Genomic DNA, 212,687 nt, shown 5'->3' with positions numbered 1-212,687 from the left:
AACACGTGGAAGAACTTGAAGCGCTCAAACGTCGCGACAATACTACCGGAAAGCAAATTTTTTATCAAGTTGTACATCTTTCTAAGGCGCAGCTTAAAGACTTCGACAAGAAACGTAAGTGTGCGATCATAGACATAGAAAAGTTAAAGAACGTTAAATCATTGCGTTGCTTTAAACTGAATCATGTTTTTTAAAAACATTTTTTGTACTCGGCCTACGATCAAATTCGATTTATTTCAATCGTTGAATATTTGAATTTGTGTGCGCGTATGTACGTTATATCCCATTTTTGCATTTTCGTGTCAGCCCATCCAAAGGTAAAGATCAAGCCGTAAAATGCAGGAGGTTCCTATGTTGTATGCATAGTTCGCATAGTATTATAGAAGATAGTTTTGTATCGAACAAGAGCTCTGTATCTGATACCAATTTTTATATTTATACTGTACTTCGCACGTAGCCTGTTTGTAAAAGTAACGACTATATAGATTATACCATAAGTAAGACTATTTTACACTTTTTTAAAGAATCAAAATACGCGATCATTTTCAATGGAATTTCCTTAAAGAGATAGAAAACTGCAACTTTTAAAATGGTCACCTAATCTGTCATGATCATTCAAGTATGTTCAAATTACTCTATTATTCGTTATTATCGTTATTTCTTTTTTGAATCGAAGAAACAGCTCTTTCGCCATAGGAAGAAGCGCTTTCCTTTAGAAACCCACCCACTTTATTCGTTGTAGACATTCTTTAATTTCCGCATTTCAGGCTGCTACGTATTTATCGTAAACTGTAACGGTTGCTTTTCTTTTCTTCTAGCTCAATTTAGAAAGAGCTGTTTTATACTGCAGCGTAAATACTTTACTCTTGTAGAATCCAATCGTTCCGTGAGAAACTTTAATTCTTCGGCAATAGTTGACATTTATTTAATCTTCGACTAGTATCACCGGATTCTAGATTATCACAAAGGCTTCAGTTAGAACGTTTAACTTTATTTCGAATATTATACTCAAACGATAAGAGCCATATATAAGTACGGGCAGAATACAAAGCGAAACTGAATATCCTACAATTAAGTAATCTAACCTTACGATTACGTTACGGTTACGTTACGGATACGTTACGATCCGACCATACTTAACGATGAATTGCGACTATTGCGACTATTGTTCTACTAAATTTTATTTCAACAGAAATAAATTACATCGTTCGTATCGATAAAAATTGACAAATTTTTACGTTTCGAAATAATAGCAACAATAATTTGAAGCTTAAAATTGATACATGTGCGTAGTATGGATATTTCTATGACTCGTGGTACGTCAATGGACAGTGAATCGAGCGAACAGGCTCATTGGTAACCTTTGACGATAAAACGATTGTTCAAACGAGCACCTGTAAAAGGCTGCACGTCCCACGAATACATGACCGTATAAATTGAGCTGCGAAGTCATCGTCCACGCACAGCGGAGCTACTCCGCTGTATATAGAAAATCGAGGAGTAGATGTAGCCGAATCCATTAAATATTTGAACGGACGAAACAGGCGAGGGAAGGTAGACTCCCGGAGGAAGTCTCCCTTCGGCTCTTAGCCACCATACAGTATCCGACTCCCTGTATTAATATTTACATTTACATTTCTTCGTCGTCGTTCCTCTTATTTCAACTTGATATCGTGCTACAGCTTTTAGGACACCGACTTGAACTATCGCTTCCTCTGCTCGCTCTCTTTTGACGTATTATGATGGCAAATATCTTTTGCCAAGCACACGCTTGCCGGCTGGTCCTATCTAAATCATGTAGCAGACAGTAGCTTTAGTTTTAATCTTGAATCCGCGTTTGTACAGCGTATTTCGTTTTAAAGGTGAGTTTTACGCAAAAAAAAAAAAAAGAAAAGAAAAAAGAAAAAAAAACAGCACCATGAAATAGTTTAAAATATACGCCGAGGGCATATGTTTTGCGAGAAATATCGTTTCGTTGCGAATGCAGTAGAATTATGTTCTTTCCATTTTCAGACATTCTGCAAATACAGAACGATATATTTATGACCCGTTTCTGTTAATGTGCTTCGATGAAAGTTTGTTATTATTCACACGTTGGGTCTCATGCGAATTTTATATATTTTGCCTTGGAAGTCGCGACAAATTAAAATATATTACATCGTAATATTTAATTTCTTGCTAAATACTATATGGTAATAGCGAACATTTTTCTGACAATGTTATCCAAATAATTCTTATTGTTGAACGTTTCTTCGTTCATGAAATTTATAAAATATTTCAATAATTCTAAAATGTTTAGCGTTGTGGTTTATCGATGTTTTATCATGGCAGTCAACGTGTTAATTTTAAGTATTATTTCAGTTTTTCATTCATTACGATACTTTAATTCTTGTCAAAGTTATAAAATCGAAATATAATGTATATAATGTATTATCACAAACTAACGAAAAAATTAATGCATTCCGTAAGCCCAACAAGATACTGAAAAAACGATAGAATTTTCCAACAGAGATTAATAATTATTAAGTCTAATAAGCAAGTGAACGCAGTGTATTCAGCAAATCTTCTAACAAAGTATATCATTTATCGCTACATATACCGTTTTCAAGCTTTAAATTTGCGCAAAGTGTAGCTTGTTCATTTAGTAACCAACGATAAGAAGTAAGCAAAGGCAACCGAATATCGTCAAAATTATTACAACGATAAACGTTGCCATGCAACTGGGCGGTTATTTTTAACGATAGTCATAGATGGATAAAAATATCAGAGAGCAAGAATAAAAGAATGTATCTATAAAAATACATGATAGAGAAATATAGAACATGCATCGCTGAAACTTTTTTCTATCTCTAAGGACTTTAAAGAAAATAGAGCTCCGTATCCGTGCTTAGATTCAACGCTTGAATCCAATACGGTTGAATCGCTTCAAAAACACTAGCAAAAAGGTATTGCCGCTAATTACAAGTAAAACATAAAAAATGAACAGAATAAATCGAAAACACCGTTAGCTGGAGCTGTTAAACGAGCCGTAAATGTTTTCTGTAAACGTGTTAAAAAGTAACGTGCGCTCGTCCGCTTTAACGCGCGAGAAGGAAATTCTCGAGAGGCGCTGAATAAGCGGCAGAAAGGTCGGACGTAGCTTCAGCAGAATATTAGCATCGAGTGTAATTAATTAACCAGCGTATCAGAAGTAGAAGGAAACTGCATGGTGGTGTAAATTTTTAATATCGGAACGAGAACGAGGGACCGGAAGTGAGAGTGGCGCGCATTAGAATGCCCTGGAGACGAGGAAGGTTGTCTCAGGATCCTGCGGGAAACGGTAACGATCCAACACGTTGGTAATGAAAAGCCCGAATACAATTAGCGGTGAATTTATTTAATTAACGATCACCAGGACAGTCGGCGAAACTGGCGCGGCAGACAGGACGAATGAACAAATATCTATATCGAAGAGGCAGCCGACACGAGACTAACGAGGTCCTCGAGACGGTTCCCTCCAATCAGCCAGATCATTAACTCCGATAATTAATAATGATTGGAAATCGATCGTTGGAGCTCGTTGCCGATTGTTTCACCACTATCGCGAACGGTTGTACTTTTAGAAGTTTCATCAGGAACCAAAGCAATTGGTGTCGACGTAGCGATTGCATAGAGCACGGAAAGAAAGTGACAGTGAAATAAAAACTTCCATATAAGCTTTTTAATATAGAAATGTTTCAGTAACTTTCGTAACATGCAGCGTATTAACGAGGTTCAAATAAGCAGCGAGCAATGTATTATATTTGCCAACTGAAGTCGCTGATAACACTTGTAATTAATAATTCTAACAGGTAACATCTTTAACATCGCATGTTTCTAACACGACATGAGCTTTATAGCACAACATCGGTAACACTCTTGTAATATACGCAACACATTTCACGGATAAAGGTTAAAAAACTTCGCTTCCAAACATCGTGCTTTACGTACTATTTATCGTTATATGAAAAATTCTCCTGCCCTTAGAATCATAGGTAATTTCTATTCCGATTGTGCTTAAATTACGAAGAAACGTTACATTATCACTCTATACTCTACAATGATATTAAATGGCGATGAAATTCGCTGATTGACAATATCTTGGTTTATCGTATATTTTATATTTTCCAATGTAAATTTTTCACATTATAAGCCATCCGTCTTCTTGGTGTACTTTTTACGAAAGCTGTATTAACGTCACTTTTATCGTGTTACGTTTTATCAAAGTTCAAAGTTGCATAAAAGGTACTCTTCAATTCGATATCGATCCACGATTGGCCTTGATATACAATCCACTTTTTTATAATAAAACAACTATCGAAGCACGCATTATTTTTGTGTAAACTAGCCCCAAACTATCGATTCATTATATTATACCTAATAAGATTGTGTACTTATTATTCGATTAGTAACTAAAATTGTTAAGTTTGGAATCAGATATATATTAGACATTTTATTATTGTTATTAATTTAAACTGTAAAAATATCAATCCACTTCGAAAGATATAGAATCTTTTGTTAAAATAAAATTTCCTATCTTATCTTCCTACCTTATCACTTAAATTAAACTCATTTCTTACATTAAATCATGAATATATTTATAATATGGAACTTGTGTTTTCAATGAGTGTAAGATTTATAAGACTTCGGTAAGCAAACAAGTTCGCATTTTGCTACAGCCAATCCATCATTGTCATCCCTTATAAAAAGATGTAATACGTTTCCAGTAAAATGCGTTGGAGGTTTATCCACGGAAACGATATTGCATCAAACATTTTAAATAATTTTAAACGATTAAAATAATTCATTTCTATATGCTTGATCGCATAGATTTACTTCGATCGATACACTTCTTACCTTATCGCGAAATGATCGTCACATTAGTTATATTTGTCAAACACTTTACGTATGGACCACCATCGTTTTTCCTCATTTGAAAAAGCATCAATCTTGAAAACAAGGGGATACTTTTCTTTTTTCTCCCCCTTTTTTGTCTTCACGTAGCGTATTTTGATAAAAATGAATATTAATTCGATGAAATTTCAGCGTTGCGAACTGGGAGAGAAAATTCGCATTAGAAAGTAACGAAACCGTGTATAAGAAACTATTCTTGGACAGGATACAGCATACAGGATACAGGAAATTCTATTACGCATGTAATGACTCAATTGCGTAATTTAGTTCAATTCTTGGTGGTTCACTTTAGTTAATTTTAGTAAAATACAAAGCAACATTCATTTATAAGTCTAAATTTCATTAATACAGTCTCTCACATACCTGCCAACTACATTTGCCATTTTCGTTATTGAATTTTTACGAAGCTTTCGTATCAAACGAAGATAAGTACTTTACTTTAAAAACTAAAGATAATTTCGTGACTGCGATCAAACTGCAACAAAATGCACCTATTTGTACGTGAAAGTATTTCAGGTTTGAGTTTGCGAGAGTAAAAACATTTTTACACGAATCGACAAATTGTGAATGGTAATTGCTCTTAAGTAAATAAATAAATAAGCAAGCAATCGGTATGAGCATGCGAGGCAAACAGGAAGAAGAGAGTCGATGGTCGTTGCTGGAACACGCGAGCGATCCATTTAAATCATTCAAGGTACTTTCAATCGTTTTCCCCTGGAAACGTGATCCGATGCAAGTAACTCGTAGACGGGAAATTCTGTTTGAGAACGTTCCCGCATCCTGTCGTATCTAGCTTTGAAAATAATTAAAAATGGCAAAAGTACGTTCGTTGAGTGTTTTAAAATATTTTACGATGAACGGTACAGTCGGCCACAAAAGTTTACGAGTGTTTCTTACAAGTAGAATATTATATTATAGTAATAACGTTGACTCTACGAATTTCTTTGATATATTCGGATACACGCGCACACACACACATATCGTTGTAAATGTAATAAATGTAATAAAATGTATTCGCTTTTAGCTTTATTAAAAAGGTACGAATATACAAAATCTAACGTTACGAACATCACATACACCTACTACATCTAATATAAAACTATCAGAAAAACTAGTAGACTTACTGTTATATAAACTATTTTGTATCCTATTTGATTCTCCACTCCATTGATTCGAAGCAACGAACCCTCGCCTGACTTACGAACAGATTAGAAGGCAAAGTGGTTGCGGGAGGGATACTTTTAACGATGTTTTCTATCGGATCGGCAGTGACCTTTGCTATTTGGAGGCCTCGAGTCGATTTTCCGTTCTAGCGAATGTCGTCGGTGGCCAAGCAAATCCGGGGAAATTCCGGTCGAGCTGGTTGAGCGTCGGTGCGAGAGAATGAGCTTTCAAAGAGTTTCACAGGTTTTTTGGTGAGCGCGAGCGGCGTGCCAAGCCAGTAACTACCGGCGTAAAAGCGGCTACGTTTCAACGAGGATACGATGATGTTACCACGGTTTCACAGGGGAGACCTATACCCTGACGTGTATCGGCTCGATCGATATTTGCCGAGACATAACTCGATAGAATATCGAATGAACGCGTCAAGCCCTGCAGGGCCACGTCGATTCTCCCCTTAGTAATGAGTCAACCTCACGGAATTGTCCTGCGAGCCACCACAATTTTTCATAGACGAAAGTTCTGAATCTCAATATCTTTGATTTTATGCGACTTGTTTTCTAATTTTGATATTTTCACATAATCTTTGCTTCCATCCATGTTCCCATAAACATGTTCCCATAAACATCCATGAGTAATCACTAGCCTTCATTTATTCCACAACATAAGCTAATCGATAGCTTACGGATTTCAAATATTTGAAATTAGTCAAGCAAGTATTTGATACATTATAGGAAGGGAAAATTAACCGTACCAGTAAATATAAATCTAACGTATTTGACTAGAATAATCGAAAAATACGAAATACGTCGGATATCGGTAACCATGAGTATTTTTGTTGCTTACATGAACGTTATTTTGTTCGTTAATCAGCGTGTTGGTAATAATTCGTAAAACGACTGTGTACCACGATTATCGTTGAAAGTCACTAGAAAAACTGACAAAGAAGAAGAAAATAGAACGTTTTTGCCTGCTTCTATTTGAGTAGAGGGAATCGGAAATATGGAAATCTTACTCTAAAGAGCGTAGGGGGAGCCTGGCACTGCGACTGGCAAATCGAACGCATTAAAAGTCCATTATCGGTCGCTCCACAGAGAGAACGAGGCAAGTCGAGAACAGAGAGAAAGAGGCTGATGGAAAGGGGATGCAAAGGAGAATATAACGAGAGAATTAGCACCCTTCTACTTGTTGACCCTTAACTCGGCAACTTCACTATAGTCCTTGAACAGGACACACGTGTGCAACGTACACGTGCTCGTCGACACGCGTATCATCGAATATTGCCCTAGCGATTTGAAACTTTTGACGAAAATTTTCATAATAATCACATCTGAAACAGTCAAGCGTATAAATAAAGAAAGCGCTTATGCCAAATTTTGCTTGTACCTGTAGCTCGATTTATAGGCTTATAGGCTTGTAGACTTAATTTAGCTTGTAATTATTACTCGAAATTAATATTTGAGAACCGTGTGTGTATGCGTGCGTTTTAAATTGATTGTTCCGTCATATCAACGATTATCACATCGTATCGGTCGAAATATCAAATTTCGCCATTTCCATTTTTTTGCACACAATCTTTTAACAAATAGTTGCAGAATAAAGAAACTGTAAAAGCAACACAAGAGGAACCTTTTAATCCTGAAATTGACGATTCTTTCGAAAGAAAGAAAATTGTATTTTCTACATACATATTTAATATTTTTAGAATATTGTTTGAAACAAATTTCAAAGCAATTTGAACCTAACGTGCTTCTTTTCTACAATCATTAAAAGCGACGGATAGAAATAATTTAATTTTTCCACGGATCAACGAAGGTTCGAAACAAAGTTTCAAGGAAATCCGAGTTTCGAACTTTTCAAAAATCTCTATGAGAAAGTAAAACTATTTTCTTATTTGACGAGAGTGTCAATACTCTTCAAAGTTTTGAGACAGCGACTGCAGTTTGCGAGAACGAGTCTGACTTTCTTTAAGATTGCAAAATTTTTCTTTCGCGCTACCGAAGTAATTTTCCAACGTTTGCAACGTTCGAACGGAACAACACTACGGAAATATTACATTTCTATCGAGACCTTTTTCTCAAATTCTCCGATTGTACGTGTCCCGCGGACGATGCGTCGCTGTTAATAATCAAACACAACAATGAAGGATAATGAAATAACGAATTACCTTTATCTTAATTATTTAATTTCTCCGTTATTAAGTATTAGAAACAAGTATCGGGTATTGACTAGAACAAGTATTAGATATTAACATTATTAATATAATATTCCTTTCTATTTATCTTCGTTTTATTTATACGAGTATCCTCCCCCAAAGATAGAAAGCACTATTGCATTCATTCCATTAGGGGGATATATGGGCCATAGGAAAGCGTTTTCCAAGTTATACGTCATAAGCATTACACATAGGCCTTTTGTAAGCCACCATATTACTTTTTATAGGATAATGGTCAATTTATAGTAATTGAGTAACGCCATTAATATCATTCATCGATTCTACCTTTTTTTCTAAGATGAATTCATGGATTCTATCGAGTTCTACGAATAGTTATAAATACACGTATTGCCCTTACTTTTCACCTATTATAATAAATAATTTTATCTGTAACTGTTTAATACTATTAACGTTATCAACAGTTATGAATACAATTAATAGCTTTTTAATACTGGTATATAATTACATATATACATATAAAAATTACAGAAGAAAAAGACACGATAAATTATATTTTCTATTTATTGACGACAATTTCGCGTACGTTCTTAATTAATCTCGCGTCCTTCCAAAATTGTCCTCTAATATAAAATTAGAGCTTTTTCTTTTAATTCTACGTTTTATGGATTAGTTTCGTGATTTCCTGATATTAAAAAATTTCCTAAATTTGAGAAAAATATGAAAAAATCATTGATAATATGCGTGATATCTCGTTTCAATTATATATTAAAATTCCTATGAAAATATTAAACGTCTGTTTAGTCAAAAAAGGGGAACATTATGAAATAAAAATTCACTGACCGTATCAAGATTCGGAAATTCAATAAATTCAATAAAATATACGAAACAAAGGTTAATTTAATTTAACGAGTATTTACCGTTAAATTAATATATATCTAACAATAAGGCATTTATGACACGCATACGTTTATTATCAACGCATTAACAATGATCAAAGTAAATATTAGGAATTCTATGGAACGTGTTAAGAAATAAGACCTAATCAACAGGAGAAATAGCGAAAATGAACATTTCTTGTGCGATTAATTTAAAGCGTTGCAGTCAAAAGGGTTAGCGTTTGATCGATTCATCTTCGTCGAATTAATTCGATTATATATCCCTCGTGATAGAATAAAAGAAACTTGCTCGGTATCCCCATTCGGACGTGTTGGTCGTTGAAAGCTGTTTGCTCGGTTATAAGGACTAAAGAAGGGCGCGCTCTTCGATTGGAATGCTGTCTGTTAAAGATAAGGGTAGCTACCCCTCGACGAAAAGGATCTTACAATATGCTAGACACCACACTGTCACATACCGGGTGACCATTTCCTAACCACCTACATACTGGATTCATTAATCGGTATTTATTTGTCAACTTTATAAAAGATTTTACGGATAAAGAGAGTTTTCGAAATCTCCTCGAGTATATCGAGCGATCAAGTATATCGAGAAAATTTCGGCAATTCCGAATTTCTCGAGAATCTCGAAATTCTCGGAAATCCTGATAATCGTGAATTACGAGACGACAATACTCCCGACAGTTCGAACCGATCCGATATTTTCGGGTTCTCGCACATTCCCGATAATTTATCTTTATTCAGAATACCGTCGTGTCATTTAAAAAAAAAATGGATTTGATCTTGAAGTCTTCGAATCTTTCGATAGACAGAGAACTTTCGGCATGTGTGTAATTAACATAAATCTACGAAAAGTAATTTTTAAATATTCATTACAGCCTCAGATACAAAAAGTTGTAGAAAATGACTTTTACTATTTTCTTCGCAACTTTGACTAATTGCAATCTGTTTGAAATTCTTTACAAATTGTCTAGTAAACTAATCCCTGTAGCTTCTCAAAAAAGATCTCTAACTTTTACGTATCTAACTTTAAAAGAAAGCATGTACGAATACCTTTTGGCCCTCACTGTATATCTTGATGTGTTTCAAAAGAATTCGTAGAATTGCTACTGTAATATTTTATTTATATTTCTGGACTTTTGTAAGTGATTGCATATCGAACAATACTTTGTTAAAAGACATAATAACGTTGTTAAATCTCATTCAACAGGCTTGCAAAGCACCCTGTAGAGGCTCGTAAACATGAAACGAAGGGCAGATTGAAGGGCGGACGCCTTATCACATAGCGCCACATTGACTAAACGACAAAATACCATTCCGTACTTTGTTTCCGCACGCGGGGGCTGATAATTGCACGGGAGCGAGAGGTATTGCGCCGCGTCGCGTCGCGTCGCGTCGCCTAGATTACGTTCGCCTGGTGCCTTCTTTGAGAACGGTCACGAATTGCTAGCGGCACAAACGGGCAAATTCGAAGGCGATGAGCGCGAATAATTGCTTCGCCAGTCTTGAAACGAAGGGACAAACAGGTCAGTCTGAAATGAAACGGATTTGTGCACGCACGCGAAAAAGCAACTGATATTCTCTCTGTCTTCGTTATAGCGTCCTCGATTATTCTGCATTTTGTTTGCTCAACGTCCGAGAATATTAACACATTCAGCGTGCACGTGGATTTAACGCTTCGAGCTCAGGTTTTAGTTTAAGTTATAATTTCATGCGAGTTTTGCAAAAGTCACATAGAAAATTTGGTAAAATCACACATTCATATACGTTATTTGTTTGTGTATACTATATATGTGCGTTGTATATGCGTATGCACACGAGTGTGACAGGTGTATACGTATCTTCGAATTAACCAAGTATTAATTTATCCAACTAAATGTTTGATCTCATACGAAATGGTTAAGAGCAGACCTACTAGTATATCTTTTTTGCCAAATCAAATGCCAAATAATGATCGAATTAGTTAGCGTCCTATTTTCTGATCTAAAATCATAATCAATTATAAGTATACCTCAAAAACTAAGAGATTGCAAATTTACATAAGAAATGCAAGTACAAAAATTACGTCATAATATAAATACTAAGAGATTACAAATTTACATTTACACTAATGCCTTTATGATATCGGTTAAAATTAAGCCTCAAGTTAACCAACTACATGCGAACGTAAAACGGGTTTTTAGTGCGCTTCGAGCTAGCCTTGCCGCTTAAATTAAGATAAACTTTGAATCGTGCATCGAATGTGTCAAACGTGCTTCGTATACCAACACGGATATATCCCTACAACGTAATATTAACGTGTTGCAGCAAGTATCATTTTCTGCTGTATCGCGGCATCGTTGGTGTAAAACTTTCCAACACGATGCTTCTAATATTCCTGCATTTACGTGCAAACACGACTTGTAATACGACATTTATGTTCACTGCGACGAGATATTTTGTACTTCGCACAGTCTGACTTTTATTTTTCTTCGGTAACAAGCCAACATATCTTCTTATTCTTCTTCATATATAATTATTCGGTAAAATAATAAAAATTGAATATTTTTTCTTTATTCTTATGAAACTTCTCTTTTTAATAAGTTGGAATAGTTATATGAAACATTTATTCACAATATGGATTCACGTATGAACATTTATAATGACGCCCATCTCTATCCATACATTTTAAAAGATTCCTTTTTTCAGAATTATTTTATATAACGTAAAGCGTACAAATTTTAGCATTAGCATTAGCATCTGGAACTTTTGCAACGATTCGTTGACCTTTTGTAAAACGGTATTTCACAAAACATTACGGCGCACTCAAGATATCGGCATATGCAAGGTATTATTCTTGAAAGAAATCGAAATAATTGTACAAAATGAGAATGAATACCTGTAGTATTTCTAACCATCGTTCTCGATGATATATACTCGTATAAATTACGGAACAAAAAGCGTCAATTTTCATGCATGGCGAAATCAACAATAATTAAATCTTATCGTTTTCTATTTCTACTAATTTTTTATTTCAGTTTTTATGGTCCCTCTATTAATTCTTTTTTTATTCATTTATAGAATATTCCACGGTGTAGCTCGAGCCTCTCGACATTTCTATACTTTTTGCGTCATTCGTTCTATATTTTTTTCAATGGAATTGTGGTCGAGCGATTGGTGCGGTCATTCCGTTACTTTTGTTTCTCCTGTATTTTCTGTTTCTTCTAAATGGTTTCTACGCATCATCTTTCTTCCCATTGGGATCATAGCAGACACGGTTAAATTTTACTTGAAATAAAAATAGAAAATGACAACTCGAAATAATAAGCCAAGTTTCAGCTAATTTATTACTTTTATTTTAATTTTCCAATCATTTTTTATCCTAATTAACATTTTCAAATAAAACAATAAGTAATTTAGAATGCTAAATACCGTATTTTCATATTATTTGCTTAATTACTTTGAAATAGTTACTAGTTAAATAAGAGAGTACATTATTTAAACAATTATTTTCCAAATATTTTATTCAAATAATGTTCGAACTCGCATCATTATCATGCGTGAAAATGAAATTATTTCCAACTAATCCAAGAGGCGCATGTTCTTATAAAATACATATACAAACGTTATTATATTTTTATAGTTGTAATTTCTAAAAACACTTTTCTTAATAAGGTTTTAGTACAGAATGGAAATAAAATATCTGAATTCGTAACATATATGCAAATATCCACAAAGTTGAATACTTTAGCGTACAATTTGTAATCTGTCTTGATATTTTTCATCTCGATAAGCGATGACGAGCGTCTAGTATCGTAGCGCATCGTGAAGTTGTTTAAAAGGAAAACAAAGTGATTTCACGGCATTAAATTAATAGATCCGACAAACGGGGAAGCTGTTTGCGACTTAAGTCTCCCTACGTGACTCCCGTTAAGACCGCCAGCTTATTTTCTTCTCTTGTCGATCATAGCGGGCAAACAATTGTATCAAAATCTGTTTGAAACAATTCTATGTTCACCTTTTTCGCATGTACTACTTTCTCATATCAACGTTACCCTTCGACTAACCAACTAACACGTGTCGATTTAAAAATTGTATTCTGCTTATTTCTAACATTTTAAGGAAATTTGAAGGAATTACCTTGAAAGGTACGAAACAGCCGGTGACGCCACGCTAGTGTCTGGTATAAGTGTTCATTTTCTACGTACATATGTATGTATATATGCACATATATGCACAAGCTGATTTAATCTATAAATGCAAATAACTAGTAAACTAGTAAACTATCTGTTATACTGTATAGAAAATGATTCAGACAGGAAATGGATGGTTTCGAGGGGGTCATTTTATTCTGTATCCTGAGTATCATTTTTCCGAATACATTCTATCATGCTGGTTCTATAGTTATGAAAAGAAAGTGAACTAATTTTCTATCGACTTTTCTTCCAACGAACGTAATCTATCCTTTTTTTTAGGAAGAAAATTAGGTATAAATTATTTTCCGATACGATACGATTTGCTGTGCCGCAGAATTTTAGTAACGAGATTAATAATACGAGCCATGACATGGAAAACGTTGGAAATCGCTTATTTTGTATCGTAAAGCTACCAAGTAGAAAGATAATGTCACCGCATCTATAAAGGCAAGGTAATATTCATCGTAAAAACTTAGCTATCTCCATAGAACTGGATCGAATGACGCATTTTCTATGTGACAATATAATCTTATACCGTAATGGACGTAAATTTTTGTTTGAACTCTTAGCCATGACAGCATAAGATATGTTTATCTTTCTGGATATTTGTCCACGCGGCAAGTGCCGCTTCATATTGCCCAGGAAGTTGCGACCAAGGTTCTTTGTGGGTTAAAGAAACATCGGAAGAAAGAAGGTGAATTTATAGTTTATTAGTTTCGAAGCAACTAGGAAGCACAGGCTATTGGGCAAAGTCCATTCAAACTTCCCAATCTATAGGGATAATAAAAAAGAAGAGTAAAGCAAGACAGGAAAAGAGAAGGAGGGACAAGCAGTAAAAAAAAGGCAAGAAAAGCAATAGGATGCGGACAAAACCCGCTCATACGGGGTGAAATTGGGAAACGCACAGGAACCCAAGGTATTGTCCTACTGAGAACATTTCGGACAGTGAAGGGTAGAGACCGGGCAGTTGCAAATTTTTTTGCTGTACTCACAAAACGTAGAAATATTCTACTCTATTCTTCTCCAGTTCAGATACATGTACTTTCAGTTTATTAAAGGAATGTCTCAACTAAATTTAAGAAATTTAAGAAATTTAGGAAATTATTCAATCATTTAGGAATTTAAAAATTGCTCCCCCTTTAAAGCGTAACTATCAGGGTATCTAGACTATACGATATTATTCGTATGTACCTATCGATTACTATTTGAGAAAGTATTAAAGCAATGCTATTTTAAATTGTGACATTGCACTGATCAAGTAATTTATTAAAACTCTGACATTATCTCTCTAGTAAATCTTTTACTTTTAGACTCGGTTCTGCCGCATATTTGAAAATTAACGATTTACCGAGCATATTATTTTCCTATCAAATCGTCGATATCATCTTTATTATTTAATTCTCTTCATCTTTCTTAAAATATAAATACCAGTATTTTATCAATCGAATCATACAATCAAAAGAGTATATAACTTCTGAAAAAAATGTAGTCCTAAACATTTTTTTTTTTCAACTTTAAATATCATTTTAAAGTTATTCTTCGAAGCTTTTTATAGTATACTTCTACTCTCTATTTATTCATTGTTTTAAACTTACACGTTATACGTTATATTACGTTTATAAAAATATAAAATTACACTGACCTTTACAGTATAAGAAAAAGGTATAAAAAAAAGAAAAGTTATCTTTGTAAATAAATAATTACTAATAATAAGTTGTTTAACTTCACTAGTTAAAGGTAAAGTTTCATTTGCTACCCGACAGTCAAAAACGACATCGTGATTGCAAAAAATATCGATGAAACTCTTGCTATTCACGGGAGATTTCGTTTCCCGGTGGAAAGGAGGATGAAGTGAAAATGGCGGTCGGCCAAATTTTATATATTCCGTTCGTTCGTTCGTGGACTGCAATTTGCAGCTCTTTACGATGTTCATGGGCTTGAGGTCCGTTCTTCTAAAGGAGGTATACGATTGGCCAAAACGCGTCGTCGGACACCCCCTTCCCTGTGTTGTTGAAATACGCTCCTACAGGATCACATTCACCCCGATGGGCTTAGGTGGCAGGGGATATTCGGATAGGAGGCTGAGCTTTTACGAGCTCTTGGCTCAGTTGAAATTTGTCTGGATGCCACCCGACTATCCTGAACGTCGCTCTCTCTTCCCTTTCCAGAAGTAAGGGGCAAATCAAGAGACAGCAAGTAATAAAAGAGTTGAATCACCCTTTCGCTCCATTCTTTCTCTCTCTCTCTCTCTCTCTCTCTCATCGCTATTTCCTCACGTCCTATATGACTTTCTTCTACTCGAGAAAATATATCGCCGCCTTTGTTGAGATTTCACGAATCGTTAAGGAATCCGTGTCCAACATGAACGAGCAATATTGCACGCCTCGCTAAAAATTTCCCGACGCTCGTACGATTCCAATGGAAATTAGATATTTATGGAAATACATGCCGCACGTGTATTTTAAAAATGACATGTCTCCAGCTAGTTTTTGAAAGAAACGCAAAATATTAATTGGAAGCTTACAACAAAATTATTTATATATACATATATATACTTAATATAAAAGATGGAGGAAAGTAATAAACTCTAGGAAACAACGGACAAATATTATTTTCGTAATATTCGATTCTTAACCCTTAAAATTCCTCTTTGACCGTTCCGATGCTCTAACAGACGATTGAATTTATTTTAAATTACGAAACTTGTCAAATGTGTGCGATATATAGGAATAATTGATATTATAGAAAAGATTAGAACGTTTTAAATGTAATTATATTTATTTAAATTTAATTAAATCATTATAAATGTCAATTATAAATGTTAAACGTGTTCGATAGATATCATTTAATGGTAATGAAAGCTTAGTAACTTGTAACGATATACAGGATTGTCAAATGATGTACGAGTATGTACAATGTACATGTATCAAGACCGTCTTATCTGTTGCGTGTGAAGCGTTGTGCAAGATGATTTGTTGATTTTTATAACGTGTAACATGTAATGACTTGTAAAATTTCGTTAATAATATTGGTTCAATTTATAAAAGCCACTTCTTTATGTCAAATTTGTATAAAGAACGTGCAACTATTGGTTCAAGCATAATTGTCGTTAATTGTGCAAAATTAAAATTATTATTAGTAGAAATTTTTAACATACATATACCTACATATTTGCCTGATTAACGTTACATACAGTATACTTGTGTCTAAGAATTCGCTCGATCAAATACCCGCCTTGAAAAAGAAAAAGTACTGCGATTTGTAATTAAAGAAATAAATATATCGCTGGAATCGAAGGATCATGAAAGACATACCGTGTATCATATATTTTTACGTGTTCGCGGAAGAGACACGGGGTATCCTTAATCCGAATCGTGACTTCTCGACCCCGAAACGTTTTGTCACTGCGTCGGCCTCTGAAACATTTATCACCAACCTTTTTCCGACCGCTTTCCCTTATTTCTTATCCCTCGAATCGCTTCTTTATCCTACGAAGGTTCACAAACGAAACGGAAGAGATATACTTGAAATTCTCTCTCTTTCTGTTTTCTTTTTTTCTTTCGTTCTCAAACCGGACCATCTCTTCTCTTCTCTCTCCTTGTGACAAGAAGTAAACGAGAAAATGCAAGTTGCACGGCTGCGAGCGTATCTGTGCGAATGTTCGTGAAATATGACATCCAGAGGGAATATAATTTCATAGGTGTATCGTCAAATACATAATTCCATGAGTTTCTTTTGATAACAAGGCGGGAAACGCCGTAATTCGGACCAGACGATACAAAAGTGGTACTTTAATAAGTTATAAACTGTATAGCAAGAAATTTCTTTCTAATTTACATTCTCTTTTTTAAATGAAAAATAATAATATTGACCATCGAGTACCATTATATTATACAATGGACGATTATTTTTCGCATTCGATAGTCAGAGCAATGGATTCGCCCGAATTGCCCAACGTACGTACGTAAATTGCAGATCAATTACAGATATAAATCCAATCAAATCGTGAAAATAATACGCCCGAGTGGAGCACGAGGGGTATAGAGAGAAATAGAAAATCATAATCACTATATGATTAAACAGGAAACATCGCAATTGTAAAGTTACCTATACGAGCTATAAGCAGGAGATTTGCGTTCATAACCGAGCATTACGTTTTCTGCATGCGTCGCATTGGTTCGGTTATTAATAAAATTAGGTGTAATTAGCGTATCGATTAAATTATCAAGTGATTAAATTTTCATTGATTTACAACCAGCGGCAAATGCACGACCAAACAATCGACCATTATACCGGTGTAAATATCGCACGCTCGTTTACCGTGAACGCCGAACAAAACCCCATGGATAATCGACGCGCTACGATATTATCAAAATCCACGATAATGACTCGCCAGCGGTAATTCGACGTCGTATCCGCGAACGATAAAATTAGCATGAACGAGGCTTTCGTGCGCGTACGTACCTAGAGTTCAAGAGTAACGGGCCATGAATGAGTACGAACGAAGTGCGCGAGAAATGGTGCATGAATGGGAGAGCCTTGAAAATACAGTGACAGCTTATGACACGTATATATTTCATAATTTTCGGAAAATTCATCCGGACTCGTGGATAACTATTACTTTTCAGCAATATTTGCAGTTTCTTACGATAAATTGCAAGTTGTTCCTTTTTCTTCTTTTTTTCCCCTTTTCTCTTTTTTTTTCCCCCCCCATCAAAAGTAGCATTCCATTTTTTTCGTAACGTGTGAAATTTCTTAGTGTATTTATATATTGTATGTGCCCGTTTACAAATTTTTATTCTGTAAACAATTTTTCAACGACGATAGTTATATCGGTTACCTGGTTATTTGACTCTAGACCGATTGAAAATAAAGTGTAACACTCCATATATCAACCGATTGATCGGAAATTATTTCACGTTGACGTTGCCGGGTAACGGATACTACTCTGTCCCGACCTATAGTCAATTGATTTTCCTTTTTCATTTATACAATATCAAAATCGAAGGATTAAGTTTAGATCGAGTTACGTAAAAATTCGGCCGCCTACCACAGAAGGAAACGTAATAATAGAAAGTCGCGCGACGATTATTTGTATAGGGAACAGTTCTCGCAGCTATTGAAATTAGTGTAGAGACAAAACTTTTAAATAATTATCTACGTAAAAGTATAGAAATTAATTTTTTTAATAATTCTTAATTCGAAAATAATTATATAATGCCGCTTTCTCTTTTAATACAGAATCGTTCTTAGAAGCTCTCCAGATCACTGAAGAACCTTCCTTAAGTTTAAAATCTTAATCCTCGATCAATGGTATCGACAGCTACGATGGTTTGGGTGGAATTATTGAATTCTAGAATACTATTAATATTTCACTGATGCAATATACCATAATTGCATTGATACGAACATCTAGTCATGGTCGCAGTCAATTAACTCATATTACTTGCCATATAATTAATAATTATACCAGTTATACAGTTAATTGTTTTTCTCTATAGCGATACAATTAGTAATTATATATCAAATAATACTGATTGAGTGAAAACCCACCCTATCCACGACCCACCCATCCTCCTTTTACGCAAGAAATCTAAAATTTATTCATCGTTAAATAAATACTCCTCTTGGTGTGCGTTTGTACAATGTTCAAAATAAACAGCAAACGGAGGTTTAAGAAGAAAAACCGACGCGAAAGCTAGAAACCTGATTAAGATGCATGAAAACCTAAAATCTATAAATTATATTAAATCTGAATCTAGTTGTAATTCTATATGTGGCACTGTTTTACATATATATCATATACATATATGTACGTACATTAAAATTTTCGTCTTTTATCGTCGTAAAAGTAAAAACTAATTGATTATGATTATAATAATTACTTATGATTAAGGGTTAAACAAAAAGGACAAGAGAATAAGATGAAAAATGTGCCATATAGAATTAACGACTACATAATACGTACATTCTACTATGCCATGCCTTTACTACCATGTCATGCTTTTACTACCACGTCATACTTCTTACTATAATAGTATGTCAACCTTACCTACTTACTTAGATTACTAGCTCCAAGTAGACTAGCTAATCATAAATCACACCTACGTAAAAATCTAAATATCCGCTTACCCTGTCTACGTAATAATCTAAATTTAATAAAGAGAAAGGCAAGGGATATTATGTGGAGTTTGAATCCTCTTCACTCGATGCCGCAAAAGATCCTGAAACAAATTCAATCTGCGAAAGGTTAGTAAAATTCTATAAAATATATATAATTACTTCCTGATCGGTAAGGCTCAAACATTATTTTGTAATATTCAGCTCCTTTCGTTTCTTCCTTTCGAAATATTCAAATATACAACCAAAATGTATCTTCTGTAAATTGATAAATCTGAAACAAACTCATTTACTGGATTAGTACTTAAAAACCAACTATAAAAAATAATATCGATTTAACGATTTAATAAAAAAAAATTTCAAGCTTTCACAGCAACATTAAGATAATTCGTTATAATACTTTGTTACACGTGAAATCATTCACAATTTCATACATGTATATGTGTGTATTACATTCGTAATGAAGTTCTGTATATTAGTAGTCATGGTAACGTTAACACTAACAAAGGAACATGTCTCGTAGCAGTATTTTCAGTAATGCACGTAATAATAAGGGGCGCTGAAAAAAAACAATGCAGTAGCCAAAAAGGCTACTAAAATTCGATCGTTTTTCCACTCTATATAAACCCGATCAACAAACCGTGAGTGGAACAGAGAATATTCTTCTTGTTTTGCAACGCTAATTGCTAATATTTATGGAACAGAAGATTCTCAAAATCAAACGCGGAGAGTGCTTCGCTATATCTGTAATATCGATTAATCTATCATTTAGGAACAGAAAAAAAAAGATAAAGAAAGAGTCTGAAAATCCCCGAAATTTGATACGCAACGTTAATAAATATTAATCCACGCACTCATATTTAAGCAATACGCAACACTAATAACGATAGATCCCAGTGCAACCATTTAGGAAGTTGCCGATGAACGATCACATTTCTACAGATTTCACGAGAAGAATTTACTAAAGACAATTTATTCAAATCATTTTTGTTTGTAATATTTATTAGTTACGATAGATGATAGACGATAGAGAAGTATTTAAATGTTCGATGAAAAACATTGTTCTAAATCGAAACAACATTTGTGCTCGTTGGACAGTTATGAAATGGAAAAAATGAAACAGAAATTCACACGTATCGATAACAATTTTTTCAATTTTTTTCACAAACCTAAGAAATATATTAAAAAGAGAAAGATACGGTTGTTTGAAGAACGATTCGTATAACGGTCCAGGGTTGAATGTTCTAAACAGTAAATCGTAGTCGTTGGATAAGGTAGTGTACCTACCTCGAGGAGCAGGATTCCTTGATACTAACAAGGCGCAAGATGATTCACTTAAAGCTGTTCTATGAACTACTTAGCACACACGATGACGATGATCCTTTAATTCAGGGTGAAACGTGGCACAGGCAGCCGACGATGCGAATAACGGGATAGCGGATAGAAAGTGTAGCTGATAGCGGCGCAGCCAAAAGGAAATGCCAGGGAGGGGTTGTCTCCGCTTTAATAAGACGCACCACCCGCTGAACGGTTTCGAACTTTGGATCGACTTTGATTAGAGCATCCTGCTAATGACAGGGGATCGACCGGCGTTTAATCTAATATTCAAAACTGTCTGGGCTAACTCATCAGGAACAGAATATTAGCTCGTCGGTCTCCGAGGGCGTTGGTAAACCTATCCGTGGTTGCATTCACCGATCCTTGATGCGGAGCCCGCGTTTCACCTTCGCGTCGTCAACGACCTCCAACAGGATATTACGAATTACAAAATTTATTCACTAGGGGAGCTACGTCCCTTCTTTTCTATCATCGACGAAAGGTATACGCTGCCAATCGGTCAGAGGTTTCCCTTCGACTCGATACCGTCGAACGATAGGCAACGAGCACGCGTCGCATCAAAAGGCCCATTCGGCGATTTAAATCGTCCATCATAATGGAATTGTCGAGGTTATAGGAAACCTTTCGGCAAGTTATTTTCACGTTTACAATGGCTGTTTGGAATAAGTTTTATAGGCTATATTAGAACGATGAAAACGTCGAGTAAGGTTTTCTATAGAGTACGGAACGTTTATCCGGTAATATAATAGCGTATATTTATGTCTTTCTATATGTTTGTAAATTATCAATGGAAACATAGAATTTGAATATAATTTCTTACTTACACTTTGTTCCAAGTTACAGAAGCAAGCTGTTTCTAGAATGACTATAGACGAAAATAACAAAGTATTTATATTCTAGAGATAATATAGCAAACAAAAAGTAAAGTATGTCACGCGTTATTTCGCCTTTAAATTTCTCATAAATGCGTAAGAATCTTCGCTCTATCCATAAGAGTATTCGTGACTAAATCGCAAGATTATGAAAGTTAACGGCTAAGAAAAGAAAACGCATAGTAATGTCATCAAAGGTATAGTAAATAATATAATAAACACAGTTGAGCGAACTATATGTTTTTTTTTTTTTTTTTACGGAAAAAAAGCTCTCAACTCTGGTGGAAAATGTACATATTAAATAACAGACATCTTCGGTTTCATAAAACACGAAAATGGAAATTTAACATTTTCTCTCTCAACATGCTGAGTTTTTTCCGGGCAACTGGAAAAACTTGAAGTCTGCGTAAGTTCATTGAGATCATTCTCCGAGCACTCGAAAGAGAATCAGAGTACAGAGGAGCGTGTAGGGGCAACGTAGACACGTTTAATTTCAACGAGATAAACTTTTTCGTTTCTCGACAAGCTCATTCCGGATAAACGCCGTTAGAAACGGCAGAAGAATTTCGGGTAAATCGAGCGAAGAGAAACAACGACGAGTCCGTGGCATATATGCTTTAGAATAGAGCACATTCGACTGTAATTTGATGAAAAGCGATAAAAGTGGGCAGGGAATCCGCGCCGCGGATATCTCGGTATTATTCCGGAAGCGTATTTCGACGCGTCAGGATCTTTGCAATTTTCCTCAAAGCTTTTCAGCCGCAAGCTCATCTCGTGTAAGTGCTCTCACGGTTTCGATGTTCAACCGTATGTACGCTCGCCGAACGTCGTTCGCCGCAGAAAGCGTTGAAAAGGGCGCGAAGGAAGGGATCGAACGGTAGTTAGATTTTACGTTTATCTTTATCGAAAGCCAGGTTGAAATGCGCGAAATTGCGGCTCGGTTAATCGAAGACGCAAATCGAATCTCCGACGACGGATATTCTTCGCAAAGTAATTTCGGTAATCCGTCGGTGAAGGAATCGATTGCCCTCGGTCAATCGAAACGATTGACCACGGAAAACCTTTCATCTCTTCCTTTTTTCTCTCTCTCTCTCTCTCTCTCTCTCTTTTCCGTAAGAGGATCTTGCGAATCTTCAACAGTTCAGGATAGTTGTTCAGTTTTCTTTGTTCCACGAGATTCACTAAGAGGAGAGAAAGAGCAGAGAACTGACATCCTTTTTAAAGCGGTCGAGATCGATGACTGTTAATGACAAGTATAAAGGTACTAGGGTGTATTTGTCCTAAAACTCACGTATGTCTGCAGCATTGATCTTAGATAATTCAAAATACTTTCTAATATTATTTATCTCTCTCAATCTATTATATGTATGAAAAGAAAAAAATGATTACCTACGTTTCTCATTTTATCAAAACTATGTCTTCTTATTTGGTTTAAAAATTAAATGCCTATTTCTCTATCATGTTCATGTATATTCTAAAAATATTCATCTATAAAATTAATTGACTTTTTCATCCGGGATTTCTGTAACAGATTCTTTCTATTTCCACTTCGTAGCAAAATACCTCTGTTTATCTAGCAAGTGATGAATACTATTTAAAAATAAAAAACTATCTTTTTCTATCCTTAACAAATTAGTCGCTGAAGAGATTAATATAATTGGCGACAGAATTTCGTAAAAATGATACTATTTCCCGAATGTCGTCATTTCTTTGTTTCCGCAAAAAGAATTCAGGCAACGTTTACATTCAATCGTTACGTAAACGATACCCGTTTACATTTATGATTCGCACAACGATTAAACATACCTAGAAACGTAGGTAGCAATCAGGGAAAGAAACAAACTCCGAAACGAGTTGGCACAGAATTTCTGAGCTTTCAGGACGACCGACTGGACACCCTCGACGAAAAATCCAAGGTGAACCATTCTCAAAGGACCTATCAGCAATAACGGACAATCTACGCTTTCCCTAAACGCATTTTTTAAATGTGGATTTATGTGTAATTACACCGGCTCCGTTTCTTTTTACCAGGCCACGTTCCAAGCCTGCTTTGCCGCGAGAAAATTTCGCTAATTACGATCTTCTTTTGCCGGGAAAGCGACCGCTGCGAGAATGTGGTAATTGGCAGCTTCCGACGAACACCTCGAGGAATTATGTTCTTTAGGCTTTTCGTCCGTCTTTCTGCTTTCATCACCGTCCAACAACTAATTGCTACGATATTCGTGAAACGCACCGGATCATTTTTCCACTTAGATAGCGTATCGATTAAAATAAATTCTTTGCGTTACATTGAAGAGATCAAACGAAATATGTGTCCATGTGGAATAGCAAATTTGACCTCCACCCAATGCAAAAGAAGTATTTGCATTACGGTATATCTCCCTCTATATCTACTGCGCAAGTTTTCTATATAAATTTTTTTATATCGTTATAAATGTCGTAACAAATATTCGAGGTGAACGTTACTTAGCATAGTTATTTATTATAGCATACGTATATCGTATGAAAGAATATTTTGATAAGTACTTCGCGCCTCTAAGGTTCTGGGATAAGTGCCGTGCGGTGCTTTACCTTCCGCTTATCAGGAGGCATCGATCCCTTCGTTACTGCATGGTCCAATCCTTTAAACAAAGTCTCTATTCTTCGACAATGCGAGATCGGGCCATTTGCCAGCAGTTTACCTCTCTGTCAATTTATCCTTCGTCAAAATGTTTTATGCATTCTCTAACGGTCATGTCATCGACACCTCGCAGCTCGAATCGATTTCCAAATCGATTTCGCTCAAGCACCCTGCCAAGATCCTTACCAAGTCTTCGATCAAGGCATAAATTATCGTAAGGCTAAATAGCGGCGGGCTATCTGTAGCATTATATCGGCACGAAGATGCGTTGTCGCTAACATACATCCACTATCAGCATGCTCCAGTCCAGATCCATTACTTAGAAAGCTCTTTACACAGAAAAATATAATTGCGCTATGAATCTGACGTTCCTTATTAGGAAATCTTTCCGAAAGCTCAACAAAAAATATTGGATTTAACGATTAAAGTTATCTGAAAACTAAAAAAAAATCAATTTCTTTCCAAATCTCACTTTATTGCTGATTTCCTACAAAAATATTTATAAAAATATGCATTTGTTTGAAAATTCACGATCTATTTATAGCTATAAATACCTTCAAAGTAGCAATACAGTTCTAATAGGCATTGGTTTGAAGTGAACAGAAGGGTGCAGGCTGAAAAAAGAGTACTCATGCTGTATGTATGTATTTAGCATGTACTTGGCCCCCTTAGAATATGAAACTTACGGACTTTTCGAACAGATGCGATTAAGCTAGAAGTACTTAATTGAACTCAAATTAATTTTGAAAAACCGAACAATTGTAACGTAAAAAGTAGAACGTTTCAGATATCCGAATGACCCATTGTGAACGTTTCAATTCGACAATACTATTTTGGATAAGACATATGCCATTGCAATTCATAATACATAATACATAATATCGATATTTGCGTTGCGTATATATTTATATACTTATATTTATATTTTGTTTCCTAATTTAATAATTTGACCGTATTTCCAGAAGACATCGCCCACAAGACAATGTATACATATTTCAGACGTTTGATGATACGAAAAACTTTAAGAACCTAGTCTCATAGATTTCTACGTAGATCATGATAACGTATATAAGAAATTTTCGTTGAAAAATTTCCTGGCATACACCCTACGCATGCACTAAACACAGACTTTCCTGTTTTTAATTTCAATGTAAAAAGTTCGACGTATTCGAAGATAAAATTCAAAATTTATAATTCAAAATTTAGTATATAATACGTATGTATTTCTTTCGTGATGAAATTAACAAAAAATCTTTCATTATTTAAACAACAGTTCAAAAACAATAGATACTCGATAAAACGTAATACTATTTCTTATCTGCAAAGCATTAGTAGCGTGCCACTGATTTTATCACCTTAATTTACATAGCATTGCTTATCCTTCAATGAACAGAATATTTTTAACTCGTCTTAACTCGCTGAAACTCGATGTTTTGAAACACACTTGTGGATCATATTCGTGGCAGCGATGAAAAAACGGAAATCGAGTGTCTGCCAGCGAAATTTCAGATTCTCGATGATAATATTCCCTTCTTCTCACTAGTGCTATTTGACTTAGAAAACCGGCCAAGTGTGGAATATTTAAATTCCTACCGTCGGAAATTGTTCCACCCTCGCATGCTGCCGCGTAGTCTCGCTTCGTTACCTCTTACGATTATTGCACGGAGGGTAGAAAGCACCTCATATGACGCATACCGAACTGCTGCACTTCCACGACCATATTAATATTTCGTGTCGCGATGTTATATTAATACAGCTCACATATAGAGTACCTACCACACGGCAAGTGCCGTGTCCTCCAAGACTATCGTAAATCGTGGCTAACTTTCTACCATCTTATGACCAATTCTGCTTTGCAAGGATCCGCAGAGACGAAGAATAGGGGAAAGAAACGAATGTGAGTACGGACGAGTCTGGTTCGATGCAAAAGAGACAGGTGGAGAAAATGCGAAGCTATAAATAAGTTGAACGTTATTAAATAAATTACTTAAATTTATGCAAAAGTAGCACAAACTCCTAATCCTGTATCATAATATTTAAAGCGAGAAAATTTAAGCACGAAATAATCCTGAAAATTTTCCACGACACTTCTCGTCACAAATGGTATGTTTGTCCATTTACAGTTTTTTCATTCGTGAAAGTTTAGCTAAAACAGCGATTTCGCCTGAATATCTCCTCCCTGTCTTCCTCTCACTCTCCGTTTCACTTGCCACATCCCTGTTTTCCCCGCATTCAAATGAATATTGCAGTTAGGTGGAACCGAGTTGGTACATAAAAGTGTGGCACCCTGTTTGGTGGCAGATAAATTATATCCGGCACCGTAAAAACTTTTATAAATACAAGCGCGGTCGGCCGCCCCACGCGTTTTCTTGCAATCAGTGTGAGTGATAAAAAAAAAAAAAAATGAGAGAGAAAATAACACCCGGAGTTTTCCACTTAGCGACGCGATTTGTTATTCGTCTCGGAAGTTGTCCCGAGTAGACAACGACAATGGAGGGAGGTTGCAGCAAGAATATTGCGCCGACTTGGTATTTTTTAATTTATCTGGCTACTGTATTTTACGCGACGCTACCATAAACATATAACCACGTAAAAATATGGAAATGTGAAAATATGACACTGCTACAATACGAAAATATCAAATGGTAAACCGACGGAAATAAACAAGTTGCTAGGATACAGCGACATATTTTTGTCTAGAATACGAATAAAACGAATTATCCTGTTTTCCTGCACGAACCTAAAAACATCGAGACAAATAAGAATAAAATTAATCGAAAGGGAATCGAATAGGTATTGTAATAAAAATAAAGTTACTGGTACATAATATATAGAGCGACCTAGAAGTAGATTCAAAGTAGATAATACTATGAAAAACCTTTATGAATATACGTATTATGTGTGATATCGAGAACATTTTCAAATTTAATTAGCGCTGTAATGAAACACAAATGCCACGATTATCTTGGCAAAATTTGAGACTAATCCGAGAATAGATAGCAAGCGTATACTTTATAAAAAATTGATATTAAATCGACGGAATAATCGCCTTAAAGATGTAACAATCCATACAGATATCAAGGCTTATTAACACGAGTGCAAATATTACGTTTTTGATGATAAATATAATATCGTGCCATTGTCTTTAAAAGTGGTCAATATAATCATGAAATGTTTAACTTATTTCATAACTTAATTGAACAGGAGATATTTGTTGTTCATATTTTCTATTTCTTTTTAGTATTTATTTAAAGAACTGAAAGTCAAACGTCAAAGATGCATTAAATTTTTTAAATTCAATATATTTAACTTTTGTATATGTATAGTGGAAGAAAACATAAAATTATTTTATGTAAGAAACGTTACAGATAGTTGAAAATAATACTACCCTTTGTATAAATAATATTACTACCATTGACAAAATCGAAATGGCAACGTAAAATCGATCGAATACGAAAGTACGTAAATATAAAGTACGAATATATAATATAGCGCTACCGCAATGCTACCAAATTTGCAAGATCATCGCTTCGTCGATGTAACAACTTCCGTTTACTCGTTCACAAAACGGTACTCGCTAAATTTATTATTCCATTCGAAACGAATATAAAGGCTTCGTATTATCAGCAGCTCGTTGGTATATCTTTTATTGCGAACTACGCGCATGCAAATAAAAGAAACGGTCTCGACGACAACGCGTCGCGAACATCGGTTTGAAACGGTATAAAATATCGATGTATCTACCAACTACGCGTATATCTGTACGATATGACGAATGTCAGTTGTTACACGACAGCCGTGCGATGAAAAGCGTCAAGAGGACTGATGATTTACCGCGGCGATTGATGTCAGTTTCAGCAGAAACAAATGGATTGATTCTCGAAAGTGATTTGGCGCGTGCTACGAAATTATCGAAATTATCCAAGGACGCGACTTTATACGTTGGTAGCGATCATTGCATCTGAAATTAATTTGGTTTATTAAGTGATTATATACTTAGGTATGTCTTTCTTTGTTGAAAGTAGAAGGTTCGTATCGGGTCGAGTAATGTGTTCGTTCGCGTTCTTTCAAAATGATTGGTTACCAAGCGTTATTATTTACTTGCATAGAATTTATTTATCGCAATCTAATCTTCCGTAACCAAATATATATACTTTTCACGTTTCATTGACAAATCGGCTTGTTCATTGACGAGTCTGATTACTATTTTAAATTTTCAAAAACACTGAAATAATTGCAAGATACTTTCGTCAGATTGAATGATTTAAACTTCGTTTGTAATATTTCTATTGTAAAAATAAACATTTTTACGCTGTTCGCTTTTTATACCTATCTATCTTTTATTGCCAAATGCCTTTGTTAGATTAAATTTGTTCGTATAAAATTATTCATTCCATATTCGCGTAAAACATATCCCGGAAAATATGATCGTACCGTGGCATGAATTTATTGGATAACCTAATATAAAGGAGAACGAAATTATTATTCAATTTAATAATTGCAGAAGTTAATATAGAAGTTTATTGGACAGTCTTCGCGAAGATCTAGAAATTCATCGTGACAATGTCTTGCAAAAAGTTCTGCTACTATCGGAAAACTCGGTTGACCGAAGACTCAGAGTGTTTAACGCCTGCGCTGGAGATTTTCACGAGAGCTCATCGTTTATTAAAAAATTTTATGGACTCGTACAAGTTCGTTCGACGATCGCTTAATTAGCAATAATTTCGCATAATGCCAAACAGCTCGCGCGTATACAGTAAATAACGCAAGGAATAACTGTATTTGAAAAAATCAGAATGCACGAGGGGAAATGTTGCGGCATGGATTACGACGCGGTTCCTTTACACGGAGCCCTGGATATTGTGGCCGCGGCAATGACATCAATAGTCTGTGGAAACGTAAAAAAGGGATCTCAAAGATCTGGATTGTTTCGTAATATGTTGCCTTGCGTTCACCATCAAGATATGGAAGTTCTGCCAGAAGAAATTGTTCGCAAAGTAATAATTGAAATTTAGATTTTAAAGAATCGCGATATTTATTAGATAGCATGTTTGTAGCTCTTCGGGTTTCTGAAGAAGCGAACATTTCGCGAAACGCCCGAGCAAAGCGCAAGTATACTTGCTATTAAAAACACGATCGAAGCCCGAAGAAACACACGTATATCGTATAACGATAAAACATTTCTTTCGTCGTGATCGTTGATTGAAAAATGTAGGACTATCAATTTTATCGTATCATTTCCTACGGCTGTTAATATTTCGTATCATTTTTTTGTTTATGATATGGGACAATGATATTCGTTGGACTATCGTGATAAAATATCAGGACACGTACTTGTATTATATATTATATTTTAATTACAAAATTGCGAATAACTCGAACCGAAATCATTCTATTCCTTATAATTATCATAGCCACATAAGATAGAAGACTATTTCATATTATGCATAAATATCAGCCGTTTAATTATAATAATTATTTAAAATAAGAATTTGTTTTCTGTATTCATATATCATTTCTGTGTACTTTCTTTAATTTTATTGCAAATAGGTGGATACGATTGTGACGTGTTTAGAAAGGTGCTGCGCCATCGAGAACGTTACACGTCGAATAAAAGATGTCTTACGTATTTTGGAAAGATTAGCACCTTGCGCAATGTCAGAAAAGTTTCAAACGTTATCGCTCCTCTTAAAAGAAATAATGAGAAAGCTGATTTGTCGTGGTCAGGATTTAGAAGGTAATTTTTTATTCAATAGCGTATTATTAAGAATCGTATTTTTACAAATAAATCGAATAAATCGAGCGGAAAGCAACGAAAAAGGTGAAACTAACGATACATTAAATTATAAGTTCCCGTAAACGGAGAAAAAGTAATTGCGAACTCGCGAGAAGACCTTTCGAACAGTTAACGGGATTACGAGGTTTACTAATGAAGTTGGTATTAATTATGCGAGTTCTCGAGTTTTACGAGATTTTTATGACGTCGTTGTAGAACCGTTCGGCAATACGCAGACCAAGCTGATACTAAATCTTGTGAACAACTTTATTCGTGACTGGAGCGAAAAGAGGTCTGGATCGCGACCCTGTCTCAGGATCTGTAGATTTTGCGATCGTGTGGTTAATGAAACCACTCGACAGTGGGTATGTAATAATTTCAATATTTAATAACCATATATAGATCGTTAATCACAGCTAGCCTCTAATAACGAAGACAAAAACGGAATTGATGATAAAATTAATAGAAACTTTTTCTAATAATAAATAAAATTCTATATAATTTTTAATTATTGTTAGGGTCTTTTATCAATTACACGTTTCATTAGATACACGTATAACGTTTAAGGACTTGAATAATTTCAACGAACCATGAAACCTAAATAGAATTAAATAGATTTATTAGTGAATAGAGAAAATTCGCTAAATAAGGAAAGATACACCAACAAAATATTTATTTAGCATCATTTCACGTGAATTTTTCAATCGGAATATGTTCCATTATTATATTTAAAAATCATTATAACGCTAACGATTTACAATGGAAAAATATACGTATAGTTTTTACTTTGGATAATGTTACTTACTGGATAATGTTACATATTGCTTGTCATAAAATTCTTAAATTTAATCGAAGTCAGTGAAAGAACCTCGTCGAGAAATCTTTAGAGAAAAGTTTCGTCATCTTTACTAGACTTTCGTAAACTCCTTTAAACCTTGTTAAGTTTAAAACATCTTGAACTTTTTAATGAAATTTTCCTATTTTAAACCTACAATTTGCTCTAACTTAATAAGTTATTTATAACACAGGTTGTCTCAGTTTGCCTCAAAGCTTCTTTTATCTCATTGAAATAAATAAAAGAGTCATCCGTTTTACAACTCGACACTTTATCGAGTATTCCAATTTCTTCGTTTTATTCTTCGAAATAACATTTTAAGTATATTCTATTCATTCATTTTCCTTAATAATAGTTTGACAAATATTGCGTTGTTGTTATCTATAATTATTTATAAAATATGAATATTTATTAATAAGACATAAATTTTTAAAATTTTTAACGTAGAGAGAACTTGTTTATGTCTTCGTAGATAGTTATAAAACTCGTATTCTATATATGTAAGTTGTACTACAATCTACGATAAGGTACTGTGTTTTGCTTCCATCGCGTCGCATCTCCGTCGATACATATCATAAAGATATTAGCACTCTTTACAGAAAGCGAGGTAAATATGAGACTGTGGATTTTTATAGAAATTCATATTTTCACAAATACGAATATCACAGATAAGAATAGAACCAAGGCATGTTAATATTACGAACAGTACTATACTTTAGATATTTTATATATTTTTGCATATCACGCGCATTTCTGCGTACCGTTAAGTTTCTCATAATTGCATAAAAATCCACAGTCTATATAGAACCTATAGAAGATCGTTCGATTCTTATCGCGGCGCATCTACCTCTTACACGTATCGAGTCAGAATTGTCCTGATTTTACCAAAACGTTTTCGAATTTCATTTCACCAGGGAACATTTTGCTGCAACGAAGCTAAAACATTTCACGACATCCGTATAGAATGGATTCTACGTCAGTCGATTACGTCGGTTAGTTACACGAAAACAATAGTTGGCCAAAATCTTAACAATATAAAAGATAGATCCATAAAACTTCTCCGATTGACAGGACGCCGGTAAAGACGAAGCAATCGATCGGAGGCCAAAATCGAAATCTTCAAGAACATACGCTTCCGTGGAAATATCTAGGGCTGTAGATGTCACGGATTATGATGACAGTAGCGCGAGATTCGACGAGCGTACGAGCGTGAAGGAAAAACTAGAAAGTCCCGATCGAACGATAAAACATCGATCTGCCGGTGAGATAAGTGAGACACGTCGCGCGGAAGCTGAAGTGTTCTCGAAGAAAACAAAGATAGAAAGATACGACGATTCGAGTAGGGAATGGGATAAATTTGACAGAGTCGAGGGCAGGGATTTAACAAAGACAGCAGCTGGCACGTTGGAGGGAAAGATGAGAGGAAAAATAAAGAGGAACCGCGATATCGACAGAACCGGCGAGTATCCTATCGCGCCAGATGGACGGGAGGAACGTGACGATGTTCCGTATAAAAGTAAGCTCGACAAGATCCGTGGATCGCGTGGTTTACGTGACACGAACGAGGAACGAGCAGCTGCTGGAAAAATGAAGAAAATTAAAAGGGACGCCAAGTATTTGAGCCAGAAGCGATTGGAATACACGGAATTCTCGGAAACGGAATCCGAAGGAACTAGAGTTCATCGATCGAGAGAAGGGGATAAAGGTGTACCAGTGATAACGGAGAAATCACCTAAAGAAAGAAGAAAGAATAAATTACATGGGCATGCATTGGTAGAGAACGAAAGAAAGAAAATGGTTGAGAAGACGACCGACACAGATATCGAAGAGAAAACAACCGGCCGACGAAACAGGAAAAAGCCACGAACGGAGGAGGACATCGAGCTGGACGAAATGACGGATACAAGCGAGCGTAAAGAGGCTGATAGACGAAAGAAGAAGAGGGCAGATGCGTTTGACAATGGAAAGAAAATGGTATCTTATACCTTCGACGAAGAAGACAAAGTTTTGAAATCTGGTGGAACGCAGGATGGACGCTCGAGCAACGAAAGGAACGAAACTGAGTCTATCTTAACGAAGAAACGTAGGGACGGTAGGTATACCCGCTGTATACGTACATTATGAGAAGGAGTATCGAAATTTCGAATCGTCAATGATCTCTCACAATCTACAGTTTTACGAACGTTAAACGCCAAGCTTTTATACTTGGTACAGGAAATTAAAAAAATTGCTATATATAAAAAGAATAGCTAAAGAATTAAGACTTGGAGAGCGTAGTTCGACGCAAAGTGTACTCTTTGCTCAGGAACTTGTTATCTGTCTGAAAAGAGTTTCGCGTACAACGTGTAGAGTAACAGGCGTAACGATGCAATAAAATTTTTCTTTGCATGTGAAGTTAAGCGTGGTGCAAGCAGCGTCGAAGATAAATCAACGCTCGATTCAGAGAGTCGGAATAAGAAAGAAACAAGCAAATCGAGTAACAAGGAATATAGACGGTCTGGTTCGGATAGAACCGAGGATAATTCTAGCAAGACGTATGGATCTCGTTACCACAAAAAAAGATCGATATTCAGCGATATCCAAATCGGTAAGGTGAATTATTGTTTCTTGTTTCTTTTAAAAAAAATTCATTGTTTACGTATCTGATTTGCAATCGTTACACGTAATAGTTTGATTTGTAATATTTAGGCGCATTAAATGTGCAAAAGGTACGCGACATTTATGGATATAAAATATGTAAGTATGCACGACAGATATATAAAATACACCCACGCTCGTAAGTATAAGATGGATATTATTCCGAACGGCACCGACCGTCAATCGGGACGAGATAGTAGACTCGAGATATAACGTTTTAGTTTCGGGAAGCCTCTAGTTCCACTCCAGTTCGTGTATAATACATTTTATCGATCGTGATTTGATCGAGTACACGGATGATTTGATCAGCCTTCGGATATTTTCCATGACGAACTAGACGAGTGAATTTCCTGGCCATGAGAATATATCGATACTCTTCGATACGGTGTCGTAAATCGAATAATTCCTATGTACAAAATGTTCAAAATATGTGGGTGATATCCGTCCTTACGGATAACCCTTGCGATGTTACGCGTCAACATGATGGATAAATTTTACGTGTAAATATGTCATTTGAGGTTTTATCTTCAAGTCGTGTGTGAAGGGAGGGCGCATCCGGGAATTATTTCTTTAGTTTCAGCGATCAATTTAATTAATTAAATTATTTAAGTTTGATCTTTGCTGCGTAGTGTTTCCTTCGCGTAAAAATAATGAATTTTTTATAATAATAAGCGCAGGAATTTATTTTCTATAAAATAGCAGTTGGCTGACTTCCACCACTATGATTCCAGCTAATACCGTGTTTCTATGGTAAAATAACATTTTTTAAACTCAAAAAACATTTCTGTAGAGGAATTTTCTTCGTTTTCTCGACGTCTAGAATCAAACCCAGATCAAATAACAAAATTGAGTTGCTGCGCTGAATATTTTCCAGTCATATCCATCGTAATCGGTAAATTACGTATTCAGTCTACACAGTATCGGAGCTAGTTTACTTTATCAGGTCTTTTATCCGTCTCAGTGAGAGCCATTACCTCTTGAAAGTTTCCAAGATCTTTATTTCTTCGTACATTATGCAAAAATATAATTTTCCGATTTCAAAGGTTAAACATATCGACTTTCATTCTTACTACTAGCTTTAACTTTCTTCGTTCGATAAATAAGATAAAGAAACACGATTTAAAAGCTACTTTCTTTCAACTTAAATCACGAGATCTCGATTCGACCATCAATGGTATCTAATTCGACGTTATTATCGAGATTCCTGACTCGATGGAGATTGACCAAAGTCCGATACCAAATCGTCATTAATCGGGAACATTTAGGGCCTGGGAGCGTTTCGTCATCATTATCGTATCGCATCCAAATAATGTGGTTTGCGTGTATACAGCGTGGCGAGTTCGGCATCCTCGTGAAATTTCTACGTTACAGACGATCGAAGCCCGATCGAGTACCAATTATCAAACCAGCACTTCGTGAAGCTCGGTTGGACAATGCTGCCGGTTGCCAAAACCATGAGGAAAATTATCCAGTATCGAGCACAGCCTTCGAAACCTGGTCTCGACTGGTACGTAAACGAATCAATACGACGTAATCAACGTAATCGTAACGTAAGGAAAACTTTAGCTAAAGTACGCACTTTCAGCATCCCTTTTAATAAGCAGATTTTTATTATAATTTCTCGGAAAAGCTGTAACGAAGTTGAATTTACGACTCTCTTTCGTAGCTTAAGTAAATGTGTATACATATGTATGTATTTGTAAGACATTTCTTGTTTAAATATATTAAAGGTATTATAGAATATAACCATTCCAAGATATATATCATAAGGTATGTATTTTGCATCCACCGAATAATCCGCTTCTTTAATCTTTTTTTAATCCGCCATAATCTTTAAGAAGGCTATAATTGTATGTACCGCATAAAAAATATCGGAAGAAATAGTTAGGAAATTTCAGATTTACGATATTTTATAAAGCTGCTGGTTGTCATGCGACAAAGTAATTTTTTCAAACTGGAAACCAAATTTTTTATTTTAATCAATTTTCATCTCGATTATTTACTATATTTTCAACTATTATTGGCAGCGTCGATCAATAAATTACCGAATATAGAGGATAGGAAATTCTTGATATATTCAGAAATTCTGAATTTGATTAACCAAACTCGTCATCCGTGGAATTCGATCACGTGTAATAGCTCGTTAAATTTTATGCATCGACGAATCGACGATCTAACGCTATACTTGTGAGCTATCCTGGTAGGTAGTCATATGAGCGCTCAACGATTTCTCAACGCTTCGAGCCATTACCGAGTAATATTTCGCGAGGACGAAGAGTAACGTAGCATGTATCGTTAAAAAAAGGAATAGAAGATGCGACTCGCGCTATAACCTGTACGATGATCGTATCCTTGTTATAGAAAGGCAGAAAGTTCTGGCTTTAATTTCTTTAAAGTAATTCTCATTGCGTTTATTTAAATATTATTCGATATTAGCGATCGAACGAAGAGAAAACGCGAGACCAAAGTAAAAATTCGTTGATTCGCATCGCATTCGTATCAACTGTAAACAAACTTCGGAATTAGTTGCTAACGAGTTAACTATTAGTTTGAAGCGCAAAGCTAACAAGATGGCATTGAAGACGGTGCCGCGTACTAACTTGTTGCTACAAACCAACTTCCCTAATTTATTATAATTAATCATTAATCCTTTTATATGTTCTCTCGTTCGTTAGGTTGAAAAAGCACAATCTCTAGTTTAAACTTGCTAATATAATCTGTTTAGTTAAAAAGTTAGTAAAGAGAATCAGAAAAGGGAATAAAACAAGTATGAGAGGAGCTTCGGAATATGGAAACTCGACTATCGCGAATTATAGGCGCAAGGAAAATCTTGATATATCGTATAACGAGGAAAAAACATTTTGATTTACGTTATATCGGACAATGCTTTTTCTATCTTTGCACGTTTACGCATTTGCTTTTATTATACATCCTCTCTTGTTTGTCAGGTTCAGAAAGCACCAACTCAATGGAAGAATGTATTACGGCGACGAAGCTCGTATTTTTGTCGATTTTCACACCGATGGATCGGCAGAAGCGTTTTACCCGAATGGAGCGATGGCCATTAAACTCCAGAGACCGCAAAATCGAAAATGTAATTATCGAAGTAAAGTATCAACGTGTTTTGATTGGAATCGATAATCTCGTTGAAAGTTGTAAATTAGTAGGGCGAGGCAATTATTGCTAGTTACGTAAAAAGCATATGACAGATCTCATGGATTTCCATGATCTTGAAATATAATATGTTGTCACGCGTAATTACCGTTCGGCCTTAATTTCGAATATTAATTAATTAATTGATTTCGCAAAGTTATTTTCAATACTGCATGTTACTACAGGCAGTTGCCGACAAAGGTATTCAATCACTTGTGAAAAGCTTTTACGAATGTATTATACGTTATACGAAATATTTTGCAATTTCATTAGCACTGCCGCAAAACTCGACTGTCACGATCGTATCGGTAAAGTTTGACACAAGTATGAAAATTTATATAGATTTATATAAGATAGTATATATTTCGCAGAAATCGCTAAACTATCTTTAATACCTGTTGTACGTTTCAGATCGTTATTTATACCGTAGACTAATTTTTTAATTGATCTACGATTACAGATTACAGATTACAAGAGACTATCTTGCGTCTTTTATATATAATACATTTTCAGAAAATCTAATTTTCTAGAATCGTAAAATACGAATCTACCGATATATGCACATATTGCAAAAAATGATAATCTTATTTTGGGCAATTATCGATTCCTACTGATATAAAAACAGTTTGATATTTTTTGACCCTTGATAATTTTATTATTAAGGTAATTTTACTTTCATAGGCTTTCATAAATCGTAACTGAAAGATTAGTTAACACGTAAAACATTTAACACAACGAGTATGTATTTACTTGGCACAATGAGATATGAAATTATCATTCGTATATTGGAATGTTCATAATTTAAAGGTTAGATTTAAATACATGTCAATAGAACGTATTAAATTCAATTATGAAATTTGTGAATATCGCGAAAGAGATTATACGTGTATAATTTAAATCAAATATGTTTATACAACAACAACGTACAAATATGTTTATATTAGTATAAATAATTCACATTGATCCGAGTAAATGGATATTAATATAGTAATATTACGTACAGCCTGTATTTATTATTAGATCCTCTATCAATTTCACCAGCATAATTGAAGGAAGTAATAATATTTTTGAAATTAATATCTAGAATATTCTGGCATTAAAATTCTGCTAATTTTAAATGATCACTCGTAAAATGTTTAAAATATTTCAAACGGATCAAACAGATGGAAAAAAATTCAAAAAATCCAGCTGGACGATCGATCGTACCAGGGTTGCTGAAAAGCGAAACTTATTTTCATCGATGTTCTTTGAATGAAATTATTCTATATTCTTAATTTCGTTATCACGCTATTTGGCACTATTAAGGAAAACTAGGGCAAAGAAATGGCGAGATAAAGTAAAATAAAAAAGGGTTGTAATAATACTTGTTGATAGAATAAAATTAGAACACTATTATATGTATTTTCTCCATTTCTGCACCTTCAAATTTCGTATAATACGTATATACAATAATACAATAATAATACGTAATCTAGCGATTATAAAAGTAGGCTACTTTCAGCAACCCTAGTAACGTAATAAAGGCGAAATAGCGAGAAACAAGCGTAAAAATGATCGAAATCGATTTCAAGACGATATGTATACTGTATTCAGCCCAGGAGGCAAAGATTGCATGGGAGTAAGGAGGGGTTCGCAAATTGTCGCCGTATTCGACACCGTAGGCAACGGTGCTGTTTTCAACGATGACGGTGCGACCAGGTCCGTATTGGAAAAGAATTTCGCTGGAATTTTTAATTACTGTCGCTCTAGACACCTTCCGTTCGAGTTTCCAATTGTTTCTGCAGGCTGTCGTACAACCAGATTGGAGGAATTTGGAGGGATAATCCGACAGGAGTACCGCTGACGTGGAAGTGGGACATCTGCGAAAAGAAATCGATAACCAAAATTGTGTACCTGGTGGGTGTCGATTCCTACATTTCCTACGTTTATTCGATTAGTGAAAGAGATTGATTATGGATTATCGTTATAAAAACGATGTACAAAATGCCGTTCACAAGCATTTCCACGCTTTAGTCAATTCCTAGCGACAGCACCTAAAGATGAAAGTAAATGCTTACTCATACACCACATTGATATTCGCACGCTTGTCACGTTTTGCGTAACTTTATTTGTTACGTAAAAATCTATTGTACGAATAAACATCATTGTTAAGAAGAAACTGTTTACGTAACTTTAAGCTGCGATAAATGTAAAATATTCATATTTTCATAGAACAGGCAACGCGATATTTAAAAATCATCCCCTCTTATATAATATTATCGTACAATACAATAAGTAGCAACATAGTACTCGAATATTAATAGTTCGAATATCGACGAAAAATTCCAATTTTTCACAATTACGTATCATCTTTTAATCTAAATCTATTATATTTTGCTACGATGATTATGAAGAATTAAGTAACTGATAAATAAGTCAATATCTGTATGTCCAGGAGAAATCAGCGATGCACATAGAGAAGCTTTTAAATGTAGCAGAGAAGAGAATATTAAAAAGGTAGGAACGTTGGAGAAAATTCGACGATGTTTATAAACGATTTCATTAGCATTTGTGTTCGATGGAAAATGCGTTCAGTTCCGCAAGCGTCAAAGCATCGACATCGCCTGCGAGTCCGCGAAATAAGGAGAAGAAGGTCGAGGAGCTGAAACCTGTTGTTCCAGAGCACGACGACGAGGAAGAAGAGGTCGAGTCCGGGTACGTTGAGGAAAAAAGGTATAGAATAATCGCGCTTCATCGAGGGTTTGCTAATTACAACGGGTTCGCTTCAGTTCGCGAAACATTCATAACCGTGTCTTTCGATTAAAACTATCTGTGACGTCGGCGAGCTTCCAACTTCTCTCCTTTCAGCAAACATTAACTAGATGAATAAACATTAATGTCTAATGCGGCAACAATTTGCCCATACGAACTCACGCCACATTTCCTTCTCGCTTAATCACCACCAGACGAAATATTATCGCTACAAATCCGAAATGCGATATTACATTGTTATAACGTAAAAGTTTCTCTCTTATTTCTCTGTACGTCAGAGATACGTATCTTTTTATATTTTTATTTCTATTCGTGTATTCTATATTTGATCCGTAAAGCTTATTCGAATGTGTCCGCATCTTAGACAAATTCGTCCCGACGATACCTACCACTTCAGACCGATCCACTTAAACGTGAACGACTATGTCGGCTTAAAAATTTTCAATCGGACAAATATTATACTTCGATTCCTCGCTGACAAGAAGAGTATAAGGTAATATGGAAACAAACAAAGCCAATTGTCTACTTTGCTCAGTTTTGACGTTGCGATATAACGTTAAAACGAATATCAGATTATTTCGATTTATTTCGTATCGTATGGTCGATGCGACTTGGAACGAGATTGAATTGCAACGAAAGCTATTTAATGGTTTTAGCGAAATCTTATAAGTCATAAATTACAAGTTATTGGTAGTATTAGCATAACATTAACGGGTATGATGTAAAAAGAGATAAAATTGTATAAATCACAAGTCACTTGGTTGTGTTCCATTTAACATAAAATTGTCAAATTGTAAAAAGTATCTATAGCTTACAATTTATAACCTCTTAATTCACTAATAATAATTAATCAATTATTTCGCAAGAGGCACCCGTTGACAATTTATTTTACCAATCGTAGAATACAGTTGGGCACGATTTTAAATTTAAACGAGGAAGTAGAATCTTATTACGTGGACACGAGCCTAAAACATGGTATGCTAAAGTAAGTAATTGCTTCATAATTTTATCCAGATTATATCGATTCTACGATACAAACGAATAAAAGATGTACTTATCATTTTGTTTGTAACAGATGCAAATTCGAGGAACTGTTACCGTCTCGTTTGAAATTGGACAGCATCATGGATGACATAGCCGAAAAGATCCAGCAAGTCAGAAGATCGGCAAGATATCGCGAACTTACGATGGCCAAGTATAGACCGTTGTTGCGTGTCTGGAAAATGTCAGGAACTAGATGTCGTCCACGATAATTTAAATTTATTCTTTCTTTGGCATAACGAATTTATTAAGATTATCCTTTTTATTGAAAATCGATAAATCCTCCCCGTATTTTTAATAATTTAACAATTTACATATCTAATAAGGAGTAAATTTTGCGACGCATATACGAGATTTCATAACAGCTATAATTACCAATTAATAAATTCACATAATTACGCAATTTTCACCCGAATTTTATATAAACGCAGTTTCAACGCGGTTTAAATGCATTTTATATCTGAATTTTACATGATAATTCTTGTACATTCATTTCTCCCCTTGCGCGTGCGTTAATCTCCGATGGTTGAAAATTCGTTGAAAAATACATAATTTTAAAGGCGGTCTTCCATTTTTCTCTTTCTTTTTTATTAAAATATATCAGAAATAATAATTATTTGCCAATTACTGCTTACTTCGCGTTAATAAAAGCAACCCAAATCGTACGTTTTTTCCTTTTTCCGTGATCAAGCTGAATAATATATTTTCAATTTCGTATTGTTTATTAATTATTATTTTTCATTTTCCTCTACGAACTCTTTCCTACAGCAACTCTGAATTATTATTATTATTAATTATTATTAAAGATTTTCATTCGTTATACGTCGACCGTACTTGTTTATTCAAATTCATATTTTCGTGAACGCAATTAAGAAATAGAAACTAGATAGATATTTGTTTCACCTACCGAATATTATGATACGTTTGAATAATTTGTATATTTTTGCATATAATATGCACTCTGCAAATATTTGCATCTGGAAATTTTCCATAAATGAATAAATTAAGTCGTACGAGCAACTATAACGCAACGAGTCAGTGTGCACCACGTACAAGAAAACACGAAGGATGTACCGAAAAACTTCCACTAAGCCGACGCGATCCTATAGAAACGTGGCGCGGCTCTTCTATGGCAAAAATCAACGAATTAAAATACGATTTATTACGACATCTATTTTATTCGCCAGAATTAGCTGTCTCTGACTCGCGTTTATTCCCACGTTTGAAAAAATTTCTTGCTGAAAAGAAATTCGAGAGAAAGCAGTTAATAGAAGCTGCTCGTGAATACTTTCCGAATCTTGATTAAGCGGAGTTTTCTAAAAAAAAAAAAAGTAAAACGATCAAAGAAACGAAGAATATCGAGAAATAAAAACAACTTGAGAACGACGCAAGCTGTTTTCCTATTGTATCTCGACCACTTTTCGAATGATTTTCACGTATTTTCCACGATTGAGAAATAAGTAATCCATCAAGGACCAATTTTGCACTATCGAGTTTCGTCTTTTTTAACGTCGTCCGATTATAAAAGGAAAGTTAAGCAATATATTTTCCGTGATCGTATCCTCCTCCGTCTCCTTTCAAACCGAAATCTTACAATTTTATGAAATTAAAGAAAATTGAAATATATGTAGCAGACCTTTGTCTTTGATTTGTGCATCGAAGTTGCAAAAGGTGTCTGTTATTCCAATACTTTCGTTGTGCCGTGACACAATGATATGTACGGTATATGTTAGGTTATTTGCATCCGTCGATACCGCTGCATTTAGTTAGTTAGTTCAACGTATTATTTCAGTTGTTGGTCCTTGATAGGTTAAGGAATGACAGCCAATGCCGAAAGGACGAAAAAGAGGAACGCAGGATATTTATATAAATAAAAATGAATATGTAATTAAAATAATTATGAAATAATCAAATCTTGTCTCAGTGTATACGTTGCTCGCGCCAGTGTAACAATGTATACGATGTAACTCACGCACATATATACTTCCGCGTATGCGTGTACATGTGCAATTCTGTCTGCATCGTAGGTTACATATATATTCGTACGTACGTGTGTTTGTTTAAGCGCGGGCGTGTGCTTAAGACACATACTTGAAACATATTCCCGTATCCAGGGAATATTCTTTTCTCGAAAATCTTAAATACTAAGCGAACAAGGGGGACAAAAGAGCGAGGAAAAAGGGATGAGAGAATGAGGAAGATGGAGAGAGGTATGTTCGCGGGTAATTTCGACAAATAAATTAGGGTTAGATCGATCGAAAGAAGAAGAGAGAGTTAGAGATAGCGTAAAAAGAAAAACGATATAAATAAGAAGACACGCGAAGGAATCGTCACGAGTTCCGATAGAGACATCGGCTTCCGGTCGCGCGAAACATCAAACACGCAGAACCCGTGGCTCGCGAGATACGAGGTACAGCGAAGTTGAAAGAAGGAATCGTTCGAATTATACAAACGTATAAATAATCGAGTGTACACAGAGTTTGCGATCGAGGACGCGGAATTGAAAAAGAAATCGGCGCGTCGGCATCGCGTAGGGCCGTCTGACTACTTCCGACTTATTTACAATGCCCTCCGAGACTGCTCCGGCGATCATCGACGAACCTAACCCCTCGTAGCACGCCGCGACTTATTCTTACCGCCTTAACGCGTGATTAAGCTACTTTTTCTTAGTCTTGCCGCGATCATGACGTGCCACGGAGTCCGGCCTAGAACGACCCGCATCGGACAGCGTTTCGCCGTTAGTCGCGTAAACGCATATCGTGAATACATCGATACAGTTATCTTCGTACGATCGATCTTTTCGCGCAAGGTAGTTGACGCGGTACGTTACAAGATCGTTGCAAGCAGTTACGTTGCGAACGTATCGAGGTGAACGTAAAAATTTGAACAACCCGATGGTACGCGGTGCTTCGTGGCAATGAAAGGATTAACAGGCACGACCGCGACAGGTGAAACGCGTTCCGTGCGTGTCGTTCTTGCGATTCTTTGATTCATCCTCCTTTTCTCTTGTTCTCTCTGCTGCGGAGTCGCGTTTCTAGTGCGCTTATTTACACGGTACCCGAACATTCCGTCCGTTCCTTCGTTCAAGCAAACTCGATCGAAGAGAAAAGCACACGTTCGAACGACCAACGATAAGATTCGACTAAGGAAAGAGGCCTGTGGAAATGAAGCTGGATTCCGGAAGAGAAAATCGAACGAACGACAGAGGAGAACGGAGAGAATGTTCGAGGTGACTCGGCCATAAAAATTAAATAATATTCCAGCACTCGAGATCGGCCATCCTCGAGAAATCGTTTTCTCTCGTTCTTCACCGAATTTCTTTCATCGTCGCGATCTCAGTTGGCCACCTTGACGAATTCTGGGTTCGGTACGCTGCAGTTATCCGCTGCGTAGGCCGCGTGGACGAAGCCGCTTCCGGCCACCATATTTTTCCGGTCAACGGCGCGCACCCTGACGAAGAGAAACGCCGCAACGAGGGATGCGACTACCACTACGAGAAGAAGCATCACGAGACCACCGACGAAACCAGGCAGACTCATGCAGATGGTCTCGGGATCGGCCGAGGCGCTGGCGTTTTGGATAACAACCGTGGTATCGTTGCTGGAATTCGTTGTGCCTAAGGCGAAGTTCACGTCGCCTGGCGCGACCACCTGAATCGTCCTCGAGGTGTTCACGTCTGTCATCTCCTGGGCTGCTCGCTTGTACACGTGGCTCGAGATTAAGGTGACAGTGCGGTAGATAGTCTGGAAAATCGAAACCGAATCGTAAGCCTTTTACTCTTGGACAACGATCAAATAAATAATAAAAATACTTGTAAATTGGAACAACGAACATCGACGTATTTTTAGAAAAGAAATCTTATATTTCTTACGTCGTTTTCAGTTGTATTATCGTACGATAGTTATTATTACTCGCAGAGTAATAAGAGTAATAAGAGTCAATAGCTATATATACCAAACGATATACCGAGATCGTCTGTCGTTGATCGTGAAAGCCTATTAACTAACGCCAAACTAACGACAAACGATAGAACGCTAATGAAATACAATAAGTAGAAATAAAGATGTTTCTAGACGATCAAGTATTCCTTCTAATCCGTAACTCGTACATAACACCCTTCCCTTCCCTTCTAATTATAATTCTATAGCGATGACCGCGTGTTTCTACAAATAGATATTTTTCGGAAAATAACCAGAACCTGGAAGAATCAGAAGCTAACCGAAAACTTATTTTATCAATTTTTATTTTATTTTATGTAAATGTTGTAACACGTACTGAACTTTGGCTACTGTATTTTATACGCGTATCTTTACATATTACGAGCACTTTGTACGTTGATTAACTTTTTCATACGGAAGAAAAGGTAAACTGGCCCATACAAAAGGAAATACTCACGGAATCATCGTCATGCAAATGTTCGTCGGCGGATCTTCGCCTTCTGGCACCTCTAAGCTCGGCTGGAAAACCTTCGACCGACCTCGGTCGACCTCCGAGGGTGGCCAGGTTACCCTCGAGCTCCTCGGAACCGGCGGTTCCCTTTCTCTTCACGGTCTGATAGGCCCCGGCTGGATGACCAGGAAGAGGGGGCGGAGGAAGGTGAATGTTATCTTGCGGGCTCTGCGGCGAGCTACTGGCCGTCGCATCTCCCGGCGTCGAACTCGGCGAGGAAGATGAGGTTTGTGCCTGCGGTGCTGGTACTACATCCGCGTTCTGCTCACTGTTTCGAAAGTAATATTCGTTTTAAACATTTTCGTATAAAACAACAGAAATCGCTTATAACGTGTAACGTATCAAATACGGCTGAATTACTAATTATACGTTGCTAATTATACGTTGCTACGAAACGATATTAATTCGTCCTCCGGATACAAAACGAACAGCGCTTTAAAGGCGATGAAAATCAAACATATAACTGGCAAAGCTTAACGACGCTTTAAATCGTGAATCTACTAAATTCAACTTATGTTAATTATATTCGGTTATCATCTACCTGTAAGCTCCAGCCGGTCCACTAGGATGCCGAGGATCGGCAAACGCCGGTGGTACACCGTATTCGGGTACCGGAGGCGCTCCATATTCCGCACCGAGGTTCTGATGAACCGGTGCACCGTATTCCTGAGTGAGACCCGTGGCAGGAGCACCGTACTCGAGCCCAGGATGTCCACATTTTGGCTCCGGACAATTGTAACGACAAACTTGTATCACGCATTGAAAATGAACGTTCATGCTATCGGGGAATTTGAAAGCCTGGAAGTAAGCGAAGCTGACGACAGAGGCGCTCGGACCAAAGTTCTTTATCTTCTGGAACCTGCAAGCAACGAAGAATCGTTACACCTTGTTTCGTTTATTCAGGAAAATTATCAATAAAATTGTAACGAAAGCTTAATCGCTTGATCGCGAATAAAGAACGAAGAAATTACAATTTACGATAGAACGAAAGGGTATTATCGTTTACCTTGACATGATCTTCGGCCTAACAACGCAACCATACTGATCTACCAGCTGAATAGGTGCTCTCTTGCCATCATGGGCAACGCAATTCCTCACCAACATGTCGAACTTATTCTCATCGTCTTTGATAGCCAAGACCATGGTCATGGTTTGCCCTATCTTCACTATGCCGGAGACTTCGCTGGCCCATGGTCCTTTGCCAACCTGGATCTGCATCCAGCATTGCAGATTGTCGCCGAGGAAGTTGGCGGTAACGGCGTGTAACATATCCACTTGGAAGGGTCTGAAGGTTACTGCCTTTTCATAGAAATCGTACCAAGTGCAGCGCAGCTTCCTCGCTTGATCCCACACTTCCTGCACGTACGGATCGTATTGAACGATTATAGTGTTCTCCACGTAACTACCGGAAGGTGTCGGAGCTCCATAAGCGGCCACGTTATGGTTAGCGGAAGAACTCATTCCGCAGGAATTCAAGAAGATCTCGAAGGTCGCGCTCAAATGACCTGTGCCTGGCTTCAAGTGAACGCAATGCGGATCCGAGTAGAAACCCTTACTGAAGATCATTCCGTAAAACGGCCTGTCGAACTCGATGTTTACTCGCATGTGCGTCTTCTCGCATTGCACCTGCAAATGTTTTATTTGCGGTGTGTCCGGAGACGCCAGCGGCCAATTTTCCTCGGCGCCGTGAGTCGCAGCAGGACCATATTGCGCCGGTGGCCCGTAAACCGATCTGTGTTCTAAAGGCAGTGCGCTACTGTCCACCAGCGGGGCTTCGCAATTTACCCTCTGAAAAATAGAAACGAACATTTCTTTTAGCTCTTCAAGCGCATTTTACATCGACTGCGACTTACTTGCAACTCGTCGTTGCGATTACCAGTTAAATAATAGCGAAAGAAAGAAGAAGAAGATAACCGAAGAAAAATTAGTCTCCTAGATCGTCAATCGGGTTTAATAGACGAAACATTAACCATCCAAGATCCATTTTGCGAATTATATTTCGAATCGTATGGAAAATACGAGTTTCCGTAAACGTTCGTAGTCTGATTGTCGTCATACGACGTATATCGATGAATATTAACTCCGCAGCGTTCTTTCGGTCGTTTCGGAAAATATCTCGAGCGATTTCTCGTTCCAATTTCGTTTGAATTCATTCGAAATCGTTACGAAAGTCGGTAAAGTTGGAGCTAGATCGAAATATAACGATCGAAGGGTCGCGATAGGGTTAAATGGGAAAATGGAATTTAAATGGGAAAAAATGGTAATCGAGGTTGGTAATCGAGAACGGTACAGTTCGAGTACAGAAGCTACGACGAAAGCAAAAAAAAATAAGAGGTATTTCTTAAACGACTCTTAACGGACGACTGGAACGAATGACGCGTTTTATGACGGACGGGCCAACTGCCCTTTCCAAGGCTCTGCACGTATGTGGAAAGACAAGTTAACCGGCTGCGTTACGAAACTCAGCGGTAAGTCATAACGGCGAGGTAACCAGAAATGTGGACTCGCAACACGCTACCGGAAAATGAAGAACGCTTTGTCGTTGCCGCTTATCCGCCTCTTCCTTTTCCTCTATTTATTTCTTCCTTTCTTGTTTTTTCTTTCCATTTCACCGCGTCTACTACGAACAGCGTCGTAGCGCCGGTCCTTTTCGAATTACAGTGAATGACAATGAGCTCGATTCGAGCACCTCCGGCTCGTTTTATCGGAGTAAAGCGAGGAAGAAGCGAGTTACATTAGGAATTCCACGAACGTTATTCGCCGTTGCAACCTTTCACGGAATGCCAATCGAATGCGGGTTACGGTGCTCGAGATTCCATGGAATTGTGCTGTGAATTGTCAGACCGATCCGACCTTGAAGATCATCGAGCGCAGCTCGACGGTCCAAGTTCCTTCTGCGATCGATGTCAAAGATATCGGAAACCAAAAGACACTTTAATTTCCCTCGTACCGCGATCGTTCCATTGGTACTTGAAAAATGGCGGAAAGATAAGAACGTCGTTGTCGAAGGATAAAATAAATATCGATAAAAATAGGGAAATACGGTAAATAAAAGTATAGAGAACGATAAACAGATTTATAATATAGATCTTTTTATTTCAATTTCATACGTAGAAAGTTACAAGTATTAGACAAATACGACTACTTTCCTTTTTTTACGACTAATTCCCCGGTTATATAGCGTTATAGAGAAGTATCTTTTTCTTTTAATTTTCAGATATTTCTAACGTTCTCTCGATAAATACACCGATATTAACAAACGATAAATTTAAAATCGGGATTACCATATGTTCGATCTTTATGTTTCTTAACGATAGAAAATTGCAACACTTGTACGCGCTATTTTCTCTTAAAAAAAAAAAACATAAAATCATTACGATTAACATTTTAGTAATAACAAGAGAACAGCACAAAAGAGAGCTATGAAAATCTAACGCGTAACTAATACCTACTTAAATTTCAACCGAATCGAGTGCTTTTGTCCAATTAAACTAACGTATTATTAGTGAAATTTAGTAAACCGGAAGTTGCGAGTTATCGGTGTTGATAAATTTTCTCGCGTGACATAACAAATTAGGAATCGTTTGGAAATAAAATAAGTAAACATTTCCGACTAAAGTTTTTTTACAGATTAAAAGAATAGCGTAGTAAGTAAGTATTTACTGTCTTTATTTACACATTGCTTCGGCTTTTATTGATTTAAGCGATTCGATAGTAAAATAAGCGAAGCTTTGCAAACGAATCGTACAAACTCCGTTCCATCCGATAATATAGAAAAATTGTAAAATTGCAAAGTTGTGAAAGTCAAAAGTTTGGAAAATTGCCACGTTTTTCTTTTTTCTTTTTTCTTTTTGTCGTTACAAAGGTTGTTACAGTTTTTGTCGTACTCGTTGATTATTCGGTTCGGTCGGTATTATTGGTCGATAAAAATTGTTGCGCAAAAGACACGGATTTTTCAAATTTAACCCGTGCTTCGTGCCTTTCGTTGCATTTGAAGAGGCAATCGCGGTTTAACGAATGCGAGTCACGAGTCGCATCCGACACATGCTGGCAGCTATTACATGGGTCAGAATTTGTATTAATACGACTAAGTGAGTCGGTTAAAGGCGACCGAAAACAAGGGTACTGTTATACAACAGACATTCTTCGGTTCAAATCGATCGCGTACGCATATCGAGGATGTCGAGAGTTCTGGCCAACGCCCACAGATTTCGCATTCCAGGTTAACTCAATTGACATACGCACGCGACCGAATCATGTACCGAATAAACAGGCTTACTCCGAATAATTTACATTTGCTCAACGAGCCAAGTTTCGATAAAATTATCGGCATATAATATATTTCGTACGTTTTATCGTTCCATAATAAGAGTGCTATATCGAAAGTGTCTAATTACGTCGCTTGGCGGCTAAAAACAGTTTAAAATTGAAACAGTTTAAATATGAAACAGTTGGCGGAGAATAACCCGATGGATTCCCTGTTGTTAAAAACGAATAATATTCGTTTAATCGCGTTAGACCTAAATTAATTAGTTTGTGCAGTCCGTGTACCACCACTGTGTACCGCTGGTAAAATGTAGCGTTTTCAACTAAATTAAATTTAACTAAAATTAAAACTTTTCTATGAAAAGCAAAACCCTGTCGTATTTACGCCTGTAATCACGAAACGATAAAATTGCTATGCTGTAAGAGCGCCGATACTCATTATCCGTATACGTACATTGTATCGTATTTAATTGATTTTCGTATTGACGACCTCTTTTGCTCTTTGCGAACGAAGGTACCATGTATTTACCGACTCTGTGTCTCATTCGTACGTCGCTTTGCTTTTTATTGATTCGATCGATGCCATTTTTCTTTTTCGTCCACTTTCCACTCTCCGCTTTTCGCAATATCAAAGATTTAATTTACTGTAATCAAACAATTTGTATTTAATCCGTCGTCGCGAGCGAAACCATTTTATAAAACCATTTTACGATGCAGAACGTCGCAGTTATGAAAAAAAAAGAAAAAAAAAAGAGAGAAAAAAGAAAAGAAGAAAGATCACGAACAAGGATCACGTATAGACAAGGCGAAAAGTAACTGTACAAATGTAGTCAGGTTCCTGAAATTACTCGAGTTCCTGTTACAATAGAGTTACGAAACTGAAGCGTCTTTCTCTACCAACCGCTTTCTGTTCGTCGTCTCTCTGTGGTGCTCTCTTATACACGATAAAACCATAAATTATCGTTTCGTATCAAGCGAGTCCAACGAAACTAATTTAATTCATTTCACTGGGAAAGAAAGAAAAAAGGAGACAACCACGATAAATGCTCGTAATCATTTACAGGTGTGAGATAAAAAAAACGTTATAGAGATGTTACCTAGATCTCGCGTCATATTTTATTTCTGCTTCGTTAGGTTGAATCGATTCTGAGCAATTGCTGAGTCAATTCCGGAGAAAGATTATATGGAAAGCGAAGACCGAAGAATATACGGAATATACATTTTCTAGGCGAGTTAACGAAGAAAAAATAAAAGATACTGTATTAAAATCGATTCGATATCGACTAATGTATAAACGAACAAAGTATAAACGATTTTCTCACGCATATATCGTAAATTAATTCGAAGAAACCTATACTGTTACAAGATCTCTGAAAGTGTTCCATTAACCGAATCATTTTCTCAACTCCTACTCGTGATTATATTAAAACAAAGAGAAAGCTTTTGCATCTTCCATAGGATGCCTTTCGTTCTTATTCGTTCGTTGTTATTTCTTTGCCTTTGTAACTTCGTCGTGTCACCGTATATTCCTCCACGTGCAGTAATTAAAAATATAATTTGAAAAATCGCCGATTAACTATAACGTAGTCATCTGGCATCGGAATAACGCTCTAATATACTTTAGCGAGCTTTTTTAACATCATCCGATGATCAGATTCGTTCAAACGTATGGTAACAGGATCGTCCGAACGAGGAACGATTCGAAATCGGAGCAAAGAACATTCCATACAGAAGAAAGTGAAAAGAAGAAATTCGGAGTGCGATAGAAATTAAATTTACCGATTAGACGTAAATTCCACAAATATACGATGTGGCGGTAGACTATACTACTATTAGAAAAGTGAAAAAAAAACTCTGCACACGATTTCATAGAAATCAGAATAAAAGAATGGAAATATTTTTAACTACTAAACTTCTAGGTCTACCCCGAAAAAGAGAACCGACATGTTCGCAAAATTTGCGAACAAAGCTCGACGTACCATGGAAAACACGGTCGACACCTACGAATAAACTACAGACGATAGAGACAACGATAGTCGAACGATAAGAAATATCGAGATATCGATAAATACTTTTCTAATCGTAACGAAAGGATAAAAAAAAGGACGATTCGCGATCAACAGGAAACGCACAGTTGGTGCCTGACCGATAGCCAGGTCGACCGTACCTACGCATACCTGGCCGCTTTCTTGTTCTACTTGCACCTGCACCCGATCTGGTCTAAGGACTTTCTGAATAGAAAAGTATCGCGGAACCGGTCGATGCGTGAAACGAAATCGCCTAGCGACGCGGCGTTCATTGTGGACAAGACCGAGCCGTGACCGAGCGCGCATTCTACTCTTCTGGAGATTTCGAAAACGGCCGAGAAAATTGTCCAGCAAGCGGCGATTTTATTTCCACGCGGTAATCTTTACGCAAATTTAATCTCAACTAGCGTCGTTGAGAAATTGCAACTTCCTTCGTAATTTCTCTGTTCCTCGTGACCTCGTTAAGGTTTCGTTTCGATAAACGGAGTTCGCGTAAGGATAGGACAAGAACGGACAGAAAAAACGATACTGGTCCATTTTCGTTGATTCGTTAATTTCCCTCTTTTAATTTATCTCTCGCGGATTAAGATAGGTACTAAAGACGCGTCTCCCAAAAATAGACGATAAATCTTTGAATGTCGCTGCTATCGACGGTTTTAAAATGTTCGATAGGACGTAGAAAGATTGGTTCGACTAGAAGATTCGCCGCGAAATGTAAGCAAAATTTAAAGACAGCGTACGATATACGTACAGAATTGGTATCTCGAATGTTATATGAAAAGAAAGAAGTAGAAAACGGAAAGTAAGAGTGCAAAACGAACGGTACAGCGATCGGAAGGTCTGTATTGTATCGTAAGCGTTCAGCATTGAATTTCTTTATGGAGCGTCTGCACGGCGAGTTACTTTCGTCACTCCCCCGCGCATTCGATACGTTTCGCTGATGGAAGAAGCCAGGCGCGGGAGCCACCTCCGTGCCCGAAGGAAGCACGGTAGCCATACGAAGATCCAGACCGATTTCACTTTTCCATTGTCATCCAACGGGAAGCCGATCGTTCGTATCGGACGGCGCACACTTTCACCCAACACCGAGGACAAAACTAACGCCGGTTAATTGGTTCGATTCCGCCAGCGTCCTGCCTTTGATTAGAACGTTCGTTTTACTACGATGTCCGTGGAATCGCGCCACCGCGAGACGCGCCTCCAAACGGGACAGAGCCAAGAAACTGTCGCGTTGCCAAACAATTCGATAAAATTGCTTTACGTTATTCGTTATTCGCTCGGCAATGGCTTGGAATATGCATTTTCCAATTTCGTTTCTAATTTTATCAATATGATCGCGATAATCGTATTTCTTTACAGCGCTGATCAAATTTCGCTGACGACGAAAACAACGGAGAAAGACCGAGCGATCCGTCGAAAACACGAGTGGACGAGTTTCGCTCGTTTAGAAAGCAACGCGTTTCCACCGATTCTGCGGGTCCACGTACTTCCAACATACACCGTCGAAAATAAGATAGCCGATTTTACCAAGAGAAACCACGACGTCTCGTAATATCGACCGTCTCTTTCGCTGTATATGGCGGCGAAAATGTAGGCCGGGTCAGTCAGCTCGAGCGATGCGATGGTACCAACATGTCGCGAGCGTTTCGATAACACGACTATCGTAAGCTCGTCTTCGGGAAATTAGAATGTCGGGAGAAAATTCACCGGCAGACGACAGGCTGATCACGCGTCATTTTCATGCCGACGTTTTGCAACGTCGTTGAACGAAGTCGTGTTCTCCTTAAGACGAACTTGTTTCGCAAGCAGATGCAGATTTTAGCGAACCACGTATTTCGTCGATTACTTATACTTGTTATTGGGCGGAGAAAGCTACCAGTGCGATTAAAAATAGTATTGCTATAAAATGTGTTTAGTCAACCTCGTCCTTTTACTTTATAAACGGTTAAACGAGCACGCGATAGTATTTATTAAACTTTGTATTTTAACCTTTTAGCAGCGTTACACAATGACGAAGAATTTGACACGAACGATTTAAAAAATAATTATCGCTTTGTGTTTATAGAAAACAGACATCAGCGATTCCGTTCTATTACATTTACGATGATGTTTAAGATATCAAATTTATAACGCTATATTTGATCGCCTGTTTCTCTCGGACTAGTTTTTCTCGTTGTCGCGCTAGTCCCCTCCTCTCGAACGATCGGTATAAAGATCGCGCGTTAATATTTAAAAAATGATATAATCGTTTGTGCTAAGCATTTGCTTCGAAGTTCGTCTTATCGTCGTTATATCGGTATTTTACTATTTATAGTGGAAATTGGATAATTACAGGAATTCCAAGAAATGCTACCGAATGCATCTATTCGAATGTAAAATGAATCGTCGTTTACATAAAATAAAAAAGAAAGCAATTCCAATTGCCATAGGCGTAATTATAATATACACATCGTGACGGATATACGTTACTTGCACGTGTATGCGGTAGAAATTATACGAAACTACGAAAGTAACGAGTGGACGGCGAATGTTTGTGCATTTATGGGAAATTTAAAGTCGCAAAGGTACAGAGAATGCGCGTTGACAGAGAAAGATATAAAAACGCGGCCAGCCTGGCAACGAGTAAAAATCTTTTGCTCTTTCGCAGTCGTAATTTTAGATAACGAGAAAATGTTGGTCGGTTAAAAGTAGCGTAATAAGAACTCGGACATCTTAACTAGGGAATCGTTTGTTCTTTAGTCAAAAATGGAGACTGTCGGGAAAGCCGAGGCGATCCAATTACGAGGAGGCGATTAAAACGACGCCGCGTAGCCCTAACCGTGAGAATCAGGTTGAGAACCGTGGCGAGTGTACGCTCTTTTGTTGAAGTCTGAACTCGCGGGGTGGGATTTTAATTAAAGAAGAACACCGCACGCCGGTACTGCCATGCGAAACGGCGCGACGCGACGGTGCATTAAGCGCATAAACGCCTGTTCCGTCCTTCACTGGCTGCAGCCTTTCTTCTTTCCTACGAATTGTTTCACGAACGTGACGAACTTATCACTGACAATGAGTATACCGCTGGTTCCAACTGTAGCTTTTCGTCTCGTCGGTTTACATTTAAAAGTCCTGATTTCTCGCCTGCTACCTGCTCTTTCTACTCGACTCTCTGGGCTCTACTCGGTTCACATTTTGAAATTTCGACTTTCCGTTTAACACTCGTATTTCTTCGATATTCTTAATATTCTTCTCTCGCTTTCTTCGACTTACGTCTAAAGACTTTGCTCGGGCGTTTAAAATGCGTTGTTCGCCAACGAAAACTTTGCGTCATTCGTAAACTCGATACCCCGGTTATTCGATGTCAGGAAATAACTGTCGCCGTCCACTGTTTCATAACGCGAAACGAAAGTTGGAATTAAGTGTACGCGTTTTATAAAATATATTTGTCACTTATATAATATACGATATTTTGAAACACGTTCGACAAATTTTCCGAAACAAAGGGAAATTTTATCGTTGAAAACAAGTTGTGAACAATTTCGGAATTACTAAAAACGTGCAAGTACTCTTGACAAGATTCCTTTTCTCTCTTTCTTTTTTAATTTTACCATATAATTCTTACCGATATTGTTTCTAGAAGAAAAAAGTAAAATTATAAGAATATTCCAATTCGACATTTTTATGTTTCATTAACATAAAATTATTTATGTTACGGATATTTTACCGAGAACGAAACGAACGAAATTAACGTTATTATTTAAGAAAAAGGCGAATGCTAGACATCGCTATCGAGATGTTTAAAGCGATCGAGAATCACGCGGACGATGTTCGATTACGCTGGCTAGGGAGGTGCAGGTTCGTGAAACAAGTACGGTGTATCGCAACTCGCGGTCACCCACAAGATTACACGTTTCGAACGACCACAAAGAAGAAGAATGTTAGCGTTCTTTTCCCTATTCATCGGCCTTTATCAATAGCGGTTCGCTAACGGCTGTGAAAGTTGCACTAAATGATTTCACTCTTCTTCGACTGCACGACCATAAAACACTTTCAATGTAGTCGTACCTCCTATATCAACGTACATTCTCCTGCCTCTATTCGTCCATATTACTAATTTTCAGACTCGTCGACTGGAAGTATAATTTTTTAAATTTCCAATTTGTCCATAGTGGCGATCGATTTTCTTTGTATAATTAAACCATTCAACGCGAAACAGTACGACAAACGCATCGAAAAACAATTAACAATCTGCTCTACGAGAGAAAACAAATTCGTTACCTATTAACCGTGTAACGTTACTAGCGGAAATTGAAGTAATTACTTTGTCCAGTTTTTACCCGTTTCTCTATTATTCCGTTTTTTTATTTTGCCACTAAACGATCTCCGGATCTCAGAACCGAAGAACTTTCATATAGGTTGATCCTTCGTATTTGAAATATTTTCTCAGCGACAGAGACGACACGACACCAACTAAATACTTTCCATACTTTCGACACCAACGCGTTAAACGATTTCAACGTTACGTTTACAAATTTAATAATTTAACAACGTACATGCATCAACAAGCGCAACGAGCGTTAGTTTGATACGCGCAAAATTCACTTTGATCGATTTCTACAAAGACGGACGAACGATTAATACGTCGCTAATACGTAATTATAAAAGTCAAAAACATCGCTACACCGGACACACGTTTACGTAAACACGTTTTCCTTTCTTTTTTTCCTTCGCATCTTCCAGCGATTTCACTTGTTAAGCCTGTGTCCACTCGTTTCGCGATATACATGCACATCCTATGTATAATATACGTCGGATCATAATCGTTGAAACGTCGATAGCAAGCGCGGAGGTTTTTAATTCCATCTTAGAGGGATAAAAACTAGAGCGATATTTTTTATTTATAAACGCACGTGCGAGCCTTCGGTTTCATTTCTGTGCTTGGGACGGCACGAGCTACCGGCAAGGAATGCAATTAAACGCGTTAGAAGCTAAGATAAATGCCAGTTTGGTGAACCGCAGCCGCTAATTTCCAGAAGCCGGGATCCCCCGTTTCTACGACGAATTATTAGCGAGATGGGTTAGTTTGCGTGCGTTAGTCGCGACCGGTCATCGGCCGTGCAGCCTTCGCTGCTACCAAAGAACCAACATCGAGCGATCTTCGAACCACGCTGGTCCACCAATTGGCATTTTATCATTTTTCCATGAACCATGGTGAAAAGACATTTTTTCTCCGCGAGACTGCTATATTTGGCTGGTTAAATTAAAACGTCGCCCATGCACGCCCCCATGTCTTTTGCATTGTACGCCGACTGTTTTCCGTTTACGTTAATTCCGCAACATATTTCGGTCTAATGTAATTTCGTCCGCGACCCGTCTCGCGCAGCTCGCCGTCGTCGGTCAAATTTTAAGCGTATTTCATTGCGCCAAGTTCGTCAAGTAATTTAAAGGACGCGATGATATTTTACCGTTCGATGATATTTTACGGGTAAGGATAGTGGGTTTAACGTTGCCTCTAAAATATACGTGAGCACGATGGATGCATTATCGTAAAGAATTATCGAACAGGTACGTAACGCGAATTTTTCACTTTGGACCAAACGTGTAACGTTATAATACGCGCGGTGTATTATTGTGGGTTTCGCGTGTGTTTTGCGAACAATAATTCATTCGTTTTTTTTAATCCGCCAACCGTAACACGCAGCCTTCGCGTAACTGTTTAACTACGATTGCATCGGCAACTTTGTTTCAAATGCAACAGTATTCGTAATTCTGCTACTCCCGCGTTTAAACCGTTTAGCAGCAACGTAACGTAAAATCGCTTTATACCAAATGTAAATGTAGTCATCGCGAGAAAAGATTTCGTAACAAATGAGCAGCTATAAGGCGTACTTGTAATTAAAAATGTTCAATTTCAAGCCAATTATGTACTTCGAAAAAGGATTCTCTCTCGATTCTTTACCAGCAACGTTGCAAAACGAAATTATTCGTTATTTCTAGCCCTTTCTAGCTAAAGTATCCTGCATACCTATTTTTTTACTCTTCGAAATATTTTGTAATATTTAACTATTCAACTATTTAATTATTTAACTATTAACTAATTTAACTGTAAGATATTATCAGTTAATGAAAAATATATAATCGATAATTGGCTAGTTTAGAACAAACTAGTTTTAACAAACTTAACGAGAGAAGCGAGCAGGAGTTAATTCGCAAATATGTGCCTTAGCAGAGCAATTAACTCCATCGTCTTATTCGCGTAACGAAGAGAGCGGAAACATCAAAGTCGAACAGATTCGTACAATCTCGGAACAGGTTCTTAACAGATGATCTCGCATCGGTGTTATCGAGAAGCGTTTTAATAAAGAAGCCCGAAGCGACTTGCCCAGAATAGGCAGCACGGCTTGCGTTTGGCAAAGCAAACTCTCGACAACGTAAACACGATGAAACATCATCCCTGAACTTTAACATGTATCGGAAGAAAGAAATTGGTGTGCCGCGAACGTACCTCCTATCGCCATCGATATTTAGAAAAGTCTTAAAAATCGAGTTATGTAACTATCTTTGCGTGCGAGCGACACATATGTCGTAAACTTGACTTCGCCCTAATCGCACCTGCCAGGACAACTATCTAAATTTCGTTTCTCGTTTAGTGCAAGCGACGATCTTTCCAAATACTCGACAAAAGACATCAACAACGCCTCCATTCGAATCTTTTCGACGATAGGAAAGAAGCTAGCGTCGCGAGGCAATCGAACAAGACGTGCGCGATCGTTTCGCGTTAAAAGGCGTACAACAGCCGAAGCGAGACGAGACGAGACGAGACGAGACGAGACGAGACGAGACGAGACGGATAGAAGACGAGACGAGTCGAAAACGAGACGACGCGAGGACAGAGCGAGACATTTCTCAGGAAAGAAAGCTGCCAATGGAAAAGAAGTCGATCCTCGGTTGGAACTCGACTAGAGTCTGACCTGCTACGTATCGTCTCGCGAATCGTTCCTCTTGATAGAGAAAGAGGGAAAGAGGGAAAGAGGGAAAGAGGGAAAGAGGAAAAGAGGGAAAGAGGGAAAGAGGGAAAGGGGCAAAGGGGGGAGGTAAAACAGAGATCGAGGAAACACGGCGAACAGCGAGCGAGGAAGAAGGAGCATCGTCTAGAGAGTATAGTCGAAAGAGGGCATCGCGTCCGGCGCGACGACCTACTATCTTCGCTTCGGCTGCTCGACCGTATAGTTAACATTGACTACACCGTAGTGGTGTCCGCAGGTACATCGCGTACGTACCTGCAAACAGCCAACTGCTGCACCTAGCCGTTTTCATTCGTTCCTTCCTCTCCCAGCGTTCCCCAGCGTCGTTCCTTCTTCTTTCGAATTACCTAATCTTCGGAATTTCTAAAATTTACTCGTAAAATTTCATCCGATCGATTCGTGAAAATTACGCAGGACGAGCTAACAGAGACTCGGCTAACGTCGAATAAGCAATGTGTATACGTTGTTTTTCATTATCGTTCGGATTATACGAAAACCTGTTAAATCGATTTTATTTGAATTTTATTTCTTTTCAAGAAACCCAATGTTTTACTATCGTTACCTACAACTAGATCGTGACATCTTTACGCAGATTCGTACCTTTTTATATTGGACATAACCAAAGCCCTGCAACTTGCATAGAATTCTCGTTTACCTTGTGGCGAGTATTTCACATTGGTCGTTACATTCGTAATTTTACGAGTTTCGTAATACGTACTCTTGCGATTCGTATTAAAAGGTCTGTAGGATCGCATCGTCGATCGAGTAACGTTTTCTGTAATAAACGAGACTGTCAGGAACGTTTTGAACTGGGCGCTTTCAAAGTGCTTGATCGTGATGATATCGAGCTGCTTTTTGATCTTCCGTTCCGCCAATTATTTATCTTATTTTACACGCGATACTGACTTATTATTCGTTCGACTCTCTTCCTACGATATATCGGATGGCGCTTAATGGCAGACAGAGACGACCGATAAAAATCGTAGATTCGAGTTGGAAACTTTATATTAAAATAGAATTAAACAACTGTAACCAATGCAATACCGGTTTCGTATAATGTTATGCTTCCGTTAAACGTTATCGCGCAAACCAATATGAAATAAATTTGCAACTGTTAGAAAAATAAATTTATTAATTACGTAGAATGCAATTTATTCGTAACAAAAACTTCGCTTTAATCGCACTACTCGTCTTGCCAGCGGCTACATTTTTAACAAGCAAATAACAAAGCCGAATGAAATATCCATCGAACGAATGGAATGAAATTAATGACGATAAGTCTCGCTAATTGCTTACTCGGAATATCTTTTATCCGTTTTCGTTAAAAACATTTGTATCGATGAAATTCAACATCATGGTTGGAAGCTCTCGTTAATTCGCATCGATCGACGAATACATTTTGTCCGATTAACGCGAATTTAAATGTTTAGTCGGCAAAGTATTACATACGCTTGGACAAATTGATTGCGTTTATCCGAACATAATTATAGAAACGTGGAAAAATGACATGGATCTACGCGCAGAGCCAACGTTCGTAGGTTATAATCCGCTTATAGTAGCGCAATATGCAAACACGATGCGTAGACCACGCGTTTCCTTTTATTCCACCCTTCGCGGTTTTTCATACGGCAACTAAAAAGATACACGCATCCGTGAAATATCGATCGGCATTCGGATTAAACGATAAAACCGATAAAACTTTCCTCCAAATCTCCATACATACGACACAGCTAACTAGATTGACTTTCGAATTCAATGAGTTAGCCTAACTGAACGGAAAGCGTTTGAAACGAATTTATCGCTTCGGTTCCATTTGTTTAAAATCGCGCACCTGTAATTCCTGTAAACAGCTCAACACGCGAGACGCCATTTGATCGCAGCAAATGCCGCGCGTTATTCCAATAAACTTTCATTTCAATTTCTTACGATAATCGATTCCTCGTTCGTTCGATTCGTTTATTCGTGAAATAATTTTTGCTAAGAAATTGCATGAAATTTATGCGCGTAAAACTTCATTTACTTAGACAAAAGCCCCAGAGCACTTGCCAAATAAACGTTGAGAATCGTTTAATCGAAGGATCGTTGGTAATCGTTGTCGAGGAAAATATCGATTAATTTGAAATAATTAATATTTCGTACCATCTTTTGTTCTTTCGATATCGAAAGAACATTTTTATTAGGCCCGTTTCGTGTCATCTGTCGATCAAAATTGGATCGAGCTTGATCCGTATAAGCTATAGGAACTGCCAAGCCAGTAAATATATAATAACTAGTATCAGATCTTTTGTCTTTGCAATTATTAAAACCGTACAAACCGTATTTTGTAACGTTGATATAGACTTTAAGAGATAAAAGTATAATCGTTTGATCGATCGTTCAAGTATGCATAAATGTTCAAAGATGCACAGAATGCACGTAATATTCATAAATACGCCATTTTCTAAGCGAAACACGATTTTATTATCCGCTTAGATTCCATAAAAATACGATATTTATTTATTCCCGTCATATCGCTTTAACCCTAATCCCACTACGTACATATTAAGATAGTAAAGTATAGTAGAGATGAAAGATGGGGGCAGTTTTAGTGTCAAGATATTAAGTCGCGCGTGGCACGCTCGTACTCAACTGTTCCAGACTGTTCAAAGTGGTAACCGTTTCCATTCAGGCTTTTACCTCGAAACGATCAGCACCGAACGACGACGATACATAGCGCGAGAAGAGCCCGCGGCAACCTTCATTCCCCTTAAGCCTCAACGTCGCGTTGTTTCTCGGCCAGCATGCGCGTCCCGCGAATAGCGGTCCGACCGGCGAACGTTTAGGCATCGATCAAACACGATCGCTTTTTTTCAACCTATCCGAAGGATATTGAGCGTTTTTTAACGCGTATCTTAACGCGTTTTTTAACGGTGATGGAAATCGTTAACGGTCCGATCCGAATCTTTAATCCCGCAGTCGCTGCCACATCGAAATCGCGTTATTATCGCGCGATCCTTTCCAGTAGATCGCCGAGTTCGTTCACGTAACAAGACAAGATATACATTTTTTTTTTTCGCCATTCTGTACGAAGAAATATGAAATCGTCGTCGGTCGGAGGGTTAACCACGAGTTCGACGAAGGAAACGCGCAATCACGCGCTGTGTATCGCGCGATACATCCTAAATTTCCGGATGTTTTCGGACTTGTTCGGCGAACGATCAAACGTCGAGGGAATTCATCGCGCTTCTTTCCGCAATGACGTCGACGCTTGAAAAGGATCGTTTTGCGATATCGCGTGTTTACAGACGATGTCGTAGCGGGATCGACTACGAATAACGACGCGAGATCGCAACACGCGACAGTTGCGATATCCTAGCGAAATCGTACGCCCGCGCGCATTGCACGATTAAAAAGCCGAATCGCGCAGCGTGACCGACGCTCGGCATCGTCGTTGCGACACCGCGACGTCGCATCCGTTCTAAACGAGGGGAACAGTCGCTAACCGCGATCCTAATCTCGTTCGTTCGACGGTAAATCAAAGGTTGGCAAGTAGCAATACCGATCGCAACCTGCGCTTACGAACAAACAGTTGAGATCGATGATAATAGTATCGAGGATGGTTGTCGCCTCGGAGTATGATTTAATTAAACGACGTTCGTTAAAAAACGAAAGCGAAAGATCGGTTGAAAACTTTGACATTCCTGTAATCGCTGGTTGAAGTACAGCGCTTGTTAATTATTTCGTTAATAATTAAACGTCGAACGACTATCAATTTCCTGCGTAAGAGTTTTCTCGAGACAACGTCTTTCGAGAATTAGCTTATCGAAAGTATCAAATTTTGACGTAGTTCTCTGTAGTTTGAAAAACGTGTACTTATCCGTGACTTTAACGTTTCGCGTGGATTACGAAGGCAATTTAACCTATCGTAGCGAGAAAGAAACGGGCGACGTTCGTCAAATTCTGTTTCCATTGCGGTTTATACTTGTAATACCGATCCATAACGCATCGCGTTTCCACTTGCGCGTACGGATACGCGTAAAGAATCCTCCGAACCCGTTGTTAAAGAGACGAACGAGTCGGACGACGAGACCGTATCTGATCGTCGAATAAATGGTAAATCGTACTCACAGCTAAAAGCAAAGGCAGCAACAAGATTAAAGTCGATTTCCGTATACTCCGCCACGTCCTCTCCATCGTGCAAGTGTCCTCTCTGCAATAAAAAGCAAAACAAAGGTTAAACAGCTGTTCGATCGGCAATCGATCGTTGATGTTGGATCGATGGAACGCTCGGATCTTACGTAGATCACGCGATATTTCGATTCGTAGACGATTACGTCGATCCACTCTATGACGATTCGGAGCATCTAGATTATTCGTTGTTCATTTTTAACAACGAACGACATCGTTGCCACCCCGTTCGCGTAAGTGGAATGCGAGCACCGAACGCGAGAGGATCGGAAATATACCGGATAAAAGAGATTCGTGGCATTTATCGTCAGTCGGGTGCACAAGTAGCACGTTTACCGTCCGCGGTTTAAACAAAGGACGTTGCGCAACGAGCATCTAAACCGCACTCTACGAAAGCCGAGCTTCTTAATTGAAAGCTCGTTGGGAATGACGCGGTGAAAGAAAAAGTCGCAGCCCTGCATCGTCGGGAAATTCAATTCCGCGAGATTTAAAGTCTGCTTTTTCTCTGTCGGAATTGGCGAGGAAATGAAGTTTGAAAGGGGGAGGAGAGAGCGAGGAGGAACAAAAAATAGGAGAAAAATTAAATTCCGTGGATAGCGCGGAGACAAGGGAAAGAGTTCAAAGACGAAACGCGAGAAAACAAGAAAACTTGTACTTCGAATGGGAGGAGAGATCAAAGGGAACGAGGATCGCGAGTCCGTGCGATCAAAAAGTACCAAAAACTTCGAGTGGAAGAGTACGACGGATGGTGAAAAGCGCGAGGAAAAAACGAGAGAAAAATATCGGACGAATATCCGCGTTCTTTGCCCTGCGGATAGGAGGAAAAACGGCGAATAGCGAGGACAAGAACGAATCGAAAGAGAAAAAAATCGATCGAAGCACCTCTCACGAATCCTTCGTTTCTTCGCAGAGAAACACTGGTCTATGGTGGTCTATAGCGTTCGAGAGACGCACCGATGTCCTTTGGAAAGAAGCTGGCGTCGTTCCGCGCGATCCCTTTATCAACCCCCCGGTTGGAGCACGCCTTCCAAGGGGTACACACGAAGCGATAACCCCGAGTGATAATTCACGCTCGTCGATCGTTCGTCATCGGGGCCGAGTGCGCGAGCGTGCTTCCTTTTCCCGTTTAAAGAAAAAGGGAACCTGTGGCTCTGTGTGACGCGACTGCACGGTCCCAGAGGTGGTTACCTTGGCCGACGGGGACTGACTGAAGGTGCGAGCCACGCTCGTCTCCGCCACGAGCCACGTCCCAGTGACCTACTCACGATCTCGATCGTCCGCGCTTTACACTCGCCCCTCCTCCGGCTTCTTCCGCCTTCTACGTAAGCAAAGTCCCAAACAGGCCCACCGTCCTCGCTCGCTGCTACTCCCCTACCCTACCGCAAAACGCCGCTCTCTGCCACCGTTTCCATTCCTTCTTTTTCCTCCTTTCGCGTCCTCTTCTCTCTTTCTTTCACCGTCGCTCCTCCGTCTTCCTCTCTATTTCCCCCTATATATACAATTTCTCTTTCCCTCTTTATTCGCCATCTCTCTTTTCCACTTCCCACCGTCTTCTCCTTTATCTGTCCGCTGGAGCGTGCAACGTTGCTCGGGCACAGGTGAAAGATTCCCGGAGCAAGGCGCGAGATTCATTAAACGGCCAATGGGGAGGAGAGAGCCGCGTTTATTTCGGTGGTCGTTGTTCTTCTCCGAACGGAGGCAACGTATCGACGCTTTTAACGAGCTCTCTTTGCCTCGAGTTACCCCGCTCCTAGATATCGTAAATAAAGCGCCACGCTCGACCGAGTGAATCGACAAAACGGGAAGAGCGAACTTTTCTTTTTTCTTTTTCTTTTTCTTTTTCTTTTCTTTTTCTTCTTCTTCTTCTTCTTCTTATAGATTTTCTCTTCAAGAGGAAAACGTTAAATTCCCGGAATTATAGAAGCATCTTCCTTTCGTGGAACGTGCCTCGGATTACTCGCTACGCATACACCGTAAAGTATCGAAAGTACGTATTTGATTTATTTCCGTCGTCGATCGACCATATCCGTCAGATCGTCCTATAAATACAATTCTCTCGATACGTACATCGATTGATCGATAAACGTATCTTCCTGGTGCTTACCATTTTTTACCATCTAGCTATCCAAAGTCTATCCATCGAGCTTTCCAAAGACTCATTTTCCAGCCAATATCATACGCTTCGATTACATCCGTTAAGCTATCGCCTGTTATTTAAATTTCGATTCAGCGAATTTAACATTCGCCGAACGTATTGTGTCTGGAATCTTGTAACGCAACATCGCTCGCGAAGCGCTATTTTACGAAGAAACTCGTTTGCTAGAGAACACGTAATAGAACGACGAACGATACAGATATCGCGGTGTCGGTTCGCCGGTGGACAAAGAACCGAGACAGAAAAATCTCTGAAAAATATTTCGGTTATCCGTCACATAGGTGAGAGGTACGCCGATCGTGACTCGAATCGTGCCACGGAACCAACGAATCAATCGCGACAAAAATGTCTCGACCATGGAAACAAGGACGTCGCGACTAGGTCCGATTTCGATAAATCGCTAAAAGAAAGAAAGATGCGAATCAATGACTGCATTACGTTCTACGATTTTTTCTCTGTTGAACCAAAAAATTGAAACGAAAGTTGACGCTACTTTTGCATTTAAACTTATTACACAATCACAAATAAAATTTATTGGACATAAATCTTTGGAACGATAAATAAAAGCATCCGGTTAGTTGAAAATATTTCAAGTTAAAACAAGCCTTGCTGAAACTTTGATATCGACCGTCATCTATTACGGTTTAGTAATAACAGCCTTTTTTAATTTTTTCGTTTCCGCGTTGCGCGCTTATCCAACTATCAGCGATAACGACAAAGTGTAAAAATGTTTTCACATTCGTTTATTGTCACTGAGATTTTTACCTAGACATGGAAATGACAGACATGGAAATTGAGCGTGAATGTGTCTGGTATGGTCTGGTATGGTCAAAGTCGAACAAATTTACCGAGAAAAGAAAAACAAAAAGAAAGAAGAAGAAAATTTACGAATATTTCTTATACCGAATAGCTGTTAAACTAAAAGGTATCGCTCCAAATAGCGATAGTCGGTTAAACGCGAAGGTGTAAATAAGCTTCTAAAACATATCAAAGTTTTCGGTACATCTCGATTGGCCATAGTATCGTACAACGAGAAGCGGGCAATTTGCATAATTATCGTGTATCTATTAATTGCAACGTGGCAGGAGACGGTAACACGGAGCCGTGCATATTATAAAACGCTCCACTTTCGCGGATACGAGAGATCACCGCGTTACTCACCAGCGTACACGGAACGCGAGACGAATCGATCAGACTTTTGCGAGACGAGCGGTTAACGCGCAAGCCCTCGAACAGATAGCCAACGAAACGTCGCCCTCGAGTTAAGCTCGGCACACTTTCCATTTCGCTTCTCGAAATCGCGTCGTAAACCTGAATTTGCGTAACACCGCGACCGATAAGAACCAGACTAGAAAAGCAAGCAGCGGTCTGACCCACATTTCTCACCCGCATTCTGCTAATCCAAACCATCCGGAAGTGGCTTATGGTAGTGGTTGTGCGTAGGGATAACGCCGAACGATAGATAATACGTGAAAGTGCGAGTGAATGCAACGCAACCGCCATACTTTAATAATAAATCGCATCGAAGGTGGCGTTCCAACGGCTTTAATAAAATTATCGCGTTAAGCTCTTGTTATAAAATAAATCGTCTTCGTTTTGATTAAATTTAACTATCTATCGAAAGTACGATAAACGTCCAACGAAAATATCTTAAATACCGTCGGACGTACATTGCGATGCGTATACATTCGATAACGTTGTTATAAAAATTCGATATCGAATTTCGCTGCAAGAAATCGATTCCACGTATTTGCATTCAAATGGAACGTAAAAATTGATCGAAAAGCCAATCACCATGGTAACACCGTTATCCCGAAATTGAATAGAAAGTATATCTATTAGTTTTTCATCGAACGTTGTATGTATAATTCGTTTATTATTTCTTTCATAAAAGGATTCATAGAGAGGATTATCTCAGCGTAGCCGAGATATATAACCTTTTACCATACGATACTTTCGTAACACGACAAATCCTCCATTTACTTTAATATCGTACATATTTTAATGTTTCGTGTATTTTGTCTGTAAAAACGTTCGATGAGCTTGCAATTCATCTTCGAAGAAGAAAAATGGAAGTAACTTTTTTTACCTAACGAATACCAAGATATTCTGCTTCTATTTTTACCTACATTCCTCCATTTTACTCGGTCAGATTGCATTCCTTCGCTCTTTCTAACCACGGCTTCTCTTTGTACACGGAAAAGTATCTCTCCTATTCGTCAAAGTTGTTTCTTTTCGAATCGTATGAAACGCAAACTTGGAGCTTTTTAAAAGTCCATGGACCACTATTTCAATCAGATATCGCGATCGTATCTTTGTCAAGAATTTCGTCTTCTCGCCTCTCTAACTGTTTCGTTTCGTTACTGGTAATGAAATTTCAAAAGCGTTTTATATAATATATACGATAGAATTTTTTAAGTTCTTTGTAGTAAGCGTACAAATACTCTCGTATCGCGTAACTCGACATCTTTTCATACGCGATATCGATGTCGGTACAAGAACGAGATCTATGCGAAGACGCGCGAGACAAACACAGATGCAAACTGGAATCGGGATCCGGTAGAAAGGTGAACTAATAGGAGAAAGCGGCCCCAAAAATTAATCCTTCGGCTTGGCGCCGGTGTAGCCGATCGAAAATCGTGAATTTAGGCAGGCGGTATCCTAGAATTTCGTTCCGGATACCCAAATCTTTATCTGCTTAGCGACGGAGACAGGGCCACATGTTCGACGCGGGACTGTCTTTGCGCGTATCTTAAATTTACATACGTAGACGCGTACCGAAATCTTGACCCATTTCGTCTTAGCGTCTCTGCCCTCTGTTTACCATCTCTGCTATACTTTGCTCGACGTATCTACGCGCCTCGCCGATTATATTACTTCAACGAGCCGCTTTAAATTTACGAAAGTCACCGCTGTTAAACGTATGCCTGATCTCGAGCAAGATAATCATCTTCTTTCGAGTAGGAAGATTAAAGTTTACACCTAGCAAACCACTTGCCGACCAAACACTCGATTATAAGATTTCGTTATAAGTTGAAACGATTAGAATTTAATTACAACTCATAACAGCTCTAAGACTGAAGGAGAAGCTTTGTAATTAGAAAATTTGATCAGCGACTATCGCGATCCCTCGATAATTTCATTCTTCCGTGTTTCGACAAGAGCGCGATCTGTCTCTGCCGAATATCGCTCGTATCGTTCAACGGCTACGTCGAAGAAGCTACCGATAACATTCGACGCTCGAAATATCATTCCGAATATACGGAGAAACGTGAAAAGTGTCACGAGTTGCGAAAAGTCGCAAATTAACAGCGTCCGTTGCCATCCTGAGAGGAAACGATCGTTCGAAAGATTGACTCGCATAATGAAAATTATCGATTACGAATTTATCTTCGTTTCGAGTTTTCTTCGTACGAGGACATCTGTTTTCGGACTTGATTCTACTTTTTTCAGCAAAAGATGGATAATAATCGTCTCGCGGATTCTCGCGGAATTGCATCGTAAAGAACAAACGAATAATGAAATCAAGCGAGTTGGCAAAACTCTTTAATCGCTTCCAACAATTCCTATAACAAAGAGACTAACGAACGTGATAAGAATTTCACGAACTTCCTGCAATTTTTGCAAGATCCGGTTAAAAAGGTTAGCCGTTTCGTTTGAACAAACGTGCGAACTATTCGAGAGTCTGTTAGCGGCAAAAAATCGGGGAAATCGTCCTTTCGAATACAATGAATCGACTTCTCTTCCGCAACGAGAATAGATTTTTTTGCAACTAGCTTTTCTCCGATTACCGTGTGCCGGTGATTCGCGCATCTTTTATCCGGAGAAACGAAGAGGGGGGAGAGAGAGAGAATGCACTCGTGTCGAGAATGTGTCGTTTATGTCTCACGTCCTAAATACGATGCGTAGACACCGGAGAAAACGACACCGAACGGGATCGAGCTCGCGAACCATTAGCAACGATCGGAATAAACAGTTCGTCCTTGAAATCGTTGCGGATCGACGGACAGCGCGTTAAAAGGCGCGTCCAGTCGCATCAAAGTACGCGACCAAGAGTAATCGTTGATCGGAGAAACAGCGTTGCGCGATTATTTCGGCAAACTACGTTCCGTCACGCGCCTCCTCTACCCTCGTTTTCGCCAGTCCAGCGATTCGCCTTGCATCTTGCAAACAGATCCGAGAGATATCTTCGTGAATTTATCATCGTTGGTCGTTAAATCTTAACGTACCGTTTTTTCTTTCCATCAACGGCCGTCGCAAACCGACCTACATTTCGAAAACATCGAAGAATCCGTTCCGTTTCTGCCAATTAGTCGCGAATTATTTCCTTAACGACGATAGCGCGGCTAAAGATTCGATCGTAGATAGAAAATGATCGATCGAGTCGAACGATAGCGGATCTTGGAGATTAGAATTACGACAGCGAGCTATATCGTCAGAAACAGCGGCAAAGTGTTCGAAAATTGAGGCGCGAAAAACCCGGTGATCGCGAATCTTTCGAAAAGTATTCTAACGCGATCGAGATCCTTCCTTTACGAATTACGTAAATGATTTCTTGCGACCGTTTGTAAATCAGAAATTCGTCAAACGGAGTTTATTCGCTACGTCGCCAGATGCATCTTCAGTCGACAGCTTGAACGAGACACGCGTACGTATATGATGGCATAACTTTCGGGCTGATCGCCTTCGCGACGGGCGGTTTACCATAAGAGTTCCGATTCGATAAAGATAGTGACGTATGTGCGAAAATTGTGCGTACAAGGCGAAACGTACGAAACGAAAAATACAATGCGAATCTAAAGCGATCAAGGTCCGGAGACAGAACGTCGCTGGCACGAAGGAAACGAGAAGGCAGAAGTGGCAGTTTCCTCGTCGCGGAAATCAGATATCGAATAGCAACGCGGCTTCCTGCTCGACCCGTATTTTTTTCTCGCTTGGTTATTATTATTAGCGACGGCGGCGACCGGTGGTGCAACCCTTTGTTCCACCGAGGTGCGTGACAGGTGCGAGCACATGACGTAACGAGGTACCGTTATAGCTACGATGCACGGTAGTGGCACACGCACCGAACGAAACCCCGTACGAATGCCAGACGACGCGGTTGCCCAACGCGCACCATGGTAGGACGGTGTTGCGCGAAATTCTGTCGCCCGTTGTGAAAGTGACATGGAGGAAAGGATGCGAAGGTAAAAAAAGATGATCCGAGTATGCTAATGGTTACACCGTTCCACTTATCGATGGAAAGTTAATCGTACAACGTATGGTATTTTCGAGGAAACCGGAAAGTGGACTCGATTCGAGTTTTCGCCGAGCGATTGGTCAAAATGTTCCAACCGACGCGCTGAATGTTCGGATCTTGCGAAATTGAACTTTATAGTCGAGTGTATCGACTATGTACGTAATTAATGAAAATAAATCAAGTTCGATCGTCGAAGCAACGATCAAGAGGTAAAAGAGGGTCCGCCACGCCGTAAAAGAGGTAAAACGATCGTCGGAAATAATAAGCAGAATAGCGAGCAAATGTAACATAAAATGCGTACAGTTAAAAAGCATGTCGTTAAACTGATCAAAGTATATCTCTATCTTCTATCGAAACGATTCAAGAGAGAAACAAATACACCGCCTATCCAAGTAGGTATGTAACACTCTTCTATCTATATAACGTTCATTTTATAATTAGCGACCACGAAAAATTTGGATCAAACGTATCGAATTAGAGAAAGACGGATAATAGATCCTGCTTCTCCAAATCTCTAAATTACGAGACCGAAACATCTTTTTATCGATAGAATGCGCAAAAAACGGAGGAATAGGATAGTTGTGGACAAAATTTTTCTTAATTTATGTTTCCTTAATTTATGAAAATAAGGGGGCGAAAGATAGGTAGTCGATTAACAGGTTGAAACGGAGAAACAGCGGAGAAAGATTTCAAAGAGATGCATTTTAAACGCGTATGTGCTTTTTTTCTCGTTTTCCGATGTTTCTTTCTCCGAAGAATAGTTTGCTGCTAAGGCGAGGCAGAAAGCGGGAAATTAAGGCAACATCGCGCCGCGGAAAATTGATCTCGCGTGAACACGGCCGGTTGCCCAGGAACTTTCACGAATATTCGTCTCGCTCGTTAAAGGGACGAAACAAAAGGCTCTCGATGGTATTTCTGCTGATCGCGCGAAATTATCCGGCGACGTTCCAACCGTCACGGAATGACTACACAGCATCGAACTCGAATGACAGGTGGCGGGCATTCGCTTGCTTCGCGGCAACTACCTTCGAACCGATTTTCACGGAAAAATCTACAAACGAAAGTAAGCGATATAACGTAAAAGGCTCTGCGAGAAATTGCAGCGAAACGATAAAAACAACAATTGGAAATTATTAGGATGAAAGGACGAAAGACTTGACAATTTCCGCGGAGATATCGACGAAACAAACGAGAAAAAGAAACTTGGAGAAACAAGTAAAACTGTTTGATACGTTTTAGCCCTGTTTCGCGACTATAAATCGCGCGTATGCGAATACCGATTCAGGAAATCTGATATTACTAAAAGTACGATATCAAATTTGAACGTTTATCCGCGTAGCAACGTTTTCATGTTTGCTGAAAAGTCGACCACTGAACTCAATTACGTCTCTAAATCATTGGCATTTATCGCGAATCTCGTCTCCTATGCAGTTACATCGAGTACGAATCTTGAACGGCGCTGCTGAGATTCAGAATGAAGAATCCATCCTTTTCCAGCGATCGTCCAGCTTCGTTTCTCTCTTCGTTATCCAGCACGAAGATCTTTCTCTGCCTACACGCGGCCTTATTCTCCGCATAGAGCCGGAGAAGGAAGGACGCCTCGAAGAGAGACGCGAGAACGCTGACACACTGACTCGCTACCCCACATACCCTTTTGCCTTTTCAACGTGTGTTTTCGCCAGACCAACAGAGTGGGGACAAGAAGCAAGGAAACGAGGAGAAGGGATCAGCTTTGTTCGACGAACGTTGGCAAAAAAAACGCCTGCTATTTTCATAGAAAACGATCGAACGATACGAGAGAGAGAGAGAGAGAGAGAGAGAGAGACTATATATTACCGCAGGATTGCTCGCGCGAACGGAAGTGCGTGTTTTATCGTAATGGATAAAAACGAAGCGTTGATTAAAGATTTAAAAAAAAACAGAGGTAACCAACGTAATTATTTGGAAAACGAAGAGCGTTTTCGAACGAAATGACGGAGCAGAATCGTGCAAACGAACGAAACGCAAAAGCGCGATTCACCAAATGATAGAAAACAGAAAAACACAAACGATCGAAAAGATTTCCAACGGTGATCGTTCACGCGTGTAATGCGAAAAAAGACTCTCGAGATGTCACCTTCGAAGATGCTCGGAAACTAAACGGAAATTACGCACCACCGTGTATACGAGCGTATGAATCGGTCCATCGGGTCCAGTACCACTGATCACAACGTCGTCACAAACCTTTTTCCTCCGGCAGTTTCAGCCGATTATAATCCTATTGGCACACACACTTGGCACTCGAGCGTTTCTCTCGTCGCAGCTCGTCGATTTTCTCGTTGGTTTCGTCTCGTTCGGTGGCGACGACACCCGACCGCGAGATCCTCGCGAAATGGAAGGGCGAATGAACGAAAGACAGCGGAGAGAGGTGGATTAATAAACGTGACCGGCAAAACACACCGACGGGTTTGCCGAGTAAGTTGGTTGTGAGCTCACCAGAAACGAAACGCAGTCTATATACTCTCCCCTCTCGGGGTCGTCGGCTTTCACCAAAAACCCTCGCCAGCTCTGCCGAGACGGTCACCCGCGGCAAAAATTTCAATTCCTTCCTCCATCCTCTTATCTATATCGTTGGGCATGAAAGCGGTGAAAAAGTCGCAAGGGTGGATAGTTTGAAAATTTCGTTTGCCCACGGCCACGCCGAACGAACCATTCTTCGCAGCGATAGTCCAGCGATAGTTTTTTATCCTTTCAACCTCGTGGACAATACTTTGTCCGCCGTCTATAGAATGTAGGCTCGACTTTCTTTTTTCTTAATCATCGGCCGAGAGAGCTACAATGAGACGTAAACGGAGCGAGGTTGAATCACACGACATTCGACGAAGAATGACGCGCGGTCTCGCTCTGCCTACCGCGAATACCGGAAATCCACGCCATATGATATCCAGGTACCGGATATCAGCGAAAGTTTTCCATGAATTCACAAATACAGTTTTTCCCTTGGACGAAATTTACAAGACGATTAGAAGAAATTCTTTACCTACATTTTACCCCTCTCTTTCTTAATACCTATAAAATTGGTTATCTAAGTTTCACGCGGTTCGACCTACTTTTTACGATACACGGAATTTACACGTACTCCTCGTTACGTTTTGCCGCAACGGCATCTTAAGATATATGAACATTCCTCGCTCCAGTTTGATCTTTCTTCGTCGGATACGATCGAATCATCGAATTATTCGATCGTGTCGTACATGATCGGATACGAAATCCGAACAATTACGAACGGCATTGTTACGAACGACGATCGTCAATGAAATATCGTCAAATGCGACGCACGTGTTTTTATATATTTTTATCGCCGATCGTAGAAAGTAGTTTTCCATGATACGTATCTGTCTTAAACGATAGGAGGCCGTTCTCCGTCTCTCGTCCCTTCTCCGCTCGAATACCGGAAGTGGAGCACGGTCAAGATAGCAGCGAAAGTTCCCAACCAACAACATTCACGGTCGCTGTCTGATTTTAGACAAGGTACTACAAATCTGTATATACGTATACGTAGTTTTGCATACTCTCGTGGATCATCGTGCAAGAAATCCAAAGATGCGTATCGACTTTCGCTCGCTAATTCGAGTTTCGATGACGATGACGATGAACACGAGTATACGTGTAAACGATCGCGAGAGATCGGAGGACGTTAATATCACAGGAAAGCTATATACGTAGCAAACAAATCGTTTATATTAATTTCTAACAAGTAACGCGTTGTTTCCACTTACAAGGTAACCGTATCGTGCACCGTACATATTTTCCACTTTCGTTTAGCTATATAATATCGCTCGTACCGTAAAATTTATCTTCCAGAGCTTACTACTTTCTAGCAAAGTAAACTTTAGCTTAGTAAAATAAAGTAGAGAAAGTAAACCTTTGATTTCTTTTTGACAAAAGAAAGCTGAAAGTTTAACTGAGAAAATATATAAAACTGTCTATAGAAATTTCCTCTACATCCTCTTTGGAAAGACACAGATACCATAATCCAATAACAGGGAACGAGTTAGAAATTGTAAATTGTAAATTTTTTTAAACGTGATAAAACGAATAAAGATAACGCATATTAAATAAGCAGACGTCGTTAGAGGGGAAAGTGCTAGTACACGTTTATGATAGAAGCGAAGCTACGCGGAAACATTCGTGTAACCTATTTACGTAAGAGACATCATCATGCGCGTCGTTCCTAAATCGACATTTAATATTCTAACGCGTTTCATGCGTACAGACCTACTCTAAATCGAAATCCGGATTATGATCGACCTAGATACGATACTTGGAACGTTGCTTCCGTAGGAGCCTGTTTCGTAGCGAGGATATCGATGTTATCAACGACAATAACGATTAATAATTATCTCGATCCGTTGATAACGTTATATTATCTTATGGATCGAACGTTCGGTCGTTCAATAAACGTTTAAACGTCGAACAAACGCACCAACGTGCACCGTCGTAAAGAACGAACTCGATGCAGATACTTTGATAACGCGGCGCGTTTACCGTGCGCCTTAAAAAGACGCGTAAAAAGATATTCAAAAAACGTTTAACCGGCGAATAAAGCCGAAAGTTACGACGGCAACGATAGCGGAAGCGTATCGGAAAGCAAAAGATAAATCTCGAGATATTATTCCCGCGCGTAAGTAGGCGCGTCTTCTCCGGGGAAATTACAACAATTTGTGGATCGCGAGCGCAAATTAGATCGTAATTAACGCGCATTCCGAACACCGGCCCCGTTAATTTCCCCGGACTCCCGGCGCGGCGTTTTTTCTTCCTCCGGGTCCCGCCTCCGTCGCGGTTCCGATTCCGCAAGAAAGCCAAGCGAACGAATTTCGCGCCGGCTGGAACGGTGAAATTGCGCAATTTTTCCACGAGCGTTGACGTCAGCAGCCATTCACGAGAGTCTCGCATTCAGCTTTCACGCGGATCTTGCCTCGTCGTCCTCGCATCCACGCTACTGCTGCAAAGTATGCGAGAACAGTTTTCACAATTTACCGTTTTTAACATTTTAGTCTAATTATTTAGAACCGTAACCGGCTACGCGTTACGTAGTCTGTTTACTCTTCCCGATTCCGTGGCCGAATCCTTTGGACAAAGTCTAACAAAGTCTATTCTTTGGCAATGCGATGTCCAGCTCTTTACCGAGCCCCCGGCCCACGCGTTAAATTAAAAGTTAAAGTTTTAAAGTTTCTTGTATCGCTAAAGTTCGAGACAAATTTGCAAACGTGTACGCAAGCTACAAGGTGCGTATACTTCAAAAGGATTTCGCGAGCCACTGTACGCGTACGCAACCCCGACGGAAAAGGGATATAGCGACGCGCAGAATCGACTGGTCGATTTTTTGGCGCGTTCGACCTGTCGAGGAAAAGGAAAAAGTCGAAACTCTTGCCGCGTTTAAAACGCGGTCTCGATGGTTCGCGGTTCGTGCGAAACGTGTTTCGACAACTGCCAACAGACAATTTATTTCGTTTGTTTCGCTTTCTTTCGTTTTTTTCACCGATCCGAACGACCGATCGGAATATTTTTACCGCTATGCGAGTTTATACTTGCTTAATGGCACTGAAAATTAGATTTTTAGATAAAAAAAAAAATGCTATCGATAATATTTTACGATCTTGCGTTTATTTATTTCCAGAAATAAACAACGTCGAAACAAGAAATCACGCAGCCAAGTTAAAAAAAGAACGAGGGAAATAATGCGAGTCATTTTATCTATCCGTTGAGTGTATTCTCGTCGTTTGGCTCGAACGAGGAAGGGAAAACGGACTGTGCGCCAATTACGCCATATACAAAAACTTGTTAAATCCCCGTTGCAATTACGTCCGCTTACGACTCGTATAAATTCAAACTTCGTCTTGCGCGTAATCGTAATTGTTCGTATCGTTACTTTCATAATATTTTGTGCAACGAGATATATCCTTGAAACGTTTTTATGGTTAACCGCGTATTTCTCTGAACTCTACGTGTCTTGGTAAGGTGACGCCAGATCGCCGAAAGACGAGGAAACAAAACTCCAAGTTGAGCTGTTGCGAAGCAGCTTGCGACGAACATCTACGTACGTACGTCTACTTTCTTAGAAAGCACCCGTTTCCGATTTTCTTTTACTTTCCTCGCAAAGTTTGTGGGCAAAAAATTTCTCTCGAACGACGAGCGGTCACGGGCGAGAATAAAGGCCATCCATATTGAAGAAGAGAAATTCGCCTTCGATATTCGATTCGTTCGGTTAATAGCGCATATCCTGATGAACAAAGCGTTTAGAAACGATTCGGTATATCGGGTATTTCGAGGGAGGACTCGAAATTTCCCAGACACCGCGTGCCTCGTACGTGAAACAATCCGATCGAATCCGATCGAATCCAACCGTGCGTTTGACCGATTTCTCACTTCGAACCACCGAATTGTAGGAATTCGAGCAGCGTTCCGACCGTCGATTCGCAGTCGATTTCCAAACGGCGCCGTCGATCGTTCATTTGGTATTAAGTCGAACGCAAGATTTAATTCTGGCATACTTTCGAAACATACTGCCGAAACCACATCGAGAGAGGAGGAGCTTGTCCTCACCGCACCCTAAAAATCTCAGGGTACCACCTATCGCCGAAATCATTTTCGATCCGTAGGTCGATTCGCGTTCGTAAGTTGCTGCGCCCAAGTTCAAACTCGAGCTGTCGTTCCATTTTTCCTGTTAAAAATCAAATAAACATTTTAATAACTCGATCCAACAACTTTTTACATACCATAGACAGATACTTTGTACGTTATAATTAGAAATTCTGTCCGTTAATTTTTATTTCTCTTTGTATCTTTATAATCGCTCGAAAGTTCTCTGGTTAAATGATCATAGAATTTTTTTACGAAACATTATACTCTACGAATTCGCAGATTCTTTTACGTAGATTATGCGCAGGCTATCGCGAGTAATTGCCAATAGTTAGATATCAACGACGAACTAAAGAGAATTTAAAAAGTTAACGATAGCGTTATGCAAAAACGGATTAACCTACATAGGGAGTCATGTATCGCATTAAGGAAACGTCGAGAAAAGTAGTACGCCAACGTTGTAATCGATAACACGGACGTCAAGAAAATCGTGTTGAAAAACGGTCATAGACTTGGAAAACGGCAATTTTATTAAATATAAGACGCAATTATCCGGTAAAACTGTTTGATTACGTAAGGCGTTCGTTCGAAATAATTTCGATAATAAATAATCGGTTACTGTAACTAATTAACGTTAGGACCAACGGACGTCGTTTAGATCAGATACTATCTTGATACGCCGTATGTTTCTTCTAATATAGAATCTGCTATCATCGATAGTACCTTCGGCAACCGGTCAAACAGTTTTTGAATAAGGATAGTTTGTCACGCTCACTTTCACGGTCAAGTTACTATTTTAGATTCGGCACGTTGGCGTAAAGCGTTCTCGATAGTCGAGCGTATCGTAAACTCGGTTACATTCGAATCGTAATTTAGCTAATTGTAACGGATCACCCGATTTTTCACGATTTTTGTCTAATTAAACGTCGGTCACCCTGTTCCCGTCGAGGATTCGACCCGCCTCGGAAAACGATAAAGAAAAAAGAAGAGAGAAAAGAGTGGAATAGAGCTAGCAGAAACGCTACGAGCGCCACGTTATTTCATTCTCACGGTTCACCTTGAGCCAACTTTCTCCCGGCGCATAGCGACCGAGACTGACCGACCGTCCGCTGATTACGATGCACGCTCGCGAAGGAAAAAATGCGCGCGTGGTTTATCAACTAGTTAATTGCGCGTCCTCGTGATCTCGACTTGGAATCCACGATCCTCGGAACGCTCGCGTAGGGTAGAGAGTTCGCCGCGACGTAAGACGACGCGCAACGGGGGCACACCTGGATGTGCTCGATTACTCGATCGCTGGTTCGATCGTGCACGATCGAACGTCGCGTCGCGCCATTACGAAGACGATGGTTCGTGGGCGTGCGCCGATATCTTTGTCAATTTTGGGTCGCCGAATCGCTCTTCCCTCTTCTCGTTCACCCTGACCACCTCGTCGCGTACGACGTCGTCTTCGTTATCGCGTGGAAACGTTTAAATTTATTCGATTATTCGAGTCAAAACGAGCAAAAAAAGAAAAAGAAACGCTCGTTCGTTCCATCGATTCTTGATTCTTGATACTCGAAGCGCGCGACGATGACCAAAGTATGTGTCCGATGAAAACCGATAAAAAGAAAGGATAAAAAGATTTTCAAAGAGCGATATAAAAGCGTTGGGAAAAGAGTGAGAGAGAATAAATTCATAAATCGCTGATAAATCTTTATTGGACAACGACGATCGAATCCTTTCGAGACTTACCGTTGCACCGACGGGACCACTATACGGGACGTAGGGTAGATTTATCGAGGTGGCGAACATGTCCCTTTTGTCTTTGGCCGTCTGAATTTCATTATCCGTTCGGGAATTTTTAGTCCCTTTGTAACGTAGATCGTAAGTAACGCACCGTTTGGTGGATGACAGCGACGAGGCGAGGCTAACAGAATGGTTACGTTTATCGCTGCGTTTATATATTTGTTGGTTCGATGCGATCGTAATAAATTCCGTTATACCTTGTTCTTCAAATACCTATTTCACGTATATAACGCGTTCTCACCTGCGATCAAAATGGGAAATTAATTTGCATTCTCAATTACGGATCGATTCGAAGCAATAACGCGAGCAAACTCATCGTACCGTTAAACATCGAGTACGTTACAAATTCATTTACATCTGCGAAAAATATCATTAAGCACAAAACTTTTTGCCTTAATAAATAATACAGCGTGGCGCGCACTGCTCGTTCAAATGGAGTGAAAGTCGTACCCGTTCGTCGCAATTGACGAACCTTTCTCGAACTTGCTGCTCTCTTACCCGTTTAAATCATCTCCATAATATTCCATTACCACTGTAGATATTTCTCCGGCGTACGTTCTTAAGAGCATACTTCAAACTTAAGCACCTTCGGTGACCGAATTCTACCAAAATGTCCCTGTAATTACAATAGAAATTTATATTATTCGGAAATACCGACTATGGCCATTAAGGTTATCGTTATTACCTGTCAACGGATATACATATGCGTACATATTCATTAGTACATATAAACTATAGAGTAGCGTATAAATTGCTGGTCAACTACGTAAATTCGAAAGCAGAGAAAAAAATATAACTGTATCGTAAATATCGTAAATTATAATAATTACAACAAATTATTCGTAAAATAGTTGATCGGTAGATGGATCGGATGCAAATACGAGAGGCTCGACTCGCAGGAATCGTTCGCGTTGACGATAACAAGATTTATTTGCGCAATCGCATTGGCCACGATGTACTTCTTCGAAAGAAGGAAACAGCGTCTCGATACAAGCAAAACAGATATATTCAAGGTAGATGACAAACAACGTGAATACGTTTGATTCAAAGTGCGATAGAATTTTAAGACGACGATCCATTTTTAGCGTCATCTAGCGTATTAAAAAGAATAATAACGACACGACGATCAAACAAAAGAACGACGTTGTAAATGCAATAATTCTTAAAAGGTTTCCTATGCCAAACGTTCAAATATTTTCACGAGCCAGTGTAGCTTTATCGCAAATCCAACCGCTCGCTCGCGATCGGTTACCTGTTTGTCATTCCACTCTGCCAAACTGCTCGCGCTGCGTGCTCCAAAATTCTCTACTTCAGACTTTGTCTGGTACCAAAAGTATCGTAAGAGAAAAAAAAAAAAGAAGAAGAAAGAAAGAAAAAGGAAAAAGAAAAAGGAAAGCACGTAGATACACGACCTTAGTGTGTCAGTGTGCCTATATGCTAATCGCTGAAAGAACGGTTTAAACCTGGACGTATCAACGCCAGCGGCGCCGTATTCCTCGAAGAATGCCTGAAGAAGCTGCGCTTTTAAATGCAAACCGACGTACAAATTACGAGGAAATGTCGCAAATGTACGCATAAATTATCGAAACGCGAAGCTTCGATGTATGGTTAGCGAACTGGAGTTGCGACTATTTATCATCGTTCTACTTTGTACACGTCCTCAAAAAATGTATACGTTGTGGCTTAAAGATACCCAGCCACTTGTTTACTTTTGCCAGTCTAATTAATTCAAAGGCGACGAACAGAACATTCCGAAAAAGTTCTTTCAAATTGCACGCTTGTAACAAACGACGCAATAAGTTGCCAAAATAAACAAATATATTTGGAATGGCCTGTCTTAACTTTGTTTACCGATATTCATTTTCGACTGAAAGAACTTTCGAAAGGGGCCCCTCGATTTTCGTTATATTAGCATTAGCGTTTAACGGTATCCGGGCATCGCGAACGGTAGAGAGTAGTTTGACGTTTTCTGTGTTCGCGATCATTTTCTATACACGCGCACACACACAACATCGTGCAATTTGAGAACGATCGAGAAAGTAACAGAAGAAATTCGTAGTCCGACGTGCCAAATATCGCGAGTTGTACGTCGAACCAATCGACATAAATAAATAATGATAAATCTCGTATTTAACATTTCCGACCACGTTGATTTATAGAAAATATTTAAAACAATGTATTTCGCATTCGCATTAAGCGATATGGAAAAAACACGATCGACGTTATCGTAGAGTGGCGAAAGTGTATTTAAAGAATACAAATTGACCGTTATCTGTACTCTTCGTACTTGTTGCAAAGGATCAAGTAGCGGTTTCGACCGAAGCGGGCTTCAAACGTACCATGGAAAGACATAAAATAAAGCGTTTAACGCGATATTTAACAGTTCGTCGTGCGTGAATCGCGGACCGGTAAAGCGATAAAGCGATAAAGCGATAAAGCGATAAAGCGACGTGGAAATCTAGCTAAAGTATCGCACGCGATGAATCGGGGAACCCGTTTCCTTTGTTCTACCAACGAGAGGCCACGAAATCTGCTACCTTTGTGTAACGATATTCGTAATTCACGCGTAACACACACAAACGTACGTCATCGTGTATAGGAAACGGAGAAAGAAGCTGAAACAATCAGCCGATTGCTAAACAGATCACACGCGTGATCCGAAATGCCTCGATAGCTAATAAACTTTTATCGCGCTTGCCGAAACGCTTTCCTCCATTGTCCGACATTTCGATTGTTTTCAGTCTCGATATAAAACTTATACTACTTATCGGTAGCGATGGGACCAACTTCAACGTGAAATTATAAGTCCGAAACAAATCCAACGTTCGAGCTTCGCTTATTAGGGTTTCAATATTTGGAAGGAAATTGCCGGTTTCGCGCAAATTTATACATTTATGGACACGATCAAAGAAACAGAAATTAAATAGATGTTCGCGTCCTCCGTTAAAAGTTAGAACGGGTAATTGATACTTTTATATAAAAAATACCAATTTCCTTTTTATGTAATTTTACATGTACCACATCTTTGAAACTTTCTCCGACGTTTCAAACATATCGGTCGTCGTAACATTATGCTATTAGTTTGTCGCGAAGCATCTTACATTTACCAGTTATGTATTTTTAAAAGATTCGTATCTTTCGATTTAACGAGTTTCGCTCTTTCCAATCGTATTGCATTAAAATTCATCGTGCATCATCCTGCGATTTCCAACTACTTGGACCTTCGAACGAATCAAACTTCTTGCCAGTGTTTCGTTAAACGTTTATCGCAGCAATTATACACATTTATTTTACATTTATTTTAACCTATTTTCTCTTCCAACTATCTATGAACGACACCTAAGAGAAGCGATTTTTGATTAATCTCCGATAAGATACTCGTAAAGTTCCACTATTTCTACCGTTAAAGTACTGTTTTTTTTTCTTTTAAAAAAAAAAAAAAAGTAAATTATAAATAAAAGAATTAATCTATTATCTATCTATCTATCTATCTATCTATCTATATATATATATACACGCATCCGTCTTCCTTAATTTTCCTTTATGTAAATTATGATATTCTTCGAAACACAGGTATATTACGTACTAGCGAAAAGTAAAGAAACTTATCGCCGAACTTGGCTGGAAATGACGCGCGAATACGTTTCGCAGCCGCTATACTCTCGACGTACAATGCTTTAAGCCCATCGCTACTTATTAGTATAATATTTCATAAATTCTCGCCTATTGTAACTTGCTCGCCAATTACCACGTAAAATTGAAAGTCGTTACACTTTCGACCATGAAACTATATTCCCCATCACCGTTGTAGTAACAGCGTGTATCATCGGAAGGAAGATAAGGATCGAAGCGTTTCACTTTACGTCTCGTCATAATGCTATACATTACGACTGTAACTCGTAAAAGCACCAAGGATCGACCTTTCCCAATACGAGCGTCGCAAACATCGCAAAGAATAGGAAATCAAAGAAAAGGAGGCGAATGATAGATCGAAGATTTCTCCGAACGAGAGCAGGATCGTTTATCACCGTCGTTGCGCGACGAAGAAAAAAAATAGCTCCACCGTTTAGCTGATCACCGGTCTGTCGAAGAAGAAGAAGAAGAAGAAGAAGAGGAAGAAGAAGAAGAAGAATGCACTTTCTACGGGAATAAGAATACTTTCTTTCACAATTGCGTCGAACGTGCTCAAGTTCGCTCGATAAAATTGCCACGCAGTTGGCGAAATAGATCGTACAGCGCGTACTTGTAACTCTGTTATCGTGACATAAATTTAACGAACGAGTCGCAAGTTATACGAAACACGGAGTATCGAGTTGCAAAATGCAAATATTTGCGATATATAATGCAAATTAATCAAAAGATAACGCGTCCGAATCTAATAAATATTCGCTGTAAAAGATAGCTGATATGACTAACCGTCGTTTGAAAAATCGCTCCTATTCTCCGGTCGTTCTAGCGACCGACATCATTCAGGCATCGGGCGAAAACGGTCTCGTTAAGTCACCGAACCACTCACTTTCACCACCTACGCGTGAATTTTCCGTTCCAACCAGCCTCCCACCTGGCGAGTTAACGAATCCCGTGACAATGAGTCACTGGCGGACCTCCGGCTACTTGCTTTCTCGCGCTGGTGCAATTTTGAAATTGTTCCCGACGATACAGCGGCAACAGCGGGATTCGCTTACTCTCGTTTTTCACTTTTGTTGGCCACACTGCCTTGCATACCAATGCCGTTAGTTCCGCTACCTAATACGGAGGGAGATTAATATCGATTCAATGGGACAACTTACTCTCACTCTCCCTATGCCATTTCTCCTTTGCATCACCGTCGTCTATTTCGGTCTTCTCCTCCTTCTTTTACGTCTCTTCGTCCTTCGAACGCCAACGTTCCAGCCTGTTTTCCGTCTCGCTGATATTCCTGTAACTGTACCAATATGCTTAACCGTTTACGTATTTACAACAGCTAACCGCGTATACGATCGATCCATCGAGCAACAAGCAATGGTTTATCTTACTTCCACGTTATTCCAATAATATTATATTTGAAAAACGATCGTTCGAATAACATATTATCTCGTTTGTTCGTGATACGAAGTTTTTCGAGATCGTTCCGGGCAACCGTCTCTAACTATTCGATTACGAACAAAGTATTTTATCCGCTCCTATGATTTTGCCACGATATAGACGTCTTTCTGACGAAATGTTCGAAGCGAGAACAACTTTGAGCGCAACCGTGCTACCATTATAAAAATTCACTGTCTCGATCAAATGGAAGAAACAAAATAACGGGTAATCGGATTATTTGTTTATTTGGACGATTTAATCAACTCGATGGAAAAAATTACTTTCTCCGTGGTATTTGCAAAGTGAAAATAACGAATCAGATGAGATAATTCCTCGTTTCGAGCTGTAATTTTTTATCGTATTAGAAATAAAAGGTGTCCGAGGCTGTCTTGTAGAATGCAAGCAGGTAGAAATTTGTTACTACGATACCAACTACTACTATACTATTAACTAAAATGGAAGAAATAGAAATGCACGAATGAAAATGAATTTTCAGGCGTATCGATGTTACGTGTATTTCATATACATGTATAATAGCTTTTAATATGTATGTATGTATATCAATTAGTTGCAGATGACGTATTCCATTAAAGTATTTGCATACTGTAACTACGATATCTGTGGGACGTCAGTACAGACCAACATGTAACTTTTATCGAAAACCGATATCGTCGTCATGCGACGATAAATATTCTTTCGGCGATTCGTTCCGATTAAAATCTCTTTTTATCTGTTCGGCCCGCCACGATACTATTTAGGCAGAAACCGAAATATTTAACGTATTTGTACTTTGCTTTCTATATTTTCGATGAAAGATGTAATTTTATCCATTTTTAAAGGGACCTACGTACGGTTTTGTTCGAACGTAAAATGCCAAATTATAATTATTATAGATGCACGCAAGTAAAGAATTTACCTTTTGTCGTACCCCGTCGACGCGTAATATATAAATAATTTATTAATAATATGCGTGACACGCGAAAGAAAAATGCTTTACTTTTCGAAAAATTGTTCAGGTCGGTAAATAAATGTGTAGGTATCCAGAAATGCGTTGAAATAAAAGTATATACGAATATACTAGCGTGTCCCTCGACTCGTTCGTCCTCTCGAACGTCGCCGTTCCTTAATCTCTCGTCGTAAGGCTACGCCCCTGAACTCACTTTCACCGGCTGCATCCTATGCATCCGGAATCGACGAGATTCTCGGCGCAAATAGAATAAGGACGCGATACGAGACGAAGCTCGATAACTCGCTTTTCATACGAAACTCGCCTTTCGCGGTAAACTCCGACGGCGCTTCATTTCCACGAAACACCTTGGAAAACGCGAAAAGATAAACAAAAATGTCGCGCCTTAGAAACGCGAACGTACGAAAGCAAGCAAATTTGTCCGACCTCGAAAATCTATCGCACGACTCGACCCGAATATCGATAAGAAATATTTCCTATTTAAAAAATTGCTTCGTGACAGCTAGAAACGCCCGTAACGTTCGCTTGTCAAATAACACTTGAAATAGATTAATAAAGCTTGGATAAATGGTATAAGGTTTTAATCGAATAATTTAAGCGTTTAAAAGTTTATATGGTACGACGAGACCCCGACTATACCCCGACTCCACGAGAAGCCATCAGATATTGCTTTTCACTGTCGGTTTCTCATTGATTTCACGCATTTTAGCGATATTCGTGGTGTGTTTCTGGTACGAATCGAACAAAGTGTCTGCATATTTACCAATAGCAACGTACTACTATCGTATCGTAATATCATAGAAAAGGTACAACTATCCACGCGGTATTTAAACAACGAACGCGTATCGAGTGCCGTGGTAAAAAGGGACGAAGGTGAGCAAATATGGATTTTCGCTTTTATTTCGCAACGATACTGATTCAATCTTAAGAATGAAACGCACACATAGAGGCACTATTAAGAGTACGCGTTATCCGGCTTCCTTCTCGACGTCCGCTTCTAAATAACGGATATATAAAAATGTCACGGTCGCCGAGTTTTACGTTAACGTTTAATTATTTATTCGCTCGAAGCTCCTAAGGAGGTAGACCGGACACTGTTGGCTAATTATTATTCACGCCCGTTTGAAACGTTTCTCCGGTGGTTGAAGACTCGAGACTTTCTTAACCGTTTTACGCCTCTTTTTCCACGCCTCTTCGATCCCTTTGTCGCTATTCTGTTTCGACGTTGTCGACGATATCCGTTTACGATATTCGATATAAAGCATAGCGAAACTGACTTGCTACTAAATATCGTAAATTATCCGAAAAAAGTGGATTTTAAGCCACAACTTTCGACTCGCTTTCCTTCGCCAGTGAAAAGAAACGGATAAGAGCGGGGAGAGCGCGACAAAGAGAAAATTATCAAGTCCGACTCGCTAAAGTACGGGGTAAAGTAAAGGGGTTGATATCTCGTATAACGTTCGAAGAACGAATCAAGATCGAATCGAGTTAGTTTAATACATATATACGATCAGAAGCTATAAGCGGAAATATAAGCTTTGGTATCAGCGGAGCCGAACGTGCTTCCTCTTTTCCATCTGTTAGCGCTTATTACCAGTCTTGAAAACGATATTACGCGCATCCACTGCAAGTATCATCGTAATTAACATTCTTCCACCGTTACCATCGTTGGACGCATGTTTAAAATACGCGGTCGATCGACGCGTTCGAGGTATGCGATGGATGGTCTATTGTTTTAAGCGGTTCGTGCGTTCCGTTTCTGCGAAACCTCGTTCTTCTTTTCCGTGACGCCGCGTGTCGACCGCCACGAGTGAATGTTAAGCGAACATATTCTATTTCACCGTAAAGCGTTATTCTCCGTTATAATATTTAAGCCCTGATAACTTTCTCGTCAGCCGACTCTCCTAAATATCGATGCAACCATTATTTTTACCAAAAATACGAGAATATAAAGTAAAAAGTAAAAGAATATAAAGTAAAGTAAAGGTTTCCAAATTCCAAATTCCAGATAAAACACCATTTTCTCAACATTTTCGATCCTATTTTTAACAATTTACGACCAATTTACCCTCCATATCTTTAAACGAGAGGCACATTGACAGACGTTACGAGAACGGTTATCGATCATCGATCTTTGCCAAAAACCAGCTATAATTCGTACGATCGTACGTTATTTTATCATTTTACGGTGTTTAACGGTTACAGAGATAGAAAAGGTTTCCGCGCTTTTCGTCTAAGAGAATCCTTGAAAGGTTACGGTTACTTCTTAAACGATCAAAGAAAATAATAATCTTTAGAAAGTAGCGGAGAAGAAAGAGTCGAAAGGATTTGTTACTTCGTTTCATCGATCTTTCGAAAGCCTACAAAGATTAAGATCGTTTAATATCTAATTGCGACAAGTAGTTTATTACTAGTGGAAATTTAAAGTCGGAAGAAAAGACGAAACCGAGATTGATCGAATTGATTTACGTTTCGAGCTAAAATTTCAATCGAACGATCGTCGTTAAGATATCGATTATTAAACTACTTGATATCGGGGCAATTTGTCCCTTCCTGTATGGTAAGACAGCGTCGATTTCACTAGTAGCCGACTAAGCGATAGCGATGGGATCAAGTTAGACGCAAACGCGCATCCGTAAATCCGAATCAAATCCAATAGCAAAATTCAATTTATCTTACAAAGTTCCTTTTAAATTCTTCTATTTTCAAACCTCGGAACGAGCGTTCACAGCTTTCGAACATCGATCTACGCGCAAGCACGTACCTTCATCGTCTTCGATATGAGAACGAATCGATACTCTTTCACTCTTTCAGGTATTAATCGGCCGACGTCTCCTAAGAGACGGAAACGCGCTCCATGTCCTATTTACACGCCATATACCTTTGCAACATCTGATGTAATCTGATGTAATCTGATGTAAAAAATGATACACTTATCGCGGGTTCGAACGTAGTCGGTCAATGTTGGAAAACCTATAATACTTGCGGCGTACTTGAGCACATCGCTACCAAGCGGTCGCACATTGACCAACAATAGAGGCGCGCTTTTCTCCATGTGGAATTCGAGTTACGTCGCGGCCGTATCGAGCGAAATAGTATCGACTTCTCGGCTGCTTTCGCGAGGCCGCATCCGGAATCGATCGACGCGCTACGAGATACGTAAACAGGATACGATCAGTGACTCACGCGGCGTAAACTCACCGGTCGTTAGACCCGTTCGTAGACTACGCGACGCACGACGGCTCGATCGTCCGCCAACAGATGTAATTTTATTTATGCGCGAAAGTTTATGCACGATCAGAGACCGCTTCGCTAATGTCTTTCGATCTTTTTGAAATTGCCGAGAGAAACGTTCGAACCTGTTGGATTCGAATCGTTCGTAACGCAGCGATCCCGTTTCAAAATCAAAGTGCACGCGCACTGCCGATCTAAAAATAGGTGATTTCGTCTAAAAAACGATTAATCGAGGATTAATTTCATCATATAGCGAAACGCGACTGTTACGTTTATATCTATTACGTTTTTATAAAAATACGCAGATATCGCGGGATAATTATCGCGGGCATACAAATCACCAAAAAATTTAACCACTCGATTATTTACCATTAGGATATTAGGTTTACGATTGTTATTTCTGCTCTATACTAATTTTATATTAGGCACATGCTCGTAGCGAATGGTTTGTTCTAATTTCTATAGGTATGCGTGTTCGCGTTGGTTTCAAATTACGGTGGTAATGAAATTTCCGAAAGTCCCGTATATAATACTTGTAACGCGTATTAATAGTATTCAAATACTTTCTGCATACGCCGTATACGTACGAGAAAAATTAATTAAAACTATAAGAAACTGGTAGTTCCATCTTCAGCGACTACCGCCAGAAAACGGTAACAAGCAAATTCCTGAAATTGCTTTTTATAATCGCGATAGTGATGCGAATCGGCCAAAACGGACGAACGTTGACAAGTAGAAACATTAACCGTTGATAGTACGAGGGACAATTTATCGCGATTATAATTTTCTATATCGATGCAACTCTTGCAAACGCGCAAGTTCGATCAATTTTCGTTGACGAATTACGCTTGGTGTTCCACGATACGTGGCTGGTAACGGATGGTACCACCGTAGCGGACGTTCCCGCGTGAATATCGAATTTTCATGAGATGTCTGCTCGGCCGGTTCTCCACGCGAGACCATCTTCGAACACGTTACCAAGCTGCTGTTTTTCCCGCCGCTAAATTCTTAAGAATGCCGCGAATCCATTCACCGGTGGCTAATTGCAGGAACATTGCGATGAATCGGTAGCCCGGTGATGGTATAGTGACTTGCTAAAAATTTAATCTACTGCGGCCGGCGATGAGGACGCTCTGATTCCTCGAGTAATCAGAACATGGCGATCGGCGGGCTCTCGTGCCGAACAAGATACGAAAATGAATTTCGACGCATAGCTGAGAACGAAAGACCGTAAGAAGGAGGAATGGAAGAAGCGTGCTGAAAAAGAACAGGGTCGCGTTTCAAGGACCATAAAAAGTAATTTGGACACGATACCGTGGCAAAACGTCTAACGAATGGAGAAAGTCGAGCGCAAACGTAAAAGGAGCAACGAACGAAAGTAGTAGAGTCGTTGAAAAAATTGCAGTCTCCGCTCTTGTATCCTGCGTCGCGTAAATCCTATTTAATCCTATTTAATCCAACTTTCGATTATCCTGTTTAACGTGGTTTTTATACTTTCGGTAACACGATTATCGTTGCCATGTTTAGGACGTATGCACGGGATCTACGGCTTTTTCGTTTCCTAGAAGATATGGACAGATGGAAAGATAGTAAAACTTGAAACATCAGTACGAGTTTTAGCTGTCGAAGAAGCATCTTAGAATTTTTCAAAACGTAAATAACGCGTGCCGTGCACGGTTCGTATACACGGTTTATGGATCGTGGCCCATACTCGGATGCGATGAATACTCGGCCAATGGAACGTCCCAAATAATACTTTTAGTTGCACATCCTACACGTACGAGCATTCAGAAAATCTCTCGTAGCCGTGACGTTTTAAACCAGTGGTAGGAAAAATACGTTCGCGATTCCGATAAACACGAGAGGATAGTAGAGGAGTTTTCGAGAAATCTGCTTACCAAATTTCGATTTTACTTATTTTTAGACGTAATACGCCAACGATCCAAACTATAACAGTTTTGAAACAGCCAAGGGCTGTCGAAAATTGTCGATCGTAATTATTAAAAATTGCAAAAATGTCAACGAAAGATTTATTTATTGGAATGAGAAACGACTAATTTTATAGAATCGACGTAATAAACGTTACTTTTACTCGGAATTCGGCAGTACTTTTCAGTAGATCTGGCATAAATATACAAAATGTTATTCTATCGTCGTTTTTAAATATCATAATAATAACAATGGCGTTGCTCGCTCCGCAAGATGGAAAAGATAAAATAGAGATAAAAAAGATAAAGTATGATAATGTAACGAACGACGATCTGGCGCCTATCCTGCGTCGATCGTAGTAACGGCGGTAGATCGAAGGAATAACGATTAAAGTTTCCTCAAAATCAAATTTCCCTTTGACACGTTTATCTCGCAACTGGTGCAAAACGTTCGTTGCTTGATGCGCGTGCAAAAGAAAAATATCGGAGAAAAATGTAATTTCGCAGTGTCTCGTAAATAATGCAAACAACGCGATTACTAAATCTGACGGAGGGGAGGGAAACGGAGGGAAACGGAGGGCACGGTGTAATCAAGGATTATTAGCGGCCATTACTTACGCGCAAGCCAGCGAAGCAATCATCCGGATTACCACGAATAAGGATGATGAACGCGGCATGAAATAATTACGCGCAACAACATCTCGCTTGACGCAGCGAGGACGCGTCCGGTCGAGCAGGATGAGTCGTTGCGCGTTTAGGAAAACGAGCGCGCCGTTCTGCCGATGCTGAAAAGAGGAAGAACCGGAAGCTGAAGAGAAGAAGCGAACGAAGAGAGAAGGAGAGAAGGAGAGAAGAAAAGAGAGACGACGCGGCCAAGACGGAATCGAAAGAGCCTTAGCCGTGGCAGCCGTGAACGCACCAACGACGCGACGCCACGAGGAGAAAGTTTCGAAGGCAGGAAGCGAAGTAGGCCACGACTTTGACCGCTCGCAAGGTCCATACTCCCGAGGCACGGTGTTTCGCGGTGCTTCCACCGTGTACCAGCTTCGACCGTGTTGATGGGATCAAGTTCGATACGTAATTTACGCGAGTTTCGCTTCGCACCGTCCGATCGCTACCCGTAACGACGCGTAACGGTTCGTTCGCTGTACTCGCCAGGTATTCCATCTTCGCGGACTGTTTTCCATCCTCGGAACGACCACCTGCACGCTTCGAAACTCCTCTTACGACTATGCACTCTGACGTTAGAACTCGATCGATAATCTTACGAATGCCAATCGAGTTATGAGAATCGGAACAACGCTATGTCGCTATCTATCGATAATAAGCAAGAAAAGCGACTTTAACGGAACGGAGAATCTATCGTATCTATGTGGTAAGACGCCGTTGGATCCATCCTACTTGGGAGTAGTTTCTTTTTCATTTTTAAACTTCGATTTCTCCCTTCCGTGTTCGAATCTACTCGAAAGTACTGCCCCCTTTCTTCGCGATACTTATCGATAGAAGGCTCGAATAGTCGGCCAATGTTCGAACCTGCTTGTAACTTATTTCAGCCCATCGCTAGCTCGCACAGGCCGATTCCACTCCATGCGACGCTCTGCCCGGCTACCAACGACGTATAGCCTGTCACCCGCGGTCGGAAATAAAACGACGGCCGCTTACGAACAGAGTCATCGTTCCTTGGAAGCCTGAAACGAAAAATCTAGGTAACAACGTGATCGTGCATAACGCGTCTCTGCGAGACGATCGATCCAAGTTTTACATGGAATAGAGCTATTCTACGAGCAAATGTCGCGATTACCACGCTCGTTGGAACTGGACCGCGGCGAGGAAAAGGAGAAACGTAATCGCGTTGAAATATTTGAAAGCTTCGTTCTCTCTTCGACGGTCTATGTCTGTCCGACGTCGCGTATCAACGTCGATTATCGAAATGTAATCGATTTCACCGCTGCTGCACGCGGAGATATGCGGTTTTTAGTTTGTTCGCGTTTTCAACAACGAAACTGATCTCTAAAAAGGGAATATATCGTGGCTACGACGAATATCGCAACACCGTTGTACTACGTTACATAGGTTAATTAGAAACAAGTGGTTTTCGTATATTTTCATGTATAATAATTAGGAAAATTCGACAGTACGAAAATTAAACGTAGAACGCGTGCCACGATTATTTTCTATTCTTCTATCCACTGCGCAGATAGAAATTTGAATTTTTGAACGACGTCGTGCACGATTAGACGCACGTTCGTCGTGCGAAAACGGATGTAAGTATTTCCCGCAAGTATTTCCATGCCTCCCTTTCCTCGATTATATAGCGGGGTCACCGCAGTCGAGCATTTCAAATTCACACCTCTTTAACCTCGTCTTCTCGACGATCGTCCGCAGACTCTCTCGTTCCATTAGCGCGGCAAGATTATCCACGATTTACTCAAAGACTTGCAATTACGTGAAAAGAAAACGCGTCGATGTGGCTACGAGGCTTCCTATCTTGCCGCGGGTAAATCGAATTGGCTAATGCGGCAAAAATCAGCGTAACCGGTTAATCGGAAAAAACAAGATATCGTCAATGAAGATCAAGTTATTCCGAATGTTTTATCGTTTCGTTCTTACTATCGATCTTTAATTCCGCGTTCGAAACCGGGGCAAGAGGCTATCGCTATTAAAACGATTACGTCGTTGGCACCGTCTGATATTTTGTTATATCTATCGAAAATAGTTGGACAGTTTATTCGTACTTGTTCTTATATCAGAAAGACAGTTTTCTAACATTTACCAACGAGATATCTTTAAAGTCGCATTCCTCTTTTCTATTACGAAATATCTAATTACTCGTATTAAGATCAAGTATAAAATAATTATCCGACGAACATTGAACTTTCCGCTGGACAAAACTATATACGCTAGTTTGCCTAACGTCGTACAAGTAGTAACTTTCGACTCTTTATAGTTCTTACATACCTATTAATATATTATGTTATTACATCATTATCCGTTACTATATTATTCGTAAAAATCGTTTCAAATACTTGTAATTAGTAATACTTATACCTGTCTTTGATTAAACGCAATGAAAGCACATACCGATCGTATGATAGAGACGAAAGATGGTAACGAGCATACGTCTGTCGCGTAATTTCGTTTACGTGACAGAAAGCGAAATGTGAAAGAAAAAAAGGGCATGGGAATGACTGGAATTTGCAATAACGCGTCCGTTATGTCACTATGCCGTTTTACGTCACGTGATATGCAATGGCTGCAAAAAGTACTTCTGCTTCATGCTATACTTATTATTGCGTTTATGTAGCGATTAATTGGGTCCGAGTATATTAAATTTCACGATATTTAACGATACCGTGCAACTTCCGTTATACCAACTAACCGGAGGAAAAGTAAAGCGTTTCGTTCCGAGTTTCGATACTCGAAACAAAGTGAAACAGAATCGATATTGCCTCGTATATATTATAATTTTATAAATTGAATAGAAAATCAAGAAGCATTCTACTTGTTTTCTATACGTTTCTTCAGTGCCGCTAGTTCTACCTACCGTGTTACGTTCCTGTTGCGTACAATCTCTACTACGCCGAATCATTACGAATACGCTTCGTTCTAATGGGAAATACGCTGTTCGGCTAATAAAATAAAAAAAAAAAAAAAAAAACGCTTCGTTAGAAAAGACGGATATGCGCGAACAGCGTTCGTAACCACTGTGCACAAGGATGCGAGCTTTTCGCGTTTAGCACGAACAAACGCACCGAGACGAAGCCCCTTCGGAAGATGGCGCGAAATACAATTTCGCCTGATAGTACCACCGAGCGCCACGTGGTCCCGTCACTAGGTCAAGGTTGCTTTTCAACCTGGAAAACGCCGCCACTAAGCGGCTACTATTCCGCGCAACTTTACCCGTTCCTACCGACGTTTCATCGTCATCCTTTTTGTCGTGACGAATCGCGTATATAATGGAAACTAGCGTTTCGATCGTTGGCAACACGGTCTGTACGGTTGGTCCGAAAACGAATCCAACGGCCCGTTCGTTAGTGCCCGATTTTGTATCGCGTAATAAACGCCAGCCAACCGAACGATATTCCGTTTTATACGATTACTCTATTTCTGAAATATGAAAATACGCGTAAAACTCGTTACGATTATCGTTCTATTCGTTACGTATCGACGGACAAGGTACGAAAGCTGCTTCTATAAATGCTGCTTCTATATTTCATTGAGAACGCGAAGAATAAGGCAACGAGTCATTTATAGCGATCAGTCGCTGTATAAAGCGAAACGTATATGCGTAAAAAGATAATGGAAAGAAAATTGGAAAACGGAACGACTGTGATTCTCGATGTTACGTTACTTCGTAAATACTGAAACGTTGTCACGCTTGTCGAGATAGCTGTTTCTAGGCTCGAATAACGTAGAACTAATTACATCACGGTTCATGCTACATTTAGTTTTGCTATTACCAGCATCGCAACACTCATGCCGCAATCGCGTTTATACGTAAAGAAAAAAATGATACCTCCAAAAGATAAGATTCTTCCATAGCGTTTCACGCGTGACGTTATCCGTGCTGTGACCAACAAACACCGAGAAGATTCAATTTAATGGCAAAATTTTCCCGTACTATATGAATTCTACGTCATGCTCCGTCGTACTTGTGGCAATAAAAGCATAATCGGTCGAAAATAGTCGTATACACGGTATGTCAGAGCGTATATGGTTACTCGAATCGCTGTATAAAAGAATCGATCGCGATCCATACACATGTACGTTATACGTTGCTATTGTTCTTACTGGCAACATTAACGTTACCAAACACGTGTCTCGATTCGTAAAAGGTAGCACGAATCTCCGTCAAATCCAAGCGGAACTAAGAGACCACCTTGACGCGATAAATTTTCCAAAGAAAAAGAAAAACAGCGAGCCTTTTACGTCCGCACAGATACACCGAGAGACGATGGAGGTTGTTCGTTACCGCAGCTTGGGTAAAAAGTCACTGCCGAATTTCCAGCGAGCATTCGAATGGGACGACTTTTTGTTCGCTAGAAAGTTTTCGAGCCGCTGTCAACTCGGACGGAAACAGAGTAAGGCGTACATGTCCAGAGGCGTACGGCGCAAAAAACGAGTGGACGTTGCGTCGGTGCAGCGGCAAAAACCACCGATATAGAGCGGATTAAAGAAGCACGAAGATCGAGGAAGAAAACATGCTCGCTTTCGAGTCGGTCACGCATCATCGGCAGGCTCGGTCGCGAAATCGATCTGCCATACTTTCGCCGCGGATGCTTGCCAGAAATCGTCGGCCTTCGCCGACTCGTTCGGTTCGGAGATTCCTCGTTAACTGTTAATCGGACTCTTACACGGATGTGGCGCGGCGAACGGAAGAAGACGGATGCCGCGATAGAAGCAGCGAAACAGCACTCTCGTCGCCTGTCGCCTGTCGCCTGTCGCCTGTCGCCTGTTGCTTGTCCCTGTCGGCCTACGCACGTACAACGCCCGTTAAAAGTATTTCTACGCGTTCGCATAGCAATTATATAGCAGCATATAGCTACCTACCACACCTACGGGCAATTTTGCGTATCTGGCTTGCCAAACGCAGATTTGTAACGATCTTTCGAAAACGCTGATTAGAAGAGCCGACCGCTCTTTTTCTTTTTCTTTTTTCTTTCTTTTTTTTTTTTTTTTTTTTTTTTTGGTCGTTCGACCAACCGTAAGATGAAATGAAACGCTACTTGAAGCGGACAACGGCGAGAAAAGTGCATTACATCGGAATACAACGATCACCGAGCATAGAAACCGTCGATGATCGATATCGCGGAAAAGCTATTAGGAGAATGAAATTGAGATTACGGATACGCGAAGGCAACGTTTTTCTTGAAACATGCTAGAGAAATTCGAGGTAAAAGTAGGAGCAAAGCTCGGTTATTCGTAAGGAAAGTGGCGATTAACCGTCTAACTGTAAACTCCACTATCCGATCGATACTTTGATTCGATAAATACTTTACGAATAGACGTCGCAGCCTGACGTCTCGTAGCCGACGACGCGTCACGCGTTACACGTTAGCATCTAAAAATACGAATCACGTTTCACGGAATAATATCGCAACGTGCTTTCCACTTGGACCGCATACGTTGACAAAATAGAACAGAATTCGCGTATATTTTATTATTTCGTCTTTTTGTCGCCTAACCAATCTAGAGAATTGGACGTATCGTAAGAGCGAGGAAACTAAAGTATTTTTAATAGGTATCGCGATAAACTATCAATTAATGATTAATAAAAACATCGTTGGTCGATGAACACGTGGAAAAGCGTGGACGACACTCGACGGGAACGTTGCGAATCGACGAGTTTACACACGCGTGTAAACGAAATCAGTGGGAGCAAAAGGGCCGAAAATGTTTATTCGATTATGCGTGCACGCGCCGCGTCCTCCTTTCCTCGAGGAGGTATAGTTGGCAACGCTAGTTAACGCACACGCACCTGCACCGGCGATCGGCTATAGCGAGCGATAATCGTAGAGTAGGTCAGCGGAACAGCGCCTCTAGCGATCTGCGTTCTTCGGCTTACCGAGTCCTATACGTGTGAGGCTGCTCGGGCCGCATATACAGAGCGTACTCGTGTACGTGCATGAACACGGATAAAAGTACGCCGACCGTGTATGACAAGAAACGAGTCGGCGAACCGACGATGTCGTCTGGACCAACAAACACCCGTCAACTTCCACTCGATTTTTATTTTATTCGATCGCACTTCCATTCGCTTGCTCGTCGTATCGTTCGTCCGCTAAGCAGCAGCGTTTCTCGCCGAGCTTTTCGTTTCCATCCAAGCGTAATATTTCGGTGATCGACGGAACATCCTGTTAACGGATTATCGTAACTGTTATACGCGTTTTCACATCCTTTTCGAATATTACTCGTTAAACACGACGACGATGAACAAGGCGGTGATCGTGCGACGCCGTTTAGCTAGGCCAGCCTCTGTACGAGTTAATTCGTCCAATTATTCTGGCTAAAATGTATTTTTAATTGTCTCTGCTTTTCCGTTTCTAAGATGTTTACACTCCGATATCGATAAACGGATAGACACTGGCAGTTCGCATAGTAAAACGCAAGTCGGTAACACGGTAGCAAATCAATCGTGTTTATAAGCGTAAATACGAACAACGAAAGAAATACGTCGAGAGTAGAATCATCGAGAGTTCTAATCGTACATATATAATCAAGGCGTAGTTTGTTGATTTTCAAAAGTGATATTTTCTTACCGTTCTCCAGATATTTATTACATATCGTTCACGATGAAAATAGTCAGTGTCTATGGAACGTCGTGGTAGATGGTTTAACGAATTCGGTGATTCGCGATCGATCGATGATACGTAATGAAAATAACGAACTACAGAGTTTCTTTTCGCACATAGCATCAACGAAAGATAGAATCGAAGAAAGATAAACAAAGAGAATTTTTCGGACGAATCGATTTGAAAAGTCGCTAGGTTACGGCCAAGGATTCCAGCTATACATCGAAATGGAATGTTTTCATCGAACCTTGGAAAAAGTTGGGGCTTTCACTGTCCGAATTGTCACACTTTACGCCGTTATGCTGGAATTTCTTCCCGAAAGCCTGGAACAGTGTCGTGTTTCGATCACCTCGAATGTGACTTGAAAGCAATTTTATGAAACTTTACGATATACACACGGCATGCGAGCAAACAGTTTTCGTTAACGCGATAATAATAATAAGATAATAATAAATAATAAATATAATTACGACGCATATTTTCTTTTTTCTTTTTTTTTTTTCACACATTCGTAACACGAATTTGTTACGTTTCAATCTTCGTTACCTACTTTCCAGTATCATTGAAAATAAAGGTAAATTACACTGTACTCGTTTTGTTACGATATCCGGTTATCGAGCGCGATTCGCGGTTCTAATCTCCGCGATTGCGCACGAATTTTCGTACCATATTTCGTACCAAACAGACACACGAGGTTCCGTTGGCAAACTTTCTCTCGTTATTACGTCTATTATATCGTAATACGTATCTTTACGATTGGTTTAACAAAGTCGCTCGCAATCGTTTAACACGGACGATTCACCGGTGAAACCGATCAACGATAAACACCATAATACGTTTATTAACTTTCGACAATTGCCATAGAACGTGGACGTTAATTATTCCATGATCGACCATCAAACGATACGAAGCTATTCGCGTTTTCAGCAGCGTGAAAAATTATCAAATTTCAATAGAATCTGTCTAGATAAATCGATAAATAGATAAATAAAAAGAAATATTTGTCGCATGTATGTATACGTGGTATTGAGAGGTTTAAACGATTATTAAACGGATCAAACAAACACATACGAAATAGCGCACATACAAATACGATACATGCGAAATAGTGAAACGAAAACTGTTACAGCTTATGCACGACACGATATAAAACTATAATAATACAGAAAGCAACTTCTCTAGAGACGAACGATCGAGTATCGTTCGAAACGCGATATAAAATAATCGAAAATGATCCGATATAAAATAATTGGAAATGGAAAAACGACATTTTCGCCATACATTTCACTTCCAATTAATCACTTTCGTCGTAAACGTAAACTCGTATCTTCTACTTTCTACGAAGGCCCGTGTGTTATTTAAATTCCGTTTTACGACACATCTAGCACGGCGTTATAACCCGACACACCGTAAAACCCACAAATACAAGCTCACGAGTGTTCCTGTTACGTTAAAGAAAGGGTGGCAATCGTCCCATAGAGAGATGACCAATTTCACGCAGGGACGTGTAATTTAAACTATTACTTGTTCGTAAGAAACTGTACGTGCGATCCTCGGAACTACGAAACCGTGAAAGTGGTCTAACCGAACAAAAGGGAACGAAGCGGACGAGAAAAAAAACGGACGAACGGAAGAAAAATGAAGCCAAAGTATAGCAGCATCGGCTGAAAAATCGAAGCGAATCCGGGAATCGATAGATTCGCGAAGAAGGTAAGAATCGATGGCGAGTGATAATCGGCCGGATGGGTGGAGTCGAGTGAGAGGCGCGGAAGAGCATAGAAAGTCCGTATCGTGAAATTGCATTCCATAAAGAATGGAAAGTCGGTGCATAATCCTTTTCGTTGTACTTCCTTCGATTCTTTCTTTCCTCCTCTTTCTTCTCTCCTCTCTCGCGTTTCTCTTTTTCTCCTTCGGCAGAATGGAACGCGCGAACGTGAAGCGAATTACCGTGAAATGTCGGAACGATTTCTGATCGGGCTTTTTTCGCTAGAGGCGGCTCTCGGGGCTGCGTACCGCCGATCAGAAACATTACCAAGAGTACGACGACCGACGACCGACGACCGACGACCGACGACCGACGACCGACGACCGACGACCGACAACCGACGCGACGACTGGGCTAGATTAAGGCAACGAGGTCACGTGCCAGTGGTAGGCATCGGTATCGTTACGTACGAGCCATTCCACGGCAAATCGACACCGTGGTAACTCAATTTTTCTCAATCACATCGCCCATAACCGCTTGTTGTTCGTAAAACTAGTTTTTACAAAGTAGTTTTCGTAAAACTTGCCGAAGCTCGAACGAGCTTCGAACGATACTATCTTTGGAAGATCGAGTCGGCAAAATTGTTGTTGACTCGTCGCTTACGAAAATTACTTGTTTCAAATCGTTCCCTTTGCAAATTTTCTTTCCGTCGAAACTAAATAATATCGTTTCGTTTATATCGGTAAAAGGTAAAATAAAAGATAAAATCCACCGAATTATCGGCCTAGTTGATCTTTCGAGTCCGTCTATCGAATATCGTGTCACCTTCTAAATCAATATGAAATAGCAAATACCATCGTATCTTCCTCTTCTTGCTTAAACGAAAAGGCTACTTTGTTCGAATAAATAAAAAACGAAAGATTAGAAAGCTCGTGTTTCGTCGATTCGTTGGATGAAAAGGCTTCACAGGCAACCAAGTTTCTTAGTTGGCGTTACTCTGCGTTCATAGCGTTATTACGTAGTTGGAATTATCGACTTTATTATTAATTATCGAAAGGGAATTTATAGCGCGCCGTTGAGCCTTCGGTTAGCAAACTTTGTCGATAAAGTCTTTAAAGTGAAATTTTAGCTAACGATAACAGAGGACCGTTGCTATTAATCGACAAGACTAAACTGTCCTTCCTAACGCCAATTTGCAGAGAACCGATCTTCTCTGTATTACGTTAGTTTATCTAACGTTACATTATCTAATAAAATAACATATTCAAAGGTTTTATACGTACATCGAGACATCTATGCATAATAATGCCTAAAAGTTAAAAGAAAAACGATTTCACATTAATTATTATTACATTCTTACGTTATATCGTTGCTGTATAGATCGTTAAAATACAAATATAATCTACAAAACGTTTTACAAGCTTTCGTTGCTAAGCAGGTTGCGTCGAATTTATCGTTTGCTATAATTGGCAACTGGTAACATTGACTTTGCGATTTACACTTTCGTAATAAGTTAATCTAAAATTAACGTAAAATTCAGTCACGTAACGAGGTAGGCGATCTGTTCGGACACAGTCATGAAGTACCGTCCATCCTCCTTCCGTTCGTTACGGCCGATTCACTTTTCCTTCTGTTAAATTTTCTTGACAAATAAAATAAAAAAAGACTGTTTGTTAGTTTGCGTGCCAATGTTAGACGCGTAATCCTAAACGATCTAAACGATCTCAGCGATCTAAAACATCGATTTATTTCTATTAATAAAGTACCGAAATTATTAAGCGTCTTATATTAAGTACGCGTAACAACGTTTCTAGCGTTTCTATCATCGATAATAGTTTTCAATTTTGCTACGTAATTGCTACATAATTGCTCGCATAATTGCTCGCATAATTGGTACATAATTGGAACGAGTAAGCAAATAGCCGAAACGCTACGTTCTTCCATAGATTTGCGATAAATACTGATCTATGGATGTGGATGAATTATCTTTCGAGAAATACATATCGCATATACATATATAGGTGGAACGTTACGCAAGAAACTTGAACTATATAAGTAGTTGTATTTCTTGAAAATAGGTTTAAAAAATAAATCTTAGTTATATAATTTTATCTAGCTCGTGTACACAATGAATCTCGAGATACGACAGTCTTAGGCTAGTCTACGTAGGTACGTATTATCTTTAAAACAATGATATATCGCGTGCTAACCGAACTCCTTCAAATTTTTTCTACGCGAAAGTATACGTAGATAGTGGCGCGTATCCGTATAAATACATTTCGCCATTCAATTCAAATTTCGCCTACTTGGCAACAACGATGTTTCCAATACGCGGAAAACTTCTATTAATAGACGGCGGATGTTTATGCAAATTCAAAGTTTTACGAATGCGGCCGAAAAAATGGAGCGAGAATAAGCAGTTGTTTGTTCGATCTGATCGAATATTATCTGCTAGCACGACGCGTTTCAGCTTTCAGCCTCTAACGACGCAAAATTCTTCTACGTTGTCGCATCTATAAATTTCTTCCACCGAAAAATCCACTGAATTACGAATTCTAATTTGAAATCTTTCTCTGCTTGGTAATAGTAGCGTTTGTACCATTTACGCGAAGGGAATGACGAGTCTTTGACGGTATACCAGATATCGTAAACGACAGCGGTCATTGCTCGATGAATACAGGAAGACGGAAGCCAAAGAAAAGCGTTTTATCTGGAAGGAAGAAACGAACGAATAGGCGTTTTCTTCAACGCTCGCAAATTGCCCGCGTAATTTCTACATTGTATAAAGGTGAAACGACACTTGCGTTAAAAGATACCGTGGCAAGAAAGTCTCGCAATTGCCACTTTGCGCGCACGCTGCCTATAATTAATCGAGAAAATTGTGTCAGCAGTAGCGGCGAGTACATAACATACGGAAGCAGAAACGCGAGAATGACCGTCCGAAGGACGCGACTCGTCGTTAATCGTGACATCGGCACAGCTATCGCCGGGGTAACGATTACGGAAGACTCGAATATCAGCGGATAGGATCGAGGCGACATATACAGTTACTTGCGAAAGTATTCGAGTATTTAGAGAAACGATACGCGTTACGAATATACGTACGTACGTATTATCCGTGTTGTACGAGATGGTTTATTTTTAGCACTATTAAACGCTGTAACGAAACTCGACTATCGTTTCGGCAAAGTTATATCGGCAAAGTTTGAAACAAGCCTGAAAACTCACACAAATCGCCAACCTATTTACACGGTCGATAAATTAATTATCCGCGATAATAAACTTAATATCGACAAACCTAAATATTCCATCGGACCATCTTTAACTCTCTTTACGTACGCTACATTCTATTATCTTTTTTTCCTACAATATGGTTTAATTGTTAAGCTTGTACGCACAGTGGCGGATAATAGAAAGTTTAAAATTGGTACACGACGAATTTTAGCAACTAACTTCTTGTTAACTCTTGTTAAATGTAAATCCATCTTTTGGAATTACGATGTCCTTTTGTATTTCTCATCGTACAAACTCTTTTTTATCCGCCCCACTCTATTTCATCATTTTCAAATTGGCTTCGAACTTGACCAGTACAATTGGCACGGTCGTGGCTGGTTCGTAGCGATATCTCAAAATGTTTTCGACGCAACACGCACGACACTCGATAAATTTAGAAATTCTCCGTGATAAGCGTCGAAATACTTTCGCCAGCCACTGTATCACCTAGTCACGCGCATACGCTTTCCTGCCATTACAATTTACCGTGATGCGCCGCGCATCGAAGAATATCGTCGATTTATGAGATCGCGTGCCACAAGCGACTACAATACTCGGTCCAACCAAGCGGTTCCACGTTAACCCGTCGAGTTCAAGCACTGCGTTGATTAATTTAAGGATTACCCTTGGAACTGTGCGATTCGCGAATCTAATACCAATAATAATACCAGTAATAGCTGCTATCGATCAAACTAATTAAATAATTGCCATTTTCTAATTATCAACTTTCACATTTATTTCGTAGAAACATATTCGACGATTTGGAAAAAAGTATTTTTCGCGTCGATGTATAATAATATAAGATATTTGTGAAGCTAAGATGACCGCTCGATGTTGTTCGCTCGTGCAACGATACGAAACGAACGCACGATATCGAATAGAAAGTTTGTTGACGCGATTACCTGACCACGAATCAGCACAAGTTTAAACTCCAAAGAGGTGCTGCGCTTGGCAACACACCACGTGTCGCATACCAACAGTTACATCTATTTCCGTCTTTTAGGTATCGCCGCTTTCCCCACTTGCGACAGCTGGTCGTACTACGTATCGTTAGACAGCGACGCTGCGCGAACCGTTCCAAGCCACATGATTGAACCGCAACCGACCGTACACAGTCCCTTCATTCCCTCGTTACGAAGCGAACGCAAAAACGGACAGTGATAGTCGGTCGGACGTGGCGTGCGTACACTTATCGCGCTTCAAACTCGTTCCCAAGCCTTCCCAATTCCTCGCCTACAGGCACACTGTACGACGATATAAACAGCGAGTAAAATGTGTATTTCATAAGAAGAACGTATATGTAAGAGAGGAGCAGGATATTTATCGTTATTGGAGTTTATCGTTAAACTCGAAGCGTGCTCGATTACGATTAAGTAACAAGAGGAAAGACAACAAACGGCCTCGAACACGCTTGCCAGTGTACTATTTCGAATTTCCCGCCGTGCAGAGCGCCAATCCTCGAACATCGTGATCGTAGGTGTACACCCGCCAATCGTTCGTGATGCTGCACACGAGGACCCTCGCCGTCGCTGCAGCATCGCCTCTCATAGTCGAAAGTGTCTTACCGTTTTGGTTGGTTCGCGCGTCCGCCAGCCATGTCGTACCCAAGCGTTCCGTCGGCGATCGTGCCCTTAGCCGTGGCCAAATATCGCGCAACGACATGCTCGACAATTATCAAAAGACACGAGAAAAGTACAAGTGTGAGTATCGGTATGCGGACAGCGGCCATCTTATCTCGGCATCCTTCTCAGTTCCGTCGCATCGTTCAGCGTTCTATCTTGGTCGTACTTTTACGCGTTCTGCCGCGCGGTTCGCCCGCGCATGCGCGCGCCTCGACGTTTCCATATTTCGATTGTTCGATATTTCGATATTTCGATATTTCGATATTTCGATATTTCGATATTTCGATAGTTCGATATTTCGATATTTCGAACCGATGCAACTGGCGCGAGACCTTGATAGTTCGTCCATTCATGCGGAAATCATAATTGATTTGTTAATGCATCCCCCTTTTCAGGAAGCATTCGATTTACGCTTAATCTCGAAGCTAAATCAGATATACGTATGTACTACTGTCGAGTATAATTTTATCTGTTGCGCGAAACAACAACGATACGACCATATAACAATTGCCTTTTTGGCCAATTTCAAAAATGTTTCGTACATCGGATCTATTAACAGTTTCCGCTGTATACAGATAGATAGATAGATAGATAGATGGATAGACAGATAGGAGAGCGGGGGGGGGGGGGGAAGAGAAAAAGAGAGACAGGCAGACAGAGACAATTAGCAAAGAAACGGGGGAGAGACGGGACGAACGGTCGTGCAGAAAAATCTAGGACGGTGAAAAGTATCTCGTATGAGGCATCCGTGGAACAAAACGAGAGCACGGACTTATCGTAAATCGAAATGGAGAAATAATGCCGTGCGTTATCCTGCCATTTGATTGAAAAGTCCTCGTACAAGATCCCTTTTAGGAAATATACTTGACGTACTTCGTATCGTTAAAACTATCGTATTATCGAGATTCGGAGATTACTAGCTAAATTGCAATGGAAGAAAAAGTATTTTTCCTTGTTGAACGATTGTATAATTGATAATTTTCTATTTTAATTCCGTTTACTTTTCTTAATTGCGCCACTCAGTAGCAAACTGATGATATAAACTGTACAATGGCTGGATGTTAATAAAATGAATTTCTTTTTCAGCTAAAAAGCTTCCCCTTGACGTGAATCCAAAAGGGGTGTTTGCCTGCAACGAACTCGACCTGAAAGAGGTCCAAGTTTATGGATTCGATTATGATTACACGTTGGCTTGTTACAAGCCATCCATGGATTACCTGTTGTACAGTCTGGGTCGTGATATGCTCATTCAAAAGTATAAGGTATATAAGGATATACGTTGCTATGTTATGACTATTTTATAGCTGTAAAACCATTCTCGGCGACTTTCAATTTTTATACTTTCATCTTGTGTGATGATATATTTCCGTCGATAGAATCTTACTGAAAAATCTGTCTGAAAAATCTTACTCAAAAGTAATTCGTCGTTCTCTTTCTCAAAAAGGTTGCATTATATTTATTTAGCGATAGAATCGGCGTAACAACGTTATGCGTACAAATCGAATGCATGGCGTAACAAAAAGGAAATCGTACCAATAATTTTCACGAATAATTTTAACCGTTTCGCTTTTCATGCTTCTAATTGAATTTCCTCGTGTTCTATCCTGTGTACTGTATATCTGTATAATCGAACATTGAAAATGTCAAGATAGTTTGTCAAGATGGAAAAAATTGAAAAGTGGCAAAATGCAGCGAACGGTGCTCGCTAAATTGAATCAAACATCGAGGATCAAGTTGTGAGACGCAGTGTGTACGCATGATACGCGTTAAACCAATTTATTTCGCGATTTTTTTCACCGACACGAGGAGACTTCTCGTATACGTGTACTCCAGTAGGGAAACGTCCGACAAACTTTCAAACTCGTCGAGACTAATTCCAGCCAGCGAATGAAACTTCCTAACTCGTTTCTGCTCGCGAATTCGGCTCGTCGGCAACAACGTTTTCTCGAAAATCGAGCGACAATTACAGCCGAACGAGAATTTCAATTGAAAGTTGACGCAAACTCGTTTAATCGGCTGTACAGTATCCCGTGGGAATCGGCAACCTCGAGTACAAGAAGGATTTCGCGGTTCGTGGCCTGCATTACGACATCGAAAAGGGTCTGCTGCTGAAACTCGACAGCTTCTTGCAAATTCAATTTGGCGCCGTTTACCGCGGTTTGCATCCAGTACCCGCCGACGAGGTCCTTAGGCTCTATAAAAACCGGATAATACCGATCGCTTATGTGGAAGCGCCTCATAAACATTCTCATGTAAGCATACCCGAATCAACCAGGATAATTAAGAATAATGGATCGAATAAATTACGCTTTCTTCGATCCCTACTATAAATGGTTTAAACGGTCAGTTACACGCGATCTTCGTAGTAATGCGTATTATTATCGAAACGCTCGTAGGTAACGTATTTTTTCGATACGTTCACCGATACGACTACCACGATTACGTCGATAAGGTTCGAAACAAATCCAAAGATCAACATAAACTACTTCCAACATATTTATTCCATAGATAGGTTTCATGAAATTATTTAAACGGTCGATAATCCATTATACGAGCATACCTCGACGACACGTGCAGCGCTATGATATTACGTATTATGTTTAATGACAGCTGCGATACTAATCTCCAAGCGTACATTTGCAATTATCATCTTGCTTGTTGGTCTTCGGATTAGTTTCAATTTTACCGCTACAATCGTGATAGTTGTATCTCGTTACGATGCCAATGAAATTTCAACAAGATCTGTACGACACGTACGACATACGACATACGACATACGACATACGATAATCACATAAAAATATACACGCGTGTACCATACACACGTATATAGAAATAACGTAGACCTTTTTTATATTTGTCTTATGCACGTATGTACAGTTACTCCTTATTATATTAATAATATTAAATTGCCATTTTGTAAAACTCGTCACGTTTCCTGTCTATGTTCGAAACGATAAATGTCATAGTACATGATCATGAAACGTTCGAAAGGCGTTTCAACAGGCAAACAAGCATTTCGAATAACATAGAAATACAAACGAAGAATGACGCTTACCGGCGACATAAGAGAACGCATGAACACGTTTTAATCTTCCTTTGTAATTGTTGCTAATTATTCAAATTATTCAAATACTCGAAAAACACTGCGAATGTAAGGTCTTGTAACGATCCAAACGTACAAAATCTAAACGTCTTTTGTTTGTTTGCACGCATCAACTTGTATGTTTTTCACGATGGGTTTTTTCCAACCTAAGAAAGTGAGTATCGAGCCGTAGCTTTTTACACATTTCGTAGCAGATTTCCTATGTATAGTTGAAATTCATTTTTCTTAGGATGCACTGCACCGAACGAAAATGATTCAGCTAGCTGATCTATTTTCGGTACCGGAAATGGGTCTTTTATGTAACGTTACGGAGTACTTCCTTAGAAATCATATCGATTATCACCCCGAAATACTTTTCAGAGATGTCAAGGTAAGACATAAGATATTTTATATCGTACGTATCGCTTCCATAAAAATCAATATCCCTGATTTTTTATATTTTAGAATTCTGTACAAAGTTGTCATCCTATAATGCATGGTTTGGTAGTACAAAATGTATCCGAATATTTGGAAGAAAATAAGGATTTAAAAAGATTTTTCGATCGACTTAAGAAAGCTAATAAAAAAATGTTTTTAGTAACGAATAGCCCTTTTCATTTTGTGTAAGTATCGCGTAACGAACGACGATCGATTTCATTTCTTTCTTCGAATTCAATGCGAATTCAATGCGAATTCAATGCGAATTCAATGTTGCCAATGCGAGACCTAATACGTTCTTCCTAATTCGAGATACTTTCTCAAACGGAGATCTCCTAGTAAATATAACGTCTTTTAAATAACAAAATTAATAAAATAAATAAAAATTAATATTTAATCGAACGTCACTGGCCAGACATAGTACGTAACTTTATCCTATATGCGTATATTAATATTTTTTACAGCGATACTGGAATGAGATTTTTGGTTGGCGATAATTGGAAAGATTATTTCGATGTAGTGATAGTACAGGCAAGAAAACCGAAATTTTTTACCGAAGAATCTCGACCTCTTAGAATATACGACGAAGTTAACAGAACGCAGCTGTGGGACCGAGTCACCAAACTCGAAAAAGGAATTATATACCTCGAAGTATGGGCGAAACGTTTTATTTTTCAATTATTTTAATCATTTTCCGATATTTAAGGTTAACGTTAATTTTCAATCTTAGGGCACGGTCAAACAATTACAAGATATGACCGGATGGCGGGGGCATCAAGTATTATATTTTGGAGATCATCCTTACAGCGATTTAGCGGATGTAACGTTGGAGCATGGTTGGCGAACTGGAGCTATAATTACGGAATTAACGGTAAACCTGCAATTTGTTGCACTTTTATACCCAACTAAGAAACTAATTCAAAATTACATTTTAGTCTACTATATAAATAGAATATACATCTTAGTGTTATCCTGATATTATCAGAAATAGAGATTCGAATTATTACTTTCAAAGATCAACCGCATAACGAAAACTATTTCCGCGTGTTGCAGCATGAGATTGCAACATTAAATAATCCAAAATTTAAAGAAAATGCAAATTGGCTACAAATGCTGACAGGATTGATCGAAGAACATCAAGATTACGAAGGAACGGATGTGCAAGCAGTACTCGACGAATGGATCAAGGAAAGAGATAAATTAAGGAACGAGATAAAACGAGTATTCAACGAACAATTCGGCTCTGTGTTTAGAACATATCATAATCCCACGTATTTCTCAAGAAGACTTTTCAGATTTGCTGACATTTATATGAGCTCGATTACGAATCTATTAGAATACTCGACAAGTCATACCTTCTATCCGAGAAGAGGCGTAATGCCACATGAATATACAAGTTATTTCGTATAATACTTGTACATAGCTATCCGTTATTTAAGTTTATGACCGAAGCGAGCCAATGCTTTGAAGCGTGACAGGGGCTTACGGATCAATGATCAAAAGTATTTCAATCAAAACTTCCGAATGGCACAACAATGTCAAAAATTAGGTATTTAGAAAATTAAAATGCATTTGCATACAATTTTATGTATATAACAAGAAAATTTTCTCACCGCTTAGTGAAATTATGTGCATAAAAATACCTGCATATGCATAAAATATGCAGCATCATCGTTTTTTTTTTCTTCTTCTTTTTTTTATTTTCTTTCTTTTTTTCTTTTCTTTTCTTTTTCTTTCTCTCTCTTTCTCTCTCCTTTAGACAATATAACTATTTTGCTCGAAAGTTAATTTATTCAATATGAATTAACGTAAACTATATATACCTATAAATGTTTCGTATATGTCGCGTTATTATTTAGAACGTCTGAAAATTCTTGAGAATAAATTTACAAAATTACAGAAAGTTTAGAAAAGAAAAGAAAAATAGAATAGAATAGTATTACAAAGAGGAAAATGAGATGATCTATATAGAACGATAAAAAGGTGCACTGCTTATTCATTGCTTATTAAAAACTATTCCATTTGAAATACATATTTCTTTCTCCTTATGGCAAACAGATACAGATACTGTACGTAATTTATTCAGGTACAAAATTTGTTATGCTAAATGTCGAATGTAACGTACGGTGTCAAAGTACACGTATGTATATCGTAGATACTATAAAACAGACATATAGAAATTACTCTCTGATATAATAAAGTACAATTCACGCTGAGTAGGATGAAAGAATTAAAGTTAGTAGGATTGTCCCTGATAACTGTAATTTTAGTTTCAAGTTGACAGCCAAATACAAAAGTACCAAGTTGGTACTTTTATTCTTACTGCTAGAAATATTCGCGCTGTTATCCTTGGATAAGAATATTCATTTACTTAACAAGAGGTATTATGATATTCGTGGCAATAGTGATGTACCGTCTAGTAAAAAACATATATTATGTACATAATTTTAGCAAATATGTATGATATTGATATCTCGGGAAAAAAAGAAAACCACAAGAACAAGCGACTACAACGAGATCTTTCAATCGTAATATATATCACGTTTGAATAATCCCATCTATATAAGATATTTCGTTTTTAAACGCAGATCAAATATTTGCGAGAATAAAATTTCATAGAAATCACTCTCTCTTCGTATTAGTTTCGTCTACTGTAATGTTTTTTTCTTTTATATATATATATATGTATGTATGTATGTATGTATATATAGAATCTTACTAGGGAGAATACAATACATCCAATTAGAGTATATCGAAATTACTAATATAGAAAAGAGAAAAGAAATTCCGTTTAATATTTTGTTTATCGCAGTAGTACAATAGTATGTTTTAAGATCGTTTTGTTTCCGCCAAATACAACATGTGTTCAAATGTACGTAGATAGTCGTGATAGTCAATAAAATTAAATTTAGACAAAGTTATTATAACCTTCGACATTTTCACTTATGCCATCATCGATTTAGTTTTATTTTCATTTTCAGCACCTCACTCTTTTAAAATTATATCGAAAGATATATTTATTTTGCCATCGTCTTTTACCTTATTCCATATAAATGGCGATGAATGGTAATGTTAAAAGATGAATTTTTAGTCTAATTCGATCATTGTTCTATTTGAATAACTTGTTTTATCATTCCTATTTTAATAAATATTATATAAAATAAATAATAAAGTCAACGAATATTATTATTATTATTATTATTGTAACCCATATAATCATCGTAAAAAGCGTTTAAAAATTAATTCATTCTTCATTTATATTATTATTGTGCTTGTTACATTAATAATTAATAGTAAAATTTATGATATTCTCAACTGCAAATGAGAAATACAAAATAACATTGCTTTAACCATTTTCTACATTCGAATCATCATAATGAGAAAGAAAATTGCAAATGATAGTAATAATAAATAATAATTACAGTGATTACAAAACTAATCTAGTAAAAGCGAAATAAATTTCTTTAATTCACTTTTTTTTTTCTTTTGTATAAATGAGCTATTCCATGGCATAAACTAATTGTAATTATCCGAAATTGTTCGTAATCGATCGTCTATAATAATATATAAACTGAAAATAGTCGAAACCAACCATTCGATGGTAGGATTAATTAAATCTAGAGCAAATATTAGCCACTTGAAAAGAAATTTAGATGGATATAGATCGATATACGTTAAAATATTCCTAGAATATTCCTAGAATGCGGCAGGTATTTAAGAGCGTAATATACGACATACGTCGCGTATTTTATAAAGTATAATATATATATATATATATATATATAATATATATATATAAATTAATCAAATATATTTAAACAAATATTAGAGATACAGTATTTACATAAAGTTCTCTCACACTCATGCGAATACAACACGCACACAGCATTGTCCTACATATGCATTTATTAACATCGAATACAATCACTCCGTAACATAATTCCGCTATCCATACCTCAAGTGTATCTGTACTCGATCGTTACATTATCAAAAATGGCTTTAATAGTATTTACTCCATCTAATCGTCGCATGATTTTAAGCTAAACTCAATCAATCCACAGCCCATCGCTGTAACATTTAGGTAGCAGCAACATTATCGCCACCATTATATCCTACAGTTTTATTAAAATGCGAGTTCAATCGTGACTTTCGTTTCGTATGTCGATGGTACGAAATCTATGTCTATATGGTGGTATCGATGGTACCGAATATTCACATCGCTGAAAACTAATTATACGTTCAGTCTGCATCAAGTATGTCGTTTATTAGTTATCCAGTAAGTCAATTACTCAAAGTTATTACAATCCATATTATATAAATTATTATAACTAACATATTAAATTACATGCATACGTTATTTACATTATGTATATATTGAATTTCAATAACAAGTTACTGACTGAAAACTGACAATGAGAGGATATTTTATAGTTCGTGTGATTCGAACAACATAATTTTTAATCATGTGTTACGATTCGTCATTTATTATCTTTATCATTTATTATTATTATTATTATTATCATTATTATTATTATTATTATTGTTGTTATTATTGTTGTTGTTGTTGTTATTGGTCACTTTTTCTTGACTTACTGATTGATTAACAATTTTCCGTATACAGTCTTCTGATTCAATGCAGATACAAGACATACACGACTACCGACGAGGTAGATTAACAAAATTAAATTTCAACTAGCAAATGTCATATTGCATACATAGCGATTTATAATATTTTCATACTATGAAAAATTAGGAATTTTATTTGACCTAATGCCGTGAAAATGAACAAAAATTACTAATTAAAATGGAACTTAAATTGGAAGGGAGAGCCATGGAAGTGATGGAATTCTTGGAAGGGATTGAAACCTTGTTGATGTTTCCCTGATTCAGGATCTAATGGATCTTCTCCTTGATCAAATTTCGCTCTTTTTTCATCGTCAGTCAATACTTCTTTGGCAGCTGCAATGTCGATAAATCTTTTCTCTGCTCGTTTCTTCTCCTCCCCTTCTTGAAAATTATCGGGATGCCATTTTTGGGCAGCTTTCCTATATGCTTTGATAATATCACGTTTAGATGCTGTTCTTGGTACACCCAAAATTTTGTAATAATCTCGTGATTCGGAAAGTTTTTGTCGTTGTTGCGCTTTATGAAGACCTTGCTTCGCCCTTTGTAGACTCATATCAATTTCTAAAGCTTCTTTAAAATCTCTAATCGCTTTTGGGAAAATAATTTTTACGATATTAACTTATATTAACAACACAAGAGATTCGTGTACTATACAACGTGCGCGTACAGCTGTATAATTTTCACGCGATTATCTCTTAAACAAGTGGTCGTGCGAGAATACTCGAACGAATTAACAATTCTGGAGTAGAGAGAGTAGTTCGATGTTTAAAATTGAAGAACGAAATGTACAGTTTGAAAGATAATCACGTATCAAAGTTAAAATGCAACGCTTTATATAAATAACACTTACCATCGTCAAACATCTCAGCAGCGAGATACGCTTCTGCTCTGTCGCAATATACCGCAGCTTCTTTTCTTATTTTTAACGCTTCGTGACAATTTTTTATCGCTTGACTCGGTTCTGAATTACCAGTATAACATTTACAGAGATGCTGATGAGCAATGAAACGCACATTAGCTACTTGCGGTTCAAGTTTAAGTACAGATTGAGCAGAGTCTATACAACTGGCGTAATCTCTTTCATTTTCGTACTCATTCGAATCTGTTAATAATTTTGCCACTTTCTTAACTTTCTTATAAAATGAAAAACACTTTGAATGCTCCGGATCAAGTTTCAAACATTCTCGAATTTCCCTGCACGTACATAATTTTAATTATATGAATTAAGATACGACATACATAATTTTACGTTCTATTCTTACTTACTTTAAAGATTCATCGACTTGTCCAAGACGATAATGCAAGGTGGCTAATTTTAAAAATCCTTGCATATTATCAGATTGTAACTTGGTTGTAGAACGTACATCAGAAATAGCACTAACATAATCTTCGAGTGCTTCATAGCATTCGGCTCTACGTTCCCTAAGTTCAGCTGACCATGGACATACTTCGATAACTTTGGAAATTTGTTGCGCGGCTGCTGCGTAATCACCATTCCTCATTAATCTGTCTATAACTAACAAATCTTCTTGGACAGGCGCTATTTTATATAAGGCATTATAGGCATCTGAATTCTGCGGTTCAACTGCTAACTAGAACGAACAAAGCAGAAATATTAGAACAGAATGGGAACGCTGTATATTAATTATAAGCTTGTGTTTTTAAATAAAAAAGCGCTTACAACATCTCGAAAATCAGCCTCTGCTTTTTCAAATTGGGCTTGTTTAAGCAATACGTTGCCGCGTTGTAATCTGGCGGAAGTAAAATCTGGCTTCAATTCCAAGACTCTATCAAGATCAAGGAGCGCAAATTTGGCTTTACCTAATGCTAGATAAACTGTGCCCCTCTTATAATATGTCAGATAGTTATTTGAATCTCCCTCTATAAAAGCAATATATATCGAGATTTTAAGAAAATTTAACACACACACACACACACACACACACATATACATATATACATGTATATACATATATACATATATATATATTTTTATTTTTTGTACATTCTATTTTTTATAAATCTATCGCAAAAGTTATTTACAAGAAAATATATTAAAATAAACGCTTGCAAACAAGACTTACCAACAGCTGCATGATAATGCGATAGCGCATCCTGTAACTGTCCTTTTGCTAAAAACTCTCTACCTAATTCCAAATGCCTGTCAATTTCTAATTGAGAAACACTCCCGCCAGTCACTGGAATACAAGGTTATTAAGTATTGCACTGCAAAATACTTATATTAAAGGTATCGTAGGTTAGGATTATTTACCATCTAAAGACAGATCCAATAAGACCAATAATAAACCACAATGATACATGACTGAATAAAAAATTGAGCCACGATAATATGAATATTTTAATACATAAGAAAACAAACTTGCTGGCTTTAGAAGCCTCTACCTAACCACCCGATAACGCAAAACTGTTCAGCCACGCCGCCATTGCGATCGTGGTCTTATACGATTGGTCCAAGTTACTCCCAACAGAATTGGCGTTTCGTCATCAACGGTTACGATCCCGTGTATTCCAGTTCCAGATAATACACCTACCATATAAAGATACCCAACTAGGATTATCTGCTTCTTAAACTATAAATTTATCGCTAAGAGTAGTTTATCCTTTACCTAGACCTTATATATATTAATGCTCTAACCTTTTGACCCAACTAAAAATTCTATTTATGGAAATATGTAACGAATAGAAAATTGTTAAAATCAAGAAATTCGCGTGTGAAAATTCATTTAAAATTTATTTGCTTCTCTAAACATATATCCTTCCCTTCTCTTCTAGATATATAAAATAATAAAAATACATACATGAAAATTATCTGTGTGTGGTCAATATGTACATTTTTAATAGTGATTTAGGATATTTTATATAAATTAATACTTTTTCCATACCCATGAAAACTAAATATTTTCTAGTAGTTTTCATCACGGATACGAAAGCGAGAACACACAGGTAATTATCCTACTGAAATTGCACGATTAATTAAAAATTGTACGGTATAAAAGATTATGCAATTTTTTTACGTTAAAATATAAAAAGGAACTACTGACGCATATTCGCAAAAAATAGTAAAACTGTAATGCAAAGTATCTTGGCAATAGCTTGTTTGAAAAACGATGAAACATTTGAATTTTCACGCGAACAGCAGGGTAAAAAGGCATACATACACGTATATAATGTGTAAAGAGAGACTCTACACTGCATAATCTTTCCTTTCTTTATTATACGATTCATTTAATAGAATTCTCCTGTCACTTTGCATAATACTATAAATAAACGAATGAATCACTAAATGAACGACGTTTAAATAATATATGTGATCCATCGTCTCTTATGAGGTATTTGTAACAATATTGACACTCTACAATCATTCTTCACGGAACACACAGATGTTGCGTTACCCAAGCGCAAGAAGCACATGCTATCCACAATGCGACCGTAACTTATTACTAATGAACGTCAAGTGTATATATATTACGTATATATGTATATGTATATGTATATATATCATACACTTTATAAGGTTAAGTTGACTTCCCTTTTAAATTTCAGACACTTTATTTTTATTACTTCATTCAATAGCCGTACGACGTACAGTTGTTTGCAGATTTTTTTTCCCTACTTCTCGTATTTTTCTCGGTTCACCTAATGTAGCGTGTAAATGTGCAATTATTAATTAAGAGACCGACAAAATGGTACATTCATCGTTCCGTTTCTTAACTCTTTCACACTTTTACCATTTGCTCGCCATCTCAGTGAAGTAGATATATAGCAGTATCATTAGAGTTACAAGTGAATGATACAACGAGCGTCATTCGCCGTAGAAAAATGAAACACAGCCATTGAGACTCGTATTGAAAGCGCAATGTTATTGTGCTTTCTGCAGTTTGTTCTTTTCCTTCTTTACTCTTTCCTTTTCTTTCCTTTATTTTCTTTTTCTTTTTCATTCTTTTTTTTTCCTTTTTCACTCTCCTCTATACACGTCTTGTCTGCGTTCTCGATTCAACGACAAGCGACGCTTCTCGATTAAATAACATTCATAAAAGTTAGAAGACATTTTTTTTTGCCATCCCACCTAGTTTTGCCCACGAAAATTTGCCACCTACGCGTGTGCTCTTCGTTTTCTATCTCTCCCCCTTCTCTCGTTTTCTTTCTCTCTCGTTCTCTCGTTTATTTTCTTTCTTCCCTCGGCCTCGCAATCGTCTCACGCGCATACGATAACTCAATGCTTCTTTTTCTTTTCCCTTTGAGTATTAGTATTTTATCCTTTCTTTTTACCTTAAACAGAAAATTGCTCGAGGTAGACACACAATTAGCGTATATAAATCTTTTTGTTTTTCACCAAGAGCAAATTGAACAAGATTCGAGTTTTCAAACACGCGTAACGTAAAAAATTACGAAAGAAAGAAAACTATGATCTACCGCACGCAACAATTCTATTCGGTAGCAATTTACGTTTACCAATTATATTTTCATCTTTTGTCGACATTGTTGCGTGTTGTACAGAGTAACATATGGCTTACAATTGTTTTTCTCTCTCTCTCTCTCTCTCTCTTTCTCTCCCTCTCTCTCTCTCTTTCTCTCTCTCTCTCACTCTCCCTCTCTCGTTCGTATGTGTGCTTTGTAATTGCGCATTCTTTTCGTAATAATGATTGCAGTCACAGTCAAACGCCACTTTTTTTTTTACATAATATGTAATGATTACTATATTCGTAGCCCCTCACATTTCTTCGCACTACACTTTAATTGATCTTTGTCTAATCATTCCACTCTGCGTAGATCCATAAATGTTTTCTAAGGCTGCTCGTCCGATATACTTTAGAGGACCAAACAATATTTAAAGGTATTTGTACCGTACAAATGTGACTGTCCTTTCGAGAGATGTAACATAAAAAATAAATACTTAACACACGTTAATAAATAGTCTCGTTTATTATACCACTTTCCTATTTCCTCTAAAGATGCTAATACGTCCTAAATCATAATACCGTACTTGAATTTATACATTTACCAGTTACGAAACGGTGGACATCTGACTATCGCATAGATATATTTATCAATCTTTTTTTTTTCTTTTTTTTAAATATGAAACATACGACAAATAGCTACACATCGTTTAGATTCGATCACGATACTCGAACACCTGTTGGTTCACAATATACAAAAGGAAAGAGGAAAAAAAGATAATAATACACATGGAATTAATGACATTGTGATCGCTCGGCGGTCAACATCACTCTGTTATGTATAAAAATAGCGTTATAACTAGGAGAGAAACAAGTATGAAAATACTTTCGTGTATAGTTGTTACTTGCATAATCTCTGTCCACCACATTATTCGTAAATGAACATATTACTTCCAACTGCACAAGATTAATAATTTACACCGACACGTCATATGTATTCGTTGCCTGAGTGAACGATTGGACAATAGAATCCAGAATTTCTTCGATTTCATATACATAGCTATAGAAATTTTAACGGGGGATCTACAACAGAACACTGTCGGAGACGACTGCGGGTTTTTATCGATTACGAATCTCGCGAAGAAACGAGAGGAAAAGAAGATAAATAAATATGCGAAAGGAAAAATTCGGGATAATAGTGTCCAAAAGTCACCTATTTTTTCTTTTTTTTTTTTTTTTGTTTCTTTTTTTGCCTGTTTTCACCTATCGCAGTAAAATAACGCAACGCAATACAGCAAAGCCGTTTTGCAAAGTTTGCGCATATAGTACCACCTACGAAATCGACGTAAACATTTTTATCGAAAGGAGATGAAGTAGTAGTAGTAGTAGTAGTAGTAGTAGTAGTAATAGTAGTAGTAGTAGTAGTAGTAGTAGTAGTAGTAGTAGTAGTAGTAGTAGTAGTAGTAGTAGTAGTAGTAATAGTAGTAGTAATAATAATAATAATAATAATAATAATAATAATAATAATAATAATAATAATAATAATGATAATGATAATAATAATAATAATAATGATAATAATAATAATATTAATAATAATAATAATAATAATAATAATAATAATAATAATAATAGTAATAATAAAAATAATACGAACAATAGCGATAGTGGTACTAGTGATAGTGATAATGGTACGGCATGATCTACTATCTCTTAAATAGACTAAGGTCTAACTGAACAATTGTGCCGTAAAATTGTACACTATATTAACAGAAAAGTGACCGATCACTTTTCGTTGTGAATTCTTCTTGTAATGTTCTTGGCAGGGCCTCCGAGTTGATAAACGGACTCGACGATAAATCAATCATATTAGAATTTGAAACCACACGCATCAATCATGGTCGGAAGCCAACAATATTATTCGTATAACACTATTTGAAAGTTCTAGTTGAAATAATTATTCCCCGTCAAAGAGGCATTCACACCTTGGTCCACTGTCACACGGCATACGATTCACGCACGCGATTGCACTATAAATCTATTAATATAACAGGTATAAGTATGACATGTCTAAAAATCCTGTCAGTTGTCACACAAATTGAATTTGTACTTTTTCTCACATAGATTAGGTAAGAATCCGACATGTTTGCACAAAAGATATCGACATTCTACAAAGCCCTACCAACATCATCAATCAGTAATGACGCGTTCCACCGTTATTATCTATTATTAATGCGCGTTTATTTTAAGTAGAAACAATGCCCCAAAAACGTGTTTTTAGGACTGTAAGAGGCTAGCGTTCAGCCCTCCCCGATCGGACAACAGCCACGTTGTTCTTGATGTTCTATTCACTTTTAACGACTTAATATTTCCATCCTCTGCTCAAACAACTGAGCTCATGCCTTCCAGACATTCAATGCCGATTAATTAATACATTTAATATTTGTATTTCGTTAAATTGTTCATTTATCAATTCGCATGGAAATTGAATGTCACAAGATCGTTCGGTATCACAGTCGTTTTTCAATTATTTTAATGTTTATGTATTTACGAATATTACTTAGTATGTATATATATATATATATATATATAGCGTACTGATAAATACAGTTATAAAATATGAGTGCGCCTTTATGCATCCTTATTTTCAAAGGGCCTGCTTTTTGTATATTTTTCTTCCTTTTTTACCCCCTTTTGTCTTGTAAGGTTGAGCCAACAAACAACGTAATGTATATTTGCTCTTTGTTCTTATCTCTTTTGAAGTTCCCTTCTGTAACTGCAACCGTATATTTTTACCCGTTTTTTCTTTTTTGTGTTCTTTTTTTTTCTTTCTTTTTTCTCTTTTTTCTTTTTTTTTTTTTTTTTTTGTAAGCTTTCTCGTTCTAGAGCACTCGCATTCAGTATTGCGATCTAAGATTTTGACCACCGCACCAATTTTACAGGACAACGTCTTTGTTACGTTTAGAAATTTTAATTAGAGTACGTTAAAATTCAGGTACAAATATACCTGACGTTTGCTGAAAATGTTCAGCCTACTCTAAATACAATGACCCAACTTTTAAATAAAATAACTCTTTGAATTAAAAGAGTTACAGAAGCAAGAAGTTTACAGCATCAGACTTTTAAACTTACTTATATATTAACAGGACGTGACAGAAATATAAACGAGATTTCTAAAAGTACCTTAAGACGTAGCCTGTGTGTCCCTTTCATAACATCAAAGCTCTCGACTACTGAACACTTAACGCGATTTAGTCGATTAAACCATGATATCGCCGGCGCAACGTCGTCTGTGTCTGGGGACGGCAAAACAACAAAGTACCATTCGTCGCTGGACTATAGTAAATTTAAAACAGGAATCGTGACGAAATCTATGGCGATGGCGATATGGCGTATCGTAGGCGCCTAGTCAAATATAGGTGCGTTAAAAACGAAGTAAGGAGGAAAATGGCGCCACTGGTATTAAATTAAATTACACAAGGTACTGGCCATTCAGGCGAGAATAATAAAGCACTTGTGCATTTAAAGCTCTATGATTACACGAATCTAGACGCCACACGATTCTCGAAGATACGCCCACCACGTCCTTCAAAAATTTTAATAATGAAGCCACAATGAGCCCCATAGTCTCGACAGGAGTTCTAAAAAATTTCACTAAGTTTCTTCACCTACTACGCGTCACATCGTTATACCGTAGCTAGGCATTAACGACTGTTCGATTTGATTCATTAATTCAATATACTATTTGTGTTGTTCAACACGCACGGCAACGAAACTTTGCATGGATCCTACATTTCTCTCCAATAGCTGACAAATCCTGATAACTCTTTCCCTACAAAATGAATTCATCATCTTTGGTATCGTACGATGAATTCCTTTCACAGTTCTTAATGCTGAAGATTGCATTCTGGATTTGTCAATCGTGTTTCGTCGCACGCGAATAAAAGTATTTATGGAATTGAATAAACACAATTATTTTTTTTCCTTTTAGTTTGAAAATTGTAGTGCACAGGCAGTCAGCGAATGTGATTTGTTTATACGTGATACTGTCTTTTCTTGTATATACGTATACGCGCGCAAATACGTGCGTGTTGTACCCGATGTGTATGTCGTACGTGTCTTTCTTACATATATTTGAATTTACGTGTACAGATAGTAATAATGGTAAAAGTGAAAATAGAAATGGCGATAATGATTTTTACTTGTCCCACCAATCAGGATCATTACCGCTGACATTGTTAGCAGAACTATTATACGGGCTGTTATAGTTACCTCCGTAATTGCCGTAACTTCCTATAAGAGAAAGAATGATTTATACGAAGTTTTCATTAAATTACAATAATGAACATTTACGAACCTCCGTAACTGCCAGGCCTATTGGAGGAACCGTTATTACGGGCAGATCCGGAACTTGGTGTTTGACGATAATCTCTAGCACCAAACCCGCCGCTAAATCGGCTTTTAGTACTCCCAGGCCGACGAGATCCACCTCCAGAATATCTTGCTTCAGAGAACATATCGTCTAACCAAGGTGGGAGTTCCTGATTAGCTTCGATTAGGAGAGACACCAAATCGCGCACCAAGTTAATATTCTTGCTGTTGAAGAATGACGTTGCTAAACCTGTCGCGCAAATTACATTTGTACTATCATCAAACATCGGACAACAAAGGGTAGTAAATGCGTGTAATAATAAATATATCATAAAGTAAAAAAAAAAGGCTAACCTAAATTTCCCATACGACCAGTACGGCCAATTCGATGAACGTATTCTTCAACATCTCCCGGTAAATCGAAGTTGATTACGTGCTTCACATGTGGAATATCAAGCCCACGGGCAGCAACAGCGGTAGCGACAAGTATTGGTGCTTTACCAGCTCGGAAGCGACGCAAAGCCTCTTCCCGTTCACGTTGTGTTCGATCACCATGAATGCTAGTCACCGGATATCCCATTTGATGTAAATATTCTTCCAACATATCTGCACCTTTCTTTGTTTCCACAAATACTAGAGTCAATGACTCAGCAGCTAAAATAAAAAGATAATTGTTAAAGTTATACATGTAAAACATACACGTATTACACGATGTTTCGCAATTTCAATTACGTACAAGAATCTGAGTAGTTGCCAGCTTGAAGAAGGTCAAGCAAATAAGAACGCTTATCATGTTCTTCCACCCATACGATTTTCTGAGTAATATTTTCAGATGTAGAACCAACACGGCCTACAGCTAAAAAGATATAGTTACTGAGGAAGTCTCTTGCTAACATTTGAATTTCTTTCGGAAACGTAGCTGAAAACATAAGTGTTTGCCTTTCCCCAGTAGGAGGCATTGTGTCCTCCTGAACTATACGTCTTATTTGTGGCTCGAAACCCATATCCAACATACGATCTGCTTCGTCCAATACTAAATATCTGAAAAGAAAGATTAAACATTAGACACTATAAATTGGACGTTCGAGATTAATAATAACACAAGTTTTATACATACCGGCAATTATGCAACCCAATTTTACCTCGTCCTAACATATCTACAAGGCGACCAGGTGTTGCAACAAGAAGATGACAACCACGATCTAATTCTCGCATTTGATCTACAATGTTCGAACCACCATAAACAACAGCAGGACGCATACGTGATCTATATGCGAATTTCCGCGCCTCGTCATATATTTGCGTGGCAAGCTCTCTTGTAGGTGCTAGTACTAGACCAAGAGGGAAATGTTTACGCTTTCCAGAAGTATTGGCCGGAGGTGCACGTGGCCCGCTTTCATAAATCTGATTTAATATTGGCACTAAAAAGGCCGCTGTTTTACCAGACCCCGTTTGGGCACAGGCCATAACATCACGGCGCCCGATAATAATCGGTATCGCATATTTCTGTACTGGCGTGGGTTTATCATAACCAGCCAAAGTAATGCTATTCTTTATTATCTCCGTCAGCTTAACTTCGTCAAACTATAAGAAGAAGTAAGTTTATAAGATGCGTAAAAGTTGATACGACTCATTTCTAGTTATAAACTATATGTGTGCAATTCAATTGTATGCAATTTTAAAACTTACAGATGTGATGTGTGGAGGTATGTTATCCCCGGTAGCCTCAACTGGGATATCCTCATATTTACTAAAGTTAATGCCAGTATTGCCAGTACCAAATAACTCCACCTCCAATCGCTCATCTCTGGAAGTGGGAATTGTCCAGTCGATTTCAGAGTTTGTTCTACCTCCCTCTCTATCGTCCTTCCATCTACCACCCATTCTGTGATCGTTTCTGCTGTCTTGCCAGCGATCGTTTCTAGGTTGATCCTGCCAACGATCATTTCCAGAATTAATTTGGCGATCTCGCTCTCGGTCACGGTCAGAATTGCCATATCTATAATCTCTTCCATTTTCTTGATTGGCACTACGTCTGTTGCGCCCACCAAAATTCCCGAAATTTCCAAAATCGACATCACGAGGGCGTGTATCTCTGTAGGCTGAACCACCTCTTCCCCTATCACGATCTCTATCCCTTTCCCTTTCACGATCGCGATCTCTTCCTCTATCTCTATCGGAATATGGTCTTGAGTTGGAAGAAAAATGGTGATCACCGCCAGAAGGCGCGTTACCTGTGGACAAATTAATATTACAGTCCTTATCTTCTTCTTTTTATTATTATTATTATTATTATTATTATTATTATTATTATTACTTTTTTTCTTTTAGACGATATCGTTTAAATAATAAAACCTTTTATAAAATAGCACTATACCAAGAAGCTCTACTGACTCATATATCTTTTCAGTAGCAACATTTTTTAGATACTTATTCAATATTTGATATTATATTTGCGTGTTTACAATACAAATTCTATATACATACTCTACATAAATAAACTAATACAAGTAATGAAAGTATAACATAGTAAAAACATCAACAGAATCATTTCAAAATATGATGTTATATATATATATATATATATATATATATATATGTCGGGTTGACGTTAAGATTAGAGTTAGGGTTAAGGGAGTGAAACGAATCCCCCCCATTGGCATTAGATGTAATCATTATGCAATAGAGGAGATATTTACTAGTGCAAATATGATTATGATAGAATTTGACAAGTAATCGCGATAATTAGATACTCGAGAAACTAATGACAATGATCCTAGGCTCAATAATGAATCCGCGGTCAACGGGATGACGTTAATTGGTCAATTTCCATGTTGGTGGTTAGAGAAGGATGTTAGCCGTCCTTGGGGAAAGTTGCTAGTGGGAAGCGTCGTTCGTGGAAGGATAGATTTCTCTTATCTTCCCGTAGTTGGGACACAGGCTATTTGTCTGTTTGAAGGACTTTGTATAACTGAAATTTAATATTCGTAACGGGTCCTCGGTCAGCTAAACATATACTGTGAAGATGCGTTGACATCTGGCAATCATCTTACCCGAAGGACAAAGTCTGCGTGTGGCGAGCCACGGGACAGAAATCGTTGAAATGTTTACCGTCGTGCCCCGTCCCAAGTATTTCTTTTAAGGAGAGCTATAGAGTCACTTCATGCCTTTGTTAGACAAAACGTTCATCCCTTGACCGCGGCTACGTTCGGCGACTGGTTGTCGCCTCGAGCCCGAGCTCACTATCATAAATCTCAAATAAATACAGTCAGATCGAATGACAACAATTTGTTAATAGGGCTATGGTGGAATCTAGATCACAGTACTAAGGGGTCTTCCCAAAGTTCCAAAAGATAGGTTCCGGTGTTCTTTCATCTCCGACATATATATATATATATATATATGCACATGCAAATTAAAAATAAAGCATAGATATAATGTAATAAGAATTTAGAAGACTCACTTCCAGATTTATTTCGCAAATGCGGTGCTACGTAGCGACCCCCACTCGGTTGGCGGGAGCCCTGCAAGTCCAGACCAGCTAACTAAAATATAAAGTACAATTATTTTTAAATCTTCTTTATTCATAATATACAACAGTAATGAGCGAACTCTGGATTTTTTGAAAATATGACACATAAGTACTTTACTATGAAATTATTTAAATGAAATTGTTTAAATTATGTTATATATGTATGCAAACACATGATTTGTTAAACCAAAATATATCAAGAAACACTTTATTAATAATACAAAACATATAACTGGAGCAAATTAAACAGAATATCAAATTTGATTAGTTATTTCAATTAATTTAAAATAAGTAAAGCAATTAAATGTAATTTAATTGAAAAAGCAAATATAAACTATAAATATATGTTATTTAATAAACATAAAATTATATTATATACAGATAAGCGATTGTTTAAAAATTAAAAATCCTATTTCTTTATCACTATGAAAGGTTTGGTTATCATCTTGCATTTCACTGACAATTTACATCACTGTTTTTAGTAGCCAAGAGACCGATACGAGAAATAAGTAAAATATCATGTTGACAAATTAAGTAAAATACAAAAAGTAGCAAATAGATCATGTTTAATATACATGAACATAAATAATTATAATGATATATATAATAAGACAAACTAATCTTTGATCTAATATACAAAATTGATAAAAGATATTTCATTGAGGTCAACAAATGTTATTTGTCACATGTCACACAATAAAAACTATAATGACAACAAATAAAAGAATCCCTATCTTCATAAAATAAATGTATAGTGAAAAGAAATTTTAAAATGATGTAGCACTTTTTAACGAAATCAATTTACTTATGAAAATAATACATGGATGAAAGTAAATATGAGATAACTAATAAAATTAATTGTTTGATTGACACGTCAACAACAGATTTAGGTTGTATATTACCTTCTACTTTTAATAACAACCGCAAACAATTATTAAATATTCTGTCAATTTCCAGACCTCAATCTATGTATACATTTATACAAGGAATCAAAAACAAAATTAAACAGTATCCGATTGATGAAGATAGAAACAAAAAAAAAGAAAAGAAAAAAAACAGACCTAACTATCGATACGATATAACCATGGGAAAGATATATCTTAAATTTAAATATTAGGAAACAAACAGAACATATACCTATTTGATATTTATACGCTGTCATAAATGTTACTACATATGTATATATGATAATATATAGAAATTATTTTATAGGGTATATGCTGAAATTTGTCACTAAAATGTATGTATCTTCTTATTCTTATTAATAGAATATCAAACGTATTGCTTGTTTTTATTAGATAATGAATTATTTACTGTTAAATAAGCAATTATTAGTTTAAAACTCATATCACATCTATGACAAATTTAAACAGTGTGGATGTTGTTCTCTATTCCTTAAGCAAATGAAGCTTTTACATCCGGTGTACCCTCAATTTTATACGGAATTATGTATTATATGTAATTCATCTAATCATAAGAATTTGAACATGATAAAAGAGCAATGTTAGAATGCGTCACGGCACGAGGTTCGCTGTTCCCGGAATTGGTTGCCGCCATTACAAAGCTGTACGTCACAAACCAACCCGACGATGATCCAAGTCTACAAACTTTTTAACGTAGGAAAGATGTAAAAATGATTGATTCACAGAAATGTAGGTTATAAAATAATACTTACGGACAGTCACGCATAATTATATGAAGAAAATCTTTAGGACGGTACAAGACAACAAAAGATTCGAGTAGAAAGGATAAAGAAAGAAATGGTAGATTGAAACGAGGCTTGGCCTGTCAAAAATATAACAAAACCGCTAATTTTCTTTACCTGCTGCTCTAGACCTGATCCATTCTGGTTGGCTGCATTACTCATATTACTCCGCCTCGGTGCGTATTTTTCGTGGCTCTGCCGCAGAAGCTCTTTAGCTATTTCTCACCTAGACAATCACTAAGCAAAAAATTTCAATTGTTCGTTCCGTTTTTCTTTCCTTTCGTTTCTTGATGAGCTAAAAACGAAACTTGTCGACTAAGTCAAGTATTTAGAGTTACAGTTTCTGCCTGTCGATATTTCGATACAAAGAAAATTCGAATACTGGCTACGATGAAAGGCCTCTGGCCACACTTGACGTCGACGCAACAAAAATGGCCGAGCGCCGAAATATCGCTAGCAAAATGGCTGACGACTAATATCCGCCGGATATCGACGCAACTAAAAGAGCAGACTTTGCTGGACAATTTTCTGTTTGTTTACCATTCCCACTACTCTAGCGTATTAAAGTTTGGAACAAAATTTACAGCTTATACATGATGTTAGAATGGAATCCACGAACACATTGTATTACTTATCTAATTTATTATCGGTTGGTACCCGTGTTCGACATATTGACTACGTCCAAATTTCATATCAAATTGCTGCGCTAAATTCAGGTCCCATTATTAAATATACTAGAAAAATAAAACTATAGGATCACTATTCAATACTTTTGTAAAATAATTCTTTCAATGACATGAATCGAACGGCAACGGAAATAATATTATGACAGAATAATTTTTTTAAACATTTTATTGTATAGGTCTCAGGGTTTAATCAATCTTTAACCTAATCGTCTTTCTTAGTGTCGGTCTTTCCACCACGAATTCTTCCTGTACGACGAGCGGCAATAAGACCGATCTTACGACCAGCGCTAGTTCCACGTTTAACTGTGGATGCTTTACCAATATGTTGATGGTTACCACCACCATGAGGATGCTCAACTGGGTTCATAGCAACACCACGAACCTGTAAATAGGGAAAAATATTACAGACCCAATACCGTGATGCCACACCATATTATAGAGATTAAGCTGTAGGCTTGCTCAGTTTAAAGATCTTCCACAACAAATTGTTCAGGTTTCAAATGTCTAAAGACCATCATCGACAAACATTTTTCTAATAAAACGTAAAAATCTGCACATATTGTATTTAGTAATGTAAAAGATAAACTGTACCTTAGGCCAGCAATTTCTCTTTGCCTTGTATTTATGATATGCTCGACCAGCTTTAAGAATTGGTTTATCAATACGTCCACCACCAGCAACAATACCAACCATTGCTCTATTGTTGGATGGTATAACCTTTTTAGCGCCAGATGGTAATTTCACTCTGGTTTTCTTTGTATCGGGATTATGAGCTATGACTGTAGCATAATTTCCCGAGGCCCTCGCCAATCGACCCCTGTCGCCAGTTTTTTCCTCCAAATTACAAATAATGGTACCTTCAGGCATTTGACCAACAGGCATCACATTTCCAATTTGGAGATTTGCTGCAACATAAAATATTCCATATTATTGATTTATACCAATACTTTTTCCATATTTCTTCCTTTCATAAATAATTCAATGCATCCTAAATAATATATCCTGGCTAAAGTTCTTCGTTTACCTTTTCTCCCACAATACAAAAATTGTCCAGTATACATTCCTTCGGGAGCAATAAATAACTCTTTACGGGTTTTGAACTTGTACGGATCTCTGAAATGAACAACGGCTAATGGTGCTCCACGACCAGGGTCATGAATGATATCCTGCAAATGTAATCATTTTTAACAGAAGATCGTAATAAATTTTTAAAATATAACTTTTATAAAAGCGCATAATAGCGTCAGAAAGAGCCTCTAGTAGTTATTCATCAGATGTCTATTCAGAAGTAGACAAACTAGAATTCATCATGAACGTGAATATAACTTCCAAAAAATGAAAATACAGTAAGAATCTACAGTAAAAAGGAAAAATGAAAAAAGGAAAAAACAAAGTTAACTAAAAATATTATAAAATAAAAAAATTGAACGAACCTTCACAACACCTTTGATGTAACCATGCCTCTCGGAGAAATCCAAGGAGCGAAGTTTTGGTGCTCCCTTTCTCCTTTTTGTATGGGATCTGAAAACAGATCCAGCTCCTTTACGCTGAGCACGAATCACTCGACCCATGATTCAAATCCTGTACACAAAATTACATAAAACGTTAAATTATTTTGCTCTTTCAATGCTAGAAACAGTGAAAAACGTGACACTATGTGTTATTCTCGTAGCGTAACAACATAACCTCCATAACCGATACAATCAACATTTAACTTAATTTTCTTCCCCAAAAGTAAAATATTTACAGAAACGTCTACAAAACTAACAAATGTATTCTAATAACAATTGTTCTATAGCAGATGCATTTTATTTTTATAAATTTAAGAGGATTTTAAATGTAATATAATCACGAGTCACATACCGACTGGACCGATATCGAACAGAGAAAGACACAACCGGAAATCACGTCAACGTGTAAAGTTTAAATTGGTTGCACTGCCTGCCCCGCTGAAATGTTTGATTTTAAAAACTGAAATGTATCTTTGACGAAACGATACTTGGTATAGATTTTATTATAAAAATAATAATTTAATAATTGTTAATTTTATAGTATTGAGCATTTATATACTACTGCTCTGTGCGTGTGTGCGCGCGTGTATGTGTGTGTATAGAGACTCACACTTGTGTTACTTATCAATAACAAGAATACTTAGAGAAACGGATGTTCTGACTATTGTAATGCAAGCATACAAAATGTGTCGACACGTTTGCATAATATTCTCAAGTTTAGTTTTAATTCGTATGCGTGCTTTGATTTTATCAAAATGATTTAAATGAAAAAAGTAATTGTATACTCATTCACTGCCTTTTTTTGCTTCTCGCAGTTCATGTTTTAGGTCATATCGAAATATTTTCTTTATCAACAAAATTTTACGAAATATGATCTTTCGTAAAACTTAAATTATTCCAACCAAATTATACCAATTTAATTTAAAAGCTGACGCATATTAATGATATATATTTCAACAATAAAACTTTATCACTATAAAATATATGTATGTGGACATCAATTTATCAACTCATACACCCTGTAATAAGGATTGCAGGACTTAACTTAATAAACATGATAGTGTTATCACTAAAAGTTTATTTAAATTACACTCTTTTACTAAACGAAACATGCTCATTAAATAAGGAAGTAAAAAAGATCATTATTCCGTTTAGAGACTGATTCCTCTGCACTTGAAAGGTGAAATTAATGCCACGAAATAGGAACCACCGTGTTTCCAACTTAATATTAATTAACGACAAGAGAATTACAAGATGCGAAGATTGTAATGTAAGATTTTTGAACATATTAATAGTTATGTTCCGAAATTCTAACGATGGATGTCCGGCATTAATATTTTCGTACATGGGGGCGGTTTTACTAGAGATTCCGTTCGTCAGTATGAGATAAAGGATATAATTGAAAGAAAAATAATACAAGTTGTGTCGATTTAATATAGATTGGGTTCATTCGATAATCAAACTACAAATAAGTACCTACATTAATGTAATTATTATAATATTTATTTTCATTGTATGACAGTAAGACAGAAAAAGTACTTTTCATACATTATGTTACAGATTTATGTTAGGATTTTTAAGTTGCTGGACGAGGGAATTACTGGGTAAAATAATGGCATATTCGACATTATGCTAGTGATTAAATAAGTGGAAGATTATATAGAATATTTTGATGAACATCAAAGAAAGAGTTATAGCATTTGGTCATGGTACAGGAGTTAGCGATGCCTTTACGTTCGTATTATCGAAATTATCGAGAAGTAAGTGATTGTATATACAATTATAAAATTCTCATAATGATGCTCTATGATTAAAAAATCTCTATAACGAATTTTAAAGAACGAAACAAAAATCGTAAAAATCAGTGATTTAATAGAAAATACAAAATATGAGAAATTAAAAACTATATTTCGAAAGAAATTTCAGCAGCCAAATATATAATTCACAAGTACAATTCTATGTAAAAGATTAAAATATTATAGCTATATGTACGTAATGCACGGAAAGCATAAAATAACAATAGATTTATCGCGGACATTAAGATGTTCAAAATGGATGTGATTAACTGTCATTCTTTGGTACATCCTGGAACAATTGCAATATTTCTTCTTCCTCTTCTCCTTGCGCAAAATGCTCTTTATTTACTTCAGATATTCCAGAAATATTTTCGGAGCTACGCTTAATATCTCCTGTTGTATTCGTATTTTCAATACAAATACCGTCAGTTTGTTTAATAACGTTCAATGATGACATTGATTTCGGTATTTCTGTATCACTAGTCACGACTGTCATTGAAGCAGTTTCATTTACCGATTCGTCAGAAATTTGTGCAGCTTGTTCATTTTCTACAATATCTTTATTCTGTATCGTGACTGTTATTTGTTCTTTTATCGTGTTATCTTGTTCTTTTACAATATCTTTGTTTGTTTGTGTAATATGCAGTTTATCCTCAGTAGGATTTTCTGTCCCAGGTTCAACAATTTCGTTATGATGTGAATTTGTAACTTTTAATTTTTTATTTGGCGATGATTCTACACGTTCGTCTGCAATAATTTCAATAAAAGGTGAAAGTACGTTTTCCATTGTGCTATGTCCTTGTACAATTTGTTCATCAGTAACAAATTCCTTTTGCACTGTCCTGAAAAATATATATAATTTCGATTTAAAATCTAAATTATAGAAAACTATCCGCTATTGACATTAATATTCTTAAGCAAATATATGAACTCTTAAAACTTACTCTACTTGAGTCAGTTGAATAGGTGGAGCATGAGGATGCGTGATTTTTTCAAGTTCGGCCAATGCCACTTTAGCTTCTTGAATAATATGTAAATTATTATCATTCAAAGCCATTTCAAATATCTCTAGAGAGTATTGCGTAGGTAAAGGCGTTAAGGAATGTGGATTCATTTGCAGAGCTCTCAATACTCTAAATAGTAATAAACGACAGTGAGTATGTTCTTTATAAAATTTTTGTTCAGTTGTACTCAAATAACAGTCATACAGCAAAGGTATTACAATATTTTGTACAGTCTAAAAAAAAAGAAACAATTATTACATCCAGCATCAAGCTTTATAACAAAATATGAAAATAGAAGGCTTACCTTAAAAAATGTTTGTTTTAAAAGAGTTCCACTATTGAAAAATATATTTTGCAATACATCAAGAGCCATTTTACATACATCCGTATCTAGATAATGCTCTTTATTAGAAGCAATTCCATTACTCAAATGTATACCCTTCTCATATTGACTATCTCGGAGACGCTTCAACGCTCTTTTTGATAAATTCTGTGTTTTTTGAATCTGTGACACCAATTTATCCGTTAAACAAGTCAATTAAGTTTGTATTATATTGAAATACAATTAAATTTTTGTTAAATGCTATTATAAACTCACAGTCAATAAAACACGATGTTTTTCTGGTACAATATCTTTTAATATAGAAGAAAGATATTCATCCGCAACTGTCTCTATACCAGATAATGAATTAGTATTCATTAACCAAGAGTTCAGACATTTATAAACAGATATCCTTACATTTCTAAATGGTTTGTTTCTACTAATCGTTATTTGGTTTTCTAAAGCATTCTCTGTCCATTGCAATGTTTGAAGAAGCAGTTCCAATATCGTCGTACCATACGATATTAACTGTTCTTTAAATCTACATATTTGAAACTCATATAAATTTCATTTTAACAATAGTTTGCTATTTCAAACTTATAATATTCTTACCCATTTATTAGTGAATCCAAAACATCGAATAAAGCAATATGTAGTTTTGGTAAAATAAGATATAAAATCTGTTCTTTAACAGAATTTTGATTTTTTATGTTTGACGGTTGTATCGCTAATCCTCTACATACAACCTTCAAGATCTCATGTGGTAATACTAAATTTTTGTCATCAAATCCACTATAAAGTTTAGACTATTTAAACAATCTCCTTTTAATATATTACATACAAACTGACATTTGTAAATTATTCTCTTACCATAACATAAATGATAAATAAGAACACAAATTCGAAAATCTTTGTTTCTGCGTAAAATAGAATTGAATGATATTCTCTTCGGATATATTAGGTAATTCTAATTTATCCCATATGTTCACATTTTCTAATTCTGTCAAGTTTGAAAATAATTCATCCATTATTACATGCAAGCTATTGCAAATAAGTGCTTGGTTATATATCCATCCAGTATAATTTGGTTTCAAAGGTGGAGGTTTAAACGAACGCTCGGTTGCTTTTGCCAGAAGGGCATAGCATTTTGCACTGGCACAAACCAGATTTTCTTGCGTAGAATCCACTTGTAGTAGTATAACTTTTTTTATAGTCACCTGAGATATTAAAATATTTCATGCTAAATAAATATGTCTATACATCACTTGTCTGCGATAATAAAGAAGATCGACTACCTGAAAACGTTCACAAACTTCTGGATATCGATGTAACAATACAGCAATCAAATAATATACTGGACCACATTTCGTTTCTGTACTCAAGTTACTAATTACATTGATAAGCTGCTTTACATTTTGCATAGATACTTGTTTCTGTATCTCAGGAATATCTTTTGATCTGATAATCAGATGTCCAAGAACTTTACAAGAAATGGATAACTCTTGTGGCGTACTATGGATACTATCTAATACTTGGGTAGCTTTTGACATCCATAGTATGCAATATTTTAAAAGAATATCTTTCGAGCATTGTGGTAAGATCGTGTCCAAAATTAATAAACCTTTGCATCGAGATTGTGATTGATTTAAATAGGTATTTACGGTCGATACAATGACATTCTGTACTTTTTCAACCTAAAAATAGAAACGTACATTGCATATTATACATATATTTGGAAAAAGGGTGGTGTATCAAGTGTAAGGTTATGTTCAAAAACATAATTTTACCTCTTCTACATCGAATGGTATATCTCCGTTAAAACATACTAAGTGTTGCAAGAATTCTTCATACTCTTTTGATTCATGATCAAAAAAATTAATTAATTCCATTATTGTCGCCATTTTATTCCTATAACGATCCACGTGTTTTTGGCAAAATCGCAAGTGAGGTTAATTATAAGGGAATCTAGCTATGAAGTATGTATAATATTTTCTATGTACAATACAAGAATCAAACGAGTACACAATAACTATATTTAACCATAACTGCATTTTGCATTTCTGATATAATTCGACGTGATTGAAAAGAAATAAAAAATTTAATTTTTAAACATAAAGTAATTATTATATATATTTAAAAAATGTACATATTTGGTAAAAAAAAAAAAAAAAAAAAAAAAATACATATATATACAAAATAAATTGTGAAAAAACGTTTTTTATTATATTTTAATTATACCTTAAAATAAAAATTCATCTATTATTGTTACACACACACACACACACACACACACACACACACACACACACACACACACACACACACACACACACACACACACACACACACACACACACACACACACACACACACACACACACACACACACACACACACACACACACACACACACACACACACACACAAAATTTTTTGCTATATTCGTACAAGATGAAAATTAATTAAATCACAGAATTGAATCATCGATACTGATATTAAATATCATTATTAAGATCGTTCGCTTTATTACATCTTGATATCTTTTGTTTAAATCTTCATTTGTATCTTTGGAAATCTGCATAAGTCGCGCGCTTAGAAGCAGTTAGAGCGGAGTAAATGACGAGATTCTTTTACGCAATATGATTGGCCTCAATTGTAAAAGGAATTACATATTATGTAATTTTGCGGTGTACTCGGTGACGACGATTTGAATATTTCTTCTTCTCTCATGGATGTATACGATCACGCGAACCATTTTTCACGCTACTTTTTACATTAATCTCTCCGCTGCAATGAGAGGAATAACTTTAACGTAAAATACAGTTTTAAATATTTGTCACGTTTAAACGTATAAGATAATGATACAGATTGTTTTCTAATCGATTCAATTTGTTTGATAAACAATCATAAATATCAATTCTATAGCTATTAATTTCAGAATTCTTCCATTAATTAACGGATAAAATTAAAAGCCAGAAATAGAAGAGTATGTGAGATATACATGTATGTATGTACGTGTATGCATGTACGGTATATGTATTAATAAGCGTTTGAAGCTAATTTTTTAGTATACTTTTTATAATGTAGAACTATTAAAAATTTCCTTACTGTTGTATAGATGATCTAAAATGTAAAAATATTCTAAAAAAATAATCGGCTGTAGTTAGAGCAAAATAAAAATGATAAAAAGCGGATGAGCTATAGATGGAATATAGGCGAAAGATAATAGATATAGTTAACGTAAGAATAAATTTATTTTCCGTGTCAGTTGTTGAAATTAAAAAAATTGACTTTTAATAGGCATCAATCTGCTCCTTTTTTCAATTGTATTTAGCATTTCCTTTGTTTCTTCTGTTCGTTAGATTTCCAATGAACAGTCTGAAAATAGTATAAAATACGTCCCAGTGCATTTGGAGTGTACCTACGAGTATACCTAAGGGTGTATTCGGTTCCTTAAGAGTAGATTTCTTTTTATCTTGTTGTTTCCCTTTAAATTTTCTCTTTAAATTTCTCTTTAAATAATACGATTCACACCGTTACGAGACTATAAAGAAAACGATATTTATTAAAAACCGTAATAACAGAGAACAAATAGGAACAGAAAAGGGATAACTAATATGCGTAAAACAAAAAAAAAAAAAAAAAAAAAAAAGAAAGAAGAAGAAAAAAAGAAAAAAGAAAGCAAAGTAGCCGTGTAAACAATGAGGAACATAAAGTGGAGAGGCATTGAAACGTGGTAGCTGCTGGGTATTAGCGTGGAAGGTAAAAATCGAGTCACAGATATAGACGGTAATAAATAGAAAAAAAGATCCGAAAGGAAACAAGGATATTTCAATTACATTCACGTGCGTATAGAGAGGTTGCTACATAGGAAGAAAACTGTGTTGAGCCCTAACGCCTACCGGCCATCCTCCTGCCTCATCAGGACAGCGTCGAGTACGAGGCTTTCCCCCTCCTGTTGGTTTTGTCTTTCTCCCCTCTCCTTCGTCGGCATCCTACGTCCTTCCTCTCGCCTTTCGGACTCGCTCCTACCTCCTACCTAGCCCCTAGCACTCGTTCCCCGGATCAGTTCCCCTACCTACCGGTGTCCAGTTATGTTGTGGAGAACGTTGCTCGGGCAACAATTTGTTTGGACTTTTGTTTCGAGAGACATCCCGTAGAATCGTTCGTTCGATAAAGACGTTGCGGACTGTATCAGGTTATCGATCGTGCGTTCAGTGATCGTGAAAAAGTACATTCCGTCGGTTTTGTTCGATTTTTTAATAATCGTGCAGTCCATTTACATTCCAGACCCACGCGTGCTTCTCGATATACATTTGCGCAGGATCTGGTGTGCTTGGTGAACAGATTTAGGAGAAAGGTGAAAATATTTTTCAAAAAGGAACGTCGACGGCAGTTTCGATAGGATCTCTAGCTGGAATTTTCTACGATCGAATCAGGAATGCGGCGCGAATCGTTAGCGGAAAATGGACATTAAAGAGGTACATACGTAAGTATAGCGAATAGCGGATCAGAACCTATGTATGCACACAGCCATATTGAAAAGGATCGGTTTCCGAAGGTGATTTCGCGACAGTTAGGAAAGAAAGTTTCGGAGCGCGATTCGTTTTCTGCCGTTAGTGGCTTCTTTGCTTCCTTTACGGTCCGTGAGAGAGCGGACCCACCTTCTGACAGGTGGAATGCGGCAACCTAACATAGCCGTGGGGCCCGACAATCGCGATCGCAGCGACGCGAAGCGACTTGTTCAGGTATGTGCCTTTGCTTTGCCCGCGACTCTTGTCTTTTGCCTTTTCTTCGTTTTGCTTTACTTTGCTACTTTCCTTCCCATTCCTTTCCTTTCCTTTCCTTTATCGCGCTTCTTTCGATCTCCCCCCCCCCCCCCCGTCTTTTTCTTTTTCAAACGGAAACGCGATTCGCTGGGAAATATTAATTTTGGCAGATATATCGGTTCGTTTAAAAATGATGCGGTGAAGTTTAAGGAAAATTTAAAGGTAATATGTTTTCGTAGAATTATCATATTTTAGAATTGTACCACGTAAACAGAATATAGACCGTTTCTTCGGGTGATTTTCTGTCATTTAGCGAATAACCTTATGATCGTTAATTCGAAAAATTCGTTTCGAAGTTGCGAACCTGATGAGAATCTTTGGTCGTTAATGCGCGATAAAGGAAAGAAGCGCGTGAAGAAGTTAACTACTCTTATCCATGATACGGGAGTGAAAGTAAAAGATAGGATTATATTAGAAGTACTGGAAGTAATAAAAATAATAAAACGAAAGTAATAGCAAGTATATATTTAGCCGATGTTCGCTACTTGATTTAATTCTCTTTTCTAAAATTTTCTTATATCTCTATTAATTGTAAGAAAAAACGCGGCTTCTGTCGCACGAAACACCCTATATACGCTAATATACAGGCAGCTAACGCGTTATTTATTTATCTAATATTCGACCATTCTCGAGGTGATTATTAGAAACATGGCCTTAATGACACAACATCCGACTTGGTCGCTTTATGAGTTCTCGCGGTCACTGTACACAGCAATCGCTGATGCGCTAATATCTAAACATGGCATAACAGGCACCTGTTTCATCCGCGGAATGTACACGCAAAAAGTGTGAATTACGTTATCCACCAAGATTATTGCACAGTACGTAAGAAAATTGAAAAATCGATTTTCCAAGTGTTGCACGCATCTCGAGGCTCTTAGAAACGACTGCTCTTTAAATATTACGTTAAACTTCTTTTCGTTTCGTGCAATCATTTTTATGTACTCCCAAAGGCTCGATGTTGTAGCTTTGACTTTCACTCGGTGCACTACTTTCACCCAACCTCAAATGCGTAAGAAAATTTCGAAACGAAAAATCCTACTGATATTCTTGACGATATTACGCTCCGTTTCATTAATTAGGGCTACAGTGATTTCGAAGTTAATATTGGCTGGGTTAGAAAGTCGATGGCGAAATTTGAAATTTTAAAGGCGATATAGTATTTTCATTGACTTATCATTTTATACACCGATATACACACACCGATCCTTTCCATGACTTTTTGCGGAATTCATACGGAATCTTATATAGTACGTTTCGCTATATCAGTGTGCTGTTCCAAGCAAATTATTAAACTTCAATCGTTACGCGACAATTCGTTTGAATAAATAAAAGCTCTCTGGAACGCGATTTATTCGTAGTTGTATGGTGGTTATTTCAGCGCAGCTTTGGTGCTTCGGTATCCGCATAAAACATAAAACTATCTCTCATGTTTAATCGTTACTCACTGTGCGTGGAGGTAGCAGGTACTGACACGTTAGACTACCGATAGTCTCAGTGATGATAAGAGAGATCGATGCGCCCACAGACTATTACAAAGAAATTACAAAGAAATTCAATTGTTCGGAATCTGTTTTTGAATTACTTGTTCTTTTGGTGGAAATCGTTGCAACAAACGACGCGTGTCGTCGTGCTAACTGGGGATGGGAATTTTCAAGGACGGAGATGGAAAGTTGTATCGGTACATTTTTCGTTACTCTCAGAGGATCAGAGAGCATCTTCGGAATCGATCGATCGGCGAATTTAGTATGGATCATATACTTGGAACGAACTAGACGTTATCTTGTAAGCAGTCTTGTTAGGTCGTTTATACGTACAACGTATAAACGATACGATAAATCCTTTATCATAAACTCACCTTTACGATCGTTATACCTTTTTCGATCGTTTCCATTTATATTCTCCGGATGTCAGCGTGTATCTGAATATGTAAGCGGAGTATCCGAAGAAGGAATGTACGTACCATGCAAAAGGTAGCTTTTAACATATTTTATCTGTTCATGTATGTTTATTAAACCGATTCGCACAATTTTACGGCATTCTTTTCTTTTATCGAAAGATTTTTCAATAAAATTAAAAAGCTTCGTTTCTTTTATTCCCACGTAAATTTCTGTTCAAAATTTGTTCAAACTACTTGCAGTTAACTGTTAGCAATTAACAGCTTTCGTTTGTACAAAAAAAGGTTGTACGTTGATAAGCGCCGGAAGAATAAAGAAAAAAATGTTTGAACGTGACTTAGATCAGCGCCGTCCAAAGTTGTCTGCCGCCGGAAAAACGCTGTTATCCACCATCGTTTATTTACATCTTTTGCTTCTTACATACGTATCGCGAATCATTTCTAACGTTTACTTGGTGAAACTGCGGAAAGGCTATCTTCGTATCCGATTTCAATGACTTTGAAATATGCGATAGAAATTAATATTTTCAATAACTTTATATAACTATATAATATATATAAATAACCTGCACGGTCACGCTTAGTTTCCGAGTTGGTAAAAAAACTGTCCGTACCACGCGGTAAGCGAATTCTGTCTATAGTCGTGCGTCTATTACAGCGTACGCGCGAGTATTGGTTGCCAGTCGCCTTATCTTTCGTTATATAGAGGAGGTTCGGGCGAGCTTAAAGCCCCGTGCACAACTGTATATCCGAGACTAGAGATAGAAGGAGAAAAAGTAATGCGAGTAAGAAATGTCTATTACAACTCGGTTAAATCGATTGGGCTTGGATCGGCGTGAGATTTTTCAATCCAGCCGCCGTGCGTCAAATAATAACGATACGATTACGAAAATGATCAACGAACGAATAATCGATATTATTTTGCGCGATAGACTAACTATTATCGATGAGAGATTTTAATGGGGTAAAAATGCGCAGAATATATAAAATATATATAGAAGAAATATATAAAACGTTGAAAGTATCGAGTACGTGATTTAGATTTTTATTTATATTTCTATTTCTTTAGTTGCGTTGATAAAAATGTGAATTTGTATAAAGATGGTACGGTGTTAAAAAAATATCAAAGGTTATGTACCGTGTTATTATCGTAAGAAAAGATTCTGTCTTATTTGATATTCGTAAAATGATTTGTAGTTTGCGTTGCAAAAAATGATCTATAGAATAGCAACAACATCGAAGCTTATATAATACAGGTACGTAAGTATGTACATGTGTATGTTCGATGCTTTACGGTATTTTAATGCTGTTTTTTAATGCTCGTAATAAAATTTCCAGTAATAAATAGTACTGTGCACGAATGAAAAGTCATAAATATTTACTTATTAATTTTCAAGTCGTTAATTATAGACGCGATCCGCGTAAAAAGAGCTTTAGAATCTAAAACACGTTATCGATCACATCTTCTAACGACTCGAGGCGAGATTCCAACGTTTATCTAAATTATTCCATCGGGTTTATCATAGTATTCGTGGCGGAAGTTTATCCAAGTTACGTAATTCTAGAGAAGTCGGAGAATATAAAGGAATATGCATCTGTTTATCGGATATTTCAAATATTAATAAACATTAATGACCATTGGGAAGGGTGCCGTCACCGTTGAAACGGAGGACGATCATTGTACCGACGACGAGTGTCGCTGTGTGACACTGCAATCTATTGTCAGAGGCAGATAATTCGAGAGAGATAAATGGCATTACCGTTGTCGAAATGTAATTATGTTATGTTAAAAGTAGCTTATAAAAGTATACCAACACTTGTCCAAATCATCTATGAATATAGGATGTGTCCGTTTTATCCGAAAACACGCGAACACTATGGACGATGGAAAATAACGTTTGAAACGAATGGTCGTAGGATTCCGAGGAGAGCGCATCGTGCCGATATTTATTTTATCTCGCAACGACTTTGAAAATGAAGCTATGAAGCTCGGACAAAAGATTTATACCTTTAATAGGTATTTATTTTGGGGACCATGATATCCTTTTATTCGGAATTCACGCATCGATACATACACGCGTGTCGAAATTCGCGCGTATTATCCTAAATTGAAAATAATAAGGTTACCCGGATTTCCTTCGAGCTCGATCTATCTTTTTTAAAGGTCGAATAGGAGATATATCGATCGTTCAACAAACTGTTAGACTAACTGTTAAACAAGATTATCGATATTACGTTAATCTAATCCGTTGGACGTAAAAACGATTATTCCGAAGCACACGATAAATTTAAATCGTAGAGTAACTATTAACGCGAGCCTCGTTTCCCGATGACTGTCAAGTCATATCGTTCGCTGCAATAACTTGCTTCAGCTATACGCGTTCTCTCTTCGAACCTTTATCTAAAAAGTTACAAACACCTTGTTACCTTGACATAACGTTACTGCCACGCCTTTCACGATGAACATGTATGTATATGTATTTCTGTTTTTCATCTCCGTCTACATAGCCGCGAACTTTTATAAATTTCGCTCGATTAACTTTTATCGAACGTTTGTACTCGAATCTACAAACTGTCAGCGAATACAACGGATGGCACGAGCTCACGGATAAGTCATGATTCAGTCATCCCGCGACCTTCCAATTTGGTTAATCGTCCATGGGGTCAACTCGATTACACGATCGTCTGTCTGACAGTTTCTCTCCTTCGTCCGTCTTCACCTTTCTCCGTCGTTGTTCTTCTTGCTCTCATCCATATATTAAATTATTCAAATATTAGATATTCAAGCAATTTAACATTCTTACAACATATATATATATACACAATATAAATGCCAGGCGATATTTTTGGAAATTTAGCTTAACGTCTGGCTAATTTACCTTTCTGCAGAGAGATTTTGTCATTTGCTTTCTTTCTTTTTCTTTTTTTTTTTTATTTGGTAGACCATTTACAATCGATCAATTCTCATTGAGAATTATAAGTAAATTATTTTGACGTGGTACTGTAACTTGAATTATAAGAGTTTATAGTATGTTTGATCGTGTCATTTGCTATTGATCTTTATAATCAGAGAAACAGAACAGGCGCGTTGTTTCCGTGCCTACCTGCAAAGAAACTAACGATGTGAAATCGTGCCCTCTCTGACTCTCCCACTCGACTCTTTGTATCCGATCGTGAAATCTAAACGTACTGTAAATAACGCCGATACAGGAGCCAACGAAACATTTTTCATCGTTCCTCGCGACGAGTGAACAAATTTGTTCTTCAGACTTTGAATTTCAAAGTTAAATTCGGTGTTGTGTGTTAGCTTTTTTACGCCAATTTGTAGCAAACCGAGGCTGTAGAATCACGCTGTGGTAACCAACCCTGGCATATAATTTCGACGCACTCTGTACAACACGACGATTCAAAATTGGTGGAATTTTCATTACGATGTTCAACATGGTTGTTTTGCAATTTAAGATTTTGTAATGGTTTGCCACGTTTCGCTTGGTTTTTTGTAAATACGTGATATTACTTAATACGCATGAACGGAGCTGGTGTACTTTGTATATTTTTAAATGAATCGAGTTTCATCGGTAGTTACACTTGTTCAAAAGATTGAAAATTCTTTAAACCATTAAATCGCATAATCATCGATACGTAGGTATTCGGTTACGTTTCTCCTTCGACAACGCAATGGATTTTCGATGCAACCAACAGCTGTTAATTAATATCTGCACGGTTGCGCAATAACGAACGCACACGATCGCATTTCCATTTCTTCGACTTTGCTCGTCTTTCCTCGCAAAAGTATCGACGAATAGCTTTTCGAATAGTTTGCCTAATGCCAGAAAATGGACAAATCGGCATTTTGCAAACAAGTGGAAATCGATCCGTTTCTATTTTATTTAACATTCGACTCGCAGCTATTATCGTTTGTACGTGCGACGCTGCGTGCCCTCGCCGTGATATTCTGCACGCGGCTCGTCCATTTCGCGATTTCGTGGTTTTGCAATAATACGTGTATTAAACGAGCGTGCAGACGAACGAGGCCCATGTTATCGACGAGCATTAGCGACGACCGTTTTGCCGCGATCGAATGTCGAGTATTTCAGTATTCCAGTATTCGACCGGTTGAGTCGAATTAGATACGAGCCAGAAACAAAATTTTAGTACGCGTTCTATCCTGCGATACTACTACATTGAAGACAGGCATCCGTTTAAATTAATAAATCATCTTCGATAAGTAAACATTTCGAATTGACAGTTAAACGTACTATATGGAGGGGATGATTCCAGCGTTGAGCTTAAAATAATTTTAAATTTCATAGAACAACTAGTTTTAACGGAAGAACCGAAAGAGAGATTAAAAATAACGTAGCGGGAACGCGCGATAAATAACTCTTTTGTAAAAAGTTTTGATAGAGCGTATTATTAAAGAAATATTTATAACGCGGCCTTTTATTTTTCTATGAAGTTTCGAATCACTAAAACGGCGTGCTTCACTGTTTCCCTGCGTTTCGTTTAAATAATATTTGGAATATTCAGGCCGAATGCCCATCCGCTATACAATGCAGATTGTTTGGCGGGGACGATGGCCTAGTTCTATAATTCTAATTCTTTAATAACGAATAATTCTTTGCAAATAATTTTCTGTTATTTAATTCTTTTCAAACTTGTACGTTAAGGATATGGAACTTAGAGTCGGATAGTAACGTTGAAAAACCGTAGGTCGCCAGCAGACGTTGAAAGAAAGAAAACAAAGAAAAAGGAAGACGGTCGATGAAAAAAAAAAGTGGAATAATCCCGGTCCCGATAGAATTTCTATTTACGACTGTACGCCTAATTAAATGGAACGATCTTGCTGCGCAATAACGACATCCAATAGACGCCTTTGAAATCGAACCAAGTACAAATGGAAGAAACGCCGTGCACTTTCACCAAATTACGAACGACGCACGGCGAAAGTCGTTATTCTTTTATGCCGTCGTACAAAATTCTGCCAGAGATGATGTAACGTCACGAGCTTTCTTTCGGAGAATCCATTTCTTCATTTGCATACTCCAATGCCAATGCAATTTCTTTTCTTTTACCAGGCTCGCAGACGAATCCTTGATAGAAGGAATTATCGAAAGTTAGCTAGAAGGATTTTCGTTTTTATATGGCACGATATGGAAACCATTGAACACGTGTACGCTATTTTTTAAACAATGATATTTTTTCTTTTCTTTCTTCTAAAATTGATATTTTCAGTTTGCTTTCTGAGATCGAAACGACAATGGAATACTAATCGTTCAACTAATCGATACGATAGTTTATTTCTATTTCCAAAGTCATAATCGGTAAGGAAGATTTATTGGAAGCAACGAAATTAAAATGGCTAACTGAATTAAAATTAGTCAGATTCAGACATCAGAGTCGATATCAGATTATATCCGTTTAAATAAGTTGGTGGGAAAATTGCTTGGAAATGTAACATGTAACGTTCTTTATCGATGCATAAACGAAACACGAATGTAGTTTATATATAAACGTAAGTGAAAATATTTGAGATTTAACTAATCGATTAATTCAATCGTTCGAATGCAACGTTAAATACCTTAATAGCTAGTGCGTGCTTCTCCCAATTTTCGTCTCGTTACGATACGCACAAATGTTTCTCAAAAGTTTACAAAACGTTTGAAAACGCGAGATTCAGCATGGCATCGCGCATAAACGATGGACTATTGACTGTATCGGAATTTATGGACTCGCAGGTTAGCGGTATTCAAAGGCGACAAGTACACACACACACACACACACACACACACACACACACACACACACACACACACACACACACACACACACACACACACACATATGTGCATAGTATATACATAGATAATTTTTCGCAGTGTTGCGTTAGGTTGATTGGGCGTGCGCGCCACTCTATCGTAGAGGAGGTAGTAGGAGTAGGAGTAGGAGTAGGAGTAGGAGTAGGAGACGAGACAGCGGGAACGCGAGCCAGCAGCTGCGAGCGAGCGCATCTCATTCATTCGTCGCGAAAAAAATGCAGCTCGGTACCAGTTCCGCCTCTATTGTTCCTGACCGCAGAAACGCACACGAACGATCGTGCAATTTAGCCAGGTGTACCGTGTGTATACACGTACGTACATACATACGTACATAGGTGCAAGGTGGTCGGCCGTCGACCAATCCCGTGGTGAGTAGTCAGGCGCCGTCTGTAGTCAGACGTTAACGTCGCCAGCCAGCGGCACACTCGCGACTCGTGTCAGTTCGTGTACGACCGTCGTGCGTGTATCGTCTCTGTCGCTCGATTTTTCCTCTCTTCCGTGATTTTTGATCGATTCGTTTCTTACCGTGGACGTGTTTCGAGGTGCTGTCAAACCGTGAGTTTTGTGATCGAACGTGACTGACGATCGTGAGCAACCGTGGGAGGGCTGGCGGCCGGTGGGGAGAGAACAGCGATCGTATCAGGTAGGCGATTTCCTTCGTAATTGCGAGCAAAATGTTGCAGCGAACAAACTCCTCGTCCATTGCCAGTCCATTGCCTCGGCAAAATGTCTCTGGTAATGCTCAGAGTTCGTTAATACGTGAATCGACAGCGACTGGAATTTAAAACGCTCGTGTTTATTTTCGGAAAGTAAGCCTGACGTGCGTTTTCTTTTATACGTGTTTCTTATCGAAGTAGAATTTCTCGCAAATGTTTTTTTATTTGGTGAATTAATTTCAAGCGAAATCTGGATTCTATTAAAAATATCTATTAAATATATCAATCTTGGATATATAGGTAAGAGGAAGGAAATGTGTAATACCGTTTGAAAAACGTTGCTTACAGGAAAATTGTCGTTTATAAGAAATAATTCAAATTAGAATGACCGTCGTTAAAGACCATGTTATCGATGCGATGCGATGTTTAAGAATGCAAGAAGACGACGACGAGGATTAGATTGATCGCGGTTTCTTAACGAACAAATGCATAAATTAATTCTCATAGATAAACGATATGAAAATAACGTAGATAAAAACGTGGACTCGAGTGTTGGATAACCATAAGCGTAACCGCCTATCTATTATCATCTATCCAATAATAATAATACCTATTGAAGATAAAATTGCCAACAGTAATATTATAATTTTTCTTTTTGAATCGTTCGTTCGTTCGTTCGTTCGTTCGTAATAAATGTAGAAAACGGGGCGAGATCGATCGAACTGTTCGGTGAGAAAGTAGCGCGTATACATGGTTTACGTTGATTCTTGTTCTTTCGTATTACGCCAAATATAAATTATCGTAAAATATGAAAACAGCAGAGCTAACGAATTGTAATAGTTATTAATTAATCGTAATAATAACAGGTAAGAAATAGGGTTAAATACGTAGGAAGAACTTTAATCGTAAATTCGTCGATTTAACGCTTATCCTTGTTTACGGCTACAGAGATATAAATTTATTTTCCAATAGTTATGTCGATTATTAAATTATACAAACAGATCGTGGTGCAGCACTTTTACAAAGGTTTGATTCTTCTCGCTGTTATCGTGACGTTTTAATTTTAACAAAATCGTCATTCGACACGAGTTGTTCTTCTATCGAGTCGACGAACAACTTTTTTTCTCTTAGGAAGGAAAAGCCGTTCCGAAGTATTCCGTATCGTCGCCGTAATTTCCATCGAATTTTTCATTTACGCTGGCTTCGTTAGAAAAGTCGTATCGCTTTTACGCCAAACAAATATTTTCTTCTCCTTATCGATATTTGACCGATCAGCATTATTACGTTGTCGGTTAAGCAGCACGAAGATTTTCTCGATCAGATAAGTTTGCCAAAGATTCGGAACGATAGATACGCGTTGATCAAATTGATAAACGATACGAAGAATGGGTAAGCTTAATATAGCATAAGCTTAGCGTCGCATAAAACATTTTTTCTCAAATATTTGCTCTTCATCCGCATGTAAAATAGCTATTGCGTGATTTAAACTTTTCTTTCGAAGGAAAACCAGACCAAGCGTATTTCAAGCGTTTTATCATTACCACCTAATGACAAAATCCGCAATAATCACTTAGTTGCCGACTCGATATTACCGGCGAAATTTTATACAACTGGATATACTTGTTTGTCTTAGGAATCGATAAATTTACAGAGAAACGCAATCTTTATTATCATCGTACTCGATATTAGAGGAAAAGCAAAAAGAAATAAAAGTTTCACAGGCGATCCAGAAAGATCAGCCCAATACCAACAACAAAATGATACTTTGGCGAATATTTTCATGTTTGAAAATAAAGATACGGAATATTTTGACACGACGTGATATTTTTGATACGACAACTATGCGCGTGTGTAATAACAGCGAGCAGGATTAACGGTATGCGGAACATTATTCTTCTATACGTTTGTCTCTAGTAATTAACCGCAATTAACAGCCTTTTTCTGTATATTTTATTCGTCTAACGCAAATACATTTCCTAAATAAGAAATAATAAGCTAAACGAGCCGATGATGGATAATAATAGATAAATAAATAAGTGAAATATTGGAATATTAATGCGTGTCACTGTAAATATTAAGAGGATAAGAGTTTCTATGGAAGTAAGCGAGGCAACTTTCTATTTTACGGTATAATAAGTCGAAATTGAAGGAGTTACGTGTCGTAACAGTTATCGCGATCAAAAAAGGAAAAGCACGCGCGTTTACGAGTAAATAAATAAGCAGCGTGTTTCGAACGAAAAAGTTAGATCGTGGCTGTGATGGCTGTGGCGTCCTCTGATCAACGACGTTACGCGGATATTTGTCTTTAGGGAAGGAGAAATATCCGCGTTAGCAGGTGGGGTGTTGGATCGGTCTAATTTAGAGAGGGCCAGCGGTAGGGACGATCTTGCTCTATTTCGCAGCGTTACGACCGGTTCGTTCTCTGTTCGTCGTTGCTGCGAATGACTCGCGAAGCTGTCGGGGTATATGCACCTCGTACGAGATGCGAATTACAGAAGAGCAATTACAGAAGGAAGTAAGAATCGCGTGTGCAACGAGCATGCGTGGAATTAAGGATGAAAACGAGCTATGTCGGATGGTAATCGATAACCATTGGTGAGATGCACGATCTCTTGTAATCGTGTACGCAGCGAGGACATTCTTCGATCGAAATGGATAGGGACGGGGGCTGATTGTCGAATCGTTTCGATGCGCTGAATGCGTATAAAATGGAATCGAATGGTACTCGATAGCACGTCCTTGTTGCCGCGTAAACGCGTAATTTTCCAAGCAGCCAGATATCGAGGAGTTAGATGTCTCGTTTCAGGATAACGAGAACCAAAGTGTTTTCTAACGCGCGATGTATTTGTTGCGTGTTTTGCCCCGTGTACCAGCGCAGTGTTGTTAAGCGCCGTTATATGCCTGCAGCTGTACATTCGTAAACGAAGAGCACGACGATAGACGCGCCCGTTGGTCAATAACGAACCCTAAACGCGACGATAGATCGTCTAATCGTAACGGTGAGATGGTCGCGTAATTTGTTAACGCTGTGCAGCCAATAGGATCGGTACGCAATGACCACTGGAAAGATATTCCGGGGATAATTTCGCACATACCTATCGTGCTTCGTGCAGATGATTCCTGCTTTACGTCATTGGCCGTGATGTAATTAACCGCGCTAGTTAACGAGCGGCGATCATCGAGCCGCAGCGTGCACGGTACACACGGTACACACGGTACACAGGGTGATGCGGTGCTGATCGAAATTCACGCGGAATGACGCGGTATTCTGCTTTTCTCGCACAAATCGAATAATAGCGACGGCAACGATAATAAAATAGCAAACAAAATTCTCTCCATTCTATTCAATTCTTCGCCAATTCTTAATCCATCTAACGCCACTGCGATACGATTAGGTGCGTTCTTTTCTAAATTTCGAAATTCCTTCCTTTACAGTAATATATCTTTTCGAAATTACCTTTTCATCGTGTTTAAATTAACAAAAATGTCAATATATTTCGTTTATAAAGTTGGCAGAATAACTAATAAACCTGATTTTATTCTCGTTTTATTCTATATTATGATTATTCGTGAACAAGATGGTACCTTTTTGCATCCAATGTACCATTTAAATAAATATGGTATGTACCACGATGTGGTTTCTATATCTAAAGTTTCTCGAAGCTTGCGTACATGACGCTCGCTCATATTCTCTTATTACCGTCTCTAATAATAGAAACAACGTTAATCTGCAAATAATTACTTTTAAGTAATACGAGTACGTACAAAGACCGAACGCGATACAAAACAAAGAAGAATTTTAATTCGTCGAATGATAAATACAAACGAACCATATTAACCGAAAACAATAGAATATACGCAACATCTTTAATGCATTTGTTTCGCTTGAATACAAATGCGAATATTATCAGCTGGAGCAACGCATGCGAATGGATTACCAAGCCCCAACCACGCAACGTAACCTAACAAAGATCGAATCGATACATAATATGAATATAGGAATCTCTATAAACGCGAAATCCGTTGGTGCGTCGAAGGATAGGAAATGTGTATAAAATCGCACGATATAATACGTTGTACGTGATACGCGCGTGATATTTGCATACGAGTAAAAAACGACACCTCGTTTTGTTCGCACAAATATAAAGATGCTTACACGTATGTACATATTATACGTAAGTGTATGTAGAGGCTGCTGATCGTTAGGATTGCTCGATCCAATGATTATCTTTGCCACGACGAAATTCTCGCTCTATGTACACGCACATATCGATCGGTATCGAGCGTGAAATTCGTGTCTATTTCTAATTAGTTCGTGTACTCGTAAACTAAACAAAATTGGAGTAGAAACGCGCAGAACAAAATCTGGCTAGAAACTCTTCCGCGAATTTGTAAAAGGGAATGGGCCGATACCGATCCGTGATTCGCGGAATCCCAAGGACAGAAACATTCTCGGATAGTCGGTCTCGTGGATGAATCGCCGCTGACGTTCGTACATCTCCGATAGAATCCGTGGAATTCGACGTATCGAGGCATCGGCGATAATTTTCGCCGAGACACAAAGCGCCAAAGGGTTCTGCCGTTTCGTTTTCGTCGTAGCCTGAATCGTATACTGTATCGTCATAGCGTATCGTCGTACCGTATTGTCGTACCGTGGCATTATAACGTAGCTCTGGTGGACCTGGTGTTCGGGTGGAATTTCCGACGCTGCTATATTATAGCGCCGCGAAGAAATTGCTGGCGCTTTTCCGTGGCATACTTACCGAGAATAAAAAGAAAAAAAAAAAAAGAAAAAGAAAAATAGCCAGTAGGTCGGCAGGGATTCGACCTTCCGGCCGCTGCAACAAGCTCGACAGGTTGAAACGGAGAACCGTTAGGCTGGCGAGACGAAGCAAAATGCAGAGGAAACCGCGAAAAAGCTACGCGTCGAAGCTGACTCGTGGCCGTGCGATGCTCGTAAAGTCAAGTTTACGGTAGACTGACAACGAGACAAGGACTTTGCGCAACAGTTATGCTCGCTATTTCTCGCGTGCCGCGAAATACCAGAGAAAAATATCGTCGGCTCGATCAACTTCCACCGATTCCATCGTTTCACCGCTTTCTATACAAAGTTTCTTATCTCGAAGAAAGGTATATGATCACAAGCAACGTTTCCTTCTCCCATCTTACGTACATTTCCAAACATTTTCTTATTATTTCTTTATTCGATTCCTTTTTCGAGAAAAAATGTTTTCTCGTAAAACGATGGGTTTGGTTTAAAACTTTCTTTCGCAGAGTCTTCCGGTTTTTATATAAGAATTTCATATTTTTATATAGTGCGTACGTTTTAATAGGGATGATTCGTTATTCAAGTGTAAGAAAGAAACTGTGAAATCTCAGATAGCGCGTATAATCTACCGTTCGTGTTAACGAAGCGTAATTTATACCGAGTTAATGACACAGCCGAGCACGAAACGCAAGTTTTCCATACGTACAGTCTCAGCGAGAAGGTGGAAGATTTTGTTGACACAAAGTTGCAATCGCCACGGTTTTGCTAATTTTTCAAGCTTAACGCTTAATCGCGTAAATCGAGTAAAAGATGGTAAATCGCGTGCATTAGTTGCTAATAGAAGCAATTAGAAATTTTCTATTTAAAATTGACCGCCTGTAGAGCGCCGCGAAGCATCTGTGCGAGACAATTACGCGGCTAGCAATTAAAATTCTTCCGTATATGAAGAATTGGTGGATAATATAGCGGAGATAGTTCTGCGAACATGTGTGGTCGCGTGACTACTATCCCAGTTGAACGCATACGATTCGAATCTTCTAATACGACGATTAACTTTTACGAGAAAAAGTGTAATTAAAATTTACATCACCCAGGATTAAACGACTATAGTAGAGCGATTAACCAAATCGTTTTAGCAGAATGAGTATGATAATTTATTTTCCCCGAAGGAAAAATCCTCCTTGTGCACGCTAAGCCGCGTTCCGGGTTTTCAACTTTCTGCAGTGACACGAAAGAACGTGGGGACGGAAGAAGGTCTCTCGATTCTCTCGCTGGATCACACGAGTCATTAAGCTCGGTCATTACGACCGGCGAGAAAACCTCGTACTCTTGTAACGATAGATTCAATTATCGAACGTTTAATCCCACGACTTTTTCGCCTCTTTGTCTCCTCTCCTCGCCCCCCCCCCTCCTCCCAATCTTGCGATGGTTCTCCCTACTATGCGCAACGAAATGAATTTGGTTTCGTCGCCGACATCATCGTCCAGACCCATTAGCGATTAATCGCTTCTTTCCTCAGCCGCGCCAAATTAATAAGACGATCTCGGTAATTGCTGCGAGCTACGCGAATCTACGTTCCACGGGATTACGAACGCCAGGTAGCTGGCGTAGGTTCAATGGCTTTCTCTTTTATCGAGGTTTTTCACGCCAAGCTCACGGTCTCTCGATTCTCCCGTTCGTTGTCTGGTCCGAACCGAGAGAAGAAAGCGTCGATTATCTTTTCCGCGCGATATAACCGGCGTAACGATATTAGTTTGGATCGACCAACTCTTTCACATCTATAGACGAGATAGAGACGAGCCTGGTTTTTCATCAAAGCCTGAAACGTCCGCTTCATCGATTTGTAAGAATAATATCTGATCCGCCCGTTTAAACAGCTTAACCAAGATCGGACACTATCGAAAGAAAATATTCGGAAAATAATATCGGTTATCAGCGTAGAATCTTAATTTCTTCTAATTCTACGAAATAATGAAATTCATTTCGTCGTGCCTCGCTGTCAAATAACAAATTGCGATCGTAAATATCGCGTATCGTCGTAAAATGGCGCGTACTAGCGCAGAAAAATGGCATTTCCGATTGTAGTACAGCACGATTCTTGCTCGTTATCATCGTTCTACTCGCCGGTTATATTACGCCACGCACACGTGTATCGAGCACACGTGGAACCACGTAGAACCACGCAGAAAGTATCGGGCCAATCGTTACGCCTAATGAATATTTTAACGTTAAACCGGTACAGCGTGACTTTGTCGACAACCGAGCTCTGACGTATCCAACTGTTGCTTATTAATCCGGCGTGCCACTTGCTCGATACTAGTCTGGTAGCAGAAAAAATTTTATCACAAGATCGATAGAACAATTTTTATTTAAACGCGTAGCTTTCCTACAGCTGTGCTTCGATTATCAACTTGTCCAAATTAATATTTTCGACGCGCCACGTTTTAACCAAGCGAAGGAAACGAGAAAAATCAGCGATTTTAGATCGATAAACGAAATATATAAATATAATGCGCGATATTAACATCGGACGCGGAGATATCGATACTCGTTACGTTCTAATTTCAATATTTCGACGTCACGAGACCGTACTCCGCTCCTTTATCGTGGCTTTGATCCATTCGTAACGTCCACTCGTAATGCGAGTCTCAAATACAGGAACCCAGGAACCTTGGCAAATGGAATAACGTAAAAGAACCGGTATATTTTTAAACTATCATCTTACTTCGTATTGCACGCTCGTATCCGTATCTCGAATTCCGACTAAATTATCCGAGTAGAAAAAGTAGTAAATGCTACGTGAAAATTTTAATCGAAAGAACATTGTGCTTTTCTCCATACCTTTAAAATAATATAGCTTTTAAATATATTTCACGTTCTGAGTTTTTTTATTACAGAATTTGACGAGTTTTTAGACGAGTCTTTTTTTTTTTTTTTTTTTTTTTTTAATGTATTCATACATGTTCACATATAACCACGAGTTGTACAAATTATACCGTCACATCGTTTCCTTTCTAATGTTTTTATACGAGATTTTATCGACTTCCATGTACGATCTTTTTTACGAAACAAGAAACTATACTACAAATCGCTATTAGGTCGTCCGATAAGCTCGTTTCGCTTATTTCCCTGTTATTTTTAAATTTCCAATATCCATACGATTCCCATTATCTTGAAACGTTCGAGGACTTGTAGGATCAATCGACTCTGTTTCATCCATCGGATTTCCGTTGTTCCACCGGATACGAATCGATCTTGAAGATTTCCTTTTCAAAGCGATCGAATCCTTTCGTGCAAGTACAAGGCGATAGACGCCTCCTATACGTACACGCTTATATATACACACACACACACACACACACATGTACACGTACACGTATATACATGATATGCTCTTTGCAAAGAGACGAATCACAATTTCCTAGAATAGTTATCGATCTCACAATTCGCTAATTCACGGTTCGAATCGTATCTCAATAACGAGAGTAGACGATTGTTCGTTAAATTGATAAAAATTACGCGTCTTTGATCAAAAAACACGTTTAATCGGTTGTATTTTTCATACACGGTTTTTCAGTATCATGAAAAATATCGCAGACTACGTGTATAACGTACATCGTACGCGCATATTCCGATCAATCTCCGTTTATGTATTCGATGTAGCTCGTAAGGCGGACTTGAGAAACGGCGTGTTTCCGTCCACTGATCAGGTGCCGAGCGTTTACAGCGTAATTACCATAGGATACACGTTACCCTTTCAGGACAGGAAACGTTATCGTAACGCGATTTCATCGTAGGCGTAGCTCGTTTTTCGGACTGAGTAGATTCGGACGAGATGTGCGGTGTCGGATAAAAAGAAAAAAAGAAAGAAAAAGGAAGGATAAATAGGAAGAAAAGAGATTACCGTTCGACTGGTTCGCCGCGATACTACCTTTTTCTTCTATCGCGTGCAAACCTTTCGATCTTTCTTTACTCATACACACGCATGTTCCACTTTTCACGGTACGCGTACGTAACGACTGTGCGCAAGTTCAAGTTCTACCAGTTTTCTCGAAAAAACGAGTAGCAAAGTCACGGAACTCTTAAAGTCTTTTTCCTGTGGCGGAGAGGCGAGAAAAAATCGGATATATCGTAGGGTGAAAATCACTGGACTCGGTGAATCGTCGGATGCCGCGAGACATAATTTGCGTTGCCGCGGCGACCACCGTCCTTTGATCTAATAGTCGCGCGAATTTTTTTCGATCAACGATTGGGAAAACGATCGTGTCTGGTAGCTGGTACACGCACGGTGCGCTCGGTGCATTATGCATTAACGACCGACCCACCAACGGATACAGGCGGTAGCACCACGGCACGTTGTATTACGTATTTTTCTCGATTACACGATGAAGCTGTTTGCCATCGACCTCGTACGCGTTAATTTATTTCACTAGGGGCTCTCGTCGCTGATAACAATTTCCCTCTACCATTGCTACCGTGCTGCGTCTCCAAATTGCGTAAATTGAAATTGCTAAGCGTTGCGAGTTTTTCCTCGTACGTACTTGCGCGCCTTTTCACTTCAAGCGACCGCATTGTCTCAAAGGCAATCTTGATTCGCTTCGACGCCATATTTTTCACGTCTTCTTGAAATCGGTATTAAGAAGATCGCGGTGAAACTCGCGATAGCTAATTTGTAACGGAGTGCAGTAAGGCTACTCGTTTCGGAACGAGTGATTTTACTTTGGAATATATAATTTCGTAACAACGATCACAGGTAAAGAGATCTCTTTATACCCCAAATTGGTTAGCTATTTGACGTTGTTGAAATCGTGACAGCTTCGCGATAGGTAGTATCAGTGGAATATAGGAACGAGAGGAAACGTTATCAAATTATATTATATTATATTATAACGGAAGACGTTATAACAGTATCGTATTTCTATATTTAGTTTATTTAGATGTATATAGTTTGCGACACGTACGTGTATCATAGTACGTGTAGACGAACGAGAGAAAAGTTAAATTGCTGTTTAAAAAATTGACGGTACGTCGAATTATTAAAAAAATTACGAGTACTCGGGCCAGAGGAAGAGAGAAGGAGAGATAGAAAGGAAGCGAATCTTCAACCGTATGCGCGTCTTTGAATTTTCATTACAAATTTTCGCGGACAAAATGCTTCAATCGTAAGATCGTTAAGAAAGATAAAAACGTCGTATCGATAGCATATTATTCAACGAATATTTGACTATACATGCCCTATTGAAATACCGAGATCGTTCCAACTTCACTTGTCCGATTTCGTTGAATTTGTAGTATGTGACCTTTTCCCGAGTCTCTTTTCTTCCAGTAGATGTGACTGACGGTCGGCCTTATTATACGGACTTTCCGATAAAATAATATTGTATTATAGTATCGGGGACAAAAGGCCTAGAAGATATCGGGAAAACCAGCTTTCTCGTTAGGACCATCCATAAATCAATAACATTTACAGGGCTAATAAACTAAAAGTTTAAGTTTATGGTGGATCCTTGAAGTTATTGAGGGTACGCGGTAAGAACTTGCACACATCTGGTCTCAGAGGTGGATTGACGTCACAGCGTTATCGGGCCCATCGATATGTCGTCGATCCTTCGATCGAATAGTTTCGTAGAAAAGGCCTACGTGACCTCGGCCACGAGGGATTGCGGAACACGTCCGTGGGGGTCCTGAGAAAAGACAAAGGGATACTAGAACGGGCAGTGCGAGTGAAGAAGCCAGAAGGTGTGAATCGAGAAGAGTGCTAGTTGCGTTGTCGTGAGAGCGTGGTCCGCGTGAGAGAGAGAGAGAGAGAGAGAGAGAGAGTTGTCTAAATTGTGATTGTTTATTATTGTGATTAGTTCAGGTTAAACAACCATCGTTCTTCCGTTTAATCAACATCTGTACAATCCATTTAAATAAATCATCGTCGATAATAAATAAAAAGAAATATTTTATTTCCGATATTACAATATATTTGCGAGAAACTGTCGCTACTACCTCATAGTCAACTTATTAAAAAATCATCGAAATGGATGAGATATTAAGTTACATCGTTGACGAATAAAAGAAATTACCGCAGGTAGAATGTAAAGAAACGAGGAAACGATAAGAAATATGTGGCGGTAATCGGTCGCCAAGTTGTTCGCCCGATGAGAGACAGGCTACAAATGTTCGTGATCGTGATCGTCGGCTCCGACGAAAGATAAGTGACCGGTACACGTACGGAAGTAGCTTGAAAGGACAAACTGCAGGGTGTATCTACCACGTGTATCGTAAGTCCTCCACGTATTTTTTTTTTGCCTGGGATGGCGGGTCGTGCATCACCGGATCATGATTCAGCGATGACTAACAGGCAGTAAGCCGCGGATCGTTATGCGAAGATGTTGTTGCTGCTGCTGGCCAGTGTTGTTGCGTATCCCGTATAGTTAGTTGGGTCGTTAGGCCAGCCGATTAGACGTTAGTTAGTCCCGTCTTTAAAGATGTACGCGCACGTACACGTGAACATACGTAACGGACCGACTGTGTTTACATGTATATATACATATACATATATACACGTACATATACAGGGTGTTCGAAAAAGCTGGGACAAAAATTTAGATACAAGTTGCAGGTGTCGAAATAAAAACTTGTCGGGGTACAACGAATTTATGTTCATTAGCTCACAAAAGTATTTCAATACTCGTAGAAGCTTTTTATTATATTACAAATTATCGAGGCATTTTGAAATTTGATCAGTACCGTAACGAGACACGACTATCGCGATTGCGTTGGTAAATTTTGATATTCAGCGGAAGCTATACGCTTTTTCCCCTGTATCGATAAGCCACGATACGTAACGAGATCATTTTTAACGCTAGCCTGCTATGTTTCGTTATACGGCTATACACGATGTATATTGATTTTTCGTTAAATCGATGAATTTGCAGTTCGAACGAATCGTATAGAACGTAAACTCACGGCATCGGTGACATATGGCTAATGCTAAATTATGCCAAAGCAAATTGTACGGTAGAATATGATCGAATTAACGAATCGTGCAACGAACAAGTTTCAGATAATAATAAAGTCAGGATGTTATGGGGGTCGAAGCTCGTATATCTTTAGCGAATATCAGGTTATTTATATTCTTTTATTGGGAAAAGTTGCGGTCTCATGGTTGAATATTTACAGCGTACAAAATGTGATTCGTATCGATTAGAAACGTTTGCCATTCTTTGGACAATGGATCTGCGATGGAATTTACAATGTATATATTTACACATAGATGAGCGTACACGTATGTGTCTCCACCGAATGAAAATCGAAAGGATCCTCGGGGAAATTAAAATTGAGATTGTTATCGGGCCTGAGTCGCGACGCGTTGGTCAGCCGAAAATGTTCTCACGGTTTTCAAGGAACGTTAGTCCTGAATTTTCATCGGTTAACCGCCGCGTAACTCTGGTGTGCCGCGGCAGAATGCCATCGACCTCTTCCTCTATATCCTTTATGCTCCTCCATGAAATCCAAATTAGCTCGGGGAAAATCGATGTTGGAATTCGCCTCGACACAGATACCACCAGATGCCGCACGCTGTCGGCATTTCGTAATCGGCGAAATAGAATTTTCAAACGGATTGAAATCCACTGTCCGTTGCTGGAACTCGGGCTCAGTTGCCGGAACAAATGAAAGATATCCGCTATTTTATGGAAAGATGCGCCTCGCTACCATTTGCCTCTCTTTATTCCGTTCGGTATGTTCCAACGTTTTCGTTCGAAGCGCAACGTGCCATATTACGCCAACTATCCAGTGCTTTTAATCGCGTACGTTTGATCGTTCCGCCTTGGAAATAGGTGCCAGCAAAATTTCAAGCACCTCTTAAGCAAATTGCTTCTCTGCTTCTGTGTATATATTTTATACCGTAAGCCTGAAATTTAATCGAACACGCATCGACTAATATAATAATACGTAATTGGTCGATTAGGTCGACCAGGCGTGTCTACGCTTTTGTTAAGCTAGTTCCAACGTCCTTCCAACTTGCTAATCGTGCAGTTTAGTAGTTTCTTAGTTTCTTAGATTTGTTACACGTATAATTAGCTATTTGCGAAAAAATCTGTCTCGACGTTTTCCAACCGGCCACGCTACTTTTCTCTTTTCGTATTTTAAGTTGCTCTATTTCCATTTATTCGTAACAGTTTGCAGCAACGTTTCTTGCGGCAGGCTTTCACATTTTTGTCTTTTATTTCGGAAACTTCTCTTTTTATATAATTTAAATGGCAGAGTAAGCGAACTTGAACGTTTACTATTTCAAACTTAGATATAATTATTTTAACTACCATTTCCTTTATTTATTTTGCGCTTAAAAAGCCGAGATACGTATGCATAATGATATTTGAAATGGCCGTTACCATAACCGATACCGTAAACAAACCGACATTTCGTTCGATTATAGGCTTAATTGCAATTAAAAGATCGAAACTACGCGAAACTGTTATACATTTTATTTAAATTCCAAATGAAGTTTGCCAAGCTCTACTAGCAACCAACTTGTGCATCTATTAATTTATAATTTTTCGTTTATATTATAGAAACTTTCGAGCGTCGTCTACGGTCTGCTATCGAGACGTACGTTTTACATAAAATATGTTAATTAAAACTCGTTACTTTTATTTTATAAATTACCTAAATTACGCTGTCAGAAGTAAATGATTAGGCGTGCAGGAAAATTAAATCGGTATGGTTAAATAGAGATTCATGATATATGATTAGCCAATTGGAATGATACGAATTAAAGATTCATGGAGCAGGTGCGCGGGACAGTTGCAAGAAGTAGGAAAAAATAAAAGTAGAATAAAATATGAGAAAAGTTTCTTGTGCAATTCATAACTTACATAATACGAGTGGAATGAGATTAGATTTGTTTAATTATCAAGTATTACGAGAATTAGAAAATAAGGTTTTGGTGAATTGTGGATAATGTTCTGCGTGAACGACGCGTTGCGAACAACGGTGCGAAAGGTTCTATCTGAAGGAAATATCGAACAAATAAAATATCGGATCGAACGAAAGGCTTCGATAAGGCTGCGTTACGAATTTGTCGTATTATTTGCCGATACGCGTTCATCTTACCTGGTAGATTGTTTCCTTTAACGTTGTTCGCGAGGAAAATCCAGCGGCGCAATACGCGGCGATCTTACAAGCCAAAGATCGATTCTTCCGTCCTTCGTCGAGGTCAACTCTCGTTTAACTATCGCGTCGAATGAAAAACCAGTCTGTTCTCCTTTTTCTATCTTTACCTTGTTTCTTACACAATGCGCTCACATCGTTCTTATTCCTTCGTTCATATTCCACGGCATTGGAAATCGATCGGAAAATATTACCAGTAACTCATCCGCGTATATCCTTCTTGCTCCATGCATCTTGCTCCGTGCATCAGTTGCACGTCCATCTCTCGTCATCTATTTTCATTTCGTTCTTTACGATCGCGTTAATTCCTGTCGCTAATATCTTATTAGACAAGTTGAAATCATCGAAATGAACGATCGCTTTCTTTTTCGAAATTATCTTTTACGTAACAAGTATTAACATGGTCGATAAAACATAGCCTATTCAGCGAATACGTGAAAAATAGAGCAGCGATTCGAAAGTGGGTCAATGATTTTATCATCTTGAAAGTAGAATAATTCTATTGTCGCGAAATTCCACTCGTTCTCGAGAAATGGATAAAAAATGAGAAACGTCGACGGAATCTAACTTGATATCGTCAGAATGAAAATTTCGATTTAGAATCGGTCATTAGGCACAGCCTGATGTCGAAACATTTATATACTAGTTCCTAATCGCTTTTTGAAACGGAAAGAGAAACGTGTTTCGGTACGACCGTAAAGGATAAATATCGCATAATTTCTTGCCTGGTTAGCCTGGTTGCGCGACCTTGTCGCGTATCTCGCACCTTGCGGCTGCTTTTGCCGATTCCGAACGGAATTCGATCGGTAACAATTTTCGCCAATCTCCGTACGATTTACGCACAAGGTACGTTGCCAACAGGGACGGAAACAGCGTCAGACATTTAACCGTTGAGGGAGAAAAGTATAATATAATAATGATGATAATAATAATAATAATAATAATAATAATAATAATAATAATAATAATAAGCGGCAGCATAACAGATATAATGGAAAGGATCGAAGATTAATACCAAAGATTAATAATAAAAGGAAAGGGCGATCAAAAGGGGAAAGATGGGGTATCGATCGTGTCATAGACGGATTTAAAACGAGACAATCGTGCTTTACTGTGCTTTACTTTTCTTTATCACGTCGAACCATAATCGTGTCCGAATCGTGGCTTCCACTCGACCAACGTAAATTATAGTTGTAGGAAAGTTTCATTTCGACCGCAGCTTCTATATTCCATTCCCGTAAATTGCCGATTATTAAATACAAATTGCGTAGAATATTCGAATATTCTATGAGGCTCGGCTCTCACGATCCAAAAAGCGAACCGGCTTTTCTGGCTCTGCGACCGGTGTAGTTACAGATGATATCGTCGAGGACGATACGTTCCGCGTAGGAGTTTCTCGCGTTTCGAGACCAACGGTTTCTTCGAATCGAACAGATTTCTTGGCATCGAGTCTCGTTTAAAAGTCCGTAAAAACGATTTACGCGATCGTCACGGTTTTATAAGAAATTTTTCATTCCTGCCGCGCAACTTTCTAACGCGGCGTAGATTTTTCACCGGCGGCGAAAACAGTCGTGACTGATATTTCGTTTAAACGGAACGAACGAGGGCTAACCTTTGAAAAAACTGTCATTCGCATCCACGGTAGAAATAGGAAATTGTAGCTAGAAAGGAATCGATTTCGATCGCAGCTTTGCTTTTACGCGTATAGCTTTGCTTTTATCCGTCGACGCTTTAAATACCGCTCGATTCTAACGTTATCCACGTTGTTACTAATATTTTAATATTTTTAATATTTTAACATCTCTATCGAAATCTAAACTGTCTATCTAAACCGTCTAAGAGTAAAAAACGAATACGAGAAACTTAAAAGGCAAGTTTGCGATATTCGAAAATAAACATCGAACTCGACGATTTTATAAAATTGTAACGTAGGAGCAACTTTTCTTCTATCATTATCTGTCGATTCCAAGTTGTCTTTGCTTTGTCCTCTTAAATATCGTAGTAGTCGTCGCGCGTTATCAAGAGTTAATTAAAAGTCAAGAGTAAAAGTTGCATCGTTCTATCGTCATCGGACTTGAGAAGTTTCACCGATCGGCTCTGACTGGAACGGACCGGAAGGAAGCAGATCGAACGCCGAGTAGTTGGAGCTTAGGCGACAAAACTTTTAACGACATTTTCCTGTCAGGTGTGAAAACGCTAAACACGCAAAAGAAAGCAACGGACTTTCCTGCAGGTGTGCGCGCGCCAACCGGAAACAGATTAAGAGAGTTTAGTCACGAGCTCGCATCTATGCGGTTTCTAATGCATTTCCCTGTCCCTTGTTGCGTTTGCGTTGTGCATCGTCTTATAGGAATGGCCAAAAGCACGCATTCGCTATTAGAGAAACTTGCATCGTTAACGAAAAGAAAGCTAAGAAACGTGCGTGTTCCGTCCTGGAAACACGGATTTTTTCACCATAACGCGATACGTTCCTGTGGTACTTTTATCTATATATTTCTTAATTACTATCCTATATCGGGTTTATAACATCAGGATAATATGTATTATTAAAGCGTAGTAGATGAAATCGAATTAAAGCGTAAACGAATCGCGTATAACACAGTATTTTCATTGTTAATTATCGACGTGAAATTGCATCAGTCTGGATATCGTTGAACCTTTTTTCGGAATATTCTCCGCTGTTACGAATAGTTTCGAGGACAATCGTAAAGATCCGTTTAAACCGCACGCTCTGTATACTCTATGCCTTTACAAAAGGGAAATAGCCGGTTATTAGCAGGCAATTAGACGAGGCGTGAAAATAGCGAAATAGTATATATTCGATATAATCGAGAAAAATGATTCGAAGAGTAAGAAAGTTTCAAACTCGTTCGACCAGTGTTTGATTTTAGTCGCCAGTCCTTTTATTCCACTAGCTATATACTATTAGCTACTCGCATCCCTACTCGCAGGGATCGAATATGTCGCGTTTAAACACCAACCTACTCGTTTCTTTTGCTTTTTCTGCTCGCTACGTAGCTACTTACTTCGTTCGCGCGTACTCGAGCTGATCGCTAAATTAATATCGATAATAGTTGATGCGAGACAGCGATTGACGTACGATTGCACGACGATAAATGGAATAAACGTGGTAGATGTTTCTACCATCCTGTGGAACAGACGCTCGAACGCGTATTTCCCTTTCTCTCGCCGGTCGTTAGACGGAACGCCGGCTTATTAAAATTCCGCCAGCTGAAAACCAATCTCTGGCTTTTGTTTGGCCTTTGAGTTTGTCTCGTTAAAAGTGCAAACGGACCACCAACCTGTCGCTGGGTTATAGTCTGTCTCGAGGAGAAATTCTTTGCTTCTAACGATCTTCTTTCTTTCTTTCTTTCGTATGGCTACATACAGCGTTATATTATCGATATAGTTACAGGATATTCGAACGTTTATGACGGAAACTTGAACAGAAATCAAATTTTATCTTATCGATTCGTTGTCCGTGGCAAAGAAAAGAAGACAAAAACTCGGAATCGTTGACCTCGTCGGTGGATCTTGTCGATCACCTTGCCAAGCCACGAAATGCACGTTGCAGACGAAAAGAAATCCTGCAGGAAGCGATCTTGACTGTCCGTTCGAGGTGAAACGATTTCACCGCTCTCCGTTGTCCGTTCGATCAGAACGTTCGGCGCAGAATTTTTCAAACTAAAATTGACCAAATCATCGGCAACGACCGATTGCTTGCGTGACCGAAAGCGATTTACGTTATCCAAGTATCCTTTATGAATATAAATAAAATACAAATAAACCTTTTGCATCAAGCCGATCGACGTCCTTAAGCGATGCGCGAATAATATGGCAGAGCGAAGCCAGAAACGCCGCCAGGAGGCTGATCGGTCCATCTTTTTTCAAACGGTCCGTGATCTTGCACCTCGATCGCTTTATAACCGCACAAACATACGCGCTGTAGTATATAACTCGATCGCAACTGGAGCACAGACGCTGTAGAAAGTGGTCTTGATTTTTTATCGTCCCGACCCAAGTCGCTCTTTAATACGTCGCTCGTGGCGCGGTTTTTTCAATCCACCACGTTCGGATCATCGCGAATATCGTCGGAAACGTTTGTTAATGGGTCCGAATACAACGATATTGTCAATACCGTATCCTAATTGCTTTCAACTCGATCCGTTTCCATCTCGCGTAGATGCTCCAACTTACCTAACATAGAAATTTTGCGATATTAGTTTGCCAGTCGGTTAGCGTTCCGAGTTATTCGATATTACGATAGGTCACTGTCGCAAAGCCACCAGCGATCATAGTGTTATTTATGGTACAACGATAGACGAATAAAATATTGGTAGTATCAAAGAAGATGGACAAACGGATAATTTATTTCCTAATTTCTTTTGAATTTAGCGTAATTTAGCGTAATTTGACGTTACGGAAAGTCAAGATGCTTGGAACATTTCTTTAAATACGATAGAGGATAGACCGACGGATGGAGCACAAGTGAAATACACGGTATCGGAAAAGTCAGTATCGCGGACGTTAAAAGGCAAAAATACGATATTGAAAATTATGCGAACTGACGCGAGCTGTCGGGGTCTTTCGAAAAGATCGCGACGTTCCTTCGAGTCGGAAAGCTCGGCAACTTGTACCGTAGCCGTACGATCGCGAATTACTCTTGATGCAAATAGCGAGTTTACAACGCGTCCCTGGCTATCGAACGCGTATTAAACAGAAATTAAACGGAAATTTTACGCTGCGAGAGATAATATATCCCTTTGATTCCTTAACTCAAAGATTTTTCAATTCAAAGATATCGATATTTATCATCATCCAAGAAATAATTACGCGTCTACGTAAATCAAAGCGGAACGCTTTAAAGTTTGCAGTCTGGGCGTAACGCTCGAAACAATTAATTCGGACAATGCCGAAATCCTAATCTCTCTATTTTACGCGCCGTAAATCGAGCTACGCTAAGGTCCGTGTTTAACTAAGAAAGCTAGTTATTAATAGGAGGAACCCGTTTGGTGGATCGTCGCGCGACCGTCGTCAAGACGCGTAAATTCCGCCTTAGGAATGTTCTAGCGCAAAGCTTATTTCCACGTTTTAAGAGCTGCGTATAAGCCAGCCACCAGATCGTCGGTAATCACTGGCTTCGAGAAAATATGTAATAACGCGTGTACATACGCGATACGAGGTCGTACTTTGTACGCGCTTGGCCGTTACGAGCCACCCACAGGCCAACGATTCCCTTTGGTTTCTACAACTTTGAACGAAATTTCATAATACGATGGAATTTCCATTTATTCGAACAAAATCTTAGTTAACGTCCAATCGATCGAATTCGCTCGTCTTCTCTCGAACTCTCGTTAATTATCGCATGGGTAGGTTATTATCGATAAGTTGGATTAGAAATTTGAAAATGTACAAATGCGCGGAATTAAACGGAACGTAAGATGGAAAAGTATATAAATATCGAAAGTGTAGCATTCATCTTGTAACAAATGTTGCAACATTTCGGTAGATAAAATACCCTCTTCCATTTCTTCAGTTGCATTTTTTACAAAATATACACTTATTAAATATCCAATTATTACTAAATCGTTAGGCGCAAAGGGTCATTGTCGATTCAACGCGTCGAACGAATACGATACGTCGCTACTAAGCATTAAAAAATCTACTCGAAAACTCGACTTTCCTTCAACGACATGGCTGATGGTTTTACGCACCGAGCCCCTCGTTTCACCTTTCGTTTCTCCTCTCGTTCTGTATCAACGAAAGTAGAAGCTTGCATCGTGCACACGAACAAGAAATATAATGACACAAATTTAAACGACTGCGGTTACTCGTAGGCGGTCGTAAGAGATTGCAATTAGGATGCAACGAGAGAGATTCGCGATAGCGATTACGATGCCACCGTCGTGAGAAAGTCCCGGCACGAACCTCGGTTTCCTTACTTCCTTCCTTGAGAAGGTTCGCCGGCTTCTCCGACCAATTTTGCCAGTTTTATTTACCCTTTTCTTTTCTTTTTCTTTTTCTTTTTCTTCTTTCTTCTTTTCTTCTTTTCTTCCTCACGCGCCACAGTTTATTTCCTAACACGATTTCACCGCCGATAGGACTCGATCAAACTTTCGAGCTATCGGCCACGAATCGACCGAGAAGACAATCAATTATCACTTCCCTATCTCTACCTGTGCAGTATTCAAGTGACAGTATTCAAACACTGTTAGACGCGCTGTATGGACGCTCGCTTATTTCTCACAGAATATAAATTAACTAGAAAATTACAATCAGACTCGGAACGATTTTATACCTTATTAGATCGATCGATTTGGCATTATCACAGACACAGATATTTGATATTTCCATAGATCGTCTATCTAATTTTAATACATCATCGATGAGTTCATTCGTACACTCTTAGCGATAATCGTAGTTTGTTAGTCGAAGGTTCTTAATAAATATCGACCAAAACTTGTCAACCTAACGATATGTATGTGCGTACGTTGATACGTTTCGAGCGATACGTTGGAACGGTCAATTATTCGTTGTATTAACGCGCTACGATACACTTGGTCAAGAGCATCTCTGGCGCTAATCCTATATTTACGATTACTAATTAGTAAGAAAATTGAATTTCGTCGTGATGAAGTTTGCTACGTAATTCGAACGTCGGCTGTTTTTTCTGTTTTTTCTCTGTTTTTTTTCTCTGTTTTTTCTCTGGTGTGTTTCAGACAATTCTTTTTTCCTGCACCACCGCATGAAAGCGTCAAGCGAAAGTTTCACAGAGTCCAATGGCCTTTGAGCGAGCGCAGCGCAACGACGCTCGTTACACGATTATATTTACTTGTCACTTTTTCTTATTACGTCTATCTACGTATCAGAGATGTGGTTATTCGCTTTTTTATTTTCCTCCTTGTTCGCGTCTCTTTCCCTTTTATATCGCAGCTATCTAAATAACACGTAGTGCTTCGAGACATGGAAAGCTATTATATATGTACGTTTTGTTCCAACGAGGACGAAACAATTATTTTTACGTATTTTGGCTTTTACGTATATACTATCTTACTACTTACGTATATATAGTACCATCAGGTATTATATAATTCGACATATTGTAATCGATATATTTCCTACTTATCCTGAGACAGGTTTTACGTAAATGAAATTACAGCGAAATTCTTTACTTGTATCAACATTCACGCTTACAATGGTATATGCTATTCTTCTTTCTTTCCTTTTTTTTTTTTAAATATCGACGGTTTCGGCGTAAAGGTTTACACACACACACACACACACACACACACACACACACACACACACACACACACACACACACACACACACACACACACACACACACACACACACACACACACACACACACGCACGCACACGCACACGCACACGCACACGCACACGCACACGCACACGCACACGCACACGCACACGCACACGCACGCACGCACGCACGCACGCACGCACGCACACACATAGTTATTAAGCTTAAAAAAAGTGAGACGAACCTTAAAAATCACCAAAATTATTATGTAATTATCGTATCGAAATATTTTACAACGTTCGAGAGTCCTCGTCTGCTTACAATTTGTCGCAAGATAAAAATCGCAAGATTTTTCAGAGTTACACAAACGTTTCGACTTTTGAAATTCCTTTGACAAATACGGTAATAATCGTTGCATATCGATATGTAAGCATTAAATTAGTAGGGTAAATCTCGTAGCAAAGTGCGTTCTTCGTTTCGTTTCGTTCCCAAGTCAAATACAGGTAATTAAAATAGACGTATGTAGATTTTCACGACTGTATACCACCCATCTTATTTACGTAATTCTTGCACGTATATATCCGTACGCACGTGCAAGTCGCGTACGCAATTCGATGACGCATTTTCCCCGCACGTCATCCCCTTTCTCGTTTTCGTCGAGATTTCCTTCTAACCGGCGTGCAACCGATACGATAAATTCCGTACTTTTCACTTTGTTCTTTCCACTTTCGTAGAACTCTCGACGCACCGATGAACTCGTGTTTGCCATCATATCTATAAATCACGAAACGACGAAAGTACGACTGAGTTTCGTGTAGCGGATAAAAGGTGAATTTGCAGACAGTGCTCTCGCAATCGTTGCCTTAGCATACAATCGTGGGAGGTTCCGGTGCAGGGCTATGCTCCATTTCCCTTCGTCTCGTCTTCCTTTGCTAACGTCTTTTTTTTTTCTTTATCCAACCACCGACATAATTACCACGACGAGTCATAGACTCGGTACTATAGAGTACCGAGATCGTTTTCCTCTTTATCTCTTTTTCTATCCTTATTTCTCGCGGACGAGTATATTTCGCGACAAAGGGGAGTAACAGGTGCGTTTGAGGATAGTGCCTCTACTAGCCTTAAATTAGTTTAAATATTTACTTTCTTTTTTTCTTTTTCGAGATATTATCGCATAACTTTACGCTGTTTGGAGACACCGAAGAAACGATGGGCGATAGAAATATCATCCAGTGGAAAAAAGAAAAAAGAAAAAAGAAAAATAGAAAAAAGATGCTACGCATCGTTCCATCGTACCTAATATCCGTTATCTGTTTCTTCGAATATCCGTTTCGAAGGAAAGGAATCGATTGGAAATTGGATCGTGAGAAATTCTCGACTAAGAACGTCTTGGAAAGAAATTGATCAACTCTTGGATCGAAAGAGAACGAGGTTGAGTCACAGATTCGACCGTGGTTCAATTTAATTATTCAATTTAGCCGAGTCATAGGGTTGTGTAGTAAGGTTCGCTCGGTTTAGCACAATCTCAATTACGGAAGATTCAGTTATTCGGTTCGTTACAGTCTCGATAAAAAGATCAATGGCTGGTCTTTCGAACCTTGAATGACAAATACGATCTCTAGGATCTTATAATCGAACAGTTTTCTATCTGTCACGAGATTTCCGATGTAACTTGTACAGCACCCTGTAGAAAAAGCCAGATAGCAAGTAATTATATCGTATAAGAATTGGAAATATAAATTTAGATCGGAGAACAACGCGATTGCAAAAAAGGATATTTATAAAAATAAGTGGCTGGTATCGTGTTAGGCGGTAAAAACAAGAACTTGATATTTTTTCTGCAAAGCGTTCGAACGAACTCGTGTAAAAACGAAACGTAGCTGTCAGCGTTGATAGCGTGCAAGTATTACTTCTTAAAAGCTATCTAGCTAGCTTAAAAGCTAGCAATTTTATTTGAAAATCGATTTTACGATCCATGTTGCTTGTAACTATCGTAAACAACAACTATTTATTTAGTATTGTCGCTCCTTAGCGTATCTGCTTTTTATTTAGTATTAAATGACGATAGAATTCGATTTAATTGCCTTTGTTTGACTTTATCCGTACCTAAAACAAGATAAGATAGGGATAGTATCGCGCGATCGCATTACGAAACGCGATTCCCCTCGATGATAGATTTTAAAAGTTAATACGCGGTATTATCGCTAAGTAACGATATATGTTCCTATAATATCATATACTATTATCTGGTTTAATTTATCCGTGAGCTGTACTTTATAATTATTTATACCTGTAAACTCTAAACTAATCTTTCATCTAACTCGGAATTTATTCGATAAACTCGTTGTTGATGTTGACAAACATCGAGTGCCACTACTACAAGTAACTACGTGCTACGTAATCGCCTTTGAAAACGACGTAGAAGACACAAGCTCTTACCGTTTCGACTCTCCATTGTCCGTTCTCCGTTCTGCAGTTTGCAAATAACTCGGTTAATTACAGACCGAGCCTCTTGTACCTCGCGAGCCTAAAAAACATCATGGTACTGTCGCAATGCAACATATACCCATGTTAAATCACTCGTACCATATTTCTCGCGACAATGTACGCCGATCTCATTTTCGTCGTTACGTACGTATTTCGTCTAGGGATATAGATCGTGTTTTCAAGTTTAGCATCTTGCGTATCGCGATAGAGACGAATAACTTCATCTTTAGATGGAAATAGCCAAGACGTATTGCTAAAAAATCTTGTCGTATAGAAGACTCGTATCGGGCAATTTATTCGGAGAAAGTTTACACCAGATATAAGATTCTTTTTCTGCTCCACTCCAGGTCGTTAATTCCGCTAAATCCTTTCGCTATTTACGAGATCCGTTGGTTAAATGACCTCTGCGTGGTCATGGTATTTACACGAATACGGTGCATAAACACATTCTTTCACGTTGCTACTAGGAATGCAAACGCTTTCTAGCGACCTTCGTCGAAAATTGAGCAAAAAGGCCAACGCGAGAATCGAGCAAATCACGTGGCTAGTCAATGGAACGATTTAGCGAAACAGCGAAAATATAGCGCATAGCGATCAAAGTGTACATACACGAACGAACGCAACAATTTGACAGATAGGCGCGATAGAAATGGAATGTATCGAAAAGAAACGCGTGCCTTGAAAATAAACATTTTATATGGATCTGTTGGTGGTTGACGGAGAAAAATTAGATTTACCGCAAAATGTTGAAAATAATAAAAATTGGAATTTGTTACGGGTAGGTTTTTGGCGATAACACGATCGTACGACCTACAAATACAGTTTAAGAATTAGAAAGAAGTTCTCGCGAACTGGAATTACAAATTTCTCATATACGGCAGCAATACAATCCTAGTGGCAGGTGCCTAGTCGGAAATTTTACCGGTGTTGTCTCCTTCTGTTGGCACATTTCTCACAATGTCGAGCATGTTTGCAGATTCAAGGCACGTTCGAGGTCACCTGAATCTTACATCTACGCGTTTCGTTTCGTAAAATGCGAAAATCCGACAAAGTAGCAGGCCATGGTGCGCGCTCTTTCTTGTTCTTACAATTCGTCTCGATGATAGTTGTATTAGCGGCTGATTGTTACGTGGCGACAGTCATGGCCGTGATAATTCGTTTACGTGGAAAACAGCTACTCGTAACGACCCCAAAACCGAGAAAACGAGAGAAAACGAGAGAAAACGAGAGAAAACGAGAGAAAAAGGGAGAATTACGGTCGATTATATTAGATATTATATATCTATCGCTGATAGAATACTCGGTCGTTGGTACTCTTAATCGAGGAGATTTGCGAACGAAGGACCACCCATAAGGAACCAAGCGAATCGTTTTAGTACAAGTTTCTAGCAATTGGCGCTTTAGCTGGTAAAGGTATAATTAAAGCGTGATAAAGTAATTACATCTGTTTTCTTATAAAATATCCATCTTTTTCTCGAAGCTTCGGATCGTTAGCCCATACTAACAAACAAACCAACCGTTCATTACGTAAACGTACATAAGAAATAATTAGTCGAATAATCGCAGACGTTAGAGCTGCTAATTCATCCGCACCTTCTCATCGCTCTACATAGATGTAGATGTACCGTACATAGGATCCATAGACGTAGCATGAAATATATATTACGTAAAACTGTTATGCTTATATCGTACAAACAGCGTTATAAAAACATGTGGAAATTTTAGTAGCATCGAGTAAGTTGTTCAAAGTCAACATTGAAAGTAATCTAAAAACGTCTCTACGTAAAATGTAGAAACGGGCATTCGAGATATTTATTTGCCGCCAACAACAAATCGCGTATTATAATAAGTGTTAAATATCGAACGAAGATTAAGTGTGTTTTGCCCGGTGGCGTCGTAATTTTACAGCTCGTCGTGACACATGGCGGGATATCGACGCGCACATTTTAAACGAAGCGGCTACAGAGGATAAAGAGGCGATTCTTTCGTGACAAGTACTGCTATGAAATTGCCGTTAATAAATAGCGCGAAGGACGAAACGACAGCGATTTCATTAATAATATCGCGATGAATCAAGATCCCGATGAATTGTTCTTTGCGCGATGATTGTGCGACAGACGACCGATAATTTAACACAGATAATTAATAGTTTTTGTAACCGTGACTTTTAATACAAATTATACATGTACGGATAAGCACAGGTAGATAATTACAAGTGATAAGATAAGTAATTATTATAGCGATTACGGTGGTTAGCGATACGTTAAAAGTAACAAGGCGTTTAAACGATCCACAGCAAACGTACAGCTTCTTCTCTCTTCTGTATTTACAACTTACGACAGAGATACAACGGACTGTACTCTTCTAACTCGTTCGATTTGCAAGGAATTTTCTCAACGGCGTGTTTCGGTGAGTTCGGAAGCTTTTTTCATATGCAATTTTTTATACATCACGTACGTCGTTACCGCGTAATTCAGTCGCAACTTTGACTTTCCATATTTATATTATATATGTTATCATTTACTCGCTAGGTAAATACATTGTTCACGTAAACTCCGCTTTTCCTATTTTAGACATTTTTTATTTACCAGCCTCTAAATTTACAATATATCAGTTCTAACCATTATTTCCATATATTTATATTCCTGTATTATATTACACGTTAGGTAGTTGATACAACGGCACTTGGCGAAACAGTCTTATGCGATCGTTGAATAATAAAGCATATACAGATTCAAGTATTCTATTTTCGGCCCATTGTAATAGTTACAACCGTCATCTTTGTGCATGACATTGACTCAAGTAACCACGATTACGTCCTGTTTAACAACATACGGTCGAGCAACGTATAATAATAGTCGAGGTGTTCGATGGATCTTGGAAATTTATGCACGCACGTTCATCGTTGACTCGAACTGACGGAAAACCTGAAACTTCTTTTCCAGATATATCGTACGAACGATCGTTGATTTTAATCGGACATCGAGTTTCTAATAAACGCACGTACAACGTCTCCACGTTTTTCGTGCGATCTATGGACGAAAAGAATCATCGCTCGAGCGATAAGAATTGGTCGCGCGAATCCTCCCAACGGAGAAAGTCGATCTCGTCGTTCTATGATCGCTGCCAATTACGCAGCACCGTGAACCCTTTTATTTGTTCAAGAAGAGACTGTACGCTTGATATTTGTGCAAATAGGCAGTCGGCTACGCCTGGTATTCAGGTTCTACGACTATGCGGATTTTTATTGAAAAATTTGTTTGCTTCAAAGATGAGAACGGAAAAATGATATTTCCCTTGGAAAAGTATCGCAACCCGACGATTCGGCCAGTGTCGAAGTAATGATCGCTGAAAGAAATTTTCACTACGTGTATTCGCATATGTATTAGGTGATCACCCTAATTCAAGGGTTAAAGAAACGACTTTATCGTATATATTTGATTTACGATAAGTCATTAGGCTCGGTTCTACATTTGCTCTTTCGTAACGTCGATTATGTATTAGCATGATAATATTTTCAATACGTTGTACATGTGTACACCTACTACTAAGAAAGTAATTTCCACGTAACTCGATACGTTTTCAAAAATTTACCAGCTTCGTTATACCACGCGAAGCGTAGAGTTCAAATCTTGATCTCGCGTTATTCAGCGACTAAGAAAGCACTTGCGAGTCGATCGTTTTCGATACGATACGTTGTAAATCGGAAGCAGTTCGCGGAAACGATTATCTACTGATCGATTAGAACGATGGTTTAATCGGTAGCTTTTCTTGGAGACGTTTCTTCCGTTCTAAATAACAACGAACACTGTTCTTGCACTTTGCCTTTAGCTATCTTACGTTTTTATTTTCAAGCCGGACAGACAGCAATTTCTTACATCGGCGTTGCGTTTTATTTGACGCTTACCGCGCGCAATTACGGTTAATCGCAACTAACGAGTTATTATCGAAATGTTCCAACACTCGTCCGATAATCACCTGACAGTTTTAACACGACACGATCGTTTATCAGTTTTCTTTTTATAAGTTCGCATGCTTCGTAGATTAACGCGATGGATGAATTTTTCACGACAAAGGAATTTTCATATTATTTTCTCAATCGTGCGAGTTTGAAACATTTCTTATAAAACATATCTTATAAAATAAATTATATATTATATATATGAATCAGGTCTATATCAAACCTGTTTATATCATCTACTTGGCAGATATTTGAACATTTATCTTGTAAAATCCATCGTATGAAAGAAGGAGAATGACGCGAGGCTCTACTTTTTCTTCCCATTTCTTTTACATTCTATTCTATTCCATTCTATTCTATTCTATTCTATTCTATTCTATTCTATTCTATTCTGTTAATTTATGCGGTATATAGAGAAAAGAATACCTTGGACGCAGTGTAGGCGTGTGCGCGTACAGGCAAAGAAACACTCGATAAAAGAAATTTGAAGGAGAAAGAAACTTTTTGGTTTTCTGAAACACGGTAGCTCGATTCTTGGGCAACGTTTCCTACTGGACTGACCGCAACGCTTCCGTTGAAAGCCGTAATTTCCGCTAAGATAAGTTAAGCGGGCAAAAACATAGACGATTTGTACTGTTCAGTTCGCGCCGAAGCGCAAGACAGGAGCCTTGGGCTCGAAATTCAACAAACCGTGTACCAACTTTTACGCTTATCCCCGTGCAGCCTCGCGATCCTTTTATTTAACGTAGTTCGCAATGAGTGAAATTTCCTAAACTCTCGTAACACGTCCCGTGCTGTGTGGTTAATTCACGTTTGATATTTCGATTCGCGTAATTTGTCATTTATATACCTAGCTGTAGAATTTTTCTAAATTACACGTTTAAAATCGATATAACGCAATACCAAAGACATTTTTCTCTGCCTCTTAAAACGATGTTGGAAATCCCTATTTCTTCGTACGTTCGTTCACGCTCGGCTACAATGTTTTGCATGTTTTCCATTCCACGAAAATGATAAAAGATGACAACGATTACTAGATATTACACGTGCAAATTTATACGTTTGCGAAAATATTGGAAAAAATGGGACTCGAGCACGAGACCCTTTTTCATTTGTTAAATATCATTAAATATTTATCGGATATCGGAATATCGTATTTTGGATATTTTATATATCGCTCGGTATTAAATTAAAACGTAAATGCGTAGAAAGATCGCGTGTTAAACGAGAATGTAGCGACACTGATAAAACGATCGGCTTTATAATGACATTTTATGCGCGTTACGATCTTTCAAAGTTCGAAGCATCGCTAATGGTTCGAGACGAACATTTCTAATCGCACGCAGCCTGCGTATACCTATCGTACCGTGGAATATGTTTATCGACGCAGGTAATGGTTATTTTTCAATTTTTGCCAAGGTGGTGGACGGCTGGTGGACGCAGTTATCTGAAAACATCTACACCATATACGCGTTTATACGTACACACATGGAAAACAATGTGTCGTCGTTTTCCTGACACGTGTTTATCGTTCCATGTACTTGCAAATGGAAGACTAACGCGCTTTTATCGACGTTTCCACGCAAAACCTAGTAGAAGGTCGTCCAGGAAATTACATTATGTGCCTTTATTCTGTTGCTACGTATTCGCATCTGCGATTGATAAGGCTACGAACAGCCTATTCTTCTATAATTCTATAATACGAAGCAAGATCACACGGAAAGTAGTCGCGTGCCTGCCAAAGAAACTCCTCTTTAAGGACTACGTGGTTTTACACGGACAGAAATCCCTTAACAATGGCATTAACGAGAACATTGCACGTATTAATATTTAGTTGCACGTTGCTTCTATAATACAGCGATAAAGATTCGCTTTCGCAGGATAATCATCGAGAATGTATTCGCCGCGTAAAACGCATCGTATCTTTGCGTGTTGCGTAACGAAAATTTGAATTTTGAAAGCCGAAACGCGACGCTCGTTCCTCTAGAGTGGGAACCAAGTAGGGAAAGTAACTCGGAAATGTAAAATAAATAAGACTTTTTCGCAAATTCTCGTATTCGAGACAAAGCGTTTTTGTAGAAACAAGAAACAAGAGAAAGAAAAGAGAGATTGGATACACGCGTAAAAAGAATATATATACCCACACGTAGGAGAATTTCTACTCAGCCTACTTACGCTTTGGGAGATGAAAAAAATGTCAAAAATAGCATTTCCATTTTCACAGTCTTGAAACGATCCTTCACCTCCCACTTTGATTTCTCGCGACAGTACCATTTCTATTTTACAGTCTACGCGTTCTTCGCGTCACCTTCTTTTCTTTTAGCTTTGCCTTTAGCATTAGGTCGTAATTAAAATAGCAATTAAAAGAGCTGTTGTTAGCTGTTTGTATCGTGAATTTAAATTTCAAATTTACATCTTAACTTATATAATAGCACCTTCTCTTTTCCTAGATGCCTTTATATAGGTAAAGGAAATAGCCATCCGCGTTTTACAAGATAATTACATATTAGGATAAATGCGTTTATTATTTATTATTTGGAACGATAACGAGCTATAAAAGAAATATCTGGTAATCTCGAAAATGCCGCTTAAATGTTATTTAAGAAAAATTCATCGTGCGCGTGTGTGAAGCAAAACGCGTGCAAAAGTTCAATCAAAAGAGAAAAAAAAAGAAAATGAGCTTTTAATCATGGGAAGAATATATATGAAGATATAATGAAACTTGTTTAGCCCTTTTGGGAAATTGTGGGACGAATTTAGCCTTGCAAGAAGTAATACAAGCGTAGTTTTGTTTCCATTCGGAAATCGGATCGTCCCATTAAAAATTTGTTTTTTCTTACCACACTTGTTAGCACATTTTCTATTATCGCTGGCCCAGTTATCGAGGTTTTATTCGTGGATTTCGATAAAACGATTTACGATTAGAAAATCAAAGCGATAGAGAGTGTATTAGAAGAAATTAAAAAGTAAAATTCGAAAGTTTGTCGAAAAGTGGGCAGTGTAGATATTCCAGTGACAGGCAATGTATTTTAAGAAGCATATACCACTGTATCGCGGCAATGCCTACCGATAACGAACGATCGAGTTTTCTTTTCTCGGGACTGGCGCGACGAAAGCAATTGCCCGATGAATTTCGATGTCCGATTCTGTTGCAGGAGCAACCGAAGGAACGTCGTTCGCACTGGGAAGGAGGTTCCGGAAGATATTCGCGGGTTTTCGTGAGAACCAACGACCTTCCATTTTACTCGAGGATAAGTAGGAGAGGTCGGCCTTGAAGCGTGGAAATACGCGGCGTCGCGTGGTAATAGTCGTGGAGCAGCCAGCAGAACTCGGTATCAAGAGAGAGATTTATTCGAGTTTCACAACCTCTCTCGATCAGCGGCACCGGTGGTCGCGGTCGTGACCTCGATAGAGCTCATCCACCTGGTTGGATAACTCGACTCTCGATTCGAGCAGCCGCCACAGAACCCTGAAAGGTCGAGCGGCTCGGTGGCCTCGCTCTTTCGCCAGTCTACTCCTGCTTCTCGGTACCACCACCGGACCACCACCGCATCACCACCGCGCACCACCACCGGAAGTCGCACGATGTAGCGACTTTTGCCGGCGATTCCATCGCGCGATAACATTGTATCCGATCGAAACTGTGTTTTCTGCGCGTGTTACGCGTTCGTGCGTTCGCGCCTGTGTCCCTCGACAAGAAACAAGACGTGGAAATATTTTCGGACGATACAACCGGACGGTAGCAGCGTGGCCGCGTTCGCGCGCCAACCATGAAAACGATGGGCGACTTGGCCCTGAATTCCATCGACGAACAGAACGGCACTTGCGCCTCGGCACAGAACCCCACTGCCGGCAAAGAATTCGGCCACAAGACCCTCAAGTCCTTGAAGAGGGGCCTCGGCAGACTTTGGAGAAGGCATCGTGGCAACGCCTCCATCACCGAATACGACCCTTGCTACAAGGTCGCTTATCTTGGGAACGTTCTCACTGGATGGGCCAAGGGTAAGCCAATTATCCGATTCTCTTTGTCTTTACGGCCACCGATCGTTAAGGTTTGCACGCGCTTTCCCGCCAACCACCGGCCCATTTCTTCTTATTCGACGGCCGCTTCTTTCCAAATAATCGCCGAGTTTTAACCGTTTTGCGATCGATCGCAAGAGGAGAGCGTACGATCGGTATTCCTCGCTCGCGTAAAAACGAAACATCGCAGAGACGCTGGTATCGAGACTCGCCTTGCTCCGATCGCTCGATACGATGTCCGCGAGACGAGCTTCTATCCAAACAGCGAGCGAGTGGATAGGTTTACATCGATGTTAACGTTTACCTTAACATTTCTATGGTTTCTCGCTTTTCGTCCCGCAATTTCCTACGATCATTGATACGTGGTTTCTTCGTGCGCGAAAGCCCTCGTATATTTGCCCCGATACACCTAATACGTAACTCGAACGCATCTTAACGACCATCTTTTTTTCCGTTTCGCTTATTCCTTCGACGTTGAACGAATCCATGTTCTTGGCACGCTCCATGTATATACGCATGTATACGCATTTCCTATTAATAGGAAAACTTATTAATTAATAAGCGGACACTTGAAATTTATTAGGTTCGAAATTACGTACGCGTTTCGCCGACTCGACACTAACGCCTATCATCGTCGGTGTCAACGATGACAACGTTGGCCGCCCAAGCTGCCAACGAAACCTAACGAAAACCAGTTTGGATAATTAATTAATAGGTATCGCGTTTCCAGATTAACGAGACGTCCACAGTTTTCTGATATTTTAAGTATTTCAAATGCCACATGAAAGTATCCTTAGTATCTTTCGTAGGATGTAATTTAATTTTCGAAAGAAAACACGCTCGACCGAGATAACGCGACGATAAATCGTCGATCATCGAACGCGCCGAAATTTAACGTTTAATAAAAGAGACATAAGAATGTCGTAAGTTATATGAATAGCGCGATAAAAAAGTTCTTGGAAACTGATAGAAAGATCGCATCCCGATTAGTAATAACTCGCGTTTTCATCTGATAACGTCCGACGATTAATTAATCTTAGTATAAAAATTACTTTTATCGTACCAATCAACTTGCCGTTTTACTCGTTTTGAAATATGTCAGCTTCGATTAAATTTTCTATCTAATATCCCTTGCACATAAGCATCACACCTTGCACGATAAATACCATCGACGATTCTTTGTCTTATGAAACATGATTTTCTTCGTTGAACGTAAACGAGTAGATGCGAGTTTTGTATCGAACATTTGTTAGTTCGCGTCCACGTACCAAGCGACGTTCGTTCGTGGGAAATGCGTTTATATGCGTATTGTTACGCGGATACGTACGTACACTTACGGAAAATATCCAAAGCAAAGTATAAACGTATCGTATTGTCGGTTTAAAAAAATGTGAATTTGCTTAAGTGTTTTTTAGCCTAGCGGTTGGAAATTCTAATCGGCAGGGCAGCTAATTAATCGCGTCAGAAGAAAGGTGGCTGATCCGACACGGATAAATTAAAGAGACGCGCGGAGAGCTCGCGTATTTCTAAATCGTCAAGCCCGAGACGCGCGAACGACCAGACGGAAGCGCGTAATACGTACTCGTTGCAGTTAGCAGCCGAGCAAGGTCAACGTCTAACCAGCCCAATCTAGTGCTCCACCCCGTTGATACTGGCAGCGTTCGATACGAATAAATCATTCGACTGGAATTTATCGTAGATTCCACTAGTTACTGGTCGATGAACGAATTTTACTCGCTAAACAAATGTATTTACTTAAAAAGTAAGGAAACGGAAACTCTCGAGATAAGAATAGCTTCGGCGCGTGTTTACAAGAAAACAGCCTTCGTCACCGGTCTATCGATGAGAAAAACAAATTGTGTCCGCTGTAGCCAGGGATTAAGAAGAGAGAAAGAAACATATCGCGCGGTACAACGACAGGCGTATACTGGATAGCAGGGGACTGCTACTTTCTCTACATACCTTTGCTTCGGACTGGGTCGGCCTTAATCATCGGGAACACTATTATTACGGTACGTTTATTCGCAACCGCTTATTTCGTCGCGATTAATTAATTCTCGGCTAACTCTGGCTAGCAGACACTCGTAACCTCGTTCGATCCCTTTTACGGAAGGTAGTAAAAGCCCCGTCGTTCTGCCCGAGTTGCTTTTCGCGAAATCCACCGCCTGTCGCGATTCCCAGAAACTCGGAAAGAAAATTATTTAAGCAATCGACTGTAACACGATCGCCGCCGATACTTTCACCCGCTAGAGATCATGCGATGCGATTAACATCTTAATAGCGTGGGACGAGGTTTTACCGGGTATTAATAGCCACGAAATTAACTCCGCATCGGCATATCGCGCTCTCTCCTTACTAGACCGAGCATTCTCCTGCGTTTCTGCCATATTCGAAGATGCAAAGATGCAAATATCAACTCGTTATAATATCTCTTTAGTTTCGATTAGAAAAATATCTCATACTTATCGATCAAAAATAAACCGCGTTTTACAACTTGAACGTTACAACTTGAACGAAAATACAGCCGCGGTTACCGTAGCGTACAATTAACAGATCATCGCCACCAGTTAAAATTTACCAATTTTCATTTCATTTCCATTCGATGTTTTCCATTAAACGCGATTAAACGACACCCTCTCCACCTTTCCTCAAACATCTTAATTTAATACGTTTATTTTCTATCATCGTTATCGTTATCGTTATCGTACTATCGTCATTTTATCTTTTAGTAAATTCGTGTCGCGCTATTGTTGTCCACTATATATGGTGTACGATGGTTAGTAGACAAGCACGGATATCTGTTTAAATTCTACCTGTTAGTTACGTTTACGAGGATAGGAATTTGCACGAGCGTTCGAGGAAGAAAATGTTAAATACGAAACGCAAAGATCGTTTACTTTTACGTTAAAAGAAACGTATACTTTTGTATTCCGATTTTATGCATAAAGATTTTCTCGGAACGTTAAAAAAAAGTGTGTTTCTTTGTAGAAACACGGCAAATACGTTCGAACACATCGATTTATAATATTATCCGCGAATACCGATATAATATCGAAGCGAAAGGAACACGTATTCGACGTTTCTTGCAAATATGCGGATAAATTACCGTCCTTTGTAGCGTTAACATTAATTTTAACAGCTACGTCGATCAATCATTTGTTTTTACTTTCCTCAACGGATACCGTAAAATCCGAGTTTATAGAACGATACTCGTAGCACCGGTCCGTCGTTCAATTTATTCGATTTAACAACTTCCAGTTTTGCCACCGACTCGTTCTCGCTGACCTTCGCGTCACTTTCCAGAAGAATGCAAATAGATCCAACCGAATATCATGATTTTTGACTTTCTGTAATCTTGTTCGAAACACGGTTCTTCATCTTCGGTAAGCAGTAACTCTAGACAAGTCGCGATAATAGGTACGGCAAAGCGACGAAAGAGGAAAATTCTCTTTGGTTTACTTACTCGTTTCGTTAAAGTACAACAAATCGGTACACTCGTACAACCGCAATCGTGCAATCGTCAGTCGTTCTTTAAATAACTAAATCTTACGATAGCCGAATTTTGGAAAAGTCGCTCAATGATATTTCCTATGATATAAAGATATTTCACAAACCGACGACTGATTTTCTCTTCCATCGAATATCTCTTTTTAACTCTATTTTTATCCTGCTTATTAATCTAGAATCTAGGATCTAGGTTTGTTCTATATAAGGAATAAAATTGCGATCGAATCTCGATACGTTACTTTGATTCGTAAACTGATTTGATACGAACAAGTTGCGATACAAGTAGAGATAACTTATTGTCAATATGACACAGTAGTAAAATACGATGACAGAGTAATGGACGGAGTAATTGATAAAATGTTATAGAAGGAGAGAGAAAAAAATCTGAAAAAAATCTGACAGAAAAAAGGATTTAACTTTGTCAATATAATGTTAAAAGAGAAAGATACCGTGTTACATTGATTGATTATTATCCATCATCGGGTATTAGAACGGCTCGTTCGAATCGAACAAATTGAAAATGATCTGCACATGGCAATAAATATATAAAATATCCTATATAATACCAAGTTTGTCCTTTTATCGGGTATAAGCAAGATGGCAGGGAAAAAGTCATCGTTTTATACGTATCGCTGCATTCGTTTGTTCCGAGTCGGGCAACCGTAGAATATCGCGGAGTATTGGAAGGTATCCGTTTCAATTATTATCAAAACGAGAAACGTTCGAGCATTATCGCTACCTAGATACTTTGTTTGTACTCGTATACAGTAGGAAGAAACGGTGTATTTTTAGCCGTAGCAAAAGTGAAATCATACGTCGCTTCGTTCCAACGAAACGTAGATATAACCTCTTTTTAATCAACGCGCGAATCTTTAACCTTATCTGACGCGAACCGATAAAAACATTGAAAATAGACCTTGCTCCCTCTGCCTTTCCAATTTATATATCTATATATCTGTTTAATTTATCAATCTATATATATATATATATATATATATATATATATATATATATATCTGTTTTAACGTGGCAATTAGGTTATATCATCGACGGTCCTTTCCTTTTATTCAGAGATTCTTGCAAGAATTAGCAAAGTTGCAGAACGTGGACAAATCTAGTACAAGACGCGAATTACAAAGACGCGGTTATTCGTTTTACGCATAATCACGGACGATCGAAAGGTATCTCTGTCTCATTTTACCTGAAAACCGTTATCTATATGCGAGTGCAACGAGTACAACGAGTGCAACGAGTGCAGGAGAAATGCGTTAATTCTGTTTCGCAACAGCACGTGTTTCGAAATGTGTCGCAGACAATGAAAAACTCGACGCAACCGAGAAATAATGGAAAAATTCAATAACCACAAAGTCACGTTGCTTCTCCGTTTAGAAGATAAAGTCAACTCGAGTTAAACTTCGTAGCAACTACCCGGTCAACTTTTGGTTCTGGCCAAACACGATACGCTTAACATTCCACGGCCTAACTTATAAGAATATCGATGATGGTATTGATGACCGTTGTTTATCGCGAATATCAAGGTCGATAAAAGACACGCGTACAAAGAAAAGATGCTTCGAAATGTTTTAAACCCGAAGAAATCTTGGAAGCTTGCGACGAGATTCCAAAGATTAATAAAAATATCTATCTATGCTTTTAAAAATCAGAGATAAAGTTTGATACTTGATACTCGAAGATACTTGAAAACGTAGAAAAGAAAAAATCTTTGAAGCCTTAGATAGAAAATATGATATATCGACAATGGAAGGTATATATATATATATATATAGTTGTTTTATTTATCCGCGGGTATATCGCAAATAATGGAAATTTCAATTGCACGCGTGTAAGAAAGATATCGTGATATTATTCCATACTACTCGCGATTTAACCTGTTATCTCGTTAATTGGCTAACTTACCGTTGCAGCCTTACCAAATGCTCGTACATTCTTTGGAACGTTTAGAAGGCGAAACAAATAAAATATAATAAAAATACGAATTTTAACTTTGCACGATTTATTCATCGCGATTTATTTATCGGGTAGAAAATCGATATACTCGATATATCGCGCGATAAATCTTGTTTCCTTTCAATTTTGATAAAAGCTCGTAAACGTGTTCCTCTTTTGGGTATTAATTCGTTGGAAAAACACGATATATCCGAAGGGTTGCTGCCCTGACCGGTATATTTAAAATGACCTTACCGTATTCTCCGAGTATTTAAATTTCGTTATTATTATCCATTAAAATGCTACGCGACAGTGAAACTTACTTTTCGCACTTGGATAGATGGATGGACTTTGTCGTATCGTCGATGGTCGTTTGGTCGACGATATAGTTGGATAATAAATGGATTTCATTCGACACGTGACTAATCGTGGACCGTCTCCGATATCTATGGGTGACGACGAAGCGCAAAAATGTCGTTAACAAACCACTATTCCAGCAACTTGTTGTTTTGCGTTTCGAAATAAATACGTACACCGATCTATAACGCACACGATACGCTGTATACGAACGGTAATTATGATCTCCGTCGTTTACTACCATCAGAGAGACAATTTGCAGCCTGATAATTTCACATCGTTGATATTAATTCATTGCCTGATTATCCCATTTCTGATAGAAAATTACGAAATTTTGCAGGTGAAAAGCGTAAAACGTTGTAAAAATGCCATGTTTTCAGAGATACGGAAAGATACAAGATCGCGGGAAGGAACAGCGAAGGAGTAGCTATGGAATAGCGAAAAGGCACTTTGAGTATTCTGCTCAATTTTGCATCTCTCAATTTCCCACAAATCCGTAAACGCGATAGTAGCCAGCAGTCTAGTTACTCGCTATTTAGTCTACTCGCTTCTGTCACGTTCGCGCAAATTCCCTTATTCGCACGGTTGTACGCTGCTCGGCTTGGACGCTGCGAAACGCTCGAGACCAATACGATGCAACGATCTTTTCCACGAAAATGCCACGTAGGACACGGATTCCTTCTAACTGCGCCGCTGCTTTTCCCCCAATTCTTGGATATAAAAGGCGTAGAGCGACAAGAGTTGAACCCGATTCACCGTTCGACTCCCTGCTAGGAGGAGGAATCTATACGAATCGATACGAAACGCGAAAGCCGCCGAGCGAACGACATCGCGTACGACAGCACTCGCGGAACAAACGAAACAAAATTAAACTGCTTTCTATATGATACATTTTAGCCGATCGTCGATCGGTTTTCAAAATTATTGCCTTTTAACGTCGAATACCAGTGTACCTGTGGTAACGTAACATTCATAACACAATTTCTTCTAGTTATTCCTTTGAGCTAGCCTTTATCGACCGTTGCCACCGTTGTTACACCGTTTCTCCTACTATCGTTCCGTTATATATTATATCTGCGTGATATTATCAAACATGATTCAAGTTTGTTCGTCCACCGTCGGTATCTTTTATCTATTTTTAAACGCTCGAACCGTACATTCGCTTATCAGGATCATTCGCCGCAGGATTCCGTATATATCATCTACCTTCTGTCGAGTAGAGCATTTTTGACAGAGTTACTTATCAGCTTATCTTTCAAATCCACGCGCTCGATACTTGATTTAACGCTCGCGATTACGGTAGATCGTAAAACATTAACTTTCCATTAAAGATACCGCGAACAGGTACTGGAAAATATGCAACGAAAAGTACGTCACGAACGAAAAGTCGCAAACACTCGAGATTTCCTATTATTGTTCTGTTTATTGTATAGATGTTTGGAAACCTGACTTTTAGATTCACGATGCCCAAGTACGGAACTTTGCAAGCTCTCCTACGATCGTTATTAAACAAATATAAAACATAAAGAAAAGCTCGCTTATCGACACAAATTATCTATCTGCACTTTGAGAGTTGACAGTCACGGAAATGGTTTACGAGAAGTTTACGGGAATTTCGAGAGGTTTGAAAGTTCCAGTGTTCCGTTCTTCTTACCATGTTGATCAGTCACAAGAGAATACGATTTCTCGGAACTCGAAGCGCCGAATAATCCGAATAATCGTAAAAACAAATGGTAAAAAAAGAAAAAGGAAGAAAAGAAAGGAAAAAGATAAATCAAGGAAACGGGATCTTTATGATAGGCGAGAGATAGTTTGCTTATTATTATTATTATCATCATCATCATCATCATCGGTATTATTATTAGTATGCGAGTAAGAAGCGTAGGTGTCCGAAATAGCCCTACCACGCTGCAATCGAATTACAACGTAAGTCTCGTTACGTGGATCCGTATCCGCGTCATTTGGATCGTTGGATCGTGACAGTTGGTTAGCTCCGCCGATTCGAGCGATGGATCGACATCCAGGTCATAACAATTGATTTTTCATCTGCAGCACGATGTCATTAGGAAGGCAAACGCGGGATCGTCCTGTCGCGCGTTGGGTCGGCCGGTAGCGGGCCGTAGCTCTCATTTTCTCGAAAACACGATGAACTCGAGGCCGGTCGGCAAAATGGCCGACGTCTAACGGAAGAAAAATTAACGGGTTGCTAGCATTACCTTTAATTGGATAATACCGAACAGAGTGTTACGGCCTAGCGGTCGTATATACTTTTGCTATACCACTCGTTCTGCAACCGACTGGCTCTCCCGTAGCGACGCTTCCTGTTCCGCGTCGTTCCAGATCGTCCGTTTTTCCGCTTGCGATTCCATACCAACAGCGCGATACCTCGCGTCGTTGGTTCGTTCGATCGTGACGATCATTGTCAACGACGCCGCTGCCGCTTTCTCTCGACGTGTCGAGAATCGTATGATACACATTCGGCAGAAAATCCCTATACACCTACGGTGTATAGCGTACCACGGAACTTTTTTATCCATTGTTTATCCACCTATCCTACGCATCGTACGAAAGTCGCACGATGATTATCACGATTATAACAGTAGAATTTGAAGCAATCTCGAAAAGAAGTTGCAACGCGTTTGTCGCAAACATACGCACGATGAAAAATTAGTAATTCTTTGTCGGGTGCCCCGTAACTCTGTTCTATCGTCGTACATATGTACGAGTCGGGAGTCGATTCAGCGCTGGATTCCGCGAAACGAAATTAACGAAAACGATAAAAAGAGCTCCACCTTGTTCTCAAGTTGTCCAGCAAGCTTTGCGTTGAAAGAAATCGAGATGCTTTGCGAGAGAATGGCGAGCGAGACTGGCGAAAAGCAAAGACAGTAGCCCGAGAAACGGACGTAAAGAGGTCATTTTGAACACCTCTTGCGGAGGTATGCAGATACAGTTTGTCAAGGAAGAAAACTAGGTCAACTACGTCGAACAGGGCATCTCTCTGTACGAACGTTTTTTACTCTTTTCATACGCAGAATCCACTGTCAATGCCGGACGCCCCCTATGCATAACATAACATAGTAAATAATTGACCGTTCGAACGATACTTTGCCGATCTTTACAAACTTCGAATAAATACAAATAAATTGAAAGTAGCATTTCGCGAAGACATCGCGGTTGCAAAAACCGGTGAAACTGAAACAGGTGTCGTAGAGCAAACGGCTAACGGCAGGTATCGCTGGAAATTTTAAATAAGCTCGTTGCAAAATTTCCTACGAATCGTACAGGCTGTGATAATCACGTACACTATTATACGCGATCGTACGAAATGTGACGAATGGTGCGAATACAAAGTTTGTACGTGACAACAAACGGAAAACGATGGAGCAATCCGTTGTCTTGCGATTGTACTTTGACAAAAGTATACTTATCATGTTTTATTATTCTAATGAAAATTAAATAAAAGCAACCCTTGCGCCGATGATGCCCAGATGTATAACGTTGACCGGCTGACCATTTCGATCCATCGATCGTGAATCTTAGAAATTTATACGCGCACGTTGATCGTTGTCTCGAACTGGCAGAAAGCCTGAAACTACTTTTCCTAATAAACGCGCGTACAACGTCTCCACGCTTTTCGTGCAAACTCTGGACAAAACAAATTCTCACCCGTGCGATAAGAATCCTATCAACGGAAAGACTCGATCTATTCTATGATCACTGGCGATTACGCAGCACCGTAAACGCTTTTATTCGCGCGAAAAGAGACGGTACGCATGATATTTGTGCAAATTGACAGTTTTAAATAAATAAGTAGTAATAAATTCGGCCGATTTTAAAGAAACGTCCGGCGAATGTATTCGGCTGGACACCAGACTATCCTGGGACGGCTATTGACGTAACAGTTGGGCGATAAGCGGAGCGCGATAAAGACAATTAGCAGGTTCCAAGACTTTGTACTCGCATACATGCATAGTATGTATATCGCGATACTCGAGCAAACGAAAATTTCCACCGGAGCATAAAAATGACAATGACGAATGCTATCGGCGGTGTGAAGAAGACGAAGTCGCCAATGATAGAGGCGTAAGAAACCAGCATAAACGAGAACGTGTAAGAAAACCTGCTAATCCGTTTGCGAGAATCGAGAATAGACTAATGGCTCGGATTTTGACGATCGTTTGCTCGCACGATTCACTTTTATCGATTGTATTCAACCGGGATTCGATTTACCCGAACGGCAACATGTTTCGCCATTTCTGTTGGATCGATGCATACGAAATGTTGTCTTCTCAGGTAAAACCTGAACGAGTTTAAACGCCGCACGTGGCTGGAATCGTCGTAAACAACGCGTAAAGAAAGTATCGAGATATTTGTTTACCGGCGCTTGCCATAAATGGCAAAGAAACGAGAACATTTTATAAAAAAAAAAAAAAAAAAAAAAAATGACAAAGTAATTTCGTTACTGGAAACTTTAAAAAATCACCGGTTTTACAGTTTTCTTCCTTTTTTTTTTTTTTTTTTTTTTTTCAAATTTGATAAGTTGAACCATTTGAACCGTAAACCGTAAAACTGTAAACGATCCGATAGAAACCGCGTTGAATTTAATTACGAAACTCAAGATTCGTACTTGTTTCAAGTGCGCAGTTTTCGAAACGGACGAAATATGCGCGGAATGTCGGATGAAACATCCAAGTTAATTGGATTCTGTTGCCTGTTGCGCCTGAGAAATATTTGAATTTCATAGTGCGAGAATATGTATTGACGTAAATCAAGAATTTAGCGTTATACGGTTAGCCGCTTGATGTAACGAAAGCAACGAGAAACTAAACTTTGCGCGTAATTACGAATCATGAAATATTTATCGCATTGTTTTCTAAATAATCGACTCGTCTGTTATTTACATCGGAACCACTTTGTTCGCAACTGTACAACATTCAAAGAGTGGTAAAACAAAGAAGACGATCGTTTCGTCGGTGACAAAAGCATCGATACAGTTACAACGTTGCCATCATAAAAATTATCTTGTAGACTTTTGTTAGTTGGTCGTAGTTAGGGTAATTTTCTCGTATAATAGCAGAACGCGCGATTGATTATTCTCCGCTACTAGGAAAAACAAAACTATTTTTAGTCTTCTTTGAGGAAAAAGAAAAGTATTTTTAATCGGCATACGGTGGGTTTACATTAACGACAGGATAGTTTGTCCTTCGTATTTGCACACAGAGAAACGTCAATGGTGAAACGCGACGAATTCGATTCGAATTTACGTTACAAAGTTTCAAACGAGATATCGATTATTAAAAGCCCTGATTATTTTCTCACCAGCTCACGGATCAACGTCTATCTTTGATTTCGTTCGTACAAGCCTACGTACAAAGTACGCATACAAAGAAGCACAAGAGAGATTGATTTCAACGTTACTGATTTTTCGTTTCGAAAGCAACAGGTTTCTGAATTTGCATAAATTTCATCCTTATACAAACACCGACTCGTTTCTAGTTCTAACCGAGTAATTTTTTAATGAAAAATTTCAATAACTATAAAACTATAAGTTATACAAAGGCGAATCAACCTTAAACAGGTCGATTCTAATTATTTCAAATATAATATATATAGGTATAGTTTCATTTAGATAGAAACGAAATAACGTGTATTAAAAAGATATATATCTAAGATCTATCTACGAAATGCACATAAAATGTGCTGTATGCTATACTCGTAACACGTATACGTAAGAAAATCTTCTGCAGAAAGAAATCTTATCATCTTCGTTTCAGCAGGTTACGACCATAGTCGAAACTCATCGATCTTGAAATGTCCGTGACATGGTCGATCCAAATCTTATCTATCGAACAATCATCCTTTATATTTTATGTCTTTAGAGTATCAAGACTGCTACGCTTCGTTCTGTAGAACACATACTTCTATTTTACTATATGAATATTTATGACGATCACCTTATACGTTACGAAATAAATGAACCTATTAAAAATCATACGGCGGAACGAATGGTGCGAGCGCTACGAACGGATAAAGCCGGCACTTTCGTTTCTTCAAAATTTATAAAATTGCAGCGTATAGATGAAAGAAAATACGGTTATTCGTACTATTATTACTCGTTTACGTTGGCGTTAATTCGAGTTTTCCACTTCTTGGCCCACTGAAAGTCAGTTCGCGCTACTTTCACCGGATAATGAGACGCGTAACATGGCCAAGTCGATCCGAGCGGCAAAGATCTAATCGGAAAGGACAGCGTTAAATGTTTATCTCGATATGCATCTAGACGAAAGACTCGCGTGCATCTAACAGCGAGAAACCAGCGAAAATAGAAAATCGAGCGAAAAAGTACGAACGAAAGAGATTCTTGGAATTTCTCTTCGCGTCGATCGTAGCGTTCAGATTCATCCATGTAAATTTACCGAAAAGAATGCCATAAATGAAACGCTGCGTCGATGCAACATTGGCTCCTGCAATCAGTGGATGAATTTACTCGGAAGTCGCATACTCGCCCGATCAAAATATTTTTGATAAATGGTAAATCATTACAATTTTAACTTATCCGGTAGAACATCAACGTATTTCGTTCTCGTTAGAAACGTTATTCTCCGATCGTCTTCCCTTTTCACTTCGTTCGTTCCTTCCCTTTTCGTTTCCAATTAATCTTCTTTTTCCTCGCGGAAAGTGAAAATGAAATTTTCGGTGAATTTATGAAATTTATAATTTTATTAAATAGAAAGCAAAGTGTTTTACGTAAGGTGAAAGTCGGCTTTTATATAGGTGCTAATAATATTTATCGATCAAAATTCATGTCAAGAAGATTAAAATCATTTCCTTGTTGATCGCTTAGTAGTATCACTTTGATTATTTTACTTTGTTTGCCATTTTTTTGCAACGCAGTGTCATACATATTTCATTTAAACGTTACGATTTATAATACTCTGCGGTAGCATTCTATCGACTGACGTTTGATTCAACGTATGTTAAAACATAATCGCTTTACCATCGTCGAACGAAGATAGAGCTGCGTGATAATTTCTATTATAGCTGCTAGCAACATAGCTTAACTTTAAATTACGTACATCTTACTTACATCTTACTTACGAATTCGTTTACCAAATCGATATATGAAATTCAACAAGAAATAATAACAAGAAGAATCTAATTATAACAACACGAAATAATCTACGTAACGAGCAATTTAATTGGCAATTTAATCGGTATACGTAGGTAGATGCAATTAATTGAATTAGCAAATACGGATGAACGTAGTTACACGCGATATAGGCTATCGCGTTTTAATCATTGCATGGAGGTATTGCTAAAACGCAGTATTATTTATAAATCTTTCGTAAGCGGACATACCACCAAAATTCTTAAGGCAAATGCCACTTTTTTTAAACGGACCTACGTATCCTTTTTTAATTAGACGTTCAGCCTAGCCGGTCCCAGACGAGTTCACCGACCCGAGGTATACAAGTTTGCGAAGCTCGAAGAAGAATTCCGAGATAGAACATCGATGAATCGTACTTTCTTCGAAACATCGTACGTTATGAAAATAATTTCCATCCGATTATATATATAACTAATTCCGTTGCTTTAGACTTTTATAGTCATCTTCTGTTCTTTCGCCGTTGTTGTTCCCTAATTTCAAATACGTCGCACCTGTTTCTCGATAATACGTTTCTATCGTGATTGTAATCCAAGGAAACAACGGATTAGCGAATAACTGGTTTGACACGTGGCTCGCATATTTATCTTTATCGTGCCATTGTCTCGAATATTTTTCTTTATCATAAGCGTGTAATCGATAAAATATCATAAAAATAGATTTTATTCCTTCGATCTAGATATCAATTCTCTCGAGCTCTGTCCATTATTAGCCACTAACAAGGAATTCCAAGTCTCGCGAAAGTCATATTATAGAAAATCGAATCGAGTCCAAAAGCAATTACAAATCGACTTTGAACGAGCGATGTAGGAGTTTTAAAATTTAAGCGTAGGCAGGAAGACCGACGAGATAAGTATAAATACAAACTGTTCTTCTTACTTTAACGCGCTAGACTCTCCTCTCCAACGCGTACGAATTTCGTTCGATTGGAAAGTAAGCGATAGGATTTGATCGAGCGTTGTCTTAGAAATTTCGTTCGAACAAATAAAACTCGTACGAAGCAATTGCAGCGTGAATCGAATTTCATATACACGACGAACCAAGAAAAGAAAACGGCGTAGCAAAATATTATAGAGAATGCGGGTCAGGTTTAGTTACTCGTGCGATGACCCGATGACTTGCAATTAGCCATCTCTACTCTGTTAGAAGAGAGCAGGTTACTTCGCGGCGACGTTTACCCGCTGTCGCACCCTGTCGTTGCCCTGTTCGTTTCTTCGCGACTCACGCGCTCCCTTCCATCGCTTTCTTTACTGTAAGTAACTGTACTACTACCGGCGTTTCCTGTATCTCTAAATTGGTAACGCGATCCGAGCAACGAACGAAGAACGGCCAATCGAACTGTATCGAAGGTCAAGATATGCCTGTTCCTCGATTTAGTTCCCTCGCCGTGTATTCCGTACGCGTCTAGAAGCTGGAATGTCTGTCTAGTCGAGGCGTACACGCGCCAAGGCATTCGATGGTAACGACCGCTCGCCGTCCTTTCTTACGCTTCTTCCAGCCACTTCTTCAAAGATATCATCGATCGGACGGACATCGCGGCGTTTCAAAGTTTTCGAGACTGTGACAATTTCGAAAATTGAATACCGCTTTCTTTCTATTCGCTTCTTATTTCCTTATTTCGCGGTTCTTTTCATTTTTATAACTGTCCTCCTCTTCTTTTCAATTTCCTACGATTATTACTCCAACGTGGATAGCTTTACACTCGGAATCTCCTTTTTTTTTTTTTTTTTTTTTTTGAGAAATCGCTATCGACGTATTAATATCGTTCCTGTCGTTTTCCATAACCCATAACAGAGATACGTATCGTGACCCCATGCGGAAGAAGCAGAGAATAGTTTTACGTTCGGATTCGTGCGAATATAGACCGCGTCTTGGCTTTAACCCTGAACAGAACCACTTTGTTTCGAGCTCTGTAATAGATATTGCGTACCGTGCAATTGTACTACGTGTAATTGTACGCGGAAACGAGCGGTGAAACTCGTGTACGCGCAGCTTTTGTCTCGATTACTGTTACTCGCTGATGCCACTCTTAATAATACCGCGATACAAACATTGAATAATAATGGCACGCGGTAACAGTAAGGCGATTGTTACGTTGTTTGAACGTAACAACGTAACAACCTTTTGCATCGTATAGAGACATCTTGGTTCGAAACTAGTTGCAATGCCAATGGTATACATAATACGATAATGCTTTAACGAAACCACTAGTATCGTTATTTTAGAGGAGCTAGAAGATGGAGCGAGACAACGATCGACGTACAACCGGTTACCTCTTTCCAACACGTGTTGTACGACTTTAGATCTTGAAACGTATTATACAAGGTTTTTATCTTGAAACAAAAAAAAAAAGAGGAAAAAGAAAAAAAAGAAAAGCCACTGTCGAATAAGAAAATTCTGATCCCTACTCGCGCGCATAAAACGCAACAGTTGCGATAATTCCGCCATAATTTGACAAGAAACTCTGATTGAAATCGCAGGGGAGGGCTGTGTAGAGAAACCAGTGTCGACGTTATGGCGCAATTACGTTACCAGCAGCAGGCCGGACGTGTCGATGAGGTTGACGGTCACGAACGGCGGTTTGACCGCCACGACCAAGGATCACGGTTTGACAGAGTACTGGGCGCATAGAGTGACCTATTGCACGGCACCTGCTTCTCATCCTCGCCTCTTCGTCTGGGTCTACCGGCACGAAGGACGTAGGTTGAGGCCAGAGCTCAGGTGCCACGCTGCCCTCTGTAGCAAGGAGTCCACCGCCAGGAGGCTGGCCTCGACCTTGAACGCCAGGTTACAACAAGCGCTCCTAGAATTCCGACGGGACAAGGTCTCCAGACAAAATGCTAGGTAAGCAAATCGATCGTGTGTTACGCGTAAATACGAAAGAGAACAGCAAGATCGTCGAAAAGAATCACGCGAAAGGATCATCGAACAGATTCGCAGTTTGTAATCGGCATCGATCGATGTCGCCGTAGTCCAGACAAGCAAATTTAAATTTACAGCTCACACACCGATCGGTCCTCGTTATTCGTTATCTACACTTATTCCTACTCCTATTCCTATTTCCTATTTCTGTCACACACGAGCTTATAGAGTAAGCTTTTCTTTTTTTACTTTCCTGTTTTCTCTGCTATTAACGCGTTGCTTCAACGTCGAAGCTCACCGGCAACTTTGTACAGTTAGAGCCGCCTAACCTATTCTAATTCCGCGTCGATCGACGCTTCTATCCTACGTCTCACACTTTCAACTTTGACATTTTTCCTATTTTTTTTTTTTTTTTGATATCGTTTTCTCCTATCAAATAGTATGGAGTATGCTCTTCTGTTAAGACCTTTGCAACAATGTTTTCTTTTCTAACAATGTTTAAGATAATCTTTCGTGTCGCTATTTACATCGTCTACTTATAACGCGAGGATAGTTGGCTGCTTTATCCGCGCCTTCGTTAACCGTCGTTACCTTTGATACCTTTGAAATGGCGCTCTTCGAATCCATCTACAAAGGAACTGACGCGATACACTCTGATTCCAATGCTTTTCTCAAACAATATATATCGTTTCCGCGGAATCGAACGTTAATTACGTTATCCGTATAACCAAATATTTTGAACGAGCCTCTCGAGAAGTTTCGATCCTTTTTCCGAACAATGAGATTAAAAAAAGAAAGGAAATCGAATAAACGTTCTTTTCCTCTTTCGATAAACTTTATGTACACGAAGCTTCTTTTCGTATATTATTCGCCAATATATATATATATCCCGAACGAACGAACTTGTCTATTCCTGAACGAATTTAATTGCCGACTGTACTCGAAACGGTTGTTTATCATCCTACTATCTGTTTCGCGGAGAAAGATGTACCTAATTCAATAAGGGAAAGAATTTGCTCTTGGTCACATATTTCACGTTTGAAATCATCGTTGGACCGAGTTGGACAAGTAAAACCTTCCACTACTACTTTCATCGAGCCGAGAAACGGTAACGTATACCTATTTCTTTATTTATTAATCGTATCCTTTTAATTCCGATTAGCAACTACGTACAACGTCTTATACGCGTACAATTTTCTCTTTTCTTTTTTCCTTACTCATCGCAAGTCTCTCCCTGTAATGGATAATAAATAAAAATAAATAAATACATGGCATATACTCGACGTATATTAGACGTAGCCCGTATCAGGAAATCGTAGATACGTCGTTTAAACCCCGTCTTCCTTTACCGTAAGAAAATCGAGGCCAGTGGATTCCCGCAGGAATTCGACGGCGGGGAAATCGGATGCACTTCGTGTGTGTGTGTGTGTGTGTGTGCCAGCATTGCCAAGCGTATTTGCCGTAACACCGTAACCTCTCGCCGAAGAGACAATTTGGGTCGCGTTCGTAGAACACGATCGCAGCAATCGAGTCACGATTCAGGTCAAATTCGATCGTTCGACAACGCGTATCTAACCGAATGTCTCTAAAAAGAAACGATCGTTTTCCTTAAATAATATCAGAGATTTATGTTTTCGCACGATCAAAATCCCGATCGATTGTTGCAAATTACAGATGCTTGTTCCGAATGACAGAACTTTGAGCCGGATATCGGAAAGCCATGTTACCTTACATTAAATTAAATGAACAATATTTGCTTCGATACAGTTGGTCGCGAAACATGCGGATAATTACAGTACTCTCCTTTAATATATAGAATATTACAGTAAAAACGATAGGCCTGCAACGTTTTTTCACACGATATTACAAAAGTGACGTAAATCTGTTGAACGTGTGTGTGTGTGTGTGTGTGTGTGAAAGCATAAAAAGCTACGTATACATTTTATTGTTGACATTTATTAACAATAATGTGCTGTTATCTCCCGTTGCTGTCAAAGAAATTAAAAGTAATTTTATTGAAAATGCGCTAATGATAATTCTATCGATTTCAAAGTAGAAATAATTTTGTAGCAGAGCGTAATTTCTCTTTCGGCAAGCCAAATACTCAAAATTCGATAGATACGTGTACTCGGACTCTACTGTCATTGACCGTATATAAGTAACCGACTCGAAGAAAACACGTAAACGTATATAAGCATCGAGACACCGACTCGTTCCACACCAAACGTAACGATTATTTGAAATTATCAAAAAATCGAACGATCGAACGTTACTCTGCATTCGTGTAAGATAACGATGCACAAATTTTATAACAACTATTTCTACGCGTTACAAGAGGAACGTAATACCTATCAAGAACCACGTATTGACCCACGATCCGCCCCTAATCTATAGACGATCGAAAAACTTTTTTGCCTGTTTAATACGATATATTCGATCAATATGGAAACTAAAATTAATCTTTCCACGCTGTTATAGAAAAAAATGATAACGCCAAGTGAGGAGACTAAATTTTTAAAACTGTGAACATTGTTTTTTTTTTTCAGATTATCGCTAGCAAACGCTCTGTATGAGAACCCTTCCTTACCACGACGAAAGCTACTTCTCAGTATCGGAGGCCAGAATTACCGACCTCCCCTCGAGAGATCGAAAAGCGCGCCGAAATTATCAGCGATCGAGGAAGATATCGTCGCTGAGGAAATAGAGCAGCAGAGGATTCTCGAAGAGTTGAGGACACTAGAGAACGTGGCGCACAGTTGGCAAGATCAAGATAGCTGGAGGCTCGCTCGATTACTCGATGCTCTGAATCGCGAATCTTCCGACGAGAACGGAAGTATTTCGAGCGGCTGTGAAACAGCCAGCACCGCGACCAGCGAAGAAAGAGCTCCAGGTCCGGAAGATCACCATGCTACAGGTACATAAAAATAAAATTAAATCTCTTCAAATTTTTTCAATTTTGGCTTTTCTCTCAAATCTCTCTCTCTCTCTCTCTCTCTCTCTATATATATATATATATATATATATATATATATATATGTGTGTGTGTGTGTGTGTATAATGAATCGGGCGACGAACCTAGCTAAAAGATAATACGATGAATTTGAAAACATACGCGTATAAAACAAATATATTATAGTTACAGAGAATTATCGTCAAATCAATTGTTTTGAGATTAAGGAAGATTGTTAAAGATCAAACTTTAAAAACTGATATTAGAGAAAAATTTGAGCAGAAAAAAGCGAATCGGATTTCGTCGATAAACTATATAGGTCGGTTAAACTTGGTTCGGATTACCTACATCGATTCGAGTCTCTTGAAACTATTTTATTAATATAAAGTTTATCTTATCTAACGATCGGTAATATAACGTATTAGCATAATAACTGAGCAAATTGTTCGGTATTTCTGCAGATATTCCAATTTCTATATAATTCCTATATATCCCTGTTTATCCGTTGTGACTAATTTTTCTAACAATTTTCGACGTACCAAGGTATCCTCTTCCGACGATCCACTTGCCTAGTCCCTAGATCGATAATTTCTTTTTTCTTTTCTTTTTTTTTTTTATATTTTTAAATACGTCAAGATCAACGCAACACAAATATAGCGAGTACAAATAAAAAAGTCAAGTTACTTGAACTCGAGCAACTGGAAGCGGAACAACTCGGCTAAATGATCCAAATTATAATAGATTACTTGAGATTGTTCGAGATATGAATTATTAGAGTCTTATTCCTTTATAGTTTACTCCTTTGCTATCGTAAATTACAGGTGAGACAACGGAACAGCGAATAGAGAGAAGAGTGATGTTCTCGGATGACGCGGTCGTAAGAGGCGCAGGTCCCCGAAGAAATTCCGAAGGTTCGCCAAACTTCATGACCTGTGCCGGAAGTCCGCGTTTTCACCGTCGAAACACGGTGCACATCAGCCGTGAAAGGTTTCCACATCGGAACGAAGAGGACGAATCGATGGAGGAGGAGGAGGAAGAGATAGAGGATCCTGCGTCGCACGTGTTCGATTTCGAGTACGTCGAGGACTTTGACGACGTGGTGGATTATAGACCAAGAGGCGAGATATTATGCAGGTTGGACGATCCGCAGGATAGAGAGAGACGAGCGATGGAAAAATACCCTGGCAGAATGAGTCACAACTTGCTGCAAAACGACGACTCCCCTTTCTTGACTTTGGACTCGTTGGACGAGGAAGTGGATAGCGACGAAAGCGGCTACGTCGAGGCACCGCCAAAATCTTTATTGGGCCAAGACGACCGCAAAGAGGACGAAGAGACCAATAATAACGGTCGCGTGGAATCGGATCAAGACCAGACCGGGTCACCGGATGTCCTGAGAGGATCGAACGTGGAAGAAAGCGGAAAAACGAAAAACGACGATTCCAAAGAAACGAAAGACGCGAAAGACGCGAAAGACGCGAAAGAAGAAGCGGAAATGGAAGAGCAGCTAGTCGAATCGAAAGATTCTATGCTGACCGTGGAGAATAATCAGAGGATCAAAGAGAAGGAGAGGGAGAGAGCCGATTTCATCAAGTGTCCTATTTCAGAGACTATAAAGAAACTGGCGAACGCGTCGCTGAAAAGCTCCAAGTCCTTAGAAATGACCACGAACAACTGTTTGAAAGCTTTGAATAATTTAAAGACGTCGAAGTCGTTGGACGGTGTTAAGCCGACAGAGATGGAAGGAGAGTCGCCGAGCCTTCATCAAAGGAAACAATTGCTCGCCCAACAAGGCGTTATCGTTTAATAGCTGGTCCAAATAAAATATAAGAAACGCACGAACGAAAGACAAAAGCCCGAAAATTCTTAAATATAGGTTTGCCCTTGCGCGATCGTCGACCTATCGATTAACGACAGGCCAATCTGTACATCGCGTATTACGAACTCGTTACGTTGCCGCATTCGTTGCCGACAATTTTTAAACGATAGAAAACTTTACCAAGAGATAATAATCGAGGAGTTGGTTTCGTTCGATCGATAAAGATCTTTAGTAAATCGTTTAGTAAATCCGTGTTATTGATTTAACAGAAACGAAATGCGGTTTCGAGTACCGTGAGAATATGTAACGTTAGATAATGCGAGGATATACGTACGTTGCTCTATCGAATTGTTGACGATTGAACGATTTTTTCACGAAATCGGTGTAGTAAAGAAGTAAGTTTATAATCGGAATCAACTAGCGATCCGTGATTATCGAGTTCGGCTTGACGCGCCGGATCGTTAGTACGGACCCCGCTATAGTATGGACAAATCGAACGTTAAGCGGGCTACTCTTGCGGAGCATGGTACAATTATTTACGATTATATCGATTTACGAGCGTGTACTTACAGCACAGAAAACGTAAAACGGGTTCGGCGCGTGCTATAGAAGCAATATTTTTCTAAACGTATATCATTCGTTAAAAGAGCCAAACTTTCGGCAAATATCTCGATAGAATCGATCGTCACAAGATAACAAAGTTTCGCACGAAACAAATACTTTCTTAAGAAACGCTAATAATGCTTTATACGCATTTTAAAAACAGAAGAAATTTTTTTATACCAACTTTTTTTCGTAACTTCTTTTCGTAACTTTTCGTAACTTTTCGTAATTTTTCGTAACTTTTCGTAACTTTTCGATTCGAACGATTAAAACAATAAACTTTGTTGCGATAAATTGTGTAACGTTAAATCTAACGAGCTTCGTGCTTGCCGAAAATGAGATTCAAATCGTATTCGGCGCTAGTCGCACATAATAATTCGAGCATTCGAACTGTCACGTTTAAATTTATAATACACGGTTCTTAAATAGGAACCTGCCATACGTATACCCGCTACAGTATGTACGTTTCTTCGTACTTTCAGCAAAAGAACTCTACTCTGTTATCGATAAACTGTTAAGAATAATTTGGACCGAACACATTGATAATTACGCATGTATCCTAGATGGAAGCCAAACCGCTCGTGTACCATGCTACTAACGATGCGAAAGAATCCCAAATATATTGTCACCATTGCTGTACAAGAAAGATTCGAAGACCAATAAAATAGACAACAATTCTTGAAAGTTTAAAACTCTCGTACCTTTCTTCGTCTCATCGCCCGGATAACTGCGGCAACCTGCTTAAACTCGCAGAGACTCGCATTCGGCCAAGTGTCGTGACCGCTACGAGCCGCCCGATAATTACAGATCGCGTGCAAAACCGGCAGAAAACGCGAATCACGGCGCTTCACGGTATACACATCTGCCGTGGATTCAGGTCGATCGATAGGACAGAGACGCAGGCGTCTCCATAGGTATCGCTCCACAGGGTCAAATCTTTTTAAAACGTTACACAGAAACTGTTTATTATTATTTCTTACGAAACGATAACGATCGTATTATTTCTATCGAAAACTTGAAAACTTTTCTTCGTCGTTTTAGCAAATTTTTTACAATCTTCCTCTATGAAAATATCATTTCTACGAGATACCATTTTACGAAAATATATCTTTGTACAAAATTTCTATCGAAAGCTAATGGTACAATTCTCTACTGCCTGTATTCATAGGCTGCTACCATTTTACCAAATTACGATTAGTCGAATCGATAAAGACAACGCACACGTATTTATGCCACCTATCCTGTATTTCTATACTAATTCGTTGCAAGAATAAAAAAGAAGAATAATAAAACATCCTTTCAACCATGTATCGGCGTTACTAGCCGATAGTAAATGCATAGAGATTTCTAAGCGCACTGTGCGACGAGCGATCGTTTATTTAAATTTTGACCTTCGCGATAGCATCTGCACGAAGGCAAAAACCAGACGTAAGACGAGGATTATCGATTTCATTGCACAGCGATATTACCGCATATACAGATCGGACATCTTTCAGCATTCCCTTGCAACAACGTTCGATGCGGAACGTCCCCGTCAGATGGCGGCAAATGTGCTTATAACTACCTACCCGATATTCAAAAATCGTTTACGATTCGTTCCGAGATACATTTATATTTACCGGGAAAATTAGTCCCTTATTTCGTTGTATCGATCGGTACAAATAAATCGTTCTTCCCAATTTGAAATATACAACGACCAGCGAAGAAAAGTTTATAAAATAAGAAACCTTTAAACGTATCATAATCTTACAAAGTGGATTTATTACTCCTATTAGTAAGAGCAACGAATAAATAAAACGTATATCGCAGAATAAAAAATGTTTACGAATAATGAATACGATAAAAAATTTTTGATACGAAAATTAGTAAAATTTATAGCCTAAACTTGATCTTAAACGTGCATCGACATTTCTAAATATCGAGTAACAATACAATAGTAGGAATACGTACAAAGGAAAGATAGTTTCATTTACGCTGTATCGATTTATATCGTATAACTGTATTTTACGTTACTGCATGCCGGACTAACAAGCCGCATTACATTAACATCTTCTTTGATCGAAATGTACGTTTGTTTCTATATAGATGCGGCCAAATAAATTATAGTTGTCGCGATATTTCCTCCTGTATATCGGACGAAATTTGCAAAGGCGTAACAATTTTTCAACTTTTCCCATTTACAATCAACTAGTACGTATAAAGTCGGTTTAATACGCGGCAGCAACGCGAACAATGCGAAAGCAAATAGGGAGATCGAACGTGCGACGACAGCGAAACGGTCCTTGCATCCAGTCAAGATCAAGGTACATACCTCGTCAAGTCTCGTTTCGAGTCACAGTTCTCCATGGATACGATAGCGCGTTGGTTTGCGCTGCTCACGCACACCTACATCTCTCGTCCATGCGACCTACTAACTTATCGAGCCGCGCGCGCACACTTGTATACGGATGTGCATTCAGCGTGCACGCTACAAATCCTACATAAATGCACCAACAGCACCCAGGATCTGTCCCTTTTTCTCCGCTTAACTTTCGATTTACGTATCCTTCGTTGTTTTAATTCTCCTTAAACGCTTGCTCGAACAAGCTCGAACAAGCTCGAACAAACGAATATTTCTTCGACAAAGTTTTAGCATCACGAACGTTTCTTACATGCAACAGACATATCCGGCGATCGACCGCCTACATTAATCGCTATTATAATAATAGCTATTAGATCAAGGAATCAAATCGAACCTTTCCGCCGTCACTTACAGCGATTTCGTTGACTGTATTTGATATTTAGAGAGCATTAATTTCGTAGACCCGTATACGCGGTCGCAGCGTTCCGATAATTCATAACAAAAGTTTTCCATCATTCTTCTACCAACGACTACTCCATTAACGTAGTATTCCAGTCCTACACAGGTATAGATAAATCAGCGCACGACCTATAGAAAATCTACCATCCTATAGTTATATACGAGCTACGATTTTAACGACCAACCTTTACATAGACTTTCGAGCTGTCTCGTTGCACACGCATACAGATTTCGGCATACAGGTCCACTTGTTTCACCCATACCAACAAGTCCATCTTCTCCGGTTCATCTTACACTCATACGTACGCCTGATGTATGGTAACACGACGTTACATACAGATACATGCAGGTACATATATGCAGGTAGCGTATATCGGAGGGGCACGTCAGGCCCCCTGACAAACGTTGGAGGGGGTCCGTGGGGTCCCATAGAGCGGCGAGTAGCTGGTTGGGGCCCGCACCCATACGCGCACGAGCCGCGAGTAGTGTTAACGGCCTTGCTTTATGTGGGTCATGAAACAAGGTCCCACTAGCACGAGGAGCACGAGGAGCACGACGAGCACGAGGAGCACGACGAGCACGAGAGAAGCAAAGAACGCAGCGGCACGGCGCGCTCCACTCCAGCTCCGTTTCGTACTTCCATAGACTTACACGCGCGCACGCGGTGCTCTCTCGTGAACGCGATTGCACGCAACACACGTGCCCCGGCAGAATTGTTGTTATTTATGCTTCTTAAATACGTAGTTTTTTCTTTTCTTTTCTTTTCTTTTCTTTTCTTTTCTTTTCTTTTCTTTTCTTTTCTTTTCTTTTCTTCGACGCTGAATACGCATGGTAAATATTGCATAAAGCGGTTAGCTTGTCACAGATAAAGATTACAATGGCTCGGAAAAGTATTCGAACGACCCTAGAAACTTTTTACGTACATATACGTAAGATATTCGGCAAAACATTTCGAAATCTCGTTAGCGTTATAACGAGATACGACAGTCTCTCGCTATTATATTAGTTTCGAAAAGCATCTGAAAATATTCACACAACCACCCACCCACCCACTCCACACACACACACACACACACATAGTTACAAGATATTTATTGGAAGCATACAAATCGCAAATTATTCGCCAAACTATTTCGACGGTCAATTATTCGTTATATCAATAAACCAGGATATTTAGCGAGACCATCTTTGCCACCAGTTGTACGTTCAAGACCGTTATTTACGTTCTATACTAATGTTTCGCTCGCTGCATGTTTGTAATAAACGTCCTGTAACTTCTCTATACATTTTCCGAATAACTTTTTAATTTTATCGTCGTAATTACGATAGTCGCGTCTCGTTACAGCGCTAACGAAATTTCTAAACGTTTCGTATAACGCGTACAATCATATTCATAAAAATCTTCCGTGGTAAGTGTTGGAATACTTTCACGAAATTTCGAAACCGATCGAGGATAATTTTATATGTTGATATACGGTCGAAAGTCTGAAATAAAATATTTGTAAAGAGGCGTATTTGTCGTCGAGAGAACAACGATGGGTTAAAAATTTGTCGAGTGCACGCGCGAGGCACTCTGTTTTATTTACTAGCGTAGACTGAATTCTGCGCTGTTGCGCGTACAACTCCGTTTTAGAAACTAGAGATATTCAGATACCGCGCGCGTCGCACTTGACTCTTTTCATTTTTTCAATCTCAGAACGGTCATTTCCTGTAGATTTTTGACATTCTTGTCGAGGTTTACGAATCATCTTGCTGGAAAATAAAATTTAAGTCTAGACTTGTCCACGGTTAAATTATCGATAATAAACCAAACTGTACAGCGACTTTTATAATTCGAGGAAGGCAAAAATTATTTACGCAGAGAAAAATCGAAACGACAATTGACGTACTTTACATACTTGTCACCAATTATTTTGAACGACACTTGTCGACACTTGTCTCGAAATAACGACTGTGCAACGTTTGAAATTTTAACGTTTGAAATTACTTGGGAACGGTTTCACCTCTGCCCCTCGGGAAAGCATCGGATTAATACGATCGATCAAAGAAGACGACACAAAAGAAAACGCTAAAAGGCTGGATTACGCAGAACCAGCGTTGCAAGATATCTTGTCATACGAAAGGTTAATTCGGCATATTGCGCGATAAATTCATTTTGTCCTCGTGGCTGGCACCTCTGTAAGAATTGAAAATCTCAGATTGCTTTTGTAGTTACGAAGCGCACTATCTTGTTTCCTAAATTATCCCTTTCCAACAGTCTACGTACAAATTTAAATGCACCGCTATTATATATTAAAGGTTTGAAACCGCTATCTCTTCCGAGCTGTTGTTTCGTTCGATTTCCGATCAAGCTATTCGATCAACTCTCCACGCTTGCAACGCAACGGATGAACGCTTTCGTGCTGGCGTATCTGTACATTGAAGTAGGCAGAGGCAGAGGCAGAGAGACAGAGAGAGAGAGCCACCAACGCAATCGGTGCTTTCTACAATGTGCTCCAAGCACAGTGTACCTTCTCTTCCTGGTGCAACATTGGCAAAAGAACCGATCGACTCTACGCAAACGCGCGTCGATACATCGCGTTTTCAATCAGCCGGATTTATTCGTCGTAACCAGCGGATGATCGTTGGATGATCGTTCGAGGATTCGTGACTGCAAAACGCGCAAACGAAGATGGAACGTTAACAAAGTGTCGACGTCGAGCGATCCTTGATTTTGTGGATTATTCGAATAGCAGGCTCGATAATGATGGCAATGGACGCGCTAGATATACTGGAACAGTAGTAACAGTAGTAACAGTACCAACGGTACAGTTATTGTACAGATTATAGTAATAAAGTTAAACGTGCAATGATATGGTTACATCGATCCTGACGCCGATATTACGCCGACAACGAGAAATTTTCTCATTCAACGGCTGCCTTATTTAATTTGATGACATTATTTATAATGTCCAAATATCCTCCTAACTCATAGTTTGACTTCCGAAGAATTTATAAAATAATATGGACGAACAGTTCTATCAAAGATATATCTCCGCCCTTTTACTAACAGCTACTTTCCCACTTTCAAATCATGTAAAACGATGCAAATGAACAGTTGACTCGTAATTTGATGGTATAATTATGCCAGCAACGAACAACCAAGTAAATTTTAGTCAAAGTCACGATCTTTGGAAACAAGCATGCTACAAAGTGTGGCACTTTCACTGCGGTCGAAATAGATCGCGTAATGCGGGTTATATACTTGCAGGCGCGACGCGAAATGACTTTTTCCAATACGTCTAAAACGTTTTTAAAATAGGAGAAATTATTGTCACAGAAACGTTTTTTCCTCGGAAAATTAGAAACTAATGCAGCACGATACAAAGATTGGCGAAAAATTTGCGTAATACGTATTTATATAAATATCGTTGCTAGAATCTAAAACAACTCTAATTAAGATCATCTAATTAAGAGATCTATTGAAAGAAAATGAACGATTGGCAATCACAATAGAAACAAAGCGATTTATACGAATTCTAATCGTTAATAATTGAATCGAAAGTTGTAAGATCTGTAAATTCGTACATTAAAATTCGTACATCGATCGTACATTTGTTTCGAGCTCCATGAGCGAACATATCCCAGTTTGCCTTGCCAACTCGAAATCTTAATCAACGTGAAAATGAAAAATTCAATATTATGAGATAATATTCAGGCGCGTGTGTCACGAGCGAACGAAAAAAAGGTTTCGCCTCCACCGGTAACCAACTTCGACGAATATAGTTCAAATCGTATCGAGATCGATCATCGTCACACCGCACCGTTGGCTAGTAGCTGCCAACTCGCGGAAGGTGGTACTTCGTTCGCCTATTCAACTGAACGACGATAATGTTCGATGGGAATTTTCGACGGCACCCCATATAGTTTTCACCGCGCGTGCTACACACGCGGTAGCTACGATGCCAAGAGAAATCGAACTTGATCGCTAAGCGAGCCGCGACGTCAGCTCGGCCCATTAGCCGCGTTCGAGGTTGTTTTGCCGCGTGCAAGAACAGCCTGCGAAGACCGAGGACGAGGAACGACCGGACGAAGCCCGAAAGCGTACTTTAACCCGTCAAGACGCAACGATCTACGAGTGGCTTGGGCCGAGTACAAAATCGCTCTGTCACTTTGGTCATTTGTGACTGTCATTTTTAATTTTCTAACGAAATTACAATCTATAAAAAATTCTACACACTGAACGGTCGAGATAAAAATACACGTTGGGAATTTTGGGCAAAAACATTTTGGTTGATCCGACTGCTTCGGTGGTAAATTTCGCACACGAAAACACGAAAACACCTCGTTCGACCTCATTTCCGAGTTATAGCGAGTTTCTTCCGAAACAAATTGAAATCTATCTGTGCCTGCTTCCACCAGAGATGATCAAAGTGACCTGGTTGCATCCAAACACAACACAAAACTGCAGACGTTTTATCATCATGCTGCCTTACTCTGCGCATTTTTCCAGCTATCGTTAGTTAGATATCGAGCTCTGTTTGTAAAGAGGCAAGTAACATACAGGCAAGGTGAACATGTTGAAATAGGTAGGTCAACTATTTCCTTTTGTCGATAGAATTACTGCGATAGAAAACTCTCTGTATCTCGTAAATGTTCATTCTATTAATTAATCAATTAATATATATATATATATATATATATATGTATGTATGTATGTGACGATTTTTTAAAATAATTAGATATATATTAGTATTTCAATAAAGAAAATTAATTCTGAACTTTCGAACCCGATGTTCTATTGTTTACGTTGTGAATACTGTTGGGAAACTCGTGTTAATAACGATTTCAAGACCGTGATTATTTCGCACGAGCATGTATTACAAGCATGTAAACAAATATACATAGTAGTGGTAATACTACCAATAATTCATTTGCTTTATTTTATTACTTGGATCTCGATAATATTTAAAATGTCGTATACCAAAGTCGCGAATCGGTTCAGGCCTAACCGATAAATACGTATCATACCATGTATCGTATCGTTCGTAAACACTGATCTATTAACTTACTTCCACTACTTGATTCCATTCAGTGATCCGAAAAATTAAAGAAAAACGCACTTCTTCCTTGCAATATAGAGTGGGTCTCGCCTAGCTAGGACAAGCTGCTCTGCTCCGAAACGACAGAAGATGGGAAAAACTTTCATCGAGCAACATCGAATAATCTGTAATACCATTTTCTCTTTCAATTGTCATTTTTCCAAAATAAACCGCGACAAGTAAAACATATTTATGGGTATTCGGTATTCGGTATTTCGGTTTACGCTCGATCGAAGAGCCAGCATTATATTTCTAACGTTATCAGCAACTTTATTCTATATTGCATCTTGTTAAATTACAATTATTTTAGATTAATGCGTTTCGAGCTATTCCTGCGTGTCTAAATACAATTACGCTGAAATTTCCCAGAATGCACGCTATTCTGGTCGCGACGTTATCTCAACGTACAATAGCGATATCGTTAAGGTAAAATCTAACCAACAGCTTACATTTTTCGTACACGTTTAAATCTTTGTAAAATACAGCGACCAATCGATCGTCTCTCTAATACTCTAATACGAACTGAACTACGTACGAACTGAAACGGAATACACTTTCGGATTCGCATTCGATCGATATACAGAAACTACTGTGCGGAATCGTTATAACGATACCGACGGTGAAATCTACGGAAACGCGATACAAGTATCATTAATACCACCTACGAGTACGAAATGTATCCATTCTCGAAAAAAAATGAGACAATGAAAACAAACGCCACTTGGTATTCATACAGGATACCAGAAGAATATCAATTTTAATGAGATCTGTGTGAAAAATCAACAATCGCTCGGCTACGATCGACGTCTATTATTCTATGAAATTTGACGAATTTCGTGCATTACTTACTTATTTTTTCATTCGAATCCTCGCATCTATTATATTATATCATCGTGAAATAATTAGATACGGATGAAATGTCGAGTACTTATTCGTCGTACAACAGTCAGAAAGGAAAGGTCAATTTTTCCAATATATGAATATTCATATACCTACGTATATGTATGGATGTATATCGCATTCGCGACAAACGTCGTAAATCACAACGGGGTACAACGATTAGTCTCATCAGCAGCCACATCAGCCAAATTATTACTTTGAAAGATCGTACGATAACAATCGATTTCCTCCTTTTCTTTCCTTTGGCCGGAAATAACGTTCGTTTGACAACACGTTTCGGTATTTATTCGATATTTTAATTCAAAGTTCGTCCAATCGAACGTTCATCGTTGTCAATCGATTATTCTAACTAGATAGATTTTTATGAATTTGTCGTATACGTTTGTACGTTTAACGATCAATAATAGCTTTATCAATCAGTCTACTCAACGATATTGAAGTCGACGAGATATTCCTTCTATTTCTACGTGTATACAAAGGATTACGCTTTTGCCAAGATACTTGTCTTTCCGAACATCTAGGAGAAAGCGAAATATATAGAGTGTTTTGAAAAGAAGGTCGAAAACTTTTAGAGCATATAATGTACATGTATGTAAGTAGGAAGTCTTAACAAATACGCGTTCTAAAAATTACTTGGTTTTAAGCTACAAGTTATAAACAACGAGGAAGGAATGTTGTAAATATTTAGAAATCATTAAAATTTCGTTAAAATTTTAATTCAACGATCTTAACAAATTTCACTCGTTCGAAATATTCTGTATTTATGTTTAATCTTTAAACTTGTATGCAAAGTGCTGCACACCAAATAGGAATCTTTACATCTATCGCATCAATACATGCTTAGAGTGAAATAACGTAAAAAGGTACGAGATATCGAAATGTTATTTAATCGATAATTATTTATTTTAATAATATAATTCGATAATATAATAATTATTTAATTTGATCGATAATTATAAACAACCGAATTGTTAATATATTCTATTAACTGCTCTAACGTGTAACTATGTAATAACTAGGCTGCGATTAATTTTTTAACAATTTTTTTAATTAGTATACGACTGAAATTTACGCAGAGATTTTTCTCGATATTTTATACTTTGTACATTGGCTTCGTTCTACGATACCGAGCAAATGCAACGATTACCATCGAATCTGAATTACGAGTAACGTTAGCCCATAAGCACTTACCTCGTTAGCCCAATCAAGGTTTTCAATCTATCCGTTGATCGATCGTTGATTGTTAGCTTCTATACATAGATATGTATATATATATATTATATGTTACAATTTGGTCGTTGCGCACGCATTAAAAGTATGCTAATGTAATCACGGTACCGCTAGAACCGATAGGAGAGAGGAAAAAGATAGTGGTGCCGAAGCAAAAAGAACGATGGCAGGTGCCCTTAACGCCGATGACAAGCTGCGATCGTTGTCATTCCACGTGTACATGGTTCGACGGCAAATCGTAAATCGTGACTGGAAGGGAGTGTACAATGGTAATTAGGAATTCTTATTTAAACGGAGCATCAGATAAGGGCAAGAACAGCTAGATATAGCGATTCCACGTGCGACGAATTCTTAACTGTATTTCTCCATGTCTTACTGCGCCATTTCTTCCTCGTTTTCAAAAGCATTCCCAACTAGCAGCCTCGATAGCCAATATATTAACACCGAGGTTCACTTGTATTATCCACACGGTTTCGTTCGAGCAAAAATCACTCTACCCGATTAAGTACTACCGTTCGGATGATAAATCTCGCGAGTTAAACTCTCTGTGCGAGTCTTTTAATTTCATTATCCAAATACACGATTGACGTTGTACGGCTTAAATAATAAACGATTCGTCTCGGTAAACGTATCGATCGAACAAATATAATTATATAAAACTTATATAATCTTATAAGGGTCGATTAAAGGTAGCTTCTGTGCAACTCGTTAGTCGGTATCACTTTTATCTAATATATTTAGATACGCGTTAAAAATCGCTAGGCCTAGTATTCAGGAAGAATTTCCTCGTTTTTTCAACGGTACAACGATATCTTCTTGCCTCGTTATCCCTCCTCGTTCAATAACAATAATGCATTCTGCGTTTGAACGGATAATACGAAGCTAACATCGTAAAGCGAGCTTTATTTGGCAAATTTCAACAAGGCGAGAGGTAACGCTTAATGGCCCCTTAATCACGGACTGACGCTACTCGTACGCTAACGATCGAGATTTTTAAACGATGACGGAACGAGCAATTTGACTAAAAGTTAACAGGCCACGGTCTGCCACGTGGGTCGAGTATAATTACGGAAAGTCAAACCTCCTTCCGAGGAAACAATTGCCGCCTGGTTTCAAAAAATCTTCCTTCACCTTTGTGAACTTACTTCTTTAGCACCTCCTATGTACACGCTTATTTTGCCGATAGTATCTTAATGGTGAAAGGCTTTCTATGCTTTACGTACTATTCGTTGTGTTCTGCTTTCTTCGATAGATCGACGAGTGTTCCGCATTTAAGCTTCAGGGTATAGGAAGATTCTCGTTATCTGGACCGATACAGACGTAGAATTGTGACCGGACGATCGAATATTTTTGCCAATCTAATAGTAAAATAATGGATTTTTTCCCGTTTTAATTGCCTTAAAAGGTTACCTAAAGCTTTGGTTTTACCTTCCGTGTATATATACAAGTTCCAATGTTTTTCTTACAACTTGTAAGTAAAAATCTAACGTCAAACATCTAACATCAAAGTTATTTGATCAAGATATTTTATCGAGAGAATCGAATAGTTGTCGCTCATTTATATTGGTTGTTTCGTAATATCGTCACGAAAGTGCGAATCGAGTGCGAATCGAGTCGAAGAAAGAAGCGAAACGAGAAACATATTCCTTGAATCGTTTTGTTTTCTTATTTTCGTCGGACTGCGACCTAATGTGTCGCGAATCTTTTGACACGATCTCCGGCTGAGGTTGCGTTGAAAAGACCGAAGAACGATAGACCAGACGATGGGAACTTTACCACGGGAATGGAGAATCCTATTACGGAGTCACAAGTTGGAAGTATGACGCGGCTCTATGCGTGTACAGTGTGTTCGCGTGTGTAAGGTGCTCGTCTTCTTGTCTACAAAGCATACCCACCATCGTCCATTGAGAAGCAGCTCAGAACACGTAATTGTGTGAACCATACCACTCACATGATTCGAATCGCCTTTAATTATTCGTCCATTTACGAAATTCTTTTTCCTGCCCCGCGGCCCCACCGCCGCGCAATCGGTTCGTCAGCAACCGCCGGGACAACTGTCTATTTTCCATTCAAACATATTACGCATTTATTTTTAGATTTTAAACTTTCACCGCCATTAAACGATACATTTTTTCCAGTTCTTCCAGCTTTACGTAGTTTTTGTAGGCTCGACCGCGTTCCAATCACACGTGTCAAAAGATATATATAGGACGTGTATTTGAAAATGTCCATCTTTCTTCAATGTCAAGATCGATTCGCCGGTTATCTTTCGATGTTCGTGACAAACCATTTCCCAACAGCCTGTACAAGTCTGTACATCTATAACATTTACGTAGACGAAGAACATACGTATATGAGTTGGAATATGAATTAGAACAGAGAACAATATCTCAACGACGTTTGTACAGGCGGAGAATACGCAATTAGAGCATCGTATCGACGACACCAAGCGGTCTATTTATTGCGATTATTGGTAAAACAAGTTACTACGTTTATTCTCTGTTCTACGTTTATTCGTCAAAATATCCAAATTTCGTACATGTAAAAATTCTGTTTCTACATCGTACAATTTTACTTCACCGCTTTATATAATAAATTACTGGGAAGGAATTATTTTTCAAAATTTGGTCAAATTTACGATAAAATTGAAAAATATCGATATCACGCGCAACGGCACGCAATGTTACGTAATAACGTCTTACAAGAAAAGAAATTTGGTATGTAGCCGTTTACAACGCCAACTATAATATAATAAAAAGTAAAAGTATGTAACGTAATAATCAACCGTACGTGTAAACGTATGTAAACGTACTGCACGTTTGTAAACGTATGCAAAGAAGAACCAACGAATCGAGAGTTCAGTTCGATCGAGAGTAACGCGGAGTAATTGCAGTTTCAATTATTCGTTTGCGTATATTGTAATTGGATGAAATAAATAATAATAAAATACGTTGGTTAACGTCTCCAATGGTAGAGTACCATAGCAGAGTAGCACAGTAAATAAGCAAGTACTCTTTACCTTGCATCATATCGCCAGTCTCGATCTCCCTCGTTCTCGATGAAACAGTACTAGAGACATCGGCGAGCGTGCTTGCAAGTGCAATTTCGAGGATTTCGCGAGTGACGCAGAATTTTGCGCGACGGAACTTTCTTTAAATGGTGGAAAGCGTGTCGAACTTGGAACGAGCGGATTCGACGTAATTTCGATTTCTCAACGGGAATTCGGAACATCTTGCTGTTTCATCCCGCCATCGCGTCGATCATATTCTCCGCAGAATCGCGAGGACAACGACACCCGCAGATGCCACCGGTCTTCTATCCTTCGCACCACGAGCAAACGCTCGAATTTCGACTCGGCCCAGTTGCTGCATAATCTTCGAGACACGGACGTTCGCGCGCCGCCTCTATCTCGTCGCTGATTATGAAACATGTCGCTATTACAATGGCTAGAAAAGGTATTGTCAATTGACTTGATCGTCGCTTAAATCGATCATTTAGCCTCGGATATATCAAATTTCGTACGATTCGCTACCTACTTCGCTACCTTCCTACGACTGCCAATGTCCGATACTCGACGAATATATTCAAGGTACCTGTAACGTAGCTACTTATATGATATTGATCCAAGTAACGCAATTAACATTAATTCATTAACAAAAAATATGCGCTTGCTTAAAAATAAACAGTCTGGTAATTCTTATTATTTCCCCGATTAACTCGACGTTACATTTACAAACGTTCTTTAATCCGTTAAGTTAGTTTTCACGACTGAATCTTATTTTTCAACGTTTTTTTAATCGATTAATTAAGAAAAATTCCAACGATTTGTTTAAGCTCTTTTTTTGCTTAAGGTCTTAATAACGGTATGTCTCTGTTTCCGCCTACGATTTTATAAACTTTATATCGACTCTGACGATTTCGTAATGCTTGAAAAGGTTGAAATACAAACCTCTGTTTTCGCGCAAGTTTATCCAACTGTTATTATATATTTATTAATTGTTAATTTCGATATACTTTCCTATATATTTATTACATCGACGTAAGTATGTAAATTATTTCGAAAGACGCCAGGCTACTGAAAGGCAAACACCGGAGCAAGAACGCGTTGCCGTCATTCCGCGACACGCAATTGTTATGTTAATTATCTGGCGCGTTTCACGTATCGAAACACTCCGTTGCCCTAGAACCTTCAACCTGTGAGAACTAGTTCGTTAGATTACGTTTAGTTTATAACGAAATCATTTCTCTCGGAATAACCGCGCCAAGTTTTGTCAGCAATGCTCTCGTCAGCTTTTTCAGCAAGCTATTAAAAAATCAAAGTATTACAAAGACGTAAATTACGAGTTACACGGACAAAGAGTTTGTTTTTCTTAACGATAAAATAATTTCGCAAACACATGAGATTAGCTCTTAGATTAGAAGACATTAGCTCTCTAATTTTCCACCATACATTGCCAAAGTTACGATCCTCGTTACTGCCACGCAATACAATTTATCGATACTAATAATCGCGTTGAATCTGAATTTGTCAGCGGTTTAAGTGGAAATTCGGCGCGAATGATAAGCATCGATCGGAACGCGCGCACGTGAATTCTCCCCTAGTTTTCTAGCATCGAGTCCGTCATTTCCTAAGCAAGTATCGACGGCCGGCCTGCGCTCTATCAGGAATTTCACGTCGGAACAGCCGTCGTATACACGACCGAGTAGTACATGACGCGGTCGCAGCCGTGGAATAGACCCACTCTTCAGGATCCTGAACCGAGGCGGGTTGCTAAGTGTGCCGTGTAAGTGGAACATCGCTGCCTGGTACCGACGACCAAGTATACCAACGTAACAACGTAGTATAACATCGTTCTCCTCCCTCGTCGTTCCTCTTTGCCCTGTTCCACCACTATCCGCTGCTGCTCCTTCTCCTCGTACTCTTCGTACTCCTCGTACCCCTCGTACTCCTCGTACTCCTCGTACTCCTCGTACTCCTCGTACTCCGCGAAAGGTACTCCCCCCCTGTCGAGTCGCATACACGGTGAAAGACTTTCTTCGACCGGCCTATGCCGTTCTACAGTCGCTGCCAGCACGCTACCGTCTGTCACGCTTTACCCAACGGTAGAACCCGTGCACTAAACCACAGAAGGATGTCCATTGTCTCTCTCTCTCTCTCTCTCCCTCTCTCCCTCTCTCCCTCTCTCCCTCTCTCCCTCTCTCCCTCGACGAGAGCCCATAATCGAGCCCAATCTTCCGCACATCCGTTTTCCGAGACTCTTCTTTCCTGCACGCTCCAACCACCTCCGAAAATATCCATCTTCCTCCACTTCCGCGTGCCTCTATTGTCCGACTTAACGTTGACCGCTACAAAGGGCAATTTATAAATTACTAGGTTGGCGGTCGAAACGGAAACGTGAAAACGCTCGCCAGGAACGCGGATGTTTGCCTGGAATTCGAAGGCGGGTGGGAGCACTCTCCGGATAAGATAAGATACAACTACGATGCAATGGATCGTTCACAACTGATAATTCTATATTCAAATTACGTATCTATTTATTCATTGCATATATATATATATATATATATATATATATATATATACATACATATATATAATTTCGAAACATCGTAGAAACGTCGTTTTTCAACGTTAATCGTTATTTAAAAGCAGCAGATGAGTCCGCCGATACCGAGTGGATAGTGGAATACGTAGTATCGACACCGAGCGTTCTGTTAATTCGGATTCTTCGATTCGCTGCAGCGTCGGGAACCTTCTTACGTTGCCGCGCTACGGGAGTCCAGGAACCAGTCTCCTAGAAAAGGTGTACGCTCGTTATAACCTG

The 212,687-nt window shown here is 38.5% G+C and overlaps 8 protein-coding genes and 1 long non-coding RNA gene across 42 annotated transcripts; 4 read left to right on the top strand and 5 right to left on the bottom strand.

Annotated features, from left to right (window-relative positions):
* Nucleotides 1-27,992: 27,992 nt before the first annotated feature.
* LOC105666167 lies at nt 27,993-41,107 on the top strand. Its single transcript, XM_012313029.3, has 16 exons — nt 27,993-28,287; nt 28,792-29,284; nt 29,838-30,024; nt 30,280-30,428; nt 31,813-31,890; nt 31,970-32,990; nt 33,294-33,485; nt 34,907-35,042; nt 36,484-36,629; nt 38,260-38,386; nt 38,473-38,584; nt 39,123-39,184; nt 39,263-39,400; nt 39,804-39,932; nt 40,341-40,424; nt 40,515-41,107. The coding sequence occupies exons 2-16, from the start codon at nt 29,084-29,086 to the stop codon at nt 40,690-40,692; spliced, it is 2,940 nt and encodes a 979-aa protein (XP_012168419.2). The 5' UTR covers nt 27,993-28,287; nt 28,792-29,083; the 3' UTR covers nt 40,693-41,107.
* Nucleotides 41,108-42,363: 1,256 nt separating this feature from the next.
* LOC100650045 (cuticlin-4) lies at nt 42,364-103,362 on the bottom strand. 25 transcript variants are annotated; one of them, XM_048409681.1, is made up of 13 exons: nt 102,562-102,698; nt 90,923-91,077; nt 82,987-83,120; nt 82,613-82,912; nt 78,518-78,812; nt 78,394-78,437; nt 78,143-78,317; nt 76,321-76,490; nt 62,334-62,415; nt 45,936-46,717; nt 45,471-45,788; nt 44,876-45,197; nt 42,364-44,223 (listed from the first exon to the last, which is right to left on the bottom strand). In XM_048409681.1, the coding sequence occupies exons 7-13, from the start codon at nt 78,200-78,202 to the stop codon at nt 43,816-43,818; spliced, it is 2,142 nt and encodes a 713-aa protein (XP_048265638.1). In that variant the 5' UTR covers nt 78,203-78,317; nt 78,394-78,437; nt 78,518-78,812; nt 82,613-82,912; nt 82,987-83,120; nt 90,923-91,077; nt 102,562-102,698; the 3' UTR covers nt 42,364-43,815. The 25 variants fall into 25 exon arrangements, with proteins under 25 accessions (XP_048265638.1, XP_048265631.1, XP_048265637.1 ...); XM_048409674.1 differs by lacking the exon at nt 102,562-102,698 and adding an exon at nt 103,225-103,362 and having other exon boundaries at nt 78,143-78,437; XM_048409680.1 differs by having other exon boundaries at nt 78,394-78,812.
* Nucleotides 102,797-109,725, top strand: LOC100650162 (5'-nucleotidase domain-containing protein 3). 3 transcript variants are annotated; one of them, XM_012313015.3, is made up of 9 exons: nt 102,798-103,359; nt 104,368-104,543; nt 105,306-105,533; nt 106,539-106,541; nt 106,617-106,757; nt 106,832-106,989; nt 107,269-107,455; nt 107,535-107,675; nt 107,858-109,725. In XM_012313015.3, the coding sequence occupies exons 1-9, from the start codon at nt 103,161-103,163 to the stop codon at nt 108,212-108,214; spliced, it is 1,590 nt and encodes a 529-aa protein (XP_012168405.1). In that variant the 5' UTR covers nt 102,798-103,160; the 3' UTR covers nt 108,215-109,725. The 3 variants fall into 3 exon arrangements, with proteins under 3 accessions (XP_003398063.1, XP_012168405.1, XP_048265646.1); XM_048409689.1 differs by lacking the exon at nt 102,798-103,359 and adding an exon at nt 103,958-104,084; XM_003398015.4 differs by lacking the exon at nt 106,539-106,541 and having other exon boundaries at nt 102,797-103,359.
* An 873-nt stretch (nt 109,726-110,598) lies between these two features.
* Nucleotides 110,599-117,296, bottom strand: LOC100650289 (dnaJ homolog subfamily C member 3). Its single transcript, XM_048409690.1, has 7 exons — nt 114,610-117,296; nt 113,703-113,978; nt 113,515-113,628; nt 113,112-113,311; nt 112,697-113,022; nt 112,281-112,624; nt 110,599-112,018 (listed from the first exon to the last, which is right to left on the bottom strand). The coding sequence occupies exons 2-7, from the start codon at nt 113,749-113,751 to the stop codon at nt 111,600-111,602; spliced, it is 1,452 nt and encodes a 483-aa protein (XP_048265647.1). The 5' UTR covers nt 113,752-113,978; nt 114,610-117,296; the 3' UTR covers nt 110,599-111,599.
* A 676-nt stretch (nt 117,297-117,972) lies between these two features.
* LOC100650410 (putative ATP-dependent RNA helicase Pl10) lies at nt 117,973-126,031 on the bottom strand. The gene is made up of 8 exons (XM_003398017.4): nt 125,574-126,031; nt 123,683-123,764; nt 121,909-122,453; nt 121,337-121,803; nt 120,956-121,260; nt 120,574-120,873; nt 120,206-120,469; nt 117,973-120,141 (listed from the first exon to the last, which is right to left on the bottom strand). Exons 1-8 carry the CDS (start codon nt 125,616-125,618, stop codon nt 120,047-120,049), a joined length of 2,103 nt encoding a protein of 700 aa, XP_003398065.1. The 5' UTR covers nt 125,619-126,031; the 3' UTR covers nt 117,973-120,046.
* LOC125385884 lies at nt 125,251-125,690 on the top strand. The gene is made up of 2 exons (XR_007225615.1): nt 125,251-125,403; nt 125,464-125,690. It is a non-coding gene; the product is annotated as an uncharacterized LOC125385884 (long non-coding RNA).
* Nucleotides 126,032-126,290: 259 nt separating the features above from the next.
* On the bottom strand, nt 126,291-128,086 carry LOC100650532 (60S ribosomal protein L8). The gene is made up of 5 exons (XM_003398018.4): nt 128,006-128,086; nt 127,576-127,723; nt 127,167-127,308; nt 126,734-127,047; nt 126,291-126,524 (listed from the first exon to the last, which is right to left on the bottom strand). The coding sequence occupies exons 2-5, from the start codon at nt 127,711-127,713 to the stop codon at nt 126,345-126,347; spliced, it is 774 nt and encodes a 257-aa protein (XP_003398066.1). The 5' UTR covers nt 127,714-127,723; nt 128,006-128,086; the 3' UTR covers nt 126,291-126,344.
* A 1,052-nt stretch (nt 128,087-129,138) lies between these two features.
* LOC100650776 (proline-, glutamic acid- and leucine-rich protein 1) lies at nt 129,139-132,851 on the bottom strand. Its single transcript, XM_003398020.4, has 8 exons — nt 132,563-132,851; nt 132,071-132,469; nt 131,646-131,992; nt 131,388-131,567; nt 131,052-131,316; nt 130,758-130,958; nt 130,394-130,686; nt 129,139-130,291 (listed from the first exon to the last, which is right to left on the bottom strand). The coding sequence occupies exons 1-8, from the start codon at nt 132,674-132,676 to the stop codon at nt 129,715-129,717; spliced, it is 2,376 nt and encodes a 791-aa protein (XP_003398068.2). The 5' UTR covers nt 132,677-132,851; the 3' UTR covers nt 129,139-129,714.
* A 1,999-nt stretch (nt 132,852-134,850) lies between these two features.
* On the top strand, nt 134,851-197,543 carry LOC100650891. Of its 8 annotated transcripts, none has more exons than XM_012313032.3 (5): nt 134,851-135,256; nt 174,777-175,623; nt 191,098-191,461; nt 194,026-194,393; nt 195,251-197,543. In XM_012313032.3, the coding sequence occupies exons 2-5, from the start codon at nt 175,392-175,394 to the stop codon at nt 196,234-196,236; spliced, it is 1,950 nt and encodes a 649-aa protein (XP_012168422.1). In that variant the 5' UTR covers nt 134,851-135,256; nt 174,777-175,391; the 3' UTR covers nt 196,237-197,543. The 8 variants fall into 8 exon arrangements, with proteins under 8 accessions (XP_012168422.1, XP_012168423.1, XP_048265739.1 ...); XM_012313033.3 differs by having other exon boundaries at nt 134,851-135,264; XM_048409781.1 differs by lacking the exon at nt 134,851-135,256 and adding an exon at nt 143,488-143,688.
* Nucleotides 197,544-212,687: the final 15,144 nt, after the last annotated feature.

This window comes from Bombus terrestris, chromosome 10 (assembly GCF_910591885.1).
Source record: "Bombus terrestris chromosome 10, iyBomTerr1.2, whole genome shotgun sequence".
NCBI classification, from domain to species: Eukaryota; Metazoa; Arthropoda; class Insecta; order Hymenoptera; family Apidae; genus Bombus; species Bombus terrestris.
This window is presented reverse-complemented; position numbering and strand designations above follow the sequence as displayed.

Bases quoted from the DNA above. Each gene is read 5' to 3' on its own strand.
- LOC105666167 (XM_012313029.3), top strand. From the start codon at position 29,084: ATGCACGAGGGGAAATGTTGCGGCATGGATTACGACGCGGTTCCTTTA. The intron at 38,585-39,122 runs GTGGGTGTCGAT...CTGTATGTCCAG, and splicing joins TAACCAAAATTGTGTACCTG to GAGAAATCAGCGATGCACAT. The intron at 39,185-39,262 runs GTAGGAACGTTG...AAATGCGTTCAG, and splicing joins GAGAAGAGAATATTAAAAAG to TTCCGCAAGCGTCAAAGCAT.
- LOC100650045 (XM_048409674.1), bottom strand. From the start codon at position 78,202: ATGTTCGCCACCTCGATAAATCTACCCTACGTCCCGTATAGTGGTCCC. The intron at 76,491-78,142 runs GTAAGTCTCGAA...GATTTTTAACAG, and splicing joins GTGGTCCCGTCGGTGCAACG to GAAAAATGGAACGACAGCTC. The intron at 62,416-76,320 runs GTATGCCAGAAT...TTTTTATTGCAG, and splicing joins TTCGGCAGTATGTTTCGAAA to AGAGGACACTTGCACGATGG.
- LOC100650162 (XM_012313015.3), top strand. From the start codon at position 103,161: ATGCTGCACACGAGGACCCTCGCCGTCGCTGCAGCATCGCCTCTCATA. The intron at 103,360-104,367 runs GTGAGTATCGGT...TTTCTTTTTCAG, and splicing joins GACACGAGAAAAGTACAAGT to CTAAAAAGCTTCCCCTTGAC. The intron at 107,676-107,857 runs GTAAACCTGCAA...CGCGTGTTGCAG, and splicing joins CTATAATTACGGAATTAACG to CATGAGATTGCAACATTAAA.
- LOC100650289 (XM_048409690.1), bottom strand. From the start codon at position 113,751: ATGTATCATTGTGGTTTATTATTGGTCTTATTGGATCTGTCTTTAGAT. The intron at 113,629-113,702 runs GTAAATAATCCT...CTTGTATTCCAG, and splicing joins ATTGGATCTGTCTTTAGATG to TGACTGGCGGGAGTGTTTCT. The intron at 113,312-113,514 runs GTAAGTCTTGTT...TTGCTTTTATAG, and splicing joins GCATTATCATGCAGCTGTTG to AGGGAGATTCAAATAACTAT.
- LOC100650410 (XM_003398017.4), bottom strand. From the start codon at position 125,618: ATGAGTAATGCAGCCAACCAGAATGGATCAGGTCTAGAGCAGCAG. The intron at 121,804-121,908 runs GTAAGTTTTAAA...TTCTTCTTATAG, and splicing joins TACCTCCACACATCACATCT to TTTGACGAAGTTAAGCTGAC. The intron at 120,142-120,205 runs GTTCGTAAATGT...TTTCTCTTATAG, and splicing joins TAGGCCTGGCAGTTACGGAG to GAAGTTACGGCAATTACGGA.
- LOC100650532 (XM_003398018.4), bottom strand. From the start codon at position 127,713: ATGGGTCGAGTGATTCGTGCTCAGCGTAAAGGAGCTGGATCTGTTTTC. The intron at 127,309-127,575 runs GTTCGTTCAATT...TTACATTTGCAG, and splicing joins ACATCAAAGGTGTTGTGAAG to GATATCATTCATGACCCTGG. The intron at 126,525-126,733 runs GTACAGTTTATC...CCCTATTTACAG, and splicing joins AGAGAAATTGCTGGCCTAAG to GTTCGTGGTGTTGCTATGAA.
- LOC100650776 (XM_003398020.4), bottom strand. From the start codon at position 132,676: ATGGCGACAATAATGGAATTAATTAATTTTTTTGATCATGAATCAAAA. The intron at 131,568-131,645 runs GTAAGAGAATAA...TAAACTTTATAG, and splicing joins TATTTATCATTTATGTTATG to TGGATTTGATGACAAAAATT. The intron at 130,292-130,393 runs GTAAGTTTTAAG...TATATTTTTCAG, and splicing joins ATTCAACTGACTCAAGTAGA to GACAGTGCAAAAGGAATTTG.
- LOC100650891 (XM_012313032.3), top strand. From the start codon at position 175,392: ATGAAAACGATGGGCGACTTGGCCCTGAATTCCATCGACGAACAGAAC. The intron at 175,624-191,097 runs GTAAGCCAATTA...TTGAAATCGCAG, and splicing joins TCTCACTGGATGGGCCAAGG to GGGAGGGCTGTGTAGAGAAA. The intron at 194,394-195,250 runs GTACATAAAAAT...CGTAAATTACAG, and splicing joins GGAAGATCACCATGCTACAG to GTGAGACAACGGAACAGCGA.